The sequence below is a fragment of the Rhynchophorus ferrugineus genome, unplaced genomic scaffold (genome assembly GCF_030347505.1).
Source record: "Rhynchophorus ferrugineus isolate W39M unplaced genomic scaffold, kcgeb_rfMv2 rfM9, whole genome shotgun sequence".
NCBI classification, from domain to species: Eukaryota; Metazoa; Arthropoda; class Insecta; order Coleoptera; family Curculionidae; genus Rhynchophorus; species Rhynchophorus ferrugineus.
This window is the reverse complement of record NW_027472588.1, coordinates 26,171,493-26,459,850: the sequence shown is the minus strand read 5'-3', so window position 1 is coordinate 26,459,850 and position 288,358 is coordinate 26,171,493. Positions and strand designations below refer to the sequence as shown.

The 288,358-nt window shown below is 32.1% G+C and overlaps 6 protein-coding genes across 6 annotated transcripts; 3 read left to right on the top strand and 3 right to left on the bottom strand.

The window, feature by feature from the left end:
* Window positions 1-60,930: 60,930 nt before the first annotated feature.
* LOC143203161 (uncharacterized) lies at window positions 60,931-72,063 on the bottom strand. The gene is made up of 5 exons (XM_076415297.1): window positions 71,989-72,063; window positions 71,860-71,938; window positions 69,724-69,948; window positions 69,147-69,634; window positions 60,931-61,023 (listed from the first exon to the last, which is right to left on the bottom strand). Exons 1-5 carry the CDS (start codon window positions 72,061-72,063, stop codon window positions 60,931-60,933), a joined length of 960 nt encoding a protein of 319 aa, XP_076271412.1.
* A 3,024-nt stretch (window positions 72,064-75,087) lies between these two features.
* Col4a1 (Collagen type IV alpha 1) lies at window positions 75,088-136,823 on the bottom strand. Its single transcript, XM_076413548.1, has 18 exons — window positions 136,701-136,823; window positions 113,628-113,667; window positions 99,409-99,572; window positions 99,196-99,353; window positions 89,772-89,978; window positions 89,609-89,704; window positions 88,982-89,059; window positions 87,321-87,416; window positions 85,281-85,498; window positions 84,962-85,204; window positions 84,688-84,909; window positions 84,326-84,631; window positions 83,801-84,268; window positions 83,327-83,710; window positions 81,284-83,249; window positions 78,226-79,140; window positions 76,235-76,551; window positions 75,088-76,181 (listed from the first exon to the last, which is right to left on the bottom strand). Exons 1-18 carry the CDS (start codon window positions 136,721-136,723, stop codon window positions 75,924-75,926), a joined length of 6,159 nt encoding a protein of 2,052 aa, XP_076269663.1. The 5' UTR covers window positions 136,724-136,823; the 3' UTR covers window positions 75,088-75,923.
* Window positions 136,824-137,069: 246 nt separating this feature from the next.
* vkg (Collagen alpha-1(IV) chain viking) lies at window positions 137,070-275,270 on the top strand. The gene is made up of 25 exons (XM_076413549.1): window positions 137,070-137,195; window positions 242,507-242,704; window positions 242,757-242,801; window positions 243,760-243,841; window positions 243,919-244,121; window positions 244,192-244,446; window positions 245,737-245,899; window positions 245,961-246,206; window positions 249,306-249,680; window positions 251,582-251,824; window positions 251,885-252,125; window positions 258,753-258,865; window positions 258,931-259,287; window positions 262,808-263,038; window positions 263,109-263,305; window positions 263,363-263,729; window positions 263,785-264,030; window positions 267,237-267,488; window positions 267,545-267,772; window positions 267,830-268,171; window positions 270,286-270,525; window positions 272,660-272,837; window positions 272,898-273,012; window positions 273,068-273,318; window positions 274,668-275,270. The coding sequence occupies exons 1-25, from the start codon at window positions 137,121-137,123 to the stop codon at window positions 274,837-274,839; spliced, it is 5,415 nt and encodes a 1,804-aa protein (XP_076269664.1). The 5' UTR covers window positions 137,070-137,120; the 3' UTR covers window positions 274,840-275,270.
* Window positions 275,271-278,176: 2,906 nt separating this feature from the next.
* On the bottom strand, window positions 278,177-279,326 carry SelT (Selenoprotein T). Its single transcript, XM_076413547.1, has 3 exons — window positions 279,105-279,326; window positions 278,921-279,050; window positions 278,177-278,864 (listed from the first exon to the last, which is right to left on the bottom strand). The coding sequence occupies exons 1-3, from the start codon at window positions 279,248-279,250 to the stop codon at window positions 278,541-278,543; spliced, it is 600 nt and encodes a 199-aa protein (XP_076269662.1). The 5' UTR covers window positions 279,251-279,326; the 3' UTR covers window positions 278,177-278,540.
* A 523-nt stretch (window positions 279,327-279,849) lies between these two features.
* Window positions 279,850-281,089, top strand: eIF3h (eukaryotic translation initiation factor 3 subunit h). The gene is made up of 2 exons (XM_076413544.1): window positions 279,850-280,021; window positions 280,082-281,089. Exons 1-2 carry the CDS (start codon window positions 279,956-279,958, stop codon window positions 281,018-281,020), a joined length of 1,005 nt encoding a protein of 334 aa, XP_076269659.1. The 5' UTR covers window positions 279,850-279,955; the 3' UTR covers window positions 281,021-281,089.
* An 804-nt stretch (window positions 281,090-281,893) lies between these two features.
* On the top strand, window positions 281,894-287,400 carry SP555 (SPRY domain-containing SOCS box protein SP555). The gene is made up of 5 exons (XM_076413546.1): window positions 281,894-282,017; window positions 282,505-282,664; window positions 282,738-282,900; window positions 286,660-286,839; window positions 286,889-287,400. Exons 2-5 carry the CDS (start codon window positions 282,566-282,568, stop codon window positions 287,257-287,259), a joined length of 813 nt encoding a protein of 270 aa, XP_076269661.1. The 5' UTR covers window positions 281,894-282,017; window positions 282,505-282,565; the 3' UTR covers window positions 287,260-287,400.
* The last annotated feature ends 958 nt before the right edge of the window (window positions 287,401-288,358 follow it).

The following is a 288,358-nucleotide window of genomic DNA, read 5'->3' as shown; positions in this document are numbered from 1 at the left end:
TTTTTTAATAGATTAAAGAAATACGAAGATGTATGCTTCGGGTTATGTGCTTACCCTAACATAATAATGCTGAATCGTGACGCTTCAGTTTTAATTAATCCAATATTAGAAACATGGGCGGTAGAAATTTGGTTATACTGTATTGTCCCATGATATCACGATATAATTCAAGTAACATCATTATAGGTTTTTTCAGTGATTTATTATTTTTCAATCAAGATGAATTTCATCTTGAATTTACCATATGTTGTTGCATAACGAATTTTTTTTAAAGCAGAGGGTAGATAAGTGTGGTGTAACCATTAGCTGATATTATTATTAGCTGCTATATTTTGAATAGTTACTGATAAAAAATTATATTTTATATTCAATACAAAAATAATAAATATTAATACGTATAATACGTATAATAGTGGTATAGTTTGATTAGATATAAAATAATGTACAATTAGGTAACAAGTTATAATTCAAGTCAATAAATTTAAAAATAGTAACATATATAATAACATTATATTATGGGACAGTATGTAATTAACAACTACATAGGGTGGTACACAATCTTAAAATCATAAATATCTATGGTTGAATGGGAAGAACCACACAGCTGTCTGTCAAAACAAATTTATGATACAAAAACTTATATATCATAAAAGCAGTAAGTGGGGGGAAATTTTGGTGAAAATGTCAATATTATCTATTCTGATCAAGATGATGTTCTAACATCAGCCTGCTAAGTAATAAATAATGAACTAAGCTTTAATATTTTTGATAATCATTAAAAAATAATCAAATTCAAGAAGAAATAAGAATTTAATCAAAACCTAAACGATATGATCATGATCTAAATGATGCAAAAGATGATGCAAAATAAAGGCATTACATAATTTTTAATAAAATTAATCAAATTGATTTATGGTATGGTGAAGTATTACTACAATGGACCTACAGGCCCAGAGAGATATACAAGCAAGAACTGTGAGGATATGATAAAAGCAGTATTATCTACAATAACACCTTTAATCTCCATCCTGACTCCATCAAACACACAGAAGAAGAAGTTGAGAAAAGGCGAATTCAGGAATAAGCGTTAGACGGATTGGAAATTAACAGTTTAGTTATTAACTTATTCATTCTTTATGACTGAACGAAATGGAATGTGGGATAATGATCCAATGTTGACAATTACTAAGACAGGGTGATGTGAGATGGGAAAAACTAATATGGTATAACTGTCGAAAATTTTATTGTAGAATGTGAAGGTTTTGTGACTATAGATATGTGTGTAATTGTTTAGAATATACATAAGTATTTGGTAACAAAAATTGCTTTTCAGATGTGGTAAATGCATTAGGGAGAATGCATCGATTAATTTTACTTTTATCAAGAAAAATGTATACAGGTAGAAACAACCTTAATCTAATCTACAACAACCCTAAACTATTGTGGGTGGATTAAAACTTAATTAGATACTTGTATTAGATATAAAATAATGTTAAAATCAGTAACATTTGAGTCGGCTTGGTTGGCGCAGTGGCAGGGGCGGTAGGACGGTCCACCCACTTTTGTGATAGCCGCGGGTTCGAGTCCTGCTGGGGCACGGTCGTATATTTATTTATGTTTGTGGTTGTTTAGTTTTTGTGATTGTCCTATACCAGAGTGTAAAATAATAGGGCAAGGAAAATCATCCCAGCCACACCAGTATCCAGGCTGGGTAAGACCGGATGTTTTCTAAGTGGGTCACTCGCCAGTTGGTAAGCTTAATGCCGAGGACTGTGGTTCAAAGCCCACGTTAAAGAGTAGGTCCATATATAAAAAGTTACATTTGATAACAGAATTTGTATTTAATTATTTTATGTTATTATTTTGTTATTCATAGTCAAAATAATCCAAAAGGCAATTTGATGCGGCAACAATGCCACCTGCTGACGTCATAAATATTGATGACGTGCATTGGATGTTTTATTAGATATATTGTGTATAAAGACAGTGCGGATAAATGAGAATAAAATTATATATATAAAAAAAACTTGTTGGTATTCACTTCATTACCGAAATACCGATCTACAGGTGAACCTATTATATCTGAGTCGTATCAAAGAGATAATGGTCAGTATTCATACTTAAATCAGCTGCTTTGACGACTTCCAACTTGATTTATTCGAACGTAGCGTCTAATTCAGGGAAAAGTCCTTTGAAACGTGAATAATTCAGGCGTCATATCACGGATATCTCCATTCCGTTCTATTTATTGCCGCCGTTAATGGATGACCATCCACCATCCATATTCGTTTAATTTCAATCCGCTTTACGACATAATAACGGAATGAAAAAAGGTTATTAGAAAGATCGAGAGCGGGAGATAACCGCCAAATCGACAACTTTCACCTTGGCCTCATTTACCTGCCGCTCTCGTTCGTCGTTTCCACTGGGGTTGTTTTCGGAAACCACCCTGCGTAGACACGGCCGTCTGTCGCGAGCAGATGGAGAGCCACGGGTCTGGGCCTCGAATACAAATGAAATCTTTTCCGGATTACCATTTTTCTTGTTTTTAATTTTTATTCTGGGGCACGGGGAGGGTTGGCGATGAAGAGATTATGATAGATTTATTGTGGAGGGAAGGTGGTCGGGTTTATTATTAAACAGAAACTTATTTGGATACATAAAAAATCATTAATACATATTAATTGAAAAATTTGGGAAATACATACTGATACGGCAAATATTAGTAACAGTGAACTTGTCCACACGTTGCATTAGTTGTGAAGGATGTATTGTTGCAGCTCAAATATGAAGTTCTGGCCCACCTCCTGTTTACCACTTATTGATATCTATATAACTATTAGCTGGTACATACGGAAATGTTGGCGAAATGCAAAAAATGAAAATGAAACGATAATGACCTCACTGTAAAAAATGTTCTTTAATACCGATTCATTTAGTTCGGCGCTCCTAAAATATGAACGATTTTTTTATAATAGTGATGATTCATCTTAAAGAATAAAGAAAGCCACACTTCTGCTAGCATTTCTTCAATTGGCCCAAAACTCTTTCCATGAACATCTGTGAAAAAGCCATTTGTCAACGCAGGTCAGATCTGATTTGTACGGTGATTGGCCAAGCAGTTCGAAGGGATATTAAAAGTGTTTCAATTTGAGCAATGTTTTTATCAATTCCATCCATCTTGTGATGCCGTGTATTGTCTTGGTGAATTTTATTTTCTATGTTTATTTATATTCATCAAACAATCAACTCAATCATCGTTTTCACATGTCGTAAAGCAGTTACAGATGTTACACCCTTGCCAGCTGATATATGAGTTTTTTTACCACTCAGTAGATACTAGGATATCAGCCATAACATTAATAATTTATTTAGTTATACAACGACAAATGAAATAAAGATGATGTTGAATTCTTGTTAGGAGTTCTGCACAATCTGATCTGATTTTGGATTTAAGATCAAGAAACAAAGAGTAAAGACTGTATAAGAGAAATACTGTATAATAAAGAAAAATTATGATTTTTTCAATGCTTGTTGTGTCTGATACTTACAATTGCTCGTCTTGCCTTGCCTTTAGATAAAATGAAATTATATCGTATCAGTCGTTGAAAGGCGAATTTCGTAATATTCCATTATACTTATTGACTCTATAACAGTTGAAATCCGAAGGTTTCGGTATAAGTAAATGTTCCTGTAATATCTGAGTGCATTAACAGTACTTCTTAGAAGCTTATCCTGAAATATTTGTATTGTATTGATATTACTTCTCGCAAAACAATCCCATAAGTGAATTCTATAAATCCATATCCGTTATAATATAGGCATGTGAAGCAGCAACTTATTATGTACGGATAATATAGATTTTCTTCCAATTAACCAATATATCTCTTATGTATTTTCATTCGAGTTCATTATTTTCTTTTTGATATGCTCCTTTCAAGGAAGTTTTAAGATAAGATTTCTAATTTTCAAGATTTTTCAAGATTTTCCAAGGTACTGATCACGAGGCATTGTTACTGTATGAGATAATAGCATTATTAAAATTTATTGGTATTTTGAACAGTTTGGTTGTAGGTGAATTCCATATGCACTGATTTGATCTGGTTGACTTTTATTATCCATGTCCAGGCCCACTTATATGTATATTTACTTGCTTGTAATTTTCTGGTTGCTTTTTCGTTATTGTCTTCATATTGCAGTGCTATGAGCAAATGTAGATCTAGTAACATTTTCTGTTCCTGGTACACACGTATAGAAAACAAAAACAAGAATCAAAACATTGCCTTGCAATGTATTATTGTCTCTTCCATTGTTGAGTAATTTTTTTTCGTTTAATTTTAAACATCTTGGCTGAGATATAGGAGTTTGATAGTTCAATCTATTGAACGTATAGCTTTGGTAACATTTTATGTAGCTTATATATGAGTTCCTTATACTAGACTTTATCGAAGGCTTGCGTTACTTCTAAGAATTATTGTTGAAAATTATTGAGCAAACGTTTTTCCTTTCACAAGCTTTTTCAATAATGTTTGCGATTCTATGTTCCTGGTTAAATATTGAATGTTTTCTCAAAAAAACCAAAAGGATGTACAGGTATTGCATTTTTTTACCTAGGATTGGTTTTAGGTTTTTAACAGGATTTTTAACATTGGATTTTTTTGAAATTGGTCGATAGGATTTTACTTTACTTGATGGTTTTCCAGGTCTCAAAGTTCCTCAACACTTGTCCGCTTTTTAAGTAATAGTTTGGGGCTTTCCTTGTGTTGATAATTTCATTGATGCAATATTAGATTTCGGTTAATACATGGTATACGTAAATCTCCTTCTTCACTTTATTTCATCTCAAATCATAAAAAGAAATCATATAGTGCTACACATGATTGTTACCACATGATGCAGAGGTAATTTCTGATCAACGATACAGACTTTCGTATTGTTGATCACAACAAAAATTACCTTATTTAGTAAATGAATTGTCATTTGAACGGCCTGTTATTTAAAGGTAATTTTTTTTTATTAATTACATCTTGTATTAGATATGCTTAGTACAATCTTAATTTACAATTAATTTATTACTACTGATCTGTTGTACTTGCGTTAATTCACGAGCAAGGCGAGTACGAGATGACATGTCATCAGTATGTGTTTCCCAAATTAAAATGAAACTAATCAACTTAGGTTAAAGTTAAGAATGCACTTACACACCTAACAAGTTCGTGTGATTTCTGATTTCCTGCGTGTTGTCCATCATCTATATTGCTTCCACGTTACTATGATTTAGCAACCTTATTTCATATTTTAAGGCGAAATCTTGGATCACTTCGTGTATCCATTTGATTTCGAGGTCAATGTCATGCAGCTCCTCGTTGATTACGTGGCGATAAGCAATTAATCGTAGAACTTTATTTTGGGTGTGATGGATTACTAGTTGGTTTGATGTTTTAGTGCAACACCATATTTGTAACACATAGGTCCAAATTGGGTTTATGATTGGCTGATAAACCAATCTCTTTGATTTCAGATTCAGTTGAGAGTATCTTCTGACTAACCAGTACAGATGCTTGACTTTGTGTTTAATCTGCCGTGCCTTTTATCTAACATTATGTTTCCAATTTAATCATCATCGAGATATATTTCGAGGTATTTGGGTGATTTTACTTGTGGAGTCGGGTATCCGTCAAGTGATATAATTAGGGTTTTGTCATGTCGTCGTAATTAATTAATATGGGCAGTTTTGGAGCTATTAAGCTCTACTTTCCAGTCTCTAGTCCTTTTGCAGATTTTGTTGACCGCTACTTGTACTTGTTCTCAGCCTTAGACAGAGATATATCTGTTGCCATAATAACTGTATCGTTGGAAAATATGCCAAGATTTTAATGTAAGTGCAAGCATCACTAATAGATTAAGTTTTTTTTTAAATAACTCTTTTCATGATTGACCAATTTAAATCATTTCATCGAAGATTTGAAATTAAGTTCCCTATTTTTAAAATGATCTTCAGTAGTGAAAAAAACTAACAAATTATTTTATTGTTAGGTTGCTATTAGTTTACTATGCATTACTATGTATTGGCAAAAACGACAAATTGATATTTTACATAAATTTTGGTACACCTTCCATATTCTTTTCCGTTTGATAGAAATATCACTTTTGTGCTACATGAATTCATGGTTTGCATGACGCATTGAAAATATTCTTTGTCTTTATTTTTATTGAACCTATCAACAGTTGTTTATAATATCTTATACTTAAAAGAAACCATTAGAACAATTGAGTAATATGTATATATGTAAATTAGTAACGTTCCATTAACATATTTTTAATTTTTTTCTTTATCATTTAAATTGAATATGTATTTTTTTCATTGTGTAACTATTTAATCAATTTGAAATAATTATTGACCTTAAACTTTACTTAATACTAAACAAACTTTTATTATTTAAGAAGTTTAACTCAGTCCAGCTAACTAACACAATCTTCCATTTTGATTTATTAAATATATAATGAAAACATGTTTTAACCTAATACATCAACAACTCTCATAATCTACCACTTCTAATAATATATCGAAGTTACCTTAAACACTTAACTTATGAGAGATTGCTTATCATGCTTGTATAATAAATAACATCAATTTATATGGAAACAGTTGATTATTGTTATTTGTTTTATTAATTTAATAATAAGATTTGTGAAAGGTATAAATACGGTACCATAAAAATGAACTCTTATGTTCATATGTTTAACAGTTATGGATAATTATAATTATTACTTCTAGTTTTGCATATCATAAATAATTTTGTTTGCAAATAATTTCATTCTCGAAGAAATCTTGACAAAAATCGGCAAGATTATAGCTTCTCGATTACATTATTAATATTGTTTTTTAAGCTTCTATTAATTCTTATCTTCTTCTACGTCTTCTTTTTATGCTTCTATAATTCTGGTTCTATCAATTAGAGTTTATCTGGACTGTGGCTGCTTAAACTACTCTTTTCGGTAATTGTGATCAACGTTTCGCTAGAAAATACATGAAGTTACAGAAAAATTATTTCGATTGTATTTCAACGCTAAATAGTCGCTAAGTGCTTATAAAGTGCTTATTCTAAGATAGATACTTAACATCCGTGTCTGTGTCATCTGTGTGAGTTTTACTTAAAACTTCGCTGAAATTGGTCAAATGGTTTTACTCACTGTAATCTTCTGACTTAATCATCATTATATAGGAGTTGGAGAATCTTAACAATGATGTGCTGATGGAGTCTCAGTTCATGTTTTTGTGCAAAGCCTTCTTAATAACGTTAACGACAGTTTCTAACTTCAGGTCCTTAGGCAGATTGTCGTTATGAATGTACAATAAAGCATTAACAATGTCTCTCAGTATTTTGTTTTGGAATCTTGACATTATATAACTGTTTCTATGGCTAGTACAACTTCAAAGTTGAACACCATAAGACTTGTTGGTTAAACAAAAACTTATATATTGACTTATATATTACTTGAGCTTAAATTTTTCATATTATTTTGAAATATGTTTCAATCTGAGTTTAACATTAAGGGTCTTGCCAAGATATTTGGCTGTATTTCCATACGGGACTATTTGATGATTTATATATACTAGCTTGTATTCTGTTAAACGTATAAGTCAAATCAAAATGGACTGATTAATTATTATTCATTTGATGCACTATTTTCTACTCAACCTATTTCAATAAGAACTATTTGTAAATTTTTCTTGTTATCTTTGATGGCTAAGATTGCAGTGTCATCTGCAAATATAGCAGCGATATTTTTCTTGAATGTAGGCAAGTTCCAAGTATAAAGGATTGCTCCCAATACACTTCCCTGTGATATGCTTGTATTTTCCTCAAGTCAGAGTAGGCATCTTCTTGTTTGACTCTGAAGTATGGATCAGTTATATATCATTCTGGTATGTTTCAAAATTTCCTAGTGAGAAGCCTTTTAATCTTATGTTTCAAACCTTCATGTCAAACTTTACCGAAAGCTTGAACAACACCTAAAATATTTCAGAACAAACTTTTTCTTCTACTGATTTTTCTATGACATTGGTCATTAATGCATAAAAAATAAGTTTATCAAGGGTTGATGGAATATTATTTTTGAAATTTATTATTGTTCGAGACGTATATGTAAATTTAGCAAGTACTAGAAATGGAAATCGAAAAAAGATTGATAAAATGCAATGTAATATTAGTATTCATTTTCCATAATTTATAAAATAATGGAAACATTTTAAAATTTATCAAAAACATCAATATGTAAAATTATCCCGCCATTTACCTCACTGTACTCAATAGTTGATTTTAGCTTCTTTCCCGTACTTTCTAGATGTAGAGGTATATATTCAAGAAGGTCTTCAAGGCCATAATATTGTCTACATAAATATATAATAAAATCCATTAAATACAGCAATTTTTGCAAAATTCACTTACCTATGCAATTTTTTAGACACCAGTTAGCATATCCTGTCCCATAGTCAGACAGTTTGTCTTTTAGTGTTATATTTTAAAATATTTTGGCACAAGGTCTCCTTGTTGACTGTAACTTTTCAATTCAAATCACCTTGTTCTCATCATTTTTTTTTATTGCACTTGGCTTTTGGGTCTGAAATAATTTCAACTCAGTTAACAAATATTTCATATAATTCTAATATAATTCTTTTATAAATAGATAGTCCAATATTGGAGTTCATTTATACATTTTGTAATACCAAGTAGAGGTAACATTTTCAAATTGCGGTTTTATTATGTCTACCTCTTTACACACTTGTAAGTGTTCGAATTCCGCTCTATTGTCAGTTATATTGCAACAGTAGTGTTTCTTGGGGTCGGTAGCTCAGCTGTATAGAATAGATATAACAATGGGCCAAGAACAGTGCTCTGAGGAACACCCGAACCATTTTTTGCTGCTATTTCTGTATCTCTTTCTGTTTGAGAGGTAAATTTTCTTCTAAAAATATTTCTCTAAAAAATGGCCAGTTAGTTTTGGTGTTATAGAAAGAATGTTTTAATTGTTATAATAACTGGTGAGTGATATATGATATATTGGGAGTAGGTCAGTGTATTCGTCACCCTGTTTGACAATAAAATGTCTGTCTGTAAAGTATGGTTTCAAAAGTTGAAGGTGCGTATGGGGCAAAACCATTTTCAATTTAACATGCAGCGGATCAATATTTTTTATCGTTTAAGTTTTTGTTAATTTGGTTGACTACTCTATGTATTTGTTCTGTTGTTCCGTGTTTATTACCGAAGCCAAATTGATGGTCTGCAATAATATTTGTCTCTTCTGCGTTTATTTTGAGTCTCTTAATATATAGTTTTTCGAAAAGTTTTGAGATGACAGGTAACTGGCATATAGGACGATAAGAGGAGACTTCTGATTTTTTTCCCAGGTTTAAGGATTATAATGATTTGAGCCACTTTCCAAGTGCTACGAAAATAATTAGGTCTTAGAATGACATTAAATATGAATGTTATTAATTTGATGCACTTTTCTGAGAGCGCTTTTAAGATTCTTGCAGTAATTGGGTCAAAACCATCTTTTTTAACATAGATTTCTTTAAAAATTGTATGTTTTACTTCATTAATAGTAAATTTCTCATGTGGCAAATCCATTTGAAACGGAGCGTTAAAAAAGTCAACTATTTTATTTTCTTCTGGTGCGGCTATTTCAGACGGGTATGGATTAAATACTGTTTTTAAGAGTTTAGAGAGAACTTCCGCATTATCTTTATCATTTCTAGCCCAAGTATTGTCAATTTTAAGGGGGTTTTAAATCCTTTTATTACTTTTCAGACAAAATATTCCGTTGCATCAGTTGGCTTTAAGTTTTCTAAATAGTTTTGAGTTCCCTGATTTTGCCTTGTTGAATTTTCTCTTGTTTTGTCCTATTCTGATTTGTTGCCAGGTATTTCGCAGTTTTCTCTCTTCAGAAATTTTTTGTTTAAATGTAAATGAGATATAAATAAACTTATGATATGTCGCGCTATTACGAGTCGCACTATTAGGAGTCGCGTACTATGCGGCCTCTTGTATAATTTTGTTATATTTTTTGCTGCTATTTCTGTATCTCTTTCTGTTTGAGAGGTACATTTTCTTCTAAAAATATTTCTTTAAATAATGGCCAGTTAGTTTTGGTGTTATGCAAAGAATGTTATGATTGTTATAATAACTGGTGAGTGATCATATGATAGATCAAAGCATGATTCAGCTATGGACGTTTTCAAAAGTCACTGTACATATACCATCGAAAAGTAATTCACCAGATAATTTTTTGTCATTGTAAGACTTGCGGACCAGAAAATATTGCGGAGTGCTGTTCTTCCCTGAATAAAGGCGCATGATATTGCGTACAGTTCGCGTAGTTCATATCTGTACTTATCATAATATAGACTATATTTTTACGTCAATTACAGAACGAATCGAACAGTATACCTAAAACCGATACTATAATTGTTTTGCCTTATTTTAGATCATCAATTTTCATCATATGACAACATATAGCAATTGATATTTTAAAACAAGAATCAAAAAACCGGTCACACATCAGCATAAAATATCCAGACTTACTTTAATGATATGGCCCGTCGATATTGTATCAATAATTAATCATAAAACCCATATCTCTGAATTAACATCACGCTAATTGATATCAGTGACATCAAACAATCATTAAGAATCTTTATCGACAGATAGTTCATTAGAATAACCTGACTGTGAACCACCTTAAACTTGCTAATGCCATTGATGTCCCCATTTAGGGGACCTGACACTTTTGTTTGCCCGTTTCTAATGGTTCTCCATTTCCTTCTGGTTTAATGATTCACCATCGATATGGCCTGTATAAGCGTCTAGGGGTTACTGATATTTTACAATTCAATATATGTTTCTCTTTTCAATTCATCGTATGGGTTCAAATTTCAATCTAAGATATATAAGAACTGGGAATTAATTTTAATAGATAACAATAGTTTTAAGAGCAATTGTGTATATTATTATTTTTCAAAGCATTATTAGTCCTATCCCTTGGCACTAATAAATTTGATTTTTCTAACAATGTTTGAATTTGGCCTGACACTATAAAATAATTAGGTCTATAGGTGATCGCCAAAATTATATAAACACCTGAAATAAATACAGAATATTTATTTATTAATAAGGTGTTATGTTGTGTTAAAGAGTTACAATTTGCCTTTAAATCAACTGCAGTTCTTAGCGGAATAGATTTCCAGAGTATTTGATTAATACTTTCAAATGGAGTGTTTTTTCATTCTTTCTCAAAACTCTCCTCAAAACATCCGGTAATTACTCCTGTTATGTTGATGCCCGGTGATTGTGTTTGTGTGTAATGTTATTCTGATGTTCTTTAATCTAAGACTCAAGCTTTTTGGCTGTGTGTGGGTTCATTACTCTCTTCTCGAACTTCATCATTGAGGTTATAGAGATATTCATTCGAAGTAATCCTGCCAGTGATGTGAGTAAGAAGAGCAGCTGAATACCATGATATCACCCTCAAAATCATCACGAAACATTGTCTTCTGCTTTACTGTAGAAAACAAGCAAGTTATGTTGCAGTTTTTTTGTAATTCTCCGTAAATATATCCAGTTTAAAGTTTGTCGAAAGAAATATAAATTAAGATTCATGGGGCCATACGAAAATTTTTCCAATCGTGTCAAGTCTCCAGGTTCTATGATTGTTACATCATTTCTTTCGCAGCTTAAAATGCTTCCGCTATGAAGGGTTTCGTAGACCTTCGGAGTGTTATGTCGATTTCTACTGTCACTATTCTTGTAGTAGTTTTATATTGTCTGATCACAATCCTATTTAATATTCAATAGGTCACTGTGAGTTATCTTTGCTTTAAGCCCATTATTCCTCTTCGTTGATGATGTTTCACCATGTTTTGTGTATATTGTTATTACCGTAGTTGGTGTTGCGCGTTGCTTTATTTACCCGTTGTCCTAAGTGTTGCGAACATACAATGAGATGTACTCTATCGCATGGTGTTCATATTATTTTGTTTGTCCCCTGAATGTCGAACATTTTTATAAAGATGAAGTCATTGGTTAATCAAACTATATTTGGTGAACATTGCAGTTATTTCAACACCATCACCAATTTTGTGAATGGTTTGGAAATGAGTGTTGCCATTATTCTTACTAAAATCATTCTGAGGAGTTTCTGGTTCTGCAATGTGACCGCTGCGCAAATATTATTTATTATCTATGATGGTATTCCATCATGATCTTGATGGTCAGTAGCGAAATTTTTGCTTAGCAATTATGCCCCATCATTAACATTCTACAAAAATTTAAAGACATGTTCTTGCGACTTCAGTGCGATACGTACTACTTAAAACTGATCTACATTTTGTGTTACTTTAAGTATATTCAGATTATCTATTGATTAATCATGAACTGACAAATGACTTTCTGCTGAAACCAAATTCTTAGCAATATAATGCAAAAAAGAGCCTTAAATGAAATGATAAATTGTTTGGTATCAAATGTTTTATTGGTGCAAACTATAACAAAATCAAATCAATTCCAACAACATTCGATGACTTCCAATCGAGACTATCCAATTAAAAAATGTAAGTAAAGTAGTAAAGTATGTTGTCTATATGTTTTATTCTTTAATAATTGTGTCCCACCATTATCGTTCTACCAAAATTTAAACACAGGGGCATTCTGATTGATTCATCAATTAAATGATGCTTACTGAGTAACACTGTTCAATGTTTCTTATTATCTGAAATATATTCAGCTTTAATAATGACTAATGAATCAATAACAAAATGGAAATTCTATCATGTTAGAGACGAAAGCATCTCTGAGATCATTCTGATGTAAACTAAATTCTGGGTAATAACAAAACGCGAAAAAAAGAGGGAAAAAACCAGTAGGAGTAACCTCGATTGAAAGTCACATGATAGATTGTTTAGTGTCAAAGGTTTTGATGACGCAAATACTCACAAAATCGATGACAATGACTATAAGAAACTATTCAAAATGTTGTGTATTTTTCTTTTATGTGTAGGGTTTCAAACAAAAGCTTATAATTTATTTTAAAACTATTAAAATTAAGATTGGATGAAATAACCACTTATTGGAATTGGAATTTCATTTCAATATAATTTAAGAAGATAACTTAATTTTAAACACTTTATTCATCACATTGCAGGGTAGTGCTTTGGGACTGTTATTGTATTTGCTCTACATGGTAGTGCTGATATTATAGTAGTAAAAGAAACATTATTTGTAACATTTGCCAACAGTGCTGTCATTATTGGCAAAAGACATATCTCTGCCTAGGGCTGTTTTTTCGCCGCGGTTTTTATTGAAAATATTTTTTTGCGCCTTGCAGCTGCGCTGTACATTAGTACGGACACGTTCACGGTAGGTTAAATTTGAAACATCACGTTAGATTAAAAGCACAGCGAATCAGACTCAAAACCAAAGTAATGTATTGGTTACCAGAAGATACTCCCAACTTCATTGAAATCAAAGAGATTGGTTTATCTGTCAATTATAAAGCCATTTTGGTCTTACAAGTTTCAATTTCCCTAAATTTTTCTGTATTTCTCTAAAACATAGATCTAACTAGTCCAAAAGTCAATTATGCCAAAATAAAGTTCTTCGAGTAATTACTAATATCGCTACGTAATCAACGAAGAACTACAGCATGACCTCGAAATCAAATTGTTTTAATAAAGTTATTCAAGACTTTGCCTTTAAATAAAAAATCAGGCTTTTGAATCACATCAATGTAGAAGCACTATAGCTACTGGATTACAGGAAAACCACATCAATCACGTATTTACCTCTATATAATCGGTTTGTTTGCAAATACAAAAGAATAACAGAAATGAATAAATTAAGATTTTACTAAGTATATTTAATTCCTGAACGTATCGAAAAGGAAATTTCGATGAAAAGTTAAATATTGGAATCAGCAATTGTAGAGCTCACATTAGAATCTCAACAAGACAAGAACAAGACAGCATAAAATTAAGTAAATTGAACATGGGAATTGTTAGATTTATTTATTGGTAAAAGAATGTACAAAATCAAATTTAAATAATGTTCATTCAGATATGTCAATGATTAATTATTATAACATCTTGACCAAGGCAATGTAATAAAAAAAAGAATAAGGTGTTGTTCTTTTTGGTGGATGAAAGAAATAAATAGTACTATAAAAAATCAAAAATAATAGAATATTACTCCACAAGGGCCGAAGGTTAAATTTTCAGCTTCGCCTCGGAATCATGACGAGCAGAACCGAGATTTCAACTTTTGGCCCGTGTGGTGTATACGATTTTTTTTTTCATAGCCGGTCGAAAGTACGTTATTAACAATATTCAAAGCAATATTGATGATTATTTTTAAGGTTAGAGGTAGCAACGTTAATGACAGCGGTAAAGAATTGGTTGTAGCGACAGAATAAATAGTCCCTAGTTATAAGTACAAATACGCATAAGAAATTCTTTCCCCTTGCCGTTATAGAGGGCGCTGGTGTACTTCTCACAGGGGGTAAATGTTTAACTTTCTTCCCTGTTATTAGGGACGAAAGTACACACTTTAGGCCGAGGTATGAAAAAAAGATTACCAACATATATAAAATAAAAAGATATTTTGTAATCAATATCCATTATGTAATTCTGGTATTCAAAAAATTTATATTTTGTATGTCTATGCATATTTTGGACAAATTATTATTTAATTTATGTTTTTTATAATATTATATTTTAGTATATTATATTGTATTATAGTTTTAGAAATAACAGTGGTTTAAGTTATTACATATTTTTAATTGACTTAAATTTTTCAAGTCTTTTGATGTTCAAGTTTGATGAATTAAAATGCAGAATTTCTCAATAAATGCGGATTAGTGTTGAAATGTAATGAAATAAGATAAATGATGTATTAACAAAAAAAATATTTAAAAAGGCATGGAGCTGGTATAATATTACATATGAAACATATTAGTTGTATGTTTTTTGATAAGCGATAAACTTAGAATTTTTCAATTTTGCATCAAATAATAAACGCTAATCGTGGAGCCCTACTCTGATATATCCGAATTGTCCGTTATGGTTCAAATTATATAAAACTACTCGTAGTAGTTTTTGAAGTCAATGGAAGATAATGGCATAGAGGACAAGAAAAGTTTGAAGATAATGAATTGCACAACGTATGAGACAAGAACCTAGCTCAAAATCTCAAAGAACTTTCAGAAAGCTTAGGATTTGATGAATCAACTGTTTTTGGATATTTAAATACAATAGCAAATATCAAACGTAGGGAAATAGTTATCACATTAACAAAAAATACTTTGAAATGTTTCAGTGTTTTCTGTAGCGTGTTTTGATTGATGATTAAAAGTTGATCTGTTGCGACAATATCAAGTCGAAAAAGCTATGGGTTAGACAATAATAGTCATTTTCATTAAGACCATACTGGACTATTCATGGCCATTCACTTCATAAGACCAAAACTGAATTATACTGTTACGTATTGTTTCAAAAAAAGACAGCAATACTGAATAATAGATAGTAGTTGTTTAAGTCTCTTGACATTTGTTTTTTGTTAGATCATTTAAGCAGATTTAATATATATATATATATATATATATATAATTTGATATTAATTTTTATTATGGATTTTACTAAGGTTTGGACTAAATAACTAAACGTATTACAATATAACTCAGCAGCATTGTTCGGTAACAAAAAACCCATTAATTATTTGGTTTCTGATGAACTCCGTATCCCACTAACTGACTACTACATATGGCGAGGCATCGATTACCCGATGAGCTGGTACCTAACACCTTTTGCAATTATACCCTGGTTTAATTTCACCTTCCATTGTTCTTGTTCCTAATTACCTATCAATTAATTCTTACACATTTCCTTTTCGTATATCATTACTTTTAGAATATATATTTATAAGGTTTTTGTGCTTTATCGAGATCTATTTTTAATTACTTTATTTTTTCAAGAATCGTAGAGGCGGGTTTTGTTCTTACGTGATCGTTGATTTTTCCTATATTATGACATGATCTACTTTGAATAATCCAGTATGTTTAAATGATTTATGTCACAGGGTAATGTTTTAAAATATAAATTATTTTTTTGAGATATAGTTGTAGTAATGACAGGGTATCTAAAATGCAGCATCTAACAACGAAACTTTTCGCAACGCATTTTTCTCGAGACATCTGATACTGATTTGATATGAAGTCTCAAGTTCTACTGAACCAGCTTATTTGGAACTTGGTGTGAGCTTTCTCTATACAATCTTATTTACTAAAATTTTATTTTTTATTTACTATTATTAAGAAATTCGTAATAATCGAAATGAAAGGAAAAAATTGATAAAGACATTTTTACTTTATGAAACAGACATAATTTGGCGAAAGACTGTTTTAATCTTTTTTTGATTTTACACGATTGCACCATTCCTCTAAATTAAGCATTTTATTTTTTGACTCAAATTATTAGCAAGAATGCAATCGCGTCAACGAGGTCCAATTCATCAGCTTGTAATTTGTGATTTTTTTTCAGTTTTTTCTCTTATGTATTTATAAATATCCAGTGAAAAATGTATAGTAAAAATATAATTTTTTATTTGACTTAAAAGAATACCTAAAATTCATCAGTAGCTTTTATATAAATAAAAATGAATTAGGGTCTAGTCATGATATAAAATATACGCCAAAACTTATTAAGTAGACTTTAGATTCTTTTAAAATCTACTATTATTTAATCATATTAATTTTTGACCATCATTATCAGCGGATGTTGCTTCTCGACGAACATGCTGGCAGTGAGTGACAGTAGATGTCTTCATATCTAATAGGATATCAGAGAGAAACATGTAGAAATTTTGGTAAGCATCTCATTTGGAAGATTTCTTCATCGCGTATGCGATGCCAGATAAAGATGTCACTTTAATAGTATTCTCCGAGTGATATAGAATGGTTTTAGTGTTAGAACTTTTTTCTACTTTCTTCTCTTGTTTTATTCTGGATCAAGTACTTGAACTCCTGCACATGTTTTAACTGGATGGCGTTAAGGTTTACATTAGCAGGCGAACTGTCATTTATCTATATGTTAATGATTTTTTGACACTTAGATAGTTATTACTGGACAGATTTTTCAAGCATAACGTAATTCAAGGCATCTGTCTGTTATAATAATGTAGTAAATTGACACTAATCGGCTATTTGTTTTTATTTTAATATTCTACGGTTTTAAAATTACGAACTACTTATTAGACGATAAACGACACTTTGACACACGCACTACTGAGTCTATTATTTTATGACTAGCGGTAATATTTTTTTAATGGTCAAATAATGTTAATTAGTTAAAAATGTTTTAATAGTTAATTATAATAATTGTTTTGTTTGGTTTATTTTTCCCCCTTTGACACTTTTGGTTCACCGAGGTGCCAATACTACATACTTTCATTGAAGGTTACCATATTCACCATAAGTTTGTAATGGTGCTGAAGCGGTTTTCTTTAAATTAAGTGTTAAACGTAAAACTGGACGAGTGACCGTTATAATGACGTTATGATGCACGTGGTTATTCTCAATTTCCGGAAATTAGGACAAACATTCACACGGTCCATTTCCATAAGACGCGGGTTTATCGTCTTCTTTATTCAGTTCCGGCCCATTGGTTCCCACGCTAAAACAAAGGCAATTAACAAGTGGGGGACAGCAGGGCGTTTCATAAGCAGGGCTTGTTAATGTCAGGGATGGAAACAGCGATATTAATGATTACGATAAGATAAGGCGATGTACTTAGTAAATTATATGAGAAACTCACATTTTTATACCTCTTAGTTGTACTAAATTAAAGCACACATATAGGTAAAATGCCATGTATGGGTATTCTGTCGGATGTTTTATGTTGTTTTATGATAATAAATTATAGCCAATAAAGTAGAGTAATTTAGATGACAATTCTACACGTTTTAACTATTACTAGTGATCGCCTTGTAATCGAAATTCGACCACAATCTATAAATTGAATCATGTTTCTTTCATAATACACTAAAAAGAATAACTTAAAAATGATATATTAATATTACTAAAACTTCTTTTGACAATATTTTCAATATAAGATCAGAAATATATTTGATATATAACATTAATTACAGTAGTAACTCTATATTACTAAATGTCTGTATATTAAAATACATACAAAGTAACTCAGGAACTAACACTCACTAACGTTTATAAGTGAAATTTAGTTAAATCTAATTTCCATTTAGTTTTAATAAACAACAAAGTAACATTAGTTTAATTACATCACTAAGAATTATAACAAAAGTTTCATGAGTAAGATTATGTTCAGTACTGCAACAATTTCGGAACATCTACTTGATGCTTATGAGTTATATTAACTATATTATTTTCATTTACTTTTATGTTATAATCATAAATTTGCGATAAATGAAGTAATACATATTTATGTATTAATTAAAACAATAACGACCACAATTAAGCAATAGTAATTGCAATAGTGATTGGTACTAAGATGAATCAATTCTAGAATCTACATATTAAGATTAAAGAAAATTTTTAGGCTCACATACAAGGAAGTGACAATATATTTTGACATACAGAAAACATTGATTTCTTAATAAAGTGTTACCCTGCGAGTAGCAGTGCGGGATAAGAGTTTGGCTCCCAAACAATAATGTGTTAGGATCGAACCTCGCTGGGCCTAAAGGTCGTTTAGAAAAATTTATAAAATAAAGGCTAATGTTGATCTAATCATAAAGTGTCCAGGTTTTGGGACCGTTGAACCACTTCTTTCGCAGCCCTTCTATAAAAGTGAGCTTTGTGGAACTCCTGCCGTATAGTTTTTGTCGAAAGAGTGTTACTATAGAAAATGATGAGTTCTTCTGTCACTTTTAGCGCAGTAGTTCTATATTGTCTGGCACAACAGATTCATCAGCTTTGTATATGCTATCATTAACATGAATAATGTTGCTCGTGAAACGTTAAACTGTTAATCATCCGCTAAGTGAGTTTTAACAATTTGCCCTCTTTCGTGGTCTGAGAGATTACATGTTTTATCGATCGCATGTTTCAACAGTCAAAAAGTAAAGCAATATAACGTGCAAGGCTTGCCACGTAAACTAAGCAATACATACGCTTCGCATCATTTACATGGAAACAATGCTGCCAACATGCACCACTATGTAGGTGAAATTACAACATACCGCCACTATATTAGATTTCTTCATACTTAGAAATATAACAACAAACTTTGTGGAAGTAGAAGGAAATTTTGACTTAATTCCAGGTCACACACCGGCGATTCTGACAAGGAGTGAAAATATATAATAAGTTAACAAACAAAAGATTGGTTTGGTAATGATCTTCTGGAGAATGGAACATTCGAATTCAAATACATGTACCCCTTAAGAAAACCGAATAATTAAATTTTAAATTAAAAATTCGTATTAGATATCCAACAAACTGCATAGAATTACACTCCTTATAATTAAGAGTAAGATTAATTATTAAAAAGAAATCAAGGAAATGGTAGCTCAAAAACACATGAAAATGGAAATATTTTAACAATATAAGGTAAAGTTAGCAATTAATCAGGTACTTAAAATCACAGACGGACATACTAAGCCTACGGAAGAAATAAGATTGTTCAACAATATTATTAGATATGGCACAGGTTTTCGATAAAGTTTGGCATGACCGCCTCGTTCATAAGCTACAGAAAACGTTTTCGGAGCAATACAAGGGACTAATAAAATCTGACATCACAGCCCGAATGCTTTTAGTCAATCAAGAGGAATTATGAGAAAATTATTACAGCCAACTCTATAATAAGAGAAGCTAAATCAGGTGTACTGAGACTAATTCTTTACCTACTTTATGTATGTTTTATATCACAAATGAAAAATATCACGATAACTGCATTTGCTGATGATACTGGGATTCTTGTTATAGGAGACAATAGCGAAGAAGCAAGCCGAAAATTTTAAAAGACCAATATATATATATATATATATATATATATATATATATATATATATATATATATATATATATATATATAAATCTGCACTGGTGTAGTTCACCTAGCGTATAAGCAGATATACCAATACTAATAAATAATTCCATATAACAACAACGCTTAAAAGAGCGTGTTAAAAAGTTCGATGTATTGCTTCTGTTAGATAATACAAGCACAGGACACAGATTCAAAATAACAAAACCATTCATCTTGTGTAGTATAGTGAGGTTCATTTCATAGAATAAACATAAGTCTAAATATATAAATACTATTAGACTCTAATCTAATAATTAGTTATGGGTCCTCCTTGATATATGCCTGGATATAAACCATTATAAAGACAAATTGGGTGGCTTAGACGATAATAACTAATAACAATATATTAAAAAAACTATATCACTAATCCTACTAAAATAATTTTAATATACTGAAAAATATTGGACCGAAAATCTAATTTCATTTAATGGACCTTGACTTTCACCACCTTGTTTCAAGCAAGCTCGACAGACAATTATGAAATTGAAAATTAATTAGAATCTAGCCTAGGTCACGGCCGAGAGATTTTCGGTGCAGAAAGAGGGCGATGAGACGGGGTGGACGAGGGCACACGCCGACCATATGTCGCGTGGCGTGGTGGTACTCTTGACGTACGCTCGCAATTTTACGCACCGCGGCACCGCTTGACGCTTCCCGATTGTCCGTCGGCCCCATACAATTCAAATTAAGGGATGGCGATAGGATACGTCGAGGGTTGGGACATTGCCAAGACGCGACATTTGCCGTCAGTTAGTTTCAAGGAGGGTAAATTCACCAGATGTCGGTTACGTTGGGGTTTCTGATCGCGATGCGGCCTTTTGACGGTACGAGTTTGGGTTCTCCTCCTCGTATGCGTGAAATAACAAATCATTCATTCAAAAAATAGAGTATTATACAGAAATTAGTAGGTGCTTGCATTTTCAGTGATATATATTGGTAAAAATTCGAGGAAACAATATAAACAACTCTTAAACTAATTAATCGAATTGTTAAATTCGACAGCTTTGACATTTCACTACATAAAATAGTAATTTTTTATTTAGTATTATTGAGTTATTTAATGTATACGATGTATACGTATAATGTAATAGGAATGCTCAAAATTATATGTTCGATGTTCATTACTTTGGTTATTATATTTGAACACTTTTATTTGAAACTTATGCTTAAACTTATGCTGCTCCGTCATATCCCATATATTGATTTTTGTTTCAAGGATTTAAAAATGGTGATTTTGATGTCAATTACAAAGAACGCCCTGAAAGATCAAATACGTTTGAAAACTTGTAAAAATTGTAAGACTTATTTGACTTATGAACTCAACTAAAACTAAAACTAAAACAAGCTTAGTAGTTGAGGAATAAATTGTTTGCCATTTCTAACAGTTTCAATATTCTTCAATATTCAAAATATTATTTTGCATACAGCGGGATTATAAATGCGCTATAGCTGAATGAGATTGTTACAACAGATGCCTACTATTTAACAAGAAATGTTGGAAGAGCGGCGTCATTCTTTCTCCAGATTGCCATTATGTTGTCCGAAAGATGGGAAAGTTGAAGAAAATGATGGAAAATATTTTGATGAAGATATATTGTCTGTTGTGGTTGTAATTTGTTATAGAGAATCTGATTGAATAGACTATACATTTTAACAATGCTGTGTGAAAATTACTACTAAATTAATGGACATGTTTTGCGAAAAATAACGCTGTCTGAAATGTAAAAATTAATGTACACAATTGTTCGTAAAAAAACCTTTATAATTTCTGTGTTTTGTTCTTTGTATAAAATTCTCTCCATAAATTTGTCACACATGTCTAACCGAAAGTGTAAAAAATAACACCCTGTGCTTCTTAAAAAAAAGGCAAATATTTCAAGCTGATAATATTATTTTATTATTTATAATATAAATTGTAGCTAAACAAAATAATTCTACTGAGAAAAAAGTAACATCAAAACTCAACATTCAATTGTGAGGTACAACGAAACAAGTGGTACAACGATCATAAAACCTGGATTATGGATACTTGATGACTCGAAGAATGTTATATTGTGCAAAGCATCGTTTGTATTTTTCCTCGCCCCAAAAAAATGTTATGATTCGGAAAGCCAGGTTGATGCAGTATTTATCTGGTTCTCTATAACTTCTTCTAAAGTTATTACTATGACTAGCATATTGCTGTCAAACACTGTAATTTTGAAGATGACTGTGCAGACCATATGTGGAGCCAAAAGGATTCAGTCTTGGTTTGAGGAGTATCAAAACATTACCAGAAAGCTTACCGGATAGCTCCAACATCACTAAAGCAATTTGCGCATGCTTTCGTACAATAATAGAAGAACATTCCGTAGGAAATTATTCAAGCATTCTATAGATCTATTCTGCGAGGAAATGCAGCTGCTTCAATAGCAATTGGTAGTTAAATATCTTATAAATAAATAATAAATTAATTAATGGCAGATGTTACATTATTTTGTTATTGTGTTATTGTGTTGTCATATTATTTTGTCCATCTAAGTATATATATAAATTTGAAAAATTACTTTCTCCAATAATTTTTTATTGCAGTGTTAGCGATTCATAACTAGACCACTGCTGTTTGACCGGTACCATCAAATCCCTCTCCATGGCCCTTGAAAAAAACAAAAGGACGCCTTGGGAACGTCGAGGATATTACACGCTTTAAACTATTTTACAGATGCACACCACAACATCCCGAATGAACAATTCGGTTTCCATGCCAAACACTCAAGCCTTCATCAAGATTCTTGTATTGCAGCAATTCACCAGGTATTAAGAAATGGTCGAAAAACTGGAGCCATATTTGTACATGTTTCCAAAGCTTTCGATAATGTACGGCACAACGGTCTAATCTTCAAAGCGAACCAGCCAGGTCTACCACATGACCTAATCTGACTGATAGATTCATACATGGACGGTAGATCCTTTCAAGGGCGGATCGGTGACGCAGCCTCCTCGCGAAAACAGATCTTCGCAGGAGTCTCACTGCAAGGTGCTCCAATAGCCCCTGCACTGTTTAACCTTTATATGGCTAATTTCCCACTCCACAAACATTCCCACATAACATTTTATGCAGATAATACAGCATTCTTTACCATAGGTTACAGACCCGATGCCATCCGTGACAGTCTTCAAGTCCAAGTGACCCAGGGAATTGCATGATACAAATTCTGGCGGCTGCAGATAAACCCGAGCAAAACGCAGGATATTCTGTTTCAACGCAAGAAGGAGTTCCGCATTTATCGCCTCCAAATCGATAAAATCCCTATGGCCTGGCTCCAGAACGTATCATACCTCGGTCTCCAGTTCGACCGCAGGTTTCAATGGTCAGCCCAAATCCAGCACGCTATCTGCAAAAGCAATGGCGTGTACAGTCTCTTCCCACTCTGCAGAAATAATAAACTCCCAACCCTCCAGAAAGCGACACTGTATAAAATGCTAGTTCGTCCAGTCTGCCTCCTCGGAGCACAAGTATGGACAGGTACGTCTCAGAGAGACAACTTTAACTGCTCCAAGTGTTCCAATCTAAAAAAATCCGCGCGTTACTCATTGCCCCATGGTTTATGAGGAACGTCAACACTCACCTCGAATCAGGTATCCCGCTCGTGAAGAGTTTCAGAATCACGAACATGCTGAGTAGAAGGTCCTCCCAAGGCGCCTAAAACACGATAATATCTTAAAAAAACCCTACCCATCCACAAACCCCGGTAGATAATCAACTACGACAATTCCAGTAACAATCCAGGGTCTGTGTCGCCCGCAAAACACTTGCCTATTCCGAGCCTGAAGCGACATCATCAAAAGACCATTTGGTTCTAGCTGGTCATTCTGGAATAAGAAAAAAAATGTTGAGGATACATTCTTTGGTACTATCTCATACAGTTCACATCTCTTACAATAATAACTGTCCTCTTCATATCTACGTGTTTATTGTATTACTCATGGCCTTACTTAATATATCTCATTATCCTCCTTTATATTTTTATTATTTATATAATTATTATATAATACGTTTTAAACCCGCTGGAGTATTATATTTTACGATCTAAATATCTAACAGTAGGATTTCTTTTAATACTTGCTTATATGTTGAGCTTTGAATATTTTTTTTCACCTTATATTTCGACGAGAAAAAATTCTAATATTCAATAGTATGATTATTTTTAATCTATTTATATGTAATCAATTTCCTGCTTTGTAATGATAGCGATAAAACCGAACAGAGAGAAATAAAAGAATATGTAAAATCGATTCCCCATCCTGTATCGCGGAATAAAAAAAACGCAGGATCCATGCCCCCACGTCTCACATAATAACACTCTCGGAGAGGAAACCAAATAAATATGAAAGCGTGAAAATGCAAGAGGAACAGCTAAATAAAAGGCAGAAACTCAGAAAATCTCGTATAAATCGACGTTTAATGCCTGGTTATTATATCGATTTCTAAATAACTCCGCAAGTAAGTACGCAACCGATGATTTTCCAGAAAGTTGAAACGTAATTGGCATTTTTACGACTCATTCGTGTTGTTTTCGTTTTTTTTTTGTTCGGCGTTCGGTACGGGCTCGGTTTGGCTACCTGTTATTGAAAACCAGTACTATTTAGCAATTTAAATAAATTAAAGAAAAGAAGAAACTGGAGTACCGGTCATTCAAACCACTGTTATTCAGCCTGTTTTTCCCTTAATGATAATGTCGGCGGCTTTGGCGCTATTACGATAAAAGTGGAATCGGAAGAACAGTCAATATGAAGCGTTGAAATGCTGTTCTTAAAAGGTCATTACAGAATTATAATAACTCGGATTGGTGCGCTTTAATGTTGGTAAAATACTATATCGAGCTAAAAGAGGCTTCTTCCTTACCTCGAATATATTTCCCGATAACATTTTAAAATTATCTTTCAAGATTAACAGAGATTTCTACATTTATTGATGATACTGCGATTCTTGATGCCAGAGACAATAGCGAAAAAGCCACACGCAAATTACTGCAAGAAATCGACAATATTAGACCCAAAGAAGATATCAATTAAATTAACGAAAGTAAATCTGTACATTTAGAGTTCAAGTATAACGAGACCACACAAGCATCAATAGCAATAAATAATACATGTAGTAACAATACTAAGGATCTCGGAATCAATCTTGATGCAAAACTTCGCTGGAAGGAACATGTAAAAATGATAAGGAAAGAACTGGAGTTCAAACATAGCAAAATTTATTGGCTAGTCGGAACAAAATCACATAAATTGCTATTTTACAAGTATAGAAACTTATATGAACATTCAAAATTCGATTATGGGGATATTTTGTGAAAATTAATATAAATATAATACAGGTTTTCCGAAACAAAATCCTAAAAATATGGTAGGAGCACCTAGATATTTCAGGACTGATTATTTACACCGACACCTTCAAATACAATGGTTATTCAAGAAGTCAGGGGATTCGCATTTAGACATGAGGGGCGACTCCATTTTCATGTCAATATCGAAGTATTATAACTCTTGGATAATACCAGAACAGGACGAAGATTTAAAATAATCAAACCATTTGATCTTGTGTATTGTAGCGTCGTGTAGTGAAGTGCATTTAATAAAACAACGGCAGCATTAAGACATAACATAAACAATTTTAAACCAGATATTATGATAGGGCTCATAAGTCCTCTCCTAGCACTTATATCGAATATGCAATTACACTTAAATTATCATAAAGAAAAAATGTAGGTTAGTCAGCAGCGAGTAGTAACAATGTAATAAATAAACAAATATCTTATATATCACAATTAAAACTTTGGTTTTGTGCAACCGAAGGAAAGAAGAGATATTTTAAAAAATTGAACAAGGATTTATCAAGGTAAGTAACTTAAATTTGCCCACAATCGATTCGTCGCTAATGAGTACTGAAGGAAATTAAGTAAAAATGCTACCAATATAATACTGGGCAAGACAACTAGGTAATGACCCTAAATAGTCCACGAAAATAGCACAACAACAACTTGGGCACTGTGAAAATAGCATTATTTAAATAGGTACTTTACTGAAACATTTTATGATGATAATATTGACGATATAAATACAAATGTATTTGGCAGGGCTACCAAAATAATTATTTAAGATAGTTGATAATAACTACAATACAAAAAAAAGGCTGAAATTATATAACAGGTCAGTTGAAATGTCCCCGCCCTGACACATAGGTGGCGCTACTAGAATTAAATCCATATGTTTTCTAGTTAGCCCTAACCCTCAAAAGATGCGTGTATACATTTGACAGCTGTCGGATCATAAGAAAATAACCCATCAAGGATTGGTATGCTAAGTTTAGACATGGTGAAATGAGTACCGAAGACGGTGAACGCAGTGGGACCCAAAAGAGGTTGTTACCGACGAAAACATCGTTACAGTAAAAAATCCACAAATTGATTTTGAATGACCGTAAATTGAAATTGAATGAAATAACAGACACTCTAAAGATATCAACTGAACGTGTACATCATATCATTCACGAATATTTGGGTATGAGAAAGCTCTGTGCAATGTGGCTGCCGCGCGAGCTCACTTTTAACCAAAGACAATGACGAGTTGATGATTCGGAGCAGTGTTTAAAGATTATCCAGCGTAATAAGCGTGGGAAAAGGCGCATAGAATAATTTTCATTGACTACCTTGAAAAAGGAATTATTACATAGCATTATTGGACCATTTGAAGGACGAAATCGCTGAAAAACGGCCGCATTTGAAGAAAAAGAAAGTGCTGCTTTACCAAGACAATGCACCGTGTCACAAGTGAAAACCGTGCCAAAAATCCATGAATTGGGCTTCGAATTGCTTCCTCATCCACCGTATTCTCCAGATCTGGCCGTCAGCGACTATTTCTTGTTCTCAGATCTCAAAAGTATGCTCTCTGTAAAGAACTTTTCGTCGAAGAGGTGACCACCGAATCTGAGGCCTATTTTGAAGCAAAATTCATACTACAAAAATGGTATCGAAAATTTGGAGGGTCGCTATAATTAGTATATCAATTATGTTGAAAAAGAAACTAATTTTGCCAAAAAAAAATGTTTTACTATGGTAGGCCGGAGACTTCTCAATTGACCTGTTACATTTAATGTTGGATGTTTCATTTTCTTAAAATTGTAGCAAGTATCAAATTACCTTGAAAAATTTGGATAAATAAAATAGGCTAATTGAAATTTCTAATTTTGTTTTAATAATCGCCCTATCATTTTATAAGCATGTGCAACTATAATGCTTCATCAAGTAGTTTACAAAATCTGTATTTAGACATGCCTTAACATATTAGGTTCTCCTGAAATCTTAAACTAGATTTTTGCTTCACTTGACTTGACTAGGCATTGCACGAAATGTTTGAAATATCTGTTTGTCATAATACACTTAACAGTCACACCAGTTGGATGAAATAAATTTGATTAATATTTTTCTTCTTTGAATTTAAATTAGTAAAATTTATTTTAAAAAAATTGTTTAAAAAAAATTAAAAATTAGTAATGCACAACTAAACCCGTTATAATATATAAATATAATTTTTTACATTATTCGGTAACTAAGAAACGAACAACATTATTAGGTAGTCACATACATAATAAACATAAGAAATGAGGACTAACTCTAACATTATCAACATGTTATTTACCTCGATATAATAGACAACATTTTAGACATAATTAAAGGTACTTAAAACTACTACCGAAGTTCAAACTATACTGTCTGGTTTCCGGCTTTCAAGATTTAATCACATTTTTCTTCATTGGAACGAAAATACACAATCTGTTTGGAGATTTTAACGATGTCTAATTACCGTAGGGATCCTCACCCCATCTATACACATTAGAATGTCGAACGCTAACACAAAATTATTAAAATAATGCGTAAATAAGACATGTACCCATGCAAACCGTCCAGTGCGAACAAAACAACTACGCCACGCGCAAATTTGGAGCGTTTTAACGCGAATTGAAAATTCCACTATTGTAAGCCTCAACTTTTCTTTCGAATTTAATTATCTCAGAAATAATTTTTATTCCGGGTAAAGTAAATACGTAGAATTGTCATAAAATAGTTTACTAAAAGTAATCATCTAGCCTACCGCGGTCAGCCTACAGGAAGATAAGTAGTACTAGTAAACAATCCGATCAAAGTTTGGGAATTAAGTTGAATACATAGTTCCCGCATCTGAACTGATGACGTCAAAATGTCGCAATGTTGCCACATCAACTCTGAGTTTTAGTTCATTTTGGCTTTGACAACAAATACATATATCATCGAAGGACGTGAAACTACAATTAATTATACAGTTGTAATTGTTTGTAGGTTAGAGTGGTGTTTTATTATATTTATATTGAACTCTCTTCCATATCACCTATGAGTTAGAGTGCGATTTTTTTTATGTAGTGGTATTACCTGGAAGCCTAATCCAGCTAATTCAACAGTATATCCAAGTAATATATTTTACAATCATTATAGAGCATGTTTACTTTCTTTCAGTACATTGTTTCCCTATAAAGTGATATCACTGCTTGCAAATAAAACCTAATCAATTGTTATTCCAACTTTAGACGTTTTCATCACCTTTTATTGCCTTAAAACTACTTTTAATATCGTCTTGCCAGGAATTATTGGTTCCTTTCTGAAACTTCCATGTCTCATTTGAATACACAATTTGAAATAATGAGTCATTGTTGACTTTATTATATACTTTTAAAAATTGTATTCTTATATCATATATACACCATCTTTACACCATTTAAAACATATATTACCCAACACTGTGTGAAAGCATATACTACATCTCTGAAAGAGCTGCATATTTAAGCTTTTTATGGATTATTTTCAGGCTAACAGCTAAAAACTATTCACTGTTTTTATATATTTCATATATATGATATCTCATAGAACTAACATCAAGCTGATTCGTAACTCACTTTGTATCAGAATGATTTCTTTACTGTAAATCCAATATTATGTTTGTCATTTTGTCACATATTTCACAGACCGTGTCCATACTAATATTCAGTGCAACTGCAAGATGCTAAAAGATATTTTCAATATAAACCACAGCAACTTAATATTTAGCAGTAAAAATACTTATCTCTCTAATGAGTTTTACTGGCAGGAAGGGCCATTATCTCGTTCCTGTTCGAAGTAAATGACTAGAGACGCAATATTTTCTGTCTGGCTTCGGCATTTTCAATTAAAGTAATAATAAGGAGCGATTATAATTAATATTTGGAAAAATTTTGCAGATGTTTGACAATCGGACGACTTTTGCAGTCTGGTTCGGTTAAATGTTCAAACTTATCAGTGTGTCTCTTTTAGTAGAATAAAATGAGAAAGAAAATATTTTCTGATTCTAAAAAGAATTTACAAATTGCGTCAGGATATTTTCATATGCTATAATAGACGATGGAAAATATTGTGACTGAATGTATATGGGTGATCGTTTGTGATGTTAACGCAGATGAGCATCTCGGCGAAAGATGAAACGCGCGTGAAAGTGCAAGTAGCACGATGGCGCGAAGAGCGAGAGCGGGACGTTCGCAGGTGCAGCCGTAGGGCCACCTGCCGATCGTCGCACAGGTGCCACCCTCATCGCGTCGCCTCTTCAACGGCCTTAACGGCCATCCGGACCCGCTTCTGGCCCAGCCGAAGTCGAAGAAGACAAACCGACAATATGAATAATGGTACCGATCGGTTGGGGGAGTAGTAATCGCCTTCCATCGACGGGAACCAAACCGCGAATCAAGTCAACTGTCGTGGACCACACTTCGTGTCCACTACGGGGGTTAAAAGATCAATTTAAGAAATCAGTAATATCTTTTTTAGACCTGATTCGTTCATTGATTTTAAATATGTAGATATTGCCTCATAAAAGTTAGTATTTCAGCAAATTTTTAGTAGACACTGCATATACGAAACAAACGGTACTCACAGGAGGTTAAAATTGTTGAGTATCAGTGATCAGTGACGGCTGGTATATAAGCGCTGCAGCGCTGCAGAACTTCCAAAAAAAACTGAAAAAGCTCCCAAAAATGATTAGGTAATCTTGTAATAAATGATTAAAAAAACTGCAATGGAAGTTGGAATAAATCAAATAATAATGACATCAAAGATCGAAATGCTCAACACTAAAGCGTATCAAAATTCAGAAATTCAATGGCCGAAGATCGTTTAAGAGCTCTTTCCATGCTACCTACTGAAAAACAGTTATCTTCGAAATAGACAATTATAATGACAAAGTGATTATCGAAGTTGCGAGCAGAAAAGAACTTAGGATGGACTAAATTTATACAAAATAGGTAAGGTCTTTTTGCAAAAATTGCCGAACGTTTTCTGAGCCGTGATATTGAAACGCATATTCACTCATTATTCAGTATTAAGATGATAGCCAGAGCAGATTTTCTAACGTCTATAACTGTACTGCTTTACCCATAACTGAAATAATAAATTTAAAAAGAATTGCATGAGTATTTCAGATACACCAACAATGAAATATGGTGAAATATAGAAGAACATAAAAACATAAAAATACTATAACTATAACAATTGGCAAGAACATTAATAATACAGGTAATAACTCGAAAGAGTACCCAATAATAGTATAATGGTCACTTGGGAACTATGGCAATAGTATTATTGAAATCAAGTTCCCTATGCTCTCTAACACAAATTAAAATTGTATCGATGGCAAACTCACTGAAAAATTTTATGCGGATAATTTAAGGATACAGATGGAAAAGTATGGGTAAATAAAAGGCACAAATTGTTATTTTAAAGTTAATCTTAATAATATCCTTATAATGTTATAAGCATGTACAGCTATAAACTTCATCAAATACTTTTGACATGCTTTAATATATTAATTAGGTTCTCATAATAGGAATATTTAAACTAGATGACAAGTGAATTCATAAAATGACAGTCAGTGGAGATTTTCTAACAATATCCATTGCTCGCAATGACCGCCAAAAATAAAGAATTGTTATATTAATTCCCTCAAATATTTATTTATGATACATTTCAAACCTACACTATAACAGATCGCTCTGTTTTTCTTCCAGTTGCGCCTAGTACAGCTGAAAGGTGTTTAAGTCAAACTCATTATTTAATTATAATATTTGTAGCTGTGTAATTATTAGTTGTCACTGTTGTATTTTAATGTTTTTAGCAATTATAGTAACAATAGTGAAAAGATATTGAAAAAAAAATGTATCAATTTAACACGTCATAGGAGAATTTTTATTGCAACAAATTAAAAAATATAAACAGGGTCACTTAACTAATTACGAAATACTCCAATAAAATGGATAGTAGTAATTTACATATATTTTTCATATTCAGGAAGTAAGGGTATTTTTAATACTCCTTTGTGTTTTTTTAAACATTTCTGAATCAACTAATAGCAGCCAAAAACTGATCGTAATAATTAGATCAGATCATCTGTATTTGATTGATGCGTAAATGTTGATTGTTAATTTCCACTAATTCGCCATGCACTGCATATCATATAATTTTAAAAAGCTTTTGTAATTTATCTTATATATTATTTCGTTAAAAATTCTCCTGTTTTCCTTTGACTGCTTGAGTAGTTACATTATTTATTTATTTTTTAATATCATTCTTCAGATTTAAGAACTCATTTAATTCCATAAGCGCATTTTAATATCGTCTGTTGGTAATTTTTTTCAAAATAATGTAAACCTAAAATTGACCTAACACATCTAATCTAACATGACACATTTTTCTGAATGACAGTCGAGGAGTAAATCTACAATAGTCTGGATTGTGATATTCTGCAGTTATCATTTCACTAATTTCCTGTAGATGGAATTATCGAATACAGATAAAATGTTTAAGATTCGCAATTGTGTAAAACTAATTACCTATTTTTCTGTTAAATTATGCATAATATAAATTTTTTTTCTGTTCGCAAATTTTGGTTCCTTTTATAGCCGAAAAACACCGTTTGGCATCTATTGTGGTCATGGGAGTTTCTTCTACAACCTTTAATCATTTTGGCCTACTTCAATGTATTTGCTAGATTATTTATTTTTAATTATTTTAGAATGGGTACTGAGCTATTTGCTTTCCTGCAATTATTTTTTAATAAATATTAAACATTTCTCCTTGTACACATGCTTTATGGTGTGAATGTATGTAAAATTATTTATAAAAGTATTCTAAAAAATTAATACACCTGCTAGATGATTTTTAAATTGAAATCGAACTGTTGTAAAATGTACAATAATATCACACACCTCTAAGGCAGAATTATTTCCTGGTTACTTATGACTTATTATATCTAATGGTTTACTAATGATGTGTCAATATTATTTGGAGCTACGATACACACCTCTAAAGCAGAATTATTTCCTGGTTACTTATGACTTATTATATCTAATGGTTTACGAATGATGTGTCAATATTATTTGGAGCTACTGATACTACAATTGTCAAAATTGTCGATACCTGATTTATAAAAATGGGTTTAATTTTCTTTCGTTAGTCCTAATTTCGAGAGAGTAATTTACCTTATATTATAAATTCTTTCTTGATGTTGGGGTAGCTTCTTCGGCAGCAGACCGAATTTGTTCAATTATATTTCGGGTTTGCTGCTATACTTTTGAGTCTCACATTTAATCTGTAATTTATTCCTACATTATAATTCTAAACGTATCCCAGTTAGTAAATTTGTTAATACGATTAAGATTCTTTGTTTTTTTTAGAATTTTCACGCCTAGTGTTAACAGTACTGCAGTGTGATCAGATGAGAGTTCGCATAAGTTCTCGATATTTATTTGATTTTATTTCCTACTCTGAATTATATTTAAAATTTATAATATTAATTGCTGTGAGTAATTTGTTTCTGTTCCAGGTTTTATTAATCGATCAATAATAAACCTTGTACCTAAGTTTAAATATAACTTTCTGTATTGTTGTTGTATTATTTTGTATCTTAGTGAACAGTACATAACTCCTATGTTTATTTCAGCGCAGTTCTTTTCAATGCCAACTATTGTACCTTGATTTTTTTTAATATTGTCTTGTTGAAAATGTTGTATATTTTGTTTTATAATTAGAGCTATTCGCTGAAATGTAGTGTCCAGTGGGTATGATAACCCCGGATTTTAATGTATTTTTTTAGCTTTTTTTATTTGCTAAATAAAATCAAAATATAATATCATATTTAAAATAGAAATGTAATGTAGTTTTTCGATAAATAATATCTACTTTTTTACGCATCATCACTTTGTCTGTATATTTTGTCAAGTAAGCAGAATCTATAGTCCTAGTATTAGTTTGATCACTAATAATGCAAATTTAAGATAACAATTATGAAGGTGGATTTTAGAGTTTTCTTGTATTCTTATCACCAAACTCAGTATTTCTGATCAGCGACTTCTATTTTCGTCTCAACTACAACTTTGGTGCCACCAAAAGGTAAGCAATTAATAAAATTAAAACCGATAATAAATATTAATTGCCTATCGGTAGAATATATAGTACTATGTACTCTGGTTTTCGAAGCAAACTATAAAGCACCAGCGTGTAGCCGACATAATAGATAACTCGGCGTTATCAACAGTAGTAAGATTTTCAAGGAAGAATATTCCACTGGTCAGTTTATTCGCACTTCAGATGCATTTTTTTACGATTATTTCTATTCATTATAACATTTACATTACATTTTGGAATTAGATTATATATATGTGATTGATCAATTATTATGATTGTATACACATAAGATAGTTAAACATAATGAATTATCTATTTGAATTAAGCTGTGTTTTATTTCTATTTCTTATATCTTCATTTATTATTATTACATATATTTGTATATATATATATATATATATAAATATATATATATATATATATATATATACAACAATCATTTCCAATGGAATTCCACAATCAGATTCCAGGATCAGAACTCGATAGTTCGTAACTGAGCTAATTAAAGATGTTTTTCGAAATATAAGCTGTTGCTTGACAAAACTTAATCATCAAATGATACTTTTTAATCTCCTTTAATCAATCTCTTTTAATCGATATATCAAATACACCCCTCACATAATTACGTTTAAAACTAAATACCCCGTAAATATGCTAACTTAAAGTGTTTTTGGACATAAAGGCGGTTGATTGATTTAATGGACAAACAGTTGTTTTCAGTCTCCAATACCGAGAAATAAAAGGCTACCTTCACATAATTACGATCAGAACTATAACTTTATAACTATGCTAATTTGAGGTGTTTTATGGAATTATAAACGGTTGCTTGATGATAATAAATCGACATTAAATAATCACTTGTTTTAAATCTCCTATACCGAAATATAAAAGATAATTCTGAAATAACTACGTTTAGAAATAAATATTATATAAATGTACCAATTTAAGATATTTTCCGATATATAAGTGATTACTGAATGATATACTGTACTACAATTAATCGATAATTTTTTTTTAATCTCTAATACCAGAATATTAAAAACAACCCCCATATAGTTACAATAAGAACAATATACTCTTTTACTTTGCTAATTTAAAGTTTTTTCCTATATCTTAACAGTTATTTAAATAAATTAATTTCACGAAAATTGTTTTTAATTTACAATATCGAAAATTAAAAGACAACCTTCATATACTCGTAATTGCGATCCGAACTATTATATATTCTCTTTTTTTCCAATAATTCAATTTTTTCTTTCAACATCTAAAACATTGCTTACATATATTGAATAGATAAATAATTATTTTTAACGTCCAATACCGAAACATAAAATACATCCCTTATATAATTATATTCAAAATTAAATATTTTGCCATTTTAATATTGTCCGGTCAAAACCTTTTTTTTTTAGTAAACTCAGGTTATGTCTCAGGTTATAATAAAAACGTAATTATTATTAGCACTATTTTTTATGCTTGAATCTCTATAGGGACAGTACTCGTATACCAATAAAAAATATTTACGAACTGTTGATGTAATATAATCTGGCGCCAGACCCGTGGCACAAAGCAAGCTAACGCGCGGGAATCCCGATTGTCCGTCTCGAAATCGAGAACGGAAGACTACAGAACCAGGAAAGGTCTCATTCAATAACTGAATTGTTTTACAAGTTGTATGTCATGTTTTATCGCGTGTAAACCGCACCAATAACATCGAATTTGCCAGGTTTCAACTGCTTGTCTGACCGCATTTTTGAATATGATTTTGGTCCAATCATGGCTTTTGTTCAATATCCGTACTATTTCGTACTATTTTAGTGTTCACATCTGGGTTCTTTGAACCCTAAAAGCGGCAATTTGCAAACAATCTGGTTAAAATTCAATGCATTGTTTCATTATAAAGTTTCGAAATATTGATTATTAAAATTCCTAACCAAAATGTATATAACCTATAACGTAACCAAAATAACCTATTTTTATATTATCAAATTAAAATATAAGAGCATAATATATATACATATATATATATATATATATATATATATATATATATATATATATATATATATATATATATACATATATATATAAACAAATGCCCAATATATAAAAGGCAACTCTCAAATAATTACGCTCAAAGCTAAATACCTCGTAATTGAGTTAATTTAAAGTATTTTTCGAAACATAAACGGTTGCTTGATTACATTTAACCGACAAACAAATTGCTTTTAATCTGTAATAACGAAATATAAATGAAAACCCCCAAATAATTGCGTTCAGAACTCTGAATTACTGCGTGACTATGCTAATTTAAGATGTTTTTCAAGATATGAAAAGCGGTTGCTTGATTAAAACTACTTAAAAAACAGTTGTTTTCAATCTCCAATACAGAAATTAAAAAGTAACCCTCATATAGTTGCGAACTAAATACTCTGCTATTTTAAAGTTTGTTTTGCTACATTTAAGGGGTTGTTAAATAAATAAAATCTAATAATTTCCAAAACTGAAATATGTTATAAAAGACATATTCTGTGATTTGATACTTGGATATTTGATATAAGGTCCAATCAATTTGTATTTAACTGTAAGTTAGTAAACGCCAGTTATGGCACAATTATATAAAAATTAGCTACTTGGACTTTTTTTGTGCTTGAATATATATAGAGATGGTACTGTTATATCAATAAAATATTTACGAACTCTTAGGGTAATATAATCTGGCGCCACCGCAGTGGCACAAAGCCAATCAACGTGCGGGAATCCCGATTGTCCGTCTCGAGATCCTTTATTTGGGGTACGACCAGTAATCGAACGATGGATGCGTTTTTATTGGGGGTACCTGCGCAAGAATAAATTATACCGCTGGTTCGTTTGTTCCTCATTGTTCGGTCTTAATTACATTTCGGCGATAACGAGCCTGATACGAGGATATTTGGAGTTTGTTGAACAGGTGCATTATGAGTAATACTGCTGCGCATTCCTTTTCTGTTGTTTTATTTCTTTGCTTTTGTTCCTCTTCCGTGTTAATCTTACGTGTGAACAATTAGTGAATATATCTGTTCATATAAAAACATTTATTTATAAATGATACTTTTGATTCATATTATTATATGTTGCCAGGCACCACTTTTTAAATTTTATTTGTTTCTGTTTTCTCGTGTGTTAACATCACCATGATAACCCGGTGAACTTATTATTATCTATATCTATTTATTATATTATCTATACCTATTTTAATGCACTTAATGGTGCTTAATGCACCGGCAGGTATTTCTATTGATGATGTTATGTCTTTCAGATGGAACCCGATGTAATACTACTTTGAACATTTCAACTAAACCCTTGTTCTGAGTAAGATACGTATGTAATTCTTGGACAATAGTTCACTTCACTACTGGATAATGGCTATCAATTGTAAGAATTCCTGATCTGCATCTGGCAGTGGTAACAGCGCTTCTAGTATACTATTTTTTTGTATCTTTAAATATTTAGAAAATTTTAACTAATTTTTGATACAAAATTGAATGTTACCAAAAAACCTTTAGGGTGTAATACCTTTAAATTCGTTCCTATGACTATAATGTTTTTGAACGTCATCCAGTTAGTAATGAAAGATCTCAGAAACTAAAGAGCGTAATGAATCGTTTCCATTGTGGGTATTGTACATTTTCACCAGCAGAACCTAATCAAGTAGATTCACTACTGTATTTTAATTCCTTACAACATTAACAAATGATTGTTATTACCTTAATTGTAACTGGTTTATTTTCACCAAAAATCCATTTCCGTATCGTAGTAGAATGTGGCTTGGTTCTGAATCACTTTAGTACTGCTGTTGTAGTAGCTGGAGTTACATATTAATCGAAATCGTTCTTGCTAAAAACTCACAAAACTTATTTATTGCTTCTAAAGGACATAATTTACTAAAAAATTGTCATTCGTGAGTCAAGGCCAAGTATACCGTCAAATTGGTTTATTGCCGATGTAAATTTATTTGAAATCCAATTGGAGAAAATACCTGTTTCCTATTAAAATACAATACTATTTGAAATTTTCTAAATTAAAATGTCTGTCGGGTACGCTAATGGATACATAATTCGTGAAAATAACTGTTCATATAAATAAAATTGATATGAGAATATTTTATTTATAAATGATAGACAATTTATATAAAAACGAATATCATGATTTTACTTCTTGTTTTGTTATTTACTATTTACTATTTTAGATACATTTAATTTTTCATTGATATATTTCATATATAATCTATTTAAAACAGTAGTGACGCACGTCATCAATATGTGTCGAAAGTTGTAAATTCGTTTTACAGTCAGACAATATTTTCCTTCCCATTTTAAACGTCTGCAAATTGCTTGAAAATATTATACTTGCGGGTTATAAACCGGTAAACGTTGTTTTAATAAATTTCAAATCGCCGCGTAATTATTGCAAATATTTTTTTGTGTTGCAGCTGCACTGAATATTAGTATGGGCACCGTAACTAAAACATCTCAAAAAATAAAAAAAACAATACAATCTTAAATTCTCCAAAAAAAAACCGTCTTTATGCGAAACAGGTGACCAATCAAGATCAGCTTGATGTTAGCTGTATCAGAGATCAAATATACGAAATGTATAAAAACATGAAGTAGTTTTTTCAATGGAAATATACATTAATAAAATTATTTCAGAGAAAATTGTTTGTCTGGAAGGTATCCACAAAAAGCTGAAAGATATGCAGAAATTTGAGGGATCTCAAATCCCTTCATACACTGTTGGGTAATATAGGATTAAATGGTATAAAAATAACCCACGAGGAGGTTTAATGGAATTTCCAGACATTCCTTTTAAAGGAATATAATTCAAAGACGAATTAGTATATCAATTTATCTATTTAAATGAGACATGAATATTTCATAATGGTACATGGGTTCGCTCATGGCAAGATGATAATAAATATAGTTTAAAGACAACAAAAGTATCGATTAGGTTTAATTAGTCATAATATTTATTAATAATTCATTGCAGATATATAGTTCTTCATGCTGGAAACAAGAATGGTTTTATTCCTGGTGTAGAATTAGTGTTTTTCGTGTACGTTCGAGAGTGACCACCATGGAGAAATGAACCATAACTTGTTTTTGCTGTAGTTTGATAATCAGCTTTTAAAGAACTTGCAGGAATCATCAATTATTGTTATGTACAATGCACCATATCATTGTACACTGGTGGAGAAGATCCCAACAAGTGCATCAACAAAGTGTGCCATTAAGGAATGCTATAAAGTACATAAAAAAAGTTTCGATAAAACCATGTTAAAGAATGAACTATTTCAAATTGTTACTTGGTAAATTTAACTGAAATATTTAATTCTATTTTATGTAAGTTACTGTTTTAGAAATAAGCATGAGAAAAAATACGTGGCAGATCAGATTGTTGACCGTTTTGAGTGGATATAGAGCATTGCAAAGAATTATTACAATAGACATTCAGGTCGTATTCAGGTATTCAAACCAGAAATATCTGGATTTATGGAAAGAAGCATTGTTGAAAATGACACCTTCGGTTTGGATCAGCTCGATCACACACATTGAAAAATAAATTGACAAATGGTAGAATCTTGAGCAAATTTTTGATAGATTGGAAATAAACAGCTTAATTATTCATTTGATTAATATTTCTAAAAGTGTCAGTGATTGAATAACACTTTATGAATGTTGTTTTTTGATGAAAGAGGACTAAAGGTCAGTATACAATTAATATACTTTAACTGTAGAAAATTGTATTATAGAGTATGAAAGATTTATGAGTATGTGTGTGTTATTGTTCAGAATATACATTAACATTCAGTTAAAATTATGAATATGAAAGATATAATACTAATTGTTTTACAGATATGACAAATGCATTAGTGAGAGTGCAGTGATAAAATGTAGTTTTATAAGAAAGATGTATACAGGTAGTAGCAGAACAAACTAAGAAGAAATATTGTAATATCCTAATGATTTTACAAGGAATCATTGCATCGAAGGAAACAAGAACTACACGTAAAACGTAATAAAAGTAAAATACATTACTCAAGTATACAATTGTTAATTAGGTGGATTAATCCTTCGGGGGATACAACTATATAAATAAACGCACCTAGAACTCCTGAGGCATTCATTTTGTCAGTATATTATATGAAATCGCTTAATATTCGAATAATAATAACGACCCTTCTCCCTTCCATGTTCAGCTGATATGAATCGGTTAAAATAAATAAAGTACGGCCACATTTAAAAATAAATTTATACAATAAAAAATATTTTTTTATATAGGAATGATATAGGCTAGTACAAATATGTTTGTATTAGGCCATTTTTATATATAATCTGATATTATTTTAATAACATTAAAGTTTATATTGCATTTTACGTTTTAACATTTTTCTAAAGAATCTTGACATTCAAGAGTTCATTATCATATTTCTTTAATATTAAAGTTATATATTATAAAAGTTATAACTTTCTTAAAAATATTTTTTTGCAAATATCTTTGACCTTTGATATCTGCGGATACGGGATTTTATGAGGCTTTTGAGATAAATTTTCGAATGTTAAAATAAAGGTTTCAGCGGACTTATTACCTACCATTCGGAAGTTCACCCCCTTTTTTAGATTTTTGACTGGACTACACAAGTTTTTCTAAACTTTAGTAACATCATATTTAATATTAACACATTCTATGAGAAGCAATAATTACGTTAAACAAGTTTTTAAGCAAAAAACATAAGAATGTTTCAACAAGTTGTTCAAAACAACACAAAAATTCAGCAGTATAACTTATCTAGTTTAATAATTACTAACTATTAATTTATTACTTACTAACTAGTTTATTTAAGTAGTGGTTCAAATGAAATATATTGCACCCGGGGTTTGTAAATTCGCGGAGTACTTTTTAGGCATTTAAGTTTACTTTAACCCGAGTTGAATCTTGAATTTTATTGAATTATGAGTTATTTATGAACCATGGTGTTCTTTGGCTATAGCCTAAAATCAGATGATTTATAGGTCCGATATTTATTATTGTAGTATTTTATTATATTTATTGTAGATAGTAAAACATAAATAGATGCAAAGAGGCACACATCCGGAATATAAATAGTTAAAATGAAGTATATTGCACCCAGAGTCTATAAACTCCGGAGTATTTAATACTAAGAACCAAATTTAAGGTATTAAGAAGCTTGGGAGTATTTAATAATACAATCCGAATTCCGTTGAATTTGAGTTTACCGTAATCAGTATAACTTTATTGATCCTTTCAGGTATATTTGTGCTTAATGATATATGATTCCCTAATTTATCGTTTCCATCTGATACCATCTGGCCATCTACGAATTTGATAAATATCGTTTTAGTACGATTTTTTTTTGCAATAATAATTCGGGTTTACTCTTTAGGCATTTCCGAAAAGACATATTTTTTAGTGTCAGTTTTACACAAACTGGCACTAACTTATCTGATTTTATTACGAATTGTGATGCTTTTTGATTATGAATTAAAACCGGCATGCGAAATACGTGTTGCATACCCAGCCATAATGACAAAGTATTATGCACCTGTTCTTGTTATGTTTGACTGGGTTATGTAGGATACGTATCTAATTAGAGCGCAAATATGGCATTCTTGATTAGATCTGGTCTGTATTTATTGAATTTGTCAATGTATGTATTCATTCTAAAGTTCCCTCTTTATTACGAAACCCAAATTAATGTTCTGGAATAATAATTTTATTTACCATTAATGTGGTAAGCCTCTTGATCTACAGTTTCTCAAATGACAGATAAGCCTGTAAGAGGTGATTTCTACTGGATTATTGCCGGGTTTTAGAATCATAATAATTACAAATATTTTCCTAATATGAAGGAAATCATTTATTCGTAACACTGCATTGAATATTGGTGTTATTAATTTTATGTAATTTTCTGATAGTTCTTCTGTGTGTGTGTCTAATAATGTTAAAATCAACAACGTATTTTTTTCCTTAAGGTAGCCTCGCCATATATTACTGCAAGGAATCTATACATTTCAGCTGTAAATTTTTTAAACTAAAAATATAAGTAAAAAATGCTTGCAAATTGCTGCATGCTTGCTCTTTAGCAAAAACTTACCTACGTTTATGGGTACAAATATGGTATTAACGGTTCACAATTGCAAATACTTAAAATTTTAAGATTTAATAGGTTTCATTATACAAAAGAGATAAAATTACAAAAATAAAAACAATGGATTTGTGAAACATGACAGACACAGTCATTTTTATATTAAGACAGTTTATTATAAATCTGACATTAGATTTTAATAACGTTAAATTACTATTTGTTTATAGCTTGCCTGATGACGTAATTAAAGCTTACTAAAAACATTTTTTAAACATAACATATAGGAATGTTTAAATAAAATATTTTTCTATAAATCCTTTATAATAAAATATTTTAATATACAATTTTTTATAAATTCCTTACCAGGTCAATTGAAAAGTTTTCGGCCTGACACATACATGGCGTTACTAAAATTACATCCATAAGTTTTTTAGTTCGCCCTAACCCTCAAAAAATGTGTGCATAAATTTGACAGCTCTCGGGTCATTAGTTTGTGCATTATAGTATTTAGAATGAAGCAACTCTTGTTATTGTGAAAAAAATGGAAATAAAAGAATTTGGAGTGTTGCTAAAATATTGTTTTTGAAAGAAAAAATACAGTTGAAGCAAAAACTTGGCTTGATGCCGAGTTTCCGGATACCGCCGTTGAAAAATCGACCATCAAGTATTGGTCTGCTAAGTATAGACGTGGAGAAATGAGCACCGAAGACGGTGAACGCAGTGGACGTCCAAAAGAGGTTGTTACCGACGAAAACATTAAAAAATCCACAAAATGATTTTGAATGACCATAAATAGAAATTGAATGAAAAAGCAGACATTCCAAAGATTTCAACTGAACGTGTACGTCATATCATTCACGAATATTTGGGTATGAGAAAGCTCTGTGCAAAGTGGGTGCGGCGTGAACTCCATTTTGAACAAAAACAACGACGAGTTGATGATTCGGAGCAGTGTATCAAGTGTAATAAACCCGAATATTTTGCGTCAATATGTGACAATGGATGAAACATGGCTCCATGATTTAACTCCGAAGTCCAATCGACAGTCATCCGAGTGGACTGCACACGATGCACCCGCTCCAAAGCGTGGGAAAATACAACAGTCGGCTGGCAAGGTTATGGCGTCTGTATTTTGGGATGTGCATGGAATAATTTTCATTGACTATCTTGAAAAAGGAAGGACCACCAACAGCGACTATTACATAGCGTTATTAGACCGTTTGAAGGACGAAACTTCCAGATCTGGCCCCAGCGACTATTTCCTGTTCTCAGATCTCAAAAGAATGCTCGCTGGGAAGAAATTTTCGACGAATGAAGAGGTGATCGCCGATATTGAGGCCTATTTTGAAGCAATGGACAAATCGTGCCTCAAAAATGGTATCGAAAAGTTTGAGGGTCGTTATAATCAGTCTATCGCCATTGAAGGGAATTATGTTGAATAAAAAACTAATATTGGCAAAAAATGTGTTTAGCTATGGTAGGCCGGTGACTTTTCAATTGATCTGTTTTTTGGGACTTAAAATAATTACTATAAGATTTTTATTTATTTTATATTAAAGTTATATATTATAGCTAGTACAAATTATATATTGTTACTATTAAAGATAATAAATTATTAAAGAGAATAAAATATCAATGAACTCAAAAAATATACAACTGGAACATAAGTAGTTCAAATGAAATATTCTGCACCCGTAGTCAATAAAGCTTAAGTACGGAATACTTAATAATACAAAACAAATTCAAGGCATTCAATTATTCATTTATATATGGTTCCCATTCCATATTAATTATTCCTTATTTTGATAAAAGTAGTTTTACCATGGTTTTGTTTTGTTTCAGTAGATATTTGGTTTTATTGTTTGACATTTCCCAGCAAGATTTAATTTACAACCTACTTTATTTACAACTAAATATTACACAGGCCACAAATGAAAAATATGAGTGATTTAAATGCATTATCTTATTTTTCATATGGGCGTTCAACACATAATTTCATAATAATTATTATTAATACAAAGGAACCTGTATGAAAAGTCTTCTGATGCGACTGTAGATGTAGAATATGATTCAATAAGTTCATTACCGCACTCATATAGGTCGGACCTGTCTATTCTGATGAGCGGCTTTGAATTTTAGCAGCGATTTGTGTCACCAATGGATCTGGCAATCGCGTCTAATGAAGAACTAGACAGATGATTCCGACATTGGATTCATTCCAGTTAAAAAACAGGAAGAAAAATAAGAGAAATGTAAAGTATTTAACCTCCGGAAAGAAGGCGCTGGATAAAAACTAAGACACCAAGCTTGCATCCACAATCTACGACAACAATCCCAACATATATAAGCTTAAACCTCTCGATTTATAGATACCATACTTCCGTCACCGTGGAAAAAAACATCATGGTTGAGAATAATATCCAGAAATCCAGATATTCAGCTAGATTAAGCCAGGAAAGAGCTAAGAATATCAGTGTCAGAGTTGCAAATGAAATTTTGGTCAGAAATGCCAAACATAATCATAGTAAAAGAATTTTTATCAATTTAAAGGATAATTAATATGAGATGGAAACCATAAATTAAGACCTTGAATTCCTTGAATTTAGTTTTATTATTAAGAACTAGTACTGCGTAGTTAAGCTTTATTGACTCCTTGTGCAATATATTTCATTTGAACTACTTATATTCCAGTTGTATGCTTTTTTAGTACATTTATCTTATTATCTACTATCTATAATAAATAATATATAGCCGACTTAGTTGGCGCAGTGGTAAAAGCGACAGGACGGTCCACCTACTGTTGCGATAGTCGCGGCTTTGAATCCTGTTGGCCATGCTTGTGATTTTATGTTTGTGATTGTTTTATATTTGTGATTTTCCTAGTTAAGAGTGCAAAATCCAACAAAGAAAATGATCATTTCTAAGTTCGCCAGTCGGTAGGCTTAATGCCAAGGACCAGGGTTCGGATCCCACATTAAACTGTAGATCCAGTCCAGATAAACACCTAGTTGCTAAAAGGACACTTAAAATATATTAAAAAATAATAATAATGTATAATTTTTACTAGTTAAAATATGTAATTTTAATGTTAAAGAAAGAAAACATTATAGTGAATCCCTGAAATTACAACATTCCTTAGAAAAATGTGTATTAAATGATTCGTTTAAATATTCCTATATTTTGTGCTCAACAACTTTTTTAACATAACTATAGTAACTATATTCCAAACGCAGCTACTCTGGGTTTTAGTGCATTTGGGTTCTGATATATACATTTTTTTAATATAAATAAAATAATTGAACAAATAATTGAACAAATATTCTATTAAATATAATTTATTTTAACATTATAATACATCAAATGCATTTATTATCGAAGAACCTAAAACTACAATTAATTTTACAGCCACAATAATTTATAGGTTAGAGTTGTTTTATTATATATACCTTGAGATTTTTTCCACACTAGTATCGGTATGGTTCTAGACGAGTTTTTGTATGTAGTTGTATCCTACAAAGGCCTAATCCTCTTAATTAACAATTGCATATCTGAGTAATGTATTTTACTTTCATTAGAGAGCATATTTATGTTTTACACTTAGTTCTTGTTTCTTTCGATGCAATGTATCCTTGTAAATTCATTATGATATTACTCTATATCTCTTTAGTTTGACCTGTTACTATCTGTGTACACCTTTCTTGATAAAACTACAATTAATCACTGCAATCTCATTAATACATTTGCCATATTTGCAAAACAGTTAGCGTTACTTCTCTACTCATACATGTTAACCAAACGTTCATGTATATTCTGAACAATAACATACATGCTCATAAAGCTTTCACACTCTATAATACAATTCCCTACAACTAAAGTATATTAATTTTATACTGGCCTTTAGTGGTTTCCTCTTTCATCGCCCTGTCTTGGTAATTGAATAACTGATGGTTCCTGCAAGTTATTTAAAAGCTGATTTTCAAACTATTGCAAAGACAAGTTATGGTTCATTTCTTCATAGTAGTCACCCTTGGACTTAGAGAAACACTAATTCTGCACCAGGAATAAAACCATTCCTGTTTCCAGCATGAAGAACTATATGTCTACAATAAATTATTGATAAATGTTATGACTAACAAAACCTAATCGATAGTTATTTCAACGTTTACCTTTTTCCATGAACCTTTGTTGTTTTTATACTATATTTCTTATTATCTTGCCATGAGCAACCGAATGTACCAATCTGAAATACTTATGGCTCTTTTAAATTTATAAATTGATATAATTCTTCCTTGATTTTGTTATATGTTTTTAAAAATTGTATTATTTTGAAAGCAATCTCTAGAAGTTCCATTAAACCCCTTCGTCGGTTTGTGTGAACAACAATGTGTGAACGGATGTTCTACATCTCTCAAATTGCTGTATACCTTTTGGATTTTTATGGATATTTTCCAGACTAACAATTTTCTTTGAAATAGTTAGTATTAAATTATGTTTCGATTGAAAAAAATACTTACTGTTTTACACATTTCGTATATTTGACCTTTGAAACACCAAGATTGATTTTGATTCTTCACCTGTTTCGCATAAACACGGTTTCTTTTTGGCGAATTTAAGGTTATATTGTTTTTTATTTTTTGAGATATTTTAATGACCATATCCGTAGAAATATACAGTGCTACTGCAAGGCGCAAAAAATATTTTTAATTAAAACCGCGGCGATTTCAAATTTATTAAAACAAAGCGTTAAAACAACGTTTGCTGGTTTATAACCCGTAATTATAATATTTTAAAGAATTTTTAGAAGTTTGGCAAACGGACAACTTTTGCAGGCTCACTCCGTTACATGTTCGAACTTTTCTAATAGCATTCTATCTCTTTTTAAATAGAATAAAATGACAAGGATAATATTGTGTGACTATAAAACGAATTTACAACTTTAGACAGCACATATTGACACTCGTGTCACTGCTATTTTGAATTGACTATATGTTATTGTAGAATACCGTAATCTTGACTCCCATGAACACAAATGCCTTGAATTTTATTATCCGGGTTTTATACTCCGGAGTTTTATAGACTTTTTTATAGTGTTTTTATATATCCCAGTTGTATTGACTAAAAATTAATTTTATTTTTTATATGTTTTGTGGCGTTTATCAGAAGACAAAAAGGAAATAATAATAATACCCGAAGGCGCATGCTTTTAAATGAAAAATTCTGTTCCATTTAGTGTACGTTTTTCTGAACGACCTAGTATAATCAATCATAAGAAATCTCACGACCTGTTTTCATTCAACACGAAACTGTGTCGACGGAAACTCCACGCTGCCCATTAAAAAAGAGTTCGGAACACGTAAGGCGCCCATATAATCAACGATAAAAGAAGCCATTCGGATGCCTTCCATTTTATTGAAAACATCAACATTAAAAACTTTCCCTATGACACTAAACGATACATATACGTGGATTTTGTTTTCAAATTATTGTTATTAAATCATTTTACACGCACGCATGGAAGCTTTCGAAAAAATCGAATGTTCGGCTTCGATTCGTTCTTTTTAAATATGCGGTGGCAACAATTTCATTTATATTTAAAACAAATAATTTAGATATTTCTGCAATTGAAAAAAGTGTCGTTGAAAGCGAGTGCTGGCTTTTTTCGATTTATTTAAAAGTCTTAAAGTGTTGCAATCTAAATGGACTAACAGACCCGACAGACCTTCTGTTCAAACGTTTTAAATTCGGAAAATAGAAATATTTTTAAATACATTATAAATGTTATATATATATATATATATATATATATATATATATATATATATATTCCGAATTTAAAACGTTTGAACAGAAGGTCTGTCGGGTCTGTTAGTCCATTTAGATTGTTAGTCCATATATATATATATATATATATATATATATATATATATATATATATATATATATATATATATATATATATATATATATATATATATATATATATGACTGTCACTGTCACTGTCACTGTCACTGTCGCTGTCGCTGTCGTTGTCACTGTCACTGTCACTGTCACTGTCACTGTCACTGTCACTGTCACTGTCACTGTCACTGTCACTGTCACTGTCACTGTCACTGTCACTGTCACTGTCACTGTCACTGTCACTGTCACTGTCACTGTCACTGTCACTGTCACTGTCGCTGTCGCTGTCGTTGTCACTGTCATTGACACCGTTACTATCATTGTCATTGTCATTGTCATTGTCAATGTCATTGTCACTGTCATTGTCACTGTCATTGTCACTGTCATTGTCACTGTCATTGTCACTGTCATTGTCACTGTCATTGTCACTGTCATTGTCACTGTCATTGTCACTGTCATTGTCATTGTCATTGTCACTGTCATTGTCATTGTCATTGTCATTGTCATTGTCATTGTCATTGTCACTGTCACTGTCACTGTCACTGTCACTGTCACTGTCATTGTCACTGTCATTGTCACTGTCATTGTCACTGTCATTGTCACTGTCATTGTCACTGTCATTGTCACTGTCATTGTCACTGTCATTGTCACTGTCATTGTCACTGTCATTGTCACTGTCATTGTCACTGTCATTGTCACTGTCATTGTCACTGTCATTGTCACTGTCATTGTCACTGTCATTGTCATTGTCACTGTCACTGTCATTGTCACTGTCATTGTCACTGTCATTGCCACTGTCATTGCCACTGTCATTGCTACTGTCATTGTCACTGTCATTGCCACTGTCATTGTCACTGTCATTGCCACTGTCATTGTCATTGTCATTGTCACTGCCATTGTCACTGTTATTGTCACTGTCATTGTCACTGTCATTGTCACTGTCATTGTCACTGTCATTGTCACTGTCATTGTCACTGTCATTGTCACTGTCATTGCCACTGTCATTGTCACTGTCATTGCTACTGTCATTGCCACTGTTATTGTTATTGTCAAATCAACAGTTATAAAATCGTTTTATAGAATTCTAATTCCTCATTTGTTGGTGGGTTGCTAAGACAAACTTTATCTTCAAGGGCGAGGTTGAAGATCGGAATAAATATGCAAAGAAAAGTACACTTACTAATACTTTGTAAATTATTGAAAGTTAATGGATAAATTGATTTAACTAAATGCAATTTAAAAAAGTTAGTGTGTGTTAGGTCTTGAGATAATTTGCATATATTTTAATAAATTTTAATATAGAGATTTATTATATTAATTAATGTAAAGTAATACATACTTTTCTAATCTTATATTGAAAATACTGTGTTAACAAGTTTTAGTAACATATTAGTTTTAAATGAGTCCTTTTACTCTATTATGAGAGAAACATCATTATTTTATTACATTGTGGTCGAATTTCGACTAAAACTATAAAAATGTCTTTACATTTCACACCTGATTTAGACATTTTAATGCCAAAATAATGAATTTGCAGGTTTATCATAAATTGTGGTAAAAAAAGGTAAAGTGCTGGTAAAGTATATTATGTTATACAAAAATGTTTCTGGACTACCTGTAAGACCAATATATTATTCCATTGAGTCACCCGTAGGCAGGGATTATTTCTTATTGCAGTTGTCATAATTTTTTGTAATAATTTAAATTTGAATGATGTATTTGATATTCAACGTTTTAAAAGCATTATTATTAGTTTATAATAAGACTGTTAAATAAGCCTACAAAAGAAGGTAGTTTATTGAATCTAAAGACAAAATTTTATGATGTTATCATGTTATGGGTAGGATCATGCCGGCGCCAAGTACCAGGTCATAGTTTGCAGTTTGTGAGGGAAGTATTGATAGTCATGTCTAAATAACACAATAAAGTAACAAACCACCTTTTTTGCGTGGTATGCGGTAGAGCTTATTTGTAATAAAAGAAAAAAAGACAATTATTTAGGATTAGTAAATTTACCCAACTATAAAAAAATCGTTTCCTTTATATAATCAAAAAGTGAATATCATAAGTAAATTTTTATGAATGTATAAGGCATACTTTTTGTGGCTTTTCTTGGGTTTGAGGAAAATAACAGAAAAAATATTTGTCATTTATTGCTTTACAGCTTATTCATTGTTTAATAATTGGAATTATTATTAATTTTATTCTATATTTATTAATTAAAAGCTCGTCGTTTTTGTTAGAAGGCTAGGTACAAATAAGATATTTTATTAATTAGCTATAGTGGTCTGGTAATGATTGTAAAATGTATGTAAGTTTTTAGGTATGTATCTATAATTATCATTTCAATATTTTATTAAATTTAATTGTAATTATTTGTTTGATATATATAATTCTTACGAAATTATAGTGCTTATAATTTTCCTGGACGAAAAGAAAAACAATTTTCTCTTACATAGTTAAAAAATCAATATACTGGTAGGTTTTATGAAAGTATAAAACAAACTTTTTAGGCTTTTTGTTGAGTCTGAAGGAAACAAACACAAGAAAAATTTACCAGTGATTCCTTTCGAAGTTCATTTGTGGCCGAGTGAGGAATTTATTGTTATAAATTATTTATTAATTAAGATTATGTTAATTATGTTCTTATTTGACGAGGTTTAATTATTAAATTTTTATCGTTTCTATTAGACACCTTGATAGACATAACATATTTTATGAATTAACTATAGTAGTTTGGTAATCATTTTCAAATGTATGTAGTTGATAAAGTATATATCTGTTACACTGTGTGATATTTCTCTTTGTTATATATCATTAAATAAGACGTCTATTTGGTCTAATTGTACCTGCTGAATACAAAAACTTCAATGTTTTATAACACTTACAATTTTAAAGTTATGATAAATTAAAGTACTATAAATAAATAAAGACAGTACGAGTATTTATATAATTAATTTTATAAAAAATAGTAATATCTATTTATAAATAAAAAATGAATCAAAATCGCTCAGGTTTGAGTGGTCAATAAAAAATGAGCTATGTATTCTGAAATTTCAATATAAACCAGCAGTAATTTATTAACATTTTAACCTTCCATCTTCCTTGATAACGCTCTTCTATCTGTTATATCCTGGTGAAGATCTTCACCTTGTCCGTTACACACCATTTCAAAATTAGGGGAAAAATCGAAATAGGAATGTAAGAAATGTATTTTTAGACATTCTGCACCCCATCGTTTTAAATTTTGCAACAAATCAGTCACTAATTTTATCTTCTTTAATAACATCTTTATTAGATACGCTAAGTACAATTTTAATTTACAATTAATGTATTACTACTTTTCCTATGTACTTGGATTAAAAAACAGGCAAGACGAGTGCGAGAAAATATATCATTATCTATTCCTCAACTTTAAAATTACAATTATTTACTAATTATTAACTTATAGCTATAGTTTACACTAAATGTATACACTTTATATAAGTTCGTATGGTTTTGTTCGCTTCAATCTCTTGATGTCCTGCGCGCTGTCCAACAGTTGTATTGCTTTCACGTTAGTATGATTTAGTAATCTACTTTCGTGTTTCAATGCGAAATCTTGGATAACTTCGAAAACCCATTTGATTTTCAGGTCCTCGTGCAGTTCTTCGTTGGTTACATAGCGATAGGCATTGGTAATCAATCGAAGAACCTTGTTTTGACAGCGTTGTATGACTAGTTGATTCGAATTTTTAGTGCAACCCCATATTTGCACCTCATAGGACCAAACTGGCTTTATAATTGTATTATAGATCAACCTTTTTAATTTTAGATCAAGTTGAGATTATCTTCCGACTAACCGGTATAATTGTTTAATTTTGGTTCTGATGTGTTTTGCTTTTAGTCTAACGTGATACTATTCACTAAATGATCGGTATATTTAGCTTTAAGATTGTCTAAATATCAATAAATTACTTTCGTTAGAGATAACCAAGCCGCTAACACTATCGCGATAAGATTTTCATCGAATTCATTGTTTTTTAATACGATTTCTTATTCGTAGACCACTAATAAAATTTAATTTGGCATCACTTAATTTCGGGAAAATAGTTTTCAAGTACAAAAATCTTTTACCATTTCTGTCCAAGGCCTTGACAACATTTTTCATTAAACCAAGTTTTATACGTAAGGGCGGATGAATCGCATTTTCTTGCGGAATAATAGGTTTATAATAAATGTTAACTTATCACAAATAAAGTACGTTCTTTTTAGCCAATTTTTAACTTTATAGTGGTTTCCGGCGTCTCTACAATCTACAGTGGATACAATACTTGTTTATCAGTCCGAGATAGCTATAAATCTGGCACCTCTAGTAGAAGTTGTCACGGAAATTGGAAATTAAAATAGCCTCATTACTATAAAGATTCATGGAATTGATGCTATATTATCATGCTATATTATGATGCTATATGTAGATTATAAAACTATCAGATTTTCAGTTTGGATTTCAAAATCACCATACAACAATTGACCAAGTACAGAGTAACAGCGTTTATTAAGTAATTTAAGGAATACTGCTTGGAACTGTTGTCAAACTTTGGAATTGTAGCTTTACGAAAGAAAATTTGAATTTCGCATTAAAGAACATTTTCAACGTTAACCGAATTTCGGTAATATATTTTAGGAATAAACTATAGTAATTTGGTAATTATTATTAAATTTATTTTGTAGTTATTTACTTTATAAATATAACAATTACAAATCTTGTGAATGAAATGAAGTTGTATCTTGAACTTATTAACATTTGCACGACCATCGGAATTTGATTGTCAAATGTCTTGTCATTGACTTGTTAAATGTTGAAATTTTAATAAAATTCCTTTTGTATGTATAGTAGTAATGGTAAGTAGTATGTTATTTATGATCATTTCTGATATAGAAACATTGATTCTAGCGATATCGTCGCTAAATATTACTGGTTATTTACGAATACCATAGAATTTAAAAAAATAAATGTACCATGGCGCATTCGCCATTTCCCTAACATGATATCTGGGTAGGGTTAATACTTATCATTAATAAATAATAAAAAGCTCGGCTATGTTAAGTGTCGAAGTTATATTGATATTTTATAATCTAACCGTCAGATGTTGCTGTAAATTCAAATAATGTAGCAACCGCTGAGATTGTCAGGCAACTGCACATTAACCAGCATATCTATTAATTGGCAGTACTGCTGAATTGTCAGCGTTGAAATCTTGAATATACAAACTTCTCGTACGTATGATCCCTTCGTGATGTTCACAAAACATAGAGAGTATAAAGAGGAATCTCCCGTGCATTAACCGTTAAAAAAACTTTTTTCGCGTTAGAGGGCGCGACAAGTGTTAATATGAGTACCCATACATTTAAAATAATAATAATAATAGTAAAAATAAAAGTAATAATAAAAAATACAATAAAAGTTAAAAAATAAATTGTATTTAATTATTATTATTTTATATTACCATTACATTTACAATTTACATTTTAATATTTGGAAAATGTAAGTAAAAATACTATATAATTTAACAAATTTTATATAACACACAAAAGTAATATTATTTTAATTTTTAGTGACAGTATATTACCATTTAACACTAATAATACAAAAAAATTGAGATTTGAAATATACACAATTTTATAAAATATATAAATATTTATACAAAGCATAAATTATTTTTAAAACTATTTAAGAATCCTTTAGAACACTTTAAACAACGAACACAACTTACACTGAACTATTATATTTCTATTTATATCTCGTTTAGGATGCTCAATACAGTTTATTGCATTAAAAGGCACAGTCATTTGCTCATATAATATGAAAGATTCCTTGTTAAGTGTTGTGCATAATCTGGGGATCAATTCTGCAGTGTGGACAGTGTCATCCTTTACTGGGATGTTCGGATGCTCTTGAAATAAGTTATAAAAATTATTGGGTCAATTATACTCAGATCAGCAAGATGTTAATTTACATTTCTTTTAACATTATCCTGACATTAAAAATAAAAAAAAACTTACTAAATCCTAGACATTTCATCCTCAAAATTACAGCAGTTTTACTAGAGATGCAGCACTTTTTCACAGCAGCCGTTTCTCCATTGAAATTTGCTACGGAAATTGATAACAAACTCAATGCTAAAAAACGTCTAATTAATGATATTTCAAATGAATTATTGATAGATCTATCACCACAAACAATTGTCATGTTAGAATATGTGTTTAATGCCTGCTTGAGACTGAAACATGATCCGGAATATTTTAAGATGATTCAAATAAACTTTCCGTTGGCCTTTGACATTTGGCTGGTACCGGCGATATTAAAATTTATTTTAAAAAACTACTGTTATAATTTTACCATATTTCCACTTTGGATTTTCGATATCACTATTCAAAAATCGATCAAGTGCACAGAGCAACAGCGGTTGTTGAAAAGTAATTTGAAGAAAGGTATAGTGCCCTGCAATACGTCTGGAGGTCCCACGAGCTTTTACCGGTGTATGGCACTTATAACTAATCTATAAAATGGGCAAATTGCTAGCGCGGAACTATTATCAACTACTGAAGTCATATATTTTCGAAAGAAAATATAGAGTCTTGGATGAAGGGATATTCTCAACACTTAAACCTGTATCTTAAACCTAATACCTTGGGGCCACTCCTGTATCTACTCTATATTACTGATATTCCGAGAACAAAAGAAACAGTACTTGTTGTTGTTAGATTAAATTAGAATCATTATATTAGACAAAAAACAGAGCAGGTTAAGCTGAAATCAAGCAAAACTGTGCTAGCTAAAATCAAAGATATAGGTTTATCAGTCAATCATAAAACCAACTTGGATCTATGTGATTCACTAAAAGTTTAAACTAAGTAGTGATCGAACTATTACGATATGATACGATTCTAATTATTCTGGAATTTTGTTAAACTATATTAGGATGGAACTTTCACATATGTATGGTTTTTCCTTCACAGCTGAATATACCTTCCGACCAATGAGTGTTTATATAGACTGGATCCACAGTTTAACGTGGACTCCGAACCTCGATCTTCGGCATTAAGCCTACCAATTGGCGATTGACCAACTTAGAAATCATCTCAGAAGACATCCGGTCTTATCCAGCCTGGTTACTGGCGTGATTGGGATAATTTCCCTTGTCGGATTTTACACTCTTGCCTAAGGACCATTCACAAGCAGGATGCAAACCCGCGACTATCGCAACAGTAGGAGGACCGTCCTGTCGTATTTACCACTGCGCCAACCAAGCCGGCGGGTACAGATCTGAATATTCGGTTCGAGTGGCTTCGGCACATTCGGTCAAACTTTGTATGATTATATTTTTGTTAATCGCTAAATCGTAACGATCATGACTCTTTACTAGTCCCAATTGCATGAAAATAACCACAACTAATAGAAAATATTAAACACTGCTTACTATAAATTAAATGATTTAATAATATCTTTACTCGTTCACTTTCACATGTTAATATAGTTTCAAATGCAAAACCTAAGGACTTGTAGATGTGTTGTGTAAGAACAGAATAAACGGCGAATGCTCTATATTACATGAGTCGAAAAAATAAAGAATATTAGAAATATTAAGAAAATTTCTTTTAAATATCGGTATTTTTAACCAATATGTCGATATATTTTTCAGCCGATATTTTTCAATATTTTTTCAAAAAAATTAAATATATTTCTTAAAAATTATAGAAAACCATTTAATTATATTTCTATATTTTTTCTCCGATTCTTTAAAAAATATCTATATTTTTCTCGGTGGCCGACACCGCTACTGTATCTATTGGATCTCTGCTGCTTTATTGAAGTTGGAACTGATAGCGAGTCGGTCAAGTCCAATGAAAATAGAGCCTAAAATATGTGTTTATATATTTTCTGTCACCAATCTGACGGCTATTCCTTGATACTTGACTTGGATGTATCTTGTTTTATTGGAATTTATTTATCTTCAGCGCATATTACACAAAAATTTTAGATCTAAAAATTCTTCCTCCGAATAAGCTTTAACCGTGCCAAATTTTAAGACTCCTGGTGCTCCCGTTTTCCATAAAAAGGGAGGCAACATTTTTGATAAACCGATTAATATATAGTCTTAGAAATAATTTGTGGATATTGGGGGTTCGCCCAATATAACTTGTATTAAATAAAATACATCACACACAGCTTATTTCATTCTATCTCACCGACCCAATAAATTAATCATCTAAAGACAATGAATATTTTGGAAGATGCTGTTAAAGAACCGGTTGCCTAAATTATCCAAATCATTTAAGCTTTCTATAGTTTTCTTTTTAAATTAATTAATATACTTTAATATGAGAAGCGCATTCGATCGCTTCCGTATATCCATAAAAAAATTTTGAATGTCATGGCAATTATTGCGAGTAATAATAATAATAGACCCCCTTTTAGCGCCGATGGCTGAATCAGTTTCGTATCTCGTAAATACGATGATTTTTTGCGAAATTACGGCTTTAAAAATTAATTTCGCTACCTAATGGATACCGAGCCGATTTTATTACAAGCTGAGCTCGATACGGACTAATGATCGATGTTAATTTATGACCTGTGGGGAGAATATTCCTGACGGTTTCGGATAATTCCGCATGAATTTACAATTTATTATGCGCCACCAAGCCGTGTGCACCTTTACGCGCTGGAATTGGCGGCTGTTCGGCGTTAAAGATGCGACATCCCGATTTCCATACTTCGATTACTTTCAAATTGTCAATTACGTCGATTAACAGCCGTGACGTTTACAAAACATACGAACACATACTGTAGAAAATAGTTTAGGCCTCTAAACTATTTTCACTGTATAGATATTTCACTGCATAGATATACTATTTATGTTAGGTTTATTTAGGGCAAGTTTAAATACATATACATTAGTTTAGAACTTTTAGATATAGTTTACGTTTAACTTTGGCATTTTTCACATTTTAGTTGATTCTATATTTGATATTAGACAACATCTAAATATAATAATGAAATGAATAATAATGAAGCAAAAATGTAATTAATGTTCTAGTACAAAAGTCCAGAAACCATATTTGTATATGAAATGCATCTATCTCAAAGCAAAATCTGCATCTTGCACACTATCGTACTTTTCACCTGAAAGAAGTCACCAGTCAATACAATAGATCGTTAGGGTTTCATTGATGATTAATGTTATATATTTTGTTTATTCGATTCAGGTCAACTCCTACTGGTAAATTTCATCTTTTCAATGTGTCATTCTCCACTACTCTTTCATCTACAACATCCTGTCTAATATTTTCAATTTTTCTAATTTAACTTTCATCAGCTTTGTCTCGACAACTATTAGCACCTATAAAAGAAAAATTAAATTGTTACTAAAATATATCATGATTGAGGTATAGACATTTTTATCAGTTACCGCAATTTTTGTTACCATTTTTGATGGACAAACGCCAGTAATGAATCGAGTACTGAACTGATTATATTTTAATTAACGTATTGTACATTTACTAACCTAAAACGAATGGCTGGGTAATTACAACAAAATGTGTATAAAAGTTATAATTACCTTTAATATTACTTCTAGTACAATCGTATATTATTTGTCTCATATCCTTTGCAACGTTTTTATTTCAACAAAAAGAATAATTGTCTTCTTTGCTTCTTGTTATTGTTTTGAAATCTGTAGCTATATCGGGGTGAAATGTTGGCGTATGTTGACTTCTATTTGATGTCCAAAATGTTTTGTTAGAAGTTTGGCGGTTAATATTCTCACTATAAACAAAATTGAAGCTGTTTGGATATTTTAACATTATAAAATTTAACCATACATTCCGTACTTACCTTTGTTCTTCCATATTTTAAAACCAATGTATGTTAAAATACTAAGAATAACACAACGATTTAATTATTATTGTTATAAACTTATTAATGCAACACAGACTTTTAATCCAATAATTTTTTTGTAAAATACGTATTCTAGGTTATTTGTTTACACTCGATTAACGGTTAATTTTAAAATGGTCGATTATACACTGAAGGTGGGGAAAGGATGAGCGCAAATATTTGGTGCATGCGCACAATATTCCATCATTACATTCAGTTTAGCGTATTCTGTGAAAATAAGAGAACATTCACTTTCAAGAAGTTAAAAGCAATAAAGATAGATAATTTACAACATATCTCTACTGGTGCACCAACATATTGGTCTTCAGACAGAAATAAAAAGCCAGATACCATAGATTTCTGTATTACAAAAAATATTGATACAAAAAAGTGTCATGCAGAATCATGTTTTGACCTGTCTTCTGATCATTCACCAATAATAGTAACACTTTCTTCAAAAATTACCATCAAAGATAAACCCCCTTCTCTGCGTAATAATAGAACTAACTGATCCTCATTTAGAGAAAACTTAGACCTAAACATCTTTCTAAAGTTACCGTTACAAACTGAAATTGACATAGAAATGGCAGCAATAAAGATTACAAAAAATATACAGGAGGCAGCATATTTCGCGACTCCTAACAATGAAACTTTTACAAGAAAAAATACACTTATATCGTGTGCAATATAGAAAAAGATAGCAGAAAAAAAAAGTTACGATGGAATTCGCAACAGCAAAAGACTGAAGAGAATAAGAGAAAATTTAATAGGGCTATAAAATAGCTGAAAGAATTAATTCAAAATGAATAAAACCAAGGCATTCAAGAATACCTGGAGAATTTGACACCAACTGAGGCTACAGACTATTCGTTGTGGAAAGCGACAAGAAAGCTTAAGAGACCCCAGCAGCATAACCCACCTATTAAAACAACGAAAATAATTGGACTAGAAGCAATAAAGAGAAGGCCGACATTTTCTTAAAAAACTTTTAAAATTTTTTTTTAATTTTCCAGTCTCAGCTACATAAAGATCACAAAAATAAAATTTGCAATCTTGGCATCCCATGAAGATCCGGTCACAGTATCAATTAACCTACAAACCCACCTGGATCAAATACAATTATGGTGGAAGACATGGCGCATTAAAGCCAATGAAACAACATCCACCCATGTAACATTTACCCTGCGTAGAAAAACATCAGTGTCGTCAACTCCCCCAAGCAGAGCAAGTTAAATATCTTGGTACGCACTTAGATCGACGCCTAAACTGGAAGAAGCACATACTCTATAAACGAAAACAACTTCGAGTGAAATTATATTAAATGTATTGGCTCATCGGGCGCAAATCCAAGTTATAATTAGCCTATACTCAAGCCTATTTGGTCATATAGAATCCAACCATGGGGTACCGCTAGAAAATCTAATATATCCATCATTCAACGGTCCCAAAATAAAGTGTTGCATGTCATTGTTGATGCTCCGTACTATATTTCAAATAAAGTGATACAGCACGATTTTCCTCTAGAACCTATAACGAGTGTAATTCAACGTGTTTGTGTGAAGTACTTCGAAAGAGTGTCAGTGCATCCCAATGTACTCGCTAATCAGCTAAATATGCGACGTTATAGTGAAGTGCGTAGACTAAAACATCTAACACCACCTGATCTGATTACTGGACATATATAAACTTTAGAATAAGACTAATTAATTAAAATAATATTTTATACAGAAGATAATGAAGTAACTTAATGAAGTGATTTTCTGCATGCCATGTAAATATAATATAGACATAAGAAATACTTATTGCCTATAGGGCAGATTGTGGAATCACATAGAGTAAAAAAAATCTTTCAAGAAGTCGAGTTGAAAAGACCTAGAAAAAGCATGGCCTTGATTCACTCCAGTGTAAATAATTAATTATTAAATTAGTAGTAAGTACAGCAGGTGCTTTACTGTTTACATTGAAGTCCAACTAAAATCGTCAGCTGTGATCAATCAAGGAAAATTCAAGCTAGTGTTAGTCTGTGAATCGCTGATGCTAACAATACAAACAAATAAGATGGCTTCAAAGGCAACTTACTACGCGAGCTATCGAATAAAATTTCCTCTATCGACAGAGAATAAGTTCTTTTAACAGCTCCCTCTATGCAAATTTGGAATTTAATAGGGTTCTGACGAACCAGGGGGCATTGATGATTCTCCTAAGGAGTTTATTTTGGAAATCCTGCAGACGTTCCACCTAGTGACGTGTAACGTATTTGAAATAGACATTGGAGTCATACAAAACTGCGAAACGAATCAGCATCGTGTATACGAGGGATTTGATAGGAAGAGGCGACCGGCCTGCTGACTCAGTTGGGGTGCGGTAACAGTAGATTGGACATGCCTTGATTCTTATGGATAGATTTTTGGATTAGAGGGTTCCACCTAAATTTCTGGTCGAAGAGAAGACTGAGAGATATGGCCTGTTATATTCCTAGAATTTGGGTATTCTCAATCGTGTGAGGCGAAATGCGTAGTTCAAAACCATTGTTGTCTGGGTTTAGCTGGTCTAGTCGAGCTGGTTCTGAAGACTGCCCTGGATGAATTCTACATTTCTCAAACAAGTGAAAAATGTAATATCGTCTACGTACAAAGGTGCTTCAATATGATTCCTATTTGGAACATCTATCTTAAAGCTTAAAAGTGTTGGTGTCAGGGGGAAAAACTTACTAAATTATTAATAATATATAATTAAAATTGATTTAAATGCATCCTGATAATGAAAAATATTGTGTACTTGAATGTAAAGCTATTAAATAAAAGATACATCGTTTAAAAGAAATAATACTAAATTATTTGAATTAAGCACAATACGAATCTATCATGGTAATGGTGTGTATCTCTCCTGTAGTACAGTAGTCATACTAATATATTTTTATTATGTTGCAGCTGCATTGAACAAAATAAAAATATTTGCAATAAAAACTCCAGCAGCTTTAAAGCATTTAATATCTTCAATAAATGGATCCTATCAATAAATCTCCCAAAGGGCTTGGCAGTGCATTTGTGCTCAAGGGAGCATTCAAGCTCCCTGAACAGGGTTCAGTACTGATCCCTGAATTCTTCCCGATGTTCAAAGCTTTATCCTACATCACACCACAATCCTTCAAAAAATCGACTGAGATTGGGCCGCTGTGGTTTCTCACTGTGTTTCATACTGAAAGACTGTCAACGGCTCATCCAGATTAGAACTAAGTATGGTCTGCAAAATATTAGAAATGCCTTAACAGGAGAGAATACAGACAGACTCCTCGGATTTCTACGATAAATCGATTCTATGAAAATCTAGCCTATGCTAAGTTTAGTGTTACTGACCAAATAACCATTGCCACTTCGGTATGGGTACTGGTGTGTGCTGTCTGGACAGAACCTCTACTTCGTTATGGTTGTGTTTGTAGACCTGCATTTAAACCCCCTGTTTGTGCTATTAATTTTATTTATTTATTTATTTATGTATTATTTTATATATACACTTTATGTCTGTCCCCGTCCCCTCAATATCAACACCGTACTATTGTATAGTCGCGAAATTACAAAAATAACCGTCAAAGCGACAAAAATAACCAAAAAAAAATAGTATCAATTCTTAACTCTCTAACGTATTTTATTGATATGAACAGGCACTCATTACCTCCTATTGTTGGAAATTATTGATCAAAAATGTAATCTGCGTCTGACTAATTATTTATTTGGCCTTTTCTACCAATAGTAATTACAAATATTAAACGACGAATTGAAATTAAGCAAAACAAGCAAAGCGCCAAAACAACGTTTGTCGTTTGTCAACCTCTTATTATCACTATTGTTTTGAATAATTTTGCAGACATTTAACAAGTGAACGATTTTTGCTGGCTGATTCGGTTACATGTTCCGGTGTTAAAACGAATTTACAAACTGCAATAGGCAATACGTTAATTCACTGCTACTTTGGATAGACTAGATAATCTAATAATACATGTTTCTTTGTAATATCTCTATGCGATATTGTTATTATAAATTAATATTTGGCGATTCTTTATTATTGTCATCATGCATATTAGGAACATTAATTTAAACTTAAAAAAACTTTGTTTAATATTCACATATCATCTCAATATCATCGCAGGACCACAAAATATGCTGATTATACCGTGAAGCGGAAACCGAAAATAATTAAAAAGGAATACGCGTATTATCTCTGATGAATTTTCCACATCGGCGTTATTTATGACGGTATAAGACACCGAGTTTAAAAAAAAGCACCGCTTAATCAGCTGTTTGAAAGCTCAAGCCTTCGTCGCGAACTCCGAATAACTTGGATCATGTCGAGGAAGTGCCCTCTCCCGATGTTATCTAAATGATAATCGGTTCGAGTGTACGGGCCTCATCTGAAATGCTGATCGCTGCGTCGACGGTGCACGTGTTGCCCAATATATAGGTCAGTGCAATTTCCGAAAGCACTTCATTCACTTTCGACCGACAGCCGCATACGTTTCCGTATAATTAGTGTTTGTGTTTCGCTTAATTATCATAGCTAATATTTACTTTAATGGCACGACTTTAAACATATCGTTTTAAAATATCGGTGGGATGTACCTGTTATGATAACGTATGGGTTGAGGAGTCCCGGACCTAATACATAGGCACTAGTCTTATTGTATTTGTAGGAATGTTCGTCTTATCGGCCGGAATGTGTGGCTGTCGCTGTGATTGTATCGGAACATTTACTACTATTTTTGAGGGAAGAATTCGCACGGGAACAGAAAACACCGGTTGAATAAACATTTGTTAATTTGATCTTAATTACTACATGTGTGCGACGTGCGGATGGACAGGATATTGGGTTAGGTTAAGGAAGTACCGAAGCGCTATGGAAGTGTTACAAGAGAGTACGTTTTAGCAAAGTGGTATTGAAGTGTTGGAATGATTGTGTGACTCTTGATAGAGATTACGTTGATAAATAAAGCTAATTTTCTACAAGAAAAAACGCGTTTCCTTAGTTATGCCCAGGAATTTTCAGGCCATGTATTTATAGGAACTCAAGAAGGAAAACTGTGGCATAGTAAATAAACAGCATCGAATTTTGATGATCATTTTTGGTAGTCAGTGAGTTTTGGGAGTTTCGGCCTAATTTTGCGACATTGCCATTTACAAGCGATTCGGAGCATACGTTAATTAGAAAACGGTTCTGGATGACCCAACCCTTTTATAGTATTTTCAAAGAACCAGTGAACCTACGTGATCCCAATTTATGACGTCAAAACGTGGCGATGTTGTCGCCTCAACTCTGTATTTAGTTTATTTTGGCTTTGGCATATAACAAAATTCTAGTCTAAATAAAATGATGAAATAAACATGTTATTTAATATAATTTATTTTAACATTATGGTACATCTAATGCATATTTCATCGAATAATTTAAACCACAGTTAATTACACAGCCACAATAACTTATCGGTTAGAGTAGTTTCATTATATTTACATTGTACTCTTCCTCACCACCTATGAGGTAGAGTTCTAGGTGTGTTTTTTATGTAGTGGTGTCCACCTAATTAACCATTGTATATCCAAGTAATGTATGTTTCTTTCACTAGAAAGCACATTAACCTTTTCACGTTTATTTCTTGTTTCTTTTGATGGCGTGTTTCCTTGTTGAGGAAAATTATTCTTGGTTATCAAATAAAAAAATTAAAAAAGGTATAAGAGAAAAAATATACAGTTGTATTAGAAGTAAATATACAGTATACGTCAACCAAAAACTAGTCAATTCATTAATGTGGTTTGTCCATCAAGAATAATAGCAAAAATTGCAATACAGATCATAGCTGATATTTGAAGATTTTGAGGACTTTTAATGACTTTTTTTTGTTTAGTTCTGGTTGGCTTTTTTGCATAATATTGTTTGGGTTTGATCTAAATATTATCAATGATATGGTATATTTAGTTAATGTTAAATGTTTAAATACGTAAATTTATTCAAATATGATGTTTTTTTATAAAAATAGAAAGGCTGACTTATCATTTCATTTAAATATATATTTTCTATTAACATTAATTATTAAATATATATATTTACTTCGTTCACCTATTTATATTGTTATATATAATTTCAATCCAAAACAAATGAAATAAAATAGTTAACAAATTTATTTCTATTTATATTCTAAATTTGATTTAATATATACTCTTCTTTCTATATATGACGCTGTATATAACGTATGCTGCGATTGAGAGGCAGGATCTAATAGAATGCAGCGAAGTTAACAAGATGTAGTATAAGATTGGTTCGTGTTGCGCATGCGCATTACGATAATTTAATGAACAAATTATAGCGAAGCTAAGATGGCAATTTGAGTTTATGAATATATACTAATATTAGCGTTGGAAACTATCGACTGAAAACAGTTGAAACAGTCGATAGTCGCAAAACAGTCGATAGTTAAAAAAAAATGGAACTGAAAATAGTAATTACTATTTTCAGTCAAATGCATGGTTCGACTGTTTTTTTTCCATCCATTCGTGATGTCATCATCCACCATATTTTCCAGATTTGGCCGCCAGCTACTATTCCCTGTTTTCGGATCTCAAAAGAATGCTCGCTAGGAAGAAGGCGAAACTGAGGCCTATTTTGAAGCAAAGGACAAATCGTACTACAAAAATGGTATATAATGGTATATAATCAGTTTATCACCCTTGAAGAGAATTATATTGAAAAAAAAAACGTTGCTAAAAAAATGTGTTTTACTATGGTAAGCCGGGGACTTTTCAATTGGCCTGTTATTAGTATAATTACATCGCAACTAAAAGAAAGATTCGATAATTTAAACTGTCACCTGAAATAAATGGAGCAAGAATGGTGTTGTTATATCACCATGGTTGCAAAATGCATTGATTGCTAAATCGAAATAAATGCAAAAAATTCAAAATCTAGCAATTCATGCCTTATAGTCAAGTTACAAAGAATATGAAAGCAGTACTAGTAATAAATATGACGATTTTGTTGTTTTCGTCATTAGGGACAGTGGTCAACCTTCCTTCAAGCTTCCTAAAAGATAAAAGCAAGGAGCATAGCAGCATAGCTACTGTAAAAAAGCAAATTTAGTGGGCAATTCGCACGATCAATTTCGCATGAAAGGAATTTTTCTTTCACTGATTAACATGCCATATTAACATGGACTGGTTTAGTTCTATTTTATATAATACCCGACTGTATTAAAAGAGCTAGTATCCATTCTATTTTTATACATCAAAGGGTCATGTAAATTCTGAGCAATTACAAATATATCTGTACACAGAAATCTTCCAGCCACTTATCTTATCAGAATCACCGTTCAAGTCAATTAATAAATTGTTAATTTCAAATCTATGGAATACTTATTAAATACATAGAAGATAGTATTTTCTAATTTGTATTTTAATTTATGTAAAGCATATATTATGCCCAGCTTCGTACCGGTCGCGACATCTATACGTAGACACTGCAAACTGATAATCACTCTAATGAAATGGTGAATGTGCTTTAATAACGGTAGTTCAATGTTATAAGAATTTAAGGCGACCTATTGCATTAAAAATATTTATATATAACGTTTACTGACGTCCAACACCTGCATTGTATGAAAATGGCCGTATCAGATGGTTTGTCTTGTCACAACAGATAATAAACGGCAAATTTCTTGAAATAAATTGTAATAAAGCTTTCCTATAATTTTCTCACTATGTCTTTCGCGATTATCGGTTAATAACGATAATTAATATTTGTTTGAAAATGTAATCGCAGCTCAAAAATACCTTTTGGAATTAATTATTTATTAGAAGAACTATTTTGGCTTTGATATCTATTTGATCTTTTAGAAAGCGGTAAATCACTACATAGTATAAAACAAAGTCGCCTTTTCTGTCCCTGTATCCCTATGTGCGCTTAAATCTTTAAAAGTACGCAACGGATTTTGATGCGGTTTTTTTCAATAGATAGAGTGATTCAAGAGGAAGGTTCATGTGTATAATACATGCATAATATACTAAGGCAACATTGCTAATTTTAGAGGTTTCTAACGTGATGTCGTAAATTAACCTATTTTTTAAGGCTTATTTAGCAATTAGCAAAAACGCTGCCTAACCCTACGAGTTAGATCAAATTAATGTACTACAGTATTGTACACCATAAAAAGGTCTACAAAAAAGTCCGCGATGGTATATGTTTATCTTTTAGGGATAACCTACATTAACCATTTTTATTGTTTACTTTTTACGTGAAAAAATGGCTTATTTACGAAGCTATTTTAAGCAATACGGCATTAATCCTTATCGAATTAAGTACCTTAAATACAGTGTGCAATTAATATAGATCAATATGGTTCCTTACAGCATGTAAATTAAACAAATATTTTCGGAGATATTAGAAATTTAAAATTTGCGTTTAAAAATGTGTAATGTAATAAAAATTGTATGAATTTAGATATTCCAAAGATAGCAGGAAATCTTCATAGTAAGTATAGGGGAAGAGGAATTGTTTTACCCCAAATTTAATGCGTGCAGGCCAAGGGCAGTAATGAATGAACCAAAAATACTGGATCGATATTAATCATGTTTTCATTGAGTGACATAGGCATATATATTTTATGCCCGTGCAAAGTCGGAGCGGGCCGCTATGTTTTTATATACAACGTTCATATTTTTTCTGTAGTGTATTTAATTTAATATCAGCATTGCACCCGTGCGAAGCCGAGGCGGGTCGCTAGTTATAATAATATAATAATATTTAATCATTTGAACAACTATAACAAACATTATTAATATGTAAAAGTGATGTTCATTTTGTTTCCGTTAGGGAACGAGATGTCAACAAGGAATATCAAGTTGTTGAGTCAATCTTCTCAACAGTTAATTCAGCAATCGAATTTAATAACTTTTGCGAGGTTTGGAAGGCTCTATTTTGATCGTGCGAGATACATTTGATTTGTATTTAATTTAAAAATATTTAGGCCACAGTGGGGATGTGTGGGCTCCGCACTCAATTTTGATTTTGCCACTTTCCCACTTCCTGTATAGGTTATGAAATGTGAAAGGGTTTAAAACATAAAAACTTTTAAACTTTCTTTTAAAGTGGCGATTTATTTGACGCCGAAACAAAACGACACTGAGGGTTTTTATAAGATACTAGCTGACCCGACAGACTTCGTCCTGTCAAAAAGATTTGTAATGTGGCAGTTTTTGTGCCTACGAATTTTAAAAAATTCTGCTGAACAGAACCATCACCCTGGTGATAGGGCGTTGTGAATAAAAAATAATTAAATCAAACATATATAAGGATTGAAAAGTAAGTAATCGCTTTATTGTTAATCATGTGAATCATAATTATTATTATTATTATCATTGTAGTGCTTTGTGGTATACGATGTTTTTTGTTTGATTACCTGGCGCATAGATAAACAAATCTGATGGTTTTCCAACACGGGAACAGGCAACATACAATTGACCATGTGAGAAACATGGGTTTTCTAGATTAATACCACCAACACTTAATGATTGCCCCTGGGACTTGTTTATAGTCATAGCAAAAGCAAGCCGCACTGGAAACTGTAGTCGTTTAAACTCAAATGGCACATCAGTCGGAATCATTGGGATGCGCGGTATGAGAACATCTTCTCCTTTATACTTTCCTTTGAGTATACTTGCTTCTATCACATTGTTTAGTAATTTTTTTATCGCTAACCGTGTACCGTTGCAAAGACGCGGTTGGTTGATATTTCGCAACATTATAACCACCGATCCAACCTTTAATTGAAGATTGTGAGGTGGCAATCCTGGCAAATCCAGCGAGTTTAAAAATTCCGGTGGATAGTTGACTACATCATCTTGATTAGTAGCCGAATCAACTGATTTATATATCCTCAATTCGCCTGTAATTTGTTCTTGAATTTTGAAATTTAATTCATTTACATCTATGTTTTTTGCAGCCAGTATAGCTCGTTCGCTCAACCAATCATGGTTTCTGTAATTTTGAGAAACATCTGGAAACACCTTCTGAATAAGTTCATCTTTTGATCGAGTTAACTGACAAAAACTTTGAGGAAAGTTAATGCAGCCAGTCAACATGTCTATAGGAAATTTGCCATTACCAATGTCAATGAGTTGTTTAGAGAATATGTTTCTATATTGGTCATTTTGCAACTCGACACGCATATTCTTGCTTAAATGAAGTACTTTGACATGTTTCCACAAATTGTCCTTAATTGAAATCAATGCTTCATTGTAAATTTCTTCACTGATTTGTATATTTGGATTTCCCATTCTATTCCGTACTTGATACAAAATATCATCACACATATAATCTTTGTACTTCATCCACAAATCAATTGGGTTTGATGGGAAGCATGTAGATATGATTATAGAAAACAATGTTCGTATTTGATGAGCGTGTGATGATATTACAGCATCATTGAGAGTTTGATCCCAATGAGCGTCATTTTCAAGCAATTGCAAACGTTGACAGGCTTCTCTGTAGGATCCACACAATTCACCATCAACAGTTCGTAACTGTTGGAATGATGTTGGGCCACGTACATTGACTAATAGCAGTCGTAAATAAAAACATTCATCATCGCTTGGATGTACTGAATAAATCCGGCCAATCGCATCGGTGGAATATACATGTGTATATCCTGGAACTGGTTTTCCTTGTTTCCGTCGTATAAATCTCCTTGATTGATTCCAGGTATAATATTTTGGCATTTCAGAATATAGCAATGTTTGTGCGAAATCATCGTTTTGGCATGTCTCAAAAAAACTGGTTAGTGTAGTAGATGGTGGCTGAGCAGCCCTTTGTACTGCGTTCTGTGCTGTAAAATACACTCTTTGTCCATTTTCTAAATGCACAGCTAAGTGAACAACAGAAGGGTGTCTCTCATGAATAGGAAAAGAAAATATTCGACAAACTGCTTCATTACTACTGACATAGCGGCCCATTTGGTATTGGGTAACTTCATCATTAGAATTATCTGCACCAGTTCCAATCACAGCCATATCACTCCCTTTGGTTACATATTTGCAAATGTATTTAATCGATTTCACTGAATGGCAAGATTCAACGTTGATGTGTGCTTTGAATGTCTTTGATAAAATGGGTGAATATGGAACAATCCAACGATTATCTATTTCAATATCTTGTTGATTTAATTTGACAATTGTTGATTTTCCATTGTCTGCTGTCGATCTGCGACGATACAATGGATAACCGTCATTACCAGTAATTGTTTCCGATATTAATGTCCGTGGATATCGTTTTGAACATTTACCATCCATCATACACGGTGAATTTTGATTAAGAGTTCCACAGGGACCATGTATCATGTTTTTGATAACTACCTCATGCAATCCAGGATCTACTTGTACATTAGGGATTTCAGCTGATATCACTGCATCAACTTCATTTGGCCTTATCTTTTCAACCAACCAAATCAAAATGTGTGCATGTGGCAATCCTCGTTTCTGCCACTCCACAGAATACATCCAGCGTGTCTCACCAAACACATTATGTTTTACGATGAAATTCATTAAAGATTTCAACTTTTGTCTAAAGACTCTGGCTGTAATATCATGACGATCAATGGGTGATTGCCCAGGGAATAACTCCTGCTTAATTTCTATCCATTGCGGATTGCATGTAAATGTGATGAACAAATCTGCTGTACCATAATGACGAACATACGACATGGCATCTTGAGCATATTCGTGCATATGCCGAGGGCTTCCGATGTATGTTGCTGGAAGAATAGTCATCCGACCGACATTCTGTGCATTTCCATCAGTATTAATCGCATCTCGAAGGTGAATATACTCTTCAGATCGGAGTTTGGTTTGATTCAACCTGATGAATGTTAATCTCTCCGTTTCAATTTTAACATACATGTCAACAACATATTTGTGATATAATCGCCGACATTTCAATATGTGATTATCTTCATTTTCCCGAATCATTAGGCGGTATGAATAATAGTTCATTGAACTGACTTTTTTGTTGGTTTCAGAACCTGTAAACAGATTTTGTTTTAATAACATTCAAATACATAATATAGTGATTGAGATATTATCGCCATAGCTAAACTAATATTTTAGTTACCTGTAATGGGATTTATCATTTTTATTGAGAAATCGTAGCCATCTTCACCTTGCCAAAATATAATGGGATATTGCAGTGCATCATATGAGCGGTGTGTTTCCTTTATACGTTGTAATTGATCATTCCGACGATGTAAAACAATATCACGGGATTCCAAATTTTCTCCAACTACAACGATAGCAACTTCATCAATAGTTTGTGCGTTAAAACGTCTTGTATGTTGACCTGCAGGTGTTTTATCAGCTCTGATTACAATTTTGTGATTATCGGATGGCATCAGATCCAGGGCAGTTTTAAACAATATAATCAATTGATTATGTTGATGAAATAAAGTTTGTAATTGTTCTACAATAGACCTCTTTACTAAATTATTATGTGCACAACGCAGATCAATTTCTTGTGGTGAATTGCCCATAAAATAAATTTGCAGGAATTTGTTGTCGTATCTGACACTGGTAACAGTGAACCTGGTCTGTGATATATTTGCCCTTGTATCTGTAAATAAAAAAAATATTATGGTGGGGTATAAATTAATGGATTGTCAGTGATCAAACTTAAATAATATTTGATTTTAAAAAGTATATATTTAGTTTTAACTAATATCTATCAAATATAAAATATAATAAAAGTGTCACTGAAACTGAATCACCATATAATATGATGACTAAATGATATATTTCGTAATGATTAAGAAATTGAAGATTAGTAACACATCTTAACTTTGGTGACAGAAAATTTTGTTCGCTAAAATAATTATGAGTAACTGCTATAATACATACCTTGAAAGTTGGCATAAAATTTTCCCGAACTGCATTTGTTGCCCCAAATGAAGTCATTTGAAAGCAATTGTTATATTGTTGGATATGTGTCAAAAAGTGTATAGAATCTGTTCCTATTCCTGAAACCAATGAGTACAATGGTTCTGGTGATGGATCCAATGGTATCAATTTCACTTTACCATTTGCGCAACACAATCCATTGGCTTCGTTTTTGTATTTTAATGCCTTACAGTGTGAGCAAACCAAGTTCATAGAACCAATAACAACACATTGATTCTCGCCGTAAAAACCATCCTTGAACTTCAACGAACATTTTAAAAAAAGATTTGGCCAAATTGGTCCAGGCGTTGTTGAATTATGCGCTTACCAACACATTTTGCGATTCATTTTTATATACAAGATAAAGACAAACCAAATCCCTATTATCTAGGACGTATATATTTAGACCTTTTAGTCATTACACCATTCAATCGTTGTACACAGTCGTGATTCCTCGATTAAGCAGTCCTTAGCTAGGGCTGTATTTGTTTCGCGATTGGTCGAAAAACGACCGAAAAGCGGATATATAGTCTATCCAAAGTTATTTTGTACATACGTCATCTAAATTTGTGACGTCAAAACGTCGCAATGTTGCCGTATCAACCCTGAGTTTTAGTTCAGTTTTGCTTTGGCAAACAACAAAAATCTAAACTAAATAAAATAATTAAACAAAGTCATCAAATATAATTTATTTTAACATTATAGTAAATCTAATGCACATATTATCAAAGGACATAAAACTACAATTAAATACACAATTATAATAGTTTGTTGGTTAGGGTTGTGTTTTATTATATTTACATTGAAATATTTTCCATACCACTTATGAGTTCTAGGCGCGTTTGTGGTTGTATATTGGTGTCATTCTGAAGTATCCTTGTCTGATCTAAATACATAATTGAAATAATAAGTCTTCCTTCATTTTATTATATGCTTTTAAAATTTTTATTCTTTTAAAAGCAATATCCAGAAGTTCATTTTGACCTCTTCGATACTTTTCAGACTAACAGTTTCCTTTAAAATAACTGTTTTAAATTATGTTTGTATTGTAAAGCCCGTCACTGTTTTTATACATTTTATATATTAAATCTCTGATAGAGTTAACATTTATTCTATATCGGCAAGAGGGAGCCTCTATTATCTCGTTAGCCTCTTTAAAGTAATTGATTAGAGAGGCAATTTGTTCTGTCTGGCTGAATTTTCAATCAAAGTAATAATAAGCATCGATTTAACATTGATCAAATCAAGCAAAGCATTAAAATAACGTTTTTTGATTTATAACTTCTTATCACTATTGTTTTAAAGAACGTTTGCATACGCTTGACAAGCGGATCACTTTGACAGGCTAGTTCGGTTACACGTTCGAACTTATTATACAGCATTGCGTCTCTTTTTAACTAGAACAAATTGAGAAGGATAATATTTTCTGATTATAAAACGTATTTACAAATTGCGGCAGGCCATTCTTTAAATATCTTGGTGATGTATGTATGAAGAATCTTTGGATAGACGTATAGTCCATTCAATAAAATAATGAACGCACGTTATATAAATGTATGATGTCAAAATATCGTAACGTTACCGCATCAACTTTAAATTCTAGTTCATTTTGGCTTTGACACGTAACAAAATTAACACACAGCATATATGGTTACCACTAATAATTAACAATCCAACTAATTAACAATTATATATCCAAGTAATATATTTTACTTTCATTAGATATCATATTTATCTTGTTACAATTGTTGTTCTTTCCTTCGTTGTAGCGTTTCCTTGTCAGGTCATTTTGATTTAACTTATTATTGTTTAGTTTCTTCTGTTGCTACCTGTGTAGATTTTTCTTGATAAAATTATATTTAACCACTGCATTCTTCCTAATGTATATGCCAATGCTGCAAAACAGTTAGTATTCATTCTCTTCTCGGACATTCTAATCAAATACTTATGTATATTCTGAACAATTGTACACATATATTAAATACGATTAATTTGATCACTATGACATTCTGAGATACTGTTCAAGTCAATATAACTGTTAATTTACAATCTATCTGACATTTATTTAGTATTTCACCATTTGTCAATTTGTTCTTCGGCGGGTCTGATTGAACTCATCTAAACCGAATGTGTTATTGTAGACAGTCATTCTTTCCCCGTATCTAGACTAGTTCTTGCTTGTATATCCTTTGTTTACCTGTATTATAACAATTATTTGTTACACCTATATCAGTTCGATTTGATTAAAAATTCAATGATAGAAAAGAAGACGTAATACTCCTTCGTAATACGTCATAATGTTCAGTCAACTGATTTACTATGTATTTTCTTTTCAGGCTTATTTCTAAAAAAGTAAATTACGTAAAATGTAATGAAATATTTAATTTATATATATTTACCAAGTAATATTTTCAAATTATCTTTTTTAATTTATGTTTTGCAAACCCTTTCCTTAATTACAACCTTTGTCGATCCACTTGTTGGAATCTTTTCTTTTAGTGTACTAAAGTATAGTTCATTGGGCATAACGATAACTGATGGGTCAAACCAGAGCAAAAACATCTTATGATTTATTTCTCCATGGTAGTTACCCTTAAACTTAGACGAAAATAGTGACTTTCCGCCAGGAATAAAACTATACCTGTTTCCAACATAAAGAACTATATATCTACAATACATTTTTAAAAAATGTTACGACTAACAAAACCTAATAAAACGTTATTCTAACTTTTGCTTTTTTCCATTTTTCTTTTTCATACATTTCTTGCCTGTATACTATTGTAATTATTGCCTTGCAATGAAATATGAGACATTATTATATTCATGGACACAAATTGAAATAACAGGTCTTCCTATTGCATGCTTTTAAAAATGTATTAATAAAAGCTCTCTGGAAGTTAGAACTTAGAACTTTTCGTGTGTTATATTTAGACCGTTTAAATTCCATTTTTCTCAACAGTGTATGAAGAGATGTTTTACTTTCCTCAAAGAGCTGCATATCTCTAAGTTTTATCTGGATACTTTACAGACTAACAGTTTCCTCTGAAATAGCTGTATTATGTTTATATTGAAAAAACTAGTGACTGTTTTTATATATTTCATAAATTTGAACTCGGATAGGGCTAACATCAACATGATTTTGATTTGTCACTCGCTTCGTATCAAGACGGATTCCTTTCTGTAAATCCAAAATTAATGTTTTTTATCTCCTAAGAAAAGTTTACTAACGTCTAGTACAGCTGCAACACGCTGAAATATTTTAGTGGATATTAGTGGCAAGATGGGACTTCCATTATCATTCCTATTCGCAGTCATTGATTGGAGATGTAATCTGTTTCTGACTGTGACCCTTTAATTGTGATATTTTGAATCAGAATAATAACATAATAAATATTAAGCAGTTATTTGAAATATATTAAACAAGCACGCCTGAATAAGGTTTGACGTTTTATAACCTATATAATTATCACTAATGCTCTCCTAGTTGCTTTCCGGAGTGAGTAATCTTTGTCTGTTTTCGGGCATAATTTGTTTTGTCGACAGCATTTCTGGTTTTGTACTATACTCTTCTAGCTATTCGTTTTTCTTTTATCAATTCTCTAATTTTAATGGGGCAATTTACCTCATATTCTGATTTCTCTCTTGATGTCGGGATAGCATCTTTTGCAGCAGTTCGAATTTGTTCAGTTACCAATTCAATTCAATAATCTTTTTAGTCTTACGTCCAAGCTTATTCGTTCCTGCGTTATAAGTCTAAACTTATTCCAGTTAATAAATGTGTTACTAAGATTGGGCTTCATTGTTGTTTCAGAATTGTTGTGCCTAGTGTTAATAATTCTGGAGCGTCATCAGATGATAGTTCGTACAAGCTCTCGATTTGTATTTGATTTGATGAGATGCCCTTTAAATTGTACATTTTCCGGTAGGTCTTACCCAGTCTGGTACTGGGATGGTTATTCCTCATCGGAATTTCCACTGTTGCCTTTAATGACATTTAAAGTTATAATCACGAACATAATGTACATCCAGGCCACATTAACAGTCGAACCTGTGACTATCGGATATATCGTCCAATCGCCTTGACCACTGCGCCGACGAAACCGGCCTAAATCGCTAGTTTTGTTTAAAAACCTTTCATAAATTATATATCATATAATAAAAGTATAAATTATATTTTGTATAATAAAGATATAAATTATATTTTATATAATAAAAATATAAATTATATGTTATAAATAGGTTTTTTAAGTAATTAGAGTAATTTTCTTTACTGTTCGTATTCCAGTTATCGTCATTATATGGTATTATTTTGTCACTTTTATAGCTGTGTATAGTAGAGTTCATAATTACACAATTTGCCTTTTGCAAGATTTCAAAACTTTAAGGAGCTTCTGGTTTTCGTCGCTACTTGTCATAATCAGAAATTATATCCATGATTTTTTTCTTTGCTTAGATTTTAGACGTATCTCCGTTAGGTCTCTATATTACACAATGAAAGATAAATCAAGGTTTAGGCAATTAAATATATTAAAAAAAAACAATAAAATTTATTTCAATTTGTTACTTTATTAAACAGACAGCATTGGTAATATGTAGTAGGTAATCCGTGAAGATTGAACCAAACGTTTCATTAATTACATACTTAATATTAGGCATAAATATTATATATGGCAGTGCTTAATAATAAATCTTTTAAACTCTAATAAAAAAAAACAAGCAGTGATTGAACTGTCACGAATTTTTAATAACAATTTATTTATTTCGATTTTGACTAGAATTAAACAAAATATGATCGAAAAAAAAAACCAAATAGGAATGTGAAGAAAATTGAGACTTGCAACTGATTAAATAAACCACTGCATATATAGCACCGATAAAACAAGAAGATTCAAAATACATTTGATAATTAAAGCTACTGTAAAAAAGGGCAGTTTTAACCAGCAATCACAAATAACTATCTAAAAATATATATTTATAAAAAAGCACACAAATTTTTATATTACCCAGAAAGAATGAGAGAACAAATACAGTACCTACTTTTAGTTTACATACATACAATTATAGTTACTATACAAAATATATACTTGCTCTAGTATTTCAATGGCACAAGAGTATTAAGATATTTATTTTTAAGCTTACTATACATGATTTTTTTATTTAGCTTTTAATTTTGATAAACCACGTGATCATGTACTTGATCTTCTGTTACTAGTAACTGTTATCACAGCAGATGATCAAGTACGAAAAGAAAACGAACACTTATCGGCTGTTTTGAACACATGTTAAGCATCGATATTTTCTTTATATATGTAGATTATCATAAAGACAATATCGATTCAATGAGATTTAAAGGAATCGATTCTTCTAAACAATTCATATGGCTTACGTGTTCTTTATACAAACTTGGCATCTGCTAACACGATCCCTGACATTGCCGGCTTTAAGAGTTTGTTTTTGAGGCTTGTGGAACTGTTGAGAGGACTCAATGGTTGCCATCCAGAAGCTGAGCATGTTCGAGAAATAATGACAATGTCCTTGAGCACCGTTACATTCGATGAATGGAGAAGCTCGGAAGTCCTCCAGGCAAGATCCGGGACTAGACAGTGATTGTCCGCCTCCGTTTCCTCCAGCTCCGGTGTGCTGCAATGAACACATTAGTAGACTCTACCTCGACATATAGATAATGATCATACCATTAGGAAGCTGTAACCTATCCAAAGTGAGCTCCAACCATAAGGACATTCGGGCAGTGAGAGCGACTGGCTGTGCACAGCGATAACACTGGCTGGTGTCTCGCAAACGACACATCTCGAAATATATTCTTCGATTTGTCTCTCTTCGACAGGCATCATTGGAATAGGCGCGCTGGTTGACAGCCAGTATGATTTGTCGTTTCTGCTAGCGTAATTGCAAACGTTGTCTATGTCGCAGAATACTACGGGCATTGTAGAGAATTTCCTTATACATGAGCCGGCCATACCAAGATCTTGACTATGTGCTCTTTCATTACCTTAAAAAACGAATAAGAAAGCATTATGAAATGACCGTTATTTATCTAAAAGTGGTACTTTTTAAGACCACGTATTATGTAAATTTGGCCACCTATTCGTATATCGACACAAAAAATTAAATGCGATATCCATTATTTTATAGCAGTAATATTCTTTTATATATTAATCGTCATAGCGAAAATTTCTCCTCCCGTTTTGAGGAAACGGGAGTACCTGGAGGTATATACCGCTGTAAAAATCTGACATATGCGAAAATTTCATCCCAACATAGATTAACAAAATTCGAGAATAACAAGAATCGTCTGTTATCTTTGTTTACAAGATATTTAGAAAGTAAACCTGCTTTTATTATCAGAACTGATAATAATTGATATAGCTCTGGAGACATAGTATGTCATTGAACTACAGGTAATTCTAAAGGTGATTTTTTTTTCTGTACATTTTAGTAGTATTAACTTTTCAAATTTCTTTAGTAAATCCATTTCTTAACAAAGCACTAACCGAATATTGCAGGAAATAAAAAAAAGGAAATAAATATAATTTTAATTTCTCTTGTTGGTGTGTTGTTACTTTCTATATGGTAAATAAGACAAAGTAGAAAGCAGTAGATTAATGAAAGCCATAGTAGGCAAATTAAAGATGCAAGAGCAAGATTCCAAAAATAATAGCTTGAAATAAATAAATCTACTGACAGAAAAAGATTAGTTAAGTTACTGTTTTAAACAACAAAGAATGTTGAATGAAAAGAACAATGCAATATATTACCCTTTTAATCCGCCGGTGCATTTATTCTGACTGTATGACTTTTTTTCTTTGAACTTTTTGTTGAAAGTTTTGAAAATCAATAGTTAATTTAATGATTGTAAATCATACATTCCTTTTTAATATACATTTGTAAAAAATAAATTACCTAATTGTGTACTAAAGTGAAATAGCAATTTCAAAATTATTTTATTCATATATCCTCTGTTTCACTATACACACATATATTATTTCATTTATTATTTCATAACATAAAAGTAAAGAAAGATCAGGTATACTTATATTTGACGCTCTGAAGTTGTTATAGTTCTGAAAAAAATAATACTACTTGATACTTTGTTGTAATGTACAGTGCTGTAGTAATTTAAACCCAATACCCTGTTAATTATTGAAAATTAACGGAAATTGTATTTAATTAAATTCTACTTAAAAAAGGTTAGTGAGTGTTAGTTCTCGAAATAGTTATTTTAATATGTTTTAATATACAGACAGTTATTTTTTTAATTGATGTTATTTATCAAATACTTTTTTGATCTTGTTGTAAAACTTGTAAGAACAAGTTTTAGTAACATATAATTTTTAAATTATTCTCTTTATTCTATTATGAGAATTTATACCATAGGACGGGTTTAGTATATATAGGGTAAAACAAATTCACGAACGATGGCTCAGGACTGGTAATGTTTGTTATTAGTTAATTCTGTTCTTTGTTATATGGTTATTTAATGATCAAAATCTTCTGAAAAAGTGCGAAACTGATTTTATGAATGAGTCGCTGCTAAATCAAAATCGGTCTTTTGACACAGTATCGCTATTTTGCAAGAAACATTTTTTTTCTCAATAGGTATTTCTTAAAAGTGAAAAAATTATCAAAAATAAAAAAATCTGAACACAGAAAATTATTTACTAACCAGATACATAAAGAAGCGAGTACCCTTCCCACAGTTTGGTGTGTCCTCGTTCACATTGGGGTATCTCCCTACTTTGACTATGTTTTACTACCAATGTTCCAGTCAAATAATCGGATACCTGTTGGCAAGGTTCGCCGGGTTCACCTTTGGGACCTCGATCACCGATAACACCATCGAGGCCAATGCGACCATTAAGACCCGCCTCTCCTTTCTCTCCTTGAAGGCCTTGTAATCCTGGTGCTCCCGGATATCCCCTGTCTCCTTTATCGCCGGTAAGACCAATGGCACCGACAAGTCCGTCCAAACCGGGCGCACCGGGTCTACCAATTACACCCTTCAGACCGATTGGTCCTCGTTCTCCTTTAAGGCCATTTAATCCAGGCCTGCCAGGTTCTCCCTTATCTCCCTTAGCTCCTACGACACCGATTGCTCCAAATTCTCCTTGAATACCTATTGATCCTTTGAAACCTCTTGGTCCTATTTCTCCTGGGGTTCCGGGAATACCGTCCAATCCCCTGTCACCTTTTTCGCCAGGTGCTCCTATAAATCCTTGTAAGCCAGTTAATCCTTGATCGCCCTTCTCTCCAGGAGCACCTATTAATCCCGGTGGACCGCGTTCTCCTTTTTCACCTGGAAGACCTGATGGCCCAGTAGATCCCGGTCTTCCCTGGGGTCCTGGAAAACCGACCTGTCCCTCGAAACCTCTGTCTCCCTTAGGTCCTTGAGGACCTAACGGTCCTGGAAGACCAGGCAAACCTTGTCGGCCTGGTAAACCAATAAGCCCCGGCTCTCCCTTTTGGCCTTGTAGACCAATAGCACCCTCTCGGCCATGTTTTCCTGGTAAACCAGGTAGGCCTTTTTCTCCTTTAACCGTTATTCCTGGTAATCCTGGAGCTCCTGGAAAACCGGTGTTACCTACGGAAAAATGTGCATTAAAACATTTCCTTTGAATAACTAAAAACATTAATTATGTTTCTAATTTTTGTAAAATGTAATTTATGATTTATTCTATATAAAGTAGCAGTTCAAACATGTAACTGAATCAGCCTGCAAAAGTCGTTCGGTTATCAAATGTCTGCAAAATTTTTGAAAATATTAGTGATAGGAGATTATAAATCAGCGAATGTTGTTCTGGTGCTTTGCTTGTCTTGATAAATTTCAAATGGCTGCTTACTATTTTTGATTACTTTGGTTTGAAAATGACGGCGTCATATAGTCAGTCAGGAACAAATTACGGCTCGAACAAGTAACTCACTTCGAACAGAAACGAGATAATGGGACCCGTTCTTACCAGTAAAATGTGCTAGAGAGGTAAGTATTGGTGTTATAATAAGCAGCATAATAATAAGCAGCTGGGGTTTTTATTGGAAATACATCTATTGTATTGCCACCGCACTGAATATTATTATGGTCACTATAACTAAAATACCCCAAATTAAACAGAAACAATATAATTTTGATCAAACTCCAAAAAAAGTATCTACATACCTTGATATAAGTTCTATTCAAGATTAAATTTATGAAATGTATCAAAATGGTGAGTAGTTTTTTTAATATAAAAATAATTGAATACAACTATTTTAGGGATAACTGTTAATATGGAAGATATCTATAGAAAACTTAGGGATATACAGCTATACATGTACATGTACAGAGATAGGTATTTCAAAATAGAACGTTAGTCCACCTTTGGTAGGACTCTAATAAAAACCATATATAGATAACAAAAGTTGATGGAGAAAGATAAAAGTTTTGTTTCAATTCATGCTAGAAACAAATGCCAACAGGTGGTCGGCAAAGACTGTAATTAAAGATTGGCTTGCAAAACCTAAATTAAGAATGGAATATAAAGAGTGAAGTATTTCAAATTGTTACTTATTAAATATTAATGGAATTATTAATTGTGTTTTATGTAAATTACTTTTTTAGAAGTAGGCCTGAAAAAATATTCTCTGCAAATCAAGTGGTTGAATAATATGGTCACAGAGTGTAACGTCTTTCCCCCTATTTAATCAAATTGAATTGTTATGGTTTGTGGCAAAGAATTACTACAGCAGAAAAAAGAAATGTTTGGACATGTGATAAGCAATAGACTCCCTACAAATTGACAAATGGTGGAATTGTAAACTAGTGTTAGAATGGAAATTAACAGATTAGTTATTGACTTGAATAGTGGCTCATAATGTGACGGAGAGTGAATGAAACTTTCTGGATGTGGGATTATTATTTTATGCTGACAATACCAAGACAGGGTGATGAGAATGGAAACAAGTAAAGGTGATTATATAATTAATATAGGATAACTGTAGAAAAACAATCGTAAATACTATTATAGAGTGTTAAAGATTTATGTGCATAGGTATGTGTGTAATTGTTCAGAATATATCTGAGCATTTGGTAAAAATGTACGAGGAGATAATGAATACTAAGAGAATGCAGCGATTAAATATAATTTTATCAAGAAAAATGTACATAGGTAGTAAAAGAAGAAAATGATGAGAAATATAGTGATATCAGAATGATTTAACAAGAAAAAGCAGCAACCAAGGAAATAAGAACTAAACAAAAAGATAGACATGTCGTCCATTGAAAATAAAATACGTTACTTGGATACACAATTATCCAGACGATACCATATGTGGTTTGGAAAAGAGTTTAATGTAAATAGAATAAAATAATTCTAACCTATAAACTATTGTGGCTGTTTAATTAATTGTAGTTTAAGTCCTTCGATAATGATATGCATTAAATGTACCTACTGTAATGTTAAAATAAATTATATTTTATAAAATATTTGTGTCATTATTTTATTTATATTAGAATGTTGCTAATGAAACTAAAAGGCTTAAAATATTAACATTAAATGCGGAAATATTGTACCGTTTTGACGTCATAAATTGAGATCACGCGCGTCCACTGCTACTTTGGATAGATTATAGAGTTGATGTATAAAGTTGGCAGATAGTTAGAGACAATAGTTTAGTTAGGATTTTCCAATTCAAAAAGTTCTTATTCTCTTTGGAATCATAGTATTGTAATAATATAAACAAAAAATTACCTTTTTGTCCTTCTTGACCTGGCCAGCCACGATCACCTTTGATTCCAATCAAACCTCTATCTCCTTTCTCACCGGGTGCGCCAACAGGGCCCGGTAAACCTCTATCACCTTTTTCACCAGCTCGACCGAAAACACCCGGTGGTCCTGGCTCGCCTTTTTCTCCCTTAACTGGTATAAAGGGACCTGGTAAACCCCTTTCTCCAATATTTCCCTTTTCTCCGGGGACACCAACTGGCCCAATAGGCCCTTGTATGCCTTTTTCACCTGGAGCTCCATCGAGTCCATCCCGTCCTGGAAAACCGATCTCACCCTTAGCGCCTTTCAATCCAGGTATGCCGGGGTAGCCCGTGTCTCCTTTCTGACCTGGTAAACCGTCTTTGCCATCCATACCAGGAAAACCTCTTTCCCCAGGGAATCCTCGATCACCTTTAAGTCCCATAAAACCTGGGAGGCCTGGTTCACCCTTTTCCCCAGGTATTCCGGGAGCGCCATCAAAACCTCTGTCGCCGCGATCTCCTTTTGGTCCTATAATACCAGGAATGCTGTCTCCTGGTAGTCCTATGTTACCTTTCGGTCCTCTAGGGCCTAGTATTCCTGGAGTGCCATCAATTCCTGGGAATCCTGTCTCTCCTTTTTGTCCTTTTTCGCCAACCGTTCCCGGTTCTCCTTTTCTTCCTGGTAGACCAGGTGTGCCATCTTGGCCTGGCAGACCAGCCCTTCCTGGTAAGCCAGGCGATCCAATAGGACCACTTGGACCACGATCACCTTTTTCTCCAGAGAAACCTCTTTCACCTGGCATTCCTACTATACCCTGTGGTCCTGGTGGCCCAGGATATCCCTTGTCGCCTTTTTCTCCTCTAAGGCCAGGAAAACCGTCCATTCCTGGTACACCTGGATTTCCTGGTCGACCTAAGGCTCCCTTCGGTCCTATAGGTCCGGGTAATCCCATATCTCCTTTATCGCCTCTTAGACCTGGGAAACCTGGCAACCCCGGTTTTCCTGGCGTTCCTATAGGCCCTGGGGATCCTTTTGGTCCTTGTGGTCCTTGTTGACCAGGTAATCCTGCAATACCAGATGGCCCTATTGGTCCTGGTTCTCCTTTTTGACCTGGAGGACCCGGAAGCCCATTCAGACCAGGTTCACCAATGTCTCCTTTTTCACCGATCAAACCAGGTAAGCCGTCATTACCTCTCGGTCCTGTTTTCCCTGGGAAGCCTGGTAAACCTTTTTCTCCTTTTGGTCCACTGGGTCCAGGAATACCTGGAGGACCTACTTGAGGTATTCCTGCCTCTCCTTTATCTCCTCTTAATCCTGGAAGTCCCGGGAAGCCTTTGTCTCCATCCCTACCATTATCACCAGGAAAGCCCATAGGTCCTACGTTGCCTTTTTCGCCTCTTGGTCCTGGCAAACCCCTATGTCCAATTGGTCCATCTTGTCCCTGATATCCACGGGGTCCAGGTGGACCTTGAAAGCCCGGTTCACCTTTTTGCCCAGGGTAACCATCTTTACCTCTATCTCCTGGTTCTCCCTTTGGGCCTACCGGCCCCATTTGACCTTTTAGTTTGGCAATTATGTTTTCGGGACATCTTCCCGGTGAGCCAGATGGACCTGGGGGACCAGGGTCTCCTGTATCACCTGGTGCTCCTGGTAGCCCCTTTATACCAGTAGCACCCTTTACACTTTCACCTTTTTGGCCTTTGTCACCTTTAGCTCCATCTCTTCCAGGTAATCCATCGCTACCAGGTCGTCCCGGATAGCCAGCTTGTCCTTTCTGTCCTGGGAATCCAGGAGGACCCATTTCGCCCTTGATACCCATAAATCCAGGTTCACCTTTTGGTCCCATGAATCCTATCTCTCCCCGATTACCCTTATCGCCTTTCTCTCCTTTTACTAAATCAGCAGGAATAAATGCTGGTCTGCCTGGGGGGCCCTCAGGTCCAGGCGGCCCGTCTAGACCGTCCTCTCCCTGAAAGACATCAGCGTGTATAAAAATATATCAGTTGCGAGTGTTTCTAGCTTTCATTATTATATACTTATACTTACAGGCTTTCCTGGCAAACCAGTTAGACCTGGCGCGCCGTCCTTGCCGGGTAAACCTGGTACTCCTTGTGGCCCGGGAGGTCCTCTAGGACCGATATCGCCATCATTGCCATCGTATCCCCTTTCACCTTTATCGCCCTTCTCTCCTGGACGACAATTTAGACAGGTGCCACCTTTCTCACCCTTTTCTCCTGGAATACCTGGACTTCCTGGAATACCAGCACGCCCTGGACTGCCTTTTTCTCCAGGTGCACCAGGGAAACCAATATCTCCAGGAATTCCATTTATGGAATCACCAGGGGCACCTCGAGCCCCCTGATAGCCCTTTTCGCCTTTCGCCCCTTTCAAACCATCTCTTCCTGGTAGACCATCATCACCTTTTGGACCCTATTGATCAAATTCAATTATTAGTACATATTTCATATTTATTGTAAAATGAAAAGAAATATATAATAAAAATGTTTCTCATACACTTACAATAATTGATAGTCCTTTTTCACCAGGTATTCCGCGAAGACCTTGGGGGCCTGGCGCACCAGGGTATCCTCTTGGTCCCTCGCCACCTTTTGGTCCAATGTTTCCTGGTTCACCTTTTTCTCCTTTATCACCAGGCGGGCCTTCTGGACCTGGAGTACCGGGTAATCCTGGTCCTCCTACAGGACCTACGGGACCTCTACTACCTGGTTCTCCAGGGAAACCATCTAAACCTTTAGGACCAGTAGGACCTGGGTATCCTCTAGGACCAGCAGGTCCTGGCGGTCCGGGAGTACCTTTGCCACCACCTGGAGGTCCGGGGGGTCCTACCAAACCTTGAAGACCCTTTGGACCATCCCTACCAGGTTCACCCTTCAGACCTGGTCGTCCATCTAAACCAGGTAATCCTTCTAAACCGCGGTCACCTTTCAGTCCCACCGGGCCTGGTGGACCTGGATACCCATCACGTCCCTAATTGAAACAGATATATATAATAATTGAAAAATTAAGTATTTGGCTTGAACTTACTCTTGGACCGGGTGCTCCGGGTAAACCTTTTTCTCCCTTCATACCTTGTGCGCCTGGAATGCCAAAGTCTCCGTCTGGTCCAGTGTCACCTTTTAAACCATCTGAACCCCTTTCACCCATATCCCCCTTCATTCCAGATTCACCCTTGGGTCCGATTTGAACTGTTCCATTTAATATGAATCCGTCAATTCCGGGAACACCCTTTTCACCTTGAGGTCCCTTTTCGCCCTTTTCACCCTTCGCCCCCGTAAATGATATACCCATTACACCTTTTTGGCCTTTCAGTCCAGGCGGTCCTCGTGGACCCTGTAAGAATAATCAACTATTAAATTTCTAAATGCACTGAATTATCTTAATAGTACCGTAGCACCGGGATAACCTTGAACACCAACTGGGCCAGTTGGTCCTTGGGGCCCGGGATTACCCTGCTCCCCTCTAACACCATCTCGTCCCGGTTCTCCCTTTTGACCTTTCAAATTTATTTCGCAATGAGCAGCCTCGCCTTTCTCTCCTTTTGTTCCCGTAGGTCCCGGAAAACCTCGAGGGCCTTGTTCACCAGCAGCTCCAGGTCGACCAGGGCTTCCCTAAATTATCAAACTTTAATTAAGAATACATTTCTTTGCGTTTAAGATTTACGTCAGTTCCATTACATCCATCCAAACCAGGAAGTCCTGGCTCACCTTCATCTCCGGGCAGTCCAGGAGGTCCATTAAGCCCAGGGAACCCAGGTGCACCGACCCTACCTTGATTACCCTTGAGTCCCCGAAGCCCTGCTGGACCAGTTTCACCACGGTCTCCTTTTTCTCCCTGTAGACCTTCCTCTCCAGGAAAACCCCGAATACCCTTCTCACCGGGAATGCCAGGGATACCAGGAAAACCCTGCAGTTAATTTTAATCAATGAGAATTATTCAATTCAACGTCACTTAAAAATAGTGAAGACATAAGATTACATACCCTTGAGCCTTTTTGAGCGAAGCACTTCGGAATACATCGTTCGCTTCCATTTCTTGGCCCTAATACACTACCAGGAGCGTCCATTATGTCATAGCTACTCGAATAATCCCTTCTTGTTTCATATGGGCTGCTTGGATAAGCCCCGCTGGAGTACCAAGATGACTGACTAGAACCACTACCAGAAAGATAGCCACCAGTGTTCACATTTCTAGTGGATTCTATAATAAAATATTGGTACTTAATTGAATAACACGGCAGTTGCTAATAAATAAGTATGATATCATATGTTATTAGAGATTATGTCACGCTTATTTGTCTTATATGTTGGTAGAACTGCATAATAAGTAGAATAAGTCGAAAAGACAAAACACTAGTTATATTTGGGGTTATATAACGGGGTGATCTTGGAAGGATTCTTTGTTTCTTTTAACAATAGAGATTTTGAATATAAATATACAGAAGTAATAGTAACTCATCAAGGATATTTACACTTTAAAATCAATTTTAACTTAACTTCCATAACGTGACAATTGTATATTGGTACACAAATCGGCAATAAAATAACTGTAGTGAAAATAAAAAGAAGAAGAAAAAGTGAAAAAATAAAATAAGAAAGAAGAAAGAGAAGCGAAAAAAAAAGAAAGAAGAAGGTGGAAATGAAGAAAATTAATATTTGTGGAGGGATTATTTACTCGATACATGACCGCCTATCATATTCAAAATACAGATGAAAGTTTAATTTAAACAGGTTGACGATTGGCTTCGAAACATTTGCATTTTGGCTATATAGTATATATGTCGAACGAAGGAAGGTCGAAAAGCTTAAAAAGAACAGCAGCAAGCCACACAACAGCAACTGACACATATGAAACTGATAAAGAATTGTAATATGATGCTAGGATAGCTGATTAATTAGTAAGTTAATTGGCTAAAAATCATAAAAATGATCCGAAATACGCCGTCCTACGCCCATTTCTCTCCTTAATTAGAAATTCTATTAAGGTAAATTAATTAGCATTCTATTTTTTATATATCAATGGAAAATCGTAATATTTGCTAGAGTTAAGCTCATCTGTTTATTTTTATCTGTATATATATTTTAAAATTGTTATTACCATTTAATATTATCAAACAGTTTCAATAAATTGTAAAATCAAGATTATTCTTCAGGACATCTTTGTAATAAATAAATAATTGGACAAGCACTGTATAATTAATATGGTAGGTTTTCACATATTTTCTATATTATATATTTTGTAGATAATATCGTTCAGAATGAGTTTCCTGTTACTCATGCCTTCGGCTTATTCTTATTCTACTATTACATTATTAACTCTTCTTTATAAGTTCTACTTATTATATTATTAACTACTATTTTAGATTCAACTAAATTAATTAATAAAATTAAGAAATAATTAGTAATAAATTAATTATGTTAGAATTTAGATGTAATTAAATACAATTTAAAAAAGGTTAGTGACTGTTAGTTCTTAAGATAACACGCATATATTTCAATGTTTTATATTATATTTTATATTATATATTAACTGATCTGATGATCTGATTATTAGATACTGATCTTATGTAGAAAATATTATCAAATTGAGTCTTAGTAGCATAATATATCATATTAAAAAGTATTATTTTTACTCCATTATTGGATAAACATGATTAACTTAACAAATCGTAGTCGAATTTCATTCAGTAGAGATCAAATTATGTCACTTTGTTTACAGCCCTTGAAAGCGGTCAATATCTTCATCTATATTACCAAATATTAGCATCCTATAGTACCAAATATTTCAACTTTTAAATGCTAAAGGCCAATTAAAATATACTAAAATTGTAAATTATTTTTCACCTAGCCTAATTTCTAAAATTGCAAATTATTTTTATTTAAATCTAATTTTCTTTTCCCTTCTAACATTTTCTTATATTAGTATTTTATTCAGGTAATAAAAAAACCAATTTGAAAACCTTTAAATTAAGATTTACTATTTACTTGAAATTAATTTAGTAGAAGAAATAATAATTATTTACCTCTTGACCCACCGGAAGCCCTGGAACCATAGCCTCCAACACTAGATCCATAGACCTGCCCGGTGTTACTACTGCTACTCGATGACTCATATGTACCTAAAAAAAATATTGACTCATAATACATCACTGTCAAGTGTCTAGTCTGATACATGGATTGAAAATTGTATGGAATTTTAACCACCAGTAAAATTTTAGTAAAAAAAAAACTATTTCATTTGTGTACGACAGCAGCACTTCTCTAGATTAATACTTTTTTAGATTACTAGGAATGTTCGCCATTTATTTGAGATTTTTCATCAGCCAGTAACATATGATTTAAAATATTTCCATTTTTTTCTTTTATGTATTCTTTAAACATAAAAATTAAAAAATGGTTGGAAAAACTCTAGACTAGAACAATCCTGTGAAATATATTCACGTAAATTTAATTTACAAAACGCTTGATTGTCTGTCAATAATGACATAATATGCATAGTGTGAGACTGCCGCGAAAATACAGATTTAACTTTATTTATAGGTAATTTTGGAGAAATGCTTCACGACGTTTAAAATCTAGATATCATTACTGACTAGTTTTAATCGCTATACTAAGAGCAGTAAAGGCATTTGATTGGTTCATTTTGTTTCTATGGTTCATTTCTTGTATATTTGTTTTGGATCCCAATTCCAGAGCATCCTTGGTCTAGGAAATATTGTGTACCCAGATACACAGATCATAAAGAAACACAGCATAATTTTTCTCTCAGTATCCGTGGATGCTGAATTCGAAGATGTCCAAGAAGCTGTCTTTAAAAAATGACTTGATATTAAAAGTTCTAAATTGGCTGGAAATATTGACTGGAATATGGAAGAAATTGATGATCGTTAACGTATGATTTAATTTGGATCTATCAGAAATTAATAACCTTCCGAAAGAAACTATAAGAACAGAAGATACATTTGATCAATCGTTTATTAGTTTCAACTCCACTAATATAATAGCTTCTGAATACAGGCTTTTTAAAAGAAGATTAACAGTAAGTTCAATACACGAGGAATTTTGGTAAAAAGCCTTTAGATATTAGAGCCAGCAATTAAAAATTTAATAAAGATTTTGAGGGGGTTTATTATTTTAAATAACAATATTTTCAATAAGTATCTAAATAAATATATTCACTTAAAGTTACTTAATTAACCAAGATAGTTTTCAAAATTTATATTTTATAATTATTATATAACTAGAGCTAATTAGGTACAGATATTAGATTGTGTAGATATATTTATTTTTCCAGATTATTACTTTAATGGACGATTATAACCCCATCTAGATATTAGATGTAACGAAACTTTTCTCCAGAAGCCCCTATTGGGTTTTCTATCATCATAGTGTAATACGATGAGATACTGGCACTGAATGCGAAGGTCAAATGTAGAGGGTATATCTAATATAAACGAGCAGCATTTTGTATTAAAGTCAAAAAATTACGTTTTTGTTGGATTAATACTTCGGCTTCTTCCTACACAACAACTTAACAGATCTGTAAGAATGAAGCAATTATGTAAAGTGTAAAACTGTTGTAATGCGAGATATGTTGTCAGAAAAACCTTTTATTAAATTGAATTTTCCCATTTGTTTAAAATTAAAGTATTATGAGTTATATTAAAAATTGTAATTGCTTTACCTCTAGCGTCATAACCCCCAACATTGGATCCATAGACCTGACCGGTATTACTACTGCTGCTTGATGATTCATATGTACCTAGAAAATATTTGTGGGAAACTTTTTATAAGATGCAAACAGGAGATTTTTTTTCTTGGATCAACCCTAAGGATTAACCGTAAGTTCAATACACGAGGAGTTTTGGTACAAAGCCATTTAGTATTTAAATAGTGCTATATAAAAAATGTCATTAATTAAAAATTGAATAACTGCTTTGAGGGGGTTTATTACTATGAAGGAAAATATTTTAGAAAGTATCCCAATAAATATATTGGCTTAAGGCTACTTAACCAAGATCGTTTGGAAAAATAGAGATCAATTACCTGCAGACATATTATATTTAAATTATACCGATATATTAATTTTTATATTTTATAAATATATATTTTTATGTTTTTACAGAAATTTATTTGATAAATTGATTGCTTGATTGATTGTCACAGAGCTCTAAAAATGAAGCACTTATGTAAAATGTAAACCTGTTGTAAAGCGAGATGTGTTACTAAAAAAAAATTCTGTTAAATAGAATTTTCCCATTTGTTAAAAATTATTTTTTATGAACTGTATTAAAAATTGCAATTGCTCTACCTCTAGCCCCGCCGGAAGCTCTGGCATCATAACCCCCAGCATTGGATCCATAGACCTGACCGGTATTACTACTGCTGCTTGATGATTCATATGCACCTAAAAATTGTGTGCAGAAAACTCTTTCAAATTTCAAAAGAAAATGACTTTAAAGTAAGTATTTTACCTCCGGATCCATAGCTTCCGTAACCTCCTCCGCTGCTGCTACCGGATGTAAGAGGTCTGCCTTCGCTGTCCCTGTTATTGGATGACGAGTAGGATCCACCATAACTACCGCCAGGAGATCCATAGCCTCCTCTACTCGATGAACCGTAATTTCTAATACTTTCATAATCGGGATTATCACCTCTGTTACCAGATTCTCCATAGGAAGCTACAAACATTAATTGCCATTAAAACATGTTGCATTATCTAAGAAGAACATAGTCACATAGTAACATAACTAAGTAAATAATATAATATAGTAACATATACAATACATAGAAGCATTATGAAATATTATTTTCCATCAAAGGTAAATTGTAGAACCTCTTCGAACTTAAGGGTTGTTCAAATTAAATGCATACCAAGATTTGGGCCTATATCAACATAATAGGCTAGATTACTATTTCTGAAAAACTACTTTATAGCAATTCTACGCATTTACTTTACCCCGAATAAAAGTTATTTCTGCAAAAAAAATGTATTTGAGAGAAAAAATAACGTTTGAAATAATGACATTTTAAATGCACGCTAAAACGTTTTTATGGATACAGGACAGTATTTTAATAATTCTGTGCTATAATTATACATTTTAATATATGTCGGCGATGTGAGGGTACCTAGAGTAATTATACATAAAGCAGAAATTATACATAAGGCAGAAAAATGTAATTAAACCTTACAAGGCAGGTACCAGCCAATTTAATTTGAATGTCCGTAATTTATTCACAGCGATAAAATAATTATAATATAAATATTTACTATTTTAGGTACCCTTAATTATTAACGTAATATCGATAACATTTGAGGTTAAGTTAGGACAATGTTGATAATGTAATATAGAATTATATTTAATATAATATGACTAGCTTAGTGTGTCTCAAATCAGTATATTTACAAGATTAAAATACCAACTAGGCAGAAGAAAATGGGCTTCTAAGTGAACTCTGAAATTTTACTGCTGTTCACTACTGAACGACCGTTTATTCTCAAAATACAAAAAAAAAATTAATTAAATCGAAACCTTCAACAAGAGTAAAATCCCATCATGGTTAGATTAGGAAAATCCAATATCTAATATCTATTTTCTTGTACATCAAATAATTTGATGGGTTATAACTTCACCTGAAAAGGGTATGTGACACATATTTGATTGAACAATGTAATTTTACCAGCCTGGTGTGTGTTAGGGCAGACAAAAGTTTCAAGCATGGTAAACAATACTTACGTACAGACGATGTATGAACACAATGTTGTCAGAGAAGTTAAGTAAAGTAAAATAAACTAAGCGGAGATCTAGTTTAAGAATTCATAGGAGAACCTAATAGGTTAAGACATGTTTAAACACAGATTTTGTAAAGAACGTGGTGAAGTTTTGCAGTTCCACATGCTAATAAGATTGTAAGGCTATTATTAAAATGAACTTAAAAAAATGACAATTTGATCATTTTATTTATCAAAATATTACAAGGTAATTTCATAAAATAGCACATATTATTGCACAGAGCTGCTAAAAGTTTAAGAACATCAAACATCCATCATTGAAAGTATAAAATTTAAACTTTTTTTGTGTTGTAGTTACTATCAATGATATAAAATGAATATTTGTGAAATAAATTTGAATCTCTATCTTCAAATTATTATCAAAAATGTTTCAGTAAAGTTTCCTATCTTTTTTTTTTTTTTTTTTTTTTTATAATTATATACATTGTTACTAGTCGTTGCCGACTAACCTACAATTTGTCCTTATAATAGCTTAAATCTAGGTATATATCTAATAGGACTCATCAGTCCTACATAGTCTCTAACATAATAATAATTGTTTTAACACTTTGAGTTTTTTCTAATGCACCTCACTGCACTACACTACAACACACTACACAAGTTCAAATGGTTTGGTCCTTTTGAGTCTGCGTCCGGTTTTGGTGTTGTCCAAGAGTTGTAATACTTCGAAATTAACATGAGAGTGAAGTCTCTCCTCATGTCTCTTTGCAATTCTTTTAATTTCTTGATTGACAGTCGGTATCTGAAGATCTCGATGTAAATAAATGGTCCGGTAATATCTGGGTGCACCTACGATGCTTCTTAGGACTTTGTTCTGGAAAACTTGTATTAGATTTATGTTGCTTTTTGCGGAACATCCCCATAATTGTATTCCGTATGTCCATATAGGTTTTAATATTTGTTTATATAGAAGTAATTTATTATGTATAGTTAATTGAGATTTTCTTCCAATTAGCCAATACATTTTTCTATATTTTAACTCAAGTTCTTTTCTTTTCTTTTTGACATGTTCCTTCCACCGTAGTTTTGCATCAAGTGTCATTCCGAGATACTTAGCATTATTGCTGTATGGTATGACAGTGTGGTTTATGGTCAATGGTGTAAGCGCGGCCTGTTTATAGGTGAATTGAACATGCACAGATTTGTTTTGGTTAATTTGTATTTTCCAGATTTGGGTCCATTTATTTATAGCGTCAGTAGCCTGTTGTAGGTTTCTGGTTGCATCTTCGCTATTGTTTCCGACAGCAAGGATAGCAGTATCATCAGCAAATGTAGCCATTGTAATGTTTTCGATTTGTGGTATATCACATGTATAAAGTAGGTACAGAATTGGCCCCAGTACACTTCCTTGTGGTACACCTGCTTTAGCTTCTTTTATTGTAGAGTAAGCTTCCTCTTGTTTCACTCTAAACATTCTGGCTGTGATGTAGGATTTTAATAGTTCGGTGTGTTGCTTCGGTAATATTTTCTGTAGCTTATGGACGAGGCCTTTGTGCCATACCTTGTCGAAAGCTTGTGCTACATCTAAGAATACAGCTGAGCATACTTTATTATCTTCATAGGCTTTTTCAATAACATCTGTTATTCTATGCACTTGATCAATCGTTGAATGTTTGGTAATAAACCCAAACTGGTGTGTTGGTATTAGGTTTTTTCTCTCTATAATTGGTTTTAATCTTTTCAAGAGGAGCTTTTCAAATACCTTAGCTATCATCGGTAACAGTGAGATAGGTCGATAAGCTTTTATATCATTTGGTGATTTTCCAGGTTTTGGAACCATTATTATTTCAGCCATTTTCCAAACGTCTGGGACATATTTCAGTCGAAATGCTGCATTGATTAAGTTAGTGAGCTTTATAATACCCTTTCTTGGCAGATTGTGCAGCAATTGCCCTGTTATTAAATCATAGCCTGGTGATTTATTTGGCTTGATGTTTGTTTTAATAACGTTGGTGACTTCTTTCGGAGTTGTTAATTGAATTGTCGAATTTTCGCCGTCTATGTCCGGTAAAGTATGTTCAATTTCACTTTCGTTTGGTTTGAAAGTTTTCTCTAAATGGTCAGCGAATGCTTCTGCTTTCTCCAGGTTGCTGCGTGCCCAACTTCCATGCATGTTTCTTATCGGAGGACTATGTAGACAGGATCGTTTTAGGTATTTAGTGGCTTTCCAGAGCGAATAGTCTGTGTTCTTGTCGTCTGTTAAATTTCGTAGATAGTTATTTATGGAATTGTTTTTAATTTCCAAAATTTCCCTCTTCAACCTTTGTGTTATGTTGTTTAAGATATTCTTATTTTCAGGTGTTCTATTTTGCTGCCATTTTTTCCGTAGTTTTCGTTTTTCAGCTACCATTTCCTTGATTTCTTTCGGGTAATTTATTCCTTTGGTTGAAGTTTTAATTTCTGGAGTGTTATTCCAAGCAGCCTGTTGGATGTCTGCAACGAATTTTTCGGTTTCATAATTTAATTGGTCTTCTGTCTTAAGGGGAACATTTAGTTGAATTCGATTGTTTATTTCTTCAACAAATCCTTCCCAGTCTGTCCTCTTGTTGGTTAATGTTGGATTTTGTTGTTTTCTTATAATGTTTTCACTCAGCGTCAAAATCACAGGTGTGTGATCTGAACTTAAGTCAAAATTTTCTTCAACTTCCATGTAGTTAGTGGTTATGTTTCTAGCTATAAAGAAGTCTAACAGGTCTGGAGTTTTCTCTGGATCGGTAGGCCAATAAGTTGGTTTTCCTGTCGACATGTAACTGCACCCTAGCTCAGCAGCTGCTTTATGTAATTCATTACCTTTAGTTGTCGTCATTCTAGATCCCCATCTTGTATTTTTAGCATTGAAATCACCACCGATTATAAATTTTTCTCCTAGGTTGTTTAGAACATTCAAGTAATTTTCTTTTTTTTGGTTGTATCTTGGAGGGCTATATATGGAAGCTAATGTAACCCTGTATTTGCTAGATATAACAGTTACTGCCGTTACCTGATTTTCTGCTAAACTGAGTCCGGGTTCTTGATGATGGCATATATTATTTTTTATTATTATTGCACTTCCTCCTCTTGCTGTGTTAGCTGGATGAGTGGTGTGGTAAAAGTGATATCCTCTAAATTTAATAAAGGATTCCTTTGTCAAATGGGTTTCAGATATTAAGCAAATATCTATTTTTTGCAATTCTAGGAATACTTGTAGGTCAGCGTGATGTTTCTGAATCCCATTAGCATTCCAAATTGCGATGCGGATGTCTTTACTTGCCATTTTTAGTTCTTGAGGCCACCGCCCTATTGTTTTCGAGTTTAAGTAATCTTTCAGAAAACGATTCAATAATCTTTTCCTGGTTGTCCAGCTTTGCTATAAGTTTCAATAGCAGTTCGTTGGTTGTAACGTCTTCTTTTTTTGTTTCTTTTTGAGCGGTTTGGTTTATGCTTTGAGCATAGGTCATTTCATCGTTGACTTCGTTGTACATTTTTGGTTGTTTATTTTGAGTCACTGTTTTTTGCTCTTTAGCCTGACTGATTTTATTTCTTCTCTCTTGGAATGTTTTCGCAACTACGCATCCTCTGTAGCTTGCTGGATGCGCTTCATTGCAATTCGCACATTTCGCTTTTGTTCCTTTGGGTTTTTTGCATTCTCCCGTGATGTGTTTTCCTGAGCATTTTACACACCTTGGTTCCCTTTTACAGAATTTTTGTGTGTGTCCATGTAATTGGCATCTCTTGCACTGTGGCACAAGATTTGCCTTTCTAAGAGGTTCTATTTTTACTTCGACTCCTAGAATTTGTTTAATTTCATAAATTGCTTTTATGTCCGTGTTATGTTGGAATGATAACATAAACAGTGGTAAAGGCTTCTTCTGGACAACTATTTCTCCATTGTTATTTTTATTTCGTTCTTTTTTCAGGATATTTGTGACGTCAGTACATTTAAGTCCATTTTTTATTAACTCTTCCACTATTTTAGTAGTTTTAGCTGTCGGTGGAAGCCCTCTTGCCATTACTTTAATGTCTCTGGTTTGCTTATCTTCATACGAGTGCCATTGTAATTTTAGGAATTCCAAGCACTCAGCAATTTTCGTAAAAGTTTTACGACATTCGGCGTTTAATTTGATTTGTCCATTGTTTAATGTTGTTGCTCTAAATAGTATATTATTTGTTTTCATTGTTTCATATAGCAAGTCAAAGTCTGTGACATTACTTACTATAATTGGAGGTGGTCTCGGCACTTTTATTTCTTTATTCAATTCTTGTGCTTTAATGGTTTTTGGTTGTTGTGGTGAAGCTTCAGGTGTATAGTTTGCTTTTCGTTTCTTATTTCTTTTAACTGTTATCCAGCCTACTTCTTTTTGCAATTCTTCCTCGTCTGTTTCATAGTTTACAGGCAATTTGTTTTCAGTGCACTGGTTCACTACGGGAATGCTAGTTGGATTGTATGTGTTTTGGTTTTTTATTAGGAGTTGTAGTGCATCTAATTGTTTTTGCATATTTGTTAGTGCAATTTCCAGATTCCGTCGGGCTGTTTTTTCGTTAATATACGCATTATAGAGAGCTTGCTCATTTTGCGTTCTCTTATGGTTTTCTTGACAAAAGATTTGATTCTGTTGTGCCAGATGAGCTTCACCTGACGTTGAGGATTGTGTTTCCATCTCATTTAGTCTCTGGTTCTCTCTATCAATCATTTTTATTTAATGAATAGTTTAATTCACGTTTTTACAAAAATTTCAGTACCGGTATTTGTTTCAGAACCGTTATATCGCCGCATTTGTGGTACAGATGATGCACCTCCGACCCTTAACAGCCCCCAAAATTTTACCTTTGTTACTTTATTGCAGTGACCATCGTTTTAAACACATTTTCACTAAACATTTAACGCGCAGTTTTAACACTGTTATTGTCGTCACGGTTTTTACTTATTTTTTAAAATCGCATTTGTGGCACAGGTAGTACACTTTCAAATTTATTACACTGACCGTCGCTCCAAACACGTCTTTACTCTACGAAGGTCGAACGACAACTGAGTTTCCTATCGATACAACTTTGTTTTGTATTAGCAAATATAGGGCTCTTGATTTCAATAATACTATTCTCATAGTTCTCAAGTAGTGATTATGCTATTATTGGGTACTGTTTAGATTTATGACCTTCTCATATTCTTGCTAAGTATTATGTTGGTAGTATTTTTATTTAATGTTCTTCAATACCCTATCAGATTTCATGGTTACTCTTTTTGGAATACTCACTCAATTATGTATGAGTCTTAGTATTCTTTTTAAAATTATTATTTCAGTTACGGTCACATAGTACAGTCATTTCGACGAATCGATTGTTGGTAAATTTAGGTTATTTGCCTTGATAAATCCCAGTTCAATTTTTTCACTTAACTTTTCTTTCGTTCCGTTGGCTACAAAAAACCAATTTTTAACACTGAATTATAAGATAAATATTCCAAATAAAACTGAAGCCCCCTAAAAAGTTCAAACGTTTGAAACGTTGAAACGTTTGAAGGCGGATTAGTGTTTGACTTAACATGGCTAATTTTGAAATGTGTTTTTATTTCTGGTAGAATAGTAGTAATTCCACTTTTAATTGTAAAATATATGGACTTTTAATAATTTTTCTATAACATATTATCATCATAAATTAATATCTATAGTAACCTATAGTGGAAGATGGATATAATAGAGCTTATAGAAGAAGTTGTAACCTAATTCATAGAAAGGCATTATTTGAGAAGGTAAAAATGTTCTTTTAGTATTGCACATTTATTTTAATTTACAGTAGTCACTCATATATTGTTGAAACAAGTACCCTTGAAGACTTCATTTAACTGGGCCCCTTGAGTTTTTATTTAATGCCATCGACAATTTAGCAACAAAATTGTTTACAACAGAAGTATTATCTTATCTGCGAAACTTTAACTAGATTTTGAGAATGTATTAGGTGCTTACAGGTATTCTTTTTTTTTCACTTTAAAAATGTATTTATTGAGAAAATATATATTAATAAAATTATTTTCCATAATTTCTTACAAAATTTTCCTTCTTTCTGACAACATGGCGATACCAGCGTGTCACAAAAGCGATGAAACAAGTGGTAATCAGAAGCCGATAAACGTAGATGAGTACGCTGGATGAGGTAGAACTGCCCATTCGAGCAGCAACATGGCATGTTTCACAACTCTTGCAACATGAGCTAAGCTAAGCAGCTAATCGTTTACATATAGGAGGATAACTTTGCCTCCATTATTCCCTATTTCTGACATGTTTGCTGAGCCCATTATTTAAGGGATTAGGATGAGAACAGGAGACATAAGGTTATCACATGGAGACTTTGTGGCCGTTAATATTTCGCTTCGGTGTCGATATAAACGCGGAGAAAAGAGACTTTATAACTTTATAGACAACTTTAGAGGAATGTTTTGCAGCGTCCATTATCTAGATGACACTACAATCGCCTTTTCGATCAATTTTATTGGTTTGCTTAAATCGTTCTGCTAAGTGTCGTGAAGGAATTTGATTGGTTAATTTCATTTTCACGTGGCTTTTTTGTTGCATTTGTTGTTATTGTTGTTGCTATTTGGGCGCACCTTTTTGTATGTAGGACATAAAGAAGAATGCGTTGAAACATATGCTGTTTTTTTTAGAAAGTTAACCTATTTTTAACCTTGATAGCATCAAATGGGTGATGGTTGTGGAATATTGAGTATAATTACAAAATGTGTTCAAATGGAATAATATTAAAATTATGAAGGCAAATGTGACCTATAAGATTTGTATCGCAAAATGAATCAATACTTGAATTCCAAAGAATAATAATGCAAAATTGTATTATTCTTTGAAAAGATTCTTATTATAGTATAATTAACTTTAGGGGTTAATTTAGTTAAATACATTTATTCTGGCTAAATATTCAAATTCAAATATTGTATGGTATGCCAAGATAGATTTTTTGGAACTATCAAAATGCATGGAGTTAAAGTTATGTTAAAAAAGAAATTAATGGTAATTTTTTAAAAATCTGTTATGGCTAATCTGTTGACCAGAAAACTCGGATAAGCTTAAAGACAAAACCCCACTTAGCCTCAACACAGTCAAGATTACTTTATTTTGTATTAGAATAAGTTATTTTGTATATTATTATGTATAAGTCTTCAAGGTATCTGCTTCATTATTTTTGACGGACATCTTTAAAAATGTAAATTTTAAACATTTTCGTTGTATAATATATAAAGGTTTTCAGGACAATATGTTACAAATGTTATATTAAGACAATGAATGATAAAATGTATAATATATATTAGGACTGAAGAAGTTTTTAACATTGTAAAAGGGAAAAATGAAAGATTTCTTTTCGATTTAATAAAACAAAAAGATGGAACTCTAATAAGTCCTCTGAAATTGAAGACACTAAAGTATGGCACTTCTTGCATTTATTGGTCAATAAAATGTGACGTAAGTATTTCGTCACGTGATTTCATGGTGTCATATGTTGCGCCTGAGCAATAAAATGTGTTTAACCAATTAAGCAATCGAATGCCTTTACAATATTTTCTTTAAAATATAAATTTCCTTTACAGATGCCTATAATTCAAATTTAAACTAACCAATCAAATTACTGCAGAAGTAGAGCATTATTTAGATGTTAGATACTGCGAAACTCTTCTCCAGATACACCTAGAGAGTTTCCTTTCCATAACTCTATGGATATAGATAGGTCTCGTCGACTAACCCATGCCTTCTTACCCATGCCTAGTAAATTCACTTCTCATCACCAGTCACAATACGCCACAGAAAACTCTTCTTTTTGTCCGGCAAACAATGAAACCGCATTATTAAAACGGTTCGTCCATATTTAATAGGCATATCAAAGGATTAATTCGTTGATTAGCGTCTGTACACCTGAAGAACTCTATAAATGGGAAAGCAGATGACAGAGAGAAGTCAGTACCTTCACAGCGGATTTAACAGGTTGTTTACATTAGCTTTTCAATACCTTTTCATCAATAGATATCGCTAATCAAAATACGTGGAAGCGCCTAATAGCATCCGTTTGCTTAAAGCTATTTATATTTATTTGGTTTTCTACAGTAATATATATTACATAAAAAATACTACCTCCATATTGTCCACTGCTTGAAGCTTGAGATTTATCATGTCCGCCATTCAAGGAGACATCATACGATGAAGAAGCTGAATATGATCCCTTTATGGCATAGACGTCCGTTGGTTTAACTGTTTGCCTTTCGTTGTTGTATCCGGAATTATCATAAGGCCTACAAAAATGTTCACATTACCCTTATATCAGGTAAAATAAACAGTCTTGCTTACAATTCCGTGTCTTCTTCCTGGTTTTCACTGGACTCGTAGTACGGTCTGTAATCTCCGCTCCTATATGCACCTCCGGACACTCGTTGACGGTTGCCATAGCGTCTCTCATTGGGTCTTCCGTATAGACCCGACCTATTTGCAGCCCGATGATTATTTAAATATTGCTAGAAATAAAAAAGTCGTTATACCCTCACATAAATTAAATTATGTAACTAATAATAATATGGTTAACTAAACAATATTTCATTAATGAAATTATCACACCATAAATGGTTTTATATGTAGTATTTGTCATAAAAAATGTTTCTAATTACTTTCAACGATGACTTTGATCATTATTGAAAGTAGCAAATACAATTAATAGAGGCAACGAGAAACCATCTAAAGACCCAGACTATCGACTGAATGATTCATCGCGATCACGATATGGGCTAAAATAAATAGTATATTTCATTGAAGAGCAAATTTAGTTGATCATTGTTTTCATTTTGTTTCTCTTTTAAATGCAGTTCACCACAATGCGATCACAATTATTCATATTTCAGAGCAACTAATGGAATTGTTAGTTGAGAAACATAAATCAAAATGAAATCAAACTTGTAACAATGGGTACTTATTTTGATTCTTAAATTTACTAATATACGTTTTTTCGTCCCTAAATAATTTCAAATAATATAAATAATTAACTGAAATATTCCAAACTGATTACTGAAAATGAAACGAAAAAAATAAAATTGATATTAAATATGATATTATTCCTTTGCATTCGGTTTTCTCATAATACCTTTGATCTATAAACACCTACTTTCTATCTTCTATCTGGTTTCGTATATTTAATTTGCATACTTCAAACATGTATAATATTGGAACAGTGTCAGTTCTTATACATTTTTTGTATATTCTTATCAAATCTACACGCCTATACATCATGTTAATAAATACTAGGAATGATAACAAAAACATTGATACATACAAACTTAATATATCCTGCCAAATAGTGTAAGATAACTCTATATTTTCTGAAATTATTTGAGCTTCTTGATAAATTTGTTGATATTGTCAAAAATATCTACAATATGTTATATTAAGTTATTTTTTAATGAATTTTGTACTAATAGTATATGTAGTCCTTCCGTTAAATATACCGCCAAATGCAGTTTGTAAAAATTTAAATTCTTTTTAAATTCGTATCATATTTTTCCTTCTCATTTTACTCTGGTAGTGGTCGATACTATTATCAAATGTCTACAAAATTCTTTAAAACATTAGTGATGATAATTAAAGGTTACAAACCCGCAAATATTGTAAACCAAAATTCTAAGTTAACGCGGCAACACTGCGACGTGCTGACATCATAAGCATATATATATATATATATATATATATATATATATATATATATATATATATATATATATATTATTATTATTAGTTATTTTTTCAACAAATCAAATACTACAAAATAGTAGGTAGTGTTGTCTGTGAAGCTTCGAAGTCCAACTGATTTTGAAGCTTAAAGTTAATAGTCAGATAAAATCGTTTCTGCACCTTTCAGGACCTTTATAACAGGACATCGCTTTTGACCGAAAAATAATCTTTAGCGGCAAGACACATTTTTGGATGAATGTATGTTATGTTAACGAGCATATCTGCCTTATATGGAATGACGTCAACACACATAAGGTTCACTAGGTGGCGATGCATCCACACAGAGAGTTACTTTTTGATGTAGATGATTTTGTGGTAGTGTATTAAGTGTAGGATATTGTCAACCTATAAAACATGGATTAATTTTGAAAAAACAGCTTATGAGAATTCTACATATTTACTTCATCCGGAACAAAAGTAATTGCTGCAAAAAAATGGATTTGAAAGAAATTTTGTTTACCTAAATATTACAAGGAAATTTGATCAAATATCCATCATTAAATGTGTATAATTGAAACTTTTTTTCTGTTGTAGCCACTATCAATTACGTAACATCCACATTCGAATGTGAACATTCTTGGCATGAAATGAACAATCTAATGGCTTACTCGCATTAATAGTATAACATTTTGTAGGAAAACTAAGGTCAGTTTAAACTTACTGTTTTATTTCATAATATTTTTTTAATTTTGTGTCAATGCTCGAAATTATAAACCCAGGTTCGATTACAAAATTTCACCGAAACCATAAAAAAATCCTGGCTAAAATCCAAGTTTTCTCAGGTTTTCCATTCTTACTATAGCTAACAAAAATAAATGATTTGCGTTTATATTAACGTGGATCAAAAAATAAACGTTCAACTATAAAATGTCGGTTTTCTTTTCAGCAGGCTTTCGATTGTTTATTTAATTCCGAAAAATTACGTACATAATCATCGACGTAAAATTATTTGGTCTAGATGCCATAACCGCACTATGGGATACGAATTCATTCGTACATATTGCAATTGCTTTGAAGTGGTGAAGCACTTAGTTCCTCAAAAACTTCTCTGGTATCACACTTCTTTCAAATATTGTATGCTAAAAACTCAATAATCAGAATAACCTGCCCAAAACTAACCTAATATTCCTAACCTGCAAATGACGTGTATAAGTATAAACATTAAATGACAATCTGGCGTTTGGTTTTAAAGTGGTTTTAGTGAAAAAACTTTTTTATATTCCTAACAATACACAGTTCCACAAGTTGGTGGAAGCTCTAGCCAAATTGAACTAATTAGAAATCGAATTGATTTGACGTCAGCTACATAGTCAAGATCAGGAGGGTAAGGACTACTTACTGTTTACAAACCTCAAAATAAAGTTTCAGGGACAGAGAATTGGTTCAAATAACTAGGTAATTGCGGCTGTTCATCTATCGAAAAGTTGAAAGTATCCATAGAAAATACAAATCGTTTTATGAAAGACGTATAAAAACTGAATATTATATATATATATATATATATATATATATATATATATATATATATATATATATATATAATATATATATATAATATATATATATATATATATATATATATATATATATATAATATATATATATATATATATATATATATATATATATATATATATATATATATATATATATATATATAGATAGATAGCCAAAGAGTACACGAACATGGTAACTTAATAGGCATAATATATCTATTAATTATTATCTAAAACCGATCATATTCATCCATATTCTTGTATGCTTGTTTGGTCAAAAATTTTTAATTAACTACAAGTGTGCAACGATCAAAAGCTGGAATATCTACTTCAGTATATATATCCGTATCTTACAATTCTTTAACAAAATCAATGATTAACAAAAGGTAATATCGAAATGAAAACGAACGTCCTGCTATATACACTGCATTACATGATCTTTTATTTTACGTAGAAGGGCAGGCCCACCAGTGAATAGAAATAGTTGCCAACTTCCCCTAGCAGAGGGTGCTATAGATGTGCGTGGCATCTAGACCAACGTCTAACTTGGAGAGAGCATATACTTGTTGAATGAAAACAACTTAATCCTAAATCGAAATTATCCTTAGATAACATAATGATGTACAATTCATATAAAGATTCTAAAACAAAGTTTTACATTGTACATTGAGATGTAGTCGTGAAGTATTCAGAAAGAGTATATGTGCATCCAAAGTAGTAATCAGCTAATGCTCGTGATGGCAGTGAAGTGTTTAGACTAAACTATATGATCTAATCAATGGTAAGACTTTAGAGTACGATTTGGAATAAGATATTGTTAGAGGAGATCACATACAGAAGTTATTTTTTATTATACATGCCATGTGTATAATTATTATCATAAAAAATATCCTAAAATAGTTCACTGCTTTATTTCATTACTTCAATTATTCATCTATAATTTGTTTCACTATTTTGACGTACATACATATGTTATTTGTATTTTGGTACAATACAGCAAAAGTTTGCTCCAACCGAGCGAACAACGTAAGAAAAAGACTTCTGCCAAACATAAATTCGCTTTCTTAAGAATTGTACCTTGAAGGGATTGAGAGATAGTTATCGATATGTGAACATAAGTCCAGATCTCTCTAGTTGCAATCGATGCATTTAAATGGCGTGCTGAAGGAACGACGAACAAAATATTTTAACTGACACGATAAAATTACTTTTTAATACAACAATGCTCGTTCACACGCCTTAAAATCGGGCAAACATATCTCTTTGATTTAGAGTGCTTCACATTTTTGAGAATGATATGAAGTTTATATTAAGATTTGTCTTGAGACTACTTTTAAGTAGTCTTTCCAGGTATGTCGATAATTCCATAATGGTTTTCTTGCTAAAGAAATCACATTATTGATTATATAAGATCGAGCCTTCGAAATGGTCGAAATGCTGCAACCGTCTACCCCATTGATGCAAAGACGCGGTAGTCCGATAAAACCAAGTTTGGAGAGTATAGAGGGTAGTATCCTCACTTCCAATCTAGGTCATTTCAATACATTTTTATTGCTTTAGCTGTATAAAATGGTCCGCTGGTATGTTTCAAAATCACCTTATCATCTCTTTAAGCGTACTGTGGAGGTTTTTCTATGAATGCAAAGTTCAAATTGATCATTTGTTGTCGGTAGCGATTAGTATTGACTTGGTCCCACCAAACTTAGCATGGCCTTACGACCAAAGCAAATTTGCCTTGCTATTGATGGGCTGGTATTTCAAAGTGATAATTATGAGTTTTCTTCGCTTGGAATTTTCGAAATAGATCCATTTTTCATCTCCCATTATTACTAGATGCAGAAATGACTTCCTTTCATACATTTGAAGCAGCATTTCACAGACGTTCTTCGACTTTCTTATTGCAGGCTAATTCATGTTTACGCATCTTTCCAATTACACAAATTTCGACTAGGCTCCCAATCGACTATTTCGCCATTTGTTTCTGGGTTTGTATAGTTTATCATGAATTGTCGAAACATCGCATATTCTTTGGGTTTTCTCTCATTTTCGGATAAGTCTCTACCAGCAAACGGTGACTTTTCACTACTTCTTTTTCTGATGAAGCACAAAAGCATTGCGTTCAGCAAATTTACGTTTCTACGCAAAAAAAAATTCGACGTTTTCAAAAACTTTAAACCTATAACCATAGACCCTATAGCGCTGTTATTTTGGCGAAACGTCACTTTTATTGTTTTGAGGTTAATGTCATGAATAAATTGACACATAAATCTAATTATTACTCTACGCTACTCTCTGCAGATGTGGATCCTTTCGATGATTGTCATTTTGGCATAAAATGTGAGGACATAAAATGGATATAGCAGCATGCGCAAATAGTAAACAACAATTGTTTTTGTGACTTTTCACATTTCATCAGATTATTCACCTATCGAGCGAGAAATACAAATATTCTTTCCAATTTTTATTAACTAATACGTTAAAAAGAATTTTCTTGAAGAAAAGAGCTCAATTTTGTTATGAATTGTAAAAAATTCTAAAAATATATTTTAATATTAAGATTATGATAAAATTCTCTTTTAGGTTGCAGATAATTGGTGTCGGCAATAATTTATTTTGTTAAGTTGTTCGGTAGATTCCTCAACAGCGATTAACACTGACACAAAATACTAATTCCCCGTCGAATGGCTGTAGATTCTGCCTTCTAAAAGCCGGTTTTTATCGACTGGAAATCGACGCTGCAGCGAACGGATTGCAACGAAAAAGCGGACTCGAGGATTTTAGCGAATATTTTTCTCAAGCACCATGCGGCCTTAATGGACTTGAAAAAAATACGATTATTGATAAAGTACCGTACAACTTTATATATTAAAGCCGTTACCAGGTTATAAACTGTATAATTCGAAATTCATGTAAGAAGAAAATGTTTTTTTTTAATTAGTTTCAGAATGAATTTATTGTGCAGACTTGTCGTGTCCTCCGACTTATTTATCATGGTATTTTAATGTAAATTAACACATCGGGTAATTAGTTCCTGGTTTGAACTATGTCGGGGTTTTCAAAATTTAAATAATATTTGAATTTGCAGTGGTGCTTAATGGAAAAATAAACAAAAATTAATAAAAGTTAGCCATACTCCAAGCGAAAATATTAGAAAACTAAACTTCGAGAGACCAGTACGTAAGGTACTTATGTAAACGTAAGTACATTAACGTAATAGCAAATAAATCTGGGCAGCCTTCATTCCTCCTACTGTTGCGATAGACGCTGGTTCGAATACTGCTGGGGCATGAATGTCCTTTATGATTGTAATTGCAAATGTCTTTATAGGCGACAGAAAATGAGTTCTATAATAATCCTAGTCACGCCACTAACCAGGCGGAGTAATACCAGATGTCTTCTAAGAAGGTCTGTAAGTTGGTCACTGGACCGTAGTTCGGAGCCCACGTTAAACTGTAGGTCCAGTTTAGATAAGCCCTTGTTGGTAAAAGGAAGATTTCATGATATTAAGAAAACATTTTGAAAATGAATCTGAACCTGGAAATGAAAGAGAGTGCCCCAATATGTTGGTGTTCGTATGTTAGTTGGTGCTTCGAATATTCTTCATCAAATATCGCTACAGTTGGTGAAACGTTTTGGCTTCGGAGAATGTTAGTCTCCTACATTTCAATTTTCTTCCCGTTATCTCGATCTATCATTCACCTTTCATACGACAGACATGTCCAGTCAATCTGTGTTTCTAAATTTGTTCAACGTCAAGGATTTCATCAAAGACTGTGACACTAAGACAGTATTGCCGCAATATTACCACAGTTATAATTACTGGGAAACCAGAAAAACTAGGTATGATATATTTTTAGCTAATAAAAATGTTAAACAAAAAACTTACACAAAGAACAAAAAACTACTCAAGTCCTGATTGACATGCATACCGGCCAAAACCTGATAAAACTAAACTTCGGAAGTAAATATAAATATCTAGGATATGTAGAAAGAAAAAACAACACATACTACTTATTGTAAATCACCCTGAAAGGAAGAGACAACTTGGCAAAAGGAAACCAGTTTGGATAAATAACATCCAGAATAGGCTAGATGACAATTTTGGAAAAACTACTTTATGAAAATTCTACGTATTTACTTGACACGGAATAAAATTTATTTCTGCACAAAAACTGAGAATTTAATTTATTTATTTTGCCATTTAGTGTATAAGTAGCTGTTATATCATTTATTTCGATCTCGATTTATTTATTTTCGATATTTTTATTTTACGCCTTGGATTTCAATTTAGCCCTACAGAAAACGTATTGTGTAAAAAGGAAATTATATTGAGAAATAAAACGCTATTTTGCCGAAAAAAGATTTAATTCTAGTAAAAATTTAATTAAAAGTCCTCAAAATGAGCAAATTGCCAGCGTGGAATTATTATCGACTGCTGGAATTATATCTTTTAAAAAAAAAGTGTAGAGTCTCGCATGAAGGGGCATTCTCAACACTGAAACCTAATTCTGCTGTAGTTCCACAGGGTAGTGTCTTGGGACCACTCCTATATCTGCTCTATACTGCTGATATTCTAACAACAAAAGAAACAGTACTTGGAACATTTTCTGACGACCCAGTTATCATGGCAAAGTGACGCATTCCCGATTCCTCAAGCAGAATTAGCTAAATACCTCGTAATACATCTCGATGGTAGGATAAATTGAAAACATCATGTTAGACAAAAAGCAGAACAGATTACACACAAACTCAAGTATCTGTACTGGTTAGTCGGAAGATACTCTCAACTAAACCTAAAATCAAGCCAATCGTAAAGCCAATTTGGACCTATGGGGTGCAATATGGGGTCGTACTAAAACATCAAACTGACTAGTAATCCAACGCACTCAAAACAAAGTTCTACGATTAATTACCAACGCTTATCGCTACGTAACTGTTTATTGTATAAGTGTATTATTAACTTTAGCTTAAGTAGATTAGTTTTATTTTAATTTTGGAAATATATACTAATGTATTAATCCCGTACTCGCCTTATTTGTGTATTAATGCAGGTAAAACAGAACAGTAGTAATAAATAAATTTAAAATTAAGATTGTCTAAGCATATCTAATATAAGATGTAATTAATTAAAAAATAATAATAAAAGTCCTAAAGAGGACGCAGTAGCAGCAACGGCTATTTTAAATATATTTTAAGTAATAAAATGTGTCAGATGGTTTCATTCGTATTAAACACCAATTAGCTGTATTATTCTAAGATGATTTATTGACTGGCGACATCCTTATATGCAACATTTCATCCCTACCGAGAAAATTAATTTATGACACTAATCTTCTCGCCCGCCACTCACTAATAGGTTTTGTTTTTACAGATCCGAATCGTTTACCTATTCGAGGAATTGGGGTCGGCTTTGATGGTACCGACTGCATCGCTAGACGGACGACCGGACACATGTCTATGAATCGAGAGTCAACAAAAACTTCCGCACGACCACTTGTTCTCAGCCTCGATTTATCAGTTTCGGAAGAGAATACCGGCTCAACTGTGCGTTGTAATGAAGCGAGATGACTTTGCGATATCTCCGCGCCAGCACCAATACAATGGCCGATTAGAAGAAGCCTGTTTACTATTGTTTACACAAAACATACACAAAGAGGCGGCGTGTTAAGGAAAAATTCGATTGATGCTCCTCGGTGTATAAAAGAATCTGGTACTGGGTCATTGACACCGAATCAAACCAAGAGATATCTTGACGATTTTAACCCTTCGAAATTTGATCGAATTTATCGAAATAAAACTATATATAATATATAATATAATAATATAATTAATAACAGCCGTCTTGATTGGGTCAGTTGTAAAGGTCACATGACGGTCCACACCTACTGTTGCGATAATTGTTTAATATTTGCGATTGTTCTAGGCAACAGTGTAAAATCTGACAAGGAAAATGATCCCAGTCACGCTAGTAACCAGGCTAGGTAAGATCGGATGTTTTATGTGATGATTTTTAAGTTGGTCACTCGCCAGTCGGAAGGCTTAATGCCTAGGACCGTGGTTCGGAGCCCACGTTAAACTTGTAGATCCAGTCCAGAAAAACCCTCGTAGGTAAAAAGAAGACTTTAAAAATATATAAAAAATTAACAATTTTTTGGGATTTTATTAATATATATAATATTTCAATATTTTTTGTAGAAAAAAAAGAGTAAGAATAAACTAACTAGAACATATAAACACAGAACAGGTAACCAAATATATTACAAAACAGCTGACCCAAAGACGTTGTCCTGTTTGATCTATAAATATTAATTAGAACTGAAATAAATTATTTTAAAAATATTTCAAAAACATGGTGTTCCTTGTAATGCTTTTTATTGCACAATATTGTTAGTTTTGTTTTCTAGCCCAAGAATAAATATTGCCGATCGAAAAAATTCACAGTGACGAACTAATTTTAATTGAAGACATACACTTGATGCTAACAAAAAAGGAGTAACACAATTAGGAATGACACCGCCCAACACACAATGCACTTGATCAAAGAATTGGGAGAAATCGTTCAAAGAAACGTTCCCCTTTAAATTCAGCAACAAAAATATGCCTACGATATGCTCATGAAGGTAGTGAACAATGAAACTGGTGACATTTTTTTCTTAGATTCTCCTGACGTAACTGGAAAAACTTTTTTAATATCAATGACTTTGGTAATTTCGCATGTCCTTCATGAGGTATTGCAGCTGCGTTGTTGGAGGAATTCTGCCACAGTCAAGTGTCGTCCATTAAAACGACGAAAAAGGAATAAATGTTTTTTATGAAAATACAAAACAAGAAACAATATACTAGTAACTGCAAATATAATTCATTAGTTACCACCAAAGAGGTGGATGTAGGCAATAATTATAGATAAATTCATTACTAAATCTATTGTAAAACAACTTTTCGCTAAAGCATCGGCATGCTAGAAAGCCATAAGCTTTGCAAAACGTTTTATAACAGCAACTTAACAAGTACAACAGGAGTTTTATTAAATTCTAACTATATATTTTAGATGATTCTTGATTAGAAACAAACTGAAATGAAAGGTTGAAAATCAATTACAAATTCCGTAGCTGCCTGTCAGAAATAAATTATTATGTAAATATATATTAAAGCCTGTATTCAAGATAGATTAAAATAGATGGTGAAAGTAAAATGGAAACTGAGATGTATGTTTGGGTGTGGATATAGGTTCTTATTCTGAAAACCTCTATAACTATGTTGAAACGGTTCAGATATTAGAAAAATTGAAAATAATAAGAATGTTGGCGAGTAAAGAAGTCTTATAAAAACACTATAGTTATCTTATCTGTCATTATAAAGTAAAAACGTGCTAGACAATTATTGTTGATTTTTCTCACATCTAATGACTCAACAATAACACCTGCTCTTGAAAAACACACCATAGAAGTCCTCAAAGTTTTCAAAGTAGCCATTCAAGTGGAAACAGAACAAAGCTGATAAAAGGAGTTAATGATATCATCAATGCAAAACAAGAATGTTACACTAAATCAAATGGAAAAAACAAAAGTATTAAATCTAACAAGAAATATCTATGTCACTAACGACAGTAAGCAGGCTGAATAAAACCAGATGTATTCTTAAGTTATTTATGCGTTGGTCACTCACCAGAACACACGAATCATTTTTTTTTTCGTTTGGTGGGAAGAAATTATTTGCTAATGACCAAATAGTAGATGTAACGGTTGAGAATTGTTAGTTTTTTTTTCGGAAAAACTCATTTAATTTATAATAATAATGAAAATCTCATCATTGTGATGTTATGATTCAACTTATTATTGTGTTTGGTGAAGCATTGCCGCTTTTAGACGTTCTCAATCTTGCATTCTTTGTCCTCCAATTCACATTGTCACCTAAAGTTTTTATGTAATTGTAACATCTACCCATACAGTAGAACGCCAATCATATTCAAACTATTCGAGAACATTTGAAATATTGATGATGTATATCATATAAAAGAAAACTAATTGACATATTTTTTCAGCTATATTTCTAAACATAGCTCAAGATTTCGGTAAAGTATAGGGCCTTGAATGCTAGTTAGAAATAAATCACTTAGATAAATGAGGTAGATTTTAAAACCATATAACTTTGATCGTCTGTTCTATTTAAGATACAGCTTCTGCGGATTTTCATGGTATTGTTATTATATTGGCTGTAACCAGTGATATTTCAAAAGGTGATGAAGTAACAACCATTACATTTACTGCAATAGCAATTAAATAGTAACTAATAAACTACAGGCAGATATCAAGAATGTTTTCAATTTGACCAAGAAATTACTCACCTAATTTAAAGAAATCTGCTCACCAAAATTTCAATTAAATAATATCAGAAACCAGTGGTAATTAATTATCAAATGATCCCTTACGATAGTCCAGCGCATGTTACTGGGTGCCAACCTTATATTCAAAATAGTGTCATATTTGCTTGGACGATAATTTTAATTGTTTATACATAGGTTGTCACTGTGCCAGCATCCATTTTTTGAAACCAGTCTGAACTTGTATAGAGTAATTTATCAGAACCAAACAAGTAAGTTAGTATTGTCTACGCAGTATGATACATCATAGTCAGTGAAGAGATACAGTTTACGTAACGTAAGTAAAACAAAATGAGCCTACCTGAACATATAAAATGTATCTGTGTCATGAAAAGAAGAAAACATTTCGAACTGTTGTAAGTATAATTAAGTCAAATTTAATCATGTGAATAAACGGTCACAAATGTTAAAACATCAGCCAATCAGTTTTGGCTGAACACTGCAAGGATGCTGGCAACAACATCCAAAAAGTACAAGAAAGGCCGGCCATTCCACAATGGTATTTTGAGAGAAAACCTCGAGTTACTTTTGAGGTGTATAAGAACCATTTGATCATTATGAGAATGAATAATGATGAACGATGATTATGAGACCTTCTAGCATTTGAACAGAACAGAACATCCTAAAGAAACGTCGTTTAGTTTTAGTCAATAAACGTGGCTCTAGTTTGGAAGCCACTGGTTCAAATAATATTAATGAAGTTATTTATCTTAATAAATTAATAAATTTATTAATAAACCTAATAGCCATGCCAAGACGAAATCTGTCGACTAACTATGGTCATAAATAAAATGGTAACTTCGAAAATTGGGGAAAGGTTTTGCACGGTTCAATCCGAGGTAAGGTTTTAAGTGTTATAGTGTTTTAAAAGCCGTTTTGAGCATGATAAAATAGAACGAAATCATCATTTTGCTTTGAGCATATTTTCTGTGTCATAACAACAATTTTACTATATCATTAATGAATACAAAAATTGATTATAATGCATCCTGATAGTAAAACATATTGTGAGTCTAAAGCTGTAAGTATCTAATTTATGTTTTAACCTCTTTCTGGAGGATCTCAATCGGTATTCAGTGATTTTGCGACGGTGCTATTTACAAGCAATCAAGAGGTAGAATCCAAAATTTGTATCGTATCCAACATCCATCGTACTACAACAGCGATATTGGATTTAACCCTGGCACTCGTAGGATAATTTTTTGTAAGGTTAGGAAAGCTGTTGTTTATAGTTTGTTTGTTCTTGCACTGTTCTTATTTTGATTATACATGGTAGGCAACAATGGATAAATCATTGATTTGTGAATATTGTCAAAAATGTACAGACATATGAAGACATTCCATCCAGGTGCGTATCCATTTAATTATTATTTTAATTCTGCAAATTGGATTTAATTCTATACCAAATTCATTATATTTTAGGCATACTTGACACTGCGAAAGTAAAAATACAGCTAAATATGACTTGATGTCCTTTATGTGAGTAGATATCATCAAAATCATAGCTCGTTCATCACAGCGTTAAAATTGAACAAGAAACATTGAAGTTTAACCCTCTTGAATATTTTTAAGATTGGGGCTTCCATTTTGGTAAAAATATTGTTACTTCTAAATTTGAGCGTAATAGATCAGGAATTCAGAAGATTTTATCAAAGGATAAAATAAAGAAGATGTTATATTAATCATGATAAATGAAGGACAATATGAAATGTTAAAAGAATATAACCCATATTTCTATATATTTCTGTATATTCTACACAGGCTTAATGCATATCAATTTGAACGGCATTCCTTGCCTTTATTGAATAAGTTGAGAGAGGGATTTCCATGCGGTTTTTACATATCGAAGAAATTCGTTGAGGTCACAATGAAGGTATTTTTTAGAGCCGTGGAACATATATTACTGAATAATTATTTTAAGATAAACGGATGCTTGCGTTTTCATATATTGGTAAATAAATTATTTATGTTACCTTACATGTTGTTTTATTTTCTCCTTTTAAAACTAATTATGTTTATAAAATATTAAATAACTTAGACATAATATATAAATTGTAAATTTAGTTAAATTATCATAAAATGACTACATTTTTATATTATGTGGGACGGAAAATATACCAAAACACTTTAACTTGTTTCCCAGCAGAAATATTAGATAACTTGTGAATTCAAGATAAATTATTCTATTTATATTATATTCTTCAAATATACGTATAATTTTCAACAACTGGCAACATTGCAAATTCAAATCCTTGCGCGCATGCGGGGATTCTCCAGAATCAGACTCTTATCCCCCAATTATTGAACCGGCCAAAACATCCCCAAAAGTGACTATGGTGTTAAAAGGCTGTGTTATGACAATAAAATGAAATTAAATATTGTGTTATAATGTAACTTTTGTTTTTAGCATTAATTATCAAAAAATTATTAAAACCGTTAACTGTTAATGTAACCTTGAACTTACAATATATAATTATAAACATAACATAGCTCTAATATAATTAATAATAGTTTTCTTAAAAACAATGAGAACATTGTAGAAAAATAGTTAATTTGAGTTAATTCATTACACTGAGCCTCTTTTTAGTTTAACGGTTGGCAACCTTGTGTAAATGTGGCACGCTGAAAATAAAAAGAGCTTGGTTCGTAGAAAGATGATGTCACCCCAGAGACTGAAGACGCTTTTTGTCGATAAAAAACGTTCCGTTTGGAAGCTTCGCGAAATATTTGTTCAGTAATATATAAGTCGTTTAACCCAATGTTCAATATATGCTCTGTATTTATCATGGCAAATATTACAGAACCAATGTGTATGCCTGCGTATTATTGATTTATTTCTTATTATACGTGCTAATTTTATTTAAATACATTCTGCGTCTCTCATAAATATCTAAAACTCAACTATTTATACTTACTCCGGATATACTCGATACTCCTATACACAGTACCATGAACCTAAAAACAAAAAATATGTTAAAATATTTGTTATATATTAACACTATTCCATTTAAGAACAATGACATTTCTTGATGTTATGGTGAAGCCGCCTAAATTAATTTTTTTTCCTTAAGTTTTATTTATTTATATAAAATTTTCGGTTAAAACTGCAATGTAATGTAAACTGTAATTCATATAACATTACACCTTGGAAAGATTCGTGGCATTTTTAGTGAAATTCAACTCGTTTAACGGGTTAATATCTAGTCAAAATTAAACATGTGTATGCTATTGACTATCATAGAAGAGAAAGTCAAGTCAAACAGGAACAATAGTAATAAACTATGTTCCAGAAATTCGGAGGTATAAAAGCAAGAACAATTGACACATTTATTGTTTTTAGTTTTAGGCCTAGGTCTAAAATTTTGTAGGACATCTTTGATTACATTAGTTTTTCTTCTCTATTTTTGTGTATATTATTGAGGAATTTTGTTTTTATTACGCCAATTCGGTTTTAAATATTTTAAAGTCTCCGTTTTACCAACGAGGGTTTATCTGGACTGGACCTACACTTTAACGTTGGCTCCGAACCATGCTCGGCATTACGTCTACCGACTGGTGAGTGGTCAACTTATTAATTATCCCAGAATACATCAGGTCTTAACCAGCCTGGCGTGACTAGGATCATTTTCCTTCTCGGATTTTGCATTCTTACCTCACAATCACAAATAATGAACAATCGAACAAACATAAATATATGACCATGCCCCAGCAGGATTCCACGACTATCGCAAGAGTAGGCGGACCGTCCTATTGCTTTTACCACTGCACCAACCAAGCCGGCTATTACGACAATTGTATAGTGTTTATGGTAAAAATAATTTTTTACAAAGTAAAAACAAAATAAAACTATTGTGTTCTAGAATGTGAAGATTCAAATAGAGTGAATTATTTTCGAAAAAAGCAAACAAAGGTAGATTTGAAGGGGCCTTTTTTTTAACTACTGCATATTTATTGGAAATGTGTTCCTTGTACCTCAAATTGGATGGATATATGCAAATATGCAAGAGCATTCCTCAAATAATTTGTTATTCGTAATTCCTTTTATTCCTAGTTCCTTTCTGTAAGTAATTCGTACTCATATTTTTATTTCATATAGCTGATTTATTGTGTAAAAAAAATTATTTCACTTTGCTCAATGTACATAATTGAACATGTGTTAGTAGATCGTTTATTTGGAAAAAGAATATATGGCCCGTATAAGTTCAATATTGAAATTGGCAGGTCAGTTCAGTCCATATTATAATTTAGTAAAATAATTTGTAATATTTTTTTCAAAGCAAGCAAATTAAGAGATTTTAAGGCTAAAGATTATAACAGGTGTTCTTCCACAGATTTTTTTGAAACATACAAATCTCTGCCTTAAACTTCAGGTTGATAGCTACAAGGCAGTATAACAACAAAATGGCGAAAAACTAATTGTGTTATAAAATTGATTAATTTTCATAGTATTGTTTGATTTAATGAAATATTCAAAATTGAATAGAATTTAAATCAAAATGCAATCAAAATATTTTTTTATTTTTAATTTCCTTCTATAAATATTCCCAATTTCTAGCACCCTCTGGTCGTACCGAATGTTAAAATTTGGTTAAAATAATCTTTATATTACATAATTCATCAAAACGTCACAACCAACTGAATGTTTAACGAAGCACTAAAGAAGCTTGAGGTCGGACGTCGACATGACACGTCGCCATTTTTAACAGACTTCGAAAACGGAGGAGGTTCTATGTTCAACTGTATATATATATTTTAATATTTGTTCGCCGATTATCTACCGATTTTTAAAACTGGATTATTCGAGAAAATGCACTTCCGAGGTCGTCATTCCGAAGCACTAAAGAAGCTTGAGGTCGGACGTCGACATGACACGTCGCCATTTTTAACAGACTTCGAAAACGGAGGAGGTTCTATGTTCAACTGTATATATATATTTTAATATTTGTTCGCCGATTATCTACCGATTTTTAAAACTGGATTATTCGAGAAAGTGCACTTCCGAGGTCGTCATTCCGAAGCACTAAAGAAGCTTGAGGTCGGACGTCGACATGACACGTCGCCATTTTTAACAGACTTCGAAAACGGAGGAGGTTCTATGTTCAACTGTATATATATATTTCAATATTTGTTCGCCGATTATCTACCGATTTCTAAAACTGGATTATTCGAGAAAGTGCACTTCCGAGGTCGTCATTGAAACCAAGTCAGAATATGTTGGGGGGAAGGGGAACGGGTAAATCGAGCCAAACCCTCAGATTTCAAAGGCGCGTATAAGGTTTTCCCATATTTTTCTATCTAAAATAATCAGATATTTGTGTATAATATTATTGCTGAGCTCTGAGCTGAGGAAAATCGTAGATAGTTTAAGCCATTGTTTGCTTTTTAAGCACTAACCAGATCATATGGAACGCCGTAAAAGTATCGTAGGCAACCGGTTCTACGATGTAACAGTTAGAGCGTTCAGCTCATACGCGGAGGTCGGAAGTTTGAAGTCGGCACCGAGCCCAATCAATACAAAGATAATAAATAACAAAACACATTTAATTTGTTGCTCCTACCGACTTCAAAGTGATCAGTTGGTAGTAGTTAAAATAATATTGTAAGAAGATAAATAGGGTTAGGTAGGTATTCAGCTAAATTGTGTGTATATAGTAGAATATAAAATACGTGTAGTAGATAGATGAAATAAGGTTCTTGTTTATTTTTATATAGTTATTACAACGATTATTATGTACATATTTTATTTTAAAACATTTTTTTTGTGTTAAAAATCTAAATTTGATTATTTTTTACCTTTTAGTGAGTTCCTTATTTATTTTTTAAAGTCGGTTCAATTTTTTTATTAAAAATATTTTTTATCATTAAATTTGGCCGTTTTCTTTCAATTATCTCGCGTAATCTATATCTCTATGTGTGCATGTTATCTGATAAAATGTAACCAGCAATTGATGGACGATTTTTTGCAGTCATACCACACACATTCTCATCGTGTTTTTCGGACTCCATCAAGGCCTCACCATGCTTTGTCCACAATATATCATGAGTGTCTATAACACAAAATGCTCACAAAAATGCTTGGCTTTTAGAACGTGTCTATATTTCGCTAACTTTTTTCGCATTTAACCAGCTCAAAACAATTTTGTGGTCAATGTTTAGTTAACTAATATCGACCATATTGAATATAATTGAATTTTAATTTTGCACAGCTCTCAAGAATTTCATTTCCCTGAAATATTCACAGTGCCAATATATTAAAACCGAAGACTATAAGCTTAGGTATCTTCTACCGTTTTATAGGCAAGACGGATATTATATTATAGATAACATTTATGAGTCTTAACATTTATCTTCACCTAATTACTGATTGCTCGTCTGAATTGCTTAACGGAAAATAAATTTATTAAGGTTAAATAAAAAAAAGTTCTCATAGGCGGCCAACAGCAAAGATTTATGGCTTAGATATGCGTTAATTCCAACAGACTAGAATATTTTATAATTTAAGCTTTTCACTGCAAATTGCATATATTGTCAGCAAAATATTTCCGCGGAAATTTAAAGTACTGTACTTTTAATTTTTTTTTGTTCGCGAATACATTTATAGGATGTATAACAGTTTATTAAATATTATTATTTCTTCCAAGAAGACCATAGTTATAAACAACAATGCCGTTTCTCGTTTAATATATTCCTTTGATAAGATACTCCGGGTACAAACTTATTATTATATTAATTTATGATTGCTTTTGATTTGTTTTTGGATCAATCTTGTGAAGTGAAAGAAAATTCAAGAGTGTTTATTTCCAAAATTAAAATTAAATTTTTCACATTGTCTAGTAGACATTACTTTTGAGAGTATCACTTCCACGTTAGTATGCTATGTATTGCTTTCATGATTTTGACATTATCATGCAATTCTTTGTTGGTAACCATACTTGCCATACTTGCTCTACATGCGTCGAAATAGGCTTTTCTAAGGATTGATAAATCAATTTTTTTGTTATTAGATTATGTTAGAAATATTTTCCTACTAACCAGCATACGATCCAATATAATATATTTTATCGACCTTAAGGCATATCGAATTTTACATCGTGGTATAACGGTCTACAAAGTACCCAAAAATATAATCCTAGATGTTGAACACGGGAGGGGTGCCAGCAGCGCCAACTAGTACACGATAACGAATATCTGGCAACCCCGAGACATTTATCTGACATATTATTGAAAGGTACCTTCATTCAGTCAGTGCCCGACTATCGTTCAGTTTAGACATGCCATCATCGACTGCCCAAGTCTCGTCTTCAGGTAACACTATTGCCAGCCCTCTTTTTTTATCTATTTGTATTTTCCACTTTTTTATATAACTTCAATAAATAACGGCCACACCATGTAAACAACCACTGTTTCATTTCGTTTTACCTCCATTCACCGAACCATATAAACTACCTTAAAATATGACTGAGGCGACTGCTCTATTTCAATGATTCTACTTGAAGAATTGGACGTTACCCAAGCGATGTTGCGATGTAAGCAACTAGGTTCCTGCAATGTAAAATTGACATAGACAATTTTGAAGCTATTGGGCTGTATTCTTCAGTAACTAGTCAATTTGTAGATCTTGTTGACTGACACTTGTAGTGTTTACATAGCTCTAAGTAGAGATACATATTTTGCCATGATAACTGTGTCATCGGCAAATGTGCCAAGATGTGTGTCTTGTTGTTGAGATATGAAGAATGTATACCAGATATAGAGGTGGTCTCATGACACTCCCTGTGGAACTCAGCGGAAATAGGTTTGAACGTTGAGAAAATTGAGAAAGCCCTTTATGTACCACTATATATTTTCTTTTGAAAAAAATACGACTTCATCAATTGATAATAGTTCCACGACAAAAATTTACGCAAATTGCAGATCAGCCATCAGTTGAAGGGTAGTATTTCTTTTCTTCAAACGACTTTACTAAAAATTTATATAGTAGAACTTATGAATAATGATAATAAATATAATGATAATAATTAATTTACAGTTATCAAAACATGTAAGCAGAATATATAATTTAAATCACCAGGGAAGGGCAATAAAACAGGAAAGCCTAATAATAGGTGTATCAATACATAATATTTGTTCTCATTTCAATAATAATAACTGAAAAGACTTAATTGTTAAATGTAGATAGCAATTAAAAAATTAAATAAAAAATCCGCACCTTATCTTAGTAGTACTAACATTGAAAGGGCAGCTATTATAAATTTATGATATTTCAACTATAGGATAATTAATAGTACGCAGTATAATAGTACAGATTTTAAAATATCTGGCTAAATTTAATGATAATAAGTTTTCTTCTTTCAATTTCAGTAATGCCCTATATTATGACATTATTGAAAATAGAGTATGAGCAGGAAACTAATAGTACCATCTTAACAATAAACTTGATTACTGACGAAAATATCAACACAGGTAAAAAAAGTTTGTCTTTAATGATTTAACTTAACTGTTTAACTTTATGCTATATGAGAAAGATCTGGGCTACCATATGCAATTAATAAAAATTCTTATTTTCAGAACAACTTTTTGATGAAATATCTTTAAAGTGATAAAGTGTTCAGAATGTTCTCTATGATCTGAATCCAGGTGATCTAGAGAATCCATCGTGATCCAGTGCTGATACCAGGATTTGGTGTTAATCCTTACAATACTTTTATAAAAAGGATTCTCAGCCATGATATATTCGTTGATGATACCCCTATTTTCACTGATATATGTACATGTTAAGGTTTCAAGCATTTTTCGCAATGTGGCTTGCTTTTCAGCGCCATATGGCTCGAGAATTAATGAAGAAAAGACTAAAGTATTAATAACTGTATTAATTGTACAGGGAAAGAAAATGTGGAATCTGCTGCTAAAGTAATATGCCAGCTGAATCATAGCTCCGAGATTTGGACACTATTACAATCCGACATCTGTAAGCGTAAAATGTTTGATGCGATTTGATGAATGCGATGATTAAGGCATCATTAAGGCTCTCTCTAATATTGTATTTGAAATGAAATAATTCCTTCCGCGAAAAATCCATAAGTCCTTTATTTGCGTAAGTCCATATTGCAATTATTTGGAAATGTTGAATGAAAGATGAACGAATGTGGAGAGACCAAAGAGCAGCGTATTAGTTGAGAAGGGCACTCTGTCTAAGCGCTAGCTATAAATTGATTATCAAAATAGTGATGAGATAAAACAAACATAGTAGAATCGTACAAACTAAGAATCAATTTAAAGAAACAAATACAATTAATGCCAAAAACGTCCGAAAAGTAATATAACGAAATATTTGGATATCCATCTAGGAATTGAATGAAATTATAAATAAAGTTGAACTTTCCATGTTACAATATTTGAAGTCATATCTTGTTCGCTATGTTAATACATGGATAAATAAAATAGTTATCACCAAACAACAAGTTTTCCAAAACAAGATGCTTTCGACCATTGTTAAAGTGTCTTTATTAAAAAGACGTCTACTCTGATCTCAAGATTGCAACTAAATATTAGAATGAGGACATGAGCGAAATCACAAATATAGAGGCAAGACAACTTAATAACATCAGAATATAATGACAGAAAATAAAAATCGTTTTACCTTGGTATTTCGAAATAATTACTAATGGAAACTGAATTTAGGAAATAATCATTTAAAAATATTCAGTAGGCAACAAGTTTACCCACATATATAAATTACGTTTTTGCAATTTTTAATGACATCACAGAGCTAATAAAAGGAGAATCGACTTTGTCTAGCGTTGAAAATTAAAATATTTCAATTTAGAAATTGATGTTAAATACGAATTTTCATTATTACAGACTATGTGATATATAATTTGAAAGAATATTTAAATAAACTGAATTCAATCCATTAAAAAGTTCATAACTATTAGTTACGCCATCTATTAGAACTCATTCGTGATTCAGTACCAGTACCATAAAAGTCAGTAATAGCTTTTTAAGAGTATAATTACAGCTTTATACTGTATGTTTAATTATTATAATACGGGTATGTTTTGTAACGTTTTTTATTAACTAAATGAGATGTCACTTAATTTAGTTGACGGCTTAAGACCTTATTTTATTAATAATTTGAATTGCATGACTGCCAACAACTGTGTTTTACTTTGTGGCGTTACGATGTTTTGTTAAATGTGATTTAAATAATAATTTAATTAGTCTCCCATATAGCTTATTATAAAACAAAATTTAAAAAATTATACTTTTAGATGAGATGATGGGAATAATCAACAATTACAATATTGTATTTATCTATTGAAATTGGATTAGATTCCTAAAAGATAACCAGAAAATTCAGCAATTCGTCATGACAAGTTTAACACCAATTAGAGCGAATGACGTCAGTGTATCGAATGTTGGAAGACAAAATAGGACAAGAAATATTACCTATCGTTATTTTAATATAAAAATGAAACATAAATTTATTACTCTAACGACAAAAAATCCCTCAGACTGGAAATACATCGGTTTATTTGTTATTATATTAATATAATATTCTGTTATATATTTGGCAAAAATATAGATTCACCACAAGCCTGGGTTTTTTAATTGGTTTATCTGCATTTATTTAGGATCGCACACCACTTGTACAATTTGAAATTCATAATTAATACGTAAAATAAATTTCTGTGGAGCTTTCGCATCCAACCTCATTGTATTTTTTTTCGCATTAATTTTTTCCATGAATCATCTGCTTGGGGTTTGCAATAAAGTTAAAAAAAAAGTAATCGCTGGTGGTCAGATCTGGAGGGTAGGGTCGGAGAGGAGGTATTTCGATGCGTAATTCATCTAATTTAACCATTGTTTCCTCAGACTATGGCCAGGTGCATAATTTCGCTGAAACACCAATTTGTTTCTTGTGTGTGTAGTGCTGTTTTCTTAATCTTAGATTCAGTTGATCCAATAATGACAAATAATATTCGCTGATGGTGCTTTTAGCGTTCTCAAGTTAGTCTATGATTAAAATATCCCAAAAGACAGATGAAGCAAACTAGCAGTCTATTTGACTGGCTAGTATTTACTCATCGATTATCTTTTTGATTCAGGTGTGTGGTATTGAATTCATAGTTTTAATATAACTTTCTGCAAAGAGCATTGAGTGATCGATATGTTGTTGTATTTTATTACAAACACACTATTACTGTATGTAAAGCATCAGCTCTATCAAGAAACCAAAACTATTTTATGAAATTTTTTATGTTTTCTGGAATAAATCTTAATTTTAGTTCAATCCAACTACAGTCACTCATGATTTATCACTATTTGGTTTCACCACTATTTTGTTAACCTAGAATAACAATAATTGCTTCATTAAAAAGCATGTTAGCATTTAGTTCCATATAAAATTCATATTCATCAGATCATAGGAAAACAAAGATGTGGTTATTGGCTAATTTCGCACATGCGCACTTCAATTAAAAAATATATCAAATATATATCACATGTTTTTATTGTTTAAAGGATCATATTTTGTTGAAGAGTAAATATAGTATTGTTTTCATTGTTATTTAAACCATTTCTTTTAAAAAATACAATTTGGTATTATTGTAATTACAGTTATTAATATTTTATGACAATTAATGAACTTGAACTTAAACCTAACTCAAAATAAAATCAAACCTATCACTGGATTCGTATTATATTGCTTAAATTTAGTAATATGCCATTTTTCTTCACTAATTTAGAACTTCACTGAAACTAATAGTATAGCGATAGATAGTGTCACATATAGAATATATCTTATAATATTTATTTATATTTTAGTTTTAATATATTATATTTAAATTTTTCAGTGAATTTGGCACTAGTAATATACAGTTTACTAACAGAGACTTCAGGGGTGCACTAATTATTTTATTTCTACTATTACCAATAAAAATCTAATGTTCTGTTATCATTTTCTAAATTTTAAGAACTTTTCACAACCATATATAAAAAATTAATAAGTAAATAAAAACATAATCATATAATTATTACATAATAAACATAACCTTAGATTATCAAAATGCGCATGAGCAGAACGAACCGATCATATATATGATCTCGTTTGTCTCTCTATAGTTTCTTATATCGTATACTTTTTGTTGTACAATCAATACCAGCATACTTCCAACTATTATTTTTATCGGGTTCACGCTGTTGCATTAAGCGATTTACTCACGAGTTAACTGTCCTCTTACTATTTACTAACAAACAAAATCAAATTCAAATTTAATCGGCATACCATAAAAGTCGAAACTTTTCGATTAACATCAGGGTCGGATGGCTCTATCGACCCTATCGAGCACGTCCGCCGTGATTGATATTGAAAAGCGTCTTGTTTTACAGTGTATAGACCGTCGAGGTGGATTGACGTTGATAGGATTACGGTGGTATATTCGAGAAAAGCCGAAAAAAAACCTATACAGAAACAACCTGATATTTATCTAGTGGCGATGAAGTCGATCTAGGACGGTTTTCACTAGGACAGGTTATCTGATTTCGACTGATAGGGGTTTTAATGACGATTTACTAATGAAGAAATAGCATTCTTTTGATATTAACGACGAAAAAGTTAACGTATTGGTAGGGAGTTATACATACGCAGCTATATTAAAGCCGATTATTTGAACTTAATTTATATAATAATACAAGATAATTTTTCACGTATTATAAAAGTTATCTTGGTACATTTATATTGTTTTAAAATAATTATAAGAAAATTAGTTACTGCCTTTATGTCACCAAAAGTATTTTTTGAATTTTGAGGTTTTCTTCAGATAAATTGGTACATTGTATCATTGGCTACGTCTTCAGTCTTGTCTTAAACTGATTCAATCAGATGCACAGCATTATTTTCTTGTCATGAATACTGGATTTCATCCATGCAATTTTTTACAATTTTAGAGTGCTACATTTAAATATGAATTACAAAAATAACTGATATTAGAGAACTCATAAGAAATATAATTATTTAATCAACAATTTTAAACTAATAAATGTCTAAATGGTAATGCAAAAATAAATCAACTTAATTGGTAATACCTTAATAGTGTCTTTTCGTAATTAATTAAACCGATTTTTTGCAAGGTTATAATACTAGATAAAATTAAAGAGTTGATTACAAATTATTAAGTACTTGATGTATTTTAATCAGCGATATCTATTAGTGAGAGTGAGAAATATTAATATAAACACTAACCTAATCTAATTTTGATATTCCTCTACAGACAATTTTACTGAGTTATGCAATATGTAGAGACGCTAAAAACGGCCTGGTTAATCAAAATAGTTCTACTGCAAGGAATTGTAAGATTTATTGGATGAGCCCAGCTCAAACTCTTAATGATCTTTCGGAGAGCTTAGTTTTAATCAACTCCTTCTAGTAACTTATGTAAGATCGATAAGATCAATCAATTGAACGAAACATTGCTATCGCAAACTGAAAATATCTTTTTAAACCGTTTCAACATCATGGTTTCATTGATTGCCTGGAAAAATGGAAGAGTTTTCGGTGGCATATTATGATTACCAAATAGTGGATATACTACGACAACCCCAAATTCAAAAGTCGTGGATTTTCCAAGAAAACCACTCACATCGTCACGGAAGCTGGACGGAAGTCTTGCTGTGCATATAGAGGGATCAGCCAAGTGTAAAGTATAGCCAGGTGCTAAAAATTAATGAAGTTGTTATTATAGTTTCTAAACACTAAAGAAGTGCGAAAATAAATAATTGGTTCGCTTCCAAAGCAACGTTGAAATCGACAGAAATGTAGAAGAAAATTTTTATTAAAAAATGATGGAAAATATTTTGATTAATACATATTATACCAATTTTTCTCAATTCTCTTATGGAGTGAACCCTTGTGGACGTATTAGGATGAACACATTCGTCGACAATATTGGAGAATATTAGGAATTATTAAATATCCTATGTAATAATGCTACTTGATTATAACAAATACCGCTAATTGATGACATCGAATTTGCATGTAGTTGATGTCAGTAAAAATACAAAATACTCATAAAAACACATTGCCGTCAAACAATTGTCGTTAAACTTTCTACATGGAGTTAACATATAAAAAAACTTGAAATATTGAATTAAACCATACTACGAATACTTTACAATTTTAAGTCTTTTTTAATATGAGTAACATCTTATTAACATATCAGTCAAATGCACAAAATAAATATTATGAATAAAAAACAATTGATAGATAAACTTGGCTAAATTAATCTTGTTCTGCACTGAGAGAGGAAATAAGCTGTAACTATATATAACCGAGAGAATAAGTTAAAAGTAAAATGTGATATGGGGATTAGTAACACGTCCAAAAATGTGCTGTTTTGTAAACATCTGGTGAACTCGAGACTTACGCAGCTTTACCTTTGTGTACACTAGCTGAAATCATCCTAAATTATAAAAATACATTTAGATCCGGTTAGTGTCAATGGATCTTTTTAGTAGGTTTTTTACGATATTGATTTTACAATTCTGAATCTAAAGTTAAAATAAAATTTAATATTCCAAAACTGTATTCAAATAATATAAATTATTTAAAATTCTGATTGGTTGAATTTGGTGGTAATATCTATATTAACATGTCGCTCTTATAACGTCTATCTTAACTGATGTCGAATCATCATGACAAATTAAATATATGAGTAGAGCGGACAAATAATAGAATTTTATTATAAAAATGCGCTATCAACATTAAAAAAACACCCGTTTAAGGCGCTATAGACGATGATGGCAACATATCAATAAAAAGTGTTTGCTTAATAACAATTCGTACAGCGGTGTCTGTAGTTATTTGAAGACGATATTAGTGAAGTTATCAATGACGCTACAGAATGAGCATGAGCGCTGCAGAATTATGATTATCTTCTTTCGGTCCAATTTGAACGATGTGGATATAGGCGATAATGCCAATGTGAAATGTACCGTGTAAAATTGTTTGAGGTCGCATATCTATGCATGCAATGGACCGATGTCCATAAAATCATCAGCCCAATTTAAGCGGACATAGTTACTGAAAATTAAACCACTCGTATGTGTGTTACCTTGAGAAGCTTCGACGGATCTATGAACCAGGTTACATTCCATGCATAATGGCATGCATATGGGAATTTCAAATAATAAAACTTTTTCACCATCGCTAAAAAATCTTATATAACATTAAAGGTATTTAACATTATTGATCATAGGCACTATAATGCTGTCTAACAGGGTAAAGTTATGAAGAATTGAAACAGCATTTAGAGAACTAAAAAAAATTGTAACTTGTTTCAGAATACTCAGAGTGTGTGTGTAACTATATTAATATCAAAAATCTGCCTTTAAATTTGCATTGTGTCATGTTCCAATTTCATTTTTAAATTTTCTGCATTTCGAGTACACATTGAAGGAAAAACCGTTTGTACAAAAGCAAAAAAGGAAAGGTACTTCAAAACTTAACAGTACCTGGATATTTGCTGTATATATTCATAAAAATCCCAACGAAAATTAAACGGGAAGCCTTGTAACATCTATAATATTTACCACACGGTAGTATTAAAAAAGCAGGTGGCCAGCAAATTATAGGAAATTGAGAAAAACTAACATACGCAATTTTTAACACGTGCAACAAAACGCTTTCCAGGAATTTTTTTTTATAACATCTTTATTAGATACGCTTAGTACAATCTTAATTTACAATTAATTTATTACTGCTTTTCCTATGTACTTGGATTAATTAACAAGCAAGAAGAGTGCGAGAAAATACATCAGTATGTATTCCTCATTTATAAAATTATAATTACTTACTAATTATTAACTTATAGCTATAGTTTACACTAAATGTATACACTTTGTATAAGTTCCTATGATTTTGTTCGCTGAATCAATCTCCTGACACCCTGCGCGCTGTCCAGTAGTTGTATTGCTTCCACGTTAGTATGATTTAGTAATCTTTTTTCGTGTTTCAAGGCGCAATCTTGGATAATTTCGCAAATCCATTTGACTTCCAGGTCATCGTGCAGTTCTTCGTTGGTTACATAGCGATAGCCATTGGTAATCAATCGAAGAACCTTGTTTTGACAGCGCTATATGACTAACTGATTTAAATTTTTAGTGCAACATTGGCAAATTGGCTTTATAATTGTATTATAGATCAACCTCTTTGATTTTAGATCAAGTTGAGAGTATCTTCCGACTAACCAGTATAGTTGTCTTGTTTTGGTTCTAATATATTTTGCTTTTTGTCTAACGTGATGCTTCCAATTTAATCTACCATCAAGATGGATTCCAAGGTATTTAGCTGATTCTGCTTGAGGAATTGGGCATCCATTGAGTGATATAATTAAGTTTTTATTATTTCGCCTCAATGCAAAATTAACGTGGACAGATTTGGAGCTATTTAGTTGAATTTTCCAATCTTTCGTCCATTTATATATATTATAGATTTTGTTGACTGCCACTTGCACTTCTGCTATTGCCCTTGGCAGACATATATCTTTTGCCATAATAATTGTGTCGTCAGCAAAGGTTCCCAGAAGTGTTTCTTTTGTTGTTGGAATGTCAGCAGTGTAGAGCAGATACAGGAGACGTCCTAAGACGCTACTTTGTGGTACTCCAGCCGAGATATTTTTAAATGTCGAGAACGCCATTTCGTGCGATACTCTAAATTTTCCTCCGAATAAATATAACTCCAGTAATTAACAATAGTTACGCGGTAACAATATGCTCATCTTACAGATTAATCCCAAATGCCAAACCCGATCAAAAGCTTATGAGATATCCAGGAATATTGCAGGGCAGTATTTCTTTTCCTCAAACGCTCTTTCAATAGCCGCAGTTACTCTGTGCACTTGATCGATTGTTGAATGGCGATTTCGAAAACCAAACTGGAAATCTGGTATTGTTACCAAATATTTAACACGTTTAAATATCAGTTTCTCAAATAGCTTTGATATTACAGGTAGTAGCGAAATAGGCCTGTAAGATTCGACTTGTTCTGCAGGTTTGTCAGGTTTTTGAGCATAATTATTTGTGCCACCTTAAAACATTCCGGGACATGCTTCAGCCTTAAACAGGCATTAAATATATATGTCAACATGATGATTGCTTTTCGTGGCAGTTCTTTCAATAATCCAGGTGAAATGTCATCTATACCAGGTGCCGTTCTAGGATTGAGTTTATCAATTTCAGTAGCAACTTCCAGTGGAGAAATTAAATTTAGATCTACATCGGGTTGATAAACAGGAGATTTTTCCAGGAAATGAAAATGAATTATGAGGCCCATGCTTACATATCGGTCAGTGATATATATTGCTGAAAATGCGAGTAGTGTATATAGATGCTAATTATGCTTTTGTTGTATTTGATTTGAAGAAATCTGCTGCCGAAACCCATCAAACACTTTTAGAAACTTACGGTGATATTGTAGGTAATAAATTGTAAGGCTGTTAAAAGCGAATGAAATGATAACTGCAGATATCTATTGACAACAATTATATAAATTGAACCAAATATTGTTGCAAAAAGAACTAGATAAGTCATCTTCTTATATGACAAACACTATCCAATAGTTTTAAAGGAGACACGATTGCAGCTCTAAATGGAAATTTCTATCCTACCCGGCGTATTTATCAGACATGGCACCTTCTGATTACCACTTGTTCAGATTAATATGGCATGGCTTTGGATGGAAGACGGTTCAATATTCTGATGAAGTGTTAAAAGTGAATTGCTGCTTGGATCGCTGCCAAACGAATGTTGTTTCGACATGATATCACCATGTTGATTTGTTGTTTAAATATATTTCTATTAATATATATTGTAACCATATTTCTCAATAAATGCCTTTTTAAAATCCAAAAATGACAAAATACATGCAAGAATCAAGTAGTTACCCCAAACGAGTTGTATTCCAATTTGCCCCAATTTGAAGATCATTGTAACAGTGTATAGCATATGCTAGTTATTAGTTATTATTTTCGGAAATATCGAATAGCATTAAACAATTTAAATGTAAGAATAATTATTCTGAAATAAAATCACAACAACAATAAGCATCAGAGAATTATATAAAAAAAATAAAATGTTGAACATATTTATAATAAATTCGAGACATAATAAGGACGAGCTATTGTCTAGTCCATTTGCTACGAGGTCTAATAGAAAACCCATGTTTTCAATCAGAACTCAATGGACCAAAAATAAATGAAGCATAGCGTTTCATGACATTATCCACTTCGATCTATTATATATCGTATTTGGTGGATTCATGAGTCGCTACCGATTATAAAACTCTTCGATCTTTTCGGATCTAATAATAGACGCCACTTTATTTCTGTTGTGAAAAAGAATTCGCCTTGAAGAAACGGAACGTGAGGCGGGAAAATCAGTTCTCCATTTTTTAAAAATAACTCTTCAGGAAACTGTTATTGTGGCGGATTTACGAGCCTCATGGCTATTAAAATAGATTCCATTCTGGTGCTGGATATGCAATTTTTTGTTTCTCACAGTAAATTTTCTGTTCAAACAAAAGCTCATTTTTGTTATACGTTTGACAATTTTTTTTTCGATTTAAAAGAACCGAACTTAAGGCTTCAGAACACCGACTAACAAATCTATATGGGTTACTTTAAGTTCTCGGTATCGCAAAGTTTACGATAGCAACTGATAAAAATCACCGTCAGTATTGCATTCTATAAACATTCCAACAAAGAAAAATACTTTTAAAATACGGTTGTCAATTTGCAACTTTATAATTTGTGTTCTATCGTCCTCATTACATCAGTTTTTCTCGTTATTAGTTTGATGGTGAACTAGGGGATTATTGTGTCAGTTCCTAGATTATTTCTCCAATCCACGATTTAATGAAGACCACAAAAGAAATAGTTTTTGAGTATATTTCTGAATTAAGAACAGCTCAGGTACTCCTTATAATGTGGGGTAAGGTATCCGTTAAGACTATTTATACAGTGTGTACAAAGTAGTATCAGAAATCATACATTTATGTTAAAAATTTTAGTTCTTTCTATATATATATATATATATATATATATATATATATATATATATATATATATATATTACACTTAACATTACACTAACTATTATAATACACTAAACCGTAACTACCTCACAGTTGACACTTGTGGGTCGCTACTGCATTAAATTTTGGGATATGACACCCGCTATTCCGGCAGCCGTTATTGGGCACGAGGACTCGGCGAAATAACAGATAGTGAAACTAACTATTGATTCGCGAATTTGAGCTAACACATGACTGGGTACTGTCCTACGGGGGCAAAAGTTATGACTGCAGCGACGGATGAGGTCGTTTCAGCCTAGAAAAGGGGCAGGTTAGCGGTGACGCGATGCTAAGCTCCCAGAATGTCGACCAGCTCGCAAACAAGCGCGTTTTCAGAAGAACTTCAGTTTAATTGTTGTTTGTGGAATGATTGAGATATGATTGATTTCTGGCGTGCTCTCTTTATTTCCTTATAAATTTGGTTATTTCTAACAAACCATGGAGGCCAATTAAATTATTGTGTGATCAATTATATCAAAATGATACATCCACTTAAAGCAGATTTCTTAGTTATATGATGGGACATGAAGGAGTTACTTTATTGAAAACTCCCCGGAAACTTCCAATAAATTAATAAATGAAGAGACAAGCGAAACACTAGATCAAAAAGGCAATTTACACGGCCAAGGAAGCAAGTTGCTACATGACTCACGCTGCAATATGCCAACGCTTAACCTTTTTTAAAATAATTTATGACATATACAATACATTATATACAACATAAAAATAGGTCTTTTTTAAGTATTAATCACCTTAAGCTAAGACACTTTATATTATTATATAATTATATATTTTAATTTAGTGGAAAATCTGTATATAATTCATGATGTCAAGCTGAAGGAGCATGTCAATAAAAGAACAAGATAAAAATAAATTAATATAGAAAATTATATGCTAAATATTGATGGTAGCTTAAGCGCTTTAACAATAACTATTTAAAAGACACAAGCTGCACAAGACGCTTGCTGGTAGGCTTGAATATGATTCTGGTGCACGACATACAAAACGGAAAAATAAGGAATACCTCTTATAATAATCTTACAAAAATACAGCAATCATACAAACGAAGAACATCATATATCGGTTACATCGCAAAACGTTTACAATCAATAGTTCTTCAACCAGTTCAAATAATATAAGTTAAAATTACATATATGTTAAATATTTATATTCCATAATGAGCGTTAACTCCTAACAAAAAAAACATCTTAAATAATTGTTAGCAGACCAATAGAGACCAATCCTCTGTTGTTATCTTGTAATTTTTTACTTAATAATATGGGATGTATTTTTTTGTTATATTTTAATCTCATTTTTACCACCAACTAGAGTTTATTTGGATTGAACCTACCTAGAAGACATCCGGCGTTACCCATCCTGACCACTTGCGTATATAACACGAACATAAATTTACAATCATGCTCCAACAATATTTGAACCCGCAATTATCGTAGCAGTTCTGACCGTCCTGTTGCCTTGACCACTGCGGATATAGAGCCGTCTGTGGGCTGTATGGTCAAGTGTGCTCGACGTCTCATTTTATCTAGCAAGTAACCAAAAACCTTTATCATATCAAGATGCTTGAAGAAACTTTTGCAATTCTCATTTAGACGTAATTTAAATTTAACTATTTTTTTTATATTAGCTGGAGTTTTTAGCTTTAATAGATAAGGATTAGGATAGATTTAGGATATTTACGTAAAGGTTTCAATATGAATATTTATATAGAAATGAAAACAACTTGTAAGAAGCATCAAAAATATATACAGAAGAACCGTTTTAGAACTAATCAGTAATCAAGAATGGTGGATTTTAAGTATTTGTTGAAATCTAGCAAAAATTAAAATAGATTGCCCTAATCATTTCAAACCAAATTATTGAAACAAAAAACTTAAATATGTCAAAAATATACTCATCATGACGTTAATTCTGTTTAATATTGGAAGCATTTTTAGTTTCGCAATTCATAATACTAAAAAATAGTATCACATATGAATTGTTTCAAAAGTCATTAACATTGATTAAATAATATTATTAAATATATAAATACATTTACAAAAGATTGCGCTGATATAACCATATTCATGTTAATGCTTGTTTTCATTTAGAGAAAAGCGTAGCTAATTCATCGATCATGTGTTGTGTTAAACATACGCAAAGGCACACTCCATCAACAAGCACTAGTTACTGCAGCAGAATAAAGCGAGGAAAACACGAGGGACCATCGGTTAAGTATGAAGACGCTGAGCTGAAGATATCAACAATAGTAAGCTCAATATTAGCTCGCTAAAGCCTTGAAGTAAATCAACAAGGGACTTTATCAAGAATATGATGCAAATATGTAAATTGGGTTTCAATGAATATCAATATGAGTTTTCATATTCATATCAATATGAATTCTAGATAAGAGGCGTCGATGACTGTTTTTCTTTCGTGTACGATCTAGTGCTGTTATCATAGCAACCGACCAAAGCAGATCAGATGCCACCAATATTCCTTTCAGTTCAAATTCTATCACATGCATATAAAAGTTGTTAATGAATCTTTGGAAACACTTCAAGAATGTTTCTAAAATGTACTTCGCCCCCGTATTCTCCAGACATACTACTTCTTCTAATTACCACTTATTCGTTATGGCTCTTGGAAAAAAACTAACATTATACTTCAGGTACTTCATATCAGTTTTTCTGAAGAAAATAGAGATTCAAGTTGTCTTGTCTTATTGAGAAATAATATTAGTAACGAAACAAGAACAATATTATACTTTTATGTATAGTATATTGTGCAATAATCACTTTTAAAATTAGTATTATAAATTATACAGGCGTTATTTCACCTGATTTATCAAACATAGGAGAATAATAGTATTTAATATCAGCTTAACAAAGTTATCGTAAACAATCACACAATTCAGTCGGTTAATTACCAGATTACAATACAAAAACATCAGTGCTTTCTTTTGTAATTAATCCCTGTTAATGTCGGCACTAATTGGATTGATGTTTCGTGTGACAGCTAATAAGTTTCAGAAGTGTAATATAATATGATATAGTGCTATCTATTATTTGCCTTGTCATTGAACAACGATTAGAAAAAATAGATTCGAAAGTGCACTGCTTGAGTGGAACAACTTAAATACTGTCATTAATCAACTTATTTGTATATTTGAGAAGTTCGGATTTAAACATGGTGTAAATTAGAGATATTGAGTTAAATATATTATCTGATTAAAAAGACAAACAAATGAGAATTTATTAAAATTATTTATTAAGAAAAGTGGGATTAAGAATGTTTAAAAATAGTTGAACAAATAATTAAATAATTTTTAAGGCGCTAGCTGATAAGTCTTTGGTCTGATATTAATGATGGACAATTAATTACTTGTATAATACAGTATCAGTGACTTTGGAGACGCTGATTTTCATTTAATATTTTATCAATTAATCTAAATTATTTGTTTCACTTCAAATCAGTATATATAGATTAGTTTTTGATTATCATGCTTATAAATTAATTTAAAGAATTTACAACAAATGGTGTTACTGTGTCTTAAATCGCATCAGGATCATTTGTACCCAACTTCCTGTTGAATTCCCACTAGCAAGATTCTCTTTTCAGTATGTGTAAACAAAAAAATTGTTCAGTGCATTGGAAGTATCTGAATTAGTACCAAGTAAATCACATTTGCGGGAAGTTTTATGTTTTACTTCAGTTGAAAAAAGGCGACTAACTGAATGAATGTCATCAAATGCTGTATGAAGCTCCATCGATTTCAACATGTTAATACTGGCTTCGGCGTTTTAAAAGTGGCGATTTTGAAGCCACCGAATCCCAAGAATGTTCTAGACAGCCAAATCGATTTGAAGAAAAGGATTTTAAGGCATTACTCCATGAAACCATCAATGAGAATTTGTATCGACTACAATTGATGCGTTTGAGCGTTCGAAAAACGACCGGAAGATGAGCAAAGACACAACAATGCTATTTTTCACCATGACAATGTGCGACCACATGTTACAAATCCGGTAAAATGTACTTGAAAATATTAAAATAGGAAGTGCTACCCCACTCGCCGTATTCTTCCGACCTTGCTCCTTCAGATTACTACTCGTTCCGACATAAAAGTCTCCAGAGATGTATGGTTCTTTCAACATGGAATCTGTAAATACCATGAAAAATGGGAAAAAGTAGCGGCTATGTATGGACAATACTTTGAATTAAATATTGGTTTTATACTAAATTGAATAATAAATTGTACTAATTTTCTACAATAAAGCTTCATCAAATTGAAAAAGTCCTTTAAAATTAATTTATAGACCTTATAATAATAAGATGTTTTTTTCAAATAAAAATGTCCACGTTTATTTCTTTAAGTACATTTAGTTTACAAATATATTATAAAAGGGAATTATAAACATTATTGTTAATAATTCATATTTATATTAAAGAAACTAAAGCGGTTTAATGAGTTCTCACAGATACAGAAAACTGTTTTCTCCCTCCCTGCCTAAAACTTATTTAACTTAATGTAATAATTTTAAGAGTCAAGGTCACGTGCCGCTTTTTGATTTAGAAACATCGTGTTCAATCAAAACATAAATGTTTATCCTACTACTCCCCCCCCCCTCCACGGGTTATATTTCGTGATTTCTTTCCGAAAACCCTCCTCATCAAACATCACGTCATTAATGGACTATCCTTTAAAAATAGAGTGACCAGCGCATCTGTCAACAATGGATCAAAACCATATTTAGTTAAGATTTGTGCTGGGTAAAACATAACACACAAATTATTGGTAAACTTATGGTTAATAGGATGAAAAAACTCATGAAAAATACCCGTGCAAGAAGTACCGTAATCATAACAATCAATTAATTAAAACACAATTTTTTTCTATAAAAATGTATATTATTAGCCAGGTATATCATGCATTGAGCTCTGATTGATCAAATAGTTTAAAAAAGTATTTAATTGAAAATGATGATCACCAAATGGAGAGACAAAGGGCTGACATCTTTCTAGAAAACCACTACAGTGAAAACAATGGAATGATAACAGTAAAAAATTATTGGATGACATACAAGACAACGATGTTTATTATCAATATTAATTTAGACCGTCTTGGACCAAGCATGGAAAAAGAAGGAAAATAAATAGTGGTTCTTTCAACGGGGAGACATTTGTTCATTGTTTACCTTCTCAGTTATTAACACTGTCAGAAGAAAATGTTTTGTACCACTTCTCTCGGTTCTTCCGTGTAAATATTTGAAACCGTATATTTTTTTCTATTTTCATTTTCTTTCTGACACCTTTCCTATTTCGATCATCTGTACCGCAGCCTGTTATTATCTAAATGTTTTCGTATTTTTTTCGAACCCAACTCGGATTCATTCTGAAAATATATCGGTTTAATGTGTTGTAATTAAAAATTTTTGGTAGGTCTATAATTTATTTTCCTTGTAAACACACAGAGATAACCCTGGGAACTTTTTCTTGGTAATAATTAGTCCAAATTAATGATTATTTAGTGCTTTATTTAAGTTTTTTTGGCAATGTTCTAATAATATTTTGAAATCAAACGTTTGATAACTTTTCTTTCTTGTAAATTCGATTAATTTTATTGCATAATAGTGGTAAATATTCTAACTTGTATTTGATGGTTTTGTTTTGTGTTCTCTGACCCTTTCCTTAACTAGTGTATCATAATAATCAAATTGATGCATCTTGAGCGATATGTTCTAAGGAAACAATTTTTGTATTCACCAGGATCGCTATATTACGTGACTTTTTTACGGCATCAAAACAAAATAGATCATAAAACACCAACGTTTCTTGATTTAATCTTAAAATTCCCTGTGTGAAAACAAAACACTGAGTTAAAAAGTTGTAACTACAATACGTGAATGTAATCTTTAGTGATCAGTAAAATTATTTTAAAATACTGCATATTTATATTGAAAGTGATCACCATGACCATTTTATCAATTATGATAGAGTCCAGTTAGCCCATGTTTGCTTCAGCCACAATTACAAAAAAACATATAAATTTTTTGGAGATGGACAATATTTTGATTAAACATATCTTGAATCAAGTTTAATGCTATTAAACTTAACAGTTAACTAAAGTTGGTTATTTCATTAGACCTCATTTACTATTAATGGATTTATGAAGTTATTGAACGAAATGTAAGAGGTTTTTAAATTACCGTCGTGCTTTTGCTGGACCCGCTCGATTATGTATTAGTTCTACATGAAAGTTTTTAAGTTATTAGCAATAAAAACTCTTACTTTATCACAATTATCTTTACGAGAATTAGATAACATTAATGTTCGTATACGTAAAGAAACAGAGTAAGATTATTAGTGTTATGTGTATAAAAATTTGATGAGAAAACAATGTTTAATTATCAAAAATTGTCCCGGTCTACACAAAAGTTGATCTTGTGTTACTATCTAAAAAATATTATATATAGAGGGATATACATTTATTAAGTTTAAGCTTCACCACTTAAGTTAAAAAACTATGTTAAAGATTCAAGTAATGTTTCAGCAAGACCTGAAATACTCAATTATTCTAGATTTTATCAAAGATTTTTATAAAAAAAAATGTAATGAGACAAATGTAATGAGTTAATTGAGTAATTCAGATTAAGGTACTTTTAGGATGGGTGTATACAGTGACACAACATTATCGATATATCGGATTAAGTGGTTCTCAGTACGATTCATTCTAAGTTTTTTTCGTTGCAAGTGATTGTATGAACGTGACACAATGAAACAGCGTCCAAATGGTAATTTAGTGAAACATTTGGTCCGTTTGAACGTCGTAGCGGTATCGATTCATAGAAGTTTTCGTACTTACCATAAAAGTCCATGATCGGTCATGGTGACCGCAAACCCCCCTACAGGGGAAACACACAACACTCCAACCTTATGTGATGAATACACGCGAGTTCGCGCGCTACTAAACTTCGATACTAGCGGATCACCGGTCTTCGAGATCCATCCACTACCACATCCCAGACCCGATGCGCGATTTCAGCATTCCAACGTTCCAATGGGAATAACTCCGATGATATTGGTCCCATTTTCATGAAACTTTACCAGATTCTTTTAGGTACATTGATAAAGGCTTGGTATGAAAATCATCGTCCTACGATAAGTCTAAGGGTTGAAACAGGGGTTTAAAGTAAAGCGTCGCGAGACGTGCTTAAGTCGCATTGGTGGGGCGATTTCAGCCGCAAGAGAGGCTTAGAAAATATGGAGCCAGTGTGCTATAACGATGCGGTCGGGTGTGTGCCGGGCGGTCGCTTTGGCAACCCTCGTTTTTACGATAATAAGTTCAACAGAGGCTTCGGTAAGTTTTTTAACCTCTCCAAATTTGTTAGATTTTTAACAATAGATAACGGTTTCTTTATCTCTTAATAGCATTATGACTGTATTTTTATATATTCTTACAGTTCTTACTTTTAATTAAAAGAAAAGACTAGCGCCTTCATCTTCAGTAGTAATTAATTTTTGTTTATTTTAATAATATTCATGGTATATTTTTTCTCCGTTAATATACGATAATATTCGATGATGGAAGTCAATTTTAATTAGCTGATCAGTAATTAACATGTTCTTAACTCTCTGAGATTGGGGTGATTGGATAGATAACTTTTTAAACGAGTAATTTACATATTTTCAGATACTTCCTAATTATTATAGAGGATAGCATGTGCTCATCTATCTGCAACTATTAAATACTATAAACAAAATAAAATTTTCAATTACGTCAATTTATTTACTTAACAATAATATTTGCTTTATTATTATTATAAGGAGATCATTATATATTTATTTATTATTATCGGTGTATTTATAATTATCTTTTCTTTATCAGTTTTCAGGAAAATACATATTTATTGTAAAGTAATATAAAATACATTATAGTAAATATTTATAAAAATTATTATTATAATTTAACATAACACAATTTTTCCAACCCAACAAAAATTGTAATATCAAAAATATACTATTAGGCCTATAAATTAGTCTTAAAGGGTTTTTAAAATTTTAAGCTTTATTGTGAAAAATCGGTACAATATATTTTCAAGTATTGTCAATTCAAAATATTGTCCATCGATAGTCGTTGCCTTTCTTGAGGCTATCCATGAATCGGCCCATTTTTTAGCATCTTCATAAGACGTGAAGCGCTGCTCAGACGGGTCATGACAAATATGTCGGAAAAAGTATGTCAAGTTATCATGCTGAAAAATAGCATTGTTGTGTCTTTGCTCGTGTTACGGCCATTTTTCGTACAGTACTCAGCCCAAACCCAAAAATTGAGTCGATAGTTAATAGCCATCCTGATCGATGAATTCATCTAGCAATGCCTTAAAGTGCTAGTCTTAATTTTTTTTTTTGGTAGCCAAAAAGCTCTTTGAGTTTAGTATCAAAATCACCACTTTTAAAATCTCGAAACCAGTATTCAATGCTGAAATAGATGAAGCATGGTTGCCTTGAGCTTCACACAGCTTTCGATGACAGCGATGACAGAATTAGCCATCTTTTTATTCAAATTGAAGTAAAAAAGTAAGAAACACTTTGTGACCATGGGACTGTACATATTTAGACATTATCAATACACTGCCAAAAATTGTTGTTCACACTTCGATGAAATGACACATGTTCAGTGAGGCTTCAATATGAAGTTGGTTACAAATGTACCCCATGCCATTAAAATACTATAAAATCAGCTCTTATAAATCCTAAACAATTAATTAATAGGCCCGATATATGATATGTCTAATAATGTTGAATGTGATTAAAATCTTGCATTATTTATTCTTATTAACACTTTTGAATATTTATAGTTTAAAAATAAACATATCTTAGCTTGTATTGTCAGCAGAAAAGTATAATTATAATTACCTAATTACATATTACCCTAAAACCCCATAAATTATAAACCAGTAGTACTAGTTAACGTTGATCTTGTTATTTAAAAAAATTTAATAATCATAATTATAATTCAACATAACTAAATTTTTATTTAATATATTTACTATAAAGAATAAATGAAATATAAATATAAGATGCAATATAATATTTCTGATAGTATTGAATGCGCGTGTGATTAGATTTTAATATTTATTATTTCAATATAAGCATATCTATATTCAGTAGACTAATTATGGTTATTATGTTTTATTTTATAAACAGTGTCACAATTTGATACATTAAAAGTTTGATACAAAATGTGAAAATAAAGAAGCTATTTATATGACATGTAACGTATTATGTAATTGTACCACTTTTTGAAAATCATGTTTAATTGTAATATTTCCCTTGTCTCCATTTTATGTTGGACCGGGAAAATAATTGGTCTTTTTGTAGGAACGCTGACAGAATTACTATGTTTACATCCATTCAGAACCCATTCTTTTACAGCTTTATCGACAACTTGATGTCCACGACTTTGAGATATCGCTTACAATTTTGTGGCCGATTATTCCCTTTGGCTTCTTCCGTGGGCGTCGAACCACAGTCAGGAACGATCCTAATTGAAACATATATTATATTATTTTATTATCTTCTTATGTATAAGAATATCGTCGGTCGCCTGTGAGATATTAATATGAAAAGGAACTCGTTATTTTGCTCTGTTTTGATGAACTCGAAATATAGACCTGAATCACCAGTTTTCAACTCGTTTAAAATGAAAGAAAGTTTCCGAAGATTTATCCCGTCTTATTATTAACATTCGGTTTGCAACTTGTCTTTGAATTATGTGTATACCGGTGACTTCACGGCTGTATTCCATTCATCAAATACAGTTAAACTTTTAAGGAATTAGTCAACGTACTATATACTAGTATATGACTAACAACCGAAAGATGCTGCTATGTTTGTACAGATGGCGTCGTCTATGTCGTTTTATTCCTAAAAATAAGCAATTTTCTCGATATGTAAGCGTATGGTTCATTAACTTTTCTTCGTTTATTTGCGGAACTTATTTCCTAGGTGTTAATTGGTTCGCTCTAGGGGAAATTATAGGAGCGTGGCGCACATGTGTAACGCATCCTGATGCATTTCATTCACGTACATTTTACTCAGAATGCATCAATATTTATATATTTTGTAACTCTTTTTAGAGTAGAGAGATATTAGTGTTATTTTACTATCTGAATTTGATGACGTCACAGGGCTATTATTAGCGGTGAATATTTAAAAGAACTTATTCACTTATAAAATTGATCAAGCTAATATAAGTTACCAATTTACCAAATTAAGTTACCTAATTAACATAAGTTCTCAATTATTATACTGCCTCAATTAAATATAATAATACCGAAAAATTGTAGTGAATTCATTCTTTGGGGCAGGATCATCTACAAGTAATACTATTTCAGTGAAGCTGTTCTCAAGAAATAGAAAATATGAGTATAACTTTTTTTTTCATAAATATATTGTGCATTTTATTTTAATTTAACTCCACTCTAAATATCCCTTTAAAAGTTTAGAAGTTTATTAAAGACCATTTCAGAAAATGAATTCAACAATGTTTTGAAAACAGGAACTATGCTATAAATCTGTCACAAACAACGCTTGGTTTGGTTTCAAAAGCCTGATTTTTTGATCACAGTAGTATATTAATCTACAATAATGTATAAACATAACAGTGCTATGTGATGATGTCCGAAATAGTGTTTTTTTTAAGTTTTAATAGTTTATAAATTAAATGTATAATTTTGTGTGATGACCTTTTGCCATTCTTCCGACATCTATTGCGTACTTATCAAGTCTTTGATCTTTATCAGCAATAAATTGAGCGAAATACTAATTTAGGTTATCATAAATATTTCAAGTTTTATATTTCCAAGATGTCTGTAATCAAAGCGTAAGAAGATATGAGTTTTTACATTGTTATAATATAGTGATATATTATATAGTCAAAATGGTTAACTGTTCTTATTACTATATAATGTAATTGTTTGTTCATCTTTGTAATTTTATAATTTTATGTTTCCTGGTTTCCAACATCTATATAAACGCGCCCCTAGTTTACTGTCTTCAAGTCAATTCCTTCTTTGCCTCTCTAAAATTCTTGTCAAAAACAGTTTTACAAAAACGTGTCTAGTTCTTGCGATTCTGTCCTCCAAGGAATAGTGTTACCTGGTAGTACCAAGTCAACCTTCGATCGCTTCACAATATTCAAATATTCTGTAGAGAAGAAAACCAGTTTTGTCTGTTGATATCTCCATATACTCTATGGTTATAAATATAATCTTCTATTTTTAGGGAGCTGTTGCAATATTAGAATTTCTGTAATTTCAATTCCATGATCTTATAAAAAAAATTTAACTATATACCGAGAATTTCTAGTTTAGCGTATCTTAACCTAGTTCCAATTTCATAGACATTGCTATATCCAGAGATAAAATTCTTTCTTTTTTTTTTGGTTTAATTGTTACTCTTAGGACAAAAGCGTAATTTTCAAAATTTTCTTGTAAACGATATTATATTATTCAGTTAGTTTTATTTTTAAACAATATTTACTCTACGAGATAAATGCATTTTCCGTACAATTATTCCACCAACTTATATGAATATGATTTGAAATTTGGGTCACATTCTAGTAATAACATAAAACATCCTGTTAACCTACATACATCAAGGATCTTATGCTTTGATAGAACATATTGGGGTATCATGTCCTTGGTATAACTGGAACATTGATAATTATTAGCTTAGTAAATATTTAAATATAATTTTTATTCGGTTTCTTTGTGATAAACCACAAATGGAAATGGTTTTGATGCCGCATGCGAATATATTGTTTATCCCACAAAAACAATGGTTACATACTGTTTAACGGTTTAGATAAGAATGTCTGGCAAATTTGGATATATTTGGGATTATATAACAATATTTTATCATAACATCCTGTTAACCCAAATAATAGTGATGTCATGTACTGGAAATTGGATATATTAGGACAGAAGGACCTTGGTTCCAATAAGAGATCGATAACAATATGTGTGTTCATTGAATATTGTTTTTTTTTAAGTCTAAGGCTTGACCATTTTGATTATTTTGTATTAAAAGATTAGAAAATCTATTTTTCGTTCGCATTCAAAATCCCAACTTAACGGTGTTGATAACCTCTGATAACTGATATCAAGTTAAATTTGTTTATTCAGTGGTAGTAGGTTGCTAAAATAATCACATTTTATCACAAGTGTCCAGAAAAAATAACTAATTACAGTGTTCAAATCGAACATGTAAAAACAATAATTTTGAAGATTAGAAATTATATATTATGAAGCCAAATTAGAGCAACAATACATGGTCTTTTAGTACATGGTGTGAAAGAATCATCGTTGATGATGGTCGTTATGAATTCTAGCATTTCTAACTTTAAAATAAAATAAAATTAAATTTAAATAAGTCAAAATTAATTGTTCAAAATATACTTGTTATTTGCAATTTGCAATTAAATTTGGCAATTTAAAAATAAAATATTAATAATTTGTAGTATCAATACACTTATCTAATTATTTCCTTTCTGGCTCTATCCTTATAACTCATTCATCCTTGTGTACATAGCGTCGAAAACATATAAAACAACATTTACTTTAGTATATTTGATATAGTTTAGCTTTTCTTTTAAATATATTTTTTTTAATTTAAGAAACAGATGGAAAAATATGTTATAAGTACTTATTTAATATCTAGTAATTTTTTTTAATACTGTCCACTAAAAGGACATTTCAGATTTCAGGCCCATATTTAATTAGAGTGTACTGGTGCAGTCCATATATGTTTTAAACAAGACACAGTTTTCAATGTAGTTCAGTGTACTAGTTCAAACGATTTTTCTCTTTACAACCTTTGGGATCTCCATTGATGTCTAATAGTTGTAGTACTTTTACATTTTTATTTTTACTCAATCTTACTTCGTTTTCTTCGCAAACTGTTTAATTCCTTTGCTCCGTAGACAGCTTTAGGCCTTTGCAGATGTCTCCATTTGTAATATACTATGGAGGATTAGCAATGCTCCAAAACAATTTTTTTTGATAAGTGGACTGTATTAATATTGAATTTCTTTGAAACTCAAATTTTTTTATTATTTATATTAGCAGTCTAGTAAATTAAAAATATTTTAAAATTACAAAGTACTTATTCTGGGATTGACAATTTAATGTATACTTAGTTGCACTTATAACTTCACTAGACTAGATACAAATGGTTTTACTCTCTCTTATCTTCTGACTAAGCCATCATTATATAGGATCTATCTATCAACAATGATCATGTATCAACAATGATAAGCCTCTGTTTATGTCTTTGAGCATAGTACTTGATAACTTTATCAACAATTTTTACCTTCAGGTCCTTATGCATCAATAATACTTCGCAGGAGCATCAATAATACCTCGTAGTACTTTGTTTTGGAATCTTTGCATGATTTTTATATTGCTTTGGCTGGTACATCCTCAGAGTTGAATATCATAAGTCCACGCTGGTTTCAAGATTTGTTGGTGAAGTAAAAGCTTATTATATACTGATAATGCTGAATAGCTACCTATTACTCTGTACATTATTTATACTTCAGCTTTAGCCATTCATATTTTTTCTTAACATGTGGACCTGGACAACTCCATGGATAAACACTAACTTGTGTAGTAATACTTTTTATTCGTGTCCAAGCAAATTCAGTCTTCTTTGTGTGTCAGTAAAAGTTTTGTTTGTATTTTACTAACATTTTCTTTCTAGTTGAAATTGATATCAAGGTCATACCCACATATTTTGACAAGTTCACATATTATTATTAATTATCACTAGCAGTTTTTCTGTTTCCCTTTTATGTAAAACTCGCATATGTAGACTTCGTAGTATTTAATTGAATACTTACTCCACTCAGAATCAATGAGTAATTAAGGAAAGGAAACTATCTTATACCCTCATACATCCTCATAGATAGATTTCCGAATTTTCGAGAATCAGGTTCATTTAACTATGTTATTAACAAATTTGTTTGATGTGAGTGACGATGAGGTTCTAATTTCGTAATTTACGAAAATATGTTTTACTTTATTTTAAGATAAAATATATTTTTTTCTAGTGAATATATGGACTTTGAATATTACATTTTTCGGTAGTGAAATGAATCCAGTGTTTCTGATTTCTCCTCATTGTTCTCCATGTTTGCAAGTTGCATGGTATTTTACCTGCTCTTTAACAATTACTTCTTAATATTCTGATCTTGAATGAATGAAAGGCTCAACACGTAATATAACAGGTAATATAATATTTAGATTTTATAGTGCATCCAATTAGTTGTTCATGTTTCTGAATACAGTATGATGCTTTTATCTAATTACATGATTATTAACTATTTGATTAGAACTATTCTAAAAACATATTTTGTTAATACTACAAACATATTGGACTCTTTGAACATAAAAATTAGTGCTTTCAAATAAAACTATATCCTAGATATAATGTATGTTAACGCAGAATGTTACCAAATTAATTTCTGGATATTATTGAACACCGTCAATGGCTTTAAAATAAATCCCACACAGGATCTATTCCCAAAACTCGTAAATTTCCAAACCTACTCCAACAAGCTACCTCTCGGTGTATTTAGGTAACGAACTAATGAGTCGTTATAGTCTTGTAACAATATACACATTTTCAAATATTATTCTTCAGTTTTAGTGCCACTACGGCCTATAAAATAGAAGCGCGCCCGTGAGCGCAGCGCTTTTAAAATTGACCCACCGCCTTCGAACGGTTTACTAAAAATACCGAACGACGGCTCTTGGAAAAACACTGAAACTGAGCTCGTGTCAGACTTTTTCTGGATATATCGATGATATATAGCGACCAAATTGCTTTATTTAGTTTATTAGGCGTTCTTGCCCAACATACTCATATATACACACCGGGCGTAGAAAAAATGAAGCTCTGTACCAGAGAAAACGCATTTTCATTATTGGATAATGTTGGAGTTAATAAACAATAGCAATAATAGTGTTGCAGTCAATGCTCGCCAGTTTCTTGCAAAATTTGTATCAGTATATTGACTGAATTTATCTTAATATTAATATTTTATTACTAGTCGTTGCCGATTAACAATTCTTTTCTATAGTAACTTAGAACTATGGAACATCTAGGAATACCTATTCATCCTTACCTAGCCTACAATAAAATCAAATAAATGTTAGTAGCAGTTTTCACAACTATTATATTTCCACATAGGAAAATTTATTATCACATTTTTATATTATTAAACCTATTACAAAACTGAAAATGTATTTATTAATATTGTTATTAGTCATTACCGATTAACTTACAATTTATCTCTAGAGTGTCTTAAAACTAGGTACTTAGGACGATTTAGACCACCCTGGTCGACTACCATTTACTTAGTCTCTAAAACATAAAAGTCAGTAACACATTTCAATATTTTTACCATTTAGCGCACTTCACTACCCAAATACTCAAACGATCACTACACAAGATCAAACGATTTTAGTATGCGTCTTAGTTCAGTCTTGTCCAAGAGTTGCAACACTTTGGAGTTGTGGAGTGGTTGAGTTGAGAAGTGGAGTATTGGAGACTTCCACGTAAGTAGTGCCTTTCCTCATTTTTTGATGTGAATCTCTTAATGTCCTCTATGACAGTTGATCTCCGAAGGTGTCTGTGTAAGTAATTGTTCCTGTAGTATCTGGGTGCATCCACAACATACTCCAACACTTTATTCCGATGTGTTTATATCTTGTTGATATTAGTTCTCGCAGAATATTACCCGAAACTGAATTCTGTAGATTCATATATGTTTTTGCGTCTGCTTGTCTAGCAGCAACTTATTAAATTCTTGTAGATAATCAATACATTGTTTTGATTTTTCTTATGAACTCCTTCCAAGGAAGTTTTGCTTCAAAATTCATCCCAAGATGCATATTTCTTGGTATATGAATAGTTTCATTGTAAATGAAATCAATAAATATTGATTAACTCTCGTTGACTTTCATTGTCCCTATCTGGCCCCATCATATACCCCATGTTATTACTTTCGTGTTGCAGTTTTCTGGTTACTTCTTCGCTATTGTCTCTAATAGTAGCTAAAGTAGAGTCATTCTATTTGTGGTATGTCACATGTATAGAGTGGGTAAAGAACATGACCCAACATACTGCCCTGAGGTTTATCTGCCTCTGTTATTGGACATAAACAATTACATACTGATTTTTACAATTACAATTTTAACAAACCTGAACATGGTGGCTTCTAGCAGTAACAGAAACTCAGTGATGTATATGATTATCTAAAAAGAACTACAATTAAAAACGTGTTTTCTGTTTAATAAAATCTTGGGACACCATCACATAAAATACACAAACATATACACATATTCTCTTATACATTGTTGAAATTTCAAAAAGAGAATGAAATGATTGTCTTTAAAGCAAGCTTTCACAAGTCGTCAGACAGTCAATCCAATTTTTTCAGTTAGTTAATGTAACACTGAACATTATTTTTGTATTCGGGTTAAATCTTTTCCAGTAACTCAGTAGCTGTTTTTACCACCAAATTACTTAAATTATTCTTATTTTTAAAATTCTTAAACATGTTTTTAAATTTTAATATCACCACAGAGTATTCACTATAAATATCAATCAGTAAACGCAAACAAAATTCAGAAAACAAATGTTTCGTTGTTCGAAATGTAATGATATATTTAATGTAATAACAGAATATCATACATTTTATTGTAAATAATAAAAAGTGTTTTAACATTATCAATTATATGTATCAAAATGTTAATATCAGCAAATTTAATTTATTTAAAATTATTTATGATTAATGCCTCAAATGTTACAATAGATATTACCCAACGTAATATTTCAGTAAATCTCAAAGATTTTAAGCTGAATTTAATCAGGTCTAATTGAGAAAAGTCCCATTCCCTGACTAAACATATTAATAGTTAATGATTACCTGAACTTTATCGAAAGTTATTTCTACTTCCTCCAGGTTTTGGTTCTACAACTAAATATTGTCTTAAAACTTTATTCCATCACTAAACTTAAATAAATTTGAAATTGATATATTTTAATTTTGTATATCAACAGCAATGGTGAAAATGATGTTATCAATGAAGGGAGTTATTTATCTAAATCTTTTAGGTTCCCGGTTATGGCAATGCAAGTGAACAAAAATATTTGTTGGCGGACAATTTTTCTTTCAATTCAATTGCTTGCTGATGACAATTAACTTCACCCGCGCAAATTTGTCTGTAATAATTCGCCTAACTTACTGCACGAGGCATTTTTCATGTACACGTATAAATATTTGGATCAAAAAAGTAATAAAGTACGTTATTCTAATTATAATATATGACCGATACTGTATAGCATTATTATTATAATAAAGTAATAATATATTTTTAATTAAATTTATCTCCCCCCTGTTGACTAAAAGTGGACACCATTAATTTTAATTATTGTACCGGTGAATTTTTAAAAAGAAAACATTATATAAATAGCAGATTTATCCTTTTTTAATTAAATAACCGTTTGGTAGATATTGTTCCCGTGATAATGGGGCTTGGCGCATTTCCACCTATAACATTTATACCCACGCCGTAGAGATATTCTTCTAAGAGCCGTTTAATTTTAAACTCTTCCGACTCCTATAAATCTTACACTACAATTCACAGTTTTTTCGAAAAAAAATGGTAGGAGTGGGTGGATGTATGGCGTGTTTTATAAATAATGATCGAAATTATTTTATTTTCTTCAGCGTTGTCTTTTATCGTAGCTTTCGAGTCTATCTTTGTTAGTTATTGTTACGTTCTTTTATTTATTGTTATTTAAGCATATTAGGCTTATAAATTAATTTTAAGATTCGTTTAATATGAAGCTTTATTTTGACAAATCAGTATAATGTATTTTATTCAAAGTATTATCCATCTATAACGGCTACTTTTTTGCCATCTTTAAGGCAATTTGCGGATTCCGTCTCGAGAGAACGATATATTTCTTGGGACTATGCACGAATTGGGCCATCTTTTGGTATCCTCATAAGAAGGGATTGTTTTATTAGGTTTTAATAGCTCATAGCATACCACACATAGCTTGTCCCTCCAAATAAACAGCATAATGATGTTTTTCATGATGTTTTTTGCTTTGGATTATCGTAATTAATCTATATTTCATCACCAGTAATAATACGATGTAAAAATCTTTAAAATTTAGCCGTCGAAGCAGCATCTTATGATGTACCAAACGCCTTTCATGTTCTTTAAGCGATTGGAAATTGTTTCTTATGTTACTCCCAATAATTAGACACGGATCATGATCGAATAATGCTTTCAAATCATCATCTTCAAAAATGTTTGACTGTTCAGAAAGCTCCTGCCTTTGGTGTCAAAATCACTCAACAGCATGGTTACCATAAGCTTCACACAGTATTCGATAACCTTCAGACACCTTCTTCTTCAAATTGAAGTAAATAGTAACATATCTGTTACTTTTTACACCATCATACAATAACACCATCTGTTATAAATTCTTTAAATTTAATTTATAGGCCAGTATCATTTTCGTTAATTCCTGTTTTAATTTTTTATGTAAATTCTGGATCTCACATTGTTTGTTTTCATTGAATCACTCTGTGCATATTATCTTTTTTTTTTCAGTGTTCAGTACTAAGTTGTTCTGTTTATTTATCTTACTCTATCGCCTTGTTCATTATTATTAGCGAACTTGTTTCGTTATTATGCCGGTTTTTCTAACCTCTTAGCAAGCTTAAGTTTACAATTTGTCTGTATCTCTTATTATTACATCATCAAATCTTTCAATTGTCCCATTCTCGTTCTGTTTTGCCTTTATTAAAATTTCTATATTAAGTCGCTTTCACCTCTTCTTATTATTTTTAGCCCTCATATTGCCGTTCTTACAACCACAAGATATCTAATATATTGCCTCATCAAAAAATACTCAGTTATTTGACTTAATTAATGTTTTCTGTGTTCATACCGAGACTATATTAAATCCCATAAATCCGTCGACATTGTAACGTCGGTGCCAGATGGTTTGGTGAAGATAAATTTTAAAAATTTGTCTAATCGTTTTCTGCTAATACGTAGAGGATGACGAAAACAAAAAAACAATGCAGGGATATCCCGATTAAATCGAGGTCCGAAGACGTATTCTACGATCCTAGTGCAGTCTACGGATGACATTTCTTTCGCATCATTAAAAATATGTACATGTCGTTTAGATTTATCGTATCCAACGTCATTTATAAGCTTGTAATTTATTTATAAAATAAAACTGAAATAGGTGGAGGATATAATTTAAATCAGTCAAGTGAATTTTTTTATATTAGTTAGATGTTACATTAAATATGATAAGTACAATTATAATTTACAAATTAAAGTATTACTACTGTTTTATTGTATTTGTATTAATACAGAAGCAAGGCTAGTACGGGATTAATACCTCAATATGTATTTCCAAAATTACAATAAAACTAAACTACTTAAGCTAAAATTGAAAGTAACACTTCACAAGTTCGTGTCGTTTTATTCGCTTCAATCTTCTGATTTCCTGCGTGTTGTCTAGTAGCTATATTGCTTCCATGTTGATATCATTCAGCAGCCTTATTTCATATTTAAGGCAAAATCTTGAATCACATCGTAAATCTACTTGATTTCGAGGTCATCGTGCAGCTGTTCGTTGGTTAAGTATTGTTAATTAAACGTAGAACTTTGTTTTGGGTGCGTTGGACTAGCAATTGATGTTGATGTTTTAGAGCAACCCCACATTTGCACCCCGTAGGTTCAAATTGGTTTTATGATTGACTGATGAATAAAGTGAAAATGGAGATAATGTTTATTGTATGTGGGGTGGAAACTAACAAGACAGATACATTCAATATTTCCCGTTCAACCACTTCCTCATATCTCTGCCCAATTACTTGCAAATTTTCTATTGTTTAAAACCTTCTATTTTACAAAATTAACCTTAAGAAACATAAAAGTCAAATAATTTGAGAGTCGCTAAATAATATGACATAACATTAAAATGCCATAATTTGTTAGGAACTTCAATTTCTACGGCTTTCTACCATTATTTTTACAAACAAATCAAGTAGTTAAAATAGCGGTTTCCTATGTTTTCTAAAAAATTAACGACGTTTCTTCATTTAAACTACTACTACTACCTTAAATTTTCGGTAAAACAAAGAAACAGATCTCGCTCTAACGAAGGCCATGGCCAGGCCTTGTTATTTTAGAGCCACACCTCGCATTATAAATAGAATTATTCAAGCAAATGGTGCATAATTATTTCCATAAAGCAAAACAGGTGTAAGTTATGTTAGGCGCTATCAGAATTATGTCAAATGAACTTATGATTCACTATACTATACTTGTCATTACTATAGCATATGTCACTATACTTCCGTTAAATATTTTTGTATTATTCTATTTTAAAATTAAAAGCAGAAAAGTAAATTCAATATTAAATAATAGAATGTATTGCTAATAAATCTACATGTACTTAAAACCCAAACCAAAATTCCAGTTTTATTGGCCAAAATCCAGTCACTAAGCTTAATGACCACCACCATCTTTCGGACTAGTTTAATTAATTTGTTTCCTCCCAATTCAAATATCCTCCAGTTGTAAGAAGATTATTCTGAAATATAAAAATAATACATTGTTAGACGTTGCTCTGACTGTTGCCTCCTAGTTGTTAATTTATCAATTTAACTTTAAATTTGTATTTCAATTGAATCGATTGTTCTAAATTTCAAATCATAGATTGTAACGAGGCAATACTTTAATTAAATTGAATAATTTAAAATTCAAATTTTGTATTTAACATGCCAATTAATTTTGAATTTAATCTTGTAAGAGTTTGAGTTGAATTTATTTTTTCCAATTATATTAAATTAAATTCAAAAATTAAATATAAAACTCACTACACATTCTGAAGTTCAAAAAATTAAATAGTAAGCAATGGTTTTCGTAAATGGGCAGATAAAACTACAAAATCATTTAACGTTTTTATTTATTTAAAAATAATAGAATAATAGGGTGATAAAATAAATTCGTAAATATCAAAAACCGCTATTATTTCAAGAAAGATGTGAAATGTACGAAGCGGTACAAAAGTGTCCTTTTATCATTCATACCAATGGTAGAAAGGGTAAATGGTTCGGTTCAACTAGCAGGAGACCAATAAGGGGTCGCGAGTAGATTTTTTTTACTTATTTCTAAATATATGTATGTAAAAGTCTCATATTTATAAATTATTTTAATGGGTACCCTTTGACGAGTGACCTATCTAGAAGTCATCTCATGGCATCTCCGGTGTTACCCAGCCTGTTTATTGGCATGAGTGCGATTTTTGTTCCTTGTCTGATTTTTATACTTACTTATAAACAATTACTATAAATTAAAATACTCATGCCACATAGAAGTAGGAGAACGATGTTTATAACTCTATTCTATACTTAACTATTTTTTTCTGTCTTAAACTGATTCCACTTTATCAATGTGCAAATTAATTTGTATTTGCTTGGAATTCTACTTATTTTATTAATTACATTAGCCACTAGAGCATATTAACCGTTAGTTTGGAGTAGCTGGGTTATTTACAATAATTAATTTTACGTTATTAACGGAGATTAGGGATTCTTGGCTAGTAGATTAAAATAAAAACACATAATATTGTGAAACATTAATATCAACTCATAATTTATTTATTAATATTATAATAATTTTCACCATTCATTAATAGTGAAAATTATATGACTTATAGATAATTAGATAATTTTATAAGTAAATTCTAACACTGAGTTTTTGGAACTGGTTTTAGAATTTTAGTATTAATACATAATATATTTATCCGCGAGAGATATAAATTTAATAAATATTAGGATGATTCTGGCTTTAGTTGAATTTCGGTAAATAAAAAATAAAAATGAAAAAACTATTTTATTATAATTTAATCTTATTACTATTTCTATATGAAATAAGGAGTTTTCTGTATTAATTAATAATTCGAAGCTGTAAAAGTAGGATGTGATCTCTCAATACATATTTAGGGGATGGAAAAAAGTAACTGACACATGACATACCCACAATATTTATTTATAAATAAGGTGTTGAGCCACCATTTACTTTAAATACCGCTGCAATTCTTCGCAGAATAGATAGAGAGTGTTTTAGAGTTTAAAGTTTTTTTTAGAGTGTTAGAAGAGATGGAAATTTACTCCTCACGCTCTGAAATAACACGGTTGGATTATATTGAATTCTGGCGATTTTGATGGACAGAACTGAAAATTAAACCTGAACGTTTGTGCTCTTGTATATGGACATATTGTCGTTTTGGAATATGGCAGTGTTTGGTAGCAATATGCTGGTCATTGTAAGCATTTTATCATTGAGGATTTCGAGATATTCATTTGCGGCAAACCGGACGATGATGTGAATAATGAATGAAAGCAAGACCAGCTGCATATTCCCGCTAACCGAAATTACTAATATCCTTTCATTTAAATTTTGAAACTTTTTAATAGAAATTTGGTTTTTACGACCAAAAAGAGACAGAACTCAAATAGGCAGAAAGAAATATAATTATCTTATAGTTATATAATATAAATAGATTGATATGTAGAAGACCGTTTCAGTAAGTGATCTGCTGTACAATTTATAATCTAAATCTTATTCTAGATACTATTCTAACTTATTTTAAAGTCTATCCTAACTTATTCTAAAGATTATTCTAACTTATTCTGGAGATTATTAAATCTCGCTCTATGTGTCTATTAATCAGTTCGTATGGTAGTTTGCGTTTGAGCCTATACACTTCACTGTCATCGCGCACATTTAACTATTTAGCAAGTGCATTGGGATGCAGTAATAATCTTTCAGGGTACTTCTCACTAACACTTCGAATCACACTCGTTATGGGTTCTAAGGGGATATCACGCTGAATCAGTTTGTTGGAGATGTGAGATGGGGCATCGACGATGACTCCTCAACACTTTATTCTGAAACCTCGGGAGGATACTTATATTAGATTTGCTAGTTATACCCGACAGTTTAATACCATAGGTCCAAATAGGCGTAAGTATTAATTTATACAGCAAAACCTTGTTATCTAATGATAATTTAGACTTACGCCCTATCAGCCAATACATTTGGTTTAATTTAAGCCCAAGCTGTTTACGTTTTGTCACTATATGTTTTTTCCATGTGAAACATCGATCAAAATGCACTCCCAGCTGTTTAACTGCTCTTGTCTGCTTGCGGAAGTTCATTATTCTTATATTTTACTAAAGAACAAGTTCTTCTACAAATGTGAATGTCACATGGGTAGATTTTTTCTCATTTGCTTTAATATGCCACGTTTTCAACTACAATTCGACTTTTTTAAGATGAAGTTGGAGGTTTCTTGTGGCTGATATTGGATACAGTAGTGTTTGTTGAGGTCGGTAGGTCAGCTGTATATAATAAATATAACAATGAGCCAAGAACACTGTTCTGCGGAACACCTGAATATATTGGGTGTAGGTTAGCGTATTCGTCACCATGTTTGACAATAAAGTGTCTGTCTGTGAGGTATGCTTTCAGCAGTTGAAAGTGCGTATGGGGCAAAAGCTTTTTCAATTTAATATGCTGTGCCACACCTTGTCGAAGGCCTGAGAAATGCAGCAGAGCAATAGTTAAAATCGTTAAGTTTTTGTTAATTTGTTTCACTAATCTATATATTTGTCTGTCTGTTGTTCCGTGCTTATTACGGAAGCCAAATTGATGTCTGGAATAATATTTCCCTCTTCTGCGATTATGTAGAGTCTCTTAATATATAGTTTTTCAAAAATTTTAGAGATCATATAGGACGATAAGAGGAGAAATTTTCTGTAATAATGTATAAATCATTCCCAAATATGGAAATAAACAAATATTTATAAATGTATAACAGAAATACAGTATTTTATGATTTTTGAATACTCTCATCATACCATTTATGCAAGAGTTAGACAGATTTGAGCACTATTTAATACAATACATAATTTGGTTTTAAATAAACTTTGCTCCAAATAGGTACACGTAAGTATAACCAGGTAATTTAAAAATATTAATAACAATTATAAATTTAGAATCATATCTAATTAAACAAAACTGGCTGGTAATAAAATCCTCACAAATCTCACACATTTAATCTATTAATACAGGCATCGAAACCTAAAACGTAGTAGGTTTATACGATCACGAAGTTCTTCGTTGTCGAAAAGGCGAAGCTTTCTCGGTTGCCGACTTCGCGACTCCTCTATCAGCTGGTCGAGAGCACGAAAGCTCGCTGCATTCCTGACCGCTTTTTTATGTAGTGCGCGGGCAAATGTTTTAATTGCTTCTGCCGTCTGCCCTTTACGTGTAGTTATGTTCCGTTTTTTACTCAGTTTCTTTCGACGGCATTCAAATGAAAAGTTCCCGAGATTTTTTCAGCTTTACCAATAATAAACCTGCTGAATAGGAACGGTATTTTGTGGAAATATTGAATTTATTGGGTATTACTAATTTGGTTGTATAAAGTCAATATCCGTACATCCGTTAAAAATCAGTTAGATGTTTTAGATTGAAAGTAACTTACTTAATATTAACACAAGAATTATAATCCAACTTGATTGAAATACATGCTCAAATAGTCCCCAGTCAACAGCCATAGTATTAAAATCACTTATTTTGTGTGTTAATTATCAATTTCAAAGTGTATAAGTAATAAATAAGTCAATTTTAGAGAGCATCATAAAATCAATGCCTACTCAACCGTCAATAACCAGTTAGTTAATTCAAAATTATAACCTTAGTTGATTGAAATACATACTCAAATACTCGTCACTATGATGTGACGTCACTTCTAAGTATATAAAATGTAAACACCAGGAGCCATAGCATTAAAATCGCTTATTTTGGGAGTTTATTATGAATTCCAAAGTTTATAGCGATGTGTAGTCTCTCAATGTGATAATACGCCAATAAGAACTTACGAATTATTTGTTTATGCCTCCACAAGAAGTGTAACTGCAGTATTTTTTTTGTATGAGGAATGTTTTCTTCTTTTTTTCTCGTTTTTCGTCTCTTGAATCGATTTACCACTTTATATCAGAATGAATACCTTATTCATTTTCCAGTTGCCAAATATGGTCAGTTTGATAGAGTATCATAAAATGTTTTCCTACAACATATAATACTATAATTATAACTACATATTCTTACTAAATATACAAATTAATTTAAATAGTTCATAAATATAAACATATTCTTAATAATAAAGAATGTGATAAAAGATATAGAAGAAAAAACTATTACTACGTTTGATTTATCACTTCATTTTAATCACAAGATTTTAGTATCTTAGAGCCACATGTGTAAACTAAAATTTAGTCAAATTATTTGATGATATTTGATATACTTGATTACTATCACCCGTAGTTTAGTAAACTTACATGATTCTTTAATTACATAAAACTATAGAGTTACTATAATTATATATGTGTTTCAATACGAACATAAGGGGTTAATTTAGCTTTCCTCATCCATCCAATAAATATTTGTCATCATCTATTATACTTCTTACATCAACATTTTTATTCAATCTGTATTTAAGGCTATCTGCAATATTTACAGCAGCATCTGTGTATAAAACTTTTTTAATACAGTTTGATTTTACATAATATTATGGTAAATTAAACTTACCATTAAGCATTTTTTAAGGTTATATATTTTAAGGGAGTAAGGGAGTTAACTGTACATAGATTGAAGTTCGTTCAGTTACATTTAACTGGTGTAATAGATGTTTCTTCATCACTACGGAGGATGCATATGACCATGTTAAGAGATACGAATCGATAAAATGTAGGGTGGAATTAGATTGTGATATGAGTGACCGTTATTCATTTGTCTGTATAAAAATTAAAATAAAATACTCCCTAAAATAAGAAATCAAAGAAATACGGAGAAAGACTCATATGATGTAAATGACCTATTCCACAATGCCCCATAATCGCTGCACGTATTTGCAATCTTCTCGTGAGGCAATACAGTGTTGAGATTATGGCCCTTTCTTCACTTTATCCACCATTAGAAATATAAAATTCTCATGTTTTTAAAATGATTAACATTTCTAGATTATGCTGAGCTTAAGTATACCCCAAAATTTTAACAAATCACATCTTGCAAAATTTAAGCTGTTAGTCTTGGTACGTACTTGTTATTTTTCTTTTTAAAAACAGTTGAAAGACACAGAGATTGTTGATCAGTTTATTTAGAAGATGTTATTCGCTCTGATTAACAAATAAACATAACTACATTATGCATTATAATTGGTATCTTATCGAACACTTTTAATAATAAAATGTTGGCGTAAATGATTGATTAAAAAGTAAGTTAAACTGGTGTCACCAAAGAAATATAGCCATTATAGGCTCCCAATACCAACCCCGATTTGTTAAAAATTCTACATTACCTAATATAGGTTTATGTTATCCAAATACCTATCAAAAGCAAGCTATAATTTTTTAATAATCAATTTAGAAAAGAAGTAATCTGGGAATGAATAAATCGATCTATAAATCTCCTTATATTATTAATTTTTATCCACAGCCGTAATGTGCGAAGTTACGGTTACTAAAACCTTTTTGTCAGCTAAGCGTGGCCATTTTATTATTAATTTCACTACTAAAGTACCGTAATACATTTCTTTATGAAGATAATCAACAAAAGCCATTCGTCAACAAACTAAGTATTTGGCGCTATCATCATGTCAACCTATCTTGTATTTGTTGTGATCTTTTGATGGATGAGATTTTTGTTAGCTATAATTCTATAGCTATAGAATAAATTCACTTCGTCCAAGCATTTTGCTATTAACGATATTATTTAGACAACATCTTATAAATGATAATAATAGTAATAATAATGTCTCTATTACTTAGATAACCCTTTTTTTTTATAACGGATTGCTATTGTTATATCCTGCATTTTTATTAAAGTTTACTCTCTTTGTGATGTAAATCTAACCGCACTTGCGTGACATCCTAGCACACCCGCAACACAAGCTATACATGCATTTTTAAAGGTGGTAACTACTTTTTGTAGATTCCAATTTTTCTCCAATGCTTTAATCATTCAGTTCATATGTGTAGTACAATCCTAATTTATAAAATTCATGTATTACTATTGTTCTGTTATTCTTGTATTAATACACAAGTAAGACGAGTGCAGGATGAACGCATCAGTATGTATTTCCTAAATTAAAATTAAATTAGTCTAAACTAATGTAAAAACTAATGTAAATAGTAAAGACTTTGGTTCGCTTCGATCTTCTAATTTCCTGCTTGTTATTCTTGTATTATTTCACTTTTCCACAGTTCTGTGATCTGGTAACCTTAATTGATTTCTTTAGGGCAAAAGCTTGAATAACTCTTTATTACAAGCAATAAGCATTGGATAATTAATCGAAGAACTTTGTCAACGCAACTGTTGGTTTGCTGTTTTAGTGCAATCTCCTATTTGAACGCCAATTACTCATAGGCTTCAGTCAGTTAGATAAACCAACATCTTTGATTTTTGTTCAAGTTCTACTAACCTGTACAGTTCTTCGATTTTAAGTCTGATCTGGTCTGCTCTTTATCTAATAATATTATATTCATATAGGTTGAGGAATTATTTTACAGACTAATGGTTACCAGATATTGTTTTAACAATACTTTTAACAGCCTCTTTTGTTTTTAAATTCCCGACTAGTATATTTTAAATAATACATAAATATTTATTTTTTTTAGATTATTGAAAGAATTAATTATTAAAATTAAAATTAAAAAAATTTTGATTTTTTTATTGAGTTCTTTAGTGTACCCAAATAAATATTTAGAACTAAAACTATTTAGAGAATTCCCAGAAAAGTGTTCTTAGTGCTTACAAACCTTCAAGTAACGCCACTGCAATAGAACCGTTAAGGACTCAGCAATATCGTACATGAATTCTTATCGGGTGCCTTCTTGGCGTAAAGAAAATCGGATAGCGAGTTCGTACGTATTTTATTTCAATTCTACAGTGATATGATAATACAGCTTTACCAAAATTTCCTTCTTAAAATTTCCGACTAATACCATATAATGTACTCAAAATATTTCCATTTTTTATTATCCCAATTTGGAGCATTTTCATAGGTATTCGGTTCGGTAGGTTCAACCATGTCATAGGATAGGTGATTTTAATTCACTGAAACGTCATTTTTTCAAATATTTTCTTGCTAGAAGTTAAATAGTTAGTTGTTAGTTAAATACTTCTACGTGCAAAATACCATTTGACATCACTCGACGACAAAACATCAGTATTGGTGATTAGATTTGATTCAATTCTCTTTTTAAATTATCTATATGAAATGTTATCATAATATTGATTTAAATATTCTAATATTAACATTATTATTAGATCTACTACACTTTTAATTTTAATTTTTTTTGTTTACTTCTTTTTGATTACTTGTTGATTGACTTTTTGATTGTAACTTAACTGTAATAGTTTTTCTGATTGAGCCAATTGAGCCAAATGATGCTCAGCACTTTCATTATTATAAAGTTACCCAGAAAGGAATCGATATTAGTTTTCAACTATTGGTGAATAATGGTTTGAAAGTAATTTTGTGGTAATATCTACTTTTACAAAAATTTCCATTTTAAACGACATATCTTGTATACTATTTATTCGTATTTTAAATAAAGGGAACTGATATGAATTTATTTAATACTGCCACTGAAATTAATTAAGATTTTGTCAGTTTTGCCCATCCACATATTCAGAATCGCCCAAATGTCGAACATCGTTTTCTAGTGTGCTTTGGTTTTATTTACCTAACATTAATTACAAGCCAAATTTCTCAAGTATATTCCACATTTTTACATACGAAAATACATGAGTTATATATTCCGTTGATCTGTTATTGTTATTGACAGTAAATATTTAAATTCCCTTTACAAACGTCGAAAACGAAAGCTGTTATTTAGGCATACACGAAATACTATGTACCGGCCGGTATAATGTGAAGATGTAAATTTTACGTCTCAGAAATGAAACATGATGCTATGGCCAGAAGGCGTGCAGTATTTATTGTTATTCTTTATCCGCGCTGGATGCCACCATTATTTTTGTCATGGCATGTTCGGATGGTATCGTTTTCTCGAAATAGCGGCCGAAAACGCGTCTTTTAACCGAACGGCTCAATAATCACGCATCATCAGTTTTAGTTGACGAGGACGACGACATTGGAACATTTACGGTTTGTTTACTTTATGGCTGTTGCTGAATTTCCTGTTTCGCACCTTTGTTATTGTAAATTTATCGATTAACAAATGTACAAAGTGGAAACATTACATAAAACATTATGTCACATGTTCTTCATTAATTAAAATGTATGCATTAAACTAAAATTCAAAAAGTTAATTCATTACTAACTTCGTTACAAGTCCGGTCAATGTAGCCATAAAAATTGTGACAATATGACCATAATCCCCACAAACTTGAATTTTGGTAGATATTTTGGGTTCGCCATTACAAAAAACAAATCTCCATAGATTCCACGTCCGCTAAAAATGTTGTTCAAGTTCAAAGGTCAACATTTTCGGTCTTAGATTTCTCTAGCGAAGGGTAAGTTTTTTTAAACATTTATTGGTTCCTAAGAATTATCATTTCTTATTTATGGCTGAATTAGCCGGGCTAGTAGTATTCAACCAAAAATAAGTTAATTCATTTCTAACTTTATTAGAATATGATTTGGAATAATTTAGACTAGATAAGACAAGAATTACGTATCCGCTACAAATTGTCTTATTCAGGTTCATTAGGAAACTTTTTTTTGTTGAAAATATGGTGATGAGATTGATGCCGACCTACAAATGGTTAAGGTTCATTAAGATATAATCTATATAATTTCCATAATAATAGGGATATTTATTTTTCATATATCGAAGTCCAAAATTGTGGGAAAATCTTGTTTCTACTTATATTTATATGAAATATTATTATTGGTTTTTCTAATAACATTTTTTTTGTATCAGATGCTCGCATGTATTCTAATCATTTGTACACTTCAAAAAATAAAGCATTTAATTATAACAAATTTCTACAATACATATTAATCAAAATATTTTTCATTATTTTCTACAACTTTTTTCCATCTTTATGGCAGCTTAGCGATACCTTGTCGAAACAACGATGTTGGTCTCAATCATCGATCTATTTTGATTTTTCGAACACCAATTAGGTCATGCTGCGTCGATCTGAATAAGCGGTAACCAGAAGGTGCTGTATCTGGTGAATAAGCTGGATGCAATCAAACTTCTTACTCGAGCAGCAACAGTGTTTCTTTCACAAATCTTGTAAAATTTGGCCGAGCATTATTATGCAAGATTATGGTTTTGCGCATTTTACTTACTATTGATTGTCTTTTTGCAATGATAGTTTTAATTTTGTATAATATAATAATTTAACAATAATATTGCAATACAATTTGCTGATCCGATCAGCAAGATTTTATGTCCATGAATATTCCGCTTTGGTGTCATATATCTTCCAATTCGATTTTTTAGACATTTTTGCCTTTTCCAAGCCGTTATTTGTCATTAACATTCGCAGTTTTACCAACAGACATCGCTGGTTACTTGTATATATTTATACCATACTCTGTTATATACTATTTTAGTAAAATAAGTTAATAATATAATGAGACAATCTTTTTAATTTATTGCGACTATTTTAATATCTTCAACATTTCATAATGTTGGTTTCTAAGACACTTAAAGATAATTGTAACTTCTTTTATTTAAACAGCACCAGTGTTGAGGAGTATATGTCAAGCTTCACAAGTTGCTAATGGACTAGTGCTCTCGACAAAGTAATAGGATTTTTTATTAAATGTTATTTCACAATCAGTCACAATTGGTGTCAATGGTAATATTTGGTTGATATCTATAAGCATTTTTGACTATTTAAGATTCTTAAAGAAACATTTTTTTTAATTTTCATTACATTTTTATTAATAATATTAATTAATGCTAATAATTATATGCTTAGTTAATAATTATATCCTTTGAACAAAAATTAAATTTAAATATGAATGTATCGCTTTCTGTCCACAAAAGATGATATTGATACATCGAAACTTTTTAAACAATTTATTTTTCTAGAGGGCAAAATGGTTTTTTGTTCCAAAAAATCTCAATATATCGGAAAATGATCCATATTTTCAACATTATTATATTAAAAAGCAACAAATTCGTATAACAATATGGCCCTTGGGAAATTGTACAAATATTGTTTTAACTTTAATGTATTATTTATGATTATTCATAATAAATTAGACCAATCTAGCCAGACTTACGCCCACGTTAAGCAATAAGCATAGTCCACATATATCTTAATTAGCAAAAAGTAAACTGAAGATTTTTCTGATTTTTAATTCATTCGATTATTTTACTATAATCCAGTGTTCATTCATAAATATGTTAAATGAATTGACATGATAATTTTTAGCACATATCAATCAATGTTTCAAGATCATACCTTTCAATTTATAGACATATTATCTGTATTTTTAGGCATTATTAATTTCTTATTTATTCCTTATAAAAACTTTCATAACTAATACTTTTATTGTTATGTTTTTGTTAAATCTTTTTCAACCAATACATCCGAAATAATATTTCTTTGACAAAAGTTAATGAGATATAATGTAGTATACTTTTATAAATCGTGTTATTTTAGTTATTGTAGATGTCGAAGCTTTATAATCGTTACTCTATTTTTTTTTCACCAACCGTGTCACTTATAAAGAGAAATATTTTGTAGGTTTTTAACCGTTTAGGCCTCCTCAGTGATATCATTAATTTCTGAGTAAATTTCTCAGTAATAAGAAGGAATATTTCAATTGCAACAGCAGTGATAATCTTAGGTTTGGTTCCCGCCCAGGCATGGATGTAAATTTATGTTGACTGGATGTCCAGTCGGTAGACTTAAGGCTCAAAACTATGATAAATAGTAGGTATAGTAAGTACAGTCTATCGATAGCCGCTACTTTTTCCCACCTAGTTAGTCTATTTCCACTAATCGACCCATTTCTTGGTATCTTTGTAAGAAGTGCAGAGGTGCGCAGACAGGTCATGACTCATATGTTGGAACAAGTAGTCATCAGAAGGAGCAAGGTCTGGAGAACACGGCGGCTGAGGTAGCACCCATTTTAATGTTTCCGAATATGTTTTCGCCGATATTGCAACTTGGGATCGAGCATATTGAAGAGTAACATTGTCTTTGTTAGTATTCCGGTCATTATTCACGCAGCACTCAGCTCAAACGCAATAATTGTAGTCGATAGCGATCTCCATTGATGGTTTTATCGAGTAATGCCTTCAGATCCTCAACATTTTTTGACTGTTCAGAATGGTCTTTGTCTTCGATGCTAAAATTACTACTTTTAAGACGTCGAAATCAGTATTCAGCTGTTGAAGTTGGTTAAGCATAGTTGTCATAAACTTCACACCCACCTCCGATGACCTTCAGTCGCATTTTCGTTCAAATTGAAGTAAAAAAGTACAAAAAAAATTGTTATACTATGACGAAATAACACATACTGAAAAGTGAATCAGTGATGCGTCAACATGAAGTTGGTTACAAACGTACCCGATGAGATTTAATACGCATTAACACCATCTGTTGTAAATCCTTTAAAATTAATTTATAGGCCTATAGGCCTTTCTTTTTAATACAGATGAACTGAATTATTAACATAAAATTTCTAAATAAAAGATCAAAAAGTGCTGTTCTAAAAATTCGTTTCCTCATTTATAAACGCGGAAGCTATTTTTAATATACAACCACAATTTATTGGAATAAATGCAAAACAAAATAGCTACGTCTGCTCGGTCGATATTGCTTAAGATCTCTATGGTTAGAAAAAAATATCCGACAAACTAAATTGATAAGTAATCGCTTGACCGCTTTCAGGCTCATGGGGTCATCTAATCTTTGTCGGTTGGCTAGTGAGCCGTTAAATAAAAACACTAAAAATATTTAGTTAATTATTTAGATCAATGTTCATGTGTCGGCTCTGTTAGGCGAAAGGCTCCGCCATCGTGTTTTGATAACGCCAACTTCAAACCGATATTTCATCATTTTTCCGGAATAAATACATATTTAGTTCTTGTGTATAACATAATAGAGATTTCTAGAATTGAATGGATTTTATTATTATCAACATCTCTACGACTACCTTATTATCTTTCGGAACACAAAAAAATACGGGGTTCGCTTCTGGCTAATACGGAAGTTGCGGTACTATATCGGTACTATTTTCGATAAAGAGCATCCCGTAATTTCTACTAAACTTTTTAAATCTGAGTTTAATGCAAGAAGCTTGTAGTTAAAACAGAATTTTTGGTGGTCGTGAGTTTCGCATTCTTCTGGTTATAGGTGAGGTGAAGGACAACATATCCGATCGACAGAGCGGAAGAAGTTCGAGTAGCATCTTGAAACGAGACTGGTTTAAAATGGGCCTTTGTAACTCGGACCGTCTGTCACTGAATGGAATCTTTCAGCGCATCGCTTGCCGTTTGCCTGTGTAAAGTTATCTCTAACCTCTGATTTTTTGAAACCACTGAAAAGGAGTTTTAACATTTTGCAATAGTGGCCGTATCTTCTAGTAGATAGTTCAAAATAACGAATACCGACACAAGAATAAAATGTTTCGTCTTGGTTATAGTTAAATTTATTGATTGAGTTAAAGAGATATGTAAGCGCCTGTTATCTTTGGAATTGTGATTTGTCACATCAAAAAATGATCACTGTTAATGACCAATTTGTTAACAATTAACACATATCTCAGCTATTCAGCCTTTATTTTTTACCTTTTCTTTTTAAAATATTAGGTGTTTGCATGTATTCTGATCGTTTTTTTCACGTTAAAATAGTATTTATTGAGAAAAATTAGTAGAATATATATTGATCAATTTCTTTGTCATTTCTTACTGCTTATTGACACAATATGGCGATTCCATGTCGATAGGATAATGCTGCTCGTTCAATTTGTTGAATTAACATCTGTAGACAACTGCAGTAACCGTATCATTCCATTTTAGCAGCTTGTCTTTATCAAGATTTTATGACCTTGAATATTCCATTTCGATATTGATTAGATTGATCTCATGTACTAAGATTACTCTTTGGATTTGGTATTGGCGTAATGGATTCAATTTTCATCGCCAGTCACAGGACTGGTATCTGTATAGACTGAACATGTCTAATAAAATAAATGAAGAACAACTGAACATTAGAAGAGTTGCTTACATTGATACTTCGTATTTTCATCAATAGATATCGCTGATCGAGCTATTTTTGCATATATTAAAACAACTCGACACGTTTTAATCTTGATCAATATCACCAATGATCAAGAAGCTATTTTGCTTTGATAGTAATGATAGAAGCGTTCTCCATTCTATTCTGCCTGTTACAAACTATTTGTTATTCATTTTAAAATTGTTTTATCGAATTCTGAATGAATTGATACAGGTCTACTTTAACATTTCTCTATCATGCTTTTAACTGATGTACCATGAGTTGATTTATATTACTATCCATTGATTCAGAGATAATTACTTGATAAAAACTGAAAGAGCTTTTCTCTATATTATATTTTACATTATAGAATGTACTAATATAACTTTTGAAGTAAAATACGTTTTCTGTATTTTTCTGCTTTTAATTTTCACTACGTAAATATTTACAGTGGGTGGGCAAATTATTAGGGACAATATTGATTACTTGGGGGTCTCTTATATATTTTTATTTGTATCTGTAATCTACTGGGATCATAAAAACTACAAAAAAATATACAATATGAAACTGTTTATAATGTTCGTTTTATTAATTTTAATATTATTAAAAAAATAATAGAATTAATTCTAATATTCAATACACGTTTTCGTATTTTTCTGAAATTTGGAGTTGTGATACCATCATCTGATGACAGTTTCAATTAACTGCTGTTTGGTGATCATTTTTTTTACAATCGCCCGATTGGTAAATGATGAATTCTGGTCTGATGTCGTCCCTGGTCAAGGCAGAACAGTGATTTTTTTCTTGCCAAATATGCAGTAATACTTATAGCTTGTCACAAGTGCCGAATCATGCATAAAATGTAGTTGTCATCATCAGGGAATCACTTCCCGATCTGCGATGGTAATCAAGTTTCTAGTACTCGCTTGTATAAGACTTATTTAATTATCCCTTCTACAATATATATGCGTCCCATGTCTCTGGCTTAGATAACAGACCACACCATGACATTAACTGGGTGTTTAATCCGTTATACAACCCAATCGGAATGGAGTTGTTCACCAGGGCGTCGTCTTACAATAGAACTTTTATCAATCAAAATTGTATGATTTGTCGGAAAAGCCCATTTGTAAATTAATAGAATTAATACTAAAATCGCTGTTGATTAATAGTATCTTTCAAAAAGTTATACTTATCCGACCCCAGTCTGCAACAGTCATATTTTGATGTTATCTATATTTTCTATTGATATTATCTGTTGATATGTTGATGCTGTCCATTGGAGTCGTTTCTTTTTCATGCTATAGGTGTGTCAGGGTGGTTTTTTGGAAAACATATTACATTCAATCAACCACCTCCGCATTGTCCTCTCCGAAATCTTTACACCGTCGTCATTTATTACCGTAGTCAAATTTCGTTTTTGTATGACTTTTGAGGCAGATATTTCTGATTTTTCGATCGGTACGAGATATGGTCATTCTTTCTCTGTCATATTTGCCAATATGATTTACGTCAAGAGGGTTTTTATTATAAATTTTAATTTTATTTCGATTGACGACAGAGCTTGACACATCAGCTCCAGCTATCTCTCTCTCTCTCTCAGCAGTAACAACGTTTCTATCTCTTTACATTTTCTTGGAGACATGTTCAACTCCTTGCCCATCCTGAAAAGTTGAACATTTGAGATAATCGCGCCGAACCATTAAAAAATGTATATTCGTGGACAAATCATAGCAAAAGTATTATTATATGGAGCATTACTTATCTTTCGATTGTTTTAGACACAAAACTCGTTTAAAAGTAATAAAATATCTAAAAGAATAATATCTAGACAATATAACAACAATATTGCAAAGCTCGCATTTTGGCAATGGTGCACAACATACTTTAAATATGTCATATGAACATATTTTGTTGAGTTGTTAACAACGGGAATAAATAGTTTAATAATAAATATATTTTTATTTGATTAACTTTATTGGTTATATTGTGTAGAATTGATATACCAATTAACTGATTTTACACTTTTTTCTAGGGATAATTACAATCAGTAACAATTACAAACATAAATTTACATCATTTTTTTTTCCTCAATGGAACCTATAGTCTTGACAGTTGTAGCGCAGTTGCTGCGTATATAGATATTTACGTAATAAAAATATTTTTGAATTAAAATGGTAGCGGCTAAAATAGTAACAAACTATATAAAAATAAAATGTTTTCAATATTGATGTCAGGCATTAAAGTATTAAGAGTTTTTCAATAAACATTGAGGTTTCTAAGGCAGTATAAAATCTAAACGGTAACTGATTTGTTGATTGTGTTTCTTGTGCTTAATCATATCGCCATAATTTGTTTGCTTTTTTTCTATTATCTATCGTAAATTGGATTTGAGCTTTTTCAAATTGCAGTTCTCTCACTGTGTTCTCATGTTTTTTGTTTACTCGACGCCCACTATTCAGGCGATGAAATAAGCGTTTCCACAAAGGCCTGCATGTCGACAGCATCTATTTATATTTATAGCGTTCGGGAAATTGATTTTCTCGTCGGAATTTTCGATTTTGTGTTTATATATGTACGTGTTCGGACCGAAATAGGTGCTAAAGTTTGTTTATAATTGCATCAGAAACAATGCATGATGATATTGGCCTTACATTCTGAAGATGGATTCAAACCTTGCGAAAACTGAAAACTGAAAACTCATAATGATAATTCGCAATACTTTAATTACGTTCGATGATGTAGGTTTATGTAGAGCGTTTCTGTTTATTAATTTATACACAAAAAAGGCCTTGATCCAATTCTTTTTGTATTCATGATCTAACCGATACTGGCATTTTATAGATATTCCAGAATCGAAAATGTTACAATAGTGAAAAGAAAAATATATCTCTCAATTTTAATTAAGCCTTAAAATTTGATAATAGTTAGACATTATAAGTTTTTAAGGCCATTTGACGTCGATAAATAGGGGGCAAAATAAAATTATTTATTACATATAATTGAATGTTGTTTATTTCTGAAGCACTGAGAAAAAAAAGGCAAAGCGGGTCTTTTTCGTGTTAACGTAAAACAGACACATTTTCACAAAATGTTATTCAGAATAAAATATTAACTAAGGTGCTCTACTTTGAGAATAAAGCCAATACTGTAAGCATATTGGTTGACGAAATAGTATGCGGTATTGTCGGAGAATAGTTTTGTCTTCATATTATTTCTCATCGACTAATCAGCCATATACAATAAAAATATTGAGTAAATATTGTGGAGAAAATATATGGAACTTGATTGACGCAACTATTTAATAGGTATCCCCAGTTTGCTCCTAACAGCAGTTATGCATGCCTGACTACACTGAAAGCCTTGATAAAGTCCAGGAAGACTACACTTATTTTTTTGACCTGACACATAAATTTAATATCTATGGCCAATCTAGCCGCTTGATGTAGAGAGGAATGCTTGAGTCTGAAGGTTAATCGCTCGTTTGGTGGAAGGTTTTGGTCCTGAAACTCTACAGAAAAGCAAGGAGATTAAGTTTTCTCTACAGATCTCTAAAAAAAATTAAGAGATCGGCCTGTTAACATTTTTCTCTTAGACTTTTTGGGATTCTGCAGAGTAAAGTGTCATACTACATAGCACATATTCGTTCGCCTCTTTCTGATCTCTCGATTAGCCATTTTGTGGTCCTCGAGGTCTCAATCTGTTCTTTGTAGCCTGTTTTTCAAGTTACTAATTTACTTATAATTTACAATTTACCAATTTCTTGACGCACGTTGAAGATGGTGTTCCAAGGAGATTTTATATTAGACACAATAGGAGGCCTCGTTTTGAATGTCATGTGTTATTTTAATGGCTGTTGGCTTATGACTCTTCGATTTTGTCCGAATTAATGCTTGATATGGGTCAGTCCTAACTTACGATAACGAAAAAACTAACAACAGTTGGTTGATTATGATCTTGGATGCTTTGCTGTGGTGGGCTATGTTGTTTCTTGTGCCAATTAGACGTTCACATGGCCTTTTATTCTTAATACTCTTCCGTCAAGTTTGTTGTGGTGGTTTAAAAGGTTAGTACAAATACCTCTTCAGTATCTTGGTTATCTGAATGATTTGAAGGGATAAAAACATATCTAACTCCGATTTTTTTATCTCAATGGGAAAATTTCACTTGTAGATTCTTAGAAGGTTTATACATTTATACGCAAACACCTTTCGTCTCCTTGGCTAAAAAATCGTCCACGTCTCGCTAAATTGGCGTATTACGGGTTCCATCCTTTTCTCGTCTACTTTATATATCCTATAACACAAAATAATTTAAAATACAATACAATAGCCGTATTTTCCGATAATGGAAAATACTATCATTATTATTATATTTTTGTTTTATTACAAACTATTATAAATATTATTTATAAAAAATTTTTCCTATATTTCTGGTACATATGTTGTCTTCTATATATTCTATTTTTGAACAAATAATGTTTTCTTTAAGGGTCTCTTAAACTTAAATCTGAACACATTAATATTTTCTACATGCGCCTGTACGATAAAAGTTATTTAAGTGCATAAAAGACCCGTATATGTTATTATATTAAAAATAAAATAGATAAGTGAAATTATTAGAGGGCTGTCCAATAAGTTTTGTTGTGTAACACAATTTTGTTAAGTTTGAAATTCTGAAAAACCTTATATTTAAACACTCAAAAGAATTACATTATATGTTTTTAAACTTATCCTAAATATATGACACAAATTCAGAGTCAAATCTCCAACCAGAACAAGGCCACGAAATCAGTTTATATATCGCAGTGCATCACGAAATCTTAGCCGTCGAGACAACGCCAGATGTCCCAAGACTGACCTCAAGCTCGTTCGCTGGTAAGTTCGTTTAAAAGAAAGACAGAAAAAAGAAATTATGTCATCGTGTAACGCTGCAAATAGCCGACTGCATATGAAACAAAAGTTGATTGCGTCATCGATGAAATAGACCAAACACAATGTGGTCTCGTTAATTGAAGTGTATCAAACAATTTAATTTCGACGATGGTGGATCACAGATAGCGGGAATTAAAAGGTCAAACAAATGAGAAAAGTCCGTTTGGGTGCAAAGCTATTTTTTCTTATTTGTTCGTGTCGTTTCAAGGTTAAAAAATGGCGAACTTTATAGGCTGTTAATCGGCAGGCGTGTTGCAGACACATGTTCGAATATTGCCAGCTTTTCGATAACACCTAACACCCGCCTTATGTACGGGTTTATCTAAGATATTGTATTTAATCAAAACAGATATAAATCAAGAGAAATAATTTTGAAGCAGTCATTTACAGATGGAGATATTTTTTCAGTATTATATATATTCCTTGACTGTAAACGCTATGGGTATGGCTTGCAATGCCATGTTAAATAAGAATTGATTGTATTATATGTTGAATATATTGAATATATTTTTGATAAAAACATTTATAAATCCGACAAAAGTTACTTTTAGTTTATTGGCTGTAAGCGGTATGCGTCAATACTTTATAAAATAAAACTGGTTGTATAATATATTGAACTTATTGAATATATTTTAGCTATGAAATATTTTGATTTTCCTGTTTGGTGGCAAACTGATGCCATACACATGCAGCGAGCTAAAATAGTGTCACGGGGTTCCAAAATTTCTCCATCTATAACAAAGCCAACTTAATCAAATGGTACATTGACACATTCTGCATATTGGCACACAGGACTTTTACCAGTTCTAATTACCAATTTGTGACTTTAAGATGGTACAAAATCTAAAACAGTTCTGACCAACGTAATCAACTGATTATGTTTATGAAAAAATTGTAATTTTTTTATAGTAGACCTCTCTACTGAACCCGTTCACTGAGGTGTCTGCGATTGAAATCTGATTGAATGTGTTTAATATTAAAATAAAATTAATGAATGTAGTTGTTATTTTAAGAGGTTGTTGAGGAACAAATTCATAAACGCAGATTACAATGATTTGGGTATGTCTGTTGAATGAAAGGTGAACGAACTCCTCACAGATTGTGGATTTTGGAATCGATCTTTTGGGTGGAAAGCAGTTGGGAACAGCTTTGAAAAAGACATGGCTCAACATCAGAGAAAGTGAATGAGACAAATAAAATACTGACATAACATTATCTGAAGTCTTGTTGGGAAGTAGACAATCTCCCCGAGCGTTGGCATTAGATGATGATGATGATGACGATTAATTTTAAGATTGCGTTAATTACCATAAAGTTACTTATTAAATTAAATAAATTATATTATGATATGGTATTTTATTTAAAAAAAAAACATCAGTAAGTAAATGAATTGATAGTGGATTTTAGGTGGTCTGAATTCAATTCGAGTCACTTATTCGATTCTTTGCTCAAATCCATATTAATACTTCTAGATGGTATACTGTATCTTGAACAGATTAACTTGTGGTGATTTATTAACCAATTCGGTGAGGCACATCGCTCATACATTTTAACATATGTTATACAGTAAAAGAGTAACAAACCATGTTAATATCCATAAAAACAATAAAGTACTACTCTGTTACTTATTGGCACTTAAATTAACAAAAAAAAAGAAATTACGAAACATTTTTCTCTGTTTGATAACCCTTAGCCGTGATAGTGAACGTTAACAATTTGCATTGACCTTTTCAAACGCCTGTGTTGCTTCAATGAAAGGATGTTTTGATAAAACGAAATAGTGATGTAACAGTTTGCTGGATGGTTGCGGTTGATAATCAGTTTGCTCTCTTAAAAATATAAATAACGAAAATAAAACTGATGTCACTTCACTAATTGAACCAATAAAATTCATATTAAAACAGATCGATTCGGAGATATTTCTAATGTAATTTCATTTGCTTGTCGAATGGTTTAAAATTGTTTTGGTTCAAGAAGTCACATAATTGATAGAATATTGGAATCAGTGTCATTACATAATTTGTTTCATTCAGATAAACACTTTTTATACTGGTATTTTCAATGTAAACGAAACGTCATCAGATATTTTAAAAATTATTATTAATTACTTTTAAATTAATATATTTTTTGTTTCGGCATCTCTCACTTGTTTTCATTTATTCATCAATGTTTAGCTGGCGATCAGGTGGTCGGGAGGTGTGTCTAATATTGTGTTTGTTCAACTAATAAATTGCTGTTGTTACCGTATGCCTTCAGGAAACTTTTTCTAGCAAATACTGTAATATCTGACCATAGCTACTCTGGGTTTAGAAATTGTTAATATTAGGATACATAACTCCACAAATATTTCCGGATTTGGCGAGCTCCATTTAATTTTAAAACAGATAATAATCCGAGTTTGGCGCATGCGTACATACAGCTTTATTAACTTGTAGATTTATTAACTTTATAACCTTGAGGCATGTCGAATGTTAGATAGTGGAATAACGGTCTACAAAATACCCAGATATATAGTGCCAGTAGTGCCAACTAGAACCAGATAACGAATAGCTGGCAACCCCGAGACGTTTATCTGGGATGTTATTGAAAGGTATTTCCAATCATTCAGTAACAGACCATCGTTTGATTTAAACGTGCCACCATCGACTGACCATGCCTCGTCTCCAGGTAACACCGGTGCCATCCGTTTTATCTATTTTCTATTTTCCATGTTTTTATATTACTTCAATAAATAATGGTCACACCAGTGTTTCATTTCGTTTTACCTCCATTCACCAAGCCATCCCAATTTACCCTAAATACTTATATCTTTTTTATCGTGATTATCAGATTTAATGTCGAAAATATGTATAAGCAGATAATAGGTTCAGGAGGTAAATAAAAATGGCAAAATTTTGGAAATAACACATTTTATTTAAAAAAGTATTGCAGAAAACAAAACATAACATTCCCACTATAAATAAAACAGATGCTGTTTGGATTTTATCACTTTTAAAAATTTAACCTTACAGTCTGCACTTACCCTTGTTCTTCCCAACAACACAACAATTTAATCATTATTAGTATAGAATTATTAATGTAACACAAAATCTAAACATTCTAGATATTTCTGTTGTTTTGATTTGATCGACTCTACCGATCTACTCGAAAAAATATACCGCCATTAGAAAAGGAATATAATATAGTTTATACTTTTCAATGATTTATTCTACGCAGGAGAGTGCGCATGCGCCAAATCCAGATATATTTGTGAAGTAATGTGTCCGTCACATTCACAGTATAATTCACATACATATAGAGAATATTTGCAAATAGAGGATAATAAAATGAGTTGAAAATTCACTATAAGTAAATGATAAGTTCTGTGGTGAATACATATTACAATTACTATTACGGCAAGATTTAATTTATTTCTAACAAAAGTATTTTGGAGACTGTTTTTGAAATTAAGATTATGCTGCCTGAACAGTGATTTTGGCCTTGATGGCCGAAAACTGATGCTACTATTGCTGATGGTTACATTAGTTGTTATTCGTGATTCTTGTACCTCAGTTTTCTAGTTGTATTTTAGTAGATTGGACCAAATACTCCGTTAACCTTTGGTTGACTTTCAAGACACTGGAAGCACTTCCCAATGACTCTTTCTTAACGCTCGGAAGCGTGTCCTTGCAGATTTTTAAATTATTAAGCACAGTAGATTTTCTCGTTTATGAAAATTTTAAAAACAAAACCTTTTATTTCATTTTACAGAAAGAAGTAGCGACCGGAAGCACAAATAATGCAATATAATACTCCCTCATAGAGAAACAACTAGGGATGTACGTGTTCGTTGTCCTCTCTGAACCGCGTATACTTACAATAACATTGTTTTCCTGTACCTACGTCCACCAGTTAACCTTTGGTGCGTTTTTACCCAAATTTGCATGATATTTTCCATGTCTTAGTGAGTCGCAATCCAACAGTCTACGGCTGAGCAACTAAGACACTATAATTCCATTTGGTATGTCCTGAACTACAAGTGAATGTTCCACCAAATTCCAGTAGACTAGTTAATTTACAGTAACTTCTATTCGGTTTTGTTAGCTGGATACTCTGAACTGCGATCCTAGTTCCAGGAATTCACAGGTGTTGCACAAACATGGATGTTTCATAATTCTAATAGCTTAGGCTAGTGGATTTGAGCACTTTCAAGCCAGTTCTTGTGAACTGCATTTAGTTACGTGCTGGAATGCTTGGAGTAACTTTGGAACGATTGCCAATATAACCTACCTATTTTTAAAAAATTAGTTTCCCTTCATCATAAGTTGGTTCCAGTCATGTTTATAAAGACATTTTGCCAAGAATTAAGTCAAAAATAAGCCCAAAACAGCGTCAGTCATATTCCGATCCCTCTTGTCATACTATCTATTATCTAATTACTAAATACATTTTACATTATAAGATTTATTAAATATGTTCTTCGAAGGAACAGCAGCAAATTCTGATAACAGATCCAGGTGAGTTTAATCACAAAACTAATCTGGAGAGAACTAATCGATTGGATTTGATGAATATTACCAAATCATTATAATTTGTATGTATGTGTTTATCATATTATAATGAAATAACGTAGTTTCCAAGATGACCCGAATCGATATTTTAATCGAGCGTTATGTTAAACGTAAAATTTAACGCTGAACTTCACTGCAGAGATCTTTATTTCTCATTACCAAAGATATTTTAAATATAATCGTATTTATAAATGATGCATCGTGAACATTACAATTAAAAGCGTGACATTAAGCCAGTCAATGTCGTAAACCATTAAGAATAATCAATTTTATGCGTAACTGAAAACGCGAAACGATGGCTATAAAGTAATTGGCGTCCTGTGCGGTCCATATCAAACTTTCTCGGCCAGTCCGTTTCGACGAAAGGCCATCAATCAGCGCGAAGACAGTTTTAAAGTCTTCAATTAAAACAGTCTGCGTTTTACCTTTCATGTCATATAATCACTGCTGGAACTGGCTTCAGATAAAACAGAAGTTGACATACGCTGCTTACCGTGTACATAATTTCTGTTATATATCATAAACATCTTTGTTTCTTAATTTATGTTGTACGATGGGGATCTCTAAAGGACTGGGAAGCCATAAATCGTAAATAACTGTTCACGGTTCCAAATAATCACTTTATAAATATAAAACTTTTAAATTACTTATTCAAATTCATTATGATATCATATTCATTCAAATTATTTATTCTAAATTCAAATTTACTTATTATATTATAAATTACTAGAAGCACTTTTTCTTTATGACACAATTATTATATCAAAATATATATATCTGCCTAGGGCAATAGAAAAAGTGCAAGTGGCAGTCAACAAAATCTACAAAAGGACGAAAGATTGGAAAATTCAACTTATTAGCTCCAAATCTGTCCACGTTAATTTTGCATTAAGTCGAAATAATAAAAACTTAATTATATCACTCAATGGATGCCCGATTCCTCAAGCAGAATCAGATAGATAGATAAAAAGGTTACGTTACGTTAGATAAAAAGCAAAACACATTAGAACCAAAACAAGACAACTATACTGGTTAGTCGGAAGATACTCTCAACTTGATCTAAAATCAAAGAGGTTGATCTATAATATAATTATAAAGCCAATTTGGACCTATGGGGTGCAAATATGGGGTTGCACTAAAAATTGAAATCAACTAGTCATACAACGCTGTCAAAACAAGGTTCTTCGATTGATCACCAATGCTTATCGCTATGTAACCAACGAAGAACTGCACGGTGACCTGGAAATCAAATGGATTTGCGATGTTATCCAAGATTTCGCCTTGAAACACGAAAGAAGATTACTAAATCATACTAACGTGGTAGCAATACAACTGCTGAATAGCGTACAGGATGTCAGGAGATTAAAGCAAACAAAACCATACGAACTTATATAAAGTATATAGATTTAGTGTGAACTATAGCTATAAGTTACAATTTTATAATTGAGGAATACATATTGATGTATTTTCTCGCACTCGTCTTGCTTGTTAATTAATCCAAGTACATAGGAAAAGTAGTAATACATTAATTTTAAATTAAGATTGTACTAAGCGTATCTAATAAAGATGTTATAAAATAAAACTTTTTCTTTCTATTCTTTCTATTCTATTTATATTCTATTTACGTTTAACAAATAACTTCATAATTTGATATATTAATATTTGTTGTATTTGAAAACAAATAAAGGAAAACATTAATGGGTATCATAGCTTTAGACACTTGTCCGATATTTTTAATCCGATAGAATTCTTCTTATTATTTCGTCGGCTTAGTAGGTGGTGGTGGCCGGCTACTGCTGTAATAGTCGTGGGTTCGAATCCCGCCTGGGCATGACTGTAAATTTATGATTGTGTCACGCAACCAAGCTGGATGTGATGGACATCTTCTAGGATGGTCTCTAAGTTGGTCACTCGCCAGCTGGTAGACTAAATGCGGACACAATAGTTCGGACAAGGGGTGTTGGTCACCAAGAACAACATCAATTTTTCAATATATCCAAGAAATATAATTAATTTTTTTGAAAGAGTATCGAAAAATATCGGCGTACAAAAATATCGATAGATCAGCCTAAAATATCGATATTTTTTCGGCATCCTTAGTTCGGACCCCACGTCAGAACAGTAAATCCATTCACCAAAAGATCTAGGACGTTAATGTGACTAAACTCCATATACATACATACATTTCAAAATCCTCAAATTCTTTTAATTCTTTTTCATATGATACAAATCTACACAAGAGGCATGGCTAAAATTGAACTGGATTTTTAACAATAAAATCTACGTCGAAAAATACTCAAAAATTTTCGAATATAAAATTTCTTCTTTTATAATGCTATGTTGCACAGAAAATAAAAGTCCATCGATTATTTTCTGATATTGGGAGTTCAAAATAGGGAAGCTGAATGTATTATGTAGAACAACACCATTTCCTTTTTATAAAGTGTCACAAATATTTTTGTACTAATGTACTCATCAGGCATAGCACCTTCTGATTACTACTTGTCCAGATAGATGCAACATGGTTTGGCTAGTACACGGTTTCCAAATGCTGAAGAAACGCGAAAATAAATCTACGGTTGGATTACTGCTAAATCAACATCTTTATATTGACACAGTATCACCATATTGCCAAAAATATGGGAAAAGGTTCTAAAAATTGGTAAAAAAAAAACTAAAAATGATGGAAATTTTTTTTTAATAAAAGCCTCTTGAACAAAATACATGCAAGCACCTAATAATTAAAGAATGTGTTGTCCTGTTGAAAATTACACGATTAAGATCTTGTATCAATGGCTTTATCGCACAACTTCTCTCGGCCCAACCTATCTCAGAATATTCAAATTTAATGTAATACGCTAACAGTTTATAGATTACATCTTCGTAATCCCGTGGTACTACCACGTAATCTGTTTCGAACATAATCTTACATATATTTCACGAAGTTATGTCCGACTCTAGTTTAGTACATTGAGCAGATAAACATTTGTGGTGTATACATTATTTGTCTTCAATATTATCATAATTTTCTAGATTTCTTTCAAAAAGGTTTTCAGAACTATATCTCTTCAATTTTATTACATATGTTTTTAGTTAATAGGTTTTTATCAATAGCTCATGTTGTTGAAAAATATCCGATATGGCCTATGAATAGTTTTAAAAGTATTTTATTGCTATGAGTGTGAATTAATTTTCAATGATTTACGTAAATAAAATAACTTATGCAATATCGCATTAGACTTAACAAGCAAGATAAATTTAATGTGCAATAACAACGTAGAAAAACTAACATGAAGGACTTAAATATATAATCACACTAAATAGAATAAAATTCGGCTGTTTCTTTTTGGACATTAAACTCTCAAAACCCCATGCTCTTCTGACAAGCTGCACAAAATACAGAAAACAGATAAGAATATGTTAAGGGGTGATAATTAGAGGAATGCCATTGCAAAATCAACAAGAAACATACAACAAAAATTCTCAGAAATAAATTCACAAAAAAATTACCTATAAACTGTTACATATTAACAAAGTTACATATTAACTGTTATTATAGAATATGAGATAATATACGAAATGTAAACAAGACTTGAATCATATCAAAAGATCATATTTAAGACCAAAACATAAAAATTTCAGTATATTTCCATGCATAATTATATTGTTAGGTTCATTAAAATATTTTCCTATTTGTTTTGATATAAAAGTTGTCATATATCTTTTTTTGTGTTTAGAAAATGTTTAATTCCACCTAGTCATCAGCAATATAGCCGGCAATGGCGATTGTAAATAAATATCCGACTAAAACTAATAACACGCACTAGGTAGAAAAAGAAAAACATAGAGCATATAGTAACGTACAAAGTATATCTAACATAGTGTATGCTCTACCTAACGATACGTATACCCAACTATCTTTCGAATCAATTCGACACAGTTTTCGAGCTTCTCATCAAACTTATTAGTGGCCGAAACAGTTGATAGTCTGTTGATAAATACTTGGCTTAATCAATATATTTCAATATAATTTCAACGTTTTGTTTAATGATATCTTATTAATAATGTTTGACTGCAATAGTTTAGTATAATTTCAGCATTATATTTTCAGCTTCTGATTTTACTAAATACATAGCAGATCTTCAACCTTTTTATCAACCAGTTACACACAATTCTTTTTTAAACTGTATTTTTATAGATTTCTTCTTCTTCTTCTCAGGATGGTTTATTTCTTTTTTAATTATTCTGTTAACTTTAAAGATTTATCTACAAGTTACTAATGTTGAAAATAACTAATATATAAAATTAAACATTAAAATCGCATTAAATTTGCTTCTTTTAATTTCCAAGAAAAAACAAGACGCAGATTGGGATGCAGATTTTTCAATGAACAGCCACAAGCAGCAATCTGAATCGTCGATTAGTCGTTACTTTTGGTCTTGTCAGTGTGTAAGCGCGCCGCTCACAATATTCTCAAATATTGTATAATTGTAAATAAACTATCTTCTAATATTTTCTGTCAATTTAGGCCAGAGCGTTCCCATCATCATCAGTGTATATACGATCATGTTTATGTAAACGTTCATATCAGTAAGTAAAATTTGATTTTCTTGGTATAAAATCTTCAGGATGAAGTTCATTATAAAGCCAAACAGGTATTTAACGGTATTTCTTCGCGTTAAGAAATAATTCAATGTTTAACAAGAGATTATCTTTATATATTATTTATTAGACAAATGTATCTATGCTATTTTGCAATAATTCGACCATTCTATGATTTATGAAAGATTTTGTGTTTTTAAAACGTTTTTCTGGAACAATTTTCATTTTTTCGAAACTAGAACAAATGTTTCTGGAGCTTGGGCTTGAAGTGGAGCTTCAGTTTGCTGTTCTCATAAGTTTGCTCATTCACTGTCTTGATTAGCATGTTTTTCTAAAATTATAATGCTCGGATAGGTACATTGTAGTTAAAAGGATGTTGAGATAGTTTGTATTCACTCTTGTGATTTGACCCATATGCACAACATTTGACATTTACGCATTGACAAGACACGTTTACGCTTTTATTGTAGTTAAAAGTCTTGCAATATAAAATTTGACCTTTTCTTGTCCTTTATTTATAACGTTTATATTGATATCATCGCTTAATGAATTTGTCTTCTTCTTACTTGCTTAAAATATTAATGTTTTCGTTTAACTCCTTAATTTTTTCAGTCAATTTCTTGATTACTTTATTATTTCATTGCATTTCATTGCCTTTTCTGCGGACAACCATTATAGTTTGATCGTGGATGTCATCTGCATTTCTATATCCTTCAGTATATTTATGAGAAGCTCGCCATCTTCGATCATGGTTTAAATTAACAAACTGTCCAGTAGAACACTAACGCTATTTGTATATCTAATGATTTTCTGGGTGTTTTTAATTAATTAAAAGCTGTTTGTTATTTATTATATTAAAGGAAAATGTAGTAAACACTTTTAAGACTATCTGAAAGAAACCAATTAAACTAAGTAGCATTACAAACAAATTCCTATTTTCTGCATAATGAAGTAATATTTTATTAAAACCATGCAGAAGTGTTGATTGTTATTGCCTTGAATTAAACAATGTAGCCGAATGCAATGATACGAAAACAAAAAAAGAATTTTATTACTAAAGAGGAGACACTTCAACTGATATTAAAAATTGTGTTTTAAATATTATGGGCGCCGACTTAATCGAAACTGTTATTTTTCCCATAAACGATTCCATGCTTTCTTTAATTATAAAGTTAATTAAGTAGCGAGTTGGCTCGATTAGCGCTGATTCTTGTTCCACGCGATTCAATACACAATCAATAAGAAATGTCCTCGAAACACGTCTGTAAACAATAACATTTCACATTGAATGTCCGTTTTAGACCGAACGTCCACTTATGGGCACCTTTCACGCCATAAACGGACTTCGATATCTTAGCGCGCCTCAGAAACACATGCGATGGGCGCCCAATATTTTGGACTTTATTTGTGTGTATATATATATGTTTCACTGACGAATAATTAGGTCAGCTATATAAAGAGTAAACACATGTTCGATGTTAGCTTATGTGCTTAAACGTTCAATCTGGTACATAGCGAATGTCATCACAGGAAGACGTGTGCTCAATGAAATTCCTTGCGTACACAGCGAGTAAACTTCAAAATATTTAGTTTCAGTTAACATTCTTTGAAATAATCTGCTAAGAAACATGTATTTTCTCCAAATAATTAATTATTTATAAAATTGAAAATATGTTGTATTGGTTTATAGTCGAAAATTAATAGATAATTTCGAACTATTTATTATTGAGTTATTCTTTAACATTTTCAACATCTATTAATTTTTACTAAATTAGAGTTATTTTTGGTGCTAAACAACTTTAAGACTACGCGTTTACGAAATCTAATTCCATCGATAGAATATTGAAACTGTAGGAATGTTTGTCTGGTCGGTCGGAATGTGTGCCTGTCGATGCGATTGTTTGTCCGAACACTCACTATTATTTTTTGGAAGGAATTCACACAAGAACTGAAAACACTGGTTGAATAAAACCTCTTTACTTCGACATTGAATGATACATGTGGTCGACGGGTGAATGGTCAGGATATTAGGTTAGGTAAAGAAAGTACGGTAGCGCTGTGGAAATGGTACTGTTACGCAAGAGAGCGAGACTTTTTTTTTCTTATTCCATGATGACCAGCTAGAACCAAATGGTCTTTTGCTGATGTCGTTTCGGATACGGGATACTGAGTGTTTTGCGGGCGACAGAGACCCTGGGTTACGACTGGGATTAGTAGTTGGTATACTACCGAGTTTTGTGGATGGGTAGGGATTTAGTCAAGTTGTTGTCGTATTCTAAGGCGCCTATGGAGAACCTTACACTGTTCATGTTCGTGAAATTCTTCACGAACGGGATGCCTGATTCGAGGTGAGCGTTGACGTTTCTCACAAACCATGGGGTATTGAGTAACGTGCGGACATTTTTGGATTGGAACACTTGGAGTAGTTCAAGTTGTCTCTCAGAGACATACTTGTACCACACCTGTGCTCCGTAGAGGCAGATTGGACGGACTACCATTTTGTACAGAGTCGCTTTCTGGGGGATTGGAAGTTTACTTTTTCTGCAGAGGATTGGAAATAGTAGGCTGTACACGCCAATGCCTTTGCGAATAGCGTGCTGTATTTGAGCTGACCATTGGAATCTGCGATCGGACTGGAGACCGAGGTATGAAACTTTCTGGGGCCAGGGGATGGGGATTTTATCAATATGGAGGCGATAGGAGCCGAACTCCTTCATCCGGTGGAACAGAATAGCCTGAGTTTTGCTCGGGTTTATCTGCAGCCACTAGAATTTGCACCACAGCGTCAGGACTAGAACATCTCTCTCCAAAGTCTGCATAAAATGCTGTGTGGGAAGAGAGAGAGACATCGTCGTGCTGGTCTTTTATAGCCGGAAACCGCATTGTACCAATCCACCAGCTCCTCAATATCCAAATAATTCAATTCAGGAACACAAAGAGTAAATAACTCAGTTTTTTTGCCTTATAGTAACGTTATGGTAAGCCACATTTTGAGAAAGTATAAACTGACGTTTCCACTAGTCCATAAAGTACATTAAACAGCCTGTTTTCCTGGATGTAATATATCCTGGATTCAACCCAATTTTGAGAGTGTTTTTTTTTAATATCACCCATTCAATGAATGTCCAGTTTGTACAAATCTATATTTCGTAAGAGTGCAAATCAAAATCCCTCTGAAAAGTCTGCTATTAAGTGGATTCATATAGAGACAATTATTATGAGCGATGGTGAACAGGTTCATTTACGTCTAACTCTACAGTCTCAATAACCGTACATTATGTGACGTCTCTTTGAAGTGTGATGGATCAGTTGAAATTAATTTTGTGACAAAACTATTTTATATATACTAATTTAGTGATCTGATGGACAATTATATCGACTATAAAAGACATGTAGGACATGATACCTTTCTTGAATGAAATCATAAAATTCTAAATAACTCTACGCAGTTTATAGGCATGTCAATCTAGTCATGATCGAATGACAAAGCACATTAAATGAGTAAAATATAAAAACTATTAATTTACTTTAAAGTATTATTTGATTTATTGGAAAGGACGCACTTTTGAATGGCAATAGAAAACGACACGAATGTACGCGATCGTTGCCCCATCTGGACAGTTTATAGTTCTAACACAATTATTTTTGAGTATCGCCTGTACCTTCATCGGCCGGTTTGATTTTATTATCATCGAAATGGCACTGTTTCTATCCAAATTTTCATGGTATCTTGTAATGGTTTCCTAAATTTTGATGACCCCAAATTCCAGTAATCGGTGGATGAGAGACTGAACTGCTACAATCCGCCTTTGTTGGCCTAATTACAGTAGATTATATTAGTTCACAACAACTTAAGTCTGTCTTTGATGGCCTTACACCTTGAACTGTGAGGCACGTACCGAGAATCCATGGACTGAATCCAAAGCACATCTTACTTGTAATAGTTTTTGGCTAGGGACCTAGAGGGAACTAAGCTAGGAACACCTTCAATCCACCTTTTCTTTGTTTTATTTTACTTTAAAAGACTACATTCTAGAAAACTATCACTGAAAAACACACAGATAGAGAGGATAGAAGGATTTATAATGGCTGTAGAAGAAAGTATTAAACTGTATGTTCGACCGAAAACAACTGAACAACTGGATAAACAGAATTATTTGAGGTCAATTTACAAATTTGCTCGCTACCATGAATAATATTAAAACAGCTCTAAAACATCGAAGTATTACATTTATTCGACAACCTTCTGAAGATTGAAGAGAGATAACTCTATGAACCAGTATGGTTGTTATGTGTATTCTATGAATTGCACCATCATCGTTATTTGAATCCTTAGATCTGAACTGGAAGATCAATACTAAGAAAATATTACTATATAGGGAAAACTAGTCGTAATATATATGGCTCGTGCTTTTTCGCATTTACCTACTACTGTTAATATTCGTTACTATTCAAAAATAAGATCAATTTGGAATGATGAGCATCCATCGATAAGCATTTTAAACAATTAAAAATATAACCTGAGCTGAATATCGAACCAAAAACAGAGAATCCGAACCGAAAACAGCGTCATCAATGAGTGCATCTAATAACTATTAATGAATATGCAAAGTAAATATTTATAAACCGATTTATAAAACGTGAATATAATAAATATTATTAATATTCGTATTGCCAACGTTCGCTATTAACATTAAGAAACGGCTGTCATATGAGACATCCACAGCTGAACGCATCAGACACTTTATTATGTAACGAATAAAAATATAAACATCTCAGATGGGAACTGTTAAACAATATAAGTGATTCGGCGCCTAAATGAACATCTCCATGAATAAATTAAAACACATGCGGTACCGTTAAAAAAATGTATTTGTTAGAGGACATGCCACGGTGGCAGTCAATTTGTTAAATGTTCGGTCATCTTGTTTTTACAGGCAGCGGACTAGACACTATTTCGTTGTTATAATCTGGTGTAGCTGAAATTATAATCCAGTTCTTTGATTTAACTGAAATAGCTATATGAAACAATTTAATAATAATTAAATTATGCAACAATTTTATTTTATTTTATATTATTTTTATATACTTATACCGTTCAATAGACTATCAAACAAATACTGGGTGTAGCGGAAAGCCATTACCGCGTTTCTCGGAAAGAAAACTATATAATTTTTAAGAAAATAGAAATCAAAATCAAATCTTAGAAAACTGTTTATCCTTTGAGCAAAACCATTCATCGATTCATTTTCCAACTTATTCTACATCGGAGAAGTACTGCTCTGCAAGCGCGTGTCCCATTGATGCGAAAATTTGATAGTTGGATGGGGCAAAGTCTGAAGAGTACGGCGGGTGCAAAAATATGTCCCATTGAAATGCTTTGAACGCTTCCTTGACCGGTTTTGTTTTGTGATGCGGCGAGTTATCGTGCTGTAAAATCACATTACCTTGTCTTCGGACCCATCCCGATCGTTTTTCAATCAATGCAATGTTATAATTAATAATTTATCGTCGGTAGCGATTACTATTAAGTATTTCACTAGGATTCAACAGTTTGTAATACACCACGTCAATCTGGCGCCTCCAAACACTGAGTATTATCTTGGCACCCATCTTCCCGTCTTTTGGATTCCCCTATTGCTCCTAATCAGTCGCTAGTTGTTTTTTGGGCCAAATCATCGATATGAGTGCTTTTGCCAATTGTGTTTGAGTTTGGATTGGGTCTCCATCCAATAACTCTTGTACTTTCGCATCTTTTTCGGTCTACCAGAAGGTTATTTGTCTTGCACACCAAAATAAGTTTTGCATTTTCGAAACCACGCCTCGCGTGTTTTTAAGATAAGAGCATGATCATCGTAAGTTTCTACCAGCAAACGACGACTTTCATCGGCCTTTTCCTTTTGATTAAATGCGAAAAGTAATGAGTGTCGTAAATACACGTTTTCAGACACGAAAGTTGACATTTTTACAGAGATATACATCTATGTCGGTGTTACTTTCCCAAAATATCACATATATAGCTTTGAAGCTTGATGTCAGTAGAGTAAAATGTCGTAGGTGTCAAATCATAACATTGCATACTTAAGTCTAGCGGCATCTGTTTCTACCTCATCCGCCATATTATCCAGATATTGCTCTTTTGGATTATTATCTATACCGGTCCTGACCTAAGCCGTGTACCATCCTGACTAAACAACAATTTATTTCTTTTAAAATATAAAAATATAAGATAATATATGATTAGGTGGATCAAATTCCCTTTTGCCAGTTTGCTTCCATTATATCGCCATCCGCATTGCCCCATCTATTACAAAATATAAAATATATTAATTAGAACATACAATAAAGTGCACTTAATCTAATTTAGTTGCAATGCAATTTGAGTATCTCACAATTTATTCTATTTTCTGATTAACTTTTATTATATAAGCTATTTTTAAAACGTAATTGCAATTCTAATTTGTTGTTTTACAGATAATAAGAAATTAACGTTAACATTGCGTTAATAAATAAATTCATGGCGATAGTATATAAGATAGTATATAATATTAAATACTATATTGACATTTACACATTAAATTGTATTTTTGGTAATTTTAATTTCAGCTGCCGTATAGATTATTATGGGTCCTATTAATCGTTTATATAAATATCAATAACTAAATCATCTAACTATGACCATATGCTTACTGTTCCACCTTCTGATCTTTCAGCCAGTATCATTCATTCATTCCTGTTTCGACCTCTATATCGACGTTTTTTAATTAATTTTTATTATATTTATTTTATGGCTTTGAAAAGTCCCCGGCCCACCATAGTAATTTTTAATATAGTAAAACACAATTTTTTGGTAAAATTAGTTGTTTTTATTCAATATAATTCCATTCAAGGGTGATACACTTATTATAGCGACCCTCCAACTTTTCGATACCGCGTGTGTAGTACGATTTGTCCTTTGCTTCAAAATAGGCCTCAGTTTCGGCGATCACCTGTTCATTCGACGAAAATTTCTTCCCAGCGAGCATTCTTTTGAAATCTGAAAACAGGAAATAGTCGCTGGGGCAACATCTGGGGAATACGGTGGATGAGAAAGCAATTCGAAGCACAATTCATGCGGTAGTTTTTCGACGATTTCGTCCTTCAAACGGTGTAATAACGCAATGTAATAGTCGCTGTTGATGGTCCTTCCTTCTTCAAGGTAGTCAATGAAAATTATTCAATGTGCACCTCAAAATACAGACGTCATAACCTTGCCAGCCAACTGTTGCGTTTTCCCACGCTTTGGAGCGTGTTCATCATGTGCAGTCCACTTGGATGATTGTCGATTGGACTTCGGAATGAAATGATGGAGCCATGTTTCATCCATTGTCACATATCAACTCAAAAACTCGGGTTTATTACGCTTGATCATCTTCAAACACTGCTCCGAAATCATCAACTCGTCGTTGTTTTTGGTTAAAAGTGAGCTCGCGCGGTACCCACTTTGCACAGAGCTTTCTTATACCCAAATATTCGTGAATGACATAATTTATTAGTTCAGTTGATATCTTTAGAGTGTCTGCTATTTCATTTAATTTGATTCAATTTACTGCCATTCAAAATCATTTTGTGGATTTTTTAAATGTTTTCGTCGGTGACGTCTTTTGGGCGCCCACTGCATTCACCGCCTTCGGTGCTCATTTCACCACTTCTAAACTTAGCACCTTAGCAATCCTTGATGGTTGATTTTCCTGGGACAGTGTCCGCAAATTCGGCATCAAGCCAAGTTTTTGCTTCAACTCTATTTTTTCCCTTCAAAAAGCAATATTTTATCAACACGCGAAATTCCTTTTTATCCATTTATTTTTATAATAACAAAAGTTGTTTCACTCAAAATGCTATAATTCAGAAAGTAATGATCCGACAGCTGTCAAATTTATACACCCGTCTTTTGAGGGTTAAGGCTAACTAAAAAACATATGGATTTAATTCTAGTAGCGCCATCTATATGTCAGACCCGGACTTTTCAATTGACCTGTTAACTGGATGCATTGCACATTAAACATTAATATATGATGTGTTCATGTATAATCATAATTCGTCATTTTCCTGTAAACTTGTTGTGGTTGCTTATTTACGTTTATTTTACAAAGGGATCAAAGCGTGGCACTATATTTTTTATATATTTAGATTTTAAGTGTTCGGTTAACTGGTGGTATTATTATGTACCATATACTGATAACAGATTTGTTATTTTTATTCGATTTGCTTACTTCAAACTGTGGTTAATATAACCATAGATAGATAATTGCTATCTAGCTGAGGTTCAACGAACGAATGCACGCCCTACAAACTCGTATTTGTTGATCGAATGTTAAGTTAAAATCATTTAGATCTTTATATATCTCACCACTAATGTATCCCACTTCATTAATTGGTACAGGAATATTCATTATAGCACAGGAACTGTTGTTTATTGATCCACACATTCCGCAGTTTTTATAGCTCATCATGTTCCGGTAAAAGCAATTAAACTTATCCAAGAAGTCCAGCTGTATGGTAACAATTTAAAACTAGGTCGATTTAAGCCGATTTTAAAGATTCATAATGTTTATCTGTTGTACTATGGTTGCCTTTGGTAACAAAATAAAACAAGATTGAAAGCCCCATTAGCATTCATAAATTCCTACATGCGTTTAAGTAACTTCTCGAAAATCTTTTTCCATTTCGACTAAAGCAAATACAAAAAAAAAATATTTCATTATGGGACGTCTTCGCAATTTTTAGTTTTTAGTGTATTTTTAGTACAGTTTTAGTGTATAAATATATTAATCTCATAATCTTCACATGACAAGGATCTTGCAACATCAAGATTATGTTATCTCAATCTGTGTTATATAATCTGTAACATATTTTTACCAAATATATTTTCTACCATATTCGAAAATTCAAACATATGTGAACTTCTTATAAATACTATATATAAATATTAAACTAGTATTTTAAATTATTAAAGTAATAGTTTTACTTAATTCTGGAATCTAAAAGGCAAACCTGCTATAAAATACCCAAATCTCACGGTACCAATCTATAGCAAAAACTATTACTATTAATAATTATAATTAATAATAGTTACTAAAACTGGACTTTTTATAAATAGTTTAAAAAAAGTGTTCCGAAGGTAATCTGATTTTTGTTACAGATTTTTAATTACTGTTCCTATTTTACCCAAAATAAGGGTAAAAATGGTTCATTTTTTAGTACTTATAATACAATATATTATAATATATTCTATAGTCTATAGTCAATTCAAAGTTATTTTGTACATAAGTCATCTAAATTTGTGACGTCAAAATGTCGCAAAGTTGCCTCATCAACTATGAGTTCAGTTTGGCTTTGACATACAACCAATATATAATTTAAATAAAATAATTGAACAAAAATACTGTTATCACATATAATTTATTTTGACATTATAGCTTATCTAAAAACTAACGTTAATTGTCGCTGTATGCCACAAGAGTTTATAGGTTATAACCTCTTTTTAATATTGCTTGGAAGAATTTTGCATACGTCTGACAAACGGACGATTTTGATAGGCTCACTCGAACTAGTCAGACACCATTGTGCCTCTTTTTAATTAGTACAAAATAAGAAGGAATATATTGTTTGATTATAAAATGAATTTACAAATTACGGCAGGCAATACATTAAACAGTTTGATAACGTATGTACAAAAAAACTATATATATATATATATATATATATATACATGTATATATATACATGTATATATATACATGTATATATATACATGTATATTTATATTTAAGTCAGATAACATTGGCCCAAAAGTCAATGAGTCATAAGAAAAAATTCAACAGCCTATAAAATAAACATTTTTAAAAAAAATTCCTAATTGAAGAAAGGGCATACAATTTTTGGGTCATCTCAAAAGAGCAATTTTTTTAACTCCGAATTTATAAGTTTAATTAGCGTGTTTAAGTCAAATATAACTCAAAAGTTATTTCCACACTATATAAATAGTTTAGTTCAACTAAGATCCGATATTCTTATTTAAAGTCCAATGAATTTATGTTTGATACAAGAAAATAAAGTACATTTTATTACAGATAACGTAATAAAGACATATACTAAGAAAATACCTCAATATTTACTTCCTATCTGTATCGGTAAAACTATTGAGAGCTTTGTTTAAACGAAATTAAACGGTAATAAGTATTTCAACACGGCAACTGTTCATATATGTCCGTATATTTATCCATTTTCATATATAGTCATGAAACTGTAAAGTTACATACTGAACTTTAAAAAAAAACTAACAGTAATTAGCATACTTGACTGCATCCACGCATTGTGTAAATCAGATTTCGATTTTTGTTCCTCACCTGTTTGTACAGAATGGAAAAAATGACCTAGGCTGGCTAGTCGTGTAAAAAGTATTTGCGGGGGAGACAATCCAAACCTTCGGAAAATAATTGATCTTTTTATTAATGAATTTGGCTATGTCAACCTTAAAAAATATTAATAAGTCGTTTTCAACATTGTAATTATTTATTAAATATGTTCATAGTTATCATATCTTAACGCTTTATTCTTATTTAAACGTTGTAAATACTTCTAACATCTGCGTATATTATTTTCCCGTATTTACATTTATTTCCATATATAATTACTTCTAAAAAATCTACTTTACTCTAAGTTTCATAATTTTGTTGGAATCGTTGCAAAATTGCTTATCAGGACATTTACTTATAGATTTATGCAAATTTAGTATATTATAATAATCATAATATAAGGTATTCTAAAATTAAAGGAATTTGAATCGAAATCGTTTTATCTCTTTATTCACTTTATATTCTTCCATTTCCCCTTTTTGGGTACCCTGGCTACGATTATTCTCACCTGTATGAGTCTACTAACAGCTTACTGATATCCTAAACCGATAATTTGTCTCTTTACATCGGTATATCTCTTATATTTTTAAAGTTATATCACAATTTCCTTTATCCATTATGAAAATACTGTTTCACATTCAACGTAAGTCATAATCGTTCCAAATCAAAATATCGATCATTTTTAACAATACATCTTTTTATATCTGTCTACGTTATTATTCAGAATTTTATAATTATATATTTATTTCTAAAAAATCTACACCATAGTTTGTCCATAGTTCATAATTTTGTTGGAATCATTAAAAAATTGCTTATATATATTGCTTGCTATTCAACGTTTGCTTATTGATTTATGTGAATTTAGTATATTTTTACTAACCACAGTACAAGGTATTCTGAAATTACAGCAAAACTTGTATATGAATTAAATATTTGAATAGGTTTGACGCAGTAAGAACATAGTTTGACATCTGGCGGTTTAGACATATAGGTCTAACATCTAGGGTTGGTAAAAATTGCATTAAGCATTATGCCTTAGTTACATTATTAAAGATCAACAAATTGATTTTTCTAATGAAATCGTCATAAATGATAATTTTTTCGTTAATCGTTGATGTGATTGTGGAAAAACGTGTCAATTTTGAATGGATTTTAATTAAAAATTAATGTTTTGACCAAAATCAGGCAGATTTGTTGTAGGTACTAGATATGGCAACATGACAACTGTTTTTTCTGCTTATTGATGCGTACTGTACTGTGACATGTATTTTTAATAACATAGTATCATTGAATTAAATGAATCAACGCTACATAGAGTCTATACCAAATAGTCCATCCCCTTTAAAACAATTTGTTGGTGCTGGAAATGTCCTGAAAGCCATTTGTATTTTCAGTCATTGACAGTTTATGGAGACCATGTTATTTAGGCGATATATAATTAATTTCAGTCAAAAATCATCCTGGGAGTTTCGTTTTCTCTTTGATGATTCCAAACACTATTTGTTGTTTATTCTTCTAGCATATATTCTAGTAGATAAAAAATGTTGACTATTAGTTACGTAGTTACTAATCTACATATGCTCAGTGTTATCCCACTTCTTGAGTTTATAGTATTTTTATTTTATCAAACTTTCTCATTACATATCCTGCGCAAACCAAAGTTTATGTCAATTGAGAAAAAACGTTTGGATTTACAGGAAGCAAAGTCATCAATTTACAAAATATAGAGATATTAGAAATGTATTTCCCATGCATCATCTGTGAACAAGTTTAGCGTTGATTTGCAACTAGAGGGCACGACTGACGATATGAGTAGCGGGAAGTTTAAAATATTTTAATAACATTAACAGTAAAAATAATAATAATAATAATAATAATAATAGTAAAAAAAAATGCAATAAAATTTTAAAATACATTTTATTTAGGTATATGTAAAATTTACATTGGTAATATTTTAAAGGAGAATTCATAGAATTTTCTATCTTTAATGACAATATATTATACTAACAATATTTTAAAACGCAATATAATAAAATTGACAAAAACAATTTATGCTTTTAAATATACAAAGTTTAATAAAATATTGAATATGGAACATGTTTTGTTGTCTTAAATATTACAGAGCCAAATATAGAGTACAGTACAATATATATGTTGAAAACTATTTATTTTGTAATATCTTTTTAAATCTTTTTTTTTGACAAATATTTCACTATTCAACTCAATAACGTTTACTGACATATTTGGATCAATGTTTTCCTTTTCCTATGGCACAGCTAAAGTCACAAATCAGTTACATATAGTTAACAATAAAAAGACTTACAATTTAAATAACAACTGGAAACCGCATCTCTGTTAAGCAATGATCCTCCACATTTCGGTTTATTGACAGCTTGTATAAAATATACAGTACAAACCATTTTTCTCCAATTTAAGACCTCACAAGTTTTCCATTATTTATTGCTAAAAGTCATTTTTGACACAGAGCAGGATCCCTAGGAGTAGCGTGCGTTCTATTTGAAACGGTACTACATCATGAGGCGTCTTCAGATTTAAACAAATTGTATTAATTAAAAACGAACCATAAAAACACAAAATAATAATATTTTACAAGAAAGTTTATAATTTTTTTAAGTTTGCTTTGTTAGCGATGTTGAAAAATGCATCCAATTCGAAAGAGACGCTTTACACAAATGCTATATCGCAAAATAAGTATCCAGTAACTTCTTGATTATTTCCATCAAATATAAAACCACGTACTCTACGATTTCTTATCTTCTGAAAGCTGAACATGTCAAATTTGGTTTTGCTGTCAAATTTAATCTTCAAGCCACCTAGCCGCAAATGAACAAACTGAAACATTGTTTCACATGCGCCCGTATTAGATACCCATCTAAATTCTCAATATTTTGTGTATCGTATTTGTGTTTTGTAAATCGAGTACTAGTGCAACTTAAAAAACTGCAAGGAAGAACTGCACGATAACCTCAAAATCAATTAGATCCACAAATTTATACAATATCTCACCATAAAACATGAAAGATTGTTACTAAATCATACCAACGTTGAAGCGAGCTGAATCACATGAATTTCTATGTAATGTACGAGATACTATTAAATTTAGCTAATCATATTCACTGAAATGATTCAAGTAGAAATGAGAAGTAATTCGATAATTTTTTTACTATGATGTCTATTTTAATCACAGCGTTACAACCGTCAAAATCAAATAAAGATATGCGTCATCTTCGCACAGGAATGTACAAATAGAAAGAAATTGAGACGCGAGTCATTCAACTAACCATTCAAAATAATATTTCAAACATAGCTGATTTCATAAATATTTTAGAGTATTATATTCATGACTTTATTTGATGAAACTTGATCGGAAAACCGAATTTACTCGTTTTACATGCCTATAGGCTATTATACTAGCTTTCCGGTTGGCCATTTTCTTTTTCTATGTGCACAACGTTAATTTCGACCTACATTCAAACAGAAAACAATAAACTTTACTGTTTGAAACGAGTATTTGTCGTTGGAATCGTAAATTTTTATTGCTCTTCGCATTTTTATTTACGTTTCATTGGACGGTTCGGATGTTATTATTTCTGGCATCTGGTTTGGTACTTAAGATTGCGAATTGTTTTGTTCATCGTCGATTTTAGAGCGGCGGTCTGACCGTAGGATGGTGGCGAATTGCATAAGTCGATATTTCGGATGTTGAGTTGGTTCCCATATGTATTTCAAGGATGTATTTCAGGCTGTTAATATAGTTACCATATTATATTGTTTTCAAGGCGGTTTTTTTTCTCTCGATCATTTCAGCTATTCACACAAGCCGCTCGTGTTACAATGATAAAAGACAACCGATTATTTTTATTTCAGCGCCTACTGACTTCCTTTTTTTATTGTTCATTGAATTCGGTTTAAACCTAGTCCTAATTTAACATGTTTTTCATTATGTTAATTTATTATTTTCATTTCATCATAATTACTTAATTAATTTGTAATTAATTCAGTTGTATAGTTAAATGTATAGTTGTACAAATGACTTTATTTTCCAGTAATAATTTCGCTCAACTTCAATAACACTATAGTAGTTTTTAGGAGAACTGTAAAATATTCTTCTGCAACAGCCTTTTTGTTTGGTTGAAAATTGTTCAGAAAGTCAGATGTTGAAGAAATAAATTGTTTAATTTATTATATATGGTAGATGATTTTATGTTATTGCATCAATTAGTTGATAGAATTACAATAATAAGGTGAATTATTTCTGTTTTACTAACTTGGAGGTAATAAACTACAAATATGAAATCAAACAGATTAGATTCATACTACTTTTTCTTTTAACTAAAGTTCATGGAAGTAGACAATACAAAGCAAAGGATGCCCTGCCAACTTTGGGAGTGATCTGCTTTACTAGACAAATTAATTTAATTTTTATTAAAGGATTAAAATGTCTTTTTTAAAAAACAGCAATCAAAAATTAATCCACATTTTTATATTGGATTGGTTACATGATCTCGCTTTTTAATTGTTTAGTAGCACTGAAATATTTCCATTTTGTTTTCCAATGCCCAATATTTCCAAGATCGATTAAGTTTCGAACAAACAGTCAGCAAATGTTTTACCTAATTTTGATAAAAATATATAAAACTACCTAAGTATAAAAACATAATTATATACTATTTTACTAATCAGGATTATTTTTTATGGATAGTATTCGCTACTTATTGTAATCTAAACGAAACCCTTATGTTTAGATACCTCACTTATTTATCACCACTCCCCGTCTGGCAGAAACACGCCGTTTTTTATTTTGAACAGCCAACGCCGTATTAATCGCGCAATGTAACAGCTGTACAAAACGAAAATCATTTACGCTATAAATTGCAGTGGCAAATCGAATTGTTATATGAATTTTTTGCGGTGCAACATTTTGCATTCACAGCTGAGATTAAGGCATCATATCTCAGTTTGTGCAACACTTCGAAATTCTTTTGGTGGGATGTTTCTCACTCAGTGAGTAGGTTATTTTCTTTGAAAATAAAACACTGCATTTTGCTTCTCGGATTTACAGAACAGGATTCCATTAATTTTCGATTTTATTTAATAACGTTAGTCTCCAATTCCATAAATAGGGAACTTTCTGATGCTTAGTTGTAGAATGATGTGTTTATTTGAAACCATATATTACCGATGAACAATAAATACGGATTGTAAGAGTTGCATGTAGATTATCAAGGTCATGCAATTTAGCCTCTTCGTCTACACTTTCGTACTAATTACATAGTACAGTTACAGTTTGTACTCAAGCATAGGGTCCATATTTATTTAAGCCATGGGGTTGTATAGACCCTTTATTCAATATAATTAATTAAAATCAATATATTACAACTAAATAATTGTATTAGAAATGACGAAAATTTGAAATAATAAAGTTCATAATGAATAGGTATACTATACAAATGACTAAATATAAATAATATGTATTTCTAATAATATTATATATTATATTTTATAGCTTTAACATTGTTTTTCAGCAAACATTACTCACAAAGTTTATTTTAAATCAGTTTTTGTTATAATATTTAGCAATGCATAATATTTCAGACTACAATTACAGCCATTCTGACTTGGTTGACGAACTGCTTAAGGCAACAGAATGGTCCTCCTTAGTGTTAAGATAGTCATGTTTGTTGCACTGTTGTAAATTTATATTTTATAATCCCAGCCACGTCAGTAAACTGGCGGAATAAGGCCGAATTTCTTCTTACAATAGATCCAGCAATAGTTAACGTAAACCCTAGCTTAAGGATGTCGGCAATGGAGAAAATCTCGATATATCAAAGAATAAAAGATATCGATATTTTTTGGAAGAGCCAGGAAAATATATATATTTAAAAAAATATATTGGAAATATTGCGACCGAAAAACAAATACAGATATGTTTTAAAATATAGCGATATTTTAAATAAGTCTTTCAAATAAAGCACTGAAAACGCATACTTAAAATACATATTTGTACCAAAAATTAAATTGCACATGTTTATTTTTAAAAAAATATATTTTTATATCGATATATCGTCCAAAATATCGATATTTTTTCGACGTCATTGGTGAAACCGACACCTTAATATATTAATAAAAAAACAAATACAATCACATTGTAATCACTTAACCAAGTAAAAAAACTAGTAAAATATGAAGATCGTCGTTTATATAAAAAAAATTCCATAATAAAATTTCGATACAGTAGCAATTTTCTCGACTTTGGCGGGGGATAAAGTCTGAATTTTTTTTTGATAGTTTTATATTACTCGGTGTACGCAGAAAATCAATTACAGCAGTGCTGCTAATGCAGTTTTATTGCAAACATGTCGCCCGTCTGAAACAGCTCATATTTATACAGTCGTTAATAATTAACTCGATGTGTGTTTGTGAGACTTAAGTTTTTCAAAATCAGCATTTAACGTTAATAAATTTAATAAAATCCTTTAATGTTACCAATTAAATGGTACGACATTTTATTTTAATTTATTATTTAGTTTTTCTCCTGTTGAAAAGAATAAAACCGATCATAGAGAGGAAAACTTCATTCCAACACACCAGTTTGGGTTTATTACCAAACACTCAACAATTAACCAGGTCCACAGAATAACAGATGTTATTGAAAAAGCCCACGAAAGTCAAAATATGCTCAGCTATATTCTTAGATGTAGCACAAGCCTTCGATAAGGTTTGGCATGAAGGCCTTGTTCATAAACTACAGAAAATGTTACCAAAACAACACACCGAACTATTAAAATCATACATTACATCTAGAATGTTTAGAGTCAAGCAAGAAGAAGCTTAATCTACAATAAAAGAAGCTAAAGCAGATGTACCACAAGGAAGTGTACTGGGACCAATGCTTTATCTACTTTACACTTGTAATATACCACAAATGGAAAATATCACGATGGCTACAATTGCTGATGATACTGCGATTATGGCTGTCGGAGACAATAGTGAAGAAGCCTCACGAAAATTACAACAGGCAAGTGTGACAATATAAATAACTGGACACAAGCTTGGAAAATAAGAATTAATGAAAGTAACAGACCGTACAAGCACCAATAACATTAAATAACACTATCATTCCATATAGCAACAACGCTAAATATCTCGGAATGAATCTCAATGCAAACCTTCAAAATATTAAAACCTATATGGACATACGGTGTTTAATTATGGGGCTGCTCTGCAAAGAGTAACATTAATAAAATACAATTTTTTCAGAACAAAGTCCTGAGAGGTATTGTGGGTGCACCCAAATACTATAGGTCTGATTACCTACATCGAGACCTTCAGATACCCACAGTCAGTCAAGAAATCAAGAGAATTGCAAGGGGGCATGAGGAAAAACTCATTCTCATACTAATATTGAAATATTGCTAACTTTTGGATACCATCAGAACAGGAGACAGACTCAAAAGAATCAAACCATCTGATCTTATGTATTGTTGTGTAGTGAGGTGCCGTCGTCCGCCGTGTGAGACGTCGTCGTGATGGTCTTTTATAGCCTGGAACTGCATGGTACCAATCCATCGGCGTTGCCAACCTTTGTACTTGTTGTTGGTGAATTCGTGGTGGCCTAAAGGATCATGGCGGTCGCCACATAGGATAAAGACAAATTGTAGGTTAGACGGAGACGACTAGTAACAATGTATTAATTAAACAATAAATAAAAAAATTATTTAGTTTTTGTATTTAATTCTCATCTAATCAATCGATTATAAAAAACTACAGGTATTCTATTATCAAATTTCATATGTTTGTGCCTTAGTTATGCAACATGTGAGAATTAAAATAAACAAGCTATTAATTAACTTGAAAACCATATTATTTTTTAAGGGAAAGAAATGACATCTTGTTGAATCAACTGTACGAATTATACTACTAATCGAATCATGTTCACCGATCATCTGATGCAGACATGTTATTCGATATGTTCTACAGAGATCGCGCATTTCTGTCTTGCTGCCTGACGTCTTTCAAATATTATCATTATATTTGTAAAAATGGATGATTTTTGTGTATTGTTTCTTCCACTGAACTTGAATTCCACTTAACAATATCTAAGAATAACTCGAGTAACTGAAGAACATTTTCCAACCCGATATTAATCCGTTTTATTTCCTTAATAAGTAAATTGATTCCGGTTATTTGAGTGAATTTAAAAGATTATGATCTCCATGGAATCGTAACGACAAACAATACTATCAGTTAGATCCCATTTTAATATAAAGCAAATCACACATCATCGTCTTACTTTTCGTACACTGTTAAATGCTTCCTGGCAGATTATTCAAGTTATTCGGTTATTATTCGTTATTACGTGGGGATCGAAATTACCATGAAATGGAGGGGAAGGGGGACTGTTACTTTCTTGATTTAGCAAACACACTATTTCCTAACAGAGATGTTATTTAAACGAAAGTCACATCCTCCATCTTCCGTTTTGACTATCTTCCCCGTGGAACCGGTCATTTCTGCAAATCAAATTTTGTCTGAGTGCTCGCGCGATAGAAAATTCGACCTTTGCCTTGCCGTATTCGATTCCTGCGTGCCTCAGCGATATACGGGCGGCGATTTCCAAGAACAGCGGTCCGAAACCCGCTTGAACAGCACTCTGAAAACTTACACTGCTCGGGATTTAAGCTATTTCGTCGTTATAATGGCGTTTCATTAATATTGAACGTGTTATGTTTTCGGACGGATGTGTTAAATGGGTCGGGGGGTATTAAACTTTAATTATGGGATTTATAGTATATCAGCGATAAAAATTATTCTAGCTGAATAATCAAATGAAATATTGTTTTTTTAACAATTTTACGTTAATTATTATAGATCTCCAAATCGTTCTCTGCTAGGTAAGTTCATGCAGCACCACCTGTTGGACATCATTGGAACTGAAAAATCGATACCATTTTTATACTTGCAAAAACATTTTCTTATAGCCCATACAAAACATGTTTGGTAAAAAGGTTTTAATATTAACGTGAAGTGATTTCCGCTTCTTTTTAAAAGTAGGATTTGTCGTCTTTGCAGGTGCTCAGCAACTGAGATAATTATGCATTAATGAAAATACCTCTGATAATTTTTCGATTTTTTTATGAGATGAGATGCCAGATTGGATAATCTCCAATATATCCAAAGGAGGTTAGAGCTTCATAAAAGTTCATCTGTAAATGACGTGACGCTCAAAGTCACTGATTTTCTTATTGTGTTGATTTTACTCTGTTTTGTGTTGCCCAAATTGAGTTTCATCAATAATGATACTATTCACGATTCACGGATTAATCTTTCCCATAGATCTTAAATTAAAGATTTACACTTGCAACTATAAATTATAAATTATAACAATTTTAAAAACCAGAAACTAATGCCAAAGCGGATATCAATAATTGATGTATAGTTAATTACTAATAGTTTTAAGTAAAATATAATATCATCATCATCAGCCATCGAAAATAGTTACTGCTTTCTAGATATATTTTGCCATTTACCGTGTTCGCCTTTGGCTTTTTTCTTTGTGCGCATTACACGTTTATAATACTCGGGAGTGAGTTCACAACTTTATTTGTTGATTTATTTGTGATCTTAGCTTTACCCTAGAAGCTCCTAGGTTGCGTGTTAGGCTTTCCTTCATGCAGTGCAAACATGTCATACTTCATCCTAGTATATTTGTGAATGCTACCAGTTATCGCTATTGTCTGTAGTGCAGAGTTATTGACTCCTATTTTCTAAGATTGTTATTAAACATATTGGTTATTCTATCCTCGCTATTGATAATCATTGTCACCCCTCTGTTATTGATATTATCAATACCATCATTTATCAGTACTGTGATCCGTCAACACAATACAATTACCTGTACTATTAGCTGCCAGTAATATTAACTGTCACTGCCATTATGTTTCGATTATAATCTATCCTCTCCCTATTTTATGTGTAATTTTAATTTCCTCATAGTTAGTGAAAATTGGTCGCTCGGGTAACGTTGCCATTTCGCTTTCAGACCTATCGTCCGACCACGTCAACATCAAGATCTCGCACGCTTAAAATTCACTTTATTTGTTCATGCTATCATTTATTGTGTAACTAGCTGTTATTAAGTTCATAAAAGCTAGATCATTTTGAGGTTAGATAACATTATTAACTCATACTTTTCAAATAAAAATATTTTTACAATTTTACATCCTAAACAAACAAAATAGCCATCAAAAAATAAACGAGATATCAGCTACTTAAAAACAAAAGAAATAAACAAAAGTGTTTTAAGCGTGCGGGACTTTGATATCGAGGTGGTCGAGTCGACAGTTCTAAAACCAAGATGAAAATAAATGAAGATGAATGAACAACCAAGTGTCATTAGAGAGGACGAAATCAAAAAAATATATAAATTATAGTAATGGTAGATATTTGAATTAATAATTAATGGCATATGTGCATATAGCATGTAGCATGTATGACAAGCGCGCGCGATACGAAGGAAAATAAAGCCAACATAAAATACGTGACGTACCAGATTATACCAATAACATTAACTATTGCGAACGTGCAATGGTTACAAGTCTCTAGTACCAGAAGTAGCAGGTCTTGTTATGATAAAGCCAAATTAAATTATCCACTTCAAATAAATATATTGAATTAAGTATATTAAAAATAATTATAATTTATAAACATATGGCTTACGGATGGTAGTTGCAACCATTAAATGACATTAAATGACACAACCAAAAAGAGCAAATTAGAATACTTTGAAAACAATCATTATATTAATATAAACCTGTTAAGTTGGACAGAACAAAAAAGTAAACAAATCACGTAAATTTCTTACTATTACTTCAAGAGTGAACTAGTAATCTTAAAACTATAGTCCACAGGCATAGCCCAAGAATATTGTCATTGTTGCTGACTGCCCTTGCTACGAGATGACAGGCAGAAGCACTTACCCCCATCACATTGATTGAAAGTTCCACAGAAAGCATAAATAACTAAAAAAAAGAACATATCAAATTACCAAAATATCTTCGACAACTAAATATTAATATAGGAAATATAATTTTAAAGAAACTCGCGCCTACATAATTAACATTCCAACTGTATTTTAAGAATTATTTTCATCCCTGAATAGATATTAATTAAAATTATCCTTAAAATATTAAATAAGATTACATAATTGATAATGAATTTGAAGTTGTGTTAGAATCTTATAATAATAATGTGATTTATAATAATTATAACAACACAAATACAAATAAATAACAATATAATATAACAATGCTGTGTATTGTAGTTTGTAGGTTGTATACAAAACGAGTATTCCATTATATTGATTAATTTTAATACGGAATTTTAATTTTGCCTAATATTCGACCATTAGTGCAGCCATCTTTTCTCTTAGTATGAAATATTTTTTCAAAAAATAATTTTGGGGTTAAATAATTATAAACAAATAATAATCATTGATGATCTAAAGAGTACTGTAGTACAATAACATTAGAGAAATACGCGATATATTGTAATGTTTGTCTACAGTTATTACATCAGAAAAATGAAATTATGAATACTATAAGTGTTATAATAGCTGAAACAAGTAAATCAAATGTTATTTTAATAGTTCTAGTGGAGCCAAGGCGTGAAAGATGACTGGTAAGAGTTTGGTAGACTTAACATCATTTTTAGATTTCCTGCTGCGTCTGAATAGTGGAATTAACGATCACTGAAATTTAAACATGGATTCTTGCTTCTCAATCAATATAAATAAAATCTTTAGGTAGTTGGACCAAATGCAGCGAAGCCTGATATATTTCGGTGTGATTGATTTTCGGATTAAATAGATGCAAAAAACACTGTCAAATTAAGTTAAAAGAGTTACAGTTTTAAAAACTCGCAGATATTCTATATCACTTCTTCGATTTTTTTACAGTTAGATATTTTCAATTTCAACTACTGTTACACATTTCACACTAAAACAGCCAAGGGATATAGCATTCTTCTGCTAATTAGTTATACATTTTTAACAAAACTAATTATAAAACACGGTATACTTCATATAAAACGTTACTTAATGATTTCATACATTCCTTCTACATAATTCTGTTCGACACTGAGTTGCCTAGGTCTTGCCAATACAGCAACCTCAGAGACGAGCTAGTAATAGTCGATCTGTTAATATCAAAATAAATAGGTGAACATATCGAAAATGTTCCAGCAGCCCATTTTTTGTAATTATATAACCTTAAATGTTGAAAATTGTATTGATTGTATAAAAATCAAATTTTGTTGCTACTCAACAGAAATAATTAAAAGGTAGATAAATCTGAACGTTGGAAATATTTGGTATAATCTAAACAGATCATTTAAAAACAGAGTATTTTAAAATAACAGAATTAAAATCGAGATTTACGCATTCATAAGTTGTTGAAATGGAATGCTTACTGCAATTTAAAAATAACAAATTAATTTGTTACTATTCTATATTTGAACTTCCATTAATTTACAAACAGGGCCGATACCTCAATATGTATTTCTCAAATAAAATTAATTTGAACTACTTAAGCTAAAGCTATAAGTAACACTAATATATTATATAAATTCGTGTGGTTTGATACACTTCAACCTTCTAATTTCCAGTGGATTTTCCAGAATCTATATTGCTTCCAGGTGTGTAAAATTGGTTAAGATTCTACATGGTCAGCATCGTAACTACACAAATATCCTTATTTATTTGTATGAGAGACAGTAGAGTTAATCAGGTTAAGTGAGAACAAGATGAAAGTGGCCTTTGAAAGAATCCTTTATTGTTGATAAAGGTGACGTAATTAATTACCTATTATTAAGAGAGAAAAAATCATACTTACACCGCGTATCGATTCAGATACAATGAAACAGTTCGATGAAACGTTGTATGTAAGCTAGTATGGAAAAGTTAAAAGCTGGAATATTTGATGCCTCTCACACTGAGACATTGATGAAAGCTACAAACTTATAGAAGTTGTGACAGCAAGGTTATTACACTCGAGGTTAAACAGGTTTAATTTTGAGAACTTTAGCGCAAAATATGAGAATAAAGTTTCGCATTGTCAACTGCACAGATTTATCGAGAATTAGGGAAATTATAGCTTGGAACAACGTGAGCTCTTACGCCAGGATCTAAAATTAACTGAAGGAACGTATCAGGGCAGATGGGGTAACAGTTCCATCATGTCAGATTAATACCAGAATTTTACCATAATTTATCTCTTTCGATTTCTATATACATTGATAAACAGTAAAATAAAATAATTAGTTATGATTTTCAATAAAAGGTTGTTATTTAATAGTTTTTTTTTATTATACCTAATTTCCTTAATTTAATATGAAAATGAAGATAGAAACCAGAGTCAACATTTCAAAACCGTTAATAGTTTTGTGAATTGTTATTAGAAATCAGAAATAACATAAAACATAAGACATCAGACACATAAGACTAGAAATCAGAAATAAAACATCAGAAATAACAAAATCATTACTGATTGGTGTAAAACATTCAATAGAATTTAATATTTTTAGTACCACTTGTCAAATGTTATTTCTGCTTTTAAATTAAATATTTTAATTCCCGATGGGTTATTTATATAAAAAAGAACTATGTACTTGATAAATTAATGTAAACCAGATCAATAAGCTGAAAAAGATTGAAGCTGAAATGTCAGATAGAATATCAAAGATGAAACTGAAACGAAAGTTGTATATGCAGCTACTAAGGAGAAGTAATTTAATAGGTGATTAGTATGCGATCCGAACTGTCGATAGAAAACATAAAAAGTATACACCGCATAGCCATCGAAGAACACAACCCCATAAATGATTAATATTTAATTTCTGTCAGAGCTCGGTTATGTTACAGGTACATTGGTCCATATAAGAACAACATATCTGTCATGGATAGACGGTTTATAATCGTCAACAATATTAAATTTCATTATTATTTATTGGGAGAATATTTATTTGACATGTGGATGTCAACGTTTTATTTATTTCTTTATATTGTTTCCTTGTATAATTCATTTTATACTTGTATATAGTGTTCATCAAAATATAATGTTCAGATTATTACTTTGTTGTGTAATAACTACTACGTTAACTGATGTACTGAATTGCTAACTTAACACATTATTCAACAATCAAGTTCAGTCATCAATTTACTTTCCTTCAGTTCATAAATTCAATCTAGCTGTTATAATTTGATGGTTTTTATGCGTTGAGCAAGAATTTAGGTTAAATTTGACCATAATTTTCAGCGGTTTGTGAACAGTGCATTATTTTTGAAAATAAAAAAAGTTGATTTACTAAAACCATACCAACTTTTCAATTTAACAGCCAAAAGAATTGCATTATTTGAAGACCACGGCTATTCGCTAGGTTTAGGAAGGTCAGAAGGACACCTGAGATTTATGAATAATAATTATAATAACGATATGATTACAATGAATACGATTATTCTATGATGTTTGTTTCGTTGGTTGTTTAACTAGTCAGGGATCATAATAATTTCTATAAAGTGAAAGCACTGTATGTGAACATTTTGTAGTCACAGTATTGCCCTGATTTTTTACCATGACAATGTTTAATTGTATTACTCTTACAAAATTTGTGACAAACCACTACATTTTTCAGATTTTGCTCCTTCTGGCTATTATCTACTTATCTGGACAGAAAACACGTCACCAATTTCAGTAGTATCTTATAAGACAAAAAGATACTAGAAATTAGCATCAAAAGGTATAATCTGATAGAAACATCAACCATTCTTAAAATCTAGCCCGTTGAAAGCCTCTGCAAGTAACTCTGTAATTGTGCTATTATAAAATTATCGCGGTTATTTCCATCATATTCAATACCTTGTAACAATTAACTACACTTCGATTATTATTCATTGTATAATTTTTTGTAGCATTTAGTCTGCTAGACCCGTTAAAACTGATTTCGGTACGTACATATTTTCCAGACAAATATCGCGTCAAAATCGATTATGAATCCCATGAAGATAAATTCATGCAATGTTTGTGTTTATTTACTGTCGTTTCTCTATTAAAACTCGACTGATCGTGATGTAACAAACGATATTTTATCTTTATTGTCACCTTGCATCGGCCTCCGCCTACCATCAATGACTTCATTCCTCCCACACGGAATGTCTTTTCTGGGTTCAATCCGTGGTACCGTCCTATAAAAAGCACCACAACCAATTATTAGACGATATCTGTTATTTATAATTAGAGAAAAGTTATCAATATTTGTATTTTTTTCAACTAAGCTATGTTTTTATTAATGATTTTTTATTCATCAATCAGTTTTATCAAAAATGAAATAAAGAAGAAGTATATTTGAATAAAATAAAGAAGACCTATATAGGGTGGCCTCTCTATATGTATGGGTCTGTTAATAATATGATACTATAGGTATATATTGATTCGTTGATGGTATACAGTTTAATATAAATTTTGAGTATTCCATTTAATGTAATGTAATCAACATATTTATTTTTTAATGCCAGTTTTAACAGTTTTCACAATGGAGCTTTTATTATTGACTTTAACATTGTTTTGCACCTTTCGAAATTCAGCCGTTTTACCACCACATTCGGTGTTTATATATTTTGATCAGCGATATCTGTAAGTGAAATAAGTATCAATTTAAACAACTGTTAAATTCGATGATTTTATCATTTCTCTATATAAAATAATTTTTGATTAGAATAAATCTGCCACAGAAATTGATTAAACACTTTTAGAAACGTATAGTGACGCTGCTCCGTCATATCCCAATCGTTTGTTATAGTTTCATTGATTTAAATTTTTTTTATAACATCTTTATTAAATACCCTTAGTACAATCTTACTAATACATTAATGTATTACTACTTTTCATTTGTACTTGGATTAGTTCACAAGAAAGACGAGTGCGAGAAAATACATCAATATGTATTCTTCAAGTTGATTTAAAATGACTGCTAAAAATTTAAATATATTATTTTGATATCAACGAGAAAAAGCCTGCAGGGCCGAACATTTTCATCGCAAAATAATTTCAAGACTTATTAATTCAAAACCAAGTTCAAGTTTTCAACGTTCATATGCGACAGGAAAGATGTTGGCTCTGTCAGGAAAATGGCTACCACACAAATTGACTGAAAATCCTATTTCGTTTCAACATCGCGGTCTCATTGCTAGCCAGTCAAAAAATGATTTTCTCGTATTGTAACTGACGATGAAAGGTAATAATCTACAATTACAATTACATAATACGACAATTTTATTCCAAACACAAAAAGTTATGGGTTAGTGCGGAATATTTATGGTCATAAAGTCTTACTGTGATATGGTAGAATCAGCAAGGTGTAGTTTATTACGAGCTGCTAAAACCGAATGAAACTGTTACTACTATCTCTAATGTCTACCGACGTCAATTGGGAAAATTGAACGAAATATTATTGCAGAAATGATCAACAATGATAATAACCTACGCAAAGCTCATTATCTTGCATGACAACCCGAATAGGTCCACGTGTGAAGATCGAAACGCTATGAAGGATACATTTTTACACCTCCAATAAGTAATTCTGCCACATACACACCATTCTCACCAAACAGCGCTTTTTACTAGTTGCTCAAATCTATGCAGCATGGCTTACCTGACACTCGGTTTCAAAATATTGCAGAAGTGCAAAAATGGATCGATGCCAGACCAAAATCGATCTTTCAGTACGGTTTCCGTTTCCCCATGTTGCCAGCAATATGGGGATAAAAATTTAGAAAATCATTTATTGAAACTATAGGAAATATTTTAATTGATATATGATTTTATGTTAAATCCTTGTCCTGAGTGGCTCAGTGAAAAAATGATCAGAGTACAAGCAAATATCTATTAACTATATCTTTACATGTATTTTGGACAAGTCAAGTCGCGTGTTTTTTTAGAGAATCATTTTTAACCATAAAGGCTTGATAATGGATGTTATTACTGACGACTAGTTTGTTGTGGATGTATGGTTTATTGAAATGCTGATACGTTTCACATAATTATTGGTACAAAATCAATGGCAAGTTGAGCAAAATATAAGGTTAAGATGAAGGTTAACAAGATAAGTGAGTAGAAGAGATTTACGTAACCTGATTATTGTACCTTCTGACATCACATGGTTTCAACTCAAATATACTGATTTTATCAACCGCAAATTTTTGGTTGAGCAATGTTCCGTTGCCTATTATAAGAAACGACTTAATAAATGTTGTTGACGCATTTTTTAGTTATAAGCTACATAATATAATTAATCATGTTAAAAATCCTAAAAGAAAAGGTATTTATTACTTCTTCTTCTTCTTTTTTTAAACATTGGAATTATTTTATGTTTTATGGATGCAAGTACTACAAAAAGTAGTCGCTTCCTTACTGAATATTACAAGAAACTATTTGACATTACATACATTTTACTATAAGGGAGAAAGAGTTTGAATTAACCCCTTATTGGATGCAGGCTTACCAACATCACAAAAGACCTCGAAAATATTTTTAACTAGGGGATCCGATAAACTTCGTATCACCTACAGTTATCTTACAAAGTAAGCAATAAATATGTCATTGTATCTGAAATTGTTTAAGATTTTATTTCTCCTACAAATTATAATGTTGTTGATCAAACCAAAAAACTATTATATTTTTTAATGTTGACCAAGAAGTGGTTAGAATTATTCTTCAGAAAATAATGACCGTAGTGGATCTGGCGATGAAACTAATTGTGACAATTTTACTCTTTTATCGACACAACACAAACAAGTAGACTCGGCGCTGTATTTTAATGCTTTACAATATTTACAAGCGATTACCATTTCCTTAGTTATAATTGATATTTTGACAACTGACTGTCTCTCGCTGATCATCTGTGCGGTTAGGACGTAAGTTAGATCGTTGCAATTTGATTAACTTCGGCCACTTAAGATTAGACAGGTCGTCTTCTCCTTGCCATTGTTAATAATAAAACTAAAGAAAGTCCTCACGCCCTAGATTTGCAACTAAATAATAACAAATATGAAATATATTTACAAAATATGCTTTACCATAAATAGCAATAATATATTTCAACTCTGTTCTTGGTAAATATTGGTAAATGACCGTTAGCAGATAGTTATATTATATTTGACAAATATGTCATTATTTTTCACCAGATTTTTACATTATCGAACCGATGCACTTAACATATCAAAAAATTGCTTACCTAAATTTGCGCGAATTATAAATCATGATAAAGTATTAAACGATGTTAAGTCAAACTATCTTCAATATTTAATACATTATATATTCTAATCGATATTTTTTTATCAAACCGTCTAATAAACATTTTTAGTCACAAAATAAGTTTCGTATTGGAGCCGTAAATATTTGACAATCAAGATAAATGTTGATCCCTTGTGACAGTAAAACTATTGATGGTAGGGAAAGTGACATTTTCGAAAATAAAATTGTTGTTTTATTCTATTTTCCTAGCATTTATAATAAATTATGTACATAATAATCATTTTAATAACTGAATAAAAATAAACAAAAACCTGCTTTTGCATCGAATGACTTTGGTAAGCAAACACTTACTAAAAACTACTCAAAAGCCTCAGAAGGGTATAGCGGTCCAGTCCCTGCTTTCATTATCAGCTTATCTAAATAACTTCGAAGTATAGAATTAGTTATCTGTACGTCCCCATAATATTTAAAAAACATCCTCTAATTCCTAACCGTTAAGGAGTTGGATATTTCTCCACGTGAGTTCAGTAATAACATTATACCCAGATATCTTATTATTTTAGATAAAAAACATGTGAAGACAGTGTTCGTGCCTTTAAAATTTGAAAGTTTTCCCTCAATTTCCCCGGATTGCACCATCAGATACTGACTTGGTTCTAATAGTACCACCTCGGAGATGCACTCTTTGGAATAAAAAAATAATTTTTAAAATTGGTCCATAATTGACGGAGAAATCGGTGAACATACATAAAAAATATATACAGTGGAACATAAAACTTCCTCCATTTTTGAAGTCCGTTAAAAATTGGTCTATCCATTCTCAAGTTCTAGTAAGACTCACTAACAACAAATTAAGTTGGAGGAAAATCATTTGTAAAATTTAATTCATACACATAAGAAATATTGTTAACAGACTTATAACTTACTGACTGTAACTCATTCTTCTTAATATTGTGCACATTTGTTAAATTGGGTAATCCAACATTTGGATAATGATTGATATCAAAATCAAAACGACCTAGTTTCTTGACTTTTTGCCTGTTAATCGTCTGCTGCGAAGCCCGTCAATTTTTGTGCCACATTCGGCCAATCTGATATCTGGGATGAAACTGTTACGGGTTATCTTCGAAACCTTGAACGCGAATATAGATCACTCGTATTTTTAGTTTCCGTACAATCACAGTTTCCTTTGGCCTCCAACAAGAACGATAACGCAACAAATAAATCCGGCGTATGTTGTTTAGGATAAAAAAATCATATATGCTCATCAACCTATATTTGTAAATAGATATTTGTCGTCACTTTATCCATGTATCCATAGTTTATCAAATATTTTCTGGTCAGGATTTAGATCAACATCAATGTTACATATTTGTATTTTAATAAAATTTAAAAAATACCATATATTTCTTAGTTATGCTGCAATTTCATCTGATTAACACCCAAAACACACCAGAACATTCGAGTTGCATTGGCACCCGAGGAAAATTTTGTTTAATATTAATACGATTTAATTCATACTACCGCAAGTTTTTATTAGTGTTTGCAGATCTATTGGGTCATATCTTGAGAGGAACTTTTTACTGTATTTTTAAAATATTCCAACCCACGTTTCCTCGGTGGTGATTGATTGGACTCCATCCAAATTCCTCGTAGTATATTTCGTGGTGAAGTTGATGATTTCGAATCAAACGTGTAATCACTCTATTTAATTTAAAGCCCTTTTGTTTCTATTATAGCAATCTCAGTAATTCACGACCTTGAGTCATTATATTTACTTCTGAACACCTTGATCTATCTAAAACACTTATAATATTTAACATATACCCCGATTAAATATTTCTTTGAACTAACCATATACTACGAAGCGAACTAAGCGAATTTTAAATACGAAACAATATCTAACGTACTGCATCAGAATGTCGAGTATATTGCTTTCTGTCTAAGAGGACATTCAATTTTCCAAGAACCTTGCGGCCGTAAACTGTTGTGAAGCACTCCAAAGCCATGCATGTTTTTCCATTCAACGAATGATATTAGAAGCAAGAAGAAGGCAGTAATAAGTGTTCGAAGAACGAGTATTCTAGTTAAGAAATACGAATTTACTGAGAGTGATCAACAATGGTCGGTATCCATTGAAACACCCGGTATACTTTAACAAACTTTTGTGACTCAAAATTCCAATAGTATACGGCTGAGCTTCTGTCCAAATCTCCATAGACGGTTAGTTCACAGTAACTTCAGTTTATCGAAGTACTGAAGTTTTGCAATTCTAATAGTTTATAGTTGATGAAACCCCAGTTCAAGCTCTCAAAGAACTTTCAGACTCATTAGAATTTGATATATTAACTGTTTCCTGACGCTTATATGCAAAAGGGAAGATACAAAAGTACAGAGAATGGTTACCCGTATGGTATTAATTGATTAAAATGCTAATTCGAACCATTTAAACATGACCGTTTTATTGCTTTCGAAACAAAATTAGCTTTCTGGGCTTATTGTGATTAGCAATCCTGGGCTGAAGTAATGGGTTAATCTATCCGTCCTTCATTCCACATCAATACCAAAGTGGAATATTTATGGTATCGATACAGTGTTGCCAGAAAGGTGGGACTGATAGAAATTGTTTTCATTAAAATAATATATTTCACACGTGTTTTACAATTTCTCTCAAAAATGGCTTATTAAAGTTAGAAAAAATGATCAGCAGACATGCAAGCACGTAATATTATTCCTGGAAGTTGGTTTAAAAGGTTTCACAAATCAATATTTTTTCCTAAGTTAACCACAGGTTTACCATTAACAGAAATAAATATTAATAAATCGAGCATAAATTAATACAAACTATGTTTTACTGAAATTAAATATTGGTAGATATTTTATAGTTTAATAAGTAAGATACATCAGAAAAATGATCCTGAATAGTTAAAATATTTTATAATCATGTACATTATCAGTGGTTTTTTTTTAACTTCGACGATGATTGTCGCAAAAAACCGAAACAACACTAAGATAAAGAAGAAATGGGTCATAATAATTTCCTGTGGCATTCCACTATCTGAAGGTGAATACCCTCTTGTATTCGAATTCTCCTGCATGACATGTGAATGAAACCGCTTTCGCTGTATATTTTCTTCAATGTTCTTGCCGACATTAATTAGGATGCGCCAATAATCTATAGGCCATAAATCTGATTGATATATTAAGGTAAAATTATCCATGTTATTGATATGCTCGTAAAATATTGTTGCAAAGTTAATAATCAATGTCTTGTGTTGGATATTTTACATAAAAAAGAAGAGCTTACTTTTTTAAGCTATTGCTTTTGCTCTTTAAGGATGATTAATATTGTAGTTTAAAATCTTCTGAAGGCGTCAGTAATTTATATAAAACTAAGAGACACAAACAAAAACTAAGACAAAAGAACTAAAGCATCATTAACAGGTTAAAATATATAGTGTAAAAAGCAAATAAGCGATAAAAGTGACATAATAAAATAAACAAATAAATAAATACAATTCTGTATAGATAAAAGTCAATATAAAACAAAACAATGTACAAGATAAGTTAATAATTTAAAACAATGACCGCATGCTTAGATTAAGGTGTCGCAATTCGATGCGTGATTAAGCTTTATTTGTATGTATCCCATTTTTAGAAAGATAACAGAAAAAAGAAGTTTCTTTGATGAGACAAAGCTTGTTATTCTCTTTCAGTAAGACTCGCTCAAACTTATTTTCTATTTTATGTTATGCAAAGGGGAAAAATCTTTATAATATAATGTTGATCAACAGTCCATTTGGAATAGTATTTCTGGTAAAGCCATCAGCCCATTCGTTGTCATCAGCCCAAGTTGTTCATGTCCTAAAGACCTGACAGTTTCAGAATGAATATTGAGAGAAATTATATCATTTAGTGTCTTCCTTATTGCGAATATCTCATCAGATAGGGTAGTAAAACTAGATTCTAATTTGAAGAACTTATGTACAATAAGTACAATATGTACAATATAATAACCTACAGGGGATAGAACAATTAATATGAACACACGTTTTGCATGCCAAATATTGTAGATTATATCTCAGTATATTTATTATACGTTTTATTCTGCAAGCGTTAACACAAGACATCAGTGATCTGTCAGATATTGTTAATAAACATAACACAAACAATAACGACAAATCTACATTAAGCCATACATAAAGCATTGTGAAACAATATCAGTGGAGAGGAAAAGTGGCCGAAACCCAAAGTTATCTGACAGAAACCGACGAACATTAAAAATAATTGTGGCCAGGCATAATAAAACTACTGCGGCAAAAGTGATAGCTGAACTCACATGAGTAATATTATTTCGACAAAAACAATACGGCAGGAGCCCCACAAAACTTAATGAAGTTGTTACTATAACTACCATATTGCTACCAAACACTGCTATATTTCAAGATAATAGCGCGTCTAAACATACAGCCAAAAGGATTCAATCTTGGTTTGAAGAGCACCAGAATATCATCCATGGTCAGCACAATGGCCAGATCTCAACATTGTCGAATCACTATGGACAGTTTTAGAGCAACAGCGAATCAGAAAAAATACAGTTGAAGCAAAAATTTGGCTTCATGCCGATTTTCCGGACACTGCCCCAGCAAAATCAACCATAAAGAATTGATATACTAAGTTTAGACGTGGTGAAATGACCACCGAGGACGGTGAGCGCAATGGATGCCCAAAGGTGATTGTTACCGACGAAAACATTTAAAAAATCCACAAAATGATTTTGAATAAACGTAAATTGAAATTGAATGAAATAGTAGACACTCTAAAGATATCAACTGAACGTTTACATCATATCATTCACGAATATTTGGGTATGAGCAAGCTCTGTGCAAAGTGGATGCCGGGCGAGCTCACTTGTGACCAAAAACAACTTGAGTTGATGATTCGGAGCAGTGTTTTAAGATGATCAAGCGTAATAAACCCAAGTTATTGCGTCGATAGGTGATAATGGATGAAACATGGCTCAATCATTTCACTCCGAAGTTCAATCGACAGACATCCGAGTGGACTGCACACGATGATCCCACTCCAACGCGTGGAAAAACGCAACAGGCGGCAGGCAAGGTTATGGCGTCTGTATTTTGGGATGCGCATAGAATAATTTTCATTGACTACCTTGCAAAAGGAAGGACCATCGACAGCGACTATTACATAGCGTTATTGGACTGTCTGAAGGACGAAATCGCTGGAAAACAGCCGCATTTGAAGAAAAAGAAAGTGCTGCTTCACCAAGATAATGCGCCGTGTCAAAAATCCATGAATTGGGCTTCGAATTGCTTCCTCATCCACCGTATTCTCCAAGTCTGGCCCCCAGTGACTATTTCCTAATCTCAGATCCCAAAAGAATGCTCGTTGGGAAGAAATGTTCGTTGTATGAAGTAGTACTTGTATTTTGTAATTTAATATATGTTTTGGTTTTGTTTTAACAAAGTTTAAGGTAAAATTAAAATTAATATTAATAAGTAATGAATGAATATAATTAGAAGAGGTTCATCAGATTTTTTTACAAATCATCAACTATTTTTGATATGTCGTGATTATTAAGATGAAATACTTTATTTAATTTTACTGCTTGTTTAATATTCCTATAATTATTAACAAAATGCTTGATTTGTTATATGCTATCTAAATATTTTAAATAATGACTTCTTAAACAGTTTAGGTTAGATCTGATCTCCCGACCTGAAATGTATACTGACTAAGTCGTTGTTTTAAATTAAATATGAACTTTACAAGGATAACTTGAAGCTGTTTCGTATGGAAATAAAATGGGCTCATTTGACCTGCGGTTGATAAACACATTTAACTTATAGGATCTGGCGGAAGCCACAAATAACATTTTTGCGGCGGTACCATCAGTGTTGCTTTATCGTCTGTCTGTAGATAAATGTATTTATATAGAATTATTACACATTTGGTCTTGTCGAGTAATTACTATTTTTAGTAATACCATATAGTTTTAACAATAGATCCTCTTGGCTTTTAGTCGAAAATTAGCAGTTAAATAAAGCTTTATTTACGTAACCGAATTGAATATAGTTACAAAATATTAACCCTCCTAATATTTAGCTACGAAATATTTTATATTCTGTCTGTGTAACTATATGTTACTGCATTCTTGACCGATTGAACGATTTTCGTTTGTTTTCATCTGGTTTCAAAAATGATCTAGATTCAAAACCGGACGCGGTAGATGGCGCAATATATCACAGCAACAAAATCAGTAATTGAATATTATTGTGACCACATCTTATAGTATTTCTTTTATTGTTGAAATAAATTATTCCATACAAAAGCAATTTGCCTCTTCATCCGGAAGTTTTGAGCTTATATTATTATAGTGATTTATGATATTAATGATTAATATAAGAAAGTTTAAATATCAAAGCGGAAAAATAATGCCTGTGTATAAAAATAACTATGGAGTAATAAAAACAATTTAGTTAACATTAGAATTTTGGGTAAAATATGATATTTTTTTAAAAATATGTTTTAAAGTCCCCTTTTACCAACTATGGGTTTATCTGGACTGGACCTAAATTTTAACGTGGGCTCCGAACTACGGTCCTCAGCATTAAGCCTACCGACTGGTGGGTGACCAACTTTAAAATCATCCCAGAAGACACCGGTCTTACCCAGCTTGGTTACTGGCGTAACTGGGATCATTTTCCTTGTCGGATTTTACAATCTTGCCTAGAACAATCACAAAATTAAAACAATCACAAACATAAATTTACGACCATACCCCAGCAGGATTCGAAGCGCGGCTATCTCAACAGTAGGACTGTCCTATCGCCTTTACCACTGGGCCACCAAGCCGGCAGATATTATTTTAAAAAATTTCAAATATGCGTTAATTCACAAGATATTAGATTTAGTGGATTGCGCATTTGTGGTCACAGTTTTAAAATTAACTTATTTTAAAATTTAGGCAAAATTTGAGTTAAACAAATAATACAGTTGTATATTTTTATTGAATCATAAAATATATTCTTATTTCAAATAGTATCCTATAAAAAAACATGATCTAAGGAGTCAGTTTTGATCACCGAAACGGAAGAGTTGTAGCAGTAGTATTAAGCTGAACGAGCTCGATCCCTCTAAATAATTTTGTTCGAAATATTATCATTCTTTTGTTAGTAATTATTTTAGCGAACTTTATTTGATGTTCTTGGTCATTATACGTCAATTCGTGTGTCAAATGAACTTTATTAGTATACTGACGCAGAATTTTTAACAAACTTTAACCAGTTTTGAAATATTGCTTAATAACTAAAACATGTTATTCTGTAGTGTCAATTTTTGCTATCCTTAAACATTGTCATGTAGCTTGATATTTTTGAACATCAATACTTTACAAATAATAATGGCGAATTCAAATAGGTACCACTGACAAGCAAGTACATGCAGTTATATATTATATAAGATTGGAGGAAGTAAAGAAAATATTTTATAAAATATCCCGACTTATTTAACAAACTTATATATTACTTATTCAGAGAAATCTTGACCAAACCAAATCCACTTTTACACCTTGTACCCATTTGTTGTGACCCATCCCATCTACACTTACTCTATCTACCTAATTTTACTGTATTTATTTAACTATATATTTCTATATATATATATATATATATATATATATATATATATATATATATATATATATATATATATATATATATACATATTAACGTATCAAATAGTCATGTTCCTTTTTATTTCATAAGTTTAACTTGTCTAGTAGTTACATATATATTGACATCGTCACCATATACAATTAACATCCTAATCGCCCAAAAAAAAACATGTGTTGGGGCAACAAGCAAAAACCAATATATATATATATATATATATATATATATATATATATATATATATATATATATATATATATATATATATATATATATATATATATATATTATTGTTAAAGATCTAGGTAAAGTCTAGGAAGATATGAAAATATAGGAAATAATCATCCCAGCCAAGATGGTAACCAAGCTGAATCTTCTGGGATAGTTAATATGAAATGATGACCGTAGTTCGACAGTTAACCAAACTAATTAATCGGTAGCATAATGCCAAGGATTATGGTTTCGAATCTTTTCGCAGTATATCAAGTTTAAACAAATCCTTGTTTGAAGAAAAAGTCTCTAAAGTACTGCTAAGATCACATGATCTAAATATAAACTATAAGATCATAGAAACCTAGGATAGAGTCAAATATCCTAATTAATATCATAATATTTTTGTTATATTATTTTGTATAATTATAAAATATTATAAAAATTTCATAAACTTTATTTAATTACTTTATAAGGTATATTTTAATTGGGCCTGAATAAATATTAAAAAAGTTAAATAAAATTCCATATACTAGTTATAGGCAGTACTTCCAGTTCGCATATATTTCCTATGCAATCAATCAACTATAAATAAAGTTATGTAAGATCCAAGCCGGAGAAGCGTAATTAGTGTTAATAAATTCATAAGATTTCATGTTTCTACTAATCTAAAGCTTGCCGATAAAAATTCAACAAATTAACACCATACCTTCCATTATAAGCCTAGTAACACGTTACCAAGCCACCTAATCAGGCAGATAATGATGGAAATAATTATCCGATCGTGTATCTTAAGCAGAAAGTGGTTTCAATAAACGATGCCTCCATCCAACGCCGCAGTCGCCCAGACCTGAGACAGTTTAGTATTTGTATCGTGTAAAATAACAGAGTTAGATTCCGACAAAGGCGTCAGTTCGGTGCCTACGGGTATGACGCAAGAATTAAAAAAACGTATAATTTTGTTAATTGCTGATATTATACCGGATGATTTGTTAAATCAAGTCTAAATGTCCTAAAATGGAAAGTTGAAATAAATCCTCAGCTGAAAAGTGTTCAGTTTATAAAAAAAAACTGATTTCATTGAACAATTAGTTAATCTCCTCCAATGTGAAACTACTGGGTTTCTGCGTGTATCATTTTTTCGCTTTTAAAGGGCATTTTTATTTCTTTTGCATTTTTTTAACTCTTTTGGCAACATGGTGATACCGTGTGGTTGACAATTTCTAATCCGTGTGCCAGCTAAGCCATACTGTATCGATCAAAACATATGTTAATCAAAAGACGTTAAGTCTGATGTGTACGTTGGGAGATTCAGGACAAGCTGCAATAATACAGTCTTCACAATTCAAACATATGACTTACATAATGTTACTCGCTATATAGCTATAGTAGAGTGGTACGTATAGTACGTTGGTAGACGGTTTGCGTTAACGGTTTCATTCAGTTTTAACCTACCATATACACAGTAAAACTTAATAACCGTCAGTATTTCCTTTCAGGATCGATGTGCATGGATAGCCCAGGAGCTAACCCATGACTTTTGGCGCTTAGGATTTTCGTAGTATTGTAAACCCACTTTTCATTATCAATCATAATTAGTCATAGAAAACACTTTTTTATCAGGCAAGAAGTGAAACTTCAAATCGCCGGTTTTAAATCGTCGAAAGCTGACAATTTCTATAACCATAATTAAGATTTTAGCAGCAGAATCTTGCAGAATGTTGAATGAATGTCGAGTGAAAATTGAGAAATTTAAGGAATAGAAAAAGCAAGTTTGAGGATAACATAATAGCGTCTGTGTTGGCTGAATAACTCAATAATACTAATTGGGAAGCATAATTTTATGCAGAGAAATGGAAAAACCATTGAATGTAACACTAATTTACATTAATACTTGCAATTAATACTTAATATATGCAAGCATCCAATATTTCATTAGAGTCAATTATATTATTTTTCATATTTAGTTGAATATAATTTGATGCTATTAAATTAGCTTTCTTGTTTTCCTTAAAATGGTACTAAAAATATTTTTTTAAATAAATGTGTGGAATTTCATATAGCCTCAACGCAATCAAACATTGGATCTGGAAAAAAGTTTGTGGCGTTTTTTAGTAAAATTCAACTGATTCTCCTATAGTATGAATTTATTTAAAACAAGTATTTTCTATTATTATCGACGAATCTATGATTATCGATTCGAGTTCTATATTATCTAATGTATCTTCGTTTCTCAGATAGAGGCTGTAAAATCATAGGTGAAGGACTTATGTTTTTGGTTGAATAATTAATCAAATAATTTTCACAGGTTTCATTTAAAGACAGCGTAACTCATTGCAAATTAAAAAGTTCATCTGTATTGGGAAGAACTTTCCCGCTAATCTATTGCGGTCATACATAATTTGTGTGGTTGGGCGTTTTCATTAGCGACTACAACACCTTTCCTAATAGTCAATTCAGGGCCACTAGAAGTAGATCATGAAATGTGATTCACCTTCAATACCAACTATACCACATCATTATGTTTTTACACGTCAATTTTCATGTATCTAATGTGACGGCTCACAATCTATTGTCCACAATATATGATGATCTCCAATGTTCTATATGATATGTTTGTTATTACCGATAATGATGCCCTCAAAAACGTTCGATTTCACTGCCTTCTAGCGGCGTATCGCAACATCAATTTAATATGTTCTATTTTTACGGTCAACTCATGAGATTCAACACTTCGTTTTTCAACATTCTTTTTATAACCAGCTCTGTATAATATATAAGGTTGAAAACAGTTTCTGTCAAGTCAGTTCAAGTCTAGCTCTATATCAACATCTATATTTCTAAAATAGTTATCTTGCTGGAATTTTTCAAGAATTGCAAGCAACGTGTTTGCATCAAAATAAATGCAACACGGAAATCTGTAATTCACAAATATAACCAACAATTAAATTTTCGGTTTATTGATTTAGAGTTGAAACAAATATTCCCAAATAACAGAAAAAATGTGGATAAGAGATATACATTAATATACGAATTCTTGCATCAATCGAATTTTTCGTCAGATTTATTTCCCTCTGACTTCCGACTGTTCCCACATTCATGGCACTCAGAGTATCGACGAAAGAAACTCACTGAAGTTCAGGGAGATTATATTTAATTATAAAATGTGTTTCAAATTAAAGAAAAACTCTTCTAGAAAAATTCAAAATTAGTAACTCGAATATTCTAAAATATATTTATGGTAAAATATTATTTATAAATACAACTTGTAAAAATGTACTGAGAATTATATGTATATTCGTTCATTATTCGCTTTTATAGATGCATTATTGTTGTTTATATAAGCCTAATAATAAACTCGAATTAGTAAGAGCATTAAATTTAAATTAGTAGATTTTAAAAATAATTTAAGATATAATAAAATGGGTTATTTATGAACCATTTAATGCGTTGATATTTTATTCATTCCTGTTAAATTAGGAATATATGTTTTTATATGGTTTTTATGAGGCCTATAATATATACTTATTTGCCAGCGTTATTCTTTAAATTCTTTCTTTTCGCCGACCATCTGATTAAACTTCTTTTCTATAAGGAATTTTTCAATTGTGACAGCTTAACATTGGAATTACATAATTGAGCAGCAAGGCAAAATTACAAAATCATAAAAAATGATCGAGAAGCGTGAAAGGGCATATTAATCGCCAAATGCGTAGTGATGAATTTTATTTAACTACAATTAGTATTTCGATAAACAAGAACTTCGAAAAGTTAACTTTTATAAGTTTCTTTTCATTTAACGATACTGGAAAAATTTTTGTACTATTTTAATAATATTAGAATTTGTTTCCTCTTTATATTTTTTTATAGTCTTAAGAAAAACACGTGGAAATGTTATAAATTTGAATGCGTCTAAATGATTCGTAAATAAATACATGCATATTTTATTTATTGAAAAAATAAATTAAAATATAAAATAAATATTTATACAACAACAATAATTTTTTATTATATTTATAAATACGCGTTGTTTTTTCAGAATTGCTGTTATATTTTTTATTGTCTCTATTATCAATGTTGGCTTGTTAGAGCCAACAACTTCTATTGGTTTTTTATGTGGAATTTATAAGCATTATATTTCCTTGTGTAATTAGTAAAGCTACACCACAAGCATTAGATTAAATGATTTCTAAGGGAACTGTAATAAATGCCGTCGAATATTTAAATTTTGCATATACTAATCAGATTTTTTAAAGTAATGCCCTTCAATATTTCAATTTAGAGTCATCCAGATGAAAATATAAACCATAAACTTTTCCGCAGCTGTATAGTATGATGTCATAAGAGATTGTCTTTATCTTGGATTAACAGTAAACGTTAAATATTATTGGAAAATTCACAGCCTGGATTCATAACTTTTAATTTGCAGCAAAATTTAAAAACATCAGTACAATTAGAAAACTAATAATTAAAATTCATCCCAAAAAAATTAAATAAAAAATAAAATAATATTAAAAATAGATAAAAGAATTTATCTATATAGATATATAGATATAGATTAAATAACTAAAAAGTCTGGTAACCAAAATCGAATAAACAAAAGTTAAATTGAACCAAAATGTTATGTCATATTTGCCCTTTCAGTATTATGTTAAAGTAAATACGTAACTCTTTAGACATGTCACCAATTTTTTAGAATAACCAGTGCCGTATTAATCGCGCTATATTGTAAACAACATGGGATACACCGAATTTTTAAATAATAATAATTTCGTTAATATATTCATTCCATTTCAACACCTGCTCGCCCTTAGTGATATAACCTATATAATCAGGTAACCAACTTTTCAGCACATGTGTAATCAAGAATAATATTCTATTGTTCAGATTCGAAACTTTTTAAATGCGTGTTTGCCCATTGTTCGGTCTATCGGAATGGCTACACCAGTTTAAATGCACTTGGGCTGAAATTAAGAAATTGTGTCAACCACAAGAGATAACAGGTGACGTCACTATTTTTACTGCGTTGTTTTGTGCGTAGTGATTTCGCCCATATCTCATACACGTTTCGTATTTATCAGTTTCTGGTGGCATGTGTCGATTATTTAATGCATTCTGCGAATGAAATCTGCACTGATGATAACAGTAACATTTCCGGTAACAATAACCTCAAACTAATCAAGAGCTTCGACTGTCAAGTTAAAGGTTACCAGAGATGAATGGAACTCTAATAATAACCGAGCTGCATTGTTGATAACGAACAATGAACAAAAAAACAACATTCATAGCCTAGACTCTGAGGCGTTCAGTTGGATAACAGTTACGTAGGATGCTTCAAAACAATCCGTATGATACAAGAACACTATTGAACTTTAACCAGTTTATGCCAAGGGTTTAGTTTTAATTGCAATTATATTTGGCATAACAAGTGATTTTTTAAAAACATATATATTACATTTTATTATCTAAACTCCAAAAATGATCTCACAACGTCTCACAATTTTATATTAGATGATAATGTTATTGAAGATGGAAATTCTTGAATTAGAATTAACTTTATCTATTCTATGACAGATTTTCGGTTATTTACTGAGTTTTTTTATTATCTTTTTTGATCAAATTTCATTACATTTTTGCAACAGTATATTTAAGCTATCTTATTATTTTGAGTATTTCTTTCGCGGTAAATGATAAAACGTGTTTTTTAATATTTTAACCTTAATTTGCTACTATTGAAATAACATAATAAAATATACATAATTATGCATAATTAAGTTATCTATATTAACTTAATTAAACTCTCGCTTATTAAGAATAATTAAGTAACATATATTGGAACGTGTATTGTCTTGTTTTGTGTGTCAATAGCATAAAGCAATGACATTGAACGCTATGGTTACTGTTTAGAACATATGACGAAAAACATCAACAGTTTTATCGATAATCTCCAATCGATTGAAATTGAAGACGTCTCTTTCGACATTTTTAGAGCCATATTGGGACAATGCAACAAGGAAACCATAAACAGTAACACCTACTTGATTTTTATTTTGTATTTTTGGTATAGTGTTAGTTTCGTTAGAGGAAAATATCTCCAATACCAGAACTAACCAAAAAGTTTAAAAAATTAAAAGGCACACCAATAAGTTTTTGCTGATGATACAAATGATGACGTAAGTAGTATCAGACGCATTGAACAATTTCTCTAAAGTAGAAAGAGCATAATGTGTTTCAGTTCTTACTATGACAGCTCTTGTGCTCACAACTTCACCTAATAAACAATCAGGATTCTAACAGTCCGTTGGATTGAGATCTGCGATTTATAAATTTAACCAAAAATTAGGAAAAAAATGTTCATAAATATTGATTCTTTTGGCATAGATCCATCCACCATTCCAGTTGACCTGGAATATCGACAGTCGACTGTTTCTATCTGGTGAAAATGACCTTGAAATTATCTCTCCTTGTATTAAGATGCGATGTATTAAAATAAGTTACATTTTACCCCGTCATTATCGGAAGTAGTAATAATTTCGATATAATCATTCAAACAACCATTAAGTTAACTTAAGTAATCATTAAGTTGCAAATATATGAGAGCAGTTCTAGGTCTATACAACCTAGTTACAAACAATGGCGATGTCCTTTACCCTGAATTTACCAACTCAAACTTCATGTTTTAAAAGAATCTGCATCGAATATTGTTAAGGTTCTTGAAATTAATCCACAAAATGTTGCCATGGCTATACAATGAGGTCATTTAAAAAGAGATATTAAATATATTTTGAATTAACTTAAAATATCACATAACACTATCTTATCATAACAGAAATTATATATTTTATATATGCAATTAGATTTCGTTGTCAAACTAAACGGGTGTCTTCAGATACTCTCTCTAAGTTGGTCACTGTACAATCGGCAGTCTTAATCCCGAGGTCCATGGTTCGAAGCCCATAGTAGATTCAGTTTAGTTTAATATCCTAATTGATAGAAAGGAAACTTTAAAATATAAATTACAAAAAATGATTTAGAATACGTATTTATTTTTTATATACGAAATTTTATAACTCTACCTCCTCTTCACAACTGTAATTTTGAATACAATAATTATAGTTTTACCGCGCTAATATGTAATATACTATTAATGTTTTAAATTTTGATATTAATATTTGAATTACATTATTTTTTAAACAAATGCCAAGGAAAATAATAAATGATTACTAGAGGGATATTAAAAGTGACAAGATACATTTTATCACCTTTATGATTCTAATTTAAATGGATTTAGATCTAGATGGATTAACAATTTTTTAATTATTTTCACTAAATGTAACAGTTAAGGAAATTGTAATTAGCTATAATTAAAATATACTGTTTGATAAGAAATTATATAAAAAAATACCATAGCAATTTCAACTTTGTGCAATAAACTGCAATGTATTTTTTTTGGGTTTATTGCTATATATACTTAATGTAACTATGAATGACACTATTTTTCTGAACAACCGTAAGAATTTCTCGAATTGAACACTTTTTCAAACTTAAGTAACCAAGGAACGTATGAAACTCGATCGGTATTATAGGAAGCTCCCTCGTATTAACTATTGAACGTTGTCCACTCGGTAAAGCTAACACGTCCCCAGAATTTATTGTAGCCGTTCAGCGTAGGCGCCCTCTGTAGGAAGTACGCATTGATATTAGCCACCCACAAGGCGCAGACTAGATCGCATTTCGTTTGTGTCGGCCTTTGATCGTCTTCTTACGACTGAGTACTGATTCCCATTGATTGGACGCCATAAGTCGGAGTGTTCCATCGCTGATACAAAGAGCGTCAATAAAATATGTGAAAGGGTCGAAATTCCTGCTATCGGTGTAATTAATGTCGAGAGTCTTACGGTATGTTAAAAGGCGGCGTAACAGTCCAGTAGCATATCACAATTTGTCTTCGTAAGTTTGTTAACCGGGATTAAGAGTTCAACAGGTGCACCTCTTAATTCTACTAAGATAATTATTCGAAAATAACTATAATTATAGTTCTAGTCCTTCATGGTTAATTTTCATTTAAGTGTATACTACTTTAGAAGACGCACTGCATGGGATATTAATGAAAAGCCCAAACCAAAGAAAATTACCAAAGAATAAGAAACATCGCTTATAATCTTAATATTTAAGTGCCAAAGTAATAATCTAAGTTTTTCATTATGGATCTTTTAATGACTAATGCTATAAAACTTTAGTTATTCTACCGATTACTGTTGTCTTTCCATCTATTCTGATATCTTGAATGGTATATCTTGGATGAAGTAATATCTTGATGACAGTACGAGGTATAAATGGAAACAACCGTTAAATAATCTACATAAAATAACCCGTATACTTCAATTTAGTATTATTGAGTTATACAGTGTAACAGGCAACACCTATTTTGGAGTATTCAGAATTGTATTTTCGACATAAAAGCCCCTCAAACAGACTTAGAAAGTTACGCTGATACAATAGCATAATTTATCCATAATCTCCCAATTGTCACTTTCAATTTGAAGGATTTAAAATTGGTAATTTTGATGTTAGTGGAAGATTCAAAAAATCAAAGAAAAATGACAGAAAAGAGAAATATGTGGCGTATTGTGACTGGCGATGCAAACTAAATCTACTACAACAGTCCCAAGTGCAAGAACTCATAGGTTAATCCAGAAGAGCCATCCACATAAAGTCTTGCTGTGCATATAACGAGTAAGGTAGCAGTATCTTAAGAGCTGCTGAACCGAGTAAAACTGTTTCGACAGATGTGTAATGATGTAAATTGAACAGTTTGAACGACCTATTATTGCAAATACCAGCAATAGCGAGTAATAGACACAAAACATCCTGCATGACCAGACTCGGCCATCAATGGCAAAAAAATTCTGCCGGATCCAGCGTACCAATCGCACATAACGTCCTTTGATGAACACATGTTCAATTGAATGAAGTATGATGCTAAAATGATTCGCTACCAAACAAACATTGTTCTTTTACACAATATCACGATGTTGGGACATCGTTAGTTAGGACAATGTTATGACTAGCTATAGAAAAAGAAAATATATATTGTACCAATTTTTCTCAATATTTTTTTAAGTGAAGAAATTATAATAAAACATACCAAGCACCTAATATAATTACTATACTTGGTGTAGACCGTTTTTTATATAATAACATTTTATAGGGTAACAAATGTGATTTTGACGTATGTTTAAACCATCAATACTCTATTCAGAGTAATTGGTAGTTATTTTTTATTCAAAATATTTTCCATTGTTATTGTAGCCTTTCCTTATCTTAGAAAAAAGGCACCTTCTTATTGTCCATCAACTAGATGTAGTAATCAGAAAAGTAATGTCTGCTGAAAATGGCAAGTAATACATGAAAAAATAGAACCAGAAATTCCGATGTTTCTTTAACAGCTATCACAACGTGTTGTTAAAGGCTACAACACGAAATTATCATGGTTTTCGCATACTGGGAATGTTTAAGGTTCCTTGCTCAACTTATTTACAGAAATTGATGTTGGTGCCTCTACTGTGCCTACTACGGTTCAATTGGGCTGGAGTAGAATGTAACATATGACTTCAAATCGATCTTCCCACTAATCTATTGCTATATGCTGTTCTTTATTTTGAATTAAAACAAAAACTTGCCCTTCTTACAAATGATATTTAATTGAAATAAGGTATGAAGTGTATAGAGTATCAAAAATAATGACACATTTTGATTGTTAGTTATGTTACCTTTATATAACATTCTTCTATTTTAATTTTGTTTTTAAGTAAAAACTCTATTATTATTATTATATTTGTGTTGTTTATTGGCGATTGGAGGTGGTCAACCGTTTATCTACAATGTTTTTTGCTGCTACTCTTCTATGATCGGCGATTTCGTCCAATTTATTGAATAATATTGTCAATATTAAAAAAAGGAGATCCTAATGTCCAATTCTTCTGTATGGCTTCGAAACTTGGACATAGTTATAATGTGATGGTGTGTATGATCGGCGTTTATCAACAGTCGCGGGATTTGGTGAAGGCCCAAGCGCCAGCTATGCATTGGTGATGATACAGCCGTATAGGCATGTTGCTTTTAAGATAACATAAATTGAACAGTACTGGTAGAAAAAATTCAAATAAATTTCGAAGCATGCATTTAAATAAAGAATCTTATCTCCAAAAATCGTCATCTCTAAGTTATATAAACCTCCTAAAATATTATAATGAAATTATATAAATGAATATATTATAATATGAATATTATGATGACACTATATGATTTCTATTAATATACTGATTACTCTTCTGTTTCTGATTACTCGTGATTCAATGAGGAACGAACAGTAAAACATTATACATGTTGTAAAATAAAAAAGACACGCCCATTAAATAAAGAAATTATTATATTTATATTAAGTTATAAGTTATATTATATTATATATTATATATATATATATATATATATATATATATATATATATATATATATATATATATAAATATTATATAAATTATAAGTTGTTAATATACATATAAATATTATATGAATTAGAAGTTGTTAATATAAATATAAAATAATTTCTAGCCAGAAAATATCTCAAATATATTTATAGCTTCAACGATTTCTTTTAAATTTTTGTAATATTTGTGACATTTGTGAATTTTTAATATTTGTGAATTAGCAGTAAGTTAACTATATAGTCAAATAGTTGAAAATTAATCACATCTGCGTTCACTTTCAAAAACAACAATTCAAATAAAGCAGCCAGATGCCTTATACATTGCTCTAATATGCATTGGTTTCAAAGAAACATTATTCTGTTGTTTTCAAATAAAACTCTTTTCCGAAAACTGATATTAGATATTGTCATCATTTATTTTGCATCTATAATAATACTTATAGCAAGAAAAATGCATTTTATCAATTTCAAAGAAAAGAGGATAATAATTAAAAAGTGGTACACCAATTGTCAGTAACAACACAGTTATATCTCTTGTCCTACTTATTTCTTTCTGGGATCAACTCAGTTATAGCACTTGGTTTATATAAACAACCAATTTTTTAAGATTGGTTTCTGACATTTACTGTCACAAAATATTAAAACTCAAAAATGGTGAGATGTTGGTGATGATCAGCGGTTAAACTGTAAAACCTGCTGCCAGAAGTTTTAGAAATAGGAATGCAACTTATGGATATTCGGTTTTGTATAGATAACGGTGTAACTTTATTCAAGACCAGCCTGATATATAAATAGCAGCACTGTTAATTACCAAAATTGTATGTTACTCCAATTATTAAATTAGGCGATGATTAAATATTGTTTTTTAATGTAGGGAAATACTGTTGAAGCCGAATAGTGGCTTGATAACCGTTACGGAGACTTTGTACCAAAGAAATCAACTATTTATTTATAATTATAATCACTGATAACTGCAACTGATAACAATACGTTTGAAGAGTAAAACACATTGGCACATTTTTTTATGCAAATACAGAGTATAAATAAAAGAACCTATAAATAAAATAAAAAGGACGTAACTAATAGATTAGATAAAATACAAATAGGCAAAAACAAATATAAATAACGAATTAAATATTTTTACAATTAAAAGAAATTAAATATAAAATTTAAAGGTCTAAAGAAATTGGTAATATTAAGAATAGGATCAATGAAAAGCGTTGCCAACTTGTGGTGAATTTCCAATCTGCGGGGAATCTCTTGTTGATTAGGAATGTATTGAGGATTGGCATTATGTGGGGAAAATGTGGTGATTTTGTTGGTGTAGTCTTCCGGGTTTCTATCCGGTTTAGTCCTGAAACGAACCTTTAATATTTTGGCAAGGTTACGGCGGAATCTCATTTACCATCTTCAGATCTTAATTCATTTTGTTCTACTACTTGTTACACGAACTGAACTTTGAACTATAATCGTACGAGTCCTCAGTAACTGTTTGGATTGGTAAATAAATCTGATTTATCCTGTAAGAGTTTGTTCGGTACTCAGTGCTCAGTGGTATTTGAGGGTATTGTTAGCCTATTTTTTAATGGCGAGAATTAGATCTGTTTAATGTCGGGATCTATATATGAGATGCCTACTGGAAACACTGGCATATTTTTTACCATGTTCCAGGGAAATAAATTGTTTCTGGATTTAGATACTCGTAAAATTGCGGCAATTAGCTCGTAAATATATGCTATTGAAATGGGTGCCATGGTGGAAATGGATCAAAAACTATAACGCATCAAGAATCACATTATTTAAAGCAGTTCGAGAACAAAAATGACAATGAACGAAATCATCCTTGAGGTAAGTTTCATGAATCAGTTTCAAGGACCAAATTAAATAACAAATCTAAATGTTATTGTATGTAAATATTAATGTACCAAAATTAATAATTACAAAATATTTTTAAAAAGTAAATTATATTATTTTTTGTTATGCGTAGATTACATCATCTTTCCCAGAATATTGTGTGTTCTCTATTGAAATTGTCTGTCATATTTCGGCGTTATCAATTAGCACGGAAATGTGTGATGCGAAATTTATCTGTTGTACTTCCGTTCGGTTCCAGATAAACTCGTGTTACTAAAAATGAAGTGTCCGACTACAAAATAAACTAAACAATGGGGATATTCTTAAAGTTACCTAACTTTCTTAAATACACCATTATACCACCAGACAATTTATCTGGACGAGCACTTTTTCTATTAATTAACATAACATACACGTCAGTTTCAATGGATCGTTCGTTTCTAATTCTTCTACTGCCTTATCCTTGGAGTATAATTATCTTGAAAAGATTTTATATCATTAAAAAGTTCTAGTTTGAATTAGCCAAGAAAAGTTTTAGAAGCAATCCGATAGCCTAATAATGTTGAATTATAGTTTAGTGCAGCTTCAACTAATGTTAAATTGATTATATTAAATTTTAAGCTTCTCAAATATCTACCTTTTGTTATTGTTAACATATCAAAATTCAGTTGCTATATTGCTGCTGCAGATACCACATTACCATCAATTATTACATATTATATATATATATAAATATATATATATATATATATATATATATATATATATATATACATATATATATATATATATATATATATATATACATATATATATATATATATATATATATATATATATATATATATATACATAGCAATATAACATATACATACATACATATAACAACATAGCAATCACAGTAATTTCAGATATATTATCTGTTCGAGCACGTTAAAATTGAAATAATGTCTGACTAACATAAAAAAATGCAATAAATTTATGTCAATTTATTGCCATCCTGTGCTTTTTTAGTGTCCATTATAACAGAGTGTGTATAACATATGGTTAGATCAGGCTCTCTTGATCTTGCTGATTTTTATTCCAATATGTGTACGTTTATCTTGAAAAATAGAAAGACCGAAATGTTTTTGTTTCAACTTCTACCACATGTTGCCGTATGACTAAAGCATGGTAATATTTATAATATACACTGAACATTACTTAAAACGTTAGGCAATAAAACAATTGTTAGCTACTAACTAGTTCCACAAATAACGACAGGAAATGAAGATTATTTATGTTATACTGCTAATATAACATATTAGCATCTATAAATTAATTTTAAAGGATTTACAACAGATGATGTTACTATGCATTTGTTTCGCCGTGATATAAAGCTTCAAATTAAAAAAAAAACTTTAAATATTAACTCAAATAATCAAATATTAAATTATATTAGGAACCATCTCAAATACAAAATAGTAGTTATGTAGTTAATATAGAACAACTTATAATAACGGATCGGCAGTGTTTTTTAAATTAAAATTTACGGACAAGAGATCATAGTCAATGTTGAAGCAAATGTCTTAATTATATATAACTTTAAGTAAATTCAGTAATTAAGTAATTCATTATGAAATAATTCATAATAAATTGAAAAGAAATTTTATAAAAGTCTTTTGTGGTCTTTAAAAGAGTCGTTCACTTAGTTCCAGAACACCTAACGGTAAATCAACGTCAGTTACATAACATCTGACAGTAGTAGAGTTTGCGGTCTCAACTGATAACCAGCATAGGTTGGTTATTGGCACAGACCTTGTCAGAAATGATGGCGGTTTCATGAGGTTCGATCTTAATACCCTTTCGGGACCCTTTATATATTTGAAAGTTCCAAGATGAGGAATCATAAGCTCTTTGGTAGCAACCACCCAAAACACAATTTTGTAACATTTGCATCAATAAGCAAATATTTACAAGCTTGGAGCAAAATTGAACATCCGCTTCAAGAAGATTATTCAGTGTATTTGGTGTGATGGTGTGATATCAAGAGAGTGTTTTATTACCAACTATTGGAAACTGGTCAAGCCGATGACTGCGATATACTACAGACAATAACTGAAAAAAAAACTAGCTGAAAAAGTTGATCAGAAAATGTCATTTAAAGATCCCGGCTACTTGCTACGTGACCTTACTACATTGCTTGCACCACTCATAATGTGGGATAGTTCTCACACATGGTGATATTTTCAACAGATATGGCCCCAATATAACATTTTTAACGAGTTAAATTGGTTAATTTTAATTTGTTGGTGTATTTTTTTACAAAATATGGGGTCTCAAATTAATTTTAAAGTATTTACAGCAGGTGGTGTTACTGTGTCTTAATAGTATCGGGTACATTTGTAACTAATTTCATATTGTAGCCTCGCTCACTTTTTCAGTATGTATTACTTCGTCAAACTATGAATAAAAAATGTTTTCAGCCATTTGAAGAAGGCTACTGAATGTCATTGAATAATGTGTGAAGCTTATGACAACATACATTTAAGAAAAAATGCCCCATGGATAACAACACGTGAATGCTTCGACGTTTAAAAAATGGTGATTTTGAGACCGAAGACAAAAAACGCTCCGAAAAGCAAAACAATTTGAAGACATTAGTCGATTAAATCATCAATGGGGATTGCTTTCAACTACCATTGATACGTTTGAACCGAGCACTGCTCGGAAAACAACCGAAATACGAGTAAAAACACAATAATTTTATTCTTCAGCATAACAACGCTCGACCGCATGTTACAAAACCGTTGAAAACATACTTGCAAATATTAAAATGGGAAGTGCAACCCCACCTGCCATACTCTCTCTACTGATTACTACTTGTTCCAAAATATAAGTTTCTACTTGTCTGAGCAGCGCTTCAGTTCTAACGAAGATACCAACAAATGGGTCGATTCGTGGGTAGCCTCAAAAGATACGTCGCTTTTTCGAGATGGAATCTGTAAATTGTCTGAATGGAAATGGGAAAAAATAGTGGCTATCGATAGACAATGCTTTGAATAAAATAAATGCTTGAAATAAAAAAAACTAATTTGTCGGCATAATATATTTGCTAAAAAATCTATAAAAATGAGTCATATACCTAATAGATACTTAGCCTATTTGTCATGTATTTTAAGTAGTACGTTTACGAATGGTTTAGCTTAATTTAAGTTAATATCGGATAGAAAATCAATAACACAACATGTCGAACTTCTCTCTCGCCATTTCCCATGTTATAAACAATCGGCCAAAAATAGTTCAAGGAGTATTTATACTGGGTTGGTAAATGTATCAGACAGTTGGGCAATGATGTACGTAGAGATTTTTTTATTATAAACTACATAAATTTCGTTATAGATAAAACTATACATTTAATTGAAATATTGGTCAATTATGTGGTTTTCGTGAATTTGTTTCTACGAAACATAACCGTCATCACTAAAATTAATTTTTGTTGTTATTGGGTCGGAATTCTGGATTTGTGGCTGCAGAGTTTAGGAAAGGCGATTGCCGCCACGAGTATAAAAATTCGCATGATGTCAGAGAGCAGCAAATGATTATATTAAATTATTCTTTATTAAAAAATGTTCCTACAAAAAAAACATATGTAACAATAACAATAACAATTAGATAAAGTTTCTAACGTGACAGTGATTAACAACATAGGATAAAGTGACATAGAATGCGATTCCCTATATATAAATTCCTAATTAAGTTTGCGATTCGGAGGGATCGAATATTAATATACAGAAATTAAAAAATAAAATTAAAAAATATTAACTATATCTTAATTTAACATTTCTATTTATAATTACATGTAAATGACAATTTAAATACTATTTAACATTTTAATACTAAATTAATTCTAAAAAACAAACATATCTTCATAATAAACATAGGCCGATAATATTTTGAATTTTGAATAGAATTATAAAAAATATTTTTTGTGTTTTTTCTTTGTTATATGCCAGAGCATAGAACCAAAAACATAAAATATGTCAGTTTTTTTGCGTTGATATCTCAGACACTGATAATTTCAAAGGACCGGGAACATATGTAGGATTATTTTTAAACTCAGGACGTAAAACAAAGATTATATATAATGAAACAATTTAACATTTCAAATAAATAAAAGCAGAGATGAAAATAAATGGAATAACAACTACTGACTCATCAAAAAGCAAATAACGTGCAAAATCTTAATGTATAGGTGGTCGGGTGATAGTTAGGAACCATAGTGAAAAAGTACCTGAGCAACCAATTTTCATGGCAAGGGTGAAATGAAAAGTATACTTAAAATGTTAGGTAATATTGAAATATAAGGGCACTGACAGTTAAAATACTGGCAACTAAATGTACGGGCAATTAATCACGCTGGCGGATTATAATACTGATAAATAATAGTATACATAAATGAATGTATCGACAAATACTGATAGTGGATGTTATTGATAATCCCAATGAAAGACGATTACAGTGGTAATCAATAGCGGTTATGGAATAACCAGGATGGTTAAGAACAGTCATATGGACTATGTCAATAATATTGACGGACAATCGTGATAGCAATGATAAACTATACTAGAAGTATGGCATATGCACGCGGTACGAAGGGAAAGTAACGCACGACACACCAGCTTATACCCTAATACTAACAATAATAGACGTGTAATGAGATCAAGGGAAGCAAGCGCACGATATCCTGCCATTAGAGTTAATAGTACTCGCTAGGGTAAAGCTAAAATTTTCAATATATAAATAACTATATAATTACTCCTAAATAAATAAGTAAATAAGTAAGTCTGTTGGAATTATGCACTCACTTCTCCTAACTCCGACTATGATAAACGTGCAATGCGCTCAAGGGAAACACGCTAGATTCGTTGTCGCCAAGAGCCGGCAGGAACCACATTTGGTAACATTTCTCTATGCTATAGTTAACAATATGCAATGTATTATAACAGCACATCAGTAACTCTGGCCACTTTAACGTTAGTTTCTGTTTTATAAAATAGTTATAATTTATTTTTATAGTTGCAACCACAGAACTATTATCTTTGATTTACCATAATTTAACAATTATGGGGAACACACAACAATTCGAAGAAATAATAAAATAGGGGACGATAAAGTAGATGACGATCAATTGTTAAATACCTAAATAAAAAGAGGATAATGAATATATAATTAAAAAATCAGTAAATATTGAATAATTAAAGAAGAATAATAAATAAAAAATAATTAATACAATATAATAAATGGTGATTTAATAAATAATATACGAGATTTAATAAGAGAAAAGTAAATACTGTGTGAATAAACTCAACATTTGATGAAAGTCAGCTTGGGCCGCCACAAAACAGTGAAATAAACTGAATAAGAAAAAGGTAGTAATTCTGCGCGTCGCGTCTTCAGAAATAACCTCTTTAGTTCTAACATTTCTTGGACATATTAAGATATCAATTCTGGAAAATATAGCATTTTAATGAACATCAACAATGTTGTCATTCATGCTAATTATTTCTGTTACTAAGTATTCTTAAGGACGACAAATTTTACAATTAAAAAGAACCGACCGTCCCGCCTAGTTTCTTTTACATTACACAAACACATACTTTTACAAAATTAAAAGGTCTAAAATATCGCACTACCAGATGGCACTATAAGCACCATAGATATTCGGAACGATTTATGATTGTTTTAAATGGTACATGTCTTTCTCTGTGTTTTAAGAACTCGCTTTTACAAACCAAAGATGATTTTAACTTATTGAAAAACCCGGTATAATTTACATAACTTTTGTTATTTTTTCCGTCGTCTTTACTGTATGTTCAAAGAGCTATTGTTCAAAGGCTAACATTCTTTGTTGGTATTTTTCTTATCCTTAACACATGGTCGTTAACAAATCGAATTAAACATCTAAAAATATCATCAACCAGATCTGTACGTTACTAATAATTTTTGGTCAGTAATGTAACGAAAACGATCGTTCGTTTACTGGTATTAATTGAGAGTTTTTATGGTTTCCTCTAAAAATAACGATTGGCTCACCGATTTGTGCGAACGGAATTTTTATGGCTTTATATACACACATACACTAGTTAAAACTTACGATTTCCTTTGTAAAAGTTGCTGAATTTGCCACGGACTCCCTACCAGCTATTTTACTATAATTAACCTCTTTTGAACAGTTATATACGTTCACACACACATACATATAAAATAATATTTGTTGTGTTTATGCATGTATTCTGATCACTTATTCATATTTGGACGGATAATTATTGAAAAGAACGGGTACAATATAGGTTTATCAAAATATCTTTCTTCTTATGTTTCTGGCAACATGGTAATACTAGCGCCGAAAGGACGATATTGCTGCATCGATCTTAATAAGTGACATCAGGTGGCGCCTGGTGACTATCCCGGATGCGGCAGAACTTCCCATTCGAATAGGATAAATGACTGTAATAAAGGATAACAAAATTATTTATTTATAATGATAATATATTATAGAGAGATTATTAAAAATATATTTATTTTAAAATTAAAACTAAGGCTTTACCAGAAATAACAACATAACATTTCAAAATTCGTCAAGTTAAATTAAAACTACCTATCAGATGCGCTACGAAACATTGACGTCACTTACTATTTTCGCATTGAACAACATTTGAACTTTTTAGCGCGCTTCGATTTTATGTGGATTATTGATGTTATCTTATATTTGACAGTTAAAAAAAGGTTTTATGCAACCAACAAAAAGAAAAGATAATTGAAAGAATTTAACCAGAATCGATTCGTTGATAGTGACTGTACTCTGTGACAGTAACTGAAATAATGATGCCAAATCTTCTATTTCAGTGTATTGTATTCTTTGATCTGCGACTGCTAAAATAAGATCTGTGAAATATCTAATCTCTGAATGATTGAATCTCGAGCGACAGTATGCGCGATAAAGACAACATACATAAAATATGGTAAAACATAATTGGCGAAGAGTAATAGTGAGCGAATCTCAAAGTTCTTCAACTGACAGAAACTGACGAACACTCAAAACGATTGTGATCAGACAGTATGACGACTTGAGTAAAACGATTCCGATAACAGCACCGTGGGAGTTCCACAAAGCTAATATTCATAGAAGAGCATAAGAGAGTTTCTGTCATGATTCACATCACTGGCCGGATTATGGCTAGCATATTACTCCCAAACACACATTCCAAGATGATAGTGCATATATACACACATCCAAAAATATGCAGATTTGGTTTGAGGAGCATCAGAATTTCATCAAACATCTTTCCTGGTAAACACAACCACCAGACCTCAACATAATTGAGATTGTAGATTTGCAACTCCAACGTCATTTAAGCTATTGGCAGAAGTTTTGGTAAATAAAATGGGACAACATTCTATTGGAAACTATTCAAGCACTTTACGAGTCCATTGCGCGAAGAAGTGCGGAACACTAAGTTTGAATAAATAAATATTGTGTATATATTATTTTGTTTCTCATCTGTATATACGGAAATTATGTTGGTTATCATAGTTATTCATCTAAAAAGTGCCTCATCGCTGAAGATGACTTTTTGACGCCTGAATTTCATTCAGAGATTTTAATTATTCATTTATATCAATCAAAATCATTTTTTGCCATTTTCGATTATATATATATATATATATATATATATATATATATATATATATATATATATATCTACATATATATATATATATATATATATATATATATATATATATATATATATATATATATATATATATATATAGATATATATAAAAATATATATAAACAATATAGTACTATTAAAAATATTATATAATTTTAACCCGGTTACTTGTTGTACAATGCCAATATGTTTCCAACCATTCCGATATTGACGGCAAAAATTGCGTAACTCCTCCGGATATGTTTGTTTGCATTCGACTGTATATGAATGGTTTCAGTGGAGTCTCAATGGCCAAGTCTGCTCCAGAATTTCAACTAGGTCGCATAAAAAATTCTTTCATAAATATACAGCGGAATGGAAAACGAAAGTTACCATACTATTAATACCGATGCCTAAATATTTACATAATTCGCGAACCAGATTGCGGATTGATATAGCCAAGATTATTCGTTAAAGCCCTATTTATTACTCACGGGCTATACAGAGATTCAGCGTTGGTTGGTTCCTGTCCGTTCTATTTTTAATCGTATTATTTACAAAGTGTACATAAATTTTAATGTAGAACCGACTGATCAGTGTTAATTGTTTTTTCTTGCCGATAAACAAAAATTTGCTACAGAAAAAAAAACGGTTACACATGTTTCAAATAAGTAATATAGCGTAATTCAAATACTCGAAGAAGTTTAAACAGATTTGGTAAACATTAGCAAAAAACATTTAGAGCATGTGTTGTTATAATTCATTACTTATGTATGATTCAACAATAGCATATACAAGTTTATATATATATATTATATAATACATGTTTTACTGTGAGAATGATGTGGTCTGGAACATCTGGCCTAGACCAACCAAAGCGCGATTAAAAATTACGATTTATAACATAAAACATTAGATATAATGGTTAAAAAACCGCATTATGATATGTGGTCACAGCGCTAGTTTTTAATAACTTTATTATTAACATATATTATATATATATATATATATATATATATATATATATATATATGTGTTAGAAAATGTACAAACTTTAAAACAAATACTTACCACCGCACAATTTAGAAAGCGGGCTGACTACCATCAATGCTCCGAAATCTAAACCAACCAAAACTATGCATTGGGATGCACCTGGTGACGTTGGTAATAAGAAAACTGATGAGTGATGATGCCCAAAAGGAAATTTAAAGATGAGTTAGTTCTATTTCCGAGGATTTCGGTGATCCTAACGGATATGCTCTTTGAGTTTAAACGAATTCAGTTTCGGATTCGTCTTGCTTTGACCATGACGATAAACAAATCACAAGGCCCATCCTTATATGTTTGTTGTCTCAACTTTCAGAGAGAAACTTCTTTTTTTTCAGAAAATTCATGTTTTGCTCATGTTCGCATGTCAGCAAACCATCCGCTCTATTTGCTCTTGCGCCTGATAAAAAAACAAAAAATGTCATCTATCACAAGGTATTTTAATGAAAATAATTAAACCGATTAATATAGTTGGTTTTTGTAGTTTTGTACATTTTTGTATTATTATCTCAATAAGGTGCTGATCTTTATATTTATTTTATATTCATTGTATTACTTCCATAAAACCATACATTTTGTTCAGCTAATAAGTATCATAACATTCATTGATTATTGACATGGAATTCGCCAGGTCAGCTGTTTTTAAATAATACTATTCAAACTTCTGTATTATTTTCGATTATCCCAGTATTGTTGAAATCATGAAAGGACAGATACAAGTTCGGATCAAAAACTATTAGAAATATAATAGCACAATAGAGAGCTAAAACATTTAATATTTTTAGCAATTACAATAAATTATCCATAAGAGGATATAGCGACCTTGAGGCATGTCGAATTTTAAATTCTGGAATAACGGTCTACAAAGTACCCAGAAATATAATCCCAGATGTTGAACACGGGCGGGGTGCCAGCAGCGCCAACTAGTACACGATAACGAATATCTGGCAAACTCGACACGTTCAGTTGAGACGTGTCACTATTGACTGCACAAACCTCGTCATCAGGTAAATCCAGCGTCGATACCTTTTATCTATTTGTATTTTCCACTTTTTTCACACCATGTAAACAACCACTGTTTTATTTTGTCTTACCTCCATTCACAGAGCCATATAATTTAGCCTACAAGGAAAATGTCTCATAATATATGTTATATTTGATCTTTCTGTGGGTGTTATAAGTTGGCCGTAGTATTCCCGGCTTCTATTCGCGTTTGATTCTGAATGAAGAGAAGCTTTAATATTTTGGCGACGTTTCGATAGAATCTATCTTTAGGTCTTGCTTCTTTGCTTGTGTAAAACTTTAAGACTAATCTCAAACTAATTAATCTCAGGTTTCGTAATTAAATGTACACAATATAAATCAAATATTGCAGTTTTGTTTTTTTAATTTTAAGTTGATAGATATTTCAGGAAAGTAAAACAAACAACACAGGCTAATGACAAGTAAAATAATATAATCACCATGCAATATTTTATTGCGTATTGGTAATTGTTTTATGCCGTATAAAAAATGGGGCGCGTATGTATTCCTCAGTTTATATACCAAGCTTAGTAAGTTATGTTTAGTTTATTATGCGGTTTGATTTACCATGGTTAAAACAAGCGATCACTGAAATGTGTGATCTCTCAGTCTTCGAAAAAACACAAATTGGGAATCGAATATTGAGAGCATCCTCAACGAAATCAGCTGATTTGTTTAATATTTCGCGAGAAACAGTTTTCACGGTAATGACAACATACATAAATAAACATGGTAAAACATCATCGACGAGGAGGAATAGGGAGCGAAACTCAAAATTAACTGACAGAGACTAACAATCAGTAATTGAATTGTAACCAGACAACATAAAACTAATGCCGCAACAATGACAGGAGAGCTTAACACTCATTTGTCTAATACTGTTTCGACAAAAATATGAGAGCTGTATAAAGCTAACATTCATTGCAGCGCTGCAATTGTTAAACCCTTTAGGAAGGAGGTTAAACTGTACTAAAATAAATATTACATTTAATAATACAATAATAAGCAACTTAAAGTCTTAAGTAAATAAAACAAAGATTAAAATTTTAGGGTAAATGATGTGGCTCGGGGAATGGAGGTAAAACGAAATGAAACAGTGGTGTTTACATTATGTGACCGTTATTTATTGGCAATATAAAAAAATGTGAAAAATACAAATAATAAAACGGATGGGCAGCAGTGTTACCTGGTGACGAGGCTTGGGCAGTCGATGGTGACACGTCTAAACCAAACGAGGGTTGAGCACTGAATGACCGAAATACCCTTCAATAACATCCCAGATAGACGTCTCGGAGTTGCCGCCAGCTATTCGTTATCGGGTTCTAGTTGGCGCTCCTGGCACCCCGCCCGTGTTCAACATCTGGAATTATATTTCTGGGTATTTTGTAGACCCTTATTCCACGATGTAAAATTCGACATGCCTCTAGGTCGCTACAAAATAATGCAAATAAGCCTGCGAAATGTTGATGTCGAGGTGATGTAATTCTGTAGACCTAATAAAAAATATAATTCAAATAGTACTGAATACATACTTCTATTGTCAGGCAATTAAAAAAACGGTACTGACATTTAATATACTGGCAGCTATAATATTATCGATAATAACAGTATCAATAAATGAACGTATCGACAAATACAGATAATGAATGCTATTGATAATTTCAATAAAAGACGACAACAATGATCGGCAATAAAATGATGCAATAACCAGGATGGTTAGTAATAATCTTCGTCAATAGTAGTCAATAATTGATGAATCGTTATAAACAGACAATAATGGTAACTGATAGCAATGATAAACTATGCTAAGATGAAGTATAACATGTGCGTATGGTACGAAGGGAAAATAACGCATGGCGTACATGCTTATACATTAACACCAATAATAATGGTGCATTGACATCAAGGGAAGCAGGTGCACGAGATCCTGTCATTAGGGTTAGTAGTACTTGCTGATGTAAATAATTATTACAACTCGCAATAAATAATTATTATTATATTTGCCATAATTTAATTATGGGGAACATACGACGATTCAAAGAAATTAAAGAATTAAGTAGAATATAATATATAACTATAGTAGGATAAATAAACAAATAAGTAGAGCATATTGAATACACCATAATAAGTATGGTATTAGATATAAATATAAATATTAGATAGAGATTTATAAATGAAGAATAACAAATGGAAACTAATAGAATATGAAAAATGCACGCTAATAAATATAAAATAATAATTAGACCATAATAAAAGGAGATTTAATAAATAATAAATTATAATTAAAAAGAGAAACCATTTAACGAAACTCGGACGGCGCAAAACACAATAAAATAAACTGAATAAGAATGTGGTGACCCTGGCCGTCGCGTCTTTAGAAATGAACTTTTATATCGTCCCCATGACATGATCACATCTGACAAATACAACCCCCGAAGAAAGATCAAAAATGTTGCCATTCATGGTAATTATTTCTGTTGATAAATATCGTAAAAAGTAATCTTTCAAACTTAAAAATAAACACTTAAATGACCTAAAATTAAAGAGGTCTAAAATATTGAACTGTGAGATGAAATTCTAACTACCATAGATATTCGGAACGATTTATGATTTCCTTGAATGGTACATGTCTTTGTCTGTGTTGTGACAGAAAAAAATATCGAGAAAATATTTTTTAAAAAAAGTTTCTTTTACAACTGTGAAAAATATAGTGCAAAGATCATGAAAGCTGGACTCCTAATGAATGGAAGAATGTGGCATGGCCCGATGAATCATAGTTTATATTGTTTCCTACAAACGGCCATATTTATCTATGAAGAACCCCAAGGAAGCTTACGATTCGATCTGCCTGCTTCCTACATACAGCCAAAAAGATTAAGTGCTGGTTTTAGAAGCAACAGAATATCATCCAACATCTTCCCTGTTGGGACAACATTCCGTTGAAAACTATTCAGACACTTTACGAATCTATTCTGCGAACAATTGCAGCAGCTTTACAATGAAATAATAGCTCAACATTTTATTAATAAATAAATATCGTGTATATAGCAGGTTTTCATGGTATTGTAGCAAACCCCTGTATCTAATTTCGTAGCTAAAGCAGTAGATCGAATTTACAAGATAAACAGAATTAATTTAATAGATTTCGGTCGAATTTCGATCACTATGCGATCATTAGTATATCTTATTACATAAACAAACTAAAGATATGGCAAATACAAAAGGATATGACGCAACCAATACAAAAGCGAATCCTTCGTAATAAATATGTAATTAAAAAAGTCGCAAAATAACAGTACTAAAAATACCAGATGACGATACATCTAAATAATATTATCCAACTCTTCCTGGAACGCACATTGCGGGATCCTTATATAAAACGTTAGTATAATTGCATGAATATTAACATTGTTTGTAGACAAATTGATCGGTTAGCGACATAAAATTAAATGATGTATTACCATCGACGCATTTTCGTTAATGTTGTCCTATATTGAAAACAATTATGTTTATTAAAAGTGCTTTCAGTTATAATTTATTTTACTTTATTTATCTAAAAGGCGATTAAGATTTATTGTCCCAACATCGAGTTTATTAATCCTTTTTAAGCAAATAAGATTTGAATTAGTGTGCACTAGTTGACCATGATAGATTCTCATGATAGGTTTATTAGATATATATCTCTCTCCCTTGTCGAAATAGACTGTAGTCATATTTTGGTTCTTGCTATTGTATAAGATCCTTAACAACTATATTTATTACATTGTTGTCTTTGGTTTGATATAATTTATTCAGAACTTATACAATAACCAAAACTGCATTTCTCCATGTAACACAAAATAAACCAAATAATAATAAAAATACAAATATACTTACGCTTTGAATTCTAGATTTTCCGCTTATCTCGTGGTCATGGTCATCGTTTTATCACCATTTCTCGTATGATATGAATTTGGACCTTGTGCGATCGATCCTTCCAATAAAACGTCCAATGCACCTCACTAAAATTAAAGTTAAATTCGTTTTAAACTCGAAGCTGCTTTTTTCCTTCTCATTTTATTGTAGTTAAAAAGTGACAGAGTGCTGTCTGATGTGTCGGAACATGTACATTCGATTAATTGATATCGATCAACACTGTTGTCAAATATCCACAAAAATCTTCAAAACGTTCCACAAAATCTTCAGACAACAGTATGCGAAGTAAGGAAATAAGGAAAAACCCGAATGCTGAATCAGTGGAAGAGTACATAGAAAGGAGACAAATGGTGCTCTTCAGTAGTGGTAACACTTACAGCGCATGGAGGATAGGTTAAGACAGGAAAAGAGAATACTGGACATAAGCAAAGACGTAAAAGAAAAGAACATAAGTTGTTTCTAATTATATGCTATGAAATAAATGAAGTGCTACATGGCTTTTCTCTGGCGCATAGAGATGTGCGGTTTATTTTGAGTAATATGCTACAGTTTTGTTAATATACGTCACCAAAATTTATGACGTCACTTCGCAATGTTGCCGCATGAACTTAGAATTTTGGTTTACGACGTTTTCCGGTTTGTAACCGATAATTATTATCCCTGATAATAATTATATTAAGAAGATTAACTTAAATTAATGAATAATTTACTCGTATATCTTAATGGCTGCGTACAAAAGAGCAATAATCTCTTTTATCTCCTTTTTTATGCATGGAAACAATAAGTGTTATTCGAAAATCTTGTGGGATTTCTTTCCCTTTCCATGTTCTGTTAGAAATTTTCACTAATAATTCAATAGCTGCCTGGTTAATTTTTTTCAGCCTTTCTGATAGTTTATATTATAAGTTCATCTTATCATGACCGACTGCTTTTATGTCCTTCAATTTTCTTAGTACACCCTTTAATTTTCTAATTTATTATCCTCTGTGTTCTCAATTTATTTCCCTATTGATATATTCGGTATCTTCTTTGTATGTTGCTTATTTTGAAAAAAGCAATTTCTAAAAATATTCCGTCCATCTCTCTCTTTTTCATCTTTCATGTCTATACCGTTATATCTGATTTTTGTTCTCTGAAATTTTGTAAATAGTTTTACGTATTTCCTAATGTTTGTCACCATCGTTTCATTTTGCCTCTTCTATTCATAGTTCTCAATTCATAATATATAAATATTTTCATTCAATTAAAATTTTCATTCAAATAATACATATATCAAGAGCTTAAATACTGAAACACTTGTAAAAGTAATACATAAATTTATGTATCGTAACTGACCTGTTTACCAAATATAGAAAATATTTTATATCACGTAATAAACCAGTTTAAATTATTACACTGCCATTTTGGGGTATTTTTAATAACTATATATTGCACTTGACGATGGCAAGGCTAAAATCGTATATCAATTTTGTTTCTGCTTCTTCATTATGATTATTTCGTTAACAACCTTTTTTTATATTCCAGGGGAAATGTTCAGGATGCACATTTCCACTCAGATGCAATTGCACGGGTCTCAAAGGTCGATCTGGTGCTGACGGAATTCCTGGAATACCAGGTATCATGGGACCACCTGGTGACGACGGCTATATAGGAACTACAGGCATAAAAGGAGAAAAAGGATCAGACGGTGGCTATGGAGTAATGGGTTATACAGGACCTCGGGTATGTAACTTTGAGAAAAAATTCGAAGCGAATAAAATATTATTTTTTTAAGGGCGATCAAGGTGACCGAGGTCCAAAAGGTGAAGCTGGTAATCCGGTAAGTACATACGTTTTCATGTATTTCATAATGCAAAACATAATAATTATGTTTCGAAAATTCTTAATTAATAAATGTATACAAGTATTACAACAGACGCTCGTTAATCTGAACGAATTCAAACCAAGTATAGTACACATTATCTAAATGTTTATATTAACGAACCTAATTTAAGTGATTTAAATAATGGCAAAAAAATAATGTAGAAAAATAATCTGGAATCATAGTCTGTCTTAATTGACGTTTAGCGTTATCTTCAAAAGCTTGTCTTTTTATAATAACTTAAATCTAGATATATATTTTTGTATTAACACTGCTGTTTCTATTAAATGTATCTCACTACACTACACTACACAAGATTAAATGATTTTATTATTTTGAGTGTGTGTCCTGTTCAAGTTATGCTTCAAGAGTTGTATTACTTCGACTTTGACATAAGAATGGAGCCTTCCCTAATGTCTTTTTGCAATTCTCTTGATTTCCTGATGATCTCATTGTAAGTAATCAATTCTGTAGTATCTGGGCGCGCCTACAATACTTTGTTTGTTGTTTATATAATAGTAATTAACTTATATATACCAATTAACCAATACATTTTCCTATATTTCAATTCCAATTTTTTCTGTTTTTTTTTTACATATTTCTTCCAGCGAAGTTTTGCATAAAGATTCATTCCGAGATACTTAGCGTTGTTCCTACATGGAATGATAGTATTATTTAATGTTATTATTGCTTATGCGGTCTGATTATACTTTATAGGTTACTTTGGTACTTTGCTTAATTTTTACTTTCCAAATTTGCGCCCGATTATTTACATTGTCACTAGACTGTTGTAATTTTCGTGTGGCTTCTTCCTATTGTCTCCGAAAGCAAGAATCACTGCGTCTTCATTAATGTGTTAATATTTTCAACATTATAACTTTCCGATATAACAAATTTATGTTTATATATTTTATAGGGTCTAAAAGGAGCAAAAGGAGAACAAGGACCGCCTGGTCTCGATGGGTGCAATGGCACAGACGGAGCTTATGGCCCAGATGGTAAGTTTTTTTTACACCTTGATTTTTCATTAACTTGGGAATTGAAATGTTTGGTGTTAATATCACTGTTTTTACAGGTATAAGAGGTTATCCTGGAAGCCGTGGTTTACCTGGTCTCGATGGTTTACAAGGTCCTCGGGGTGAACCTGGTGAGGGTGGTGGAAATTCCATTGGTATCAAGGGTGACCGGGGTGATTCAGGGTATGATGGTTTGATTGGACCACCTGGTGAAGTGGGGTATCCGGGAGATCCAGGACCTAGAGGGCCCACTGGAACAATGGTAAAAACTTCAAAAACGTACCTTCTTAATGGGAATTTTACTAAACATGTTTTCTGTTTTATATGTTTAGGGCAGTGTTGGTGAGCAAGGCGTCATGGGCCCTCCTGGTGACGCTGGTGATATCGGCTCAAAAGAAGGATCTAAAGGTGAAAGAGGTGCACAAGGAGACCAGGGAGACCGGGGCGAAAGTGGAGAACCTCTTGGTGAATATACGGAATACTCTGTAAACTTGCATTTGGTGAAAGGTAATCCTGGAAGTAAAGGCCAGAAAGGCGAGGAAGGCCAGAGAGGTCGAAAAGGTTATCGAGGAGACAAAGGACGGCAGGTAAATTGAATTAGATAAAATGAGTACTGAAAAGTTCCCAGTTGGGCCATTATTTGTCGTATAGCATTAGTTTGTATTTTAATAAGCGACGGATGAAAATGCGTGGTACCAATGTAAGCAACTGTTAGTAGGTTGTACGCACTAATTGATTTTCCATTTAGTAATATTGAGTCATTCAGTGTACACAGAGGTACACCATGGACATCAATTAAATACTTTTAGAAACTTTTCATAATTCTTCTCTGTCTGTGTGAAGGACATCTAAGGACCTGTAGCACCATAAATGTAGCACGAAAATCGGAATTGCAAATTATTTAACGAAAATTCAGCTCAGAATCCTAAATAATTGCAAGAATTGTCAGAAAGCTTAACCGTAGTTGAATCCACTACTTTCAGATATTTCCATACGATGGTATAGATCTAGTAGGGTGAAAAATGACTACCACGCCAATTGACTGAAAAATCTATTTAAAATCGTTTGAACATAGCGGTTTTATTGCTTACCAAGAAAGAACTCGGAATTATCTATGCTCGGCTACCCGTTGCAAGAGTTGTTTAGGAGACACCGTTGCGGCTTTAATGTGTTCTCATGCACTCAACTCATTCGCCAACAATAGAATCTTTTGATTACCACTATGCAGTAAGGTTTAACTGAAAAATGGATTGAAGATTGGATCGTTACCAAACTAACATTTTTTCTACATTCTGTTGCCAGAAAGATTAGAGAAATTAAAATATTATGGAAAATGTGATGATGGATAATTACTATAATGCCGATAAAAGTGAAGATCTACAGGCGATAGACAAAATAGTATTGAAAACTACTTCCGTGTAAATAACGCGTCGCCTATGTACTGCTCAGTTTCTATATCCAAACTTGTAGGTACCAGCAACTGTGCTTTGTAATAGAAACCAACGCTAATCTGCGAAAGAACTGATGTAACGATCATAAAACCTGAACACTTAATAATGGGAAGAATGTGGTAAGGTCCGATGAATTACTGTTTACATTGTTTCCCACAAATGATCGTGTTAGAAGAATAAAACAACAATCTGTTTTAAAAACAAATGGTAGTAAACAAATCCTATATATAAAGTAATACATAACTATTTCAAATAACTATAACAGCATTAAATCAGAACCAAAATAAGAGAAATTAACAGAATCTGAAAAGACAAGACGCAGCTCTCTCCAAGTGAATAAATTCGTAGAGTAACAACCGGCGAACTTTTCAGCTGTTGTACTATTTTTGGTTTTAGACAAATTATTATTGATAAGCTCTATTGTAGGGCGTATTTGGAAGAAAAGGAGCTACCGGATATAAAGGCGAACAGGGCGTTGATGGGCCGTTGGGAAAACAAGGACGACCAGGTCCTGCAGGACCGGGAGGTGAAAAAGGCGATAAAGGTGCCCCGGGATATGATGGGAGAACCGGTCAAGATGGATTAAAAGGTTTACCTACAAAAATAATTAATTTTAACAATATTACCTTGTTATTGTTATATTTATATAGGTCCACGTGGCGAAGATGGTCAACCAGGACCTCCGGGGGACCAAGGGCCAGAGGGACCACCAGGTGCATACATTCCAGATTTGGACGAAACAGGAAAATTAGGAGTCATAGGCAGACAAGGTCCCCCTGGCTATCAAGGTCCGCGGGGGTTAGCGGGAATCCCCGGAAGGGTCGGCCCGTCCGGACCCATAGGATCTCCAGGGTCCCCTGGACCTCAAGGACGACCTGGTTTACCCGGAATTAAAGGTAAAAAAATGATCCAAACTTTTTGGTAAATATATATTGATTAGTTTCCAATATCAAGTAATTTTGTTAATAATGTCATTTGTTTTAATAAGTACAGGCCTAAGTTCACAAAGTCAAAGTTCACAGATACAGGGAATGGGCAAAATAATATTAACACCTGTCATATATACAATATTTATTTTAGCCACTGTAGTGAACTTAAATCTAGGTATATATCTAGGAGGACCGATCGGCCTTGAGTTAGTCTCTCATAACGTGTATATATTAACACTGCTGTTTTTCTATTATTATTTCACCTCACTACATTACAATATACAAAATCAAATGATTTGACAAGGTTATTTTAAGTTCGGTGTCCTATTCTGGTGTAAGTAAAAATTCTCCTCATGTCTCCTTACGATTCTCTTGATTTCCTGAGTGGCGGTCGATATCTGAAGGTCTCGGTGTAAGTAATCCGTCCTGTACTATTTGGGTGTACCTATAATACTTCTCAGGACTTCGTTCTGGAAAACTTTTATTATATTTATATTATTTTTTGGGAAACATCCTCATAACTGAATTCCGTATGTTCATATAGATTCCAATTAACCAATTCCAAATCCCAAATTAACCAGTTCCAATTAACCAAATATTTTAATTTCAGTTTTTCCTTTTCTTTTGTGTATGTTCCCTCCAGCGAAGCTTTACATCAAGATTCATTCCTAGATACTTAGGGTTCTTCGTATATGGAATGATAAAATTATTTATTGTTATTGGTGCTTGTACGGTCTGACGTGAACTGCATATGCACAGATGCATTTTCGTTAATCTGCTGATGAATGAGTTAAAAGAAATTTGAAGGTGATAGGGACCCTGGAATTGTCGTATTTGGACTACCTATAAGAAGTGATGGGTGAAACTCTTCACGAATGGAATGATTGAATCAAAGTAAAGATGGGAAAGCTCTCTCGCGGAGTCATACTTAGGTACACTGATCGAACCAGCATTTTATAGAGCGTTGCCTTCAGAGGGATGGAAAGTTTACTATTTCTACGAAGATATAGGGGCTTTCTTGAACCAAGGTATAGAAACCTTCTCAATGTGGAGGCGGTACGCGCAGAACTAGCTTCTGCGAATAACTTAAGTTTTACTGGGGTTAATCCGCATTCGCCAGAACTTGTACCACTTGGCCGCGTGATTGATATGATTCTTAACTCTTAAATAACATTGCTTAAAATTAAATAACTTGGTTTAATAATATTTTAACAATTCACTTTCCGCTTAAATCTTGTTTCAAAGAAAATTTAAGGATTAATGAACACTATCCTTTGCTTGATTTTATAAACTAGGTGACGAAGAGCCGAATGAGTTATTGGCCTAAAATATCGGCCAGCTCTATAATACATCCATTGTCCGAGATACGAGGAGTGGAGAAATATCTCGACTAAACATCAGATGTAAAATCGTGAACTTGGGGACGTCTGTTTCTCTATGAATTTGATTGTTCCTGACGAACCAGGGGGCATTGATTATTCTCCTGAGAAATTTGTTTTGAAAGACTTGAAGACGTTCGACCTGCCTAGGTGAGCCATATTTTAGATAGACACTGGAGCCGTATAGAACGACTGATCGAACCAGCATCTTGTACAGGAGAGATTTTATAGAGAGAGGAAGTCTGCTGGCCCGGTTGATAAGCGGGAACAGCAAATTAACAATACCTTGACCTTTATGGAGGGACTTTTGAATGAGGGAATTCCACCTAAATTTGCGATCGAAGACAAGACCAGAAGAGAGATAGGTGGCTTCTTTTGTCCATGGGATATCGGCGTTTTCGATTTTAAGACACGAAATGCTCGGTGCAAAACGCTTCTTGTGGAAGAAGATGGCCTGGGTTTTCTGTGGGTTGACCTGCAACCTCCAGAAATGTAACCACTGGACCTCATCAGTCATCGAGTTGTTTTTGGGGTTTGCTTCGGATGTGCGGTGCTATTCTTGAAGAAACAAAGTAAGCAGTGTCGTCTGCGTAAAAAGCTACCTCAACTTGTTGTCTCCTAGGGATATCTGAAAGAAAAATATTAAATAGAGCTGGTGCCAGGGGGGAGCCTTGTGGAACTCCTGCGTCGATGGTTTTCCGGCTAGAGAGAATATCTTTAATCTTCATCTGGAACGATCGTCCTGACAGAAATGATTTGATAAGAGCTGTTAGGTTATCAGGTAGACCTAATCGGATGCATTTCGCCACTAAGCCTTCGTGCCAAAAAAGTCTTGTCAAAGGCTTTGGTTAGGTCCAAGAAGACTGCTCCAAGTCTTTCACGTCGGTTAAAAGCACAGTTGATTTTTGCGGGAAACCGATGGCCATGAGGAACGGCTGAATGTTTGGCGCGGAACCCGAGTTGCTCATCTGGAATGATATTGTTTGTCTTCGTGAAATCATTAAGAGCATAAAGAATTGCTCATTCAGCAAGTTTGGAAATGGAACTTAGTAGGCTGATCGGTCTGTAGTCAGAAGGTGATGACTTAGCTCCTTTTACGGGATAACTGCAATGAATATATGTTTCCATGTGGATGGAAAGTGTTGCAGCCTCAGAAGGGCGTTGATGATATTACTTAGTATTAGGGGGACCCGTAAATCGCACGCAAACAAATGGATCCCTTTCACACTCGCCGATATGTCGGTATCGTGTCATTGCCGGCAACGGCATATTGACGGGAAGCGAGTAGCTTTAAATATTATGTTGTAACACTAATTGAATTAGTGGAATCAAAGTCTTCTATAGGGAACAATACTAATGAAAATGATAAAAACAAAATACGGTGTCGGTGTCGTGTAGATGCCGACTGGTATGACTATCCCTTACTTGATTTGGACGTTTTTCATTTTATTGAAATATATTTATTTGTAGAACATTTTAGACAAAAATATTTGTCCTAAAAGTTCTTCCTCGCTATAAGCTTTCACCGTTCCAAATTTCAAGTCTCCAGGTGGTCCCGTTTTCTTCAAAAAAAGAGACAAAATTGTCGCTAAGCCGATTAATATATAGATTACACTCTTTCTTATCGGCTATTTAATAATATAATAATGTGAATTGTATACTTTACTAATGTTATGAAACATTTTAGGCCTTTCTATCAAGGGAGAACGTGGAGACGACGGACTTCCAGGACCAACGGGATCCTCTGGGCCTCCGGGGTATCCAGGCTTAGCGGGAGTAGAAGGGGAAAAAGGACTGAAAGGCATGGCAGTTATCGGTCCACAAGGTCCCCCTGGATTATTCGGTGTGGACGGCCAGGACGGGCGACCCGGAGAACGGGGCGATCCGGGCGATAGAGGGCCGAAGGGTTTCCCCGGTCCAGGTCAACCAATCAAAGGACCTCGCGGCCAACAAGGACCTCCAGGTACACCAGGCCAACCGGGTGACGACGGTGCACGCGGGCTCGATGGCGTCCCGGGATACAGGGGCCCCCGTGGCGAGGATTGCGGCTATTGTGCGCCAGGTATTTAGCATAAAACTAATTTTTATTTATATATAGTCCGTTTAATAAAACAGTGAACTCAAATCATCTGAATTGATGACCTCTAAACGTCGCAATGTTGTCGCTCAAGAACTGAGTTTTAGTTCATTTTGGCATGGACATATAATAAAATGCTAATGTAAATAAAATGATTAAACAAAAATAATATTAGCAAATATAATTTATTTTAACATTATAGTATATATAATGCATATATTATACTTACTTAAACAAAAATTAATTACAGTTAAAATAATGTTTTATTATATTTACATTTAACTTTCTTCCACAGTACCTATGACTTAGTGTTCTAGGCACATTTTTTATATACTCCCCTGGAGGCCTAATCCACTTAACTATTAATTGTACATCCTAGTAATATATTTTAATTTCATTAGAGAGCATATTTACCTTTTACCATTAGTTATTCTTTCCTTCAGTACAGTATTTCCTTGTAAAATATTTTTGATATCGCTGTATTTCTCCTTAGTTTGTACTGTTACTACCGTATACATTTACATTTAATTACTGTCTTCTCCCTAATGCATTTGTCATATCTGCAAAACAGTTAGTATTTCTCTCCTCACACATTTTAAGCAAATGTATATTCTGGACATTTACATATATATGTGTAGCTAAATTTTTCACATTCTACAGTAAGATTTGCTAGTGTTATATTAATTACATATTCACCTTTAGTTGTTCCAACTCTCAATACCCTGCCTTGGAATATCCCATGTTCCATGTTCTGAAAGTTTCATTCAAGTGAATAACTAAACTGTTCGTTTCGGATATATCTAACAATTCTTCACGATTCCATCATTAGTCAATATCTTCTTCAATGTGCCTGATCGAGTTCGTCCAAACCGAAAGTGTTATTAAACATTACTATTTTTAGCATTAAGAACAAGATATCTGTAATGAATTATTAATAAATATTATGACTACTTAATAAAATCTAATCAATTGCTATTCCAAAATTTACTTTTTCCATCAACTTTTGTGGTCTTAACACTATTTTTACTATCATCTTGCTAATCATGTTTGATCTAAATACGTATAACATAAATACATAAATATAGTATTAATATAATAATTCTGCCTTGATTTTATTCATCATTCAAAGAGCTGCATATCTCTAAGCTTTCTGTACATACTTTTCAAACAGTTTCTTCTGGAATATTTGTATTAAATGTTTCTATTGAAAAAAACTACTCACTGGTTTTGCACATTTCATATATTTGATCTTCGATAGAGCAAACATCAAGCTGGTTTTGATTTGTCACCCTATTCATATGAGGACTATTTATTTTAGGTAAATCCAAGGTTATGTTTTTCATTTTTTGAGATACTTAAGTACCCGCGTCCATATCAATATTTAGTGCATCTGTGGCACGCTAAAAATATTTTCAATAAAACTGCAGCAAATTAATATTTAATAGTAAAAATGCATACTTCTCTATCGATTTTTACCCGCAATAGGGGACCTCCATTATCTTGTTTCTGTTCGAAGTAACTGATCAGGGACGCAATCTGTTCTGTCTGGCTTCTGAATTTTCAATTAGAGTGGTAAAAAGCAAATTTGAGATTTATCAAAACAAGCAAGAAACCACGTTTGCCGGTTTATAACCTCCCATCACAAATGTTTTGAAGAATAATGCATACATTTGACAACTGAACGATTTTTTTAGGCTGAATCGGTTACATGTTCGAACTTATCAAACAGCATAACGTATCTTTTTAACTAAAATAAAATGAGAAGGAATATAAATAAGTGATTCTAAAACGAATTTACAAATTGCGGCAGGCAATACATTAAACATATTAATGACGTGAGTTTACTGTTATTTTGTATACATATACTATATATATCCTTTTAATAGGTGCTAAGGGATTTAAAGGCGAGAGAGGCGATTCTGGTAGAATTGGTCGACCTGGTATAATGGGTTATGAAGGTCTACCCGGGCCCAGAGGTATAACAGGTATGAAAGGATTTCCCGGCCCAAGAGGAAAGCCGGGTATTGATGGAGAAAAAGGTCGACCGGGATTACCGGGGCGACAAGGACCTCAGGGAAGCGATGGTGTACTCTTGAGACCACCAAGCCATACTGTGAAACCAGAATCAGGTAACCGTCTACTCAAAACCTCCATGAGTGCGTCAATGATATATGGTATCTTGTTTTCAGGCGATAAGGGTGATATTGGAATAGTCGGACCTCAAGGACCACGCGGAGATATTGGCCCAAAAGGACGTATGGGCGACTTCGGTTTTACAGGTAAAAATGGAACCCGTGGTGAAGATGGTGTCGATGGATTGGAGGGAAGCTATGGATTAGACGGCCTAAGAGGACTCGTAGGAGATAAAGGAGATATGCATGATTTGCCTAAGGAGTTTCTCGTAGGTGATGTGGGTCCAAAAGGAAGCAAGTAAGATATTTCAATATGATTATTATACGAAGACAACAGGTGATATTCTAGTCTAGAGACATTAATCTTATGTATATTTCAAGTGAAATAACCGATAACAATAATTTACTATCCCATTTCTGCTAATGTTTAAAGAATATACTCGTATAACAGGTCAATTTCCTGGAAAAGTCCCCGGCCTAACACATAGATAGCGCTACTAAAAATAAATCCATATGATTTATAACAAATCCATATGCGTGTATAAATTTGAGAGCTGTCGGATCAAGTTTGTGAGTTGTAGCATTTTGGATGAAGCAACTTTTGTTATTGTGAAAAAAATGGATAAAAAGGAATTTCGCGTGTTGAAAAAATATTGCTTTTTAAAGGCAAAAAATACGGAGTTTCCGAATACTGCCTCAGGAAAATCATCCATCAAGGATTGGTACGGTAAGTTTAGCGTGGCGAAATGAGCACCAAAGATGGTAAATGCAGTGGACGCCCGAAAGAGGTTGTTACCGATCCACACAATAATTTTGAATGACCCTAAATTGAAATTGTGTGAAATAACAGACACTCTAAAAATATCAAATGAACGTGTACATCATATCATTCACGAATATTTGGGTATGTGAAAGCTCTGTGCAAAGTGGGTGCTGCGCGAGCTCCCTATTGACCAAAAACAACGACGAGTTGATGATTCGGAGCAGTGTTTATGATGGTCGAGCGTAATAAACCCGAGTTTTTGCGTCGATATGTGACAATGGATGAAACATGGCTCCATCGTTTCACTTCGAAGTCCAATCGACAGTCATTCGAGTGGACTGAACACGATGAACCCGCTCCAAAGCATGCGAAAACCCAACAGTCGGCTGGCAAGGTTATGGCGTCTGTATTTTGGGATGCATATGGAATAATTTTTATTGACTACCTCAAAAAAGGAAAGACCATCAACAGCGACTATTATATAGCATTATCGGACCGTCTGAAGGATGAAATCGCCGAAAACAGCCGCATTTGAGGAAAAAGAAAGTGCTGCTTCACCAAGACTATACACCGTGTCACAAGTCAGTGAAAACGATGGCAAAAATCCATGAAATGGGCTTCGATTTGCTTTCTCATCCACCGTATTCTCCATATCTGGCCATCAGCGACTAATTCCTGTTCTCAGATCTTAAAAGAATGCTCACTGAGAAAAAAATTTCGTCGAATGACAAGGTGATCACCGAAACCCTGAAGCCTATTTTGAAGCAAAGAACAAATCGTACTACAAAAATGGCATCGAAAAGTTGGAGGGTCGCTATAGTCAATTAATTAGTCATAGCAAATTAATTCTAATAAACTATTTGCTTTAATTCTATTTTTTTACGGTTGAAATTACAAAGTACTTATTCTACCCAAGACGCTTTCGGCTTGACATCTATGGTACTGTTTTTAATGTATCCAGAGTTTTACTTATAACTGCACTGAATTAGATCAAATGGTTTTAATGTTTTTGATCTTCTAACTAAACCATTATTATGTAAAAGCTGGAAAGTGCTGATAGAGCCTCTGTTCATGTCTTTGATTATTGTTGTTGATAACGTTATCGACAGTAGAAACTTCAGGTTCTTATGCAAATTGTCGTTACAAACGTACCATGAACTATCAACAATACCTCGCAGTACCTTATTTTGTAACATTTGTATAATATTTCTATTTGCTTGTCTAGTACAACCCCAGAGTTGAGCACCATAAGTCCACACTGGTTTTAAGACCATTTGTAAAGTAAAAGATTATTATATACTGACAGGGATGAATATCTACCCAATAACCAGTATATTTTTTGTATTTCAGCTTCTTCAAATTTTTTTCAAGATGTGGTTTCCACCTGAATTTAACATCAAGGATTATGTAAAGATATTTGGTTGTATTTTCATAAGGAATTAGTTGCTGACATAGGTATGCTAGCTTGTGCTTGATTCTTTTGTTAATGAAATCAATATGCATTGATTTATTTTTATTCATTTTGATATGTCATTTTTCTGTCCAGCATTGCATTTCGGCAATAACGGTTTGTAACTTTTCGGTTAATTTAACGTTGTTATCTCGAATAGTTAGGATTGCAGTGTCATCTACAAATATAACAGCAAGATTTTCATAGAATGTAGACCAATCCCGAGTTCGCAGTAAATAAAAGATTTGTCCCAATACACTTTCCTGTAGCACACCACCTTGTTTTTTTTTCTCAAATCAATGTAGGCATCTTGTTGTATCACTCTAAAGTATCGGTCAGTTATATACAACTCTAAAATTTTTGAATATTCATCAGGGAGAGGTATTTTAATATTATGATTTAAAGCCTCATGCCAAATTGTATCGAAAGCTTGAGCAACATGTAAAAATATTACGAAAATTATTGTATTCTTTATACGTACTGATACCCTTCGGAGCACAAAAGTTGTCAAATAATATGGAAAAGCTGTCTCACAACTAGCGACAGAAAATATGTTCGATACTATTCTCATACAAAATAATGATTAACAACAATAAAATTAAGTTTACCAAGAGTTGTTCGAGCATTATTCTTCAATACATAATTGTTCGGAACATATTTGAAAATTGTGCAAATACTAGAAATAGCAATAAAAAAAGGCGAAAACTATACAATATGTCATATTACTACTAATTTTATTTAATTCATAGCCTAATTTAAACATTTAAACATGTATCAAACACACATCAATATGTAAGAATACACACTCATTCCCTTCTATACTCAAACTATAACACTGTACTCAACAACTAGCTTTTTAGCTTGTTCCCATCTGTTCTAATTCTAAAGGTATTTAGTCAAAAATGTCTTTGATACTACCATATCTTCTACTTAAAATATAGAGCAAAATACAATAAATACAGTGATTTTAGAAAAAAACTTTTATTTTTTCATACTACTTACCCGTTGTATCAGAAATAATTTCAACTCGATTAACGAACATTTCACTTTTAAAACACTAAATGCAGTAAATATAAATTTGTACCTGTCTATGTATTATTTTCTCTATCTCTGACGGATAAATTGATTGATAACTCCAAATTATTTTGTGCCACCAAATAGAGGTAAAATTTATAATTTATGGTTTCATTTTATGTACCTCATAGTGAAATGTACACATATCTACATACAACGTTTTCCCTTTGGTGCTGAATATGTCTTATGGTATAGGAAATCATATTTGTATATGTCATTCATCTATCTCAAAGTAAGGCAGTCTCCAGTGAATACATCATTATTTTCACAAAACTATAATTTATTTACCTAGACTCTTTAAAAAAAACATTATTTTTTCCTTGTTTGTTTCACTCCTCCCCTTCAGAGTAGTAGTCGTTGGATCGTTAAGGTATCATTGATGACTAATGTTATATGTTTATTCATTATTCAATTCAGGTCAACTCTTATTAGTAAATTTGATCTTTTCAAAGTATTTTTCTCCACTATTCCTGCAAAATCTGTCTAATTTTTATCAGTTACTCTTGCTACTATTTTTGATGGACAAACCCCATTTATGAATTAACAACTGTACTCACTAGCTGTTGGCTAACGTATTGTATGTTTACCAATCTAAACGAATGGGTAGTTACTTACAACAAAATGTGTATAAAAGTTATTATTACCTTTAATAATATTTCTAGTACAATTGTTTAATATTTCTCTCATACCTTCAACAATGCTTTGATTTGAACAAAAACAATAATTTTCTTATTTGCTTTTTGTTATCATTTTGAAATTTCTAGCTATATCGAGGTCAAGATTGACTTTATTGCCTGTCCTTTATTTGACTATTTTTTGTCCTTGAAAATGTTTTGTTAGAAATTTGTCAGTTAATATTCCGACTATAAGTAAAATTGATGCTGTTTGGATATTTTAGCCTTTAAAAAATTAACCTTAATCCAATTTATGTAGCAACTCTTAGAGTAACACAACAATTTAATTATTATTGTTATGGACTTGCATCACTAAATGTTAATGTTAATACATCACCAAATCTAAATATTCTAGATTATTTGTTGTTTCCACTCAATCAACGAAAGAAAGAGCAATATAGCGGATTATGCGCATCACCAATCCGAAAATTCCATTCTGCGTATCATATTATTTCGCTTCTTGTATATATGTACTCACCGTTAGCAGCCGTAGATTAGGCCAGGCGCAAAATGCTTCAGCTGCAATGCTGCAAATGCTGCAAAAATGCAAAAAGTTCTCGCTTCGCAGTAGATCTGTATACACTACTAGGCTTGATACAATGGCAATTGATACTGCACTAATAACGACTGAACTGGAATGATCGGAAGACGAATTCGAATCTGAAATGCTAATTTTTATCTCCCAGATGGCTAGTAAAAAGTAACTGAGAAGTTTGCCTTTAAAAGGAAAAAAGACTCAAGGAGAATTTACTATATTTAAAGAATTTAGTGAAGCATTTTAATCAAAATCAATATTCAACAATGGATCAAGTGCACAGAGTACCTGCGGCTACTGAAAGAACGTTTGAGGAAAAGAAATACTGCCCTGCAATATTCCTGGATGTCTCACAAGCTCTTGATCGGGTTTGGCATTTGAGATTAATCTGTAAGATGAGCAAATTGTTAACTAATCCGCGTAATTATTATCAATAGCTGGAGTCATATTTTTTCGGAAGGAAATTTAGAGTATCGGACGAAATGGCGTTCTCGACATTTAAAACTATTTCGGCTCGAATTCCACAAGGTAGCGTCTTAGGACATATCCTGTATCTGCTCTACACTGCTGACATTCCAACAACAAAAGAAACACTACTTGGAACCTTTGCTTACGACACAATTATTATGGCAAAAGATATATCTCTGCCTAGAGCAATAAAAAAAGTGTAAATGGCAATCAACAAAATCTACAAATGGACGAATGAGTGGAAAATTCAACTTAATAGCTCCAAATCTATCCACGTTAATTTTGCATTGCGGCCAAATACTAAAAACTTAATTATATCACTCAATGGATGCCCGATTCCTCAAACAGAATCAACAAAATACCTTGGAATCCATCTTGACAGTAGATTAAATTGGAAACATCACGTTAGACCGAAAGCAAAATACATTAGAATCAAAATAAAACAACTGTACTGGTTAGTCGGAAGATACTCTCAACTTGATCCAAAATCAAAGAGGTTGATCTATAATACAATTATAAAGCCAATTTGAACCTATTGGGTGCAAATATGGGGTTGCACTAAAAATTCAACTCAACTAGTCATACAACGCTGTCAAAACAAGGTTTTTCGATTGATTACCAATGCCTATCGCTACAAACAAAAACAAAAACGAACTTATATAAAGATACCCTTCGTGTAACCTTTAGTGCAAACTATAGCTATAAGTTATTATAATTTAATAATTGAGGAATACATATTGATTTATTTTCTCGCATTCGTCTTGATTGTGAATTAATCCAAGTACATAGGAAAAGCGAATCTAATAAAGATGTTATAAATAAAATTAATCAAAGAATTGAGTTCTCATGTAGTCTACTTGACTTGTATCGTACCAAACTCGTCAAAACCGCATAGCTTCGAACAATTCGTGGGAAAATTGAAAATGCGCATGAGCAGAACTAAATTTGGCGAACATTCGCGAAGAACAGGTTTCAAAATTGGTCCAAAGTCGTAATGCGCATGAACTTTGCTTAGTTGCACTGTTCGCCACAATGACTTTCAGATACTACCTATCCATTGTGTCTAAAATAATTTAAACCCAGTTAACAAATATTTCACCTTCAAAATAGCAATAAAAAATGTACAATATACATCATACAGTAAATACAAATTCATACCTGTTTATACAATTTCTGTTCCTTTCATTGACGGATGATTTGCCTGATGACTCCATTTATAAATGTTGTGCCACCAAATAAAGATAATCTTCTTAATTTAATGTTCTATTATGTCTACCTCATAGTGAAATTTACATCTTATCTCCTGGTGATTTTGGATCATTTTGTAATCTTTACAGAATTGTAAATGTATGAAATCTCTTAACGGATCTATAACTAGAATACTAAAGCCATATATACATAAGAGTTTTATGTTATGTTCTTACCATAAACTTCGAAAGAGTTGAATTTTAATATTATTCGTATTTTCTTCCTTATCATAACTTATTATAACAATAATTTGATACTCTTTTGAAAACGATGAGACGGTACTAATTTTAGAAATAAATATTGCTTTTTAGGAAAAGAACACTACACATACCGTCGAAAAATGATTCACAGGACCTTTTATTTTTTCATGCCATTGTGAAAAGTATGGTTATAAACAACAGAATATCGGGTTCCGAACCAAACAATTAAAACCGCCAAATGATTTTTGGAGACCGAAACTTTCCGAGAAGAAACGAACGCCCCACGAATTGATTTCGATCACCGCGAAGGAAGAGAGTTTCACCGAATCCATGCCGAATCTTCTCGCAGACCCGGAACGTTCGCCGTTCAACTCTGTACTCACCATTAAAGAGTTATTTGAAAATGTGAAAAAGTTGATTTTTACATTTTTTATACTAGAATACAGCCTTAAATAGTTATTATTTATATGATATGGAATAGCAAAATTTAATTGTTTTTTCTTTTGTTTTCAGAGGTGTGAAAGGCAAGCGAGGTGATGTTGGTCCACGTGGTTCGGATGGAGGCGTTGAAAATTTGATAGATAGGAAGGGGGATACCGGCATGAAAGGACCAAAGGGAGACACAGGTAATTAAACTTTCGATAGGAGGAGCAGATAATATAATCAACATATATTCTATTACTCATTTAAGGTCTTACTGGATTGAGTGGCCTAAAGGGTATCAGAGGAGACCTTGGATACCCCGGATTACCTGGCAATCCTGGGTCGCCCGGTAAATCATTTCAAGGGCCCCAAGGTCAGAAAGGTTATCCTGGAGAGCACGGAGATCAGGGCCCCAGGGGACCCAGTGGATCGCCGGGTCGTCCGGGCATACCAGGGGATGCAGGATTAAAGGGTTTCAAAGGATATCGGGGAGATCCCGGGCAACGTATTCTTTACGGAGAGATGGGTCATCCCGGTAGTGTAGGAGAAAAAGGTGATATTGGGGAAACTGGACCAGATGGATATCCAGGCATACCAGGTTTTCCTGGAAAAAAGGGCGGAAGAGGTAATTACAGATTTTTTTCTGTTTATAATATGTACTAGTAAGTGTTGCTGAGTTTATGAAAAATGATATACGTACTATTAAGGGGTTAAGTGAGATTAAGAACAAAAAAGTGTATTTTTACTAGCGAACTATCGATAGTCGAAAAACTAGCTAGAATAGTAATTATTATTTTCAGTCAAATCCACTCTTCGACAGTTTTTTTCCAATTCGTGATGTCAGACGAAGATCTACCAATCCTTTCATGTATAAATTGTGAGAGAGGAAAGGACGGAGATAATTGCTTGGGTAGTAAATTTTATACGTGGTTATATTTTCGGACGGTAGTATAGGAGAGACGGAGATGTATAAATTCCTTCACGAACTAACTTTAATAAAGAGAATGAAAAAATAATTACTGAATACTATTCTAATAATTATACATAACATGTTATTTATAACTTAATTTTAAACAAAGTAGAATTACTTTTATTTTTTAATTTTCTGTGAATCTGTAAAAAATATAGGAATTTTTCTATGGAATTGAATAATACCCCACAAATGTTTTATTGTATTTTGTCTTAATTGCTATTTTTAAATAATATATTATAACAAATATAGACAATATAATAGAATTTAAACAAAATCTAAAAACTAAAGATTTACAATAACCATAAATTATGTGCTCTTTTTTTGTTAATTTTTTGTGATAGTGACAGTTACTGCTAAGTGCGCGAGAACTTTTCTCACTTTGATTACTTACAAGTTACTTTACTGCACGGCATAATGAAATTGGACGATTCCGCAGACACAGTGCTGTCCTGTGATCCTGGAACGAGCTGCATTCCACTATGTTGCGGCAATAGATTATTGTGTTCCTACAAATCGGTATCAGTTGGGGAAATGAAAATAATTTTTAAATATTTCAAGGCGTTAAAATACAGTGGTGAATCTACTGGATTATGTTGCGCTGGAGGCAAAGTAAAGACTGACTGTGAAAAAGATGATGAATAACGTCATTGAGGCAACAATCATAAAGGGAAAATACAAAGGGGAGGAAGTCTTGATCCCGCGTATACCGATGATTCCAACGTATTTACCCTTCGATTTTCAACGTTCACAATTTCCAGTACGTCTGGCCTTTGCGATGATCATAAATAAATCTCAAGACCAGTCGTTGGAAGTTTGCGGAATCAACTTGGAATTTCCCTGTTTCGCGCATGGATAATTATAGGTCACGTGTTTGCGCATCGGAAAACCGTCATCTTTGTTTATTTACGCACCACAAAACAAAACAAAAAATATAGTTTATCAGAAAGCTTTAAATTGATTAACAATCTGTATCATAACTGTGTATGTTTGTAAATATCTAATTGAAGTCTTATAAATAGCCAGTATTTCAGGAAAACTCTGTTTTTAAGTATGAAACATCATGTGTAATTAATCTAAAATAATAATAAAAATTCATTCATACCGAGAATTATTTTTTATTAATTACGGATTACTAAATCTTTTATTTATCGATTGAGGCAATACGAAGTCTGTCGGGTCAGCTATACCAGCTATAGTATATAAAAATTAAACATATACCTAATCATAGAAAAAAAACTAATCCATGACAATTAAAAATGATTTAAACGAAATGATATAAATGCCTTATTTATTATTGAACGGAAATATTTTTAAACAAAAATCGAGAGAGTAATCGAATTATTACCTATTATTGCTCTAAATACAGTCAAAATATTTTACTATTTATCATTCACAATTTTAATCTTTTTACGCTATTACATTAACAATCTTGAAAAATATTGTACCAAAATTATATAATATTAATATATAATATATTGTTATTTACAAGCAACCAACCATCAAAAAAATCGTGAAACTAAATATATTACATATAAATCTATATAAGCATAAATTGGGTACATTTTTGTCAAGGTCGTGGCTAGGACGACAGAGCCAGAAGGTTAAAAATCAGTGGAATGAAACAAGTAGAACCAAAAATAGTAACGAAAAGTACGACTGAAACAGTCGATAGTTAATAGTAGCAAAATCAATCGGACACAAAATAGCGACTGAAAACAGTCGATAGTAAAAAGTAGTCAATTACTAAACAGTCGATAGTCGATTTTAGTCGATAGTTCCCAACACTAATTTTTACTAATGTATAAAATGAAATATTTGAAATAATTTTGTACATCAGACATCAGAATCAGAATTGGTGACTTCAAAACGTCACAATGTTACCACATCAAGGTCGCTATAATACTAGAATTTTACATATAATTCGTAACAAAAAATATACAAAAAGGTATAAATATATATATAAAAAATTCTAGTATTATAGCGACCTTGATGTGGTAACATTGTGACATATATATATTAAATATATATATATATATATATATATATATATATATATATATATATATATATATAAAGTATGTTGTATAGAAGGCGCTTTAAAACACTTGCATATAATTAAACAAAACTGATTTATACGGTTGACAAAACGGTACGGTGGTTGTGCGCTAGTAAGGCTGTTGATATCTTTCGGTTCTACAGATACCGTTGCTTCATCGTCGCTTTGGCACTTGAATGTGGTCCATCGACGACGTTGAGAACAAGCTATTTTTCGGACAGAGCTCCCGTAATCGACGGTGTGGGAGGATCGGTTGTTGTGCAAATAACGACGGTATCCAACCGAAGCTGCCCAAAGCCCTTAAAATTAAAATGCCTGCCAATATGACTGAGATTGAGAGCGAAGGAAGACATCATGATTTAAACATAGCGCCGAAACAAATATCTAGTCGGGATGCTGATGATTAAAAGGTGATATCAAAAGCTCTAAGAATTCAAAAAATTGTCAAAAAATTAAATTTGGATTTTTTTTTAAATAAAATGATAATAATAAAATTAAATTTAAGGTTCATTGTTCCAACACTAAAACAAAATTTAATGAGGAACAAATGTTTGAAATAACAAAAGTAAAATCGTATTAAAAATATTGAAAAAATATAAGGGCCACGTAAAATACCATGTTGCACGTACCCTCCATTCACGAGACCAAACCCAATTTTGCGAAAGATCACGTCGCGGTTACCACTTTAAGGTATATCATGTGGGTCAGTGAATGGAGGTAAAACGAAAGGAAACAGTGGTATTTACATTATGTGACCGTTATTTATTGGCTATATAAAAAAATGTGAAAAATACAATTAGATAAAACGGATGGCAGCGGTGATACCTGGAGACGAGGCTTGGGCAGTCGATGGTAGCACGTCTGAACGCTTGTCAGATACTGAATGATGAAAATACCCTTCAATAACATCCCAGATAAACGTCTCGGGGTTGCCAGATAATCGTTAGCGCTTCATAGTTGACGTTGCTAGCACCCCGCCCGTGTTCGACATCGATAATTATATTTCTGGGTATTTTATAAATAGTTATCCTACGATCTAAAATTTGACATGCCTCAAGGTTGCTGCAATACATTGTTTTTAAAATTAATTTTTTTTATTTGACAATTGTTCCACAGGTCCAAAAGGAGCACCTGGTTTTTCGGGCTCCCCAGGATCACAAGGTATTTCTGGTCAGCGAGGCATATCGATTCCTGGTCTGCCTGGAATTTCCGGTAGACCTGGACCTGTTGGAGAAATAGGATTCTTCGGAGACATTGGACCACCGGGAGAAGATGGCGAAAGCGGACCTAATGGACTAAATGGTGCTAAGGGTGATGTTGGGCAGATCGGATTTCCTGGACTGCCAGGTACTATATACGAGAAATATGACGCAATATGAGTATGATATTAACACAACCAATCCTCATTTGTTTTTAGGTTCACCAGGAGATGACGGCTTCCCAGGGATTCCTGGAAGTAAAGGAATGATGGGGTGGCCGGGCGAACCCGGAGAAAGAGGAGATCTGGGTTATCCCGGAGCCCCTGGTCTAACGGGCCCAAAAGGTTTATTCGGTCCAACAGGATTCAAGGGTATTGTTGGCGATATTGGATTCCCAGGTCCTGTGGGACTTGAGGTAAGATGTAGAACATGTTTTGAAATTGCAACGTTACATATATTCGTATGAACGTAGGGCGAACCAGGTCTTCCTGGAATTAGAGGTCGTCCGGGGTTCCTTGGCCCTCAGGGTGAAAAGGGCAATTCAAACTTCCTAGGACAAAAAGGCGAACGGGGTGATATAGGCGATCTTGGTAGACCGGGTCTCCCTGGTATACCTGGAGCAATAGGGCCAAAAGGTTTTCAAGGCGATAAAGGTATCGCCACTTTTGGACTACCCGGAGGACCAGGCCAAAAGGGCGAGCAAGGAATACCTGGACAACCTGGTGGTTTTGGCCTAAAGGGTGAACCCGGAGACGCAGGACTGTTCGGTATTAAAGGTATCACCGGTGACACAGGAATATCCGGAGCTCCTGGAACACCTGGCTTAGACGGCTTTACCGGTTTGTTAATTATTGATCTTCCTAATCATACGTGTACACGACGCATATTTGTTAGGTCCAAAGGGTGAGACAGGTGATCGCGGTTCACCTGCTCCATCGGGATTAAAGGGGGAGAGGGGTATGGAAGGAGAACCCGGAAAAATTGGATACCCCGGTTTGCACGGAATAGAAGGTGATCCCGGACCGCAGGGTCCAATGGGGGCTAAAGGTAAAAAAGGAGAGAGAGGGCTTCCAGGTATCACCCAACAGGGTACCGCACAGAAAGGTGAATCTGGCGACTTTGGCATGATCGGACTGACTGGTAAGTAGGAATATTTTATTCCAAACAAAATGTTAACATTAATGAAATTTTTAATTGCCACTACTCCTTATATTGCCTTCAGAGTGATTATGTTCCTATTCATTAATTAACGATCAAACAGATTAAATGGTTTGATTATTTAGAGCCTACGTTATTTATTTATTATTCCTGTCATTATTTATTTATTTTTATTAGTCATCGACTCATCAGAATCAAGAAGTTTTTAAGCTCGTAATTACACTATTTTGTAATGTACAAATTATACTACTTTACAATGTGTAACTCAAAAAGGTAGATAAAGATTTTTACCTTGCTAATTTATGGTTAGATATTATTAGTGCTCCCATGACAGACATCAAATTATCCAGCTTTCTCATGCCCAAGCAATCCTTTAAGTCATCCCTAACCCCCTATCTCAATCTTTGTTGAGTATTTCCTGCATACAGTCAATATGTAGTCTACTGTTAGAATTGTGTTGCACTCGTAAGTTGCATCTGTAAGTACATGTTTGGAGAGATTCATTCTTCAAAAGAATATCGTGGATCAACCTGCAATGTCTTTATGATAACTTAAATCTAGGTATGTAACTAGGAGAACCCATCGGCCCTATCTCAGTGTCTGGAGAAATAACGTTTATACATGTCACTGCTGTATTTTTTATTAACCGCACCTCGCTACACAACACTGCACAAGATCAGATGGTTTAATTCTTTTGAGTCTGATGGTATCCAAAAATTGCAATACTTCAATATTCTCATGAGAATTGAGTCTTTCCACGTGCCCCCTTGCAATTATCTTGAAAATCATGACTGACTGTGGATATCTGAGGCCATCCATGTAGGTAGTCAGTCCTAGTATTTGGGTGCGCCCACAATACTTCTCAGGACTTTGTTCTTAAAAATTTGTATTTTGTTTTTGTTACTCTTTGCAGAACATCCCCATAATTGAACTCCGTATGTCCATATAGGTTTCAGTATTTGCTTATATAATAGCCATTTATTATGTACTCATAATTGTGATTTTCTTCCAATTAACCAATACATTTTCCTATATTTCAATTCCAATACTTTCCTTTCTTCCAGCGAAGTTTTGCATCAAGATTCATTCCGAGATATTTAGCGTTGTTGTTATATGGAATAATAGTATTATTTAATGTTATTGGTGCTTGTACGATCTGATTGTAGGTGAACTGTGATTTACTTTCGTTAATTTATATTTTCTAAGGTTGTGTCCAATTATTTATATTGTCACTTGACCGTTGTAATTTTCGTAAGGCTTCTTCACTATTGTCCCCAACAGCTATAATCGCAGTATCATCAGCAAATGTAGGATTGTAATATGCTCCATTTGTGGTATATCACAAGTGTAGAGTAGATATAGCATTGGTCCCAGTACACTTCCTTGTGGTACACCTGCTTTAGTTTCTTTTGTTGTAGAGTAAGCTTCTTCTTGTTTAACTCTCAACATTTTGGCTGTAATCTACGATTTTAGTAGACTGGTGTGTTGTTTTGGTATCATTCTCTGTAGTTTATGAGCAAGGCCTTCATGCCAAACCTTATCGAAGGTTTGTGCTACATCTAAGTCCATTTTACCACGCTTTTTAGTTATCCTCCTTGTTTGTTTTGTTTTTGGGAGAGATTACAACTGTTTAGGACTGATAAAACTAAACTTCGATATATCTTGAACTGGATCAGACTAACTGGAACAACCTGTAGGATAATCCAGTAAGACATTTCTTGTTAATCCTGTCAGTGGTTCAGTCACTGTCACTGTCGTCACAGATTTTGTTATAATGGGACAGACAAGGTGGCTTTATTGGTCGATTCCGATACTGACAGTGCTAACACGCATGTCAAATCTTCTACAATTGCTTCCATTACAGAAGTCATTATAGCTGTGGGGACGGTAGAAGCTATCGCAGCAGCTTCATTAGGCGCTGCTGCCGTTACTGTGTGTGTGGATTCTGGTACAATATCGTCGGTAGTTGAAACCGTCACTACTGTCGTGGTAGAAACAGGAAAATCGGTTGTCGAAGAGGCAATAAAGTCGCTGTCTGAAAAACCTCTAAGATCGTGCGGCCAGATTCTGTTTCAAGATTTTTCGACTATATGATAACTAAAAATCTATCAATGGTCTTGTGTCAAATATTTCCTTGAGTGATGTATTAGTTGACAGTTGAATTAATATCGATTTGCCATCGATTGGAGGAACATATCCTCTCCAGTCATAATAAATGTTCTTTAATTTGAGTTAAGATACTTTTTTTTGTTCTATTTCACTTAAATTACTAAATGCTTTGAAGTTTCTGTTTTCCGCGCGTTGTGCCCACATGTTAAGCTTTTTTCTTGCAGCTTTCACCTTGTCTTGCGCTTTAAATATTGTTACAGTGCCATGTTTAGATTATTTAACTATAAAAAAATATCAGAGATTTAAGCTACTTTTGTGACCAGTTAACATAATAAAATCTGTCCTAAACTCAAATATTTCATCTCTGTGCCGTTGGGAGATGTTCTAAATCTAAAAACACTTTTACTTCTTCTTTTAATTCAATAAGCCTTTTTAAGACATTGCCTCTTGATAACGGTCACACCACACAGTGTAAAAGAAGATGTTCGTGATAACTTCCCATTTATTTGCACAAAGCAGAGAATTATCTTGAATTCAGTGGACGAGATTTTATAAATGTATGAATTTAACACACTCTTGCATAGTTGCTGTAAAAAGTAAAACATCCATTACGCTCAGTACGAATTCCTGACATTGCTCGTGTGCCATCATTACTTCTTCCATTCAATGTTATTTTTGTTATTAGAATCATCATTGCTGTTGGCAAAAGATACAAAGCAAAAACTCTTCATAAATAACTAGTATTCTCAAAATTATATTGTACAAAAGATATAAGATTGGCATTATCGGATATGTCTGTACATTCATCCATTTGCAGGGAAAAATCTTGACATGATTTCAGGTGGCCTACGACTGTTTTATCAATGTCATCGATAACGCTAACTGGCTTACTTGGCTTTGATGTGTTTTTTTTTTCAAATAATTGAGATGCTGCAATTTTAGCGACTTAAAATAAACTCCATAATTTTTTCCTATTATTTAAGTATCTCTTATTTGCGAGCAACTCTTTTATTATTGCACTTGCACAGTCTTTGAGAGAACGAGAACGATTTCATATTCGATAAACGATAACATTACAGGTGCTAAGGGCATTGAAGGTGACATTGGATACACTGGATGGCCTGGACGTCGCGGTGATATAGGCGATAACGGTCTGAAGGGTACACAAGGAGAACCCGGTACCCCTGGTTTCACAGGGATGCCCGGATCCATTGGTGCTCCGGGTGCTCCTGGACTTCCAGGCCAAAATCCCGAACCTGGCGAACCCGGCCTGAATGGCGAAGATGGTCTGCCAGGTCTTTCAGGCATCACTGGCCAAAAGGGAGCACCAGGTAAAATGTTTCATACGCCTTCGACGATAATCTTTCATTGGATATTTAATAAACAGGAGAGGCTGGACCTGAAGGCCCCATTGGTATCAGAGGTATCCCCGGTATATCTATAGAAGGCGTGAAAGGACAACGAGGAGACGTAGGTTTACAAGGTTCGCCCGGTAGAGAAGGCCTACCCGGTCTGGATGGTGAACGAGGTCCCAAAGGTGTAGCCGGTTTACCTGGAGATTACGGTTATGGTTCTACCAGCTTCAAAGGAATTAAGGGAGATGTTGGCCCAAGAGGTAAGACAACATACCGTTACGATTTTTTATAATTATACATTGTATTGTTTCTCTAAGGCTTACCTGGATTGCCCGGCCTTAAAGGAGAACGAGGAGAACGTGGCTACGACGGTTTCCCTGGAACGCCTGGACCCCGCGGAGAAATTGGTTTCCCGGGAGATATAGGTTTGCCCGGTCTGCCGGGTCTACCTGGTGAAAAAGGGCCCAAGGGTGACGAGGGAGATTGGGGACTTGATGGCATTATGGGACTCATTGGTGATGCAGGATATCAGGGTTTTCCTGGAGAAGTTGGACTTCCAGGAATAAACGGCCGAATCGGGTTACAAGGCGCTAAGGGCCTAAAAGGTGTACGAGGAGATATCGGAGAACCAGGTTTACCTGGATTAATTGGATTAAAAGGTATAAATACACAACAATATATTCCCACGAAAAACTATTATAATGATGGAATATGATCTAATTTGTCAATCTGCCTATGATCTAATAAGTCAATCTGCCTAGATAACAGAAATTCTAGTTAACTATGCAAATTAAATGGTTGTTTATTAAATAGTCTTTATAGTCTTTAGTCCGTCCGCGTCAGTTTAGTGTATGAAATATGATGAAAAAAGTTTGATTTATTACTCAACGACCGTTGACGCTAAACAATATGATGAGAATATATTACTAAACAACCTATTAGTTAGCTAATTAACTAATAACAAATTCACATGTTTTGGGTTTTATTGCAAAATATATTAACTTTAATCATCAGATGTGACAAGCGCGCTAAATTCATCGACGAATATATATGTATAGAGTAATAGAGATACAACTCAAAAGGGGACTCGTAACGCAAAGTTTTGCTTTGCTCAACATCCAGAGGGCGCATAACTGGCCCCTCAAATAGTTTGATCAGATGCTTATACAATAAATGATAAAATAAATAAATGTCGGATGACAATTCCGAAAACGAAATGAAAACGTACATGAGCGACCAATTTTCAATAACAAGGGTTAAATTAAAAACACATATGTATAACACACACATATTCCAAGGATCGGTGATTATCACATCAGATACTTCTTAATGATTAAATATATGGATGGCATTGATAATATTAATAAGAGACAGAGACAATGGTAGTCAATAGCAATGACGGAATAAACATGATGGTTGGACGATCTCATAACAGACAACAAATTGCATACGATGGATAATAGCGATAAAACTATGCTAGAATAAAGCATGACATGTGCACATGGTACGAAGGTAAGGTAACACACAACGTATTAGCTTGTATCTTAACAATAACAATAATGGACGTGCAATGATATCAATGAAAGCAGTCGCACTCGGGTAAATCCAATATCTCAAATAAATACATAAGCAACACCCTTTGTATTATGCACTCACTTCTCCTAAGTCCTACTATGATGAACGTGCAATGAGCACAAGGGAAAAAGCCAAAGACAAACACGTTCTATACACTACCACTAAGAGCCGTCAAAAAACACTTTCGGTGGCGTTTACTTATGCTTCAAATTATCAATAGATGAAAACTATACATCAATTACTTTGACCACCTTGGCGTCAGTTCCTGGCTTAAGTTATAATCTATACGTTATAGTTGCAATCATAAAACTGTTATGTTCCATTTACAGTAATTTAAGAATTATGTGAAGAATACGAATAAATAACTATTCTATTATGGAAAATAATTTATATATATATATATATATATATATATATATATATATATATATATAAAGATAATTGGATAAATAAATAAGGAATAACAAGAGAATATTTAATAAAAAATAAATGTAAATTCAAAGAGAAAACTAGAATATTCTGCGAGCAAACTCATAATTTGATGAAACTCAGGCGGGGCAGAACACAGTAAAATGAACTCAATAAAATAATTAGTGACTCTGAGCTTCGCGTCTTCACTCTAATGAAGTTCTAACGTCCCTTGGACGTGTTAAAATATGACATCTGCCAATACCAACTCACGAAAAAGTATTAACAGTGTTGTCATTCATGGTAATTATTCTGTTGCTGGCTATTCACAAAGGTAACAAATTTCACAATTAAACTTCATGAATTCCTTCAAACCTTTAAAGAAGATATAAATGACCCAAAATTAAACAGGTCTAAAATATCGAATTACCAGATTGAATCGCGAGTAGCATAGATATTGGAAAATTATGTAATTTACTTAAATGGTACATGTCTTTGTATTTTTAGAAAAAAAAATATCGCGAAAATATAAACAATTGAATCTCATTTTTTCACATATAAACACCTATTAAAGTAATATTTTGTTGTCATTATTTTCAGTGCGAGGCTAGAATAGAAATGAGACAAAGTTATTACTGTTGTTTTAAGCTAGAATACGATATTTTTATACCTGCACAATAATTTTTAAAATGCAATAAAAAAGAGACTAACCCATAATTTGCCACAATTAAACTGCGATAGAAGCAAATATAATTACTATGGCTAGTAATTAATAATTAAATGTTTTTAGGTCTACCTGGTGTACCCGGTTTTGACGGAAGAGATGGGCTGAAAGGTATGCGAGGACCCCAAGGTTTCAAAGGTGAAGCTGCTCCAATTGCACGTCTTCCGCCAAGTAGAGGATTCTCATTTACAAGGCATTCCCAATCCCACATTATTCCCGTATGTCCAAGGAATACCGTAAAATTATGGGAAGGATATTCGCTATTACACGTTCACAGCGAAAAAAGATCTAGTGCTCAGGATTTAGGTAAATACGAAATACAAATAATTTTTAAAGATATTTTTAATGATTTCAATTTAAGTAATTTTGTTTAAATCGTTTTAGTAGGTTACTCAATAAGTTACAAATTAAAAAATAATTGTAAATAACATGTTTAATTTAGCGAAAAAGAACATAATGGGATTACCGACACATCTGGTATAACAACCGTTTTTCATCGGTGCTTGGTTCAAAAGTATCAACTAGAAAACTTTCTACCATAGTGGCTTTGGAAGAGCCATTCATTTTTTAAACGATTTGGGCTGTTTATGAACTACTGTCAAAATCAAGTTAGCAGGTGTACCGGAAAGTCATTACCGTTTTTTTTTCGGAAAAAACTACATAATTTTCAAGAGAATGGAAACATTTATTTATTCAAATTATTTGATTCTATACATTCTTGCATCTTTCAAGCAATTTATGGAGGCCATCCCAAAACTATTTGTCCTTGGAACAAAACCATTCATCTAGCCATTTTCTAACTTCTTAGAAATAGCCAAAATACTGCTGTGCGTGTCCCATCGATGCGAAAAATTGATGGTCAGACGGGGCAAGATCTAGAGAGAACGGCGGGTGCGATAATATTATGATAATATGTATACGGGGCGTTATCGTGCTGCAGAATATGTAAAAAGAATGTGCGGGCCATTCTGGGCGTTTTTCTATTAATATATGGTTCAAATTGATCATTTGTTGTCGGTAGCGATCACTATTAACTGTTTCACCAGGTTTCAACAGTTTGTAATGCACCACGCCACTCTGGTGCGACCAAACATAGAGCAATGAACACAACGATTTGGCCTTGCAGTCAATCAGCCGGCTTCGGCAGATGATAACTTTAATTTTTGCTCAAAATAAGTCACTATTCGATGTAAAAATGACTCCCGAAGGAGCATTTCACAGACGTTTTTTCGATTTTCCATTTGTCTCATTCAATATTCAATTCAATATCTCATTCATTGTGGCACTCATCTTCCCATCTTGTGTATTTCCCCCATTGCTCGTAATCGGTCGCTAATTGTTTCTAGAACCACATTTAACGCTTCTGCCAATTGTTTTTGCGTTTCGATTGGCCCTTCACCCAATAACTCTTGCAGTTTTGCATCTTCAAACTTTTTCGGTCTACCAAAATATTCTTTGTCCTGCACATCGAAATCACCACTTTTGAATTCAAAACCACGGCTCACATGTTTTCAAGGTTAGATTCATATGGCATTGTATGTTCACTATAAGTTTCTGCCAGCAAACGATGTCAATCTGCGGCGTGCCGCAAATGCACCTTTTTCAGGCACAAAACTTAACACTTAAAGAGGTATAAATCTATGACTGTGTTAGTTTCGCAAAATATAACATGTATAGCTTTGAATCTTGATGTAACTAGAAAAAATTACATATAGTCTGTTCAAAGTTATTTTGTACATATGTCATTTAAATTTGTGAGGTCAAAACGTCGCAATGTTGCCGCACCAACTATTAGTTTTAGTTCAGTTGAGCTGTGATACACAACAATCTAATCAAATCTAAATAGAATAATTGAGCAAAAATGTTAATGAAATATAATTTATTTTAACATTATATCCATCCCATCTGAAAACTACGGTTAATTATACAGCCACAATAGATAGAGTTATAACGTCTTATCACTATTGCTTTCAAGAATTTTGCATACGTCTGACAACCGGACGACTTTGACAGGCTCATTCATTTACGTGTTCCAACTAATCAGAGAGTATTGCATCTCTTTTTAACTAGAATAAAATGGGAAGGAAAATATTGTCTGATTCTAAAACGAATTTACAAATAGCGGCAGACGAGATACATTAAACATCTTGATGACTTATGTACAAAAAAAAAAACTTGAATAGACCATAACATTGCAAACTTAAAGCCTAGCGACATCTGTTAAAAAAACGGTAATGGTTTTCCGGCACACGTGGTAAATCCACTACTTACTATTTTTATTAATGCTGTATAAGTTCCTAACAGTATATAATGATTTTTGGGAGCACCCGTCTATGAATTAAACAAGAAATCTCTCAAAATATGTTCAACAAAGCTGCAATACATTCAAGCACTGCATAAAATACTAAATTCTTGATACAAACCTGTAATATTGTTTTAGGTGCAGCTGGTAGCTGTGTAAGAAGATTCAGCACTATGCCCTACCTGTTCTGTAATTTGAACGATGTTTGCGACTATGCACAAGCAAACGACTACAGTTTTTGGTTATCTACTACAGAGCCTGTCCCCATGACTATGACTCCGATTTACGGCAACGATATTCAGAAATATATATCGAGGTCAGTACTAGCGTTAAAACCTAAAAACCGTATTTATCGATACGAATAAAATATTTTCAGATGTTCTGTTTGTGAAGCTCCAACAAGAGCAATAGCTATCCACAGTCAGTCATCTGTTGTACCCGACTGTCCAGTTGGATGGGACGAGCTCTGGAGCGGGTGGAGCTTTATGATGGTAGGAGTAAAGGTTTTAATGTGGGGACAACTTTTAAATCTAAATATTAAAATAGGGTAGCGACGGTGCCGCACTTGGATCATCGCAGTCTCTGGTTTCTCCCGGATCATGTTTGGAAGATTTCAGAACCCGACCATTCATTGAATGCCATTCCCACGGCAGATGTAATCATTATGCATCAGCGCTTTCTTATTGGTTGGCTACTATTGAGGATAGCGCCCAATTTAGGAAGCCAGTTTCTCAGACATTGAAAGCAGGGTTCCTCACCACCAAAGTCGGACGTTGTGCAGTTTGCTTAAGAAGGATGTAAGTATAACAAATTTTTCCTTATTTATTATTAATTTACAGGTCACTTGAAAAGTTCCCGGCCTGACACATAGATGGCGCTACTATAATTAAATCCATATATTTTTTAGTTAACCCTAACCCTCAAAATATGCATGTATAAATTTGACAGCAGTCGGATCACTACTTTGTAAATTATAGCATTTTGAGTGAAGCAACTTTTGTTATTGAGAAAAAAATGAATAAAAAGAATTTCGCGTGTTGATAAAATATTGCTTATTGAAGGGAAAAAAACACAGTTGAAGCAAAAACTTGATTGGCTTGATGCCGAGTTTCCGGACACTGCCCCAAGAAAATCAACCGTCAAGGATTGGCATGCTAAGTACAGACGTGGTGAAATGAACACCGAAGACGGTGAACGCAGCGGTGACGCCCAAAAGAGGTTGTTACTCACGAAATCATTTTAAAAAACCCACAAAATTATTTTGAATTACCTTAAATTGAAATTGAATGAAATAGCAGACATTCTAAAGATATCAACTGAACGTGTACATCATATCATTCACGAATATTTGGGTATGAGAAAGCTCTGTGCAAACTGGGAGCCGAGCGAGCTCACTTTTGATCAAAAACAACGACGAGTTGATGATTCGGAACAGTGTATGAAGATGTTCAAGCGTAATAAACCCGAGTTTTTGCGTCAATATGTGATAATGGATGAAACATGGCTCCATCATTTCACTCCGAAGTACAATCGACAATCATGCGAGTATACTGCATACGATGAACCCGCTCAAAAGCGTGGGAAAATGCAACAGTCGGTTGGTAAGGTTACGACGTCTGTATTTTGGAAGGCGCATGGAATAATTTTCATTGACTAACTTGAAAAAGGAAATACCATTAACAGCGACTATTACATGCAATTGAAGATAAAGAAGGTGCTGCTTCACCAAGACAGTGCACCGTGTCACAAGTCAGTGAAAACGATAGTAAAAATTCATGAATTGGGCTTCAAATTGCTTCCTCATCCACCGCATTCTCCAGATCTGACCCGCAGCAACTATTTCCTGTTCTCAGATCTCAAAAGAATGCTCGCTGGGAAAAAATTTTCATTGAGTGAAGAGGTGATCGCCGAAAATGAGGCCTATTTTAAATCAAGTATGTAAATCGTAGTACAAAAATTTTATCGAAAAGTTCCCTTGAAGGGAATTATGTTGAACAAAAAAACTAATTTTGCCAAAAAATATGTTTTACTATGGTAGACCGGGCAATTTTCAATTCACCTGTTACTTGCTACTATGCGCATATTATTCTTAAAAACGATACAAAATTTTAGCCTAACATATTGATATATAATGATTTTATTTTAGACCTAACCGTGATATTCCAAAGCCACAAGCGCCTCCGCCATCTATACCTAGTCCTGTGCGATTCCCACCAGGTTTCAACTACCGAAACATAAACAGACAACGAGTGAATAGACGAAGAAGACCACAGTCAACACAAACTGGATATAACCGTCAGACATACCGTCAAGGATAAGTTTGCTATTAAACATTACAGCAACTACTCAAGAAGAAATCAGATTTCCAAAGAGATAAGTTATATTTTTGATAAAGTGCCATCTTCGAAACGTTTATTCTAATATACGTTTAGTGTTAATAATGCTTGTATGATTTTGTAAAATAATAGTGATAAATAAATTGGTGCTCCGCTATTTGTTAACCAAAATTTAATTTTACAGATATATAGGAATAATATATTTTATAAAACATTTATATAAGTGTATAAATGTAGGAAATAAGGGCTAGGTGATTAAATGGATGATGTAAAGCTATTTTGTAAGTAATATTTAATAATCTGTTCAAACTGCCTTTAGCAATATGCTTATTAAAGAATAAATCACTGCCATACTTACAGTGTTCTCTGTTGTATTTAAACTTTTTATTGTAATAAAATAAAATAAACTTGAATGTTCTTTTATTTTGGGAATTTTCTTTTGCACTATCATCATAGTACATATGATTTTGCTTTGGTAATTGCCAAAGAGTTTAGTTATTAGCACTATTCTACAGAATCAAGCTTAAGTGAGCATGTTGAGAAGAAACGAGTAGAAAGTGCAAATACTAAATTGAAGAACTACCCTTTGGACACTTTGAACCAGTATAGTTAAGGTAGCTCTAAAAAAACTTCAAAGGCTAATTAAGTTAGACCAAATATTGATTTTGTGGATTAAGGAAAAACGCCGCAGACAGTTGACATATATAAATGTTCGATAACCCGTGACTCGGAAACTAAGAGTAATTCAATTTGGCCAACGATGACGTAATCAGCATGATGAAGTTTACTCAGAGTGTGTATTAGAACAAAATCCCTACTTCAAAAAGCTCATTTTCGATCTTGGAATAATCCTATTTTCAATCCGAATTAATTAAAAACGCAGTAGGAATCTCAAGACACAAGGAATTTATAAATTTTTCTATTTTTAATGACAATAACAGATCTATTGAAAAGTCCCCGGCCTAGCATAGTAAACACATGTTTTTGGCAAAATTACTTTTTTTAATTCAACATAAATCCCTTCAAGGGTGATACACTGATTATAGCGACCCTCAGGTCTCAGTTTCGGCGATCACCTCTTCATTCGACGAAAATTTCTTCCCAGCGAGCATTCTTTTGAGATCTGAAAATAGGAAACTCTCACCTCGAATCAGGCATCCCGTTCGTGAAGAATTTTACGAACATGCTCAATGTAAGGTTCTCCCTAGGTGCGTTAGAACACGACAACATCTTGATCAAATCCCTACCCATCCACAAACCTCGGTAGATAACCAACTACGACAATCCCAATCGTAATTCTCTACCCCTTGTAACAGTACCACTTCCTTAGCGCTTCTGTACGTCCTTTACCTAACCTAATATCCTGTCCACCCGTCGACCATATGTATCATTCAATATCGAAATAAACAAGTTTTTATTCAAGCGATGTATTCTGTTCCCGTGCGAGTTCCTTCCACAAAAATAGTAGTGAGTGTTCAGACAAACAATCGAATCGATTGCCGAACATTCGGACCGACCAGACGAACATTCCTACAAATTTAACAGTTAGGTTACGTCGTTTAACAGTTTCTATTTTGATACTTCGGAGCTTTGCTAACGTTGAACAAATAATTAATTGGAATATTATTAGCTGAGTGACTTGATGGACAGGTTTGTGAAATCTGAATTCTTTCAATTTTGTCCCTTTTCATACTGCTGTGGAATCAGAACAGACCTCAAATTAGCTTGGTTTCTAGCACTTAGAGTTCTTCGACCAAAATTGACCTACTTGCCTCCTATAGGCAGCATTTTTTGATAATAAAAACCTAAACACATTTTTTTTAGTCAAGGTTTGTTAAAAATATCACTACTTTTTAAAATCGATTTTTCTTTAGACCAAGATGTCAATGTTTTTATTTTATCTTAAAAATATCAATATATCTTTTGAAAATATCAATATATCTACACGAGATATCGATATTTTTTTCGGTGGTCGAAATTCGATTGAAGAGGTTCTAAATGGCACTGTTTCTACCCTAATTTCCATGGTATCCATACGGAAAGGTTTTCCAAATTTTGGTGACTCCAGATTCTAACAGTCTACGGGTAACAAACCAAGGTGCTACAATTCGCCTTTGGTGGCTGTTCATTCTGAACTGCAATCTTCTGTCCAAATTCTAGTTCACAGCAACATCGGTCCGCCTTTGGTACTCCTAGAACTGTGATGCATGTACCGGGAATATACGCACTTGAGTGTTTCTTACTTCGCATAGTTTCTGACTAGGGGTCGTTAAGCACCTTTAATCCAGATTTCTTGACCTTACAGCTTCAGTTGCAATCTTTTTGCCTGAACTCCACTAAGAAACTATCCGACTAACTGCAGAACGATGGCCAATCCAACGTCATCCTGTCTTCTTTTCTTGATAATTAATTTGACTCCGGTTAACTGAATGTATTTAAAAGAGAACAGTTTCATGATCTCCTCGAAATTCTACCCAATGCACCAGTTATAATATATGAAAGGGTTTAGAAGATAAAAATTATTAATTTACAAAATGTTCAAAATGCTAAGCGCTAGAAATAAGTTTACCAGCAATAACATTAAAAAATCCGAACCGCAATAAATTCACTAAAGTACGTTACGACCCATAGAGTGGACCAAGTGACAACAGAAATTATGAAGATCGCTGGGGAAACCTTTTTTCAACGATTTCGCGTTCTGTTTACCCAAATTTGTGATTGTATCAATAAGAAATTGTATTGTATCAATGGATAAGACAATGTTATCATCAAGACTAAAATTCTAAATTTTTTTTTGAGCCAGTTATGATTTGAATTATTTCAAATGTTTAAAGGAAAGTGTGTTTTTCTCCAAATTCATGTTAAAAATGAAGTTATTGAATCACTGCATAGAAAGAACAGATTCAGAGCTGCAGGTCACAATGAATTGAACATGTTTGTCAAACGAAAGGTGAACGAATTGCTCACATACTCCTAATGTATAATTGGCCCATTGTATGGAAGACGCAACGACCTGTCTTGAAAATTAATGAATCAAAGCGATCAAAAGTCACACGAAGCGATCTCAAAAATAGAAGACCACAAATACCTGAAACAGGTCCTGCAGGAGAAAAAGGTTTTGTAAATATCTTAGTCGCAATATTATGATAAATATAATAATAATATTATGTTTTTGATTATTCTATTTCTGTAGCATTTATTTATACGACATATTTAAATGTTTCATATACATTCCTTCTCGAAACATATTTAAACTTCGGTTCTTGTCAACTTCATATTAGAAATCATTCCAATAGAATGTAATCCAAAACTCACAAAACAAATGTTACAACATTTATTAATATTGTAATTAAATAAACAAATTATTCTGGTGTTATTGCTTTGTACAAAATAAAAACTATAGAACTATGTAGTCAGAAAATTAACAAAATGCCTAAAACAATGCTATTATTATTTACTAAAATGCCTATTACTTAATCAGATTTATTTGTACAATTTGAAATGTAAAAGTTTATATATATGTATATAGTAACACTGTTCTTATGTATGTTTTGTATTAAATTTTTATTACTTTTATCATTTTATTTATCACATTACAAAATGATACTGAATGAAGAACAGAATAGCACATTCACACCATAAAATTTTATTTTATATTGTCCTAAATTAGATGTATAATGTTCTCACTGTTTAACATAACCATTAGTTTCTATTTTGGTTTCCATGAATTGTATATGACTGTCAATTATTTGGAATAACTCAGGAGGTTGTGGGAATCTTCCACTTTCTAATTTAGACCATATAGGCACATCATTTAATGATATCTCAAATGCTCCTGATTGCATTAGTTGACCTTCAATAAGATTGCATAAAAAGAACAGCATCATACATGCATAAATTTTATTTTCGGTACACCATTGCCACCACGATGGTTGTGGTACATTAAAATAGTCAAACATATTTATACCTCCAAGTATACAGACTATAACTAACAATTTTAAAGTGCTCTAAAACAAATATAATATGGAACTTAGTTCGCACAATATCTATAAAAAATACTTACTATTATCCTGACTATCAGCATATATAATGCAGATGGTTGGAAATTAGTACCATTTACAAGAATATATGGATACTTTTCAGCGATAATTTGAGAATACTGATCAAACATTTTCTTATATCCACAGGAATAACTGAAATAATAATTAGATATATAGTTCACTATATAATTAAGTTAAGGCTCTTACCAATATAAAAATTTTAAAGTAGGTGTTTCATCAAGACTTAACTTGGGTATAGGTAAATCATCTTCTGCTGATGTTAAACTTCCATAACAAAATAGGCATATCGCAAAAAGAAGCCAAGTTGAATGAAAATGGTGAGATAAAAACATTTCTCTTTAAATCAAATTCCCAGCTCAAACACGAATATACAAACTCTAATCTGACAGATCAGGTGACTGCATAAATGAGAGAGAAAGACATAGATTACTCTATGGAGAGAGATAAGAATTAAAATATGTAGGCGATATAGGAATCTTCATAATAGTAGCAAAATGCCGCCCTCTGTTGACTGGTGTACGGAAAAAAACGCAGAGGGGAAAATAGATATTTAAAATGTTTTTATTATATACCTAAATAGACTTGATTTATTTGAACTAATATCATTTTGTGAACATGAAAATTATTATTTACTATTAATAATTAATTATATATTTTATCTTATTATTTAATATGATCTAAATTTAATCTTCCTTTTTTAAACGTTTTGAATACGGAATAAACTTTAATTTCCTTTTATTTTCATCAGAATACATATTTTATATATGATCTTAAATTCAATTGATTTGAATTTAAACTAGAAAATATTTTTCATTTCTTCAATAAATAGTTATTATGTACATAAAATTTGTTAAATATATTTGAATAATAAGATAATTAAATAGAAGTTATTATAAACCGATATTAAAAAAGAAGAAGATGCATTGACATTACAGAGTTTATAGATTTCTTTTGTTAATGACATTTCTCTTTAGACTTGTTGGTTGCCGTAAGTAAGTTGAAAAAAAGTTTAGTGCTTATTTTGAAAAGTTAGAAAAATGTCTGCAAGATCTTCTACTGCAAGAAGTGAACCTGCCATCGCATATGTGCAGGCAGATGGCTTGGTATTTTTTTATATTAGTGTATTCCAACAAGAATTTTCTAACCTACGTTATGTATTTCAGGCTGTAATGAAAATTGTAAAACATTGTCATGAAGAATCTACAACGAATATGGATATTGCTCAAGGTGCTCTTCTTGGACTGGTTGTTGATAATCGTTTGGAAATTACAAATTGTTTTCCATTCCCTAAACAAAGTGATGAAACCATGGATGAAGAAGAATATCAGTTGGCTATGATGCGTAGACTAAGAAGAGTAAATGTTGATCATTTTCATGTAGGTTGGTACCAAAGTGCAGATGTTGGAAACTTTTTAAGTTTACCATTATTAGAATCCCAGTTTCATTATCAGACATCTATTGAAGAATCTGTGGTGGTTATTTATGATACACAGAAATCAAGCAGAGGTTTTCTAACTCTAAAGGCTTATCGTTTAACTCCGCAAGCAATTGATATGTATAAAGAAGGAGAGTTTACAGCTGAAGCTTTGGTGAAACTCAAAGTTGGATTTGAAAACTTATTTTCAGAAGTTCCATTCTATATTAGAAATTCTCCTTTGACTAACATCATGATGTCAGAGCTATCTGAAATGGTTCCAGAGGAAGAGGGTTCAAAATTTTTGGATTTGGGCACTGCAACTGTATTGGAAAACCAACTAAGATTTTTGATGGATAGAGTAGATGAGCTAAACCAAGAAGCCATCAAATTTAACAGATACCAACAGTTGGTTAGCAGACAACAACAAGACAAGCACCGTTATGTCCAAAAAAGACAACAGGATAATGCTGCTAGAGTAGCTAAGGGAGAACCACCATTACCAGATGAAGACATTAACAAATTATTTAGACCTCATCCTGTACCACCAAGGTTGAACCCAATGATTATTGCAGGACAGATTAACACTTCTAGTCAAACAGTGTCTCAGTTCTGCTCTCAGAGTCTTGCTAAACTATACATAACACAAGGTCTTCAATATGCTAAAGAATCAAATGCAAATAAATAAATGTGAGTTATGGATTTAATATTTTATATTATGTTTAATAACATTTTGAAATACACATATTGGAAAGTATATTGCATTTTTATTTTCATTATTAATAAAATAAGCTACCCATTAAATACTAAATGATTACTATTAACATGTCAGATACAGGGGGATTAACTTTTTGTAATACAATAATACATATTTTAAGTTTGTAAAATATTTTTTATATGTTTATTATAGGTTTATTAACATTTTTCACATTTATATATATATATATATATATATATAAATAAGTCTCCATTTATCAACTAATGGTTTATCTGGACAGGACCTAGAGTTTGTACAAGTGGGCTCCGAACCATGGTCTTTGGCATTAAGATTGGCGAGTGACCAACTTAGAAATCATCCCATAAGACATCCAGTCTTACCCAGCCTGGTTACTGGCGTGACTGGGATCATTTTCCTTGTCAGATTTTGCATTCTAGCCTATGATAATCACAAACATAAATTTACGACCATGCCTCGGCAGAATTCGAACCCGCGACTATTGCAACTGTAGGTGGACCACCCCGCCGCCTTTACCACTGCGCCAGCCAAGCCGGCCATATTGATTTTAGTTATTTTATTTACCATACTACATTGCCATCTATTAGATATAATCAGAAGTCCTATCTTAGAAGTAACTGTTTTAGCGACTTTAAATTATATATTACCCTTAAATATTTCTAATGTGGCTGGATGTATTTGAGTTATTCCAGAATATTAGGTAGGATTACCCATTTTCTCAAACGCTGGAAATAGTCATTGCGCATCCATCATCCCTTAAGTTTCTACCCTTCCAAAAAACACCCCTCTATATACTGCGTCGATATGATGGTCACTTTCAATGCTGACGTCCTTTACGTCACAGTCACCCTTATTGTGCATAAGAGCGCATAACAAGTTCACCTTATTGATAATAAAATTATCTAAATATGGATAATATAACATACACAAAGTTCTCTAACAATTTCAGGTAAGTAACAAAAATATTAAATATTTCTTCAGTTATAATAATTTAGTAAATAAATAAACTTTATCGTAATATTATGTTGATAATTAGATTAGTATATTTTCTTATTTTTAATAAATGTTTTTTCTTATAATTATTACGATCGAATGCTTACAAATAACCGCGATGTTATTATTATGATACTAAAATAATAAATAATTTATATTAGAAGATATTTTCAATAGCATAATTTATCAACAATAATTAGGAAAATTATTTTTGCAATCAATATATGAGTAAGGATTCTGAGGTCATTTACCTTACCCTTTAGTATTTTTACCCCCTCGCTTATTTAACTCCCTAATATCAGATATTGATTGGCAAGTGCATCTAGTAGGAGCCGGGTCAACATGTTTATCTATATTATTTATATATGTTTTATTTTATTTATATATATATTTATATTGCAGTATTATTTATATGCAGTATTCATTAATATTTTTTATTTCAGTAACTCTCGATGATTTTTGGTGATAAATCCGCAGTATTCAAAGGAAGAAACGTTGAAAGCAATGAAAGCTGATGATGGAGATACAAACGATACCAAGTTTTCTTTCGATTTACTATGTGACGACAACTGGACTTGGCATAAACTACGCCACAGTCATAAAGTAAGAATGACATTTGATATATATTTCCGCTTGAAAATACTTTGTTAAGTTGAAATCCTCGTTATTTTTATAGGTAATATTTAGCGGTAAAAATTCCCGATCAGTATTGTTTCACCCCAACTGGAGTAATGGTACCGCAGCAGCAATGGGGACTAGGGTCTTAAATGGAGGTAGATATTACTGGGAGCTGCTTTTACCCAAGAGAATATTTGGAACCAGTATGATGTTTGGAATAGGTGAGTAAGGTTTAAAGTCATGGTAGTTGATATCAGATAGCAGGCCTGTGGTAAGTGAGTTTGCGTGCAACATATACATGTGTAAACACTTACATCTAGCTACCGGCTGGGAAATGTCTGGAAAAATCTTTCAAAGTTTATTTTTTCATATATATATATATATATATATATATATATATATATATATATATATATATATATATATATATATATAAATTCATGTTAAATTTCATGATTTAGAATTTATAATTTTAAAGATGTTATAATCAGACAATCACTAATTTTTTATATATTATATATTTTTATTTTCATTACACCCTTATTGTATAATTTTAAAAATCGATCCATAGTTGACGGAGAAATCGGTGAACATACATAAAAAAATATACAGTCAAACTAGGGGTGTCGGCCGGCGAGAAAAATATCGATATATCGATATATTGGAGGAAAAAAAATATTATAAAAATATATATATATATATATATATTATATAGATATTTTTAAAATTTCTTTGAAATCAATTTATTCTGTAATGTGTAAGAAATATCAGCTGAAAAAAATATCGATTAAAAAATATATCAATATACCGGCAAAAAAAAGTTCGATATTCTTATTTTTTTCTATGATTCTTATTTACTATCGCTAAATATCCCTATTTACTATGCTATTGATACTTCTTTGAAAAAAATATTAAAAAATTTCGATATATCGATATTAACATTCACCCTATTAACGTTTGTAATTGAATAACTTCATTTCTAATGTGATCTGGAAGGCAGATATGTAAAGTTTGCGTTGAGTACGACATTTTAACAGTATCCAAGTCTTTGAAAGAGAAAGATTTTAGTCTTTAAAGTAATATTTCCTTCTTTTTCATGCGCACCGTCTAAGAAAAGCAGTAGCTCTTGCAGCTTGTAAATTGACTGATTACTTGACTCGGCTCAACACTTCAAAAGTAAATGCAGCTTTCTTTTTCTGTATTACTGATCCCAAGTACTTAAACTTGCAGACGACCCGTCAATTGTCAATATGTTGTTTTTTTCTTTGGTAATCCGAAAAATATGACGCAGAATATTCTAACTGAAGAAAACTCGACTCATATCATCAGCGAACATCAGATTGGCCAAGGAATAATGGACGCCATGTATGTTCTAAGTATTTGGTCAACGTCTGTATTCAAGTTTTGCTGCAGCAACTTCTAAATTGTCGACTACACCAGTCTTCTCTCTATAACTTTAGTTCTTGCCGAACATCTTTATTTCATTTGTGGCATTTCTGGAGATCGATAGTTTTGCTTGTTTTTGTTCTTCTACCATCTGTAAACATTTATCAGATATCCAGGGCTGTGTCTTATATCATACTCATCAACTGTTTCAGATATTTTCTGTTCTGTTGCCTTAATATCTGCATCGTTTAGATGTTTTAGTACCTGATATTTATTTCTCATGATGTACTGCTACTACCTGCTTATATTTGGGATTCCGCAAATAACCCCAGTCGCCATTGATTGCTGACTTTTGACAGTTTGACCGTTGGAATCGTAGTTATACTGTTGCCGGGTGGAGATAGTGGTTAGATACAGAATCAAGTTACATTATTGATCAAGTTACATTATCTCCTTTACATTATTGAGCATCGAACGAAACCGGAAGTTGATTAGAAAGTAATACAACACATCTTGGAATAGTGTTACTTCTGCAAAAATATTAGAAGTTACTGATTTCTCCATAATCTAACTTTTCTAAAATTTCTTCCCAGTCAGTTCTGGTTAGACGTGTGTGTGCATTGAAATTTCTACTTCTGAATTCGGTTCTAGAAGTCATCTTTAGCCATATCTGTTTTTTTTAGTGTTACTCTTAGTAGTTCCACAATCTGGCAAGAGGGCAATAAGTATTTGTTTATGTTTGCTCCTGTATAATAACTATTTTAATTAATTAGTATTATTTTAAACTTATTCTAAAGTCCATAAATGTCCAATAATCAGATTGGATGGTGTTAGACGTTTTAGTCTACGCACTTTACTGTCACTTCGCATATTTAGTTGATTAGCGAGTACATGTAGTATATCAGTTCATTTGAAACATAGTACGGAGCATCGACAAGGGCACGCATCACTTTATTCTGGAACCGTTATATGATGGATATATTAGACTTGCTAGCGGTTCGCCATAGTTGGATTCCGTATGATCAAATAGGCTTGAGTATAAATTTGTACAATAATATCTTGTTATCTAATGATAACTTGGATTTGCGCCCGATTAGCCAATGCATTTGGTAGAATTTAAGTCCAAGTTGTTTCTGCTTAGCGAGTATGTGCTTCTTCCAAGTTAGGCATCGATTCAGGTGCACACCAAAATATTTAGCATCCTCTGCTTGCGGGAGTTTCCAATTCTTGATATATACTGGTGGACATGTTCTTCTTCGGAGCGTAAAAGTTATATGACTTGATTTTGTTTCGTTGGCTTTTATACGCAATCTTTTCAGCCACATTTATATTTGATTTAACTGTGTTTGTAGGTTAATTGATGCTATGGCTGGATCTTCATGAGAGCTCAAAATTACCGTGTCGTCTGCGTATGTTGCCACGGTGGTTATTTTTGTTGTAGGTAGATCGGCTGTGTACAGAAGATATAGTACTGGACCTAGTACACTACCTTGCGAAACTTATGAATATGTTGCATGTGATTCGTATGTTCATCGCCTTATTTTACTGGAGGTTGTTTTAGTAGGTGCGTACATTCTGGCTAACGTTGATCGTGAGAACAGCTACGCTATCTGATTTAAGCTGAAATGCAATGATACTAGAAGTTGTTCTTTTATCGACTATGAAACTGATGACCGCTGATCGCTAGTTACCATCGAAATAAAACAATGTGAATACTACATTGGTGGTTGATAAGTTAACGGACATTATTCCGGATCCAATCATGCTCCTTCATCATCAAATCATCTTTTTTCCGTTCTTAAATTCCATATTAAAATATAGTCCTTTAACGATGCCAAGAATTTCGGTACTGGATTTTTTTTGGATTTGACCAACTTAAAGACTAAAGTCTAAAGAAATTTATATATGGTCTATTCAAAGTTTATTTGTATATGCGTCATCGAAATTTGTGACGTCAAAATGTCGCAAACTTGCCGCATCGACTCTGAGTTTTAGTTCAGTTTGGCTTTGACATACAACAAAATTCTAATATAAATAAAATAATTGAACAAAAATATTATCAAATGTAATTTTAATCTATACATTATAGTATATCTAAAAACTACAGTTAATAATAAAAACTACAGCCACAATAGTTTATAGGTTAGAGTTATAACCTCTTATTACTATTGCTTTCAAGAATTTTGCATGCGTCTGACAACAGGACGACTTTGACAGGCTCATTCGTTTACGTGTTCGAACTAATCAGACAGCATTGTGTCTCTTTTTAACTAGAATAAAATGAGAAGGAAAATATTGTCCGATTCTAAAACGAATTAAAATTGAAATTAAATACAAATAAACTTTGAATAGATTATATAACTCCATTGTACTACCATCTCATTCCTCATCCTGCGATTATTTAAGTAGGACTGATGGACAACAAATTTTGATACTGGCAAATTTTGATGCACTCAAATAATATCTAGTTTTAACGACATTTACATGGGTATGAGGTATCGTATTGTTTATTTACAAAGAGCTTGCAATGGGTCTGTTAAACACTAATTTAATGGTGTTCATACTAATTCATATATTTTTGTTAATTAATCTAGGCACAAAGAAAACAAAATTACACGTCGATGCGTTCGTAAATCTTTTGGGAAGCAATGAACATAGCTGGGGTTTGTCACACAAAGGTCTAATTTGGCACGGTGGTAAATATTCCTATTACACAAAAACGTTTAGCGAGAACAAATCAACCAGAGTCGGACTTTATTTCGATGGTTTGGCTGGTAAGCAAACAGATTATTATTTTGTGTAGTTTATATCTCGTTGTTTTAGGCACTTTAACATACTTTAAAGACGGTAAATGTCTCGGAGTCGCCTTCAGTGGACTGAACGCTATAAAGGAATCGCTCTATCCTATAGTGTGTTCCACTGCCGCCATGACCGAAATGATACTCGAGAACACCAAGCGAGATTTTATCAACCTGCAGGATCGCTGTCGGTTGGTCATTGTGCGACAGCTCAAGAATAAGCACGACTTGAATAAGTTATATTTACCGCCAAGGATACGAGATTATTTGGCTGAAATATTAGACGATAGCGAAACAAAGGAAGTGGTTAATGAAAATATTCGATTCCTCGAAACACATTTTCTAAATTCGATGCCGTATAAGTATCAGGGGGTCGTCAATGACTTGGAGTATTGAAATATACCAAAGGATGACACTAGTATAAAAATATGGCTTTTAGTACCATATAACAGCTCATGTATTAAATGTACTTATTGTGGTTATATTTAATATAATTCATAATCACTTTAATTATAAACACATACAATGAATGTATAAATATTGATAAAATAATTTTATCCTTCACCAAATCGTCAAAATCAAGGTTATTCGAAAAAAAAATTAGAATAATATTAATTTATAATAGATTAATTACTTTAATCTCGGATGACTGAAAAATATATTTTCGTACTTATGCTAGTTCAGCTAGAAAGAAATGCTGTAAAATCGACTGATTTTTTTAATTAACTTTAAAATATAATGTAGATATTTAAATATTATCTAGGGATGACCGGCCAGTGGTAATAGTTACCTGTGTTAAGATTCACGTACTAAAAGAATACTTTTCTTTATATAGTACTAATTATATGTTTTTAAAAGACTTATTATTCAATCGTACCTTTATATTCCACATATTTCAGGGTATAATGCATATAATATTATTTAAAGTCGTTTTACTGTCCTGAATAGTATGCTAAGATGTAAATATTTCTAGTCATTTTAGTGATATTAATTTATGCTATTTATCTTTGTTTTACATTTGGCCATATATGTGCAATGAAAGTTTTGTAAATATATTTATTATCATACATTAAGTCACTGTTTTATTTCCAATTTATTCATGATGAAACTCTAAATATATATATACTTCTTTTTAAAAGGATTTTAAAAATATTTTCAATCATTATAAAATCATGGCCCCTTCGCGGTAATTTCATAACATTCAGCATCTAAAATTAATCAGCATTTAAAATTACTTTTACCAATTTATGGAATTCCTTTTCTTTAAAACTGATCTTTTACCTTAACAGAAGATGGGACTCCTGGGCAGCCTCTCTTACCTCTATCTAATTTAAAGACATTGCACAATTGCTGTATTTCTAAATAATTAGTGCATATTAAATAACTATATTGACAATCTATATTAGGACTATATTGAGATCTTTAGCTTGAATATGAGTAAAGATGAACCAAGAGGTTTTAATTCATGAATCATGAAAATGGATTTACAGACTGG

Excerpts from the sequence above, each read along its gene's own strand:
- LOC143203161 (XM_076415297.1), bottom strand. The coding sequence starts at position 72,063 with ATGGACTATACGTCTATCCAAAGATTCTTCATACATACATCACCAAGA. Across the intron at positions 71,939-71,988 it reads AGAATGGCCTGCCGCAATTT|TTAAAAAGAGACGCAATGCT; the intron begins GTAAATACGTTT and ends AATTTGTTCTAG. Across the intron at positions 61,024-69,146 it reads AATCTTTAATGAATTTCATC|GTCTACAAACACAACCATAA; the intron begins GTAAAACATAAT and ends GTTTAAATGCAG.
- Col4a1 (XM_076413548.1), bottom strand. The coding sequence starts at position 136,723 with ATGACCGATCATGGACTTTTATG. Across the intron at positions 83,711-83,800 it reads AAAAAGGACTATCAATTATT|GGTCCAAAAGGTGATGATGG; the intron begins GTAAGTGTATGA and ends TTTGATCAATAG. Across the intron at positions 83,250-83,326 it reads CTGGTTTGCCAGGAAAGCCT|GGAGAGGACGGTCTAGACGG; the intron begins GTAAGTATAAGT and ends GATGTCTTTCAG.
- vkg (XM_076413549.1), top strand. The coding sequence starts at position 137,121 with ATGCGGTCGGGTGTGTGCCGGGCGGTCGCTTTGGCAACCCTCGTTTTT. Across the intron at positions 243,842-243,918 it reads CGGAGCTTATGGCCCAGATG|GTATAAGAGGTTATCCTGGA; the intron begins GTAAGTTTTTTT and ends CTGTTTTTACAG. Across the intron at positions 246,207-249,305 it reads TGGTTTACCCGGAATTAAAG|GCCTTTCTATCAAGGGAGAA; the intron begins GTAAAAAAATGA and ends GAAACATTTTAG.
- SelT (XM_076413547.1), bottom strand. The coding sequence starts at position 279,250 with ATGTTTTTATCTCACCATTTTCATTCAACTTGGCTTCTTTTTGCGATA. Across the intron at positions 279,051-279,104 it reads ACTTTAAAATTTTTATATTG|TTATTCCTGTGGATATAAGA; the intron begins GTAAGAGCCTTA and ends TTATTATTTCAG. Across the intron at positions 278,865-278,920 it reads TGCTGATAGTCAGGATAATA|AGCACTTTAAAATTGTTAGT; the intron begins GTAAGTATTTTT and ends TATTTGTTTTAG.
- eIF3h (XM_076413544.1), top strand. The coding sequence starts at position 279,956 with ATGTCTGCAAGATCTTCTACTGCAAGAAGTGAACCTGCCATCGCATAT. Across the intron at positions 280,022-280,081 it reads ATGTGCAGGCAGATGGCTTG|GCTGTAATGAAAATTGTAAA; the intron begins GTATTTTTTTAT and ends TATGTATTTCAG.
- SP555 (XM_076413546.1), top strand. The coding sequence starts at position 282,566 with ATGAAAGCTGATGATGGAGATACAAACGATACCAAGTTTTCTTTCGAT. Across the intron at positions 282,901-286,659 it reads CAGTATGATGTTTGGAATAG|GCACAAAGAAAACAAAATTA; the intron begins GTGAGTAAGGTT and ends TAATTAATCTAG. Across the intron at positions 286,840-286,888 it reads TTATTTCGATGGTTTGGCTG|GCACTTTAACATACTTTAAA; the intron begins GTAAGCAAACAG and ends TCGTTGTTTTAG.